We start from the raw sequence: 268,736 nt of genomic DNA on the forward strand, positions 1-268,736 counted from the left end.
AGCCTCTAACGACTTAAAAATATGTCAAAAACCAGTTTGCTTTTTCATAAGTGCCACTTCGTGAATGGCACCCACCTCAGACGCACCACAAGAAGGGGTCTGAGCATCTTCACAGGCTCATAGCCCATTTCAGAAGGCCTGCTCCCCTCACAGAGAACCCCACACCCCTTCCTCACAGCTCCAGACACCTTCCTCTGGCACGAGGCACCCACTGGGCAACCTTTAGTCTGTATATTAATTAATTAATTAATTAATTTTTGTTTTTTGGGTCATGCCCAGTGATGCACACACATTACTCCTGGCTCTGCACTCAGGAATTACCCCTGGCGGTGCTCAGGGGACCATATGGGATGCTGGGAGTCGAATCCGAGTTGGCCGTGTGCAAGGCAAACGTCCTACCTGCTGTGCTATTGCTCCAGCCCCCCCTTTAGTCTGTTTAGATTTTCCTGTTCTGGGCCTGGTGCAAAGGGCTGGCACACAGGCTCTGCATGGGGGACCCCTGGGTTCTGGCTCTGGCACTGCACAGTCCTCTGAGCTCCTTCCAGGAGTGACCTTCAACACTGAACCAGGAGTCAACTTTCCCTGAGCACTGTCTGGTATTACCCCTACCCCACCCCGCCTCCCGCCAAAAAAAGTGAAGTCAGTATATTGGCCCCTGTGAGTCCTTCCACCGTCCCCATTCTATCTGGCCGTACAGGGCGCCTGGCCCAGGCTGCAGTTTCCTTTCCCACATCAGGACTCCCAGGCCTGCAAAGAGGAGATCACAACTGCAGCAGCAGAGACACCCACAACTCAGCTGGGTGAGGGCTACAGCTTGGGGCAGCCTGGCTTCCTGCCTCCCTTTCCTGCAGCATGAGGACCAGATCCCTTACCTCAGGCAGAGCTGTGAGGGCCAAAGCAGGCGACCTCTCCATCCTAGCCGTTGGTTCTGCTCCAGAAGCCAGAGCACAGCTGGCAGGCTGGTCCACGTGGGCACACTCCCTCTCCCAGGCCCCACCAGCTACTCCTCAGATGGCCACTGAGCTGAGGGATGGACCTTCAGGCTATGTGGCTGCAGGATGATGGTCTGAGAGGTGGAGCCAAGTAGGCTGCTTGCATCTCCTTGGTAGAAGGCCTGGTCTCTCCACAGAGATGCTGCACCTGGTCTTTGGTCCTTCACAAATATTCCACACTTGACAAGGAAGTGAATCTTCTGTGGAAAAAAATTAGATGAGAGACCAGAGTAAGGCCTTTGTAGTCCTGTAGGCCAGTGAGTGTTCATAGGAACCACTAAAGATCCTTATTTGAGGGGCTGGAGCAATAGCACAGCGGGTAGGGCATTTGCCTTGCACGCGGCCGACCTTAGTTCGAGTCCCAGTATCCCATATGGTTCCCTGAGCACCATCAGGAGTAATTCCTGAGTACATGAGCCAGGAGTAACCCTGTGCATCGCCGGGTGTGACCCCCCCCCCAAAAAAAATCCTTATTTGATCATCATTTAACTAATGATTTAACTAACTAATTTTTTTAAAAATTGGGGGGCCACACCCAGTGGTTACTCATGGCTCTGTATTCACTCCTGGTGGGCTCCGGGGACCATATGGGATACCGGCAATTGAACTCAGGTTGCCGCGTGCAAGGCTAGTGCCCCACCTGCTGTACTATGGCTCTGGTGCGATATTCAACTGGTCACTGGAGCAACAGCTGGCTGTCTGGAAGATGCTCCAGGCCTGGTTGACCCTGGCCCAGGGAACAGAAGCTGAGCTGAGGGCTGTTGCAGCTCCCCTTCATTCTGCCTCTTATCTGAGAAGTACAACCCACCTTGGATTCACAACATGCTTGCTTTTGAGTTGATTTTTCTCATCATTGCACATTCAGAAACTTTTTTGCTGTGGCCAAATTATTTGTGATCCCCCATACTCGGTTACATGAGCCCATCTAGGGTTGTGACCCACAGTTTAAGATGCTAGAGTGTAACCACAAGGGAATAGACAGAATTGAATGATGCCAAACCCTCAAAGAAAAAGAAAAGAAAAATGAAAAGGGGCCAGAGTACAATGGGTAGGGCTTTTGCCTGGCACGCAGCCAACCTAGGTTTGATCCTTGGCAGTCCAAAAGGTCCATCAAGCGTGCCAGGAGTGATTCCTGAGCACAGAGACAGGAATAAGTTTTGAGCACTGCTGAGTGTGGCCCAAAAAGAAATCAAGCCAAACCAAACCAAAGAAGAATGATGCCAAGCCTTTATTTTTGCCATCAAAACATTACAAGCAGTAGGGCAGGGCCCTGGGGGAGGAGGGAAGAGGCGACATGAAAGATAGTGACATGAAGGCAGTGGTGGAAGGTCCTGGCTACTTTGGTGATGGGTGGGTGGGGAGGTCCAGTCACTTTGTACATCACAAGCATAGGCTTTACCATGATTGTAAACACATTTTCTAAACTACAGCAAAGTAGAGACAGAGTAATGGTACAGTAGATAGGATGCCTGCCTTGCATGCAGCCGACTCTGGTTCGATTCCTGGCACCCCATATGGTCTGCTAGGAAGGATGAGTTCAGAGCAAGGAATAAACCTGAGCAAGCTGGGTGTGGCCCCCAAGGCCAAAAAAAAAAATCAACCCAACTCTACAACAAAAATAAAATGAAAAGTGAGAAAGGAAGCTAGGTTGTATAAAGGCAGGAAGGCTCTGGGAGTTGAGGTGAGAGTGAGGAGTGGGCTGAGGACTGGTGTGTAGAGGGAGCACTTGAGTGGTCCTGGCAGAGAAGGAGTCCGCTAAGGCCAGGGACACCATCCACCCACGAAGCCTGAGGCCCCGGAGAGAGATTTACTTCACCACTATGGGCAGAGGGAGGCTGGGCTCCTGTTAGGCTGTGCAGGGTCTGGGATACTTGGCCCAGAGAACGGGGCATCTACCTTTATCTTAGAGGTGTGGCGACCCCTATGTCTCCTGCTTTCCTCAGCTAGGCCTGACAATCAGTCCTGACAAGTATCTGGGCAATGGGTGTTCATGGGAGATAACAAGGAGAAAGGAAATAGTGGGGGGCGGACGCGCTGGTTCATCCTTATCCTTTGCCAACAACTGAGAAATCTCCTGGATCAGAGAGGCCTGGCACTGCCTCACGGATTTGTGATGTTGTGGCACACTACTGGGTGCCCCTCACTGACCAGAGACTGGCTCCCAGCGGCAGAGCCTTCCCTGTCCTCCCAGCAGAATGTCTCCTGCTGACACAGCAAGCCCCCTCCAGGGCATCATCCGGACTTCTCCCTGCTGACCCTGGTCCCCCTGGTCTCCTGCTCATCTCTGTGTCCTTTGAAGAGTTCATCGTATTGTCTTCACTGTTACATGAGAATTAGTGGTGGCAGGTGGTGGAAACTGAAAATAGATGATTTTCCTTTTTCTTTTCTTGTGGGGGCCACCCCTGAAAATGATCAAGGCTTACCCTAGCTCTGTGCTAAGGGATCACTCTTGGCAGGGCTTTGGGGAGCATATGTGGTGTCAGGGATTGAACCCGGGTTGGCAGTGTACAATGTAAGCACGCTACCTGTTGTACCATTGCTCCAGTCTCCAGTCTCTCCCCTCTTTTTGTTCTCTTTTTCTTTCCGTATGTATATGGGTCATGTCCAGTGGTGTTCAAATGCTATTCCCAGTTCGGTTTGGGGGTTACAACTGGAGGCACTCGGGGGGAACATACGTGGAGCCAGAAGCCAAACCAGGTCAGCTGCACACAAAGCAAATACCTTTACCTCGCTGACATCTTTCCACCTCCTAGAGTGGATGTGTGTGTGTGTGTGTGTGTGTGTGTGTGTGTGTGTGTGTGTGTACGCGTGCGTATGCGTGCACGCATATGTATGCACATACACCTAGTCACACCTGCTACTGCTCAGGGCTTACACCTGGCTCACTCCTGGCAATGCTCAGGGACCATATGTGATGCTGGGGATTAAGTGGCGGATTTTCAACATCTCTCCCCATTTTGACATTTGAGGGAAGTCTGCCAAGGGCAAAGGTATGGTGCTAAGTGCATGTGAGTGTTGTGAAATGGTTCAGATGCAGGGTCCATCCTCAAGAGTTTCTACTTGAGGGGCCTGGGCAATAGTACAGCAGGTTGGGTGCTTGCCTGGCACGTGGCTGACCATGGTTCAATCCCTGGCAACCCATATGGTCCCCTGAGCAATGCCGGGTGTGCCCCACCCCAATAAAGAAGTTTCTTTTTGACTAGCTCAGTCACCTACACCAACTCTGACGACACACGGCAGCTAATCTATGGAGGAGGGAGGTGCACAAAGGGTCAGAGTTCCTTAGAATCCCAGGGAAAGGAGGCCAAGAGGGATAGGGATAGTACAGTAGGTAGGGTGCTTGCCCTGCACATAACCCACCAGGATTCAATCCCTGGCAACCCATATGGTCCCCTGCACACTGTCAGGAGTGATTCTTGAGCAAAGAGTCAGTTGTAACCTGAGCACCGCCAGGTGTGGCCCCCCCCTCCCCTAAAATAAATTCCAGGGAGATGAGGGATTCCTTCTGGAGGCAGAGGGGGAACTTGTTTCTTGGCCTTGCCCCACCCCGAAGGCTGGTGGCACAGATAGCCTTCATCCTGGCTGTATTATTCTAACTCTATGCCCAGTTCCAATTCCAGGGCAAGCCATCCCCACCAGGATGTGGGAAGGGAAGTCTGGACAAGTGCCCCCAGACTCATTCTGAATGGGTACCCCTCATTCATTTTGTTTTTGCTTTCTTGATCACAATGCCAGCATTTATTATTAATATGTCAGTAACAAAATTGTCATGATTATTCTTTGTTTTTTGTATTTTGATTCACTTTAATTTGCTTTTGTGTATGGTGTGTGATAAAGGTCCATTTTATTTGTTATGCATGTGACTCTGTTTTCTCAGCAGACAGACTTCACGGTTAGAACAGAATCCATAAAATACATTGAAGAGAAATAGGCAAAACTTTACAGGATGTGGATTTCAGAGTTATATCTAATGATTCAACTTTATTGGAAAGGACAGCAAAAGCAATACGAAACAAATGGGGTTGTATTTTTTTTTCCTGTCATGATTATTCTTTTTTTTTTTTTTTTTTTTGCTTTTTGGGTCACACCCAGTGATGCTCAGGGGTTACTTCTGGCTCATGCACTCAGGAATTACTCCTGGCGGTGCTCAGGGGACCATATGGGATGCTGGGAATCGAACCTGGGTCGGCCATGTTGGCTGCGTGCAAGGCAAACGCCCTACCCGCTGTGCTATCGCTCCAGCCCCCTAACATGATTATTCTTGACTAATTTTGTTGTTTGTTGTCTACTGCTAAGTAGACTATGCAATAGTGGAGCAGCAGCTCAGATTCTCTTCACCATAGTGCCTTAGGTGGGTACGAGAAGGCTACTGTCCCAATTAACAGATGGGGAAACCGAGGATGAGATGTAAAACACCCAAAGCAGATGAATATTCTGTGTCTGTTTTGTGGTTTGTGGGAATCACATCCAGGTTTCACATATGCACGGCAAGTGCTTTACTGTTTAGCCCTATCCCTGGCCACCAGGTCTATCTAAACTCAGCTTCCTCCCCACTTACACATCTTATATATTGCAGAAATGCAAGGCCCCCTGGGGCTGGAGCATTAGCACAGCAGGTAGGGTTTTTGTCTTGCATGTGGCCAATGGGTTTGATTCCCAGTATCCCATATGGTCCTCTGAACACTGCCAGGGGTAATTCCTGAGTGCAGAGCCAGGAATAACCCCTGTGCATCACCAGGTGTCACCCAAAAAGAAATAAAAAATGTGAGGTCCCAACTGAACAGGAGCACAGACCCATGGGTTACAAGCAGGAGTGGGGGAGGAGAAAGAGATAGACCCACAGGGTTTAGACACACACGCTTTCTGACCACAGCAGGAAGACAGGAAGCGTAATCCAGTAAAGTTGAGGTTGGGGCTGGACAGTCTCCTGGAAGGACCCAGATGTCCGAAAGGGGATCACTAAGTTGCAGGCATGACCAGGGAGGGAACTTCCTCCAGGGCCTCTTTTCGAGGACATCTGGACATCTTTGGGACACGCCCAAAGTTTGAGTCAGGTGGCTTTCCCAGGTGCTCTCGCTTTGCAGTCCAGATTCAGGGGGCTCTGGGTACAGCCTGTCCCACTAGACCTCTTTACATTCGTGGGTGGTCACTAATTCCACTCCTGTCTAGCCACAGGAGCCTGACCATTTGGGCAGTGCTCACACCAGGCTCCAGGGCCAGAGGTGAGTCCAGTTTTCTCCATTTGGAGCTGTGACTTAGGAAAAATTATTTGTCCAGATTTCGGTTTTCCATCTGGGAAATGGAGCTCGATGGTAGCTACATTATAGGAAATGTTGGAAGACAGGAAGAATGTAAACACTGGACATATTAAGCTCTCAGAAAAAGCAGCATTTCATGATCGAATGAGGGGGTCTATCCCTGGCACCCCATTTGGTTCCCAGAACACTGCATCCAATCACTTTTGACATGTCTCATGACTGGTCAGTATGGGTTCAATCTGTTCCCAGATTGCCCTTTTCTCTCTCTCTCCCTCTCAAATTCTTCCCACATTTCAACTTCAACAAAAGTCTAGAAAGTAACAAAGATATGGAGGTCAGAGAGAGTAGTAGAGAACAGTGTGCACTTGGGAATCCACCAGATTAGGCTTGAATCTGGGTTCCTGTCACCTTGACCAAGTGCCTGCATTCCATCGGTAAATGGGGAAACCACGGCGTCTGTCTCATCTGATCACTCTGAGGATGCCGAGACCAGCTAGAACACTCTATGTAACAGTCGGCACAGAATAGTAGTGGTAAGGGCGTGTGATGCAAACTTTTCTGGAGGGGTGGGGAGGGGTTAAGGTACTTGCTTTGCATGTGGTTGCACACATGGCATGTGGGTTCACTCCATCCCTGGCACCCCATTTGGTCCCCAGAACACTGCAAGTAATGATTTCTAAGCGCAGAGTCAGGAACAAGCCCTGAGCACCATTGGGTCACGCCCACCCCCTCCCTGAAAAAATGTTTCCCAGACTCTTTTTTTTTTTTGCTTTTTGGGCCACACCCTGCAATGCTCAGGGGTTAGTCCTGGCTCTGTACTCAGAAATTACTCCTGGCGGTGCTCGGGGGACCATATGGGATGCTGGGAATCGAAACCGGGTGGGTCACGTGCAAGGCAAACGCTCTACCTGCTGTGCTATCGCTCCAGCCCCTCCCAGACTCTTTATCCACAGAGCACAAGAGGAGATGACTTCAAAGGCTGCAATATATGTAGGAAGCCCTTTAGCTCCCCACTACCGTATCTTTGAGCACCATACTAGGAGTAGCTGTCCAGCACCAAAGAGGTCCCTCCCCACCCCAAACCCCCAGCCTAGAGTATACAACTTCATCTTTAAAACATTTTTTTTGGTTTGTTTTGAGGCCACACTTGGCAGTGCTCTGGGATTACGCCTGGCTCTGGGCCCAGGGATCACTTCTGGTGGGCTTGGGGGGTACTGGGGATGGAACCAGGGTCTTTGTGCAAGACAAACCCCCTACCCTCTACTATCACAATATCTATCAGGGTATCTACTATCAGACTCCAGCCCTGGTTTCTTTTTTCATCCTATGCGTGTGTGAGAAGTTAAAGAATTTTAGAGAACTTAAGAGGACTACTGGGAGAAAGAGAGCAAGAGAGGGTGAAAGAATCCATATTAGGGCATCAAATTTTTGTGTACTTTAGCTAACTTGCAACATTGCTTTCTGTAAAACTGCTTGGCTGCTTTGCACCTGGGGGAGAGGGGACTTGGAAAGTGATTTACTGTCCCTGAAATGTATTATCTCAGTAAAGCACCCTGCAGATTTGGGTAAAGGATAACTCAGGATGCGGGTGGTTGGGGGAAATTTCCCTTTCCTGGAATGTATTGATGCGGGTGGTTGGGGGAAATTTCCCTTTCCTGGAATGTATTGTCTCACTAAAGCACCCTGCAGACTTGGGTAACTCAAAACGAGGATGGTCAAGGGAGATTACCTAAGGCTTAATGATTCCAGCTATAACCTTGCTTGTGCTGACAATCGATGTACGTAAATGCTGATCTTTGAATCTATAGGCTAAGGAGTGAGGTAATTTTAAATGGATTGGTTAAGAAAGTATATGTTGTTACAAATCTATTGGCTATGAAATGCGCGGGCTTTGCTGTAACGGCCAGTGAAGGCCTATATAAGATCCCCTTTGAAGAAGTTCGGGGCTCTCTCAGCCGCTGCCCATTTCTGGGGTATGCTGCGGAGCCCCAGCATGCTGGTCTAAATAAACCCCGTTTTTACTCCTGCAGGAATTGTGTCTATCTGGTCTCTCCGTGCCTCCCAGGGCTAGGGAACTCCCGATCCCAACAAGGGAAGGAGAAACAAGGAGCGACGGAGAAAGTGCAACTGTGGTGTTGTGAATCTTACTCCCATCGTTAACTGTTGACCTGTGGGTCTTATTCGAATTCCACGTGCTGTGAAGGGCAGAATTTTCACTCCACTCGCTTTGGGCCCAGGTGCCCTGCCTGGCTGGCGTCCGGCTGGAGCCGTGCAGTGCGGCCGGGCAGTAAGCTCCTGTCTGCGGTGTCCTGCAGGACATCCGGAGGCCCACGGGGCACTGGCCGTGGCCGAGAGAGAACAGGGGAGCTTTGGAATCCGAGTAGCTGGCCAGGCGCCACGTGGGGGAACCACGGCCGCTGAAAATCAGAGACAGCGCGAGTGACAACTTTTCACCGAGCGCCTCCCCGGGCGGCCGGCGCCGGCTCGGCCCTCAAGCTGTCCGTTTTATTGATTCTGTGCACGCTCGGTGAGCGGACCTGCTGTCCTGCCCAGGGACGCGGAGCAAATGAGAAACGGGAGCGCGTGCCTCGGCCCTGCGCCCGGGCGGGCGGGGCCGGGCCGCCGCCGACCGCGCCGATGAATGGGGCCGCGGGAGCGCGGGGGCGGCGGCGCTTACGTGCGCTCCGTGCGGGGCGCGGCGGATGCGCGGCCACCCGGGCCCGCGCGCGCATGCGCGCCACCGCCCGCGCGCGCTCCCTCCCCCCACCCCTTCCTCGGAGCGCAGGCGCAGAGCGGGCGTGTGGAGGGCGGGGCCGCGACCCTGGAGAGATTTGCGCGAGCCGGGGCGCGGGCGGCGGGCGCGGGGCGCGTGTGCGCAGGCGCGCGCGGGGGCCGGGCCGCCGCTCGGGAATCTCGGCGAGCGCCAGTCTGCGCCGCAGCCCGAGCCGTCGTCATGGCCGCCTACAAGCTCGTGTTGATCCGGCACGGCGAGAGCGCCTGGAACCTGGAGAACCGTTTCAGCGGCTGGTACGACGCGGACCTGAGCCCGGCGGGCCACGAGGAGGCCAAGCGCGGCGGGCAGGCGCTGCGAGGTGCGCGCGGGACGCGGGGCGCGCGCGGGGGGCGCGGGGGGCCCGGCCTGCGCCCTCCCCGGGGAGGCCGAGGCGAAGGACGTCACGGCAGGGTTCCGCCTGCGACGGGGAAGATGGGCCGGAATGAGGGGGTGCGGGGTGTGGGGTGCAGGGTGGGGTCGGCTCGCTCAAGGTCACCCGGGGGAGGACCCCGGGCCGGCCCCAGGGGCCGCTTTTCGTGCCCGGGCTCCTGGGACTGGCACCGAGCCTGCCCCAGGGACGGCTGAGCCTCCCCGGGGACACGGACACGGACACACACACACACACTGAGCCTCCCCGGGGACACGGACACACGCACACACACACACACGCCGGGCCGGCTCCCCTTCCCCCAGACACACACACACACACACACACACACACACACGCCGGGCCGGCTCCCCTTCCCCCAGACACACACACACACACACACACACACACACACACACACACACCCGAGCCGCCCCCCCTCCCGGGCGGCCCCTCCCCCGCTTCCCCCCACCCCCCCAGGCCGGGCACCGGGCAGTGACGTGCGGCAGAGAAATCCACAAGCGTCCTGAGGGCTGGGCTGTTCTGTAGCTTTCCACAAGCCGTGCACCCGGAGTGCAACCACAAGGGCTTGCTTGTGCAACGAATGAATGAATGAATGGGTGGTCGGGAGTCGACCCTCTCCGGCACTCCCCCGCTCCCCACTCCTCCCCAGCCAACCACCCCACTCCTCCTGGGCCTGGTTTAGCATTGGGGAGAGTGAGGGCTGGAGCGATGACTTGTCCAAGGTCATCTCTCCTTATTCGTAAGCCCAGCGCCCTGGCCCCAAATCTGGGGGGTTGAGTAACAGATAGGTCGAGGAACTGAGTGGGTAAGGCAGCTGGCCAAGGACCGGCCGGGCAAAGGTGGAAGTGACAGTGTGATAAGTCACACTGCCTGCTTACGCTTGTCCCCTGCAGCGCACAGAATACTGCCGTTGCCATTGTGTGTAGCTGAGACCATCCGTAGGAGCCTTGTGGAAGGGTCAGGGAAGCCTGACTGGTACCCAGCAGGACTTGGCTCCTCTCTTCATTCTTTATTTATTTGGGGGAGTGGGGGAACTCACACTTGATGGTGCTTGCACTTACACCTGGTTTTGCACTCAGGGGTCACTCCTGGTGGGCTCTGGGGACCACATGGGGTGCCGGGGATTGAACTGGGTTGGGCAGTGTGCAAGGCAAGCGCTCTACCTGCTGTTACATCACTTCGGCCCCTTTCTCTAGCTTCCATCCTGAGAGGCAACTAAAGATAAATAGTTGCAATCTTTCTAAAAATAATGCTTTTTTTCCCCCTTTGGCCACACCCAGTGGTGCTCAGCCCTTAGTCCTGGGCATGGTGTGGTTCCTTGAGTGTTGCCAGGAGAACCCCCCTTCCCCCTCAGCACAGAGCTGGGAGTAGCCCCTTAGCATTGCTTGGTGTTACCCAGGGAGGGAAAAGTCACTTGAAAATCTTACTCTCTAGGATCCAAGAGATAGCACAGTGGTTAAGGCATTCATGTGGCCGACCCTAGTGTGATCCCTTGCACCACATAGTCCGTCAGGTACTGTCAGGAGTTATCCCTGAGCACATAACCAGTAGTAGTCCTTGAGCACTGCCAGATATGGCAAAACTCTCAAATATTTCTTTTTTTTTAATTATTTTTTGTTTTATGGGTTACACCTGGCGGTGCTCAGTGCCGACTCCTGGCTCTACATTCAGGAATCACTGCTGGCGGGCTCAGGGGATCATATGGAATGCCGGGGATCAAACTTGGGTTGGCAATGTGTAAGGCAAACAACGCCCTACCTGCTGTACTATCAACCCAGCCCCCTCCCTCAAATCTTAATATCTGTATCACATATATTAGAAGATACACTTAAGAGAGACTAATAACAAGAGTTCTAAATATGAAGATAACTGTGAATAACATTATGAGTAAGCTAATGGTGTAAAAAAAAAAGACCCAAAATACCAAAGCTTTAAGTGATGTAGGGCTATAACATGTTTTTTGGGGGGGAGAGGAAAGATGGTCTGAGGTTACACCTGGCAGTGTTTAAGGGCCTATATGGTGCCAGGGAATGAACCTGGGCCATAAGACTGTCTCTGCACTCCAGGGCTTTACAATTTCTTTTTCTTTGGCTTTTGGGCCACACCCAGTGGTGCTCAGGCTTTACTCCTGGCTCATCCCCCCTCCTCTGGAATGTCCTGGGTTCCTGCTTTTGTTTCAGGCCAGTGAAAGTCACTGTTGAAGAGTCCTGGGGGAACTGCTTTCTCTCCAGGGACCTATGCAATGTGAAGATGGAAATAATTGCAGGGAAGCACAGTGGCTTCCCAGTGACTCAGCCTTTATGGGGGTGTCACTCCTCCCTGGCTTGGGGGGTGGGGGGCGGTTAGAGAGAAGGTGGCACTGGAGTTGCTGGGACTTGCCTTGAGGTCTAGCGATGGCATTACCCTCACGGGTAAAGATGGGTGTGTTGAGGAGGAAGGGAGAGAGTGAGCAAGAGCACTCAGCGGGCTGAGCACGTGCTCTGCATGCTGGAGACCTGGGTTGGATCCTGGCACCGTTTGGTCCCCTGAGCACTGCCTGGAGCCATCCCTGAATGAGTGCCAGGAGTAGCCACCAAGCACTGCCAGGTGTGGCCTGAGAACAACAAAAAGGGGGACATGGGCTTCTTGGTGATTAATTTTCCCTTTCCCCTGTCTGTAGTTTCATTTATCTCACATGAGTTGCTCTTAGCGGCCTTGCTAGGGGGCAGTGCCCAGGAAAGTTTGTGCTGAAGTTGGGAGAGGAGGTGTTTTCCCGACTCTGTAAGGAAAGGGCCAGGTCCCCATGGAAATGGAAGGGGGTGGTGACGGGGAGATTAACCTCTTGAAATGTGCAGCTTGGGTCTGCTGATTGGGTAGCTTCACTCTTGGTTCCCACTAATCCTTACCTGCTGTGTATGGAGAGTAGACTGTTTGGATGAGCCATACTGTGCATAGCCTTTGTTCTTTGTCCACTGCATGGTGGCTACTCTGAAGCTTAACAGTCGGTTCTAAGGCGATATGGTCCTTTAAAGGTCCTCAGGAAGAGGCGAGTATTGGAACAGTAGCAGAGAGGAAGTGGGTGCTGGGGATCGGGGTGTTACTCCAGGCTCTGTGCTTGGGATTCAGACCTGTTTCCCACATGCAAAGTGTGTGCTTTAACCCTTTGAACTACTTCTCCAGCCCACAGTTCACACACTTTGCAGTGAAAATAAGACCTCATGCCACAAACCGAAAAATTTACAGCATCCCTAAGGAGCTCCTGCTGTGTACAGGTTGTTAATAGCCTTTTGGGGGCTGGAGAAATAGAGTTCACAGGGCTGAGTGCAAGCGAAACGTGCGGGGAGCCTAGGCTTCATAAACCTGGCACCAGATGGTCTTATGGGCATTGCTGGGTGCAAGCTCTGAGAGATACACTACTTTTATAAGTAACAGTTCTAATGAAAACACCAAGATTGCTACAATTAGAAAAAGTGGGGCAGAGCTATAGTACAGTGGGTAGGGCTTGCCTTGCTTGTGGCCAACCCTGGTTTGATCTGCAGCATCCTGTATGGGTCCCTGTGTACCCTCACGAGTAATTCCTGAGCGTAGAGCCAGAAATAACTCATGAGAACCGCCCAGTGTGACCTGAAAAAAAAATGGTGGTGGGAGCTAGAAATGGTGGTTATGAGTAGAATTTTGGGGGGGTACATAGAACCAGCAATGGTTGTGAACTTGGGATAATTTTTTTTTTTTTGTGAAACACCATGAGGTACAGTTATAGACTTACAAATTTTTGTGCTTGGGTTTCAGTTGTACAATGGTCAAGTACCCATCCCTTCACCAGTGCCCATCCTCCACCACCACGGGTCCCAGCATCCCTCCCACCCTCCATTCCCCCCATCTCACCCTGCCTCTGTGTCAGGGCATTTTGGGATAATTTTTGTTGTCTTCATTTTATCTGATGAAATAGGTTATGAGGGTTGTTACTAAGACCAAATAAAGTACTTAGCTCAGTGTGTGAGAGACGGGTAAGCCTGCAATAAAGATTAAAGAGAGCTCAAGTTTTTAATATTCTTCAAAGAAACTGAAGCAGAAATATGTTATTAGAGTGTGATTAGGCACAACATTCTGGGAATTAGGATTAGAAGCACAGATCACTCTTAGCTGATCGTACATTGGGTTTGATGAGTCACATGTGACTCATGAGGAGGCATGTTGTGAAGTGCAGCATCAGTCAATACATTTTATTTCCCTTACAGAATATTCTTGTTTTTCCTGAGTTTTTTAAAATATATGTGTGTGTGTGTGTGTGTATGTGTGTGTATATATACACACACACATATAAAAATATATGGTGAAATGGTTTGGACTTCCTTTATGGAAGATGGATGTGTAAGACAGTTTGGGCTTGAGAGCAGATCTGGGCAGAGCTAGGACACGCTCCGGGCCCCATGTGCCCCCCCCCCCCCCGACTCCCAGTTGATCGCTTTAATCTTTTCATTTTAGATGCTGGCTATGAGTTTGACATCTGCTTCACCTCCGTGCAGAAGAGAGCTATCCGGACTCTCTGGACAGTGCTGGACGCCATTGACCAGATGTGGCTGCCAGTGGTGAGGACCTGGCGCCTCAACGAGCGGCACTACGGAGGGCTGACCGGCCTCAACAAGGCGGAAACTGCTGCTAAGCACGGCGAGGCCCAGGTGAAGATCTGGAGGCGCTCCTTCGATGTCCCTCCACCTCCCATGGAGCCTGACCACCCCTTCTACAGCACCATCAGCAAGGTAGGCACCGGCTGAGGCGTGGCTCGCGGGACCAGGGGCCTGGGATCTGGGAGGCACCCTGGGTGTCATGTCTGCCTACTCACCCTTCTCACCATGTGTCCCCAGCAAAGTTCATTACAGTCCTGTTTGTCCACCAAGTGACCTTCACTTCCTCCGACTGCTGAGTCTTGGCTGGTAGTGTGTACCAGGGGCGGGAGGGGCAGGACGATGATCACACCTGTACCCAGGGCTCTGCTGGTCACTTCGTCTGGCCCCTGGACCTATTTGGTGGTAAGGGTCAATCATGAAGCCGTTTCCTAGGTGGGTCTGCTCATCACTGGGTGGGGGCTGGGTTTTTGTTGTTGTTTAGGACCGCAGGTATGCTGACCTCACTGAAGATCAGCTGCCCTCCTGCGAGAGCCTGAAGGACACTATTGCCAGAGCATTGCCCTTCTGGAATGAAGAAATCGTTCCTCAAATCAAGGAGGGAAAGCGGGTACTGATCGCAGCGCACGGCAACAGCCTGCGGGGCATCGTCAAGCATCTGGAGGGTAGGTATTCTACGGGGCCACGGGAGGGATAGTGCAGAAGGCCACGGTGTGCTCATGGCCTTAGAGACAGTTGGCATTGATGCCTTGTGGGCACATCCTTTACTCTTCTCAGAGCACCTTCTGCAGAGCAGCCAGACCCCTGGGCGTAGGTAGAAACGCCTGGGCTTGCTCCAGATCTGATTCAGAGCTGCATGTGGCACCTACATGATTCAGAGACTCTTTAAAGCTTATCTCTGACTAGGGTTGAATCTGCTGATAAAATCCTCTCAGTCACAAAATGGTAAAAGATTCACAAAGTTCCACTTGTGAATCTCGGTTCTTTTCACCTTAGAAAGTTTTACCTCAGGGCCTAAAGAACCAGATAATGCTGATTTACTTACTTTGAGCCTCCCCAGGATTGTTTTTAGGGGTGAGGTGCTCTGAGGATTAAACCCAGGTCCTTAAACTTAGAGCCTTGGGCATGCAATGTCTGCATTCAGCCCTTTGAATTATCACCCTACTCATACTAGTTTTTCTTTTTTTTTGAAGAGGAAAAGAGATTACCTTCACCTTTTTTTCCCAGTCTCACCCATTGGTACTGTAGGTGCCCTGTTTGAGGTTACTCCCTGTGGTGTTTGAAGCATCATACGTGCTGGGGATGGAACCTAGGTTCCTCATACAAATCATGTGTTCCAGCTGGAGAGAATACAGTGGGAAGGGCATTTATTTGTCTTGCATGTGGCCAATCCAAGTTTGATCCTTGGCATCCTAGTCCCCCAAACACTGCCAGGAGTGACTCCTGAGTGCAGATCAGGAATGGTCCAAAAACAAAGCATGTGCTCCAGGGGCCAGAGTGATAGTACAATGGGGGTGGGGTGCTTGCCCTGCATGTAGTTACCCAGGTTCCATCCCCAGCACCTCATGGTTCCTCAGGACCACTAGGAGTGATCCCTGAGTGCAGAGCCAGGAATAAGCCCTGAGCACCAGGTGTAATTAAAAAAAAAAAGTCTCCAAGCTTCGAAGAATGTGCTCCAGCTGAGCTCTTTCCTAACCTGCATGCTTCCTTCATTCATGGGAGAGACCCAGCAAAGCAGAGTAACTCCCAGACTGGCTGTGGACAGACTGGAGAAATACAGAACATTGGAGACGGATGCGGTCCTGCCACCTCGTTGGGCTCTGGGGAATGAATGGGATCCGTGACACACCTTTCTCTCTGGAGTATTCTTGAGTCACTCCCTGCATATCCAAGATCCAAGGCGCCCCCCCCCCCCCCATTCAAAGCCTGTTCCCACCCTTTTGAGCCTTCTAGTCTAGTCCCCCCCCCCCCCTTTTTTTTGCTTCCCAAGGACTGAGAAGTATTTGCTGCATTATTAGGTGCATTCCTTGGGTCACTGATCTACTAGTCTTTGCTGTTACCACAAATGTCAGAAAGTGGGGCTTTAATTCCTACCCCCATCTACTAGGGTACATACGCCGTATCCTGAGGAAAGGCAGTATGGGGGTGATGGGCTGCATCTGTGTGGCTGATCATGGTGGTATTTTCAGGTCTCTCTGAGGAGGCTATCATGGAGCTGAACCTGCCAACTGGTATTCCCATCGTCTACGAGTTGGACAAGAACCTGAAGCCCATCAAGCCCATGCAGTTCCTGGGGGATGAAGAGACCGTGCGTAAAGCCATGGAGGCTGTGGCCGCTCAGGGCAAGGTCAAGAAGTGAAGGCGAGCAGGCGCACCAGTTCCCGCGACACCTCCCTGTCCTCCTTCCATTTCTGTCCCTCTCCCTTGCACATTCGCACTGACCACATCTCTGGGCATCGTCGGTAGTAGCTGCAGTTGGGGGTCAGTGGCTCCCAATTCATCTTCCCCATCTTGTCTCTTGCACCCACTCCCTTCATACAGTCAAGTCAGAATGGCTCCTCTGGGGCCTGGGTCGTCAGGCCAAGCCAAGGAATGACTGAGCCAAGAGTAGTAACTCGGGGCTTTGCTAGTGCTTTATTACTAAGGAAGAGTTGGAGTCAGAGGAAGAATGGTACTGAGGCCTGACTGTGTTGCGTGTGGGAGAGGGGTTTCTAGTCATTCCACTGGAAGGTGAATGTCATCTGCATGGTGAGTCAAATAAACCTTTCCTCCCTGACCCCAGAGGACTAGGATCAATCCTGAATGTTTTGTGTTGCATTTACTTTCACAAAAAGATCAGTATAGGCATATACATAATACAAAACAAAAACCCTTCTGGTTTTTCTAGTGGCAGTTGAAATAGTCACACATTTGGTCATCAAAAGATAAGCCATTCCTCACTGGCATGAGAGGCCCCTTGACCTTTCTTACAGGGCTGTTCCTGCCGGGTTTAGTCCCCCTGCCTCCCTGTTCTGTGTCAGTGAAATGCCTCTTGACCATGTCCAAGCGTGTCTTTTCAGTCTCATATCTGAATCATGTTCCAGTTGCTTGGTACTCATTTGAGCATAACTGTACTAAATCTTTTCCAGATCAGTATAATAAAGGAGTGATGTGCAATATTTCTGTGTGATGTGTAGTAATATTCCATTTGCTTGAGGAAACCCTGAATATTCCATTCGAAATGTCTCAGCGACATATCACAGGTTAAGAGCTTCAGGATGACAAGTCACCACTTTCATGTCAGCTGCTTATTTTTGTAGTGTAGTTGGTGGGAGAATATAGGGCTGGTTGTGCTGGCTAAGCGCCCCATCCCTGTTGTCCATCTCCCGCTTAGAAGATGGTGTGGTGTTTAGTCCCCCTTGACCGGAAAGTCAAATTCTGGGTCTCTAGTATTTGAGTAATAAGAGGTGTGTGGACCAGTCTCTCCTTGTTTTTGGGTCATACCTGTCAGTGCTCAGGCCTTAATCAGGCAGTGTTCGAGGAACCATATATGCTGGGGATTGAACCATGAGATTAGCCGTTGAGGCAAGTACCTAATTTAAACTCTGTGTGCTCTCTGGCCCAGATTTTAAAAAGCATTCCTGGGGCTGATTTATGAGAACACTTCTTGTGAGGTCCTGGGTTCAATCCTTAACACAACCATCCACCCCCCCCCACCCCCTCAAATATAAATGTCTCCATTTTTATTAATGTATAAACCTGATCTACAGCTTTTAGTCTCTAAAACTTTATTAGTCAGCTAATGAACTAAATTATATACTACCTCATAAAATGACTCGATACATGAGGAAATGGACATAATTTTAAGTAGCACCGCTCACCTTCACCTTCTCCCTCAGGTCTTTTAGATAAGAGGGCTGGAGTGTATGCCTGGCTTTCAGAGACCTTTTTTTTGCTTTTTGGGTCACACCTGGCAATGTACAGACAGGTGTTACTCTTGGCTCTGCACTCAGAAATTACTCCTGATGGTGCTCAGGGAACCATATGGGATGCTGGGAATCGAACCTGGGTCAGCCACGTGCAAGGCAAACCCCTACCCACTGTGCTATAGCTCCAGCCCCAGAAGAGGCCTTGCTTTTGATTGCTGGAACCCAATGGTCGCCTGACTGTGTGGCCTTGGTGACCTCAGCACTGCTGGACTCAAAGAGCACTGGGCCAAGTATTACGAGGTTCCCTGAGTACCATTTGGGGGCCCCCTCCCCTAAAAGGTACATGGGAGCTCAGAATGCTTCTCTTTGTAGGAGCAAGTAACACACACCACTGGCCAATGTGTGCCAGTCACTGACATAATGTGATACACATAATGCCTAATCCTGATTGGCCCTCTGGAAGATCTGGGAACAACCACAGGAAAGGAAACAGCCCAAGAGTTTGAGACGCTTGCTAAAACACACTATTAAGTAGTGGAGTCGAGAAAGACTTGGTTCAACTAATAGTATGAATTTCTCAATTATTAAAATCTTTTTTTCTTGAGCTATGCTTGGCAGTGCTCAGGGAACCATATTGGGTACTGGGGATCAAACTGGGCTGTCCATGTATAAGGCTTTACCCACTGTACTTTTCGGCTCCCCAATTCTAAGACTGTTGAGCATCTCTTCCAAGTTGACTTCTGTCACTTGTCTACACAATATCCCTAGGGAGACCCTCATGACTGATGTCTGGCAGCATGGTGGGAAGTTTGTTTCGCCCACATTGAATCTTCATACCAAAACTCAGTTACTTCCTTTTGACCAAATGCTCTTCAACTAAGTCAGACTGGAACAACTCAGATTAATAATGCTCTATGCTCTACATAATTTTATTTATTTTTTCCTTGGGGGAGGAACATACCATGTGGTGCTCAGGGCTGATTTGAGGCTCTGCAACTGAGGGATCACTTCTGACAAACACCCAGCCCCTCATTTGGTATTTTAGGGTAGTCTCCATTTCTTGACACTCAGAGTCCTGACTAGAACTCTTGCCTTCTAGCAGGACTATAACGAAACCATCACTTAATCATTGAGAGATCAACACTGCTATCAAGGACTTAAGAAAAAACACAAACCCACCACAACTTCTGGGCCTCCCCACTGGTGCTTAAGGGGTCCAGGGGTCCACCCCAGTGACTTTCTGCTCCAGTGGCCAACTTTCTACCCACAGATTCAACTAGAACACAGGAAGGGCTTAAGGTAAACGACGTTGGAAAACAAACTGCTTCCATTGGCAACCCTATTTTGCCTGAGAAATGCAACATGGGTGATGCCATAAACATCTCAGATTCATTGTACAGTTGATTTTCAATTCATTTTCCAGAATTCTTTTACTGAATTTTTTTCATTACCCTCACAGTTACTGGGCCCGCTCGAGCAAATCGACGATCAACGGGAGGGCCTTTACCTTTACCTTTACCTTTACCCTCACATTTAGCAAGGAGCTAAGGCATTTTTCTGTTTTTTTTTTTTTTTCTTTCAAAGCCTTAGGAGTTTTGCTTGTTTTTGGGCCACACTCAGTAGAGTTCAGGGCTTACTCCAGGCTCTGCTCACAGATCACTCCTGGCAATAGTCAGGGGACCTTGTGATGCTGGGGATCAAACCAGGGTCAGGCACATGCAAGGCAACACCTTATACGCTGTGCTATCTCTCTGGTCCCCTTTACAGGGAGTTTTGAAACTTAGCTGTCCAGGCTGATGAGAAGCACTATTCAGCAAGGAAGAGACAATTTCAGATCAGTTCATTGTTCAGCATCATTGAGCACACCTGGTCTGTCAGCTCTGGCTACATTCAGTAAAGATTTTACTGGGCTTTTGCTAGGTTAAGATAGGAGGTAACGGGGCTTCAAAGTTAGCTAAAACAATCCTATCTCAAAAGCTCAGGCTAGGGGCCGGGGCAGTAGGATAGCAGCTAAGGTCTTGTATCCAGCTGACCCGGAGTCTATCCCCACACCCCATATGGTCCCCAGAGCATGGCAAGGTGCAGAGCCAGGATTAATCCCTGAACATTGCTGGGTGTGGCCTAAAAATAAATAAAAAGCTCAGGCTAGCACTGGAGACTGGCATAAAACATGTAATAAACCAAAACGGATGATTATGGGTAAAAAGATGACCTATTCTGTTGTGAGCAGGCCCTAATATCCAGCTGTTTCAAATACTAAACTAGATGATGCCTTTCTTCTTCAGGGCCTGAAATTATTTGTTTTACTCAGCTTTCCCCACTAGAACTTAGGTCCACAGGGCTCTATCTTGTTCATGTTCACGCCCTACTTCCTGGAGCAGCTAAGCTTGAGTAAGCAGCTCAACATGTATTTACTGAACGAATGAGCAATGTCCAACAAGCGTCCATAGTGAATGAAGCAGTGTCGATATGGACAGCCTCTAACTGCATGCTTCTTGGTCATGCTTCTACTCAGTATCTGGAGAAAGAAAGCACCAGAGTACAGGAGAGGGGGCTGGGCTTCATGGTCACACCGCCCTGGACTTGAATACTGCTCTGCCCCGGGATGTCTCTGTGACTAAGCTCAGAAGTATAACAGCCATCACTGTTGAGAGGATCAACTGACAGCATCTTTTTGGTTTTTGGGCTACACCCAATTATGCTCAGGAGTTACTCCTGGTCGTACTTGGGGGCCATGTAGGATGCCAGGGATCGAACCTGGGTCAGCTGCATGTAAGGTAAACACACTATCCACTGCACTATCTCTCTGGCCCCACCTTTTGTAAACTGGAAATGGAGGCTGGGGAGATAGCTTCAAGAGCTTGCTGGCACACATTTCTACTGGCATGCAAAAGCTCTAGCACTGCAGGAGGAACCTCTGGTTGATGCCCTGAAAATATCTAAATCAAACAAACTAAAAAGTGTGGAAACGATTGCCCCTGTGCAGGTTCACTTTTCTTATAGAGCTAATAGAAGTAAAATAGCCAACACTGTTGAGAGGATCAACTGACAGCATCTTCCTGCAAGGTGGTAAGGGGAGAGAGCGAAATCAATTTAAAATGTGGAATCAGGGACACAGTATGCCAGCTAGGCCAATTTCGATCTCCGGAACCACCTTGTTGGCATCACAGGGTCCGAGCAGCGCACTTTCTTGGGGCCCTCGCCTGCACTGATGGCCTGACTGACCAAGCACTGCTGGGAGTAACTCTAGGTCTTCTAAGTACTGCTTGGGAGTCCCTCCACCCACACTATGTATACTGGACGTCAGGGAGCTAGAGCAAGTAGAAGAGCAAAAGCACACAGCACGTGAAACACCGAGTTTGATCCCCAATACATTGAGTCCTATCCCCTAGCACTAGCTGGACGCAGTGGCCTCCAGGCACTGCTAGATTTGGTGCTATGGAAAGAACAGTAAAATGTGTTTATTCTTTTTTTTTTGCTTTTTGGGTCACACCTGGTGAAGCTCAGGGATTACTCCTGGCGGTGCTCAGGGGACTATATGGGATGCTGGGATTTGAACCTGGGTTGGCCCGCATGCAAGGCAAATGCCCTACCCACAGTGCTATCGTTCCAGCCCCAAAATGTGTTTATTCTTGAGGATCTGTTGTTGTTTGGGGGCGATATCCAGTGACGTGCAGGGGTTACTCCTGGCTCTGCACTCAGGAATCACTCCTAGTGGAAATATATGGAATGCCAAGGATTGAACATGGGTCAGCAACATGCAAGGCAAGTCCCTTACCCACTGTACTATCTCTACAATCCCAAATGTGTTTATTCTTTGATCCAGCATTCCACATCTAGGTTATCTGTCTTGCAAAAAAAAGAGACATGTACAAAGATATGGTACAGGGGTTCCTCGGAGGCATTGTCTATAAGGGAGTTTTAGATCCCTGTTAATTAGGGACTTATTAAAACCAACTACACCATGAACCGGAGTGACAGCACAGCGGGTAGGGCATTTGTCTTGCCAACACAGCCGACCTGGGTTCAATCCCCGGCATCCCATATGGTCACCCGTGCACCACTAGGAGTAATTCCTGAGTGCTGAGTCAGGAGTAACCCCTGATTATTGCTGGGTGTGATGGAAAAGCCTAAAAAAAAAAAAACCCTAAAACAACCCCAAAACACACAAATCCCTAAAACCAACCACACCTAAGTATCTAGCCTAGGGTACCATAGGTCTGTTGTGAGAGAAGACTACCAGATACATAATAAACTAGAATACTAGAATATACTGAGCACTTTGATGTACTTATTCCTCATAAAAATCCTATTTTTAATGAGGTATGCTCCAGATGCCAAACCAAGAGTCAAAACAACTTTGTCCACATTCATGTCACCATTTGGATGAAACCTGAGAAAGTACGTTACCTCTGTTAATTCGTTTGATTGGGGTGGGTGGGAGAGGTTTGGGCCACGCTCAGCAGTGTTCAGGGAATCACTCTTGGCAGGCCTTGGGACTAGATGGGATACTGGGGACCGAATTCAGGTCAGTAATTCAAGGCCCTACCCTCTGCACTATCTCCGGGACCTGTAATTCAATGTTCAACTGTAATAAGTTTTAGAATTTTCATTTAACTGCAATCTCCCGAAAGGACTGTGTCAAGCACTGGGTCCAGAGCCTGCTGCTCACAATCAGTACTTGTTAAGGTGAAACACATATAACACAACACCAAATATCCAAAACAGTGGAGACTAGACTCTGGCCTGCAAGCGAGCGCTCTTTGGAACACGTCTGTTAATGGGCACCCCAGGTAAAATCCCTATTCGGAGTGTCAGAACACCATTTAGGTTCTGGTCCCTGCTCAAGACGACAGAAGCCTAACATACTTTTAATAGAAAAGTTTTCTTTGTTTTAGCAAAAAAGAGTACATATTTACAAGACTGTTAGAACAAATAGGCTCTCCCCCATAGAATGTAATTTGTCTGCTGGTTCTTCAGAGAAAGACATTCACCCTGGGAGAGAATGGAGCTCACTGAAATGTTCAAAAGAAAAACGCCCACCTACAAAGAAGGCTTCTGGTGGATTTTTCTGGAGGTGGGCCCGGCTGACCCATGAGCTGGGTTTTTGTCTGTTTTGGGGCCACAGTCAGTGATGCTCAGGGGTTACTTCTGGCTATGTAATCACGAATTACTCGTGGCTGTGCTTAGGGGACCTCATGGGATGCTGGGCAGGCTGCATGCAAGGCAAGAGCCCCACCCACTATATTCTTGTTCGGGGCCCTGAGCCCATACGTCTGAATAAGGATGACAGCACCAAGACTTTACTTGCATGCATGTAGTCTTGGAAACAGTTTCCCTGCTCCGTGGGTACAGAATGGTTTCTTAAGTCTGCAAGAACTCTGGCTGCACTCGGGCCACCTTGCGGAACTCCTTAGTATGTGTCTTAGGGCACTGCATCTCACACCAGCTGATAGGAACCATCTGGACACCTGCAAGGGAAAAGATGCGGCTGGAGCGGAGCCCGAACATATGTCTGAAACATTTCCCCCAGATTTCAGCAGGGTACAGAAGAACTGGCACCAGGCTTCTCCAGAGATCTGCATCTCATATGGGAGAGAACCGTTTATTCACCTGACTGAAGGTGCGAACCTGCCTTTCCCCTAGACCTACGGAAAAATCACTGTCATTTCAGTAGGAAGGTTCCACACTGCTATCACTCCCTCAAACAATAAGAAACAAGGGAGGGCTGCCAGAGAGGGGACAGCAGGTAAGACGTCTGCCGTGGATACAGCAACCCGGGTGCCATCTGGGACCCAGGAGTGATCCCTACGCACAGAGCCAGGAGTAGGTCCTGGGGACAGCTGGGTGTGGCTCACAAACAATCCAGGCCCCCTCAACCAGGGAGGGTCGCAGTAGGGGGTCGGGGCTGGGTTGCTAAGCCCCTGTTGAGCAGACATGGGTCACAGGTTCAATCCATAGCGCCACGTGCCCGGTGTGAGCTGTACTGTACGCCAAAGTGTGCAACCTCCAGCAACCACAACCAAGAATGCGACCCAACAAATAAACCAAACTAATAAAAACAGAAGGAAAGTGTGAAAGGGATGGGGGTGGGGAGTGGAATGTGCGAATCCCAAATCCACAGCTACAGGGAAAGGCTAGCACATGGCAGTGTGGCCCAACTCACCGGCCTCACTGTGGGCCACCACGACTCCGAGCTCATTTTCGGCTGTGGTCAGGAGGTAGTTGGATTGTGCATCACCAAGCGAGATCTAGTCATATCATTTTGGTGAAGGAAAATGATGGCTTATGTTGTCCCCACCTAAGCCACCTGATTTGTTCCTGTTTTTCAGTGCGAAGCATCATACCTGGGAGGCTCCTCCCTCGTACGAAAGGCATGTGCTCTACCACTGAGCCATATCCCTTCCCATGGCTTCTCATGACAAATGACCACACGTCTGCAGGGATAAAGGATACCACTTTGGCCAAGACAATGTCGCCTGGGCGGAAACTCTTGTAAATTTCAACCTGTGGAGAAAGAAGAACAGGGTTAAGTGACAGCTCTGTATCAGACCGACGGACCACTGGTTGTTAGCCCCCATGGAGAGAGCCAGTCTACCTTTCAAGTCCAAAAGACAAGAATTCATCATGATTTAAGTCAACCAACAAGTTGTTTATTTTTGGGTTCCAGCTGGCTCTGTGCTTGGGGGTTGCTTCTGGTGGTGCTTGGGAAGACATGTGGTGGGCAGGGATCAAACCCAGGTTTCCACACGCAAAGGACACGCTCCAGCCCTCTGAGCCACTTCCCTGGCCCTCAGTCAACACCGTTTATTACTTCTACAGAATAATCACTGAAACGCAAGATTCTGAATTCACTAACCCAGTTAAAAATCTGACGTCGCTGGGGTCAGAGAGACGTTACAGAGGCTAAGCTGCTCTCTAAGTAATGAGCTGACCCTGGTTCGATTTCTGGCACCACTACAGTCTCCAGAATGCTGTGAGGAATGATCCCTGAGCAGAGCCAGGAGCAAGGCCCTAAGTACCCCAGGGTGTAGTCCCCACTCCCCCCAACTCACCACCACCACACAGAAAGGAATGTGACTCTGTCAAAAGTTACTATAGTTGGCTCCAAAAGGTTCCAGAGAAAGTGTGTAGGAAACCTGGCTCCAAACAATACATTAGTTCTGCTTTGGTTCACAGAGCCACAGAACAAACAGAAATCATAGAAAGAAAAGTGAGGCGAGTTCTGTTTTCCAGTTGGAAATAAACTTCCCTGGATGCCACTTTCCCACAGATCTATGAAATTAACTGGAATACTTAAAAACAAAACAAAACAAAACAAACCTTCTAACTACAGGCCACTCCCCCCCCCCCCCCCCCACACACACACACACACACGCTACACACACACTACCACCAGCACCATGGGCCACGGATACACACAACCCACCACCACCACATACCACAAACACATACCCCACCACTACCAACACCATGTGCTACCTGGGCCTCCATGAAGTATCACTGTGTGTGGCCCTTACAACTAACAAAAACAACCTGACAAACAACTACCTTATCTTTTTCAGTAGCTCGGACATCTTCCTTGCTAAAAAAAGAAAAAAATATTTGGTTACTGGTGAGAAAGAATTACTGGGTAGAATCCTAACAGAAGGGCTGAAGTGAGCAGCGCCTGACCTGGGTTTGATCCCTGGCACCGTAGATGGTCCCCCAGTCCTGCCAGGAGTGATCCCTGAGCAGCTGGATGTGGCCCCTGAACCAAACAAAAAAGAATCCTAGCAGAACAGAGCAGAAAGAACAAAGAACAAAGAACAAAGGAGCAGAATGGCAAAGCAGTCCTCATCCTGAGAAAAAAATCCTGTTTCTTATTCTTGGATCACAGAGCAGCAGAACCATTACCTTGATGAAAGAAAAGCAGATCAAGGATAAGGAACTCTGCTGTCTTAGGAGCACCTATCAGAAGCACCATAGACTGAACAATACTGCATTGCCTGGCTGGAGTATTAAATTGTTTGGCCTGCAATACTGGGCTAAACACTTCAGCAGAAGCCCCTTTCCCTCCTCAAAGAAGCCTCAGGAAAATAAAAACAACCATTTCACTAATTTTTTTTTTTTTGGAGGGGAGTGGGTTTGGACCACACCTGGCACTGCTCAGGAACTATTCCTGGAATGCTGCTGAGGGGTTGAGGTATCACTCCTAGCAGTGATTGGGGGACAATACAGAGCCAGCTACTGAATCTGGGTCTCTTACATACAAAGCATGCACATTAGCCCATTGAGTAGTTTTCTGCCCTATGTGTTGTTTTTTTGTTTGTTTTTTTGGGTCACACTCGGCGATGACAGGGGTTACTCCTGGCTCTGCACTCAGGAATTACTCCTGGTGGTGCTCAGGGGACCATATGAGATGCTGGGATTCAAACCTGGGTTGCACGCATGCAAAGCAAATGCCCTACCCACTGTGCTGTCTCTCTAGCCCCCCACCCTATGTGTTTTTGGTTTGGTTCTGGGCCACACCTGGTGGTGTTCAGGGACTACTGGATCAGTGCTTGGGTGGCAAGGGGTGTTAGGGATCAAATCTAGGCCTCCAGCATGCAAGGCATATGTTCTGATCCTTTGAGACATCCCCCTTGGCCCATGCCAGTCCCTGAATTTTTGTTTTGGGGCCACACCCAGAGGTGCTAAGAGTTTACTCCTGGTTCTATGCTCAGGAATTATTCCTGGTAGGGTTCAAGGGACTATATGGGATAGCAGAGATCAAACTTGGGTTAACCACATGCAAGGCAAGGATCTTACCCACTATATATATCTCCAGCACTATATACACATATATATGTGTACGTATATAAATTTATTTTTAATTGAATCACAGTGAGATACAGTTATAAAGGTGTTCATAACTGGGTTTCAGTCATATAATGTTCCAACACCTGTCCCTTCACCACACCACATATTCTCCTCTCCCCCATTTTTAGACTGTATCTGGGCAGTGCTCAAGGGACCATATGATGCTGCGTCAGATGCTTACAGAGCAAGCACCTCACCTGCTGTATGTCTTTCCAGTCCCAAACTCTACATTTTTAATGTTATACAGTTCTTTGGTTTGTTATTAAATTTAATCAAGAAGAACTGGAGAGAGAATACAGTGGGTAGGCCCTTGCCTTGAACATGGCCGAAACAAGTTCAATCCCCAACATCCCAGAGGGTTCCCTGAGCAACACCATAAGTGATTCCTAAATGCAGTCAAGAGTAATTCCTGAGCACTGCTGGGTGTGGTCCAGAAACTAAAAATAAACAAAAAATGCAAGCAAGAAGGCTTAAACTTCCTAAAATGTCTTTTACACCAATATATATCATTTTGGGCTGGAGCGATAGCATAGCAGTAGGGTGTTTGCCTTGTGCGCGGCCAGTCTGGCCAGACCAAGTCGGGTTCGATTCCGCTGCCCCACTTGGAGAGCCCGGCAAGCTACCAAGAGTATCTCGCTTGCATGGCAAAGCCTGGCATGTTACCCGTGATGTATTCAATATACCAAACACAGTAACAACAAGTCTCACAATGGAGACGTTACTGGGCCTGCTGGATCAAATCGATGAACGACAGGAGGACATTGCTACAGTGAATATATCATTTTAGCTCAATTCTTTTCTATTTATTTTCTTTTTAAAAGTTTTGGGGTGTCAGCTGTGGGTGCTTGGGTGCTACTTCTGGCTCAGTGCTCAGGGAAATCAAACTTAGGGTTCTTTAATGCAAAAGCATGTGTTCAATCCACTGAGCTATCTCTCCACCCCCCATATTTTAAATTCTAGTTTCATCCATATTTTCCTTTTATTCCAACTCATAGAGCAATTTCTTTGGGAAACCACCTCGGTAGAATAAAAGGAGGGGAAAGAAAAAAGTGTAGGAATTATAATTGTTTTTTTCTTTCTTTCTTATTTTTTTTTTTTTGCTTTTTGGGTCACACCCGGCAATGCACAGGAGTTACTCCTGGTTCATGCACCCAGTAATTACTCCTTGCGGTGCTCGGGGGACCATATGGGATGCTGGGAATCAAACCTAGATCGGCTGCGTACAAGGCAAATGTCCTAGCTGCTGTGCTATTGCTCCGGCCCCTGTAATTGTTTTTAAAAATTTCAGTCTCCCTTTCGGACCGCCCTTCACGCCCTACCGAGGCCACCAGTTGCCCCCACGAGCGGCTCTCCAGCACGGCCACAGCCCCAGAAGCACAATGACCTAAGCTTGGAGCAGAAAAGTGAAAGGACTATGCGTTAATCCAGGCAATCATTTCTGCCCAGAGGGGAAAGGGTGTTGCTCCCTTCCGCCCTCCTCCCTCTGGAAAGAAAGATGGCGGCCACATGGGAGCCTTGTGGACAGCAGGTATGAGCCGGGGGAGTGGGGGCGACTAAAACCTCATGGGTCGGGGGGCGTTCCGGTCCGTCCTTCACGTCCTACCGAGGTCACCAGTTGCCCCCCGCGAGCGGCTCTCCAGCACGGCCATGGCCCCAGAAGCACAAGGACTTAATGCAGAACCCAGCAGCTTGGAGCAGAAAAGTGAACGGACTATGCGTTGATCCAGGCCATCAAGTCTGCCGGAGGGGAAAGGGTGTTGCCCCATTCGCCCTCTCCTCTCTGGAAAGAAAGATGGCGGCCACATGGTAGCCTTGTGGACAGCAGGTATGAGCCGGGAGTGTGGGGGCGACTAAAACCTCATGGGAAGGGGGGCGTTTCGCTCCGCCCTTCACGCCCTACCGAGGCCACCGGTTGCCCCCCGCGAGCGGCGTTCCAGCACGGCCACGACTCTAGAACACAGAAACCAATTTCTTAACTATCTGACTTTCAGTAGAAATACCTCCAGGGTCAATAGGTAAAATAGCAGAAATCCAAAACCAACATTTAATTCTTGAACCCAGCTGTAGAAAGCAAATCACTTCACAATGCTTTTTCAGCATGTCTGATTTGGGGGGGGGGGGTAAACTCTAAAAAATAGTGGTGAATCTTTTATTGAAACAATGAATCTAATCAAAGCAGATAGAGTGTTAACTAGAATTCATCTGCCTCACAGGGACGGGGAGGGGTGGGGGGGTGGGGTTTTATTGGGGTTCTTCATGGTAAAAAATAAGTATTGGTAAAGGGAAATGTGTTTGATATTTGCATGACTGAGACATAAACCTGAAAGCTTTGTAACCTTTCCCACAGTGATTCAATAAATAAAAAAAAAAAAAAAAAAAAAAATTCAGTCTCCTGTTCAACCAAAATTTCACTGCAGGCGAAAGCGAAGGCAAGAACACTTACCGGATAGTTCCTCGAAACGAATTCTTCAGTGGTGTTGACCCCACATACAGGATGTGTACTTTGGCAAAGCGTGTATTAATGCTAGAGACCTATTAATGGAATAGAGAAAAGAGCAGCATTAGAATACTGCAGTTGCCAGCTAATAAACTGAAAAACTGAGCTTATAAAAATAAACTGAAGCAACAATAAACTGAAAAAAGAAAAAAAAAAACAACCAAAACCCCCAATCTAGGTTTACTAGGATTGTAGTCCAACCCTACTAAGAATACATATTAAGGCATACTAAGTTGTACCTCTCTCATATAATGTGCAATATGAGCCATTCCAGTGGCCAGAGAGGGGGCTTAGTGGCAGACACAACCTTTGTGTGTACAACACCTGGCATCCCAAACAAAACAGAGAAAAATACAAGAACCACCCTGGTTATCTAATGGAGCTACTGTGGAAATCATACCTAATAATACGGTATAGACTTTGATATAGCATCGCAGTGAGTCTAGGCTTTTAAAGAAGCCTGCGGTAAACAGAATTTAAGATGACACTTCAGCTATTGAATAGTAAGTGGATCACCACCTCTCTAGATACTTTTGGACTAGCATGATAGCACAGCGGGTAGGGCGTTCGCCTTACACGCCGCCAACATGGCCGACGCGAGTTCGATTCCTCCGCCCCTCTCGGAGAGCCCGGCAAGCTACAGAGAGTATTCGATATGCCAGACACAGTAACAACAAAGTCTCCAATGGAGACGTTACTGGGCCCGCTCGAGCAAATCGACAATCAACGGGAGGGCCTTTAATAGATTTTGTTGTTTTGTTTTTTTGGGTCATACCCGGCGGTGCTCAAAGTTTACTCCTGGCTCTGCACTCAGGAATCATTCCTGGCATCCTCAGCCAGGGGCAGAGGTGGGACAACTGGATGCTGAGGATCGAACACAGGTTCAGTTGTGCGCAAGACAAGCGCCCTACCTGCTGTACTGTATCTCTGGCCCAATTTTCTTATTTTTTGTTGTTATTGCTGGTCTGTTTTGGGGCCACATTTGGTGGTCTTCAGGGCTTACTCCTGGCGGCACTTGGGGAAACCCCTTCTTAGTACTGGGGGAGTGTCCTAAGAAGGAAGATAGGATCAACTTACCTTACATGTTACTATAGTTCCCACATCCGGCAGTAACTGAGATTCTGTTTCTCGCATCACAGACACGACCGGAAGCTGGATGCAGAGAGAACAAAACATGAACATTTTAGCCAAGTCTGGGGTTAAAGTGTGTGTCCGTAAATGTAATACCTGAATGCCTTGGTCCATAGTTAGGGTCACAGAAAGAGGAGTTCATATTTATTTGTAGCTCAGAGCGGAAAGCATTAGACATTTTAGGAGCTAAGAGGGCCAAGAGTGCCACAAGAACAATGTTATGTGGTTGTTAGGTTACAGCATCATTTACCGTAATTTTTGATTAGTTCTCTACTTTGTTTGGAGCACAGTGCCTCACTGTGCTCAGGGCTATGCCCAGCTTGCCAGTTCCTCCCTGTGCTGCTTCAGAAGGGCCCCACGCCAGGACGAGGGTTAAACCTAAGTCTCCCGCAGGCAAAGCTTATGCTCCAGTCTGTGGAGCTATGAGTTCAAGCTTGATACCCAACACATAATCATTAGAGTTCGCTAGTACCTAGCTGCTCTCGTTCTGTTCTCTTTCTCTACTATGCCTGTCCGTCATTAAATTGGGCCTTCAAAGACTGTTTAAGTGATGCTAAACTAATCCTAGAGCTGGAGCGATAGATAGCACAGTGGGTAGGGCGTTTGCCTTGCACGCGGCCGACCTGGTTGGCCAAGGTTTGATTCCTCTGCCCCTCTGAGAGCCTGGGGAGCTATCGAGAGTATCTCGCCCGCACGGCATGCCAAACACAGTAACAAGTCTCACAATGGAGATGGTACTGGGTCTGCTCGAGGAAATCGAAGAACAAAGGGAGGACAATGACAAACTAATCCTGGGAAGGAGACACCCGCTGTCATGCAGAACGCAGCAGGGAAACATATACCTGAGTGTTTGGCTATATGCCGAATTATATGCTGGAAAGAAAACGAGTTCTTTTGGCTTTGGGGGCGAAACTTGGTGGTGCTCAGGGTTTACTAGTGACACTAGGTGGATCGTATTGGGTTCCAGGAACTGAATCTGGGACCAGGTGCAAAGCAAGCAGACTACCTGCTATACAATCTCTCTAGTCCCCCAATACTTTGTTTTTTTTTTTTGAGTTTAACAAAACGAAACAAACAAACAAAACCCCAAACCCAAACTAATGAAACTCCCGCGTTTTTAGACAATGGGCCTGTATGGGTTTCTCTGAGTGAAACCACAGAAGGTATCAGAGGGCTCAGAATGAAAAGGGCGGCGGAGAGGGGCGTGCTCGACAAAGCTGGTAGGACGAGGCTGCAGGCCGGGCTGGCGTGGCGGGGGGACGCGGGCGACTCGGCCCGGACTCAGCTCACGCCGGGCCTGCTCTGCTCTTCGGCAGCCCCGTTCCCCGGAGGGAGGCTCGGGCACCCACACCGCGGAAGAGCCGCAGCACGAGTACCGGGGTGGGGGCGGAGGCCCAGGGCGGGAACCACACGCGTGCGGGAGAAACGCTCGGCACCAGCCGGTCACTGTGAACAGCATGACGCCGCCCCGAAGCGCCGCGACCACAGGGGCGGGCGAGGAGAAGGCACAGGCCGAGGAGGAGGGAGGCCGGCCCCGTACCGCGCCGTTCTCGCTGCTCTTGCTCAGACAGCCGGCCAGCGACGCGAAGATGTAGCCGTGGCGGGTGTAGGTGCCGCTGCCCGGGCTGCCTTCCTCCAGGTTACACAGACGCTCGCCTGCGAGAGAACGAGAACCCGCGCCGTCAGCGTACGCGTCCCCGGAAGAAGCTATCCCCCATCCTCGGGGTCCCAACCACCCCCCGTGAACTCGCTCTCCGGACAACGCTCCCTCACCGGGGATGCAGTACCGCACGGGCGGCGCCATCACTGCCGCGGCTCCAAGGCGGCCGGAAAACGAAGGCGACTTTTCATTGGTTAACTTCCAGCGCCGGAAGTAAGTCGGCAGTAAGGAAGAAGCCTATTGGTCCGGTTCCGTCACGTGGCCCGCGGAGAGGGTGGGGGGGTGTTCCCAGGTTGCCCCGGAAAGAAGCCGAGGGGCGGGGCCCCGTGATGCCTGCGCTTGCGCCCGCGCCCGCGCCCGAGGATGGGCTGGCGCCGGCTCCGGCTGCTCGGGCTGGCGCTGCGGCGACGGGCCATGGTGGATGGGCTTGAGCCCGGGTGGGCCCGGGCGCCCGGCTGGAGAGGGTGACAGTTAGTGACGGCGACGGAGCTCGGTTTGGCAGAGCGGAGAGTTCGGCAGGTGGCAGGTAAGAGCGAAGCCTCGGCCTTTGCTCCCTGACCTGCCCCCCCTTCCCCGCTAGGGTCGGGCCGAGTTCCGGGCCGGGTCGTGAGTCCGGTTCTGGCGCGCTGCCCCCGCCCGGCTCGGCCGTGCGTGCCTCCCAGCGGCGCCCAGCGCGCGCTCCGGGCAGCGGTACCTGGTGGAGCGGGAAGGTCAAAGCAGCCCGCCCGCTCGTTTGCACAAATGTGCAAACTTCCCAGATTCTCCGGGGTAGTTCAAGGTAGACCCAGAGTCCCGCATTTGTGGCTTCGACTTCCTCCCACTTTGACCGTGGCACTCTCCTTGAGAAATAAAAACCTCTCTGATTTTTTTTTTTTGGTGTGCGTCGGGGGACCCACTCGGCAGTGTTCAGGGGCCACCCCCGGTGGTACTCGGGACCGACCACACACCAGCGCACCCGGAATGCAGTGGGATCCGCCGCGGGCCAGGAAAGCGCCGTAACCCCGGAACTTTCCCTCGGGTTCCCTTTTTCCGATTTTTAGTGAATTCAGGTGTGGGGGCCCGCACACGGCGATCCGGTGCTCAGGGCTCCTTCTGAGCCGGTGCCCCGGGATCCACGAGGTGCCGGGCAGTGGTGTCGGGTTTGAACCGGGCTCTGCGGCTGGAGCTGCTTCTTCCCTTCTGGGCTTTGCGCGGCAGCTTCCTGTCCCTGCCGGGCTGCTGACCGTTGGAGCCCGTTAGCCCAATACTGCTTGCACCCAGGAATACCTGCTGCTCCTCCGCATCCCGTCTCTGGGTCTCCCCGTGGTGGCTTTGGAACCCGTGGACTCTGAGCTCCCCCACCCTCACCCCCATCCAGTGCAGGTTCCCTCCACCTCCAGCCGCCAAACTTGATGGCGGCTGTTACCATGACCTGCAGCGGTTCCTGTGGGACCAGAGTGCTCAGGGCTTTCGGAGGGCGAGGGGGGACGATGGCACATGACACTCTGCATGCCTTGCGTCCTCCCTTTCCCCTGAGATGTCTACTCAGAGTTCTGCTTCCTCTGTTTTCTGAGAGGAAACTGCTAGGTTTGGTTGTGGCTTTACCTGCCATCCACTTTCCCTCGGCCCACCACAGCCAAAATGAGGGCTGGGGCTGGAGAGATAGTACAGGCCAGGCACTTGCACTTGGTTTGCACACGGGCTGATGTGGGTTCCATCCCTGGTACCCATTTATTTCTGAAGCCGCCAGGAGTGACCATGAGTGTAGGGCCAGGGGTAAGCCCTGAGCATGGCCAGGTATGACCAGAAATAAAAGGAGGGGGACTGGAGTGATAGCACAGCAGGTAAGGCGTTTGCCTTGCATGCGGCCAACCCGGGTTCGATTCCCAGCATCCCATATGGTCCCCTGCGCACCGCCAGGAGTCATTCCTGAGTGCGAACCAGGAGTAACCCCTGTGCACTGCTGGGTGTGACCCCCCCAAATAAATAAATAAAAAATAAAAGGAGGTCTAGAGAGCTAGACTTCAAACCTCATTCACTCCAATCTGATCTGGAGTCCACTTTTCCAAGCTTTCTGTCACCATGTTTGAGTTGATTTCTGCTTGGGCTTTCTTTGCTAAAATGCACAGTTAGGATTCTAACACTGATTATTTGGTGGTTTCTCTCCATCATAAGAAGTAATCTAACACTGATTATTTGGTGATTTCTCTCCATTACATGGCAGCAGACACTTATGTAGTGCCCTTACACTGGCGTGCTACCCTTGCTGGCATTCATGGGACCCACACATCAGACCAGCCTTTATACTTCTGCATCTTTCTGAGGTATTCGTCCATGACTTCTGTGAGCCAGATTAGTATGCTAAGTCCTCCATAAACCTTTCATTTATATACAGACTTATAATGGGGTAGAGCTGTAAGGGACCTTGGCATTTAACCCTGCTTTCTTACTGAGAGGGCGCACAAGGAAATGGGGTCCAGACCGAGGCCCCGCAAGTTTCAGTGTTTTTCCAGGTCACAAAACTCCCTGAGAGCTGAATGGAACCCTAAGCGCTCAAATTATGGTGAAGATGCAAGTTTTCTAAGTCAAGTCCTTGAGGCAGGAATTTCCTCTGAATCTCAGGCGTTCCAGAAGTGATCCCGAGTCTGAAATGTAGAGTATTTAAGAAGGAAGATTTTTTTTGGGGGGGTTGCCATATTGTTCATGTTTATCACGGATTTGAAATGCATATTCCTTCAAAATTATTGCTCTAAAAAAGTCCCTATTTTAGCAAGTAGGAAACTGTCCCTCAGCTAGTTATAGTTAGGAAATGACTAGGTCGTGTGGATGGTCTGAGTCACTTGGATTTGCTGTTGAGGCATCTGTTCTGTGGCACTTTTATATCTGGTTGGGACAAGATGCTTTCTGTTCATGTTTTAAGCCACATCCTGGTCCCCAGCAATAAGGCTCCATCTCAGAGGAGGCAGGAAGTTTGAGGTTCTTCCTTTTCCTTTTCTGTATTATTTCCTTGGAATTTACTTAGCTCCTAGCAAGTAAAGGGATTGGCCAGTTTCCTTATCCGGGTATTGAATGGTCTTTCATTTCTTTTTCTGGGGCCTTTCCTACAGGATCTCTTACTGCCTCGGGTCTCCTCGGGCTGATAGAAGGAGGTAATTAAGTGCACCCTGCTCCAGTTACGGAGTGGAAACCATCTTACTGCAAAAAGACTCCTCCGGTTTCTGCTGATTTTTGAGCTGCCTGTTAAATAAGTCAGTGGAGTAGCTGAGGACAGAGTAGCCAGGGAGAAGACTGGGTGAAGTCTCCTCTGGTCTGGGCTTGACTGCGGAGTTGATGTGTAGAATCTCTGTGACCTTCTGTGTGGGCACTGCCGGGATACGGACCTCTCATGCCTGTTGGATGGTGTAGGAACCCCAAAAGGAGTGGGCAGTGCAGGCCTGGCAGCCAGGGGAAGGATCTTCGATTCCTGGGAAGAATGGGAAGTTCGGTGCCTAGGGCAGCTCTTAGAGAAGGCTCTTGGGTGTCCAGCTAGGACAGAGCCAGAGACACCATCACTGAGAGGGGCTGGTCTTTGTGAGCTCCAGCGTGTGGGGCCCAGCCCACCACCTGAGATTCCTGTTCCAGGCGGAGTTCTGCGCCCCACACTGGGAGTGGTCTTCTCTACCCCCCACCCCCGCCTCTGACATTGTGCAGGGGGCCTGGGTGGCCTGATGTGAGGGGACTCTCAGGCCGTCACGCTCGGGGCTGGTCGGAGGAGGAATCAGCTTCATCTGCCTGCTGAGCCCTCGGCTGTGGCTGGTCCTCGCTGAAAAGGGAGCTCAGTGGGTGGGCAGTTGGGATATGTGGGCAGTTGGTGCGAATTCTGCATGCTCTGTCTACACCAGACGTTCCAAAACTTACTCGGTGTTTGTTTTCGAGTCATGCTCAGAGGTGCAGGGATCACTCCTGGTGGGCTCCGGGGTTCAAACCCAGGTCTGTTGTGGACAAGGCAAGCTGTACTACTGCTCTGGCCCCTTATTTTTTTCTATTGTCTCTTTTTCAGGCAGGGATGGGATGGGGCGGGAAGTCAACACCACTTTGTAAATCTGTATTTCATAAATGAGCAGACAGATTGTTCCGGTGTCCCCTGGGGGCCAGTTGTCACCCCATGTGGGAAACACTTGTATCCACAGACCATCCTCCAAGCCCTGCTGTGGCTCAGAGCTACCTTCCTCCCCCCTCCCCTGTGGCTTCTACCCCAGGCGGTACCCTATCTTGAACTCGCCCTGCACCCGCCATGCAGTTCCCCCATGTCTAGCCGTTGTCCCGAGATCTCTCTGCCAGCTGGTGCTGCCCCTGGGGAGCGTCCCGATGCCCGCCGCTGCAGGTCAGCTCCCTGGGCCCTTCCTCTCTCCGCCAGTGCCCATAGAGCCTCCCCTGGTGGGCTTGGGGGCCCAGGGCCCGGCCCGGTGCTCAGCCCAGTGTGTGCTCTCGTAGGAGTCATGCGTGGCCAGCGGAGCCTGCTGCTGGGCCCTGCCCGCCTCTGCCTGCGCCTGCTGCTGCTGCTGGGCTCTCGGCGCCGCTGCCCGCCTCTGCTGCGCGGCCTGGTGCAGCGCTGGCGCTATGGCAAGGTCTGCCTGCGCTCCCTGCTCTACAACTCCTTCGGGGGTACGGACGCCGCTGTCGATGCTGCCTTCGAGCCTATCTATTGGCTGGTGGACAACGTGATCCGCTGGTGTGGGGTGGTGAGTGACGCCCAGGGCATAAGGGGAAGAGGGCCGTCTGGGGTCGGCGGGGGGGGGGGGGGGGCATGTGTCTTTGGAAGTGACCGGGCCAGCCCTCTCACCGCGGCTCCCCCGCCCGTGCTGCCGTGGCAGGTGTTCGTGGTGCTGGTGGTGGTGTTGACCAGCTCCATTGTGGCCATCGCCTACCTGTGTGTGCTACCCCTCATCATCCAGACCTACTCCGTGCCACGGCTCTGCTGGCATTTCTTCTACAGCCACTGGAATCTGATCCTCATTGTCTTCCACTACTACCAGGCCATCACCACTCCACCCGGATACCCGCCCCAGGTGGGACGCCCAGGCAGCGCCCCCCCCCCCCCCCCCGCCCCCTGGTGTGCCGGGAGGGAGCCTTGATGTTCCTCGAGGGCTAGACACTGTCACATGTCGCTCTCCCTTGCGCAGGGCAGGAATGACCTTGCCACTGTCTCCATCTGTAAGAAGTGCATTTACCCCAAACCGGCCCGGACTCACCACTGCAGCATCTGCAACAGGTGGGTTTTGCCGAGCTCCCCTGAGGCTGAGACCCAGAGAGCTATTTATTATTGTTGGGGATGGATTGGGCTCCCCTGGTGGTGCTCAGGGCTTACTCTTGGCCTCCTGTCTCTGTGCTCAGGATCACTCATAGTCCAGGGGACCCTTTGGGATGCCAGAGATCAAACCATAGTTGGTCATCGGACGGGCAAGTGCCCTAACAGCTGGATTTGGGTTTTTTTTTTTTTTTGGCTTTTTGGGTCACACCCGGCGATGCCCAGGGATTACTCCTGGCTTTTGCACTCAGGGATTACTCCTGGCGGTGCTCAGGGGTCCATAAGGGATGCTGGGGATCGAACCCAGGTTAGCCGTGTGCAAGGCAAATAACCTACCTGCTGGACTGCCCCTCTGTGTCCCCCTCAGCTGCCCCCCCCACTCTCCCACTGGGCTTTCACTCTGACCTAGACCTGGGCTTTGGTGAGACACATGTGCAGTACCTGGCAGGCAGTGTGTCCGCCCTGTCGGATGATCCTAGAAATTAGGTACTATCATCACCTCCTGCGGACACTGAAGTCCAAAGCCGGGTGTTGCCTTGTTCGGTGGCGTGCAGCGGGGGAAGCTGGCTTTGAGGCCAGGCCTGGCTGTCTCCCCACCCTCCACCTCAGTTGGGCACCAGGCCTGATTAGAAAGGGTTGGTCCTGATGGTTCCCCAGTGAACCTTGGCCACCGTCATGACCCGCGTTCCTCCCTCACAGGTGTGTGCTGAAGATGGATCATCACTGCCGTATCCTTTTCTCTCCCCTGTCCGAGCTGCCTTCAGCCAGAGCATTGCTCAGGCTGGAGGGGCCCACACCCTCCTCGGTTCCGCCTCACCAGCCGGGAGCACGGGGCTCTTGAGAAGTGAGGGGCTGACCATCTCCCGGGAAGCAGCTTTTGGGGCTGGCGCAGGGCATCTTCTGGGAGCTCAGTGGCAGCCGTGCTGACACGGCTCTGCCGAATGGATACAGCTGTTTGCGCAGCCGTGCTGTCTCCTGGGTGTAGCAGAGAGGCCTCCCGGGGCCCCTTTTGCTGCTCCCCCTCTAGGAGTCTGGTTCATTCCGGTTCTGTTGGGTGATGTATAGACAGATTCGTTTTACTGAAGGATCTGAGGGTTTTTTTTTAAAATTTTCCAGTGGGAATTCTTTGGGTTCTGAAAACCTTCTAACGCTTTTCAACCTCTGGTGAGTCGCCTCTTTCCTGCCTTTGGAAAGTAGTTCTTGTTGACTGATTTCGGAATCCCTGAGCTCAGATGGCAGCATCACGAACCAAGGATGAACCAGACAGGCCTGGACACTCCCTGCCGTTGGACGTTTGATCTTGTCCTTCCTTAATTCTTTTCCCGCCAGCCTGGCTAAACAACTGTGTGGGCCACTATAACCACCGGTACTTCTTCTCTTTCTGCTTCTTCATGACTTTGGGCTGTGTGTACTGCAGCTACAGCAGTTGGGACCTTTTCCGGGAGGCTTATGCTGCCATCGAGGTGAGCCCAGAGTTGGGAGCAGGACGGCTCATGGTAGCGAGCTGTGGAGACGGAGTGTGTCCCCCACAGCGCGGGGCTGCTGGCCCCCCTGTCCTAGCCACCTGAGAGTATAACCAGCGCTGTTTTCATTCCCGTAGAAAATGAAACAGCTCGACAAGAACAAACTGCAGGCGGTTGCCAACCAGGTGGGCCGTCCCCACCCCACTCCCCCCTGCTGCTCAGGCCAGGGGGTGGAGCGTCGCCGAGGCAACCGGCTGACCCACTAGTCGAGCTGTAGCTGGATCAGGAGTGTTCTGGGGAGCTGCCTGGGGCTCACCCGAGGGCCCTGGAGCAAGCAGTGGCCTTGGCTTGCGAGTTTGCAGTCTTGGCCTGCAAACACCATCTTTGGGCCAAGTCTCTGTGGCATGAAGGCCTGAGCAGCAAGGACTCTGTGTTAGTCTGTGCATAGGGGCTCCAGGGGCCTGCCTGGTCAGCCTTCACCCTGGGTGTCCCGCCTTCCCAGGTTTGGTAGGACTCTTCCTTCGCAGCGGATCTCAGGCCCACGGTGCTCCATCGTGGAGCCCTGGCTGTCCCTTGCCCCATCCCAGGTGTGGGTCTGGTCCCCTCCCCAGAAGGGCTGCCGGTGACGAGTGCCCGCTGGGAGGTGCAGTGGCTTCCCCTGGAGCCCCATTGGTGTTGTGGAATCTCAGGCGCAGAGTCAGCTCCTCCTGTGCTTTGCATCCTGTCCAGACTGCTCTGCCCGGTGTTTGTCTCTGTGGGACGGCTGGGCTTGGTCTCTCTGGCTGCTGCCCGGCTCCCCTGTGGCTTTGTCCCCTAGTTTCTCGTCCTGGGCATGGATCACTTCCCTGCCTGACAGGGCTGGGACTCTGGTGGAGGCCAGCAGGACCAAGGGGCCAGACTATGCTGTTTTCTTTTTCTAGACCTATCAGCAGACCCCACCACCCACCTTCTCCTTCCGAGAAAGGGTGACTCACAAGAGTCTTGTCTACCTCTGGTTCCTGTGCAGGTATCTGACTCTCGTTCTTCAGTTTAAGGGAGGGGCAGCTTTAGAGAAACCCTTACCAGGTGCCCACATGCAGACAGGAGCCTGTGCCTGTGCGAACTGGCACAGTTCTTAGTCTGGTTTAGGCTGACGGGAGTCCGTGCCCAGTTTGCCCCTGCACCTGGGGGCAGAGCACATGAAGGTGCTCGTGTGTGTGTGTCCTGTGCAAGGTAAGTTAAACTGGAAGAGAGATGCCATTAGGAAAACTGGGAATTGGAGGGAGGGGAAGGTAGTCATGTTCTGTGCTTGGGGAGCTATCTGGGTGTGGTGCCAACCCATTCTAACCTTGGTGGCTTTGCTCCCCTCCACTGCCTTCCTGATACGGGGATTTCAAACACAGATTTCTTTTATTATGACGCAGACTGACCTCCCTCTCTCCCCTCACCACCACACACACCTGCCCGTTCTTAATTTGGATAAATTAAGAACCATATACTCTTAGATCATGTTGAGGCCACTTTGTGATGGAGGAAATGGTCATCCAGGATGCAGGCTGGGGTAAGAAGTGAGCAGAGTTCCCCAGCCAGCCAGGTACCCTCAGTGCTAGTGCAGCCCTGTTGATCACTTCCGAGCCCTTCCTCCCGGCTGCCCACCAATCCTTCCCCTTTCCTTAGTTCTGTAGCACTTGCCCTGGGCGCCCTGACTGTGTGGCATGCTGTTCTCATCAGTCGAGGTGAGACCAGCATCGAGAGGCACATCAACAGTAAGGAGCGACGGCGGCTGAATGCCAAGGGCAGAGTGAGTAAGGCCAAGGGCTTGGGCGGAGTGCTGGTGGCCGCTGACCTGCCGGCAGGCCATGGCCAGGACCAACTTGGGCAGCTGTCCTAAAAAGCCAGAACTCACCTAGCTGAGCTTGAGCCACTTTGGGCTCCAAAATTAAAAGGGATTTTAAGTAAAAAGGATTTGTATGAACATGTCTTTTTGACTTCAGGTCTTTAAGAATCATTACAACTATGGTTGCTTGGACAACTGGAAGATATTCCTGGGTGTGGACACAGGAAGGTAAGACATCCAGACCTGTTGACACCCCCACTAAGTAAGCTCATATAGCTAATGGTCTTTGTATTAGACAGTGTAGTTCTAGAGTACATTAACGGGTTTCACGGATACACAGGATTAACTAACAGTTGAGGGCTGGACACATACTTGGCTTGATGTAGCCTCTAAACCAAAATAGATGAAAATGACCAATTATAGGGCTAGAGAGATACTACAGCAGATAAGGCACTTGCCTTGTTTTCAGCTGATTGGGGTACAATCCCTGGTACAAGTGTGGTCCCCTGGGGCCAGAGCGATAGTACAGTAGGTAGGGTGTTTGCCTTGCACATGGCTAACCCAGGTTTGATTCCCAGCATCCCATATGGCCCCCCAAGCACTGCCAGGAGTAATTTCTGAATGCAGACCCAGGAGTAACCCCTGAGCATCACTGGTTGAGACGATCCCCCGCCCCCCCAAAAAAAGAGAGAGTAGTCCTCTGAGCCCTGCCAGGAGTGATCTCTAAGCACTGAGCTAGAACTAAGCCCTGAGCACTGCCAGGTGTAATCTAAAAGCAAAACAACAAGAAAAGATGAATAAAAGAATTGTGAGAAAACTATTTTCAATGAGGGACCTGTAACTTGGGTATACTGGCCACCATTCAATTCCTGTATGTCAGTAGTGTGCAAGTAGTAATTTGTAGGGCTAGAATAATCTGACATCCCTAAAGAGTGAAGAAACTAGTTCTCTCAGCCCAAGAGAACCACAGTCAATTGTGTATTGGAGTATGGTTACTAAGAGGCAGTATTTTATTTTTCAATTCTTGGGCCACACTGGCGGTGTTCAGGGGCTACTCCTGGCAGTGCTGATATCTTGTGGTGCTGGGGATTGCACCTGGGGCTACCCCATGCAAAGCACAAGCTCCAGCACTTTGAGCCTTCTCCCTAGCGCCTGAGGCAGTGACAATTAGATGACTCCTCTGTCTTTTGCCATCTCCTTACATTCTTGCTTGTCACTGTGTTTGTTGTTGCCCTGAAGTTTATAGCTCAAAGATCACTGACTGAACGAAAAACTTTTTTCCTTTTGGTGGGAATGAGGACCCTATATATACAAGGTGTGCACACTCTACTGCTGAGCTAGGACTCCGGGCACAGAGTTAGAACTTCGTCCCCTCTGTGATAGAGCCTTGGTAGTGCTGTCTTCGCTAAGTACTGAGGTCTGGAAAGGGCTAACAGGAAGTTTGGGAACTCAGATACTTTTCTTCTCTCCTAGGCACTGGCTTACTCGGGTGCTTCTGCCTTCCAGTCACCTGCCCCATGGGAATGGACTGAGCTGGGACCCCCCTCCCTGGGTGGCTGCTCACTCGGCGTCTGTGATGGCTGTGTGAGCTGGAAGCATCCCTGCTTCCTGCATGGTCTCAAGAACCCCCGGGGGTCTTTGGAACCCTTGAGAAAGAACAGTGGGCCTGCCACCAGCTACTCTGCAGGGAAACCCAAGGACTGACAACTCTTTACTCAGGCAAACGGAAGTTCCGGCCCGCCTGGAGATCAGGCAGCAGCTATGTGCTGGGCATCGACCTTGAGCCCCTCTGGCTACACGTCTGGAGTTGGCCACCATCTCTCCTGCTGTGTCTAAGAAAATTGCATGGTGGAGCCGAGACCATCCTGGCTTCTCAACAGGGCAAAGACATTAATTAGGCCTCCTGCTGAGGTCACTGCCACTTGTCATCTGCCACTGAATGGAGTGAAAATAAAGGTATCGGGCTTTTTAAAGATCTGTAGTTTTTCACTCTCTTCTGCACCTGTCATGTGGGCTTGGGCAGAGTCCGGTGAAGGACACACATTCAGGTCTTGCTGCCTTTGCCCTATGTGGAGGCACTGAGAGGCTCCTGGCCAACGCTGGCTGCTGCTGTTCGTTAACCTGTGTGGTGACGCTTCTCGGGGTGTGCTACTGGGCAGAAGTGGGACGAGGAGTATCTGGCAGCTCTGTTAGTAAAAGAAACCTTTATTCCCCAGCAGGTCTGGGCGGGTCACCACCCCTGGTCTTGGGGCCTCATTCATCTGTAGTCACTTCTCAGGGGGCGTGCCTTCTGTTTGCTGACAGACCAGGAAGCAACCCTGGATGGAGCTTTCTTCAAACACAAGTAGTCACACGCTCAGTCACTACGCAGGCCATTAGAATTCCACACAACAAAGGCCAGCGGTAGTGTTGTGTCTGTCAGTCTCCTTGCCAGGGATGAGACAGCTCCAAAGTCAGTCATTCCAGGTGAGATTGTCAGGACAGTCTGGACTAGCATTTCCAGCTCAGCTGCCAGGGCTTCCCAGCAAAAACCTTCAAGCAGAAAGAATGTGGTTTCATCAGTCAGTGGTGAGATTCGTTTCATCCCATCTCTCCCAGGACCTCCAAACGCACCATTCTCCCCTGGCTGACACTGCTTCCTTCCGCACCAGCCTCTTCTTGTCATCTAGAGGTTTGGCTAAGGCCCGGATCACCTGTGGCTTGTACGGCAGCAGCTGTGGAGTTAGAGGAACCTTGTATAAGAACCGCTCCTTCATGCTCTCCTCTCTTCTCACTAGCTGCAGGCTGGCCATTTCCTACGAACCAGTCAGGCCACTCCCTCCGTTTAGTTACTCCTCACCCACAGCAGCGGCGCCAGTCCTAATCGACTGAAGCATAAGGGTGAGGGAGGACCTGTGAGGTACTCACCACGGGAGTGGGCAGGCGAGTGAGAGCATGCATGCACTGCAGGGCAGCGATCCGGACAGCCTGCAATAGAGGGGAGGAGGTGAGGGAGACCGCAGAGGAGAGGCAGAGGTGCAGAGTTGCGGGGGCTCAACATACCATGGAAGGGCTAGAACTGAGGTTCAGAAACTTGGTGACGAGGGTGTCAACATGGAGACTCATGACCTGTGGGGCTTCTGGTAGAAGAGGATGAAGACATCGGAGCGTGGAGAGTTGCACCACACAGTCAGAGCAGGACAGGGCCTCCAGCAGCAAGGAGAGCAGCTAGGGGGCCACAAGGAAGTGGGGGTGACCACACAGGTAACAAGCCCGGTGCCCTTTCAACCCTGTGGCCAACTGCGAGGCTCACCGTGGGGAGCTCCAGTAAGAGCACAGGCTTGGGCAGCCTGTTGAGCACATGAGACAGGCCCTTCAGGTAATGCGGCTTCACGTCTGTAAGAGACAAAAGCATGCAGGAGACAAGGGTGCAGGCATGTTGCAGAACTCAACACTCAGCTTCTGTGAATAGGGCACACAGTCCTACAGAGGCTTGCGAAAAAGGTCCTTAGGCTCAGAAAAAGCACAAAAGAGGAAACAGGCAGGCCAAGAATCCAGAAGGAAGGTTAACCCTTCTGATGCGGCCACCCACAGCTCAAAGTACTGGCTTCTACGTATTTCTAGGACATGGGGGGGTGGGGGGGGGGGCGCCTGAGCGTGTGTAGGGCCTTTCTGAGACTGTTCTCACCTTGGGGAGCAGTATGGAAGCCCTGGACCAGAGCAGGCACATTATCGGTGAAGAAGCGCTGGCGGAACATGATTCGCACTTCCGCGTGGCCAGCACGTGTGAGCACGTCGCTGCAGTCAGACATGAGCAGAGAGAAGCCGTCAGCAGCTGCTGGACCCAGCTCGGGATCGCTCAGGAGACCCATGAGCTGGAGAAAAAGAGAACCTTGGAGGTACATCAGGGAGAAGCAGCCTGAATATAAAGCAGAGGAGGATGGCTGGCCTCTTGTCTTTAGAAAGAACGTACCCGGTCTGTAAGGCGGGAGCTGAGAGGGTGGTATCTGAGCACCAGGGCCTTTGTGACCTGCCATCAGAGAAAGAACAGTGGGACAGTGAAAACCCAGAATCCTAAGTAGCGTATCTGTGTTCAAAGGCGATAGGGAATGTTACTTTAGTACACACACCCCCTCTAGCCAGACTCCATTCCAACTCACCCAGAGCAGTAATGTGAAGGCCTGAGTCCTTGAAGACCCAGAACTCAGGCCAGCCTCTACCTTGTCCACAGCCAGCTGCAGGAACTCGTCCAACTGTTTTCCTAAAAGGGAGGGAGGAAATGCTGACGGGAAGGCTCCTTCCTTCTTTCACAGTGAAGAAAGAATGTGAATCATTTAAACGCAGCACTTCTGAGAAGCTGTTAGAAAAGAACAGTGTCACTTTGCTGTTGGACTCTGCCTACTCAGTCCACTCAGTCCTTGAACATCAGTACGAGAGCCTGGAATTCCAAGGCAGAGGTGCTGACCCTGGGAGAACTGTCTACTGCTAATAAGGAATGGTTCATAAATGCTCCCTTAGAAGGCAGGATGACAAAACTAGACAGAAGGCTCTGCCCAAGAGTCCTGGCTCTTATTCCCAGGGCTATCCCTTGGGAAGCCCTGTTACATTCTGAGCAAGCTCCGTTTTCCAAGAGAGTGAGGACCAAGGCTCAGGATGTCGCAGGCAGTCAACGCAGGGAGGCTCCCGACCCTTAGCCTCACCCCAGTACCTGCAGGGTGCTTGTTGAGGAGTCCTGCAAAGCACTTGGCAGCAGCAGTGGAGGAGAAGGGGCAGCTGGGGCAGCAGCTCAGCTCTAAAAGCTCCCGCATGAGTTGGTTCAGCTGAGGGATTTCCACCTACAGAAGACCTGGCTATGTAATGGCCCCAGAGAACACTTGAACGCCAAGAACTACCCAGGATACAGTGGTAGCAGGACCAGGAGAAGTGACTCCACCAGAAGTAAAAGATCAGCTTTGTATACTTCATCCCAGCCCAGGGACCCACCACCCTTGTCAGGGCTAAACTAGGGCATTTCTCAAATGTGCTCACTTACATTTCGAGGCAGGGAGCAGACAAAAGCCATAAGCAGTGTGACCAGCCGTCTCTGACCTGAAGAGCCATCCTATAAGGGAAGAAGATGATTAAGTCCATCCTGCTAGCAACAGGCCTGTGTGCTCCTAGAACACCCTCAAAAAGAGCTCCGAAGAGGGCCTGGAGCAATAGGACAGCAGACAGTGTGCTCACCCTGCATATGCCAACTTAGGTTCAATCCCCAGCACCCCATATGGTCCCCTGAACTTTGGTGGGAGTAATCCCAGGAGTACCTTTTTGCTGGTATTGTTGCATTTTGGGTCACACCCAGTGATACTCAGGGGTCATTCCTGGCTCTGAACTCAGGAATTATTCCTGGCGTTGTTCGGGGAACCATATGGGGTGCCGGGGATAGAACCCGGGTTGGCCACGTGCAAGGAAAACATCCTACCCTGGCTCCCAGGAGTACACCTTAAGCAGCACCAGATGTAGTACCAAAACCGAAACAACATTTTTCTTTTCTTTTGGAGAAAGAAGTTTCTAGAGTCTCCCCTGTCTCTGTCTGACCCATCAGACTCACCCGAAAAGGCTGGAATTTGCAAGGGAAGCTGTTTTCAGGCAGAAAGGACAAGTTGCCATCCAAGAAGAGGGGCACGATCTGGGCAACACTCTGGGCAGCCAATCTGAAGGGGGGTGTGGAGGGGGATACTTAAGTACCACCTAGGAAGCCAGGGCGCTAAAGCACCTCTTGGGGGTTCACACTAGAGTTATCTATTCAATGGGTCAGAGCATGAGTGCTCAGTGTCAGGGAATATTAGCATAGCACATTGTAAGTGCCAGGAACCACTCCCACTGTAGTTCCTGGTTATGCATCGGTGAATGAGTCACACCCCACCCCTGGAGCTACTAGTGGAGAACTCAATGCAGATTTAGATGATGCTTCCCATTTCATGCTTCTACACCTGCGGCAATAGGAGCCAAGCCCATGGCATCCCTCCCCATGGACCACAGTGTCAGAAGTATAAACAAGTAACTGCCTTCACAACTAAGTCTAGCTAAAAAACAAGTAACTGCCTATAGAGTTCAGAAGGCAGTGGCCTGCCGCTTCTCTCAATATCCCTTCTCCTTGGGATCAAGCCGCACACAGTTGTACTCACTCAGGGCTCAAGTGTGTGGTGGCAGTTCCAATGACAGTCACCATGGCAGCCAAAACTTCATCCTCTAACAACACTTTTCCTAGGACAGACTGCTCTGCAAAATCAAAACCACATGTGCACACAGTCACGCCCGTCAGAATGGCACAAAGAGCCAAATGACAGGTCTGTCATTGTCATGATTCTGGTCTCTGGCTGGACTCTGCTCACATCAGTAGAAGTTTAAAATTTTTTTGTTTTGTTTTGGGGCCAACCTGGTGGTGCTTGGGATTACTCCTGGCTCTGCACTCAGGGATTGCTCCTGGTGAGGTTCAGAGAATCAGATGGGGTGCTGGGGTTCAAACCCACATCAGCTGTGTGGAAGGCAAGTGCCCTACCCACTGTTCTATGGCTCTGGCCTAATATGAAGGTTCTTAACATTGGTAATAGTCTTTATTGTTTTAAACAATAACGTAGATTTACCTTAATGCCGTGTTGCCCAGCACTACAGGTAATTTTAATTTGTGCTACCATGTGATAAAGATTATATATTCACAAAAACTGGGGTGAGGGGCCCTGCCATACTTGGTGGTACTCAGGGGTACCATGGGGTATCAAGAATCAAACCCAGAGCTCCTCTATGCCAACTATGTGCTCAAACCTCTTCCCCCTCTCCCCCACAAGTGAGTAAACTGGCTTAGAGAGTCCAAGCCATCTTTGCCTTAGTTAGTCAATGGAAGAATTTAAGGTCAACCTAAACCAACCTGACTTCAGGGCCTAATATTTTTTTTGGGGGGGGGGGTGACACCTGGCGATGCACAGGGGTCACTCCTGGCTCACACACTCAGAAATTACTCCTGGCAGTGCTCGGGGGACCATATGGGATGCTGGGACTCAAACCCAGGTTGGCCGCATGAAAGGTAAACGCCCAACCTGCTGTGCTATCACTCCAGCCCCATCAGAGTCTAATTTTAAGTTAACGAATTACACAGAAACTGAAAGGAAAAGATATGCATGCCTGAACTGTTAACTCTAGTGGACTCTGGGTTCCACTACCTGGTCAGGTCGGCACCCTTGGGAAGTGCCATCTCCTGGGTACGCTTCTATAGGTATGAAATGCAATACCAGCTCCACCCCCTGCGTGGCGCTGCAGTTCAACACATGAAGGAGGGGAAGTCCCAGAGGAGGGACCAGGAAGCAGTAGGAGGGGGGAGGTTACCTGGCATGGAAGCCTTCACAGCCAGCGCAAGCAGGGCAGGCAAGGCTGTCTGATGGAAATACCAGCAGCTCGCAGGGTCCTGCTGACATCTTTCCGCTACCTGCTGGAGGCTCTGACAGATAGCAATAATGTTGCTCGGTCCTGCCACCATAGTCCCTGCGTGATGGTGAGAAAGTGCTTTCTGTAAGGTTGTCTGGTTTTTATTTGAAAGGGAGGGCACACGAAAGTGGTGCTTAGGGGAACATGCAGTACTGGGGACCGAACCCAGGCCTGTATGTGCAAAGCATGCACTCCAGCCCTCTGGGCCATCTTCCTGGCCCTGCTATAAAGTTTTCTTAAAGGCACTGGTAGAAATTCCAGTGCTTATCAGAATCTACACATCAGATGGGAAGGACAATCAAAGATGAGTGGATGAGTGTGTAGAGCAGTTTCCCAAACTTAATTGGCCTACTGTCCTCCTTTCAGAAAAAAAGCTACTCAGTGCTCCCTGGAAAGCTAGTGCTGCTGGAAAACTACCTTACCGCCCTCCCACCTTTTGTTTGGCTTTTGGGCCACATCCAGCAATGCTTAGGGCTTACTCCTGGTGGTGTTCAGGGTATGATATGGGATGCCAAGGGACTGAACCTGGATGGGCCATGTGCAAGGCAAGCACTTTACCCCCTGGACTACTGCTCTAGCCCTCTTTCTAGATTACTTCTCTAAGTAATAACTGCCATTCCAACCACTAATGACCCACCCTCCCATAAGGGCAAGGCAACATGAGCAGGGCACTTAGGAGGCAGTACAGGTTGGTAGGAAAAGGCACCCCTGTGATAGCAATCGTTGCTGTCACTTGTGCCCTGGAGCAGGGGGTGTATTAGCCATCTGGAGAGCCTATAAAAATGCAGATTCTGGGGGTCAGAGCAATAGTACAAAGGGGGCTTGCCTTGCATGCAGCCAACCCAGGTTCACTCCCCAGCGCCCTGAGCATTTCCGGGTGTGGCCCCTAAACCAACAAAACTGAACAATAATGCAGCTTCTGCTTAGTGCAGCTGGAGATTCTAGTAAGCTCCCAGCAGCCTATGCTTCTGGCTTGATGAAGCCAGTGAGCAGCAAAGCCTCAGAGGGCTTTTCAGTTCTGACTCCACATTAGAACCACCTGGCATTCTGAATAGTTCCTAATGTCCAAGCCCATTCCTCTGTGGCACGGTTCAGTGGGGCTGAAGATTTATTTAAGAAACGCCCAAGTATCAACAGAACCTCTGTGCTGAAGGCAGCAGCCCCGTGTAACTGTGCCTCCCATTCCGCTCCCGGAGTCATTACCATTGTTCAGCTGGCACAGATGCTGCAGCAGCAGAGGGAGGGTCTCCTTGACAATGCTGGGATGTGTTGAAACAGCAGACAAGGCCTGCAGACTGCGTAGATGCCGGGAGCATCTGGTGGGCTCGACCCCTAGAGCCAAATCTGACTTCCCTGCAAGCAACCAGGAGACAGGGAGACACAGTGTGATGGCAGGCATGTAGCCCCAAGTCTCACTGGGAAGCGGTGGCCCCAGAAGACCAGACACATACCTGCACACAACTCCTCAGCAAGCTTGGGCACTAGGTAGGTATTGAATGCCTCAGGGTAGAGCGCAGCTAAAGTTCCCAATGCTTCCAGGGCTGCCACCCTGCTGGGGACATGGCAGATGAGTAGCAGCTGAGCCGTGGTCCTCCCACGTCTCTTCCCCAGTCCGCCATTAGGCAGACTGGGGAGTGCAGGCTCCTGAGGCTGACTCAGGGCTTCTAGGACCTATCCAACCAAGCCTTTTTTCAACCTCTTTTGTTTCACTGGGGATGAAACCCAGGGACTTCCACATGCAAAGCAAGTGCTCTATTGCTGGGCCTCCTCACATCTTCTGGATCATTCCTAGCAGAGTTCGGAGAACCATGCAGTACCACTGATCAAACTAGGTGCTCCCAGGTGAAAGACAAGGGCTTCAGCCCTTTAAGCCATCTGTCTATCTCCACTTAGATCTCAATGGCCAAGAAAAGAGAGTGCAGCCCCAAATGTCCAATCAGCAGACAGAGGCAAGAATGAGATGTAGCACAGAGGCCCAGTCCTGGCTAGTTCTACCACTGCCAACAGGGGCAAGGGAAGAGCTTGTCCACCCATCTTGCTGCTTCAGATTCTCACCAATTCTGGGAATCCTCCTCCATGAAGCTTAGTCGGTATAGGTGACCCAATGCTTGCTCCAAATCCCCAGAAGACAGGAGATCTATTTTCAAAGAAGAAAACAAGAATCTGATATTCGCCTGTAGTCTCCACAAGAGCTTTCTTAGAAATCTTTCATCGGGGGCTGGGGAGATAGCTGAAAGAGCTGGGGTGCATGCACTGCATGTAGGAGGGCTGCAGCAAGGCCCACAAGCACACCATGAACAACAACTGAATACTTATAACTACTGGGTATGCCTCTTCAAGCCCCCCCCCCCCAAAAAAAATAAAAACAAAGGAAAGCACTGTAGCACTGTCCTCCCGTTGTTCATCGATTTGCTCAGGCGGGTCCAGTAATGTCTCCATTGTGATACTTGTTGTTACTGTGTTTGGCATATGACTATGTCACGGGTAGCTTGCCAGGCTTTGCCGTGGAGGCAAGATACTCTCGGCAGCTTGCTGGGCTCTCCGATAAGGATGGAGGAATCGAACCTGGGTAGGCCAGGCTGGCCGCTTGCAAGGCAAACGCCCTACCACTGTGCTATAGCTGTAATAAGAACCATGGATTTTCTTAAAGCAGAAAATCACAAAGAAACAAAGGGACGAACAAATTTTTTGGCTTCTTAGGTCACACCCAGCAATGCTCAGGGATTACTCCTGGCTCTGCACTCAGGAATTACTCCTGGCACTGCTCAGGGGATGATATGGTATGCCAGGGATTGAATCTGGGTTGGCCACGTGCAAGGCCATGGCCTACCCACTGTGTTACTGCTCTGGCCCCGGGAACATTTTTTTATGTGGGGGTCATACCCACTGTGCTCATGGCTTACTCCTGGCTCTGTGTTTTTTAGGGATCACTCCTGAAGGCTTGGGGGACCATATGGGATGCCTGAAATCAAACCCAAGCTAAGAAAGTACTCTGCTCCTATACTATTGCTCCTGTCCCTGGGACCAAAATTCTTTTTGTTTGTTTTGGGGCCACACTGGGAAAAACTCAAAAGGTTACTCTGGCTCTGCACTCAGGAATCACACCTGGTGGGCTTGGGGGATCTTATGGGACCTGGAGATTTACCTCCAGGTCAGCTGTGTGAAAGGCAAGTACACTATGTCACTAACTCTACAGCCTCAAAAGTACAAGTTATCTTTTTTGGTTTTGTTTTTTGGGTCACACCCAGTAATACTCAGGGGTTATTCCTGACTCTGCAGTCAGGGGGCCACCAGAATCTGGGTCAGCTACATGCATGCCCTACACCTCTGTACTATAGCTCCCACCCTTGGAAACAACACCTTTTTTTCAAACGCTTGAGGATCACACCTGATGGTGCTGGGGTGAAGGCTGAGGGCATGCCAAGCCAGGGACCAAACCCATGGCCTTCCACCTGTAAGCAACGCTCTACCAGTGGAGTCACACCCTGGGTCCCTATTTTATTTCCTTTTACTCGTACCTGGATGGGTACCCAAGACTGTGAGTGTGCGGATACCAACAAGCTGCAGCTGTGAGCTGGGGTCTGTCAAGGCCAGGAACACCAGTGAGCACAGCTGGTCCTTGAGGCTTCTCAGAGGGCTTTGTTCTAGAAAGAGATTGAGTTTAGGTGGGAGTGACGCCCTCCCCTCCACAGTCATGCCTCAGCAGGGTGTGAAGAGAAATGGGACAGTCTTAAAGGGCCTGATGCACTGAATGTCCAAAAAGTACACCAGGACGAAAAAGGAACAGTTCTCATGCATGAAATGTTCCCTTGCGCTCCAGGCCCACTGTCCAGGCTGACTGCTCTGTGGCCTTCTCTGCTGGCATTTTTCACAGGGCTCTGTGCTCAGCAGCCCCCAACAGTACAACTGTGAGGTGGACTTACCCTTGTCTTCAATGTTCCACTTTGACTGCAGCTTCAGGAAGCCCAGGATCATTTCAAGGACTGTCCGCCGCTGGTTGCTCTGTAACATTTGTTTTTGGTTTGGGGGGCCACACCCAGCCATGCTCAGGGTTTACTCCTGGCTCTGCACTCAGGGGTCACTCCCAGTGGAGTATGAGGGACTACTAGGGTGCCACGGATTGAACCCGCATTAGCTGCATGGTGCCCTACCCAATGGACCGTCTCTCCACCCTGCCTCCCCCATTTTGGATTTGGATTTGGTAATGCTTTATTTAATCTTATTTTTTTAAGATGGACTTTAAAATTTGACTGATCTTCTCAAACATGTGACTTAAGGGATACAGGAGTAAAAGAATATTCTAACAAATTCTATTATTCTGAAAGTGGGGAGAGCTATCCTTAGACTTCAGGAAGAGTAACTGGGAACTAGCAGCCACTACTGGGATCAATACCCAAGCTTTCTCCATAGAGGCGCATGCTCAACACTGAGCCCTTCCTCGGGGAAAGGGAGTGAGTACCCGGCCCCCGATCCCTCACCTACTCCTGCTTCCTTACCTGGCTGTGCTTGTGGAACTGTTCTAGCAGCAGTGGCAGTACGTGGCTGGTGATTCGGTCGCAGGCCCGGGCAGACGCTCCGGCGGCTGCCTGCAACAGCTTGGCGCTAGGCCACACCAGTTTCATGTCGGGTTCACACAGGTGGTGCCTGCAGTCTATAGAGACATGTGTCACTGACTGGAGTAGGCCGAATGCTATCTCATCCCACCACTCTCCCTCGCCTGACACAGCTGGCTGGTGGCTGCCACCTGACTGATTTTAGTGCAAAGGTGGCTCCAGCCCCTAAGTCACCAACTGTGTAGTACATGCATCGGAAATCTCTGGCCCGCCCCTCTCCCACTGTCCCAGCCCCATTACCCTGTTGAATGTTGCTAAGGAAGGAGTCAAGGAGGTCCTCGGCATCAACCCTCAGCACGGAGCGAGACAAGCACGAGGTCAGGGCGTGGAGGGCAGCCAGGCCCTCTGCCTCCACCCGCTCACTTGCCGTCTGGAACACCTGTCAGGAAGGATCCCAAGGCTGCTGAGGTGAGCCTGCACTGGGCTAGACCTCACCTAATTGCCACCACCAGCAGGAGAGCAGGGAACGGCGCTTTCAGGACACGGCAACAGAAATGAGGCTCTGAAACGAGTTTCTCTTGGCCTGTGTTTTCACCAAATCACTGGTCCCACTGGCACACAGATGCTCTGGGAAGTGGGTCATTGTCTTTCAAAAGCCGCTCCTGGAATACTTCTGGGTCTCTCCACCCCTTACCCAGAATGGTGTCAGAAGCACCACGACCGAGGTGCTTTACAGGGAAGGACAGGAAATGGGTATTGTGATGAAGTGACCCACTGCCATCAGTGAGCAACTGGCCACACTTAGGGACACTCTCCTCTGTTATTCTATGACAACCAAGCCCTCTTGCTGGCCTGCTAAATAACTAGGCTCAGCTGAAGCAGGAAGACAGGGCCTCTTATTTCTCCTGAGACCTGACAATTGGGCGTTAGCAGTCATGAGTTGACCTCAGTGCTACTCACCTCTCTACGGATGGAAGCCCAAAGGCTGGGGAGGAAGTCTTTCAGCTCCTTCTGTCCGTACACAGCACAGCAAGCAGTCTGCCAAGGAAAGTACAGGTATCAGCTCTCTACCAGCTCTTCCTCAGCTATGCAGAAACCTTGGCATAATAGCACCTGACAGAGCCTGGCTCTCAGCAGAAAAGCTAGCAGGACTTCATAACAACTTTACCTAGGGCACGGAAAAATAGCTAACCCTCACTGATGAAAAGCAAGCCTGGAGAGAACCTGGTCAGCCTTTCCCCCTTGCCTTTACTAGAGGATAGGAAAACATGCAGCTGGGGGGAGGAAGAAGGAAGCTTTAGATCAACCTACAGGCCAAGACCCTAAGTTCCCTCATGTGAGCCCCACTCAGAACTGTTTGTTCCCAGGTTATCTAAGAATCTTTAGTACCTCTAAATTTCTGAAGGCAGCTGAAAGAAAGGTGAAAAATCACTCACTAGAGTCTGAAGAGAATCCAGTTTGGCACTCAGAATTTCAGAATCCACTTTCTCAATGAGCAGGGGCAGCAGGAACTACGGGGTGAGGAGGAAGAAGACATCCTGAGAAGGGCTGTAGTGCATCACATCAGGGCTCCCTGCAACCAACTGCCACCAGTCCTCGGGGTAGGTGCTACATCAGGGATTGCCAAGTCAGCTGTGACTATACATTATGTTCGAGGAGTATGTTATGGGATACACGAGCTAGCAGGGGGGAGCACAGGGGTCAAGAGTTCACGGATCCCCATCTAATTCCTGGCAATACATGACCTACTTGAGCTTCACAGGCTGCGACTATGGCAGACCCGAGCACTGTAGGCCACACCTGTGGGCGCTAGCACTGAACTGCTGGCCTAGGATGAAACAAGTATTACTAGAAGTGTCCACAGACCCCCTAAATATTGCCTGTCCCTCTCTTCAGAAATAGAGCAAGCTGGAAAAACAATACAATTTCTAAAAATAGCACCCAATAGGGATTGGTTTACTGTTCTATTTTGTTTTTAAGCCAAATTGGGGTTGCTCAGGGAACCATATGAGGTGCTGGGGATCAAACGCGGTCAGCCATGTGCTAGGCAAGTACCCGACACATTGTACTCTCTCTCTCTCCTGTTTACTGTTTTTACAATTAATTCATCTTCTCTCCCTTCTTTTTCTGCTTTTTGTTTTTTTTTTTTGGGGGGGGGAAGGAGGCAGAGATATAACACCCACTGATGCTCAGGGCTCAGGGAATATGTGGGTGGCAGGGGATAAAACAGCACTAAGGCAGGGGTTTACCCCTTGCACTCTTAGAGCCCTGAACTGATGACGGGGGTGTGTGTGGGGGACACAAGTGGGTCTACAGTCCTTTTACACATCATGGTGATGCTCACGCAGCACTGTCTGCAATGCTCTCATACTTTTTGGCTATGGTCTGCCAGGGATTATACTTGGAATGTGGGGCGGTGCTGGGTTGAACTCATGGCCTCATGTCTACAAGCCAGTTGCTCTGCTTGACCATTTTACTATCCCCTGGCCTCTGGACTGCAATATATATATATATATTCAATACATATATATACATATAGAACATATATATATGTATATACATATGAGATATATATATATTTGGTTTTGGGACCACACTGGGTCTATTCCTTGCTCTGTGCTCAGAAGTTATCTCTGGTGCCAGGGATTCAAACTAGATTGGGTGAGATGAAATGCAAGTGCATTAACCCCTGTACTCTCTGGCCCCTCCCTGGATGACAATTTTAAAGCAAGAGATGCCAAAATGTCCTACTTTGAAAGTCTGGGATATTTGCCATACAAGTTTGACCACATCTGCAGAATATATTAGATATTAAATATATATAGAGACTTAAATATCTGAGCCCCTCATGCCTTCCCCCCAAAAAAACTCACAAAAAGATGAACAAAAAACCAAACTAAATTTTTACTACTCTTTCTTCAGAACCTTGTATATCCTTAACTTTGATGACACCCACCTCAGCAAATCGTGGTGTAGAAGCCAGCACAGCTCGAAGACTCAGGATGAGATCTTCTCTCTGGATTCCATGGGGATCATTAGGTGGCTGGAAAAGGGAAAAGGACAAAGGTTTGAAGAACGCCTTGAACCACCCTCAGACAGTCTGAAAACTGCATAATAGGGTAGGGTGGCATTTACACCCAAGTTGGCAGAATAATTCCCTAGCAGGAAGAGAAGCCTGCTCTTATATGTTCCTTAGAACTTTTTTAATTTATATATTTTATTTTCTGTTTTTTTGGGTCACACCTGGTGATGCTCAGGGGTTACTCCTGGCTTTGCACTCAGGAATTAGTCCAGGCGGTGCTCGGGGGACCATATGGGATGCTGGAATTGAACCCAGGTCGGCCACGTGCAGGGCAAACGCCCTTACCCTCTGTACTATTGATTCAGCCCCAGCCTTAGAACTTTTATCTTTTGGGGGCCAGGGTACAGCAGGTAGGGCATTTCCCTTGCACACAGCTGACCCAGGTTCAGTCTCAGGCATTCTATATGGTCCCCCCGAGCACTGCCAGGAGTAATTTCTGAATGCAAAGCCAGTTGTGGCCCAAAAACCAAAAACAAAAACAAAACAAAAAAAAAAAAAAAGAAGTTAGAATTTTTTCTTTTGGACATTTTCTCTCTAATCACAAGTTTCTATCTGATTCATAGTATCACTATTCAGAAATAAACACCCTTTAAGTTTTGGTGCAGAATATAATTTCTACATAAGTATAATGTCTATGTGTTGGTAAACACTTGCCTTTTATTAAAAAAAAAAATCTGGAGGGGACCCCACATGTGGCGGTACTCAAGGGCTATTCCAAGCAGTGCTCAGGGGACCATATTCGGTGCTGGGAATCAAACTGGGGTTGGCCATGATCAAGACAGGTTCATTATACCCTGTACTACCTCTCTGCTTGACATTTTCCCTTCAAAATATGTATTTAGTTGGAACTACATACACAAGAAACCATCATCACAGAACCTCACTCAATTAAAAAAAGTTAAATAAAACAGAATAGCACTGTAGCACTGTCCTCCCGTTGCTCATTGATTTGCTCAAGCAGGCCCAGTAATATCTCCATTGTGAGACTTGTTGTGACTGTGTTTGGCATATCGAATGTTACGGGTAGCTTGCCAGGCTTGCCATGCGAGCAAGATACTCTCGGTAGCTTGCCGGGCTCTCCGAGAGGGGTGGAGGAATCGAACCTGGGTGCAAGGCAAACACCCTACCACTGTTAAAATATACGCACATAGAAAAATTGTGATCATTTTATACACATGCTATACAGACATATATTTAAATAAGAAACTTTTTCCATGCTATTATTCTTTTGTAAGTTTTAGCGACTGATCTCACTGTGTCACTGAGCCACAATATATTTAAATAATCTTTAATAGAGGCTGGAGAAATAGTATAATGGGTATGACGCTTGCCTTACATCTGGCTGATCTGGGTTCAATCCCCAGCATCCCATATGGTCCCTAAGCACTACCAATAAGTAATTTCTGTGTGCAGAATGAGGAGTAACCTCTGATCACTGATGGGTAATGACCCCCCAAAATGGTCTAATAGATATTTCTATTTTTGTACTATACTACTGAGCTTTCCCCACAGCCCTCAGCAGTCTACATGATGGCTTGTGTCAAGATAGCAGATTGAAAACATACAACAGATTCTTCTTTTCCTTTTTAGAAATCCCAAAATTATAAGATGATTAAAAAAAAAGAAGACAAAAAGCTGAAGACTGAAGAGAACAGGACTAGAGATGTTAGCAACAAAACCTCAGAAGCTAAAAGCAGGTGGGTAAGAAGAAAATGACTTGGCAGAGCCAAGACAACAAAAACTTGAGCTGGCTTGGGGAAAGCCAATAAAGCTTTCAAATGAAGTATCAGGTACCTCTGAAATTGGGAGTGGAGTTGAAGAAGAAAATAATCGGGAAGGCTAATGAAATGCCTTGTTGGGGAGTGGGGTGATGCCAGGGGTTGAACCTGGACTTGGAGCACCTTTGCAGCATTAACTTGGCCCCTGGAGGTTTAATTCTCTGAAGAGGGCCAGAACCCTCTAGTTTGGGACATTAGGGGCAGCTGTGGGTTGGGGTGGGTTTGGGGACTGAGTGCTATGATCTTCCAGTCCTTTCCAGTTCCAGCTGCTTGTAGCTTGTCATCATTGTCTTGAGACAGAGCTAAGATCTTTTTTCCAGAAGCATCTGACTAGTTCAAAAGAAAGAATACTTTAGGGGTTCCCCGAAGTCCATATAAGTCATTCTGTAATAAAGTTCATACTCAAAAAGTCCTTTTCCTATGCTCAGAGCTCACTGAGTAATCCTCACTCACAAACAGATGGAGACCGACATGAAGTACTAGATGTCTGAGGAAAGCCTCTAAACCTGGAAATAGAGACCTAAATAAATTGAAGAACTTGTTTTAAATAAAAGCACTGAATTTTTTGGGGGGTGGGGTAGGGGTGGGGGGGGTTATCTTGGGGGGAGGCAGTGGATAGTTGGAGTCACACTCAGAGGTGCTCAGGGATCATTCCAGGTAATGCTTGGGGAACCATACGTGGTGTCAGGGATTGAACTATAACCGACCATGTATAAGATAAGATAAACACCTTAACCTCTATACAATCTCCCCTGCACTGGATTTCTCTTTTTCTGGTTTTCAGGCCATACCCTGTGGTACTTAGGTCTTACTTCTGCCTCTGCTCAGGGATCATTCCTGGAGGGGTTGGGAAATCATATAGGGTGTGGGGGATTGAACCTGGTTTGGCTATGTGCAAGGCATGCATCCTAACCACTGTACTATCAGTCTGGTCCAGCCCCACTTTGAGTCTTTCTCTCTTATTTTTTGTTTTTTGGGCCACTCCTGGGTATGCTTAGGCATTTTCCTAGCTCTGAGCTGAGGGATCATTGCTGGCAGTGCTTGAGGAACCATATATGATGCTGGGAAATAAACCTTTGTCTGCCAAATGCATTGTCTTACTCCTGGTACTATTTCTCTAGATCTCTTCTAGATTACTGACACTGTTGCACACATACCCATGCATTCCCATACGTGTGGGAATGATAAACACTCTGAATGTCTGGAAATAGGGATATCAGAATATAAAGTGGTACTGTCCGAGTGGACAGTCAGTGCAACGCCTCCTGGACAGACAGTGCTCAATTGTACCTTCTTGGTCACTTTGTTTCTATTGCCAGGCACACCCCGAGACTCCAGAATCATATCTTACTCCTCCCTCAGAAACCAATGAAAATAAGATGTTATCGATGAAGTCGGTTCCTACTTATTCTAGCTGATAATAAACTCTTACCTTCTTTGAACAATTAGAACACCACTCATTCTGTCCATAACCTTCTCTTACCTCCAAGGGCAGGGCCCATGTTTTATTTCCTGTAGTCCTCAGCAATAAGTACACTGTCAAGGATCTTAAAATCCACCATTCCCCACTCCCTCCAACAAACAATTACTGAATCCAATCCATCCAGTGAAGGCAAACGCTTCTCCACTTTCCAAACTGAAATGTCAATTCATGGAGGGCTGGGATTCTCTCGTTCACTGTTGTACCCTGACTGCCTAGAAATGAATCTGTCACATAGCACTCAAAGAATATTTGATCAAATAAATGAATGAAAGGTGCTACTTACAGGAGTAAAATCAATAGGGAAGTAACAGGATGTCACTTCAAATAACTCCTCCACAAAGGGTCCTGTCGCAACAGAGAAAGAACGATTGACTTCTCAGCTTCACTCATCTGATACATCCCAGTCAACTGATGGATAAAAGTGCTTACCCAGGCTATAGTCCCTGGAAATGAGGTCATGGACAATACGAAAGGCCACCAGAAGATTACGGGGATCCTTTTCCCCATCCATCACCTGGATGAAGCCAAAGGTGAAGTCAGCTCCTAGGCCCTTCAGCTCTGGGGAGGAGAGAATGGGTCACAACGGTCTCCAATAGCAGACAGCTTGGGTGTCCCCGGTCACCAGTTCCCTTTCCTGCCTCCCAGAGCTGACTATTTCTGTTTTTCTACTCCGAAAAAGCGCTCAATGAAGAAAAGCTGTGCGCTGGTGTGTAACTGTTATGAGGCAGGATTAAAATACCATCAGTTCCTCTCTGCCCTTTCTTCACACTTCACTTGGGGAGCTCGTGCCTTTATCCTTCTCCCTCACAATTTTCTTCTTTTGCTCTAACCTCCAGGTTAAAACAAGTCTTAAAAACGGGGGGAGACCAAATGTGCTTGCTTTTCAGAGCTCACAGAGAGCCTTGCCTTGTACCTTCTTCCCGAGTTCTCATGAAGTTGGTGATGATGCTGTAGACTGTGTGTCTGTCCACCTGGATCAATGACTTGAGGGGATGGGAGAAACAGAAACAGATTAAGTATTTAAAGAGTAACTGCGAGGATACAGTTACTTCTTGCTTCATAATCTCTAAGCTAACAGTGTTGTTTATAACAGGAAAATATCAACCTAAGAGGAAATGCAGAGAGGAAACGATGGCTACTCTGTTGTAAGGGTGACTCTCTTTAGGTGTCTGACCTTACACACAAGGTCAGAGAGTAGGGCAAGCTGCCTCCTCACAGGGTAGCAAGGAACAGCACTTAACCATGGTTGAAGCCCTGGTAGAGCTCAGAGCTGAGAAGCCACTGCTTCTCTGACACCTAATTCCACATGTCAAGCTTTCAGAGAGAGAGCACAGGGAAATGATTGTTAGTATTCACCTGTACATGGACCTCCTGGAAGATCGCTTTAAGCACAGAGACAGCCAGGCCTGGAGGCAGGGTCACACACATGCTCTGAGAGAGAAGAGAAGATCAGTGAACAATAAGGGAATGTCACTGCCTCTAAGATACAACCCTCAAATGGCTTAATTGGTTACAAGAGGAAATCAACATTCTGGTTCAGGAACAAGTGCTAGCTAGCAGTAAGAAATGCCCCTTTACTCAAGCTGATCATTCTCTACAGCTCCTTCCAGTTACGCTCTGAATTCCAAACACCAAAGGATACTTTTACACTCCAAAGTGAACAAAGAAGCTGGGCTGGCCAATACAAGTTTAGTATTCCCATATTAGGGTATCTTTTTCTCCTCAGCATTCAAAGCCACGCCAAAGGGCAAAGAGAGAATTTCACTGGACAAAGCCTCCCAATGGTTTATAATGGGGAGTGGGGGGGAAAGAACTCACAAGTGCCTTCAAACCCTGCAGGACAGATGGGATCACAAGATGATGGTCCTTCAGGCGGTTCTCATAGAATAGGATCAGGTGCACCACTGCACAAATGGGAAAAGCAGTCAGTCATCAGTTTACATAAGGAGGTGCACAGGGGCTGCTCCTTCCCACGTCTGTAAGGGCCGTTCCTATTCGGGCTCCAATGCAAGTTTCCCCTTCACTCACAGAGAGGTGGCATGCCCTCCCATTTGAGGGGGGCTTCACTTAATGGATTGCTTATTTATTCTTCCAGGTCCATAGTCAAAGCCATTCTCAGCTCCAAAAGTATCTTTCCATAGAAAGAGGTTGGCAAACTTTGCTTAAAGGATAAGAACCTAAGTATTTCAGACTTGCAGGACACTCTGTCCAATTACTCAACTGTGCCAAGCATCGCCACTCTAACATAAAGGCAGCATGAACAATAACTAGATGGCCACTGCCAAATATTTTTTTTGGGGGGGGGGGGTCACACCTGGCAATGCTCAGGGGTTACACCTGGCTCTGCACTCAGAAATTACTTCTGGTGGTGCTTGGGGGACCATATGGGATGCTGGGGATTGTACTTGGAGGTTGGCCTCATGCTGCAACATTCCAACTTTCCCACCCCCCTCACGCCATCCTCCCCTCCTGGTAAAGGTGACTTGAAGAGACAACAAAGGCCTTGGCTCAGCAATCCAGGATGACACTCCTTATTCTAGTGCTGCCAGTACCTTCTTTCTCCAGGAGCAAGGAGTGACACTGGAGTAGCACCTGTGACAAAAGCTGGATTCCTCGTGCACGAGTTCGGGGTTCTGGATTCTCCAGAGAAGATCTGAGGGTAAAAAAAGATAGAGCCAAAGAATTCATTTTTTATAATTCATTACTCACCCCTCCAGGGCTGGAGCGATAGCACAGCGGTAGGGCATTTGTCTTACAAGCGGCCAACATGGCCGACCTGAGTTCGATTCCTCCGCCCCTCTTGGAGAGCCTGACAAGCTAATGAGAGTGTCTCGCCCGCACGGCAGAGCCTGGCAAGCTACCCGTGACGTATTCGGTATGCCAAACACAGTAACAACAAGTCTCATGATGGAGACGTTACTGGGCCCGCTCAAGCAAATCGATGAACAACGGGAGGACCGTGACTGTGACTCACCCCTCCACCCCTGGCATTTAAGACTAAGGAGGGGCTGGAGCAATAGCACAGTGGGTAGGGCATTTGCCTTGCATGCGGCCAACCCTAGTTCGATTCCCAGCATCCCATGTGGTTCCTGAGCACCACCAGCGTTAATTCCTGAGTGCAGAGCCAGGAGTAACCCCTGTGCATCGCTGGGTGTGAAACCCCCCCTGCCCAAAAAAGGCAAAAATAAATAAATTAAAAAAAAAAAGACTAAGGAGTAAAAGCTATCCAGAAAAGTGTCTCAAGGTATTCAGGACTCTAAGTATCAGGAATTAGAGTCTAAGGACCCAACCCCCATATTGATCTGGCGTTTACTGTTGTTGTCCTGTGGCCACACCTGGTGGTACTCAGGGTTTACTCCTGGCTCTGCACTCAGAGATCACTTCTGGCTGGCTCAGAGGACCATGTGGGATGACTGGGATCAAACCCGGATTGGCTACGTGCAAGGCAAGCTCCTAACCCGCTGTGCTATCGCTCCAGCCCCTAAGATCACTCTTTGACAGGCTCCCCAGGATAGGAATTTATACAAAGATTCCTGCTCACAAGTAGAAAATTGGGCATTTAAAATAGACCAAGTCACATAAATGCACATAGCAGCATTATTCAGAATGGCCAAAACACGGAGATGCTAAGATGCTTATCAACTAATAGTTCAACAAAACATGAAATATGTCCATATAATGGAGAGTCACTCAGCAAAAAATAAAGTATTGAGACACACTACAACTGGGATAAGCCTGGAAAAAAATATATTAAGTGAAAAAGCTATTTGTGTGGTATGGCTCCATTGATATGAAACTCCCAGAATAGAGAAATAGAAGGATTAGTTGCCAGGAGGCCAGGAAGAAGGGAAATGGGGTATGACTGCTAATGTGAATAGGGGTTTCTTCCTGGGATAATGAAAATATTCTAAAACTGATTGTGGCAAAGGTTGTCACGGTCCTCCCGTGATTCATCGATTTGCTTGAGCGGGCCCAGTAACATCGTGAGACTTGTTACAGTGTCTGGCATATTGAATACGTCACGGGTAGCTTGCCAGGCTTTGCAAGGCAAGATACTCTCGGTAGCTTGCCGGGCTCTCCGGGAGGGGCAGGAATTGAACTCGGGTCAGCCATGTTGGCTGCGTGTAAGGCAAATACCCTATCCGCTGCGCTATCGCTCTAGCCCGGCAAAGGTTGTACAAATCTGTAAATATGTAAGATGCCACAGAATCACACTTTTTTTGATTTTTTTTGGGTCACACCGTTGCTCAGGGATTGCTCCTGGCTCTGCACTCAGGAATTACTGTTGGCGGTGCTCAGGGGACTATATGGGATGTCGGGGAACCTGGGCCGGCCACATGCAAGGCAAACGATAGCTCTGTCCCCAGAATCACATTTTGAAATGAGAATTTTAGGGGTTAGAGTGATAGCACAGGGGTTAAGGCATTTGCCATGCATGCAGCTAACCCTGGTTTGATCTAAACATTGCAATGGTTACCATACACTTCCAGAAGTAATCCCTGAGCACAGAGCCAGAAGTAAGCTCTGAGCACTGCTAGGTGTGATGCAAACCTCTTCCACACCAGTCTTTCTAAGTCTAAGGACCAATAAAGTTGTAACTTCAAAAATGGACCAAGGTGGGTTCACGGCAATGGCTCAAAGGGCTGGAGCATGTCTTTGCATGTAGGAATCCACAGTACAATCACTTGGACCACATGGTATAGTCCCTCCAGCACTGCCTGGTATAATACGTTCCCACCAATCACCCAAATAAACCACAGACACAACAATGTTAACATAAAGGCCAAAACAGTCTTGGATGTGGGAGAAGCGAATGATAGTGATCTCGTTTACAGTCCCCACTCTTCAACATTAAGATTTTTAAATGATATGTTGGTCAGGACAGTTAACAAGTTTATTAATAATACTTGTCAATTTAAATGGTCTACCAAGTATGAACTATGAAGAAAGTAGGCATCAGATGACATGCAATTCCTCAACTGGTGCTGAGAATATTTGGTTGCAACACCAAATCGTCCAGCTGTTTCCTTAAGCCTTTTCCTAAAGTGGAAGTCTGAGCATGTTCTGCCTCCGGCTAGCTCCCCAGGCAGAGATCAGGGAGACCTGAGTCACATGCAGGTTGACTGGTGTGGTGGGTGTAAAGAAGTACACCTAGCTCTAATTAAGTAAGTTGATGGCCTTGAAACACCCACTTCATCCCAAACTTGTGGGTGGATCCAGGAGATGAAGTGGCCCAAAGCCTGTGTGTGTGCTGCCAATACCTCCTTAAAAGATGCAGTCAGGTGGCATGAAACATTTTCAGGAGGTATGGATATGGAGGGGGATGGGGCAGGGCTACCTTCAGAGGTCTGGGGGGCTCATTAGCTATAGAAAAGCAGCAGTAGATAAAAGACCATTTTCTGAGTTTACCAGCAGGAACAGAAGGGAATCCAGGCATGTAAGCTCTTACCCAACAGCTTCCACCACTTGTAGCACTGTATAGCTGCCGGATTTCACATCTGAGGAAAAGAAAGAAAGGCGATAAAACAAAACCCAGACTCTTTCTAGGGTTCAATGGTTCTCATTACCAGGGTTCCCTGCCTGTGCTAACGGTTGTACGATGAAGCCACTGTGCTCGCCAAGAATCGCCCGACAAGCATCACTGTGGCACTTCAGCTCCTAGGTCAGGGCATACAAACTGAAAGGGAAGTAAACGTATCAGTTATAGATGACAGAATTATGTATATGGAAAACCCCACAGAAATAGCTTAAAAATATTATGATCTGGGGCTGGAGCGATAGCACAGCGGGTAGGGCGTTTGCCTTACACGCAGCCAACATGGCTGACATAGGTTCAATTCCCAGCATCCCATATGGTCCCCTGAGCACCGCCAGGAGTGATTCCTGAGTGCATGAGCCAGGAGTAACCCCTGAGCATCACCGGTGTGACCCAAAAAGCAAAAAAAAAAAAAAAATTATGATCTAATTCATTACGGTGGTTCCGGTATATAGAACACTATGAAATAAAGAAACTTTACATTTATACACAGAAAATCCTGTAAAATTTCAGAAAAAAAAAAGATTCTATAAACGACAGAATAAAAGAAATACTGGGATATAAACTGAATAATTAATGTGAATATATGAATGAGAAATACTTTGAAGAACCCTTTGAAGTATCACAAAAGACAACTGAAACGGGATGAAGAGATTTATAGCAGGCAGGCTGCTTGCCCTGAGCACAGCCAACCCAGGTTCAATCCCCAGCATCCCATACAGTTCCCCATGCACTACCAGGAGTAATTCCTAAGTGCAAAGCCAGGAGTAACCCTTCAGTATCGCCGGGTGTGACCCCCAAACCAAAAAATAAATAAAAAGATAACTGAAACAAATAGAAAGGCATACCACACTCTTGAAATACTCAAGATAGTAAATTTCCCAATTATTAATCAATAATTTAAAGCTATCTCTATAACAGCACCAGTAAAAGTTAAGGACATGGCTCAGTGCTAGAGCAGATTTTTGTCCTGGATTTGGTCCTGGCACTCAAACCAAACAAACAAAAAATTAAAATACCAGTAAAATGTGGACAGTGAAGGAGTATAATAACACAAAGGTATATTATACAATACTTTCATTTTCGCAATATGAGAAACACCAAAACTGAATTAAATACGCACATTTTGTGATATCAGTGAACAAGGGGCGAGAACATCAACACACAGGAACAGAGAGAAGCTGCTGTAACATCCAGAATCCACATAGAAAAACAGCAACAATTTTTGTTTTGTGTTTTTGGGCCATACCCAGCAATGGTTAGAGGTTCTTCCTGGCTCTGCACTCAGGAACTACCCTGGCAGTGCTTGAAGGGCCATATGGGATGCTGGGTATCAAACCCGGGTTGGTCACATGCAAGGTAAGTGCCCTCCCCACTGTACTATCTCTCCTGCCCCACAACTTTTGTTTTATTTTGGTTTTGGGCTATACCCGGTGATGCTCAGGGATTATGCCTAGCTCTGCAGTCAGGAATAACTCCTAGAAGTTCTTAGGCTGCCATATGGGATGCCAGGGATCGAATCTGGGTGGGGTGTATACAAGGCAAATGCCCTATCACTATGCTGCCCCCTTTTTCCTATTTTTTTAGCAGTTGGTAGTGCTCAGGGCTTAATGCTGGCTTGGAACTCGGGGATCACTCCTGTCACAATCGAAGGGTCATATGGGGTGCTGGCAATTGAACCCAAGTAATAATTATTTTTTAAAATAACTATTTGTGGGACAAGAGTGTACAGCAGGTAGGACATATGCCTTTTATGAGGTCAACCAGGGTTCGATTCCTGGCATCCCCAGGGTCACCCACGCCCTGCCAGGAGTGAACCCTGAGCATTGCTGGTGTGGCCCCAAAACCCAAACCCAACTATTTGCCTAAATGTCAATGGCCTGAGAGTGAGGAGATTGATCAGGAAACAAAATCTAACCTGCTGTCTATAGGAGACTTGTTTGAGGACCAGTGGAAAATGAGATACTAAGTGAAAGGTCAGAGAGCAATCACACAAGCAATCAGTAGCCTATGAAAGACAAGGACAGCCACAGTTATGTAAATAAAATAAACTTCAAAAACTGGAAAACTGGCACCAGGGCTAAGTGTCTGTCCTACAAGCATACTGCTATGAGTTCAAGTCCTTGAGCTCCCACATTTGCCAAGCATGACTCTGGCAGCCCTGCCTGTAATTCCTGGCTCCACAGGTTCTTTACAGTCACACCACAGCCAGGTGTGAGTGTGGAAGAAAACCGCACAAAAGTCCATGACTCCTGATGAACAACAGAACTAAAAGATGTGCAAGGGATGAGATAGAACAAAGGGTAGTATGCACTTACATTCTATAAGCTATCTCTCTGACCCAAGAAATATTTAAAAATATTTTAGGAGTCAGAGAGATAGTACAGCATTATTAAGGTGCTTGCCTTGCACATGGTAGACTCTAGTTTGATCCCTGACACTACATATGGTCCTCTGAGCCCTGCCAGCCCTGAGCAAAGAGCCAGAAGTAAGCCCTGAGTACAGCAGGTGTGGCCCACCCAATAGATAAATAAAATTACAAGTGCATATGCTATGTAACCCAGGGAATCTTCTTGAAATGTTTCAGATGTACTTGTAAAAGTATAAGATAACGTAAATATAAGCTTACCCATTACCAAGTTATTTATAATAGCAAATGACTGTCACTGTCCACTGTCCTCCCATTGTTCATCTATTTGCTCGAGCAGGCCCAGTAACGTCTCCATTGTGACAATTGTTACTGTATCTGGCATATCGAATATGGCAAGGGTAGCTTGCCAGGCTTTGCCATGCAGGCGAGATACTCTCAGTAGCTTGCTGGGGTCTCTGAGAGGGGCAGATGAATTGAACTCGGGTCGGCCATGTTGGCTGCTTGCAAGGCAAACACCCTACCCACTGTGCTATCGCTCCAGCCCAGCAAATGACTATAAAAAACCAATGGCCATCCTTTAGAATCTAGTCAAATAAATTATAGTACATCTATATAATAGATTTCTCTGCAGCTACTCAAAAAAGACTGAAGACATGTACATCCACACACACACACAAACACCAAAAGTAGTAAATACACTACTTTGAATACCGTGAATATAAATAGTGTACAGCAGTGTCAGAGCATTGTTTTAAAAGGAGTGAGGTCTGTTTCTATTTGTATCCCTGCAAAAGACAAAAGAACTAGTAACACCGATTTTCTCTATGGAAGGACAACTGGATAGCTAGGGGATGAGAAGTAGACTTTTAAAAAAACTTGCTTCATTTTGGAACAATTTGGGATTTATAGAAAAACTGTAAAGATAGCAGAGTTCTTGCATACTCCTCACTGTTTTTCCCAAGTTAACATCTCACATGGGACGCCTATCAAAGGTAAGAGATTAGCATTAATAAGCAGTATTATTAATTAAACTATGTTCTATTTAGCAGCATCTTGCTACTGTCATTTTTCTACTCAGGATCCAATTAAGAACCTATTGTAATTAGCTCTTATGAATCTTTAGTCTCCTCTGCTCTGTGAAAACCTCATCTTCCTTGTTTTAAGTGAACTTTATTATTATTATTATTATTTTTAATTTACTCATATTGTTTCTTGCACCACACCGAAAAGTGCTCACCCAGGCACGGAGCTCAGGGGTCACTCCCAGGGACGCTGAGGCACCAGGGACTAAGGCACAAGGACTGAAGAGAGAAAGCATGCATCCCAGTCCTTTCAGCATCTTCTCAGCTCTCATTACTTCAATATTTATAAAAACATCGTATGGAATGTCCCTCAACTTGGGTTTGTTCAATATTTTCCTTGTGTCTAGACTGGGGTTACAGATTTTGGGGGAAGAACAACAAAGAGAAAACACATGTTCCTATTCTGTTGCGCGAGTACAACATATGTATCTCACTTATCTAAGCATGACGATTTTGATTGTGATCACTTTGTTAAAAGGTATAGAATAGGCCTCTGCACTACACAACTATTATTTTTCTCTTTTCTATATTCTTTTTCTCGTGAGAGTCACTCAGTCCAGGCCATACTCAGAGGGTAAGAGCAAATTAAGATCTATTCCTAATAGGAGTATCCACTTACCGTGGGGTTATCCTAAAAGAGGGAAGATAGATCTCCCCCCACCCCATCCCTTCACTTTTTTAGTTATTTTATATCAACATACTCACATATATGTATGTCATACTTTGTATTACAACCCACTACCTGGCTATCTGGGCTGGTGTGATAGCACAGCGGTAGGGCATTTGCCTCGCACGCAGCCAGCTTGGTTGAGCCAGGTTTGATTCCTCTGCTCCTCTCGGAGAGCCCAGCAAGCTACCGAGAGTATCTCGCCCGCACAGCAAAGCCTGGAAAGCTCCCTGTGACGTATTCAATATGCTAAACACAGTAACAAGTTTCACGATGGAGACGTTACTGAGCCCGCTCGAGCAAATTGATGAACAACGGGAGGACCGTGACCGTGACCTGGCTATCCTGTAGTCCAAATTGTTCTCTCTTTGGATAACAGGAGCTTTCTGAGGTTGGGTTCTACAGTCTCTGACACAGCCATTCTGCATTTCTCCAAAAATGACTGGTTCCTCTTGATGGGGGCTGTACTGGAAACCTAGATCTGGGTATGGGAGTACTTTGGTATAAGGATATCACTGCTCCTGGGCCCTTAAGAGACAGATGGGAAATATATGGTTCCAATTACCATTATTTCTATATTTGTTATCATATGATTAAAGCATCAGGTAAGATTAAAGTCCTCTAGTCTAATCCAGTACCATGGGTTTATCTGAGTCTTCCCTGGTTCACTTGGAGGTTCTTTCTCTGACCTGGTTTCCATTAAATTTGGGTGTTGGTGGGTACTGGGGCCACCCAGTGGTACTCAGAGGTAGGTCACCTCTGATTCTATGTTTGAGAATCCCTCCCAGAGGTGCTGTGGAGACTAAATCCAGACCTTCTACACACACCTAGCCCATTGAGCTTTATCTCTGGAACCCCTATTATTTTTTCAAACCTCAGATAGCTATAAATTATTTTCAAAATAGTTAAGCTCCGTGAGAAAAAAAAAAGATAAGCCGAGTGCAGTGTTTCTAGTTTTTTTTTTTTTTCCCCTTGTGGTGCTAAAGACAATTCAGAAACTCGAGTGAGGCAAGTATCAACTGCTAGGCCCTATCACTGGCCTCTAGTTTGGTCTTTAGTTTCTAGACAAAACATTATATCAGAAGTCACTTAACATCAATTCTTTTTCTCCATCATCCCTGTCAGTGAGGCTGTTACACATGAGTGATACTGTTAATATCCTGCATTCCATCTTTGGAGGAGGTTAGTAGTACTTCACTATATATTCTTTTGCACCCTTTGTAAGTTGTGAAAACATTAATAAAAAGACACTTTAGAAAATTTAGTTGTGATAGTGCAGGAGTGAAGGCACTTGCTTTGTACACAGCTGACCCTGATTTGAATTCACATCACCACATATGGTTGCCTAAACACCACCAGGAGTGATTTCTGAGCAGATGGCCCCAAACCCCAAATAAGTAAATAAAGAGAAAGGCAGTTTTAGCTGCACAACAGAAAACCTAAAATCTATCTAAAAAGGGGCACATTAGGAGACATTTTCAAGGGGCATAAGAGTTTAAAAAAAAAAAAAGAGGTAGCAGACTTTCTAAGGATCTGGTTAACTCAGTAAGCGATGGCAACTGGGAAATTACTTCTAGATTCTAACTCACCCACCTCTGAATGTAGAACATAATTAGTCCTAACACTGGACTTTAAGTGTACCTAAGACTTGAGAAAACCAGACTTTCTGATTTCAGAGCAACAGCTGAGCGCTGAGCTGGGCAGAGGCTTATACTGGTTACACTAGAATGAAAGCCCAATCCGAATGAGGAAAGGGAATGTGCTGGTCAGGATTCATAGCTCGTGACTGGCACCAATCTAGATATCAGGCACTCTTAGCCCTACTCGTGCCAGGGTGTGGAAGTCCCAGCTGCTGCCCCTACTTCTGAGAGAGCCAGGGAAAAATGTGCCCGCTTTAGGGTGGGGGAAGGGCAGCAGTCAGACTACCAGGACAACCCAAGGAAGCAAGAGTTGGATGGTCCAGTTTCTCCTTTAAGCCCTGAGTACTGTTAGGCGTGATCCCCAAACAAGACAAAAAGTCCAAACCCAACCCACAACCCCTCCCCCCGAAAACCCCCAAAAATAAAAAACCAAACACAAAACTGGGGCTCCTACACACAAAGCATGCACTCCAGGCTTTTGGGCCATCTTCCCCAGTTCAATTTTCCTTTTCGAAGGGAGGGGCTAGGGGGCTGGATTATACCTGCAGTGCTCAGGAGATCACTTGGTTCTAACGACTGAACCCAGACCTCCTATATGCAGAGCATCATTCAATCATTTGAGTTATTGCTCCTGTCCTCTTTTTCTTCTTTCTTTCCTTCCTTCTGTTTTTGGGTCACACCCAACAGTGCGCAGGGATACTCTTGGAAGGTTCAGGGGACCGTGTGGGGTGGCAGGGATCCAAACTGGGTCGGCTGCGTGGAAGGCAAAAGCCCTACAAGCTGTACAATTGCTTTGGCTCCATCTCCTGCTCGGTTTCTTACTGTAACACTTAGAAACCAGAAATGAATATGTACCATTTGGGAGGATAAAAAAGGGGCACCTTTTTTGAACATCCTAGTTGGAACCCTAGAAACACTGCTTAAAAAAAAAATCATTAAAAAATTAAAAACTAACTTCAGGGCTGGGAATGCAGCTCCATTGTAAAATGAATACTCTGCATGTGTGACACTCTAGGTTCAATCCCTAGAACTACAGGGGTGAAAAAAACCAAATTAATTTCAGTAACAGCCATCAAGAGCATTAGTAATTGTACACAGGAAGTCATAGGGAACTGAGAGCAGTTACTAGCAAAGAACAGCATTGAACTGATTCATTCTTCAAATACATCAGAATCTCCTGTTAAAACTGTGCTAAGGCCTATCTTTGGAAATGTTTCACATGCCAAAGGACGGGGTTTTGATCCCCTAACCACCCCAGGAGTGATCCCTAAGCACCAAATAAGAAGAGAGATCCAAACCGAAAAATAAAGGAGAAGAAAAAAAAAATCAGTAGAGGAACAGGTGTTTGATCCCCAGCATGCAAAACTACCTCCCCACAATCCCCCGCCACCCCAGCTCCTCCTGGAGTAGCGATGGTGACCCCAGCATCATTGGCCAAACATCAAACTGCTCAGTCTGACTGGCCAAGTATTGCTGGGGGGCGGGTTTCCCCAAGGTCCCCTGAGCACTGACTGAAGCTCCTTCCCCCCACTGAAGTACAGCTTACACAGAGTGAAATGCACAGACATTAACTATTTGATGAATTTTAACAAAAGTATATTCTGATTAACTAATACCCCTATCAAAATATAGAATATTCGATAATTTAAACTACTTCAGCATTTCATATGAAACTGGTTGCTTTGTAATGGCAAAGAAACATCTGTTTGCATGTATCTGCACAGAAGCTCATTTATGATGTAAGGCCTCTAGTTACCTTCCGAGACCCTTTGCCAGAGTGTTTGGGGAATGGGATGGGTTCAGTGATACTTGTGGGACCATGCTTTGGGGAACTGAACTTGGGAAAGAACTAATGCATGCTTTCTTCTGAGCAATCTCCCTATCACTTCTCCTATCCTCCATATTCATTTTTTGGGGGGATGGGGTTGTCATCCCCAAATAGAACCCAGGGCTCCAGCATGCAAAGCAGGCACTCCAACTCTCTGAACCACCATCCTAGTCCCTCTCTTCCCCTATTTATAAGTCTGAAAACATAAATCGTAGGTGTAGGATATCTCTTCCTTTCCCCCTCAAGACCCACCTCAAATGTCAACTCTTTTGGAAGTCTTCCTTGATCTCAAAATAGAATTACTAGCACTGCTGTAATTTTTCTAATTCTGAAAGAGTGAAAATTATTTGTGTTTGCATGTATTCAATCATCACATACTGACCCACTTAATTAGGCATCGTTCGTAGAGCTGGGCAGGAAACTGTTAAGGATTTCACACTCTATTGGGGCAGAAAGACATCTTAGTTTTATTCTTTGATTTGCTTAGGATTTTTTTTATTTCATTTATTTGGCTACACATGATGCCACACAGAAGTTACACAGGGGTTGCTCTCAGTAATGCTCTAGGGTCCAAGTGATCCGAGGCATATGGAACCCCTGGCTCTTGCATGCACAATATGTACTCTGTGAGCCAATTCCAGAATCAGAGAAAGATATTTAAATAATTACAGTGCAATGAAGTCATTGTGACCACAGAGATAAACAGACTGGGATAATCTAAGAAAGAAGTAAAATGGCAGGGTTTATGGAGACTCTGATGGAGATGCAGCATCTTGAGAGTCTGGAATAGCAAACTACACAAGGAGGCAGGAAGGCCATTAATACACATAAAAAAAAAAACCCAGTCCAGCCTCAGTTTCAATCAACGTCTCCAAGTGTCCTTTCTGCTGAGGATACCACAGACATTTCTCACAATGATTTTACTATTTTCAATCAACCTTTCGGTTTCAAGAACAATATTCTCCTTGGGAAATTACAAATGTCAGAAAATACTACATATATAGTGAAAACACACACACGCACACGCACGCAGAGTGAAAACTAAGATGAAGAAAAAAATCCAAAAAACATTTATATCTATTACCTATAAATTCCATATGTCCAAAAATCATATTCCTTAGCATTAGCTCCCTTTCCAACCTCCCTTCTGGAACAAGGTAATTTTGCTCTTCCTCAGGCTCAAAGGCGTGGATCATCCAAGACTTCTTTCCTTTCCATCAAGCCCCTCTAACCAGTTAAGACTTCAGATTCCAATCTTTCTAACAGTTTTTATTTCATTATGTAGGGAGGTTGCTTCTCATTTGGATGTCAGAAATTTTTATTCCATACTTACTTATGCTAGAATCCAGCAGATTCTAGTGGTAGGAAGGTTAGGACGTAGACAATGTCTACAAAAATAGTTACTAAACATGTGTGCTAATAAGTATATGAGGAATCGAGAATTACATACACAAAGATGCTGTACAATGAGATAGTGGCTGGCTGGAACAATCAGAAAATGCTTGTGGTACAGGCAGTGAGCACTAAAATTTGGCCCTGGGGGCTGGAGCAATAGCACAGCAGGTAGGGCATTTGCCTTGCACATGGCCGACCCAGATTTGATTCCCAGCATCCCATATGGTCCCCTGAGTACTGCCAGGGGTAATTCCTGACTGCAGAGCCAGGAGTAACCCCTGTGCATCACTGGGTGTGACCCAAAGAGCAAAAAATAAATAAAATTTGGCCCTGAATCCTAGGTCTAATGTTTGAGAGCTGAAACTCATGGAGGAAACTGTGAAGGAAAGCACCCAAGTGGGGCATAGAGAATCAATTTGACTTCTTGGAACTTAAAATCTAGGAAGAGACTGGTGAGAGTAAGTAAAACTAGGAGCCAGATAGTCTGAATATTTGGTTAGATGAGAGGCCTTCAACTCTTCGGCTGCCATGTCATTTCTCTTCCAGTATTTATTTGCACCTTTACATCTGACACTTTCACCTGGCAAAACAAAAGTAGTGGGATCAGAAACACCTATTGCATTTACTTCTCAGAAGTGGCTTTGCTGTAAGCAGCTACATAGAACACCGGTTCCTTTAACACTAACAAAATTTAAGAGCAGTGGTCTTCAATCACCCATCCATGGACCACTGCTGGTCTGCAGGCGTAGACAGGTTGAAAACCACTGGTCTATAACAACCAGTCCATGTACAAGTACAGAGGACTGGTTCAGATTAACAGATGTAAGAAGGTTGAAGAAAAGAACCAGAAAGATAGTACAAAGGTCATGGCTTTGCAAGTGGCTGACCATCGTTCTGGTCTGGTTGTTTTTGTTTTGGGGCCATTCCAGAAGTACTCAGGGTTTAATTCTAACTTTGCACTTAGGAATCACTCCTGGCAGAAATCAGTGGCTCAGAGGGGGTAACTGGGGATTGAACCCGGGTTGGCTGTGTGCATGGCAAGCAGTACTATTATCGAGTCTGTCCTTGACGCTGACACCACATATGGTTCCCGAAATACTCCCAGAAGTGATCCATGAATACATAACTGGAAGCAAAAACAAAAACAAATACCAAAAGCCAAGAGGCCAGAGGTATAGTACAGCAGGTAGGGCAATTGCCATGCATGGGGCAGACCCAGGTTCAATCCTCAGCACTCCATGAGTGATTCCTGAGTGCAGAGCCAGGAGTAACCCCTGAATATTGCCAGGTATGGCACCAAATCTTAAAACAAACAAAATCAAGGCTGAAGAAAGCTGAGAGAGGATCAGAAACTACCTCTTATGCTGGGGATGCTTCCAAACTGTAAACATTCAGGGCTGGAGAGATAGCACAGTGGGTAGGGTGTCCACCTTGTACACACCAACCCCAGTCTGATCCCAGCAACCTATACGGTTCCTTGAGCACTGCCAGGAGTAATTTTTGAGTACAGAGCCAGGAGTGGGCCCTGAGCACTGCCGGTTAGGGCCCTAAGTCAAAACCAATCAAACAAAAAACCACTGTAAACCTTCAACAAAGCCTAATGAGGGCTGTGACCTAAGACAGATTTAAATCTTCTGGAATTCACTTTAATTCCTTGGCTCCCTTGCTCATATATCAAGGTTCTACATCAACTTCTATTACTGGTAACAGCTCATTCAAGACCCTAGGCCTGGAACCCAGGGTAATGCATAGTTCAGCCTCACCTAAAGTTTTCAACCTTATCTATTACTGTCCCTCAGCTACTTTCTATTAGTACCAACCTCCTTCCCTAATCAGGAGGATTAAATTACAATAGGGCTAGTGTTACAGTCTTAGATGAACTGAGTCAAATTAAACCTGGACCCTAGGCCATTTTTCCAGTCACAAAAAATACAAAATCTATTAAAAAAAAAACACAGTAAGAACTTGGAAATGCCTATTTAAGCTGTCCTCTCAAGGGTGTTCTGAATGCAAGCAATCAAAATTACTGTGTTCATTTATAAGTATAAATATTAAGGAATAATTACAAATGGCATTTGTTAATAGTAATGCTCTATCCTGGCGTGGTGGTGGAGTATGATTTCAGTATCAGTGAGTGCATACTTAAGATTATGACATTTCATTGAGCATAATTTTTATAACAAAATAAACAATGAGTGCGAACTCAATGGGCTGAGGGCATGATTTGCACATAGCAGATCCAGGTTGAACCTTAGAGTCCCCTATGATCACTGGGAGTGACCCCAGAGCACAGAGCAGAGTAGTCCTTGAGCACTACCAAGTGTGACCCTCAGACTAAAAATGAAAATGAAATAAAAATAAACATCACAGTCCTCCCGTTGTTCATCGATTTGCTCGAGCGGGCCCAGTAACGTCTCCATCATGAGACTTGTTACTGTGTTTGGCATAGCAAATACGTCACGGGTAGCTTGCCAGGCTCTGCTGTGCGGGCGAGATACTCTCGGTGGCTTGCCGGGCTCTCTGAGAGGGGCGGAGGAATCGAACTCAGGCCGGCCATGTTGGCCACTTGTAAGGCAAACGCCCTACCGCTGTGCTATTGCTCCAGCCCAAATAAAAATAAGATTAAAAAAAAATCAACTTCCCAACCAAAATGAACAGTCAAGCCCTGTATGCAGAAGGCTCAGGTCTGATCCCTTATGGTCCCCACAGCATCTCTGGGAGAAATCCCCGAGCACAGCACCTGCAGAAACCCCCCAGCTTCTACCATCACACACACACACACACACACAACCCCAAAGAAAATAAGCAATAGCAAATGATAAGCATACCAAAGAAATTAGGAGAAAATGTACTGATATCTAAACCTAAAAGGATATGTGATAAACAAGTTGAATTAAAATGTTAAAGATAGGGGCTGGAGAGATAGCACAGCAGGTAGGGCATTTGCTTTGCACGCGGCCGACCTGGGTTCGATTCCCAGCATCCCATATGGTCCCCTGAGCACCGCCAGGAGTAACTCCTGAGTGTAGAGCCAGGAGTAACCCCTGTGCATCACCAGGTGTGACCCAAAAAGCAAAAAAAAAAAAAAAAAAAAAAGTTAAAGATAAAAAAATGTTAATGGAAGAATCTAAGCATTGGATATGTGTTCCCTATGAAATTTTCAAAACTGGGGCTGGCGCAATAGCACAGCAGGTAGGGCGTTTGCCTTGCACGCGGCCGACCGGGGTTCAATTCCCAGCATCCCATATATCCCATATGGTCCCCTGAGCACAGCCAGGGGTAATTCCTGAGCGCAGAGCCAGGAGTAACCCCTGTGCATTGCCGGCTGTGACCTAAAAAGCAAAAAAAAAAAAAAAGAAATTTTTAAAACTTACTTTATGCCTGAGAATTTCCAATAAAAAAACACTGGGGAGGGGCTGGAGAAACAGTACAGTGAGTACGGCGATTGCCTCGCACATAGGCCACCTGGGCTCAATCCCACACATCCCAGACAGTCCCCAGGCCTGCTAGGAATGACCCCTGAGCACAAAGATCCCATGCACACATAAGTCCTGAGCACCATTGGGTGTGGCCCCTAAGCAAAACAAAACCCGGGGAGGAAAGTAACATTAATGGCTAATTGTAAATACTGATAACACTAACCACTCCGTTACTCTAGGGCCAGGGAGATAGGACAGCGGACAGGGTGCGTGGGGCACGCAGCCTACTCCGTTTGGTCCCATAGGGTCCCCACAAGCACTACCAGGGGTAGTAGGGAGTACAGAGCCAGGAGTAACCCCTAAGCACTGCCGGGTGTGGCCCCCACGTGAAACTGCTCTTGGTGGGATTGCAGCACGTAGTGGGAGCTCCATGTCACCCTGCACCACCTATTCTAGTGCCCCTTTCTCGTAGTCCATATTACATATCAGTTTGCTTGGCTGTCCCTCCCGCCACACTGTGAGTCCTTGGTTGGGTACAGCTCTCATTGGCGTCACGTTTCTGTTGTTTAATTCGATTTTGCAGGGCGCGTTCAATAATGGTGGAATGATTAAAAATGCAAGGGCGTGAGGCTGCTACGGGGCCATAAAGTATTTTATTTCTAGCAGGCTCTCAGGGGTTCCATTTTCATGAGAAGCCCATTTCTCCCCCAGCACACGAAATTTCCAAAAAATAAAAAAAAAAAGAACCAAACTCACTTGTCACCCTCATCTCATTCTGTGTCCCTTAACCACCGAGATCTAAGAAAGAGCTTCCTACATTCGGTTAACTTTTTAGGGTTTCTTTCCCGCACCCCACCCACCCCCAACCTCAAAGTCTCAGAATTTCAATTAATTTGATTCAGGTCTTAGATAAGAGGGGAGAAAGAGGCGTCCCTGACCAAAAAAAAAAAAAGGCAGAAAACTGGAGATGTGGGGAAAAAGATAATTAAAAGACAAACAAACAAAAACCATGAAGTGAATGAATCAAGAGCTCCACCAGGAAATGGGGGTGGGGTGGGGGCGGGGAGCCTGAGCCGCCTCAGAACCGAGCCCGGCGTCCGTGGCGTCCAGTCACCGCCGGCCACTCCCGAGCGGCCACGCGACGGGCGCGGACACTCGCGCCCGCATCCCCCGTCGCGTCCCGCGGCGGGGAGGCGCGCGCCCGAGCGGGGGCGAGAACCCGCCCCGTGAACTCCGGGACCCGGGTCCAAGTTCCAGCGGCCCCCGACCGGCCGGAGGTGCAGGTCTCGCCGCCCGTCGAGCTCGCTCGGGCCTCGGGTTCCTCAGCCGTGACAGGGCCGTGACTCTCCCGGGCGGGCCGGCGCGCCGAGGCGTTACGCAGAGAGCGAGCGAGGCTGCTGAGAGGGACGCGCGGGCGACGCTCGCTCGCTCGCTCGCTCGCCGCCTCCCTCCCTCCCCCCGGGCCCCCGCGCCCGCCCCACACCCGGCGCCGGGGCCGAGGCCGCCCCCTGCGACCGGCCCCGTGCTGGGGCCGCGCCGCGCCGTCCGCCGTACCTGCAGCCACTTGGTCCGCGGGGCCCTCCTGCTGACCCATGACGAAGTCTTGCACGAGGCCCCACAGGGTGCCCGTAGGCGCCACCGCCTCCAGAGCGGCGGCGGCGGCCATGACGCGCGCGAACTCGAGGCCGTGGGAGGGGAAGCGGGCGGGGCCACGGGCCGGGCCTCTCGGCGCACGCGCCCCCTGGGCCAATCGCCGGGCAGGGGCCCCGGGGGCGGGGCGCTTCCTGGATCACGTGCCCGCCGGCTCCCGGCCAGGAGGTTTCAGGGAGGGCCCGTCCCTTCCCCCGAGGGGCGGGGTCTGGAGCCGGGGCGGCGGCGCGGGGAGGGCGGGCAGCTGCCGGGCACGCAGCCGGGGGCCATTGAGGACGAATAATTCCCAGCCCAGCTCCCCGGGAGACGGGGCGGCGGGGCGGGCACCTGGTTGGGTGGGGCCTGCGAGGGGGCGGGACGCGCCCTGGGGAAGCCAATGAGAGGCTCGGGCCGGCCCGAGGGGGCGGTGCCGGCGGTCACATGCGCACCTGGGGCGGGCGGCGGCGGCGGCGGCGAGGGCACCCCGAGCCCCAGGCAGGGAGCGGGGCCGGGCTGGGGCGGGGTTAGGCAGGTGAGTGACAGGCTCCGGGGGGCCGGCCCCAGCTGGCAGCCCCGAGCTCGCCAGAGTAGCTGCGGCGGTAACCGCCCCCTCTCTCCGCCCCTCCGGCGCGGGGAGCTGGTCTCCGGCCGGGCACCGTCGCGGGCCCCCCTGGCCCGGCCACCTGGGACTGTGGCAGGGGAGCCGGCCACCTCGCTCTCTCCCCTCGCCCACAAAGTTTGTGGCGGAGCCGGCGCCGGGGCCGAGCGCGCCCCCCGGGGGGAGGTCGGGGAGCGCCCGATGCCGGGAGCCGGGAGCCGTTGACCCGGGACGCCGCGGTCCGGGGCCGGAGGAGCGGAGCAGTCGACCCTCCCCGCCGCCTCCGGTGCATGGGGCCCGGCTGAGGACCCAGCATGGGCAACTGCGTGGGGAGACAGCGACGGGAGAGGCCGGCCGCCCCGGGACACCCCCGCAAGCGAGCAGGTAAGTACGGGGCGGGGGGGGGGGGCACGCGAGCAGGGCCACCTCGGGCGCCCGGCCAGTCGTCTCCCTCCTGGCCCGATCCCCGGGTTTCCCGGGCGACTCCCCCCTCCCGCGCCCCCCCACGGCTCCCCGACACCCGCTTTTCTCCGAGGGCTGCCCCCCAGCCAGGCGGGGGGGTCATGCAGGGTTGGAGGTGGGGGCTCCTCCCCAGCCGGGGTGGGGGGGCGGTCCCGGGGAGCCGAGTCGGGGCAGCTGCGAGCGCTGACCCGGCTGCGAGACCAACTCGCTCCAACTGGGAAGCTGCGGGTGGGGGCGGGGGCAGGAAATGTTTGCAGACCGCAGTGGGGCCGGCCGGGGGGGAGCCGGGCCCGGGGCGGGGGCCACGCCGGCCTGGATGCCCCGGCCCCGTCGGGGCTCCCGAACTCGCCGCGAGCTGGGCGAGAACAGTCGCTCCTTGCAAAGACCCGTCTGTGTCATTATCGGGCTGCAGATCGTGTCTGCCGGAATCCGACTTGCCAAAAAAAAAAAAAAAGGCAGCGTAGGACTCTGGGAAGGAAATCTTTATTCCCCCCACCCCACCCCGCAGGGATTTTTGGAGCCTTCTGGCCGTTGGGGAGTCTAGGAAAGGTGGGTGCGGGGTGGGAATCTCCCTCGGATTTGTTGAGGTCCTTCCAGCCTTGGCAGTGGGCTCTGCTCGCCGGCGATCCGCGGGGGCCGGCCGGCGCCTTCTCACTTTTCTCGCTTCGCTCCTGGCGCTTCGCCCCGGGGAAGAGGTCTGGCGGTCCTTTCCCCCGGGTCTTGTACTCACTTCCTTCTCTGAGGGTGTTGCAAGGACTTTCTGAGAATGATAAAAAGTGCTAGACTCTCGAGCCGAAAGGAACCTTCTAAACTTGTCTCGAGTCCAGATGGACTCAACCTCCTCCTCCTCCTCCTCCTCCTCCTCTTCCTCCTCCTCTTCCTCCTCCTCTTCCTCCTCTTCCTCCTCCTCCTCCTCCCCCTCCCCCTCCTCCTCCTCCTCCTCCTCCTCCTCCTCCTCCTCCTCCTCCTCCTCCTCCTCTTCTTCAGTGAGAGCCCAGGTCCAGAGGGGTTGTGCAACTTGCCCAGAGTCACACAGCCAGCTAGTAGTAGTACCACTGGGGACTAGAAGCCAGTCTCCTCTTCCACCCCATTGCCACATATTTCTTTATGTAAGAGGAGCCACAGGCAGAGTTGTTAATGAAGTGGAAACTCTAGTAGTGGGAGTTTCCTGTCTCTTTTGACACGGAAGGTGTGTTGCTTGGGTTTTGGAAAGACTGGAAAGGAGGGTGAGGGCAAACCTGGGGCAAGCAGACAAGGATGTTCCTAGGGGCCCAGGATGGGCCCACATAGGATGGCCAGAGACTTCCTCTAGCCTGAAGGAAACCCCAGCCCTTCTTCCAGTGAAGAAAACAGACTCAACCCTAAGGCCTTTAAACTCATTCATTCATCCAACAAATATTTATAACTTATGTGCTCAGGCCACATCATTGATTTTGTAGCATTTTCTTTTTTTAAACTGTTGACAGCCCTCACCTACTTGAAATTCTCTGGGCTTCCCTTCTTGGCAATTAAACTGCTGTGGGGTTTTCTCTGTTGTCTCACCTGGGAGGTATTGGGGGGTGGGCAGCTTCGGGTTCAGTTTAACACCCCGTGTTTTCTCTCCTTACTCCCTCCGGGCAAATCCTATTTGCCCACAGCTCTGCCTTTTGGACTGGCCCCTGCACTGTATCCTCAGCTACTCTCAAACTGCAGACTCGCCTCTCTGAGTACGACGCTCAGATGTAGATATCCTCAGAGCCAGAACTTCTGAGATCAGCCCTACGTCTCTCTGAGCTCCCGTTGGGACTTTATTCTTGGTGGAACCCTCTCCCTTTCTCTGCCTTCGTGTCCTCTGCTTCCCAACCAGTTCAGTCACGGGGACCTGCCAGCCCCTGCCCTGTGGCATGCCCTTGTCACCTCAAGTCCAACTCACCTCCCAGCTGGTTGGTTCCCTGCTTCAGACCTTCACCCAACCTGCACATGATGGCCAGGTTAAATGAACCTGTCGTTCAGGTTCAAAAACCTCTCTGCAGCCCTTCACCGCTTCTCTAAAAACTTTATTTTTCCGGGCTGTTCATTTTTCCCAGTCCTGTTGTTGTTGTTGTTTGGGGGCTATACCTGGCAGTGCTCAGGGCTTGCTTCTGACGGTGGTCAGGGATTACTCTTAGCAGGGCTCAGGGGACCATATGGAGTGCTGGGAATCGAACCCAGATTAGCCGCATGCAAGACAAACACCCTGCCTGCTGTCCCATATATCTGTCTCAGTCCTTGTTTCGGGGCCACATCCAGCAGTGCTCAGGGCTTACTCCTGGCTCTGCACTCAGGAATCACTCTTGTAGGGCTCTGGTGAAACACACGGGGTGCCAGGGATCCAGCCTGGGTCAGCTTCAGCCAGTGCCCTACCCGCTGTACTCTCTCTCTGGCCCCTGTCCCAGTCCTTTCGAAAGTGTGATTTCTTTCTCTTCCCTGACATTAAAGCCGTCAGTGTTTCCGAAGGCCATTTCCCTCTTATCACCTCTGCCTTTCTTTCCTTCAAGGTCCACCTCAAATCCGGTATCTTTCCAGAGCACCCTGCTTTACCACCTACCCCACCCAGAAAGGATTGCTCTTCTGAACTCTCCAGACACATTATGTCACTTACCAATTACACGCTCCATATTATTAGTCATTTCTTTGATGTTTACAGTCAGTGGCTACATCGCAGGCCCTGAAGACCTGGGTTCTGTCTGGTCCTGGCGTATCTCACTTGCTCATAGAGTAGCACACACAGCACTCACATAGGACTTGAATGAGGAAACTTACCAGTTGTTGATTTGAAAAGTCAGTGTAAGTGATCCCACCCTCTGATTTTTTTAATCTACACATTTTTCTGAAATATACACCAGTTTAAAAATTATTTAGGCGCTGTGGTTTACAATACTGTTAATGACAGGGTTTCACGCATAAACCGTTCCAGCACCACACACTCCCCAAGAGTGTCCACTTTCCTCCGCCTTTGTGCCAGTGCCCTTCCCCCGTACTAATATCCTCATCCCTCCCCTGAAGTATGTTTCCTGCTGAACACCACTTTATATATATATATATATATATATATATATATTTTGCTTTTGGGGTCACACCTGGCAATTCACAGGGGTTACTCTTGGCTCATGAACTCAGGAATTACTCCTGGTGGTGCTCAGGGGACCACATGGAATGCTGGGAATCGAACCCGGCTGGGCCACATGCAAGGCAAACACCCTACCCGCTGTGCTCTCTCTCCAGCCCCTATATCTATATTTTTTGTTTTGTTTTGGGGCCACACCTGGTGATGCTCAAGGATTACCCCTGGCTTTGCACTCAGGAATTACTCCTGCTGGTGCTCAGGGGACTATATGGGATATCTGGGATCGAACCCAGGTCTGCCGCATGCAAGGCAGGTGCCTTACCTACTGTATTATTGCTCTGGCCATATCTTCATTTATTTGAACGTGCTAGTATATCTTTTTTTTTTTCCAGTCCGGTGGGTCCTACTATGTATAGCTTTATTTATAAAGTTCAAAGTCAAGGGGAATTCTGTAGTTCAGTACAAAGGAAGGAATCATCCATAACCCCACAGCCTGCCCCTGGCCTTCCTGTAGCATCTGCATCGTGCCCTTTGACAAGGACATATAGCATTAGGCGGGGACGCTTGTGCCGACAGCTCCCTGAGCTCTCCTGGCGACACTTACCTTTCCTTTGTCACTGCTGTAGTGGAGGAAACCTCTGGAGCCAGAACTTGAGTTTGTGTTTGGGGCGTGCAGCCAGGTGGTCCTGAGTAAGTCACCAAGCCCCTCAGGGTCACACTTGGAATGTCTTGGAAAGGCCAGAGCTAATGCCACTGCACTAGCTTTGTTACTGTCCTTACAAAAGAAACTCTTCAAAACTGGAACATTATTGAGTTGAAATCAGTAACCCATGTAGTGTCACCCTTTAGCCTTAGCTCTGTCTTCATTGCCTATCACCTGGCTGGTGGAGCAGAGATGCCACGCATGCCAGTCCAGGAGTCTCAGGTTAGCTGGAATGGGGTGGTCCCCTCATCGCCTCAAGTTTTCTTAGGACTGCTCTCTCTTTTTTCACTGCTTCTCTTACTTCATCCCCAGGGTACGGTTTCCTCTTGTGGGCAGGGGTCCTGTCATCCTGCACATACACCCTGGTTAGATCCATATCTCTGCCTGGAAACGGGTGGGGCAGGCCTTCCCCCACCACCCCTGGGAGAAGGAGGAGGTGGTAGAACAGGCGAGTTTCTTGCCTGGTTCCACCCTTGAAGAATGTGGCAGGGCTGAAACCCAGAGATCTGATTTTGTGATGTGCCAGGGGTATCCACTTACATTCTGGAGTCTCAGGCTCGGGGTGGATAGATCAGGGCCCTGGTTGGGACTGTTAGGGCTTGGTGATGCACTTGCAGGAGAGTTCGCTTCTCTTGGTGTGGTCCACTGTGGCTATTCTGGAGGGAGCAATTGGGTAACTTCCCTATTTACGTGGTAAATATTGACTGGTATGTCAGGCCCTTTGCTGGCTGTGGCAACACATGACCCGTGGTCATATGGATCTTAGAGTTTGGTGTGTTACAGTAAACATACAGTCATACAAATTACATAGGATCGTACACGGGGTTCCTGTATAACTACGGATACAATTATGTATTATTACGTACCCCTTGGACTCTCACATCACTTCAGTTCACCCTTTTCCATGCCAGCCTTGTCTGGCCTGCTGCTTACTCAACCCCTCTGATGCCTGTGTAAAGGCCCTACTCCAACACGGCCCTTTCCCCAACGTGGCCCACAGCCTTTCTTATTTCAGTCAATGGTAATTTCATCCTTCCATTGCCTGGGCCCTTAAAGTCCTAGTCATCCCGAACTTTTTCCTGTCTTACTCACATCCATTTAATCGGTAGAGCTATTGGCTTTGCCTTAAGTGTGTCCAGAACCTGATTTTCACCATCATCATTTTCTCGCTCTTGTGAGCTACCATCAGCCTCCTGACGAACCAAATTTCCCTCTTCCCGGTGTCTCCTGGACACTGTTTTCATCGAGCGGGCCTAGGGAGACGGTCATCTGTCAGCCTGCTTTTCTTTCTCACTTGCTCTGCATCTCCGCAGAGTGCTTGTGTTGGTGCGCTTGGCACTGTAGTATCTAGAGGAAAGTTTCCCCTTCTTAAGCCGTCTCCTGCTCTTCACTCCCTTTCCACCCCCATTGGAAGGGTCCCTCCTTTTTAGCCTCAGCGTTCCCCCAACACTTATTCCCTTTCTGGCTCTCCCCAGCCATCCTTTTTGTTTGTTTGTTTGTTTGTTTGAGGGCCATGTGCAGCTGTACTGGGGAAGGGGATGGGTGACGTTCCTGATTCCGTGCTCAGCGTGTCGCTGTCTGGGGTGCTTGGGGAACCAGGTGGTGATGGGAATCACACCCAGGGTCTCAAACATGCAGGGCAAGTGCTCTACTGCTAACCCAAATCTCCTTTTAATTTATTATTATTTTTTGCGGGGGGGGGGCACACCCAACAGTGCTCAGGGGTTACTCCCGGCAATGCTTGGGGAAGCATACGGGATACGGGGGATCGCACCTTGGACATTGACTTGCAAGGCCAGTGCCCTACCCACTGTACTATCTCTCTGGCCTTTACGTCTCCCTTTAAACCCTTCCCTCCACCATCTAACCTCAGCGTCCCTGTTTTATTTGCCACCCTCTGACATTGGACGTCTCGCTTCTGGCCTGCAGTCAGAGAGTTTTACTTGTACACTCCCTGGCACACAGGACAGACAGTACCTGGCACATGCCAGTGCCTAATCAGTAGTTGCCGGCTGAAATTATTGTGTCTCACAGAGTGAGGAAGGTTTATAGAGAAAGAAGGAGCAGACCTGGTTGCTGTGGGGCCGGCGTCGGCCTGAGGTCAGCAGCCTCGTGTGCCACCCTCTTCTGGGACTGGCCTCATTCCAGCCCTGGGGAAGGTTGCAGATCCCCGGTATATAACTCCCCGTGGAGGGAAGCCTTTCCCTCAGAGATAAGGGGGCTGAAGCCGGAGGGCCAAGGGAAGGCCCCCGCTCAGTTCTGACAGGGCAGGAACCTTTTCTCAGCGTTAACCTACGCGGTTGTGTAAGCGGGGACCCCTCTTCCAGGCGTGCTCGGTGTTTGTTGTCATTGACTCAAGGGACAGCAAGGAGAATGGTATAGACTCCAGGCACCTAATCATCGGCTTATTGGGGAGTTTTCAGACTCACAGAATTTCAGAGCTGAAAAAGAGCTTAACCATCCCCACTCCCTCCCCCCACCCCTTTTCCAGGTGTTCAAGAGAGAATAAAGGTATATCCGCTCCCTACTGAGTTTCACAGAATTATGACACAGCCTATATATATAAAAAACAGCTTAGGGGATGGAGCAATAGCACAGCGGGTAGGGCATTTTCCTTGCACGCGTTCAACCCGGGTTTGATTCCCAGCATCCCATATGGTCTCCTGAGCACCTCCAGGGGTGATTCCTGAGTGCAGAGCCAGGAGTAACCTCTGTGCATGGCCGGGTGTGACCCAAAAAGAAAAAAAAAAACCAGCTTGGACTTCTCTGAGTTTTGAGTGTGCTGAGGTCAAGACATTGTAGGGGAGTGGTCAAGTATAGTCAGAAGGGCAGGGAGTTTTGTCTCTTTTCTATGCTCCTAAGTGATGATCTTGGGCAAGTTACTTGTGCTTCGTTGATCCTCTAACAAAAAAAAAGGAGAGGAGAGATGATAATATTTCTGGTTCACTTCAGAGAGATGTAATGAGGATGAACGAAGAACAAAGTAACATTGATTTTTAATGTACTTGCCTAGCTCCGCAGTCTGCTCAGATATGAGGTCCCAGCCGAGTCTGGACTGGCATTGATGGAAACTAGGCCTCTGGCTCTTTGCTACATCAGGACGGACTTCCTGCAAGCCTCTTGGTACCTCTGGACCTCAGTATCCCTAGCTGTACAGTAGGATGATTGCACCCTTCTCACCTCCCAGAGAGAGCCTGGGTGGGAAGAAACTCCATGAGCATGTAAAGTCCATTATTCAAAATTACAGAATTTTTTTTTTTCACTCCAAAACCATAGTCCATCATTTTCCATACCAGATCACTGAAGATTAGTATGTGGGGTTTTTTTTGTTTGTTTCTTTGTTTTGAGGGGCATATGTTTGAGCTGCACCCAGAAGTGTTCAGGGCTTACTCCTGGCTCTATGCTCTAAGATCACTCCTGGTAGTCCTTGCAGAGTTGGGATAAGAACTTGGACTGGTCACATGCAAAACAAGTGCCCAAACCCTTGTACTATCTCTTTGGTCGCTAAGCGTATTCTTTTTCAAAGAGTAAAACTGTAAAAGAAACGTTAAAAACTATTCTTGGATAAGAATCTTACTGAAGAGGGTGATATGCTTCCGAGAAAACTACTTTGAGCATGAATAATATCCTTGTTGCAAATTGGGGGTATTGAGTTAGTACCTGTAGATACAAAGCACCTGGTTATTGGAGGTAAGGATTACAAAAGCTTCTTTCTAGAAAAAAGCAGGTGGGGCTGGAGCAATAGTACAGCACGTAGGACATTTGCCTTGCACGCAACCTACCCAGGTTCGATTCCCAGCATCCCATGGGGTCCCCTGAACACCGCCAGGAATAATTCCTGAGTGCATGAGCCAAGAATAACCCCTGTGCATTGCCAGGTGTGACCCAAAAAGAAAAAAAAAAGCAGGGGTGTGTGTGTAAGTAAGGAGAGAGAGAGAGAGAGAGAGAGAGAGAGAGAGAGAGAGAGAGATCCCATTTCCAAGGACTGTGCAGCATTGATGTGGGAGTCTCTTGGATCCCGTCTGGGTCCTGGTTGGGGAAGCTCGGACCAGATCCTTCTAGATCAACTGTTGCATGTCTGTCAGGTGAGAGGGCGCCAGGCCCCAAATGAGTAGTTTCCTGCCACTGTGCTGTGGGGTTTGCATTTTTACCAACAATTGTTATATTCTCTCTCTCTCTCTCTCTCTCTCTCTCTCTCTCTCTCTCTCATGGGACTATACCCAGCAATGCTCAGGGTTACTTCTGGCTATTTGGCGGTGCTTGGGGGAACAGATGGGGTGCCGGGGATTGAACCTGGGTCGGCCACATGCGAGGCAAATGCCCTACCCGCTGTACTATCTCTCTGGGCCCTGGTCTCTCTTTTTCTTGTGTTCTCATTAGAAGAATTTAACCCCAAATTAACCTTTTTGGAGGAGTGTGGGCGTTGAACACAGGCCTTCCCCAGGTGAGACATGTGCTCTGTCACAGACCTTTCCCCCTTGTCGTTCTGCAGTTCTGGTGATTTGATAACATCCTACTGGCACTGCCATCCACACTGTCTCTGCGGATAGTTTTCAGCTTCCCCAAGCGCCTCTGTAAGCACGAAGGACACATTCCCCGTTCATCCCTTTCCTTAGTCCCTGACAACTGCCATTCCGCTTCCCGTCTCAAATTTCCTTTCTCTTGGTACGTGGTGTCCATGGACTAATGCAGTGTTTATCCTTTTGTGTCAAGCTTCCTTCAGGTAGCATGATAATGATGGTTCACCCATGTTGTCGGGTATGTCACAATTTCCTTTGCTTTTAAAGCTGAATCATTTCCCGTAGTATACATCTACCACATTTAAAAAATGTATCTGTTCATCGATTGATGGGCTTTGGGTTGTTTCCACTAACAACCTTTCAGCTATGGCAAATAACTCCTTAGAAGTATCTGTTAAACTCCTTTTGGTTCTTTTGTGAATAAACCCAGAGGTGAGGTTGCTGGATCAGGTGGTGATTTTAGGTTTTGATTTTTTGAGGAACTCTCATCCTGGTCTCAGTGACTGCAATATTGTACAGTCCCACCAGCGATACACCGAGACTTCTAATTTCTCTACCTCTTTCCCAATACTTGATATTTTCTGGGTGTTCTGTTGTTTCATTTTTGAATGGCCATCTTCATGGGTGTGAAGTGGTATTATTTCATTGTAGTGGTAGCTTCTTGGGATCTGCTGCACTCAAATTGCAACCTCTCCAGTTTCTTGGCTTGCCACAGTTGTGTCTCGAGAAAGGCGCTATAGACTAACTCAAACATCTGCCAGGGAGGCCCCCTACTCGGTCCCCTGGAAGGGGCATGCAGGAACTTAGGTGAGTAGATTCTGTGATGTTTCTGGGATTTTGGCTTGCTTTTGGCTTTCTTACTACATGTTCAACAATTAGGTGAAAGGAATGGATGGACGGATAGGTGGGATGGGTGGATGGTGACTTCCAATTAGGCAAACAGTTCTGTATCTTTATCATTCATCTGAAAGAACATTAACATTGCTGTACTGATGCTTCCTTATTTAGCTCCTTTTGCATGTGAGAAATGCAGAACTCTGATTGGATCTAGGGCCGGATGCTGAATCTAGGGGTGAAAAGTTAACAGGACATGCTGACTGGTGTGCTGTTGGCTGCTTGAGGTCATATACTTCTGAGACTGTGAGGACTCATAAGGAAGGAGACCTGACCATTCCTGCCCCCAACCCTTGTGCTGAGGAAGGAAAACAGTTCGGGAGAGATCTGGGTCTCCTTCTACAGGGTAGGGTCTGGGAAGATTAGACTGGCACCTCCTTGGTACCCATTTGCTCTGGGAGATTGGTACCAGAGCCCAGTTCAGTCCTCCATTTGCCAAGCAGCCTGGTTCTTAGAGGTGAGCTCATGGGCTTAGAGTCTTGTCATGTACTTAGTAACAGCTCATCTTTGCTGGTACTTACCATATGCCAGGGCATCTTCAGAGTTAATTTGCACAACCACCCAATGGGTGACTGCAGTTCTCATCTTTTTGCAACTGAAGGAGAGGTAATACTCCTGCCTAAGACTGCACAGAATAGGAATAGCTGAGCCAGGGCTGGGGCTCAGGGTCAGATCTCAGAGCCAGAGATTTTGGCTGTCCCTACTGCTAATCTTCACCAGAATGGGGGGTGGGATGGAGGGTGTTTGCAGTTTTCAAAGTGTTTTCTTGAGTATTATATATTATTATTACTGTATATTATTCTGTACCTGGGACGGAGCTATAGCATAGCGGGTAGGGCATTGCCTTGCAAGCGGCCGATCTGGATTTGATTCCTCAACCCCTGTCAGAGAGCCCGGCAAGCTACCGAGAGTATTCCACCACATGGCCACGCCTGGAAAACTACCCGTGACATGACGTATTTGATATGCCAAAAACAGTAACAACAAGTCTCACAATGGAGATGTTTCTGGTGCCCGCTCGAGGAAATCGATGAACAACGGGAAGACAGGGATAGTGACACTGATTATTCTATACCTACAACCATTTGTTGTTGCTGTTGCTTGATTTGGGGGCCAGACCCGGAGATGCTGAGGGCTTATTCTTGGCTCTGCACTTAGGGATCACTCCTGGCTGTGCTCCGAGGACTATGTGAAATGTCAGGGATCGAACCCAAGGTCAGCTGCAGATACCCACCCTGCTGTGCTATCACCCTTTCCCCTGATGTTCCTGAGCTGTCAGGTACCAACTATGCTAGCCCCATTCAAGCAGTCCTCTCCTTTACTTTGTCTCATTTTGCCTAAGGAATTTTTCTCCTGATTTTATATCTGGCAAATCTGATGAATCAGGCAAGTAAATGGCTTGTTGGTGATTTTGATGCTGAGAAGAACAGAGGAGCTGGAACTCAGTTTAAGTATTTTGACTCAGATTCCAGTACTCAGAGCTCATTGCATTGTGTTGTAAGCCTCCTAAGCACCATTCCTATGAAAGGAAACTGGGAAGTTGACGGTGAAAACTGCAAAGCTAAGGACTGTGGTCCCACCTGTGCCTTTCCATCACTGTCCTGTCCTCCTTTAAGTTCCCAACCCCCAGAGCACAACCTCTGAGTTTGGGAGCCATAGGAGTCCCTCACGGTGGAGCAAAGTGCTTGGCCCACAGTAGTTGCTCAATAAATATTTGCCGAACATTGTCATTTGAGGGCTGAGTGTTCTGGAAGCAACAGAATCTCAGCCAAGACTGTGTTCCTAAAGAGAAACAAATAGAATGCAAATGAATGCAAACATCCTTATTTCTGCCTTCTCCCAAAATGAACCTCCCCTTTCCTACTTGCAGATGCCAGGGACTTGAAGAAAGAGTGCCCTGGCACTGCAGACTGTGAATCATTCCAATATTCCCAAGGGACAAGAGGCACCCGAGAGTAAGTCACATTAGCAGAGGGCTCTCAGGATCAGGTGTCTCTCTTTGTAATCAGTAAGACCAGTGATCCCCTGCTTTGCTCAGCATTTTGCAGCTTTCCCAGGGCTTTCTCAGGTGTTCCATGTCATTGGATCCCACCACCATCCTGTTGGGTAGGCGGGCCAGGCATCATCTACCCCTTTCACAGAAGAGGATGCTAAGACCAATGGAGGATGGGCACAGGTAGCAGAGGGGTAAGCAGAGACAGGTCAGTGCCTCAGTTTAGCAAAGGGACAAGAGTACAGAATAACATTGCCACAGGGAGCTTAGGTTTATCGGGTTATACCCATCACAGTGCTCCTGAGTCACTCCCACTCCTCTGTTTATCTGTAAACTCTTCTCTGTGCTCTCCTCCCCAGCCAGTTAATCACTTTTCTCCCTAATCAGAATCTGTTAGCTTGTAAGATCAGATCCTTCTAAGGACACTGAACTTATTTTGTAAGTTATGTCCTTTGCATAGTTTACCTTAAAGCAATGTCCTTTCTGTATGGACACAGGAAGACAGTTAATATTATGCTTTGTAACTTGGGAGTTGATTGACTCCGAATAATATTTACTCCTGGGCATCTGCTTTCTTGACTCAGTTGCCCTTAGTTCCTAGCATCCCAAAAGCAGGGTCCCGGTGAGGGACTGAATTGGACCCAGAGCAAGCTGTGAGCTACCCTGGCATCGAAATGGGCCAGACCAAAGTGCCACGATACTCAACTATAAGTTGAGGGCATGATCATGGACAAATGCTGTCATGATCCAAAAGTAAGTAACGACGAGACTAGGACCCTGTTGGGGCTAGAAAGACTAACCTGGCCTGAGGACTGATATATATATATATATATATATATATATATATATATGTCAGAATATATAGTGAGATGTCCTCAGGAAGAACCAAACTGTAAGTTTATCTCTTACTGTGCTCATACAGAATGACATTGCTAGAAATATTAGAAGTAGACTTACTACAACTATTTAAGTAGATTACTAGCTGAGGGGCTGGAGTGATAGCACAGCAGTAGGGTGTTCACCTTACAAGCGGCCAACATGGCCAACCCGAGTTTGATTCCTCCGCCCCTCTCGGAGAGCCCAGCAAGCTACCGAGAGTATTCGATATGCCAGACACAGTAACAACAAAGTCTCCAATGGAGACGTTACTGGGCCCGCCTGAGAAAATCGAAGATCAACGGGACGGCCTTTACCTTTTTACCTTACTAGCTGAGGAAAGAACACACCCTTGTTGGGATCCCACCCTTGAGCAGATCTCCTAGTAATCTGGAATAAATCTCTTTAGATGAGATTTAATCCTTGAGTTAATCTCCTCGAGGAGTGGTCTGACCTCTCTTTGCTGATTTGTTAATGTTCAACCCACCTTTGTGTCACCACCCTACGTGATTGCTATATAAACTAAAGACTGTAAGCTCAAAGGGGGCTTGGGCTCGAGAGAGCAGAGACTGAGGCTCAGGCTGAGGCGTGGGCTCGGGCTCAGGAGCTTGGGCTCCAGAGGGCAGAATCAGAGGTGAGAGTGAAGATTAGAATAAACTACAATTGATACCGGCCAGCCTGGTTTTCTTTGCGGGGGTGGGGGTGGGGGGTTTGTGTGGGGGCCTTTGCATTCTGCTGACTTTTGTTCAGTTCAGACCAAATTGGGAGGATGGACCAGAGTGCTAGTACAATGGAGTTTGCCTTGCATGTCGCTGACCCAGGTTCGATCCCTGGCATCCTGTATGGTTCCCTAACCATCGCCAGAAGTGATTCCTGAATGCAGAGACAGGTGACCCCTGAGTATCTCCAGATGTGCCTCCAAAACAAAACCAGAATGGTGGGAGGATCAGAGTATAGTCTCCCTTAGTTCCACCTGGGAAAGTTTCACTTCGTCCCCATCCAGCCCTTCCCCAGAATTGAGATAAGGACTGTCCATGGACTTCTTTTTGGCTTCCAAAATCTGAGGTCTTTCAAAGAGAACTTTCATGTGATAGTTTTATTGAATTGGAGAGTGAGTACAGAAGTGAAGGCATATCCCTAGTAGGCAGCTGACTGTGGTCCATCCCTGGCACCACAGGGTCCCCTGAGCATCACTGGGCACAGCCCCTGAGCACCACCAGGTGGCCTGGGTATCTCTGACACTGGGGCATCACATCTTTGGGCCCAGGCATCGAACTGTGGACTGAGAGTTGCAGGAAGGAGCCCCTGGGAGCCCCCCTTGGGGCACCACTTGGGAGCCCCCCACGCATCCCCTACCCCCAAACAAAAAGAGATTTGGTAAGCAAGTAATTTTAAGGGGATAAGTATTTTATTCTTTATACCGAATGTAGCCTGCCCACACGGCAGAGTCTGGCAAACTCCCCGTGGCGTACCCAATATGCCAAATACCAGTAACAATGATGGGTCTCATTCTCCTAAAGAGCCTTGAATATAATCTCAGGGCTAGGATGAAGGAGACGTTACTGGGGCCTGCTCGAGGCAATCGACGAATAACAGGATGATTTGTGATTGGTGAAGTATTTTATTCTTTAGTGCCATTCACCTTTTATTATTCCAGTTACCCCATCTCATAAGTGAGGTAGTCTGGGGAACGTTGTTTTGGGTGTAGGGCTCACACTTTCCTCTTTTGTAGAATGGAGACAACAGAACTTGACAATCTAGGGTTGTTGTGTGTAGTCTTTGGAATGGTACAATGCACTTTATTAATGGTAGTTATTTTTTACTTATAGTTAAATAACTGTTCCTAGCTTTTCTCTTTTCCCTGCAGGTTAAACTTCACAGCTGAGGAAACTTATCCCAGACCTAACTCCTGCTCTTATGTTAGCTACCATTCTTTTATTGCCACTGGTTTATTTAGGAAAAAAAAGGGGGAGGGGGGAGAATTGCACCAGAGTGGTATGGAATTGCCTTGAATTCAGCTTCATCTTAAGAAATGTGAATCATTCAAATTAAAAAAAAAAACTTAGAACTTCAACTCTTGTTAGCTGCAGATCTCTTGCAAGCCACCAGCAACTGTGGCTGATCCCAGCCAAGACCACTGGCTACTTTCCTGAGCCATCTGGGCAGGTGCCAACATTTCCTCACTGCTAGGCCGGGGCTCGGGGGTTCCCTTCCCATGCTGGGGCCCATCTTCACCGTGGCCGAGCATGTCTGGGCATGCCAGGGCTTTCTCCCTGGAGCCTGGCACATTTTTCTGACACAAGCGCAAACACCTCTCCTCTGGGAGCTTCCAAGAGCCTGGTGGCCACTGTCCCCGGCCAGGCTGCTCCTCCATGCGACCACTCCATCTGAAGCCTCTTGGTTCAGGGTCTGCCTTGACCGCTACAGAGTGGAGACTGAGTGCGTGGCAGGCTCTGTGACCTGTGTTCATGTCGCCATCCTCGCGCTTCCCTGAGATGATCCTCGTTTTAGGGGAGGATCTTCGTGCTGCTCACTGTCCCAGTGTGAAAAATTCGGAGGTGCCGGGTCGCAGATCCTGGTCTTGCTTCCCAGCCCTGGGAAGCATCTGGGGGAAACGTCTTGCACTCTCAAGCCCAGCGAGGGGTTCTCCGGGGCCAGAACGGGCAGGGCTGGTTCGCTGGCGTCAGTCCGCCTATCTACCATGCCCGTGGTCCACCTCTGCCGCCCGTGTGTAGCAGCGAGTGTGCTTTGCGGCGACCTTCATGGGTTTGTCCCTCTTTCCGCCTCTCCCCTGCCCCCTTGCTAGGTCTGGGAAACAGACCTTGCTGTCCTCTGTATTATGGGACAGTGTACATGGCATTGATTTTTTTTTTCCGCTCTGCGAATGCGCAGTGTTCCCCCAAAATAGACCATCACATGGTGCAAGCGTTTCCCCCTAGGCCCGCACAGCCACTCTTGGAGCCACCGGCAGTGCAGCTGGTGCCACGGTCTCTTACCCCAACGTCACCAAGCTCAGCGCTCCTATCAGCCCCAGGAGGTGGCCCATGGCCCACTGCATTTCACAGATGAGGAGACTGAGGACAAGGAGATGGAGATGCTTGCGCGTGAAAGGGGCGCCCTGTGAATCCCTCGAGCGCTGGCCCTGGGGCCCGTAGCCCCCGGGGGTACAGCCTAGGCCTGACTTGGCTGCTGGCTCTGTATCAGGAGTCCATTTCTTTCCTTGAGGGCCTCACGGTGTGATGGACTAAGGAACATGCAATTTTTATGATTTCTTCTTGTTTTTGGTGTTTTGTGTGTGTGTGTGTGTGTGTTTTCGTGTGTGTGTTTTCGTGTGTGTGTGTGTGTGTGTGTGTGTGTGTGTGTGTTTTCCCCAAATGCATTTCCATCTGAGCACAGCCTGGTAGGCAGATGAGTGATGGTGTCCGGGGTCTGGACACACTGAGGACCTGGTCCTGGGGAGCTGGCTGTGCTCAGCGCCCCATGTTTATGCCGCAGCCTGAAGTCTCTGCTCTTTGCCTTCATCCCTTTGTGCTTTCATGCCTGGTTCACAGAGCCCAGTTCTGGCCCAGGGGAGGTCCTGCTGGTGGCCCAGTCCAGGCTTGGCTGTTCAGGGCAGGGAAGGCATTGGGATCTGGCTTGGGACGCACCACTCCTCTGGCTTTCCAGAAGGCCTCAAATGAGTGTTTAAAGACATCTGCATGCTGCTTGCACCATCATATGCACTTTCTCTTCCTGGAGAAGAGGATTCGGTGGGACTTGTTAGGCAGAAGGAGGCTACTTTGGGTATTTCCGGTTGCAGCCAACCCCTTTTATTTGAAGCAAGCCCTAGCTTGGTCGTGCCTTGACCCGTTCCATTAAAGATTCTGGGACTGTAAAACTGGTCCTCGGATGACCATCAGACGCTACCCCTGCAGCCCCGGGCAGAAGTTCTCAGCCTGCTGTGTTTGGTAGCACCTTTCCTTAGATGTTTGTCTATGCTAGGGACCCCAGCCCAGGGGAAATGTTGAAGGTGAGACTTTAGACAAGGAGCCTTTCTGTCCCTGGCCGTCCCTCGAGCTGGTGTTGGTTGTTTATGGATGGATTGGGGACCTTTCTTGGAGGCTGGGTCTGGGCCCTCAGGCTTAGGGGTGAAAAGCTGTGAGTTTGTCAGGCTTGCTTAGGACTCACTGCTACCCTTTACGGGGAGGGGTATACTGTTAATGAAGGAGCTGGTTCAGAGGTGCCCGGTACAGTCCGAGAGGGAGCTGGTATCAGACCCAGGAAATAGAACTCCATTTCCGGCACCCTTTCTTGGATCTGGCAGCATTCCTGCAAATGAGTGTGCATTGATCGTACTTGTTTGTCACCCTATCCATGGCATCCTGTGGTGTCTCTGGGGAAGGAGGCAAAGACCATTAATGTGTGGTACCATTCCAGACAGTACAGCAGTAGGTAGGGTAGCTTGCCTTGCTTGCAGCTGACCAGCATTTGATCCTGGTCCACTGAACCCGCCTGGAGTAATTCCTGAGTGCAGAGCTAGGAGTAACTCCTAGCACTACCAGGTGAGGCCAAAAATCAAAACAAAAGATAGTATATTGACTGGTGCTAAATCATACAGTATAGACAAACAAAAACTGTGTATAGTCTAGAGGCTCTCCAACTTACTAGGCTTACTGCCACCTGTTCAGAAAGGAAATCACTCAGTGTGCCCTGGAAATCTACTGTTTTTTTTTTTTTAAGTAACAAAGAGAAAGCACCCCCACCCCCACCCCTATTGCACCCAAAACTACTACTAATCCCCTGGATCAGTCTAGCACCCCGGGGGCCTTTTCACCTACTCTGGGAAGCTCTGATTTAGACCGTTTAGCTTCTTGAACTGGGGCTTGTAGCCTCCTGTAACTGAACATATGGGGGTCATAAATCATTAGGCCACAGTAAAAGATTTCTGAACATGTATCTACCAAAAAATTCAAAATCAGCTGAGTTGTGAATTTAAGGTGTTTTTCAGGCAAAAGGGATCACTAGTGGGAGAAAGTTTAAGCAACCCTGTTCTAGACTCTATAAGGATAAGGTGACCAAAACGAAAACTCCAAGATGACTACAACAAAATAGTTGTTGTAGTATACTATATCTAAATAGTATAGAGATTTTTTTTCAAATTTTTTATTAGCGAAACACCATGAGGTACAGTTGTAGACTTACAAATTTTTGTGCTTGGGTTTCAGTTATACAATGATCGAGTACCCATCCCTCCGCCAGCGCCCATCCTCCACCACCACCACGGGTCTATAGGGATTAAGGCATTTGCTTACCTTTCGTGTGACCCACCCATTGGATTCACCCAAACATTCTCAGGAGCAGTCTCTGAGCACATGGCCAGGAGTGAGCTCTAAGAGATGCTGGGTGTGGCCCCATAACCAAAAGCAAACAAGCCAAAGAGGCGAGGTGATAGGGCCCTTTAGCTATAGTTGTTGGGGCCTCTCAGGGGGATGGGCCTCAGGTTGCCCCTTGGGAGGTGGGAAAGAATCAGAGAAGGATGAGGATGGCAGAGCACTGGGGAGGGATGGGGATGGGGGAGGAAAAGGGAAGATGGGGGTGTGGGAGCTACTCTGGAAAGCACTGATTTAGACCTGATTTAGATCGAAGAAGGATGGGGATGGGAGAGGGTAAGGGAAGGATAGGGATGGGAGAGCATCGGGGAAGGGGAAGGAGGAAGGGAGCGTGAACAAGAGCCTGCAGAAGAATCAGTGATTTGAGTCGGGGATAATGGTTGGAAGGACGCAGGTGATCCTATTTTCTTCATGGTAAAATATGTGTGTTCACACGCCAAATGGAACAATGCCAGAAAGCCCAAAGCAGCAAACCTCACCAGCATCGCCCCAGTGCCTTCCCCACAACCCCCACCCTCAATTGGTGTTTCTTCTTAGAGCATTGTTTTCTTCTCTTCCTTTTATTTTATTTATTTTTATTTTTCGGACACATCCAGTGATTCTCAGGGCTTACTCCTTAGACGTTTGTCTATGCCAGGGACCGTGGCAGTGCTCATGGGACCATATGGGATGCCTGGATTAAACCGGAGTCAGCTACATGAAAGGCAAGCGCCCTCCCCACTGTACTACCACTCTGGCCCTTCTCTTTTCCCTCTAAACCATAGACTCAAACAGGTTCTGTACCCCCTGCTTGGGGAAGGTCTTGGCTAGTAAGTGGGCCTCTGAGGGACTGCCCCACCGGTGAGCTTGTGCCGGCTCTTGCCGAAGGGGTGCAGGTCTTGGGAGCATCTCCCAGCATTCGTGCGCAGGGTCAGGTGGACCCTGCACCCCATCTGGGGCTCCCATCTTCTCTCCTCTGTGCCAGACCGAGCCTGGCTTGCGCCTGCTGTAGTGTGTCCAAGCACGTCGCCCCTCCCCTGTACCCATACACACTCCCGTTGACTACCCGCCTGGGCCGCGGAGTCTCTGTCCCGGAGCTGGGACACAGAGGAGCTTTGCCACACCACAGAGCTCGGCTGCTGCGTGAGGTCATCTCAGGGGAGAAACTATATATAGCGGAGGGCTCGCCGCCCAACAGCTCCATATTGTTCAGCCCTTAGCATTGCCCTTCGGCTGATGTGGCCACTGTCACTGGGACTCGGAGCCCGGGTGCACGTGTTGCCTGGGTCTTGGTGCTCCCTCTGTGCACCCCCAGCCAGTGCTCACCCCGACCAGGACCAGGGTGCCGCCCTGCCCAGGCCCAAGTGGACTCTTAAAGAAGCAGTCTTAAATTGTGTGTGTGGTACTTGGATAGAACCCAGAGCCTCTCACTGCCACGCATGTAAGGCAGGGGCTGACTACTGAGCAACCTCCCTGGCCTGTATGGGAGCCATCAGGAATAGGGAATAGGTGGTCTGGATCAGAATGTTGTGCTCTGTGTGTGTGTGTGTGTGTGTGTGTGTGTGTGTGTGTGTGTGTGTACACACGTATTTAAACTCTATCTTTGATTTTTTTTTTTTAAAGAAAAACCAGCTTTATTTTGCTTTGGGGCATACCCAACAGTGCTCGAAGATTACTCCCCTCTTTGCTCTGGGGGTCACTCCTGGCATGCTCGGGGGAGCATGGAGTAAGGGCATCAAAACAAGGCCTCCCACGTGCAAAGTATGCCCTTTGTCCTTTGACTCTTCTCTCTGGCCCTGTGCCACACTTTCAAGCCATTGGACCCATTTCAGCAGTAAGCTCACCAGGTCCTTGGACCTGCTATCCATATCCTCCCCAATGCACCTATTTCTTGGGGTGCAATCAAAACAGCGCATTGATGGGTTCCAGGGGAACCAGGGCCCCAAGAAATTTGTGGGGTCCTAAAGAGCATAGAGGTCAAGAACCCCCGGCAAAATGCTTCTGAAGATTTTTTTCCTGCCCTGGGTGGGTGCATGCCTCAGGCCCAGGGGAGCCACCAACAGCCTGCAGGCCCTGTGACCCTCTGGCCTAGGGGGTCCTCACGGGTGCTCTGGGGCTGGGTGTTTGGCATGGAGGCAGGCAAGGAGCTGATGGAACATTCTGTGGAGCCACTTTGACTTTATTGCCGGCTCTCTCTGGCACTATCTGGGGGGAGCTTGTTCCCGCCTACTTCTCCCCAGGGTGCTCATTGGTCACAGGGTCCAGATAGGAGTGAGACTCTAATGTCACAGCTGTGTGACCTTTGGGGTGGATGTGTAGGGAGTCCTTGGCCGCAATCAGGGCTGGGCTCAGAGGCCACTTTGCCTCTTTGCAGCGAGGTTGTGAGCTTGGTGTGTTCTCCTGTCGCAGAGGGCAGGGACCCTGCAGCACAGAAAGGGGGGCTCATGGAGGGTGCTGGTGGGATCACTGCCGGACTTCAGCAGGGCCCGGAAGCACCTCCTTAGTATCTCCCTCTGCCACCTCAGGTGCCCTCTGCTCATTCTTCCTTCACTTCTGTTTCTTTCTTTCTCTTTTTAAAATGTTTTTTGGGCCACACCTGGCAATGCGCCGGTTATTCATGGCTCTGCACTCAGAAATCACTACTGGCAGGACTGGGGGTGGGGGTGGGGGGTGGGGACCGTAGGGGATGCCCGGGATTGAACCTGCGTCGGCCACATGCAAGGCAGTGCCCTTCCCGTGGCACTCTCTCTCCGGTCCCTACTTCTGTTTCTTTTAAAATTGATTTTTGTGTCTTTTGTGGATTCCCAGCCTGTGGCGCTGAGATGGGATCTGGGCCTCCTGGAGGCAGACCCTGTGCTGAAGCCTGCCTGGCTCCGGCCCCGCGTGGTCTGGTTGGAATTCTAGCCCCACAGCCCCAGGTCCAGATTCCCGGGACAGGAAGCCCCAGTGGCCCAGTCTGGGTGCTTGGCATGGGTCTGGGTCCGGGCTCTATCCCGGCTGCCCTCTGGGGTTGTGAGCCCCAGGCTGGAGTCCTGCGCATCTGACCAGAGTCTCTCCTGACACTGTGTGGGCCAAGGACGGTGCCGGCACCTCCTGAGCCGACCTGCTCCCGCTTCCATGCTCAGGAGGAAACCAGGTGGTGGTGGATGCTTTGAGGCCAAACAGGGAGAGAAGAGAAGAGAGTCCGGTGGCCGCTGGGCGGCTCGGAGGAAAGGCTGGGGCCTCGCTGACGAGGGGCGGGCATGTGGCAGACTCCGGCTGGGGGCCGGCGGGCACTCTGGGCGGAGTGTTTGTTCTGGTCTCCCTTCAGTGCTCCCCCGCCTTCTCCACTTGCTCATTGTGGTTCCGGTTCCACGCACGGATGCTCACGGCTGGGCCAAGTTCCTGCAGTCTCAGGGATCAGCCTGGCTGGGGGCCCCCAGGGTGGGCCCGCCGCTGTGGCCTGACCACTCTGGGGGTGAGGCAGCCCCTCTCAGGGCTTCTCCTCGCTTCACTTGCAGTCGGGGGGCGGGTTGTGGAGTCTGGGGAGAGCAGAGCTTGAAGGTGGGGTGGGGCAGAGGGCTCGGGAGGGGAAGGCTGGAGGAGAGGCCGGGGGGGCACACCGAGTGCCCCCTGCGAACATGGGATCACGGTGGCACTGGGGCTGCTTCTGGAGTGAGAGGTGGAGGTGTCTGGGGCAGGGACAGGGAAGGGGGGGCGGGGAGGCTGGCCTGGCCGGCCGAGGTCACTGGAGGGAGGGGAAGAGTCTGTACGGCAGGTGGGGCCACAGTGCCAGGAGTGCTGAGGACCCTGGGGACAAAGAGCCCTGCTGGGGTGAAGGCTGCCCCGGGATGAGAGGGTGGCGGCAGGGGACTTGGGGAAGCGGGTCATGCCTTCTAGGGGAAAGGGGGCTGACCTTCCTGGGGTGCTGCTTGGAGCAGCTTGGAACGGGAGAGGAAGTCCCGGGGAGGCTCTGTGTGGGGGCTCAGTCTGGCCTGCTGCCCCGGCCCCTCAGCCTCACAGTGGAAGCACCGTGGGTCAGTCCCGCCCCCCGCGCCAGTCCCCCTCCAATCCCCCGAGAATCGGGGAGGTCAGAGTGGGGACCCGACAATGCTGCTGCTCCGGAAGGCCTCTCACTGCTCCCGTGTGTCCGGTGACCCCTCTGTGTGGTCACTGCGCCTTCCTTCCTGGCCCCGGCCGTGAACTGACCCTCGCGCCCCAGCCTCCCAGCTGCCTGGCTGCGTGAGTGATGGGCCCCTGAGCTCCCTCCTGTGAGTCTCAGGGTGCCTGAAGTGCCCCAGGGAGTTGCGCACTCAGTGCAGAGGGAGCGGAAACGGAGGGGCGTGCAGAGCGGGGCTGGCAGGAGCGTGCTGAGAGCCCAGGGCCTCGCTCCCCTCCTCCCCCAGTCTCCCACAGAGTCGGGGAGCACTGGGTTCAGAGTTCCCTGGAGCAGGGGAAATGAGGAAACCTGCATCCTGTTTGCCACCAGCTGAGGGAAAAGGACTTGGATGGGGACAGGAGAGGGTGTGGTGAGGGGACCGCTAGTGAGATCCTGGTGTGTGGGGGGTGGGGGCCGGGCCCTCCTTCCTCCCCATGCCACCCTCCCCGCAGCAACTCCCCCCTGCGCCCCTCCAGCTGTTTTCCTCGTGCCCCCTCCCTCCGAGCCTCTCCTCGCCCCCCAGGTCCCCAGCCTGGCCCCTTGGAGGGTCCCGTTCCAGAAAGCGCAGCAGCTGCACCTTGCCCTGGCCTGCCCAGCTGTTCTCGTCCTCGGCCACAGAGGTCATGTTGTTGGTGACAATAAATAGGAAATGGGAGCAAGGGGGTGCCAGATGCCCCCGGGCTGCCCGCCCAGCTGCCTGCATTCTGCCTGGGAAATAGTCACAGGAGTCAAAATAGCCGGCTCATTCTGTCCAGCTCTTTCCACGGACACCCGCGGTCTCTGCGGGGCAGAACCCCCGCCACACACCGTCTCGTTCACTCTTTGCTAGGAGCCACGGCAGGGGGAGGGGCATATCGCACTGTGTTCCTCTCAGGATGGAGGGAAACTGAGGTTGGGGCGAGGGAGGGGGGCTTGTTTATCCAAAACCTCCTGCCGGTCAGTAGCAGAAGGAGCCTAGCTAGATTTGTGGCCACGTGACACGGCCCCAGCAGCCGTCGTGGCCCCTGCAGTATTCACAGGAGCTTCTCTGTTGCCCCAGCTGCCCGTCGCCACCAATAACCAGCTCCGGGAGGATGCTGCGCCGGTCTGTTCCCTCTTTGGCAAAGTGTTTGCCTGGGAAGCGTCTTTGTTGTGGTGGTTGTTGTGGTCTCTCCCAGACCAGTGTGCCCCATAGTACAGCTGGGAATCATCCTCCTGACCTAAGGCACAGAGATGGACATCATCCTGCCCAGGGAGCTTCAGAGCCAGCAATAATAGCCTCATCGCTTGACTGTCTCTCTGGGGCTCTGCCCACTCGGATCAGGTTGCCATTCTATTCTGAGCCGCCTGGGAGATGCCCAGAGACCGCTCTGCTCCACACCCCATCGACTCGGAGCCTTTCCACGCTCCCAGCAGGCCCTCTGGGTTCTGTTCTCATCTGCAAGTGCGGATCAATGGGCGAGAGACACTCAGAGTGGTTCTGAGGACGGGCCTAGGGAGGGCGCTTGGAAAAGCATACTCAGGCTCCTCACCACATTTTGGACTTGAGGGGCACGGGGGAGGGTATACTGTGTGTAGAATGGCAGCTGTCTTAAGTAGAACTTGACCGAAGCTTTACCTGGCAGTCCAGTGATTCCTGAGTGGGGTCGGGGGGATTCCCAGCATGGCCGTGAGCAAAGCGTGCCCATCAGTCTCTGCCAGACAGGACCACATGCCAAGAAGGACAGGCACGGTGGTCTCCCAGCAGGAGACCCAACTGGCTGTCCCGTGGCTACCTCAGGTCTCCCCAGGGCTGAGGAGCCCTATTGCGGGCACTGCCGCTTCTCCCTGCCCTGTGCCCCATAGAGGACATTAGCGAGTGGATGGATGCTGGGTCTTGGACAGTTGGGGTGCAGTTTGAAGTGGACATCCCCAGACCGCTCAGATACGTGCCGTGCATTTCTTTGTGCCAGGCCTCTGGCTGCATTCTGGGCGCGCAGGTGCCCCTGCCCTCTTGGAAAACTAGGACTGAGGGAAAGAGACTCTATTTGCCTCATCAGAATGAGGCTCACCATGTGAAGGAGAGACCCTGGAGCAGGGGCATTCTTTATCTTGGGGTGGGACTCAAAGACTTCCCTGGGCAAGATGCCTCAACTCACCCCCGATGGCTGAGGCAGCCCTGTGTGCCTTCCCTGTCACCCGCTGCCCAGGGCTGTGCCCAGCGTCCCCCCCCCCCCCACACACACACACCCTCCCTGCTGTTCCCTTTAGTGAGCTGGGGAGGAGGCCGCTCTGCCAGGGCCGTCACCACCACTGTGCAGATGTGGACCAGATCTCAGACTCTGATGGTCTCGGGTCCCGGCTCACAGGTCAGGCATAATCCTTGGGGGGAGCTCACCCAAGTGGGGGTGAAGGGGCTGTCCCGACGCTGCCAGCGGGTGCCAGAGTCTGGCTCTTCCTGGCTGCAGCTGGGGAACGTCTACTCTGACCTTCTGACCACTGGCCCAAGAAGAGAAGGACTTTGCCGGGGTTTCTGCCAGGCCCGGTCAGTTTCCCTTCAGACTCCCCAGGATAGGGGCTCGCTTGGTGCCAAATTCTCTGCTATCTTGCTATTCATTCATTCATTCATTCTTTCATTTATTCATTTTTGGTGTGGGGGGCCACACCTGGTGGTGCTCAGGCGCCACTTCTTGCTCAGTGCTCGGGTGTCTTACCTAGTGGCTCTTAGGGACCCTGTGGTGCCAGGGGTCTAGCCGAGGCCTCCTGTCTGCATAGCGTGTGCTCAGCCTGTTGAGCTCCTAGTCTTGTCATTTAGTCGGGACCGTATCATGAGCCTCTCTGCTTTTTCCTTTGCCTTGTCCCCCGGGGCACCACACAGGCTGTCATTCCTGCTGGCCTGGGGTGGGGGAGGCGGGGGGAGCAGGACCTGCTGGCAGAGGTGGCATTCCCGGGCAGCTCTTGGGGCTCAGTCACCCATGGACCTGCTGTGAATTCCTGGGGGCAACTCAGCTGTTGGCTCCAGCAGGGAGGGCGGGGGCTCATGCCCTACTCGGCTGTGCGTGTGCAGGGCGTCATGGATGCCCAGCTCAGGGAAGGGGCCGGGACGGAGACGGAACAACTCCCTCTGACCCTTCCCTAGGAGGCCTTCTCAAGTCTCACCTGGCTTTCCATGCCCCCTTTCCCAAGGCCCTCCTGCCCTTGCGCCATGGCTGCTCGCTGACCAGAGAGAGCCGCTGAGCAATCTCAGGGTACTCGGCGTCACGTCCTGCGGAAGTGGGACAGGTCAGCAAGGAAACACCAAGGCACGGGATGGGGGTGAGCACAGCAAGCTCCAGTCCCCAGCGAATGGCGTCCAGGTGTCATTCCCAGGGCCCGAGTACCGGCTGTGTGTGTGTGGCCCTGTGAGAGGGGCCCCGCGGACACCCTGCACTCAGTCCCGCGATGGCCTGGGCAGCAGGCTTCTGGCGTGCCTCTCACTGGAGTTAGGGAGGAAGCTGGGGCTCAGGCAGAATCGTCCGCTCTAGATCATCTCCCTGGGATTTGGAATGAGGCTCAGGCTCCCAGGGACATAACTGCTGGGGGACTTACCCCCCCACACACACACACACGCACACTTACACATCCACAGAGCTGGGGTGGAGGGCGCTTTGTGCAAGGTGACACGCACGGCTCCCAGGACTGTAGTTCTCTGTTCCCGAGAAGGGCCATTCGTTCTCTTCCCAGAGAAGCCCTTAAACGGGACTGGGCCACCTCCTGCCTGCCCACAGACCCAGCCCAGCACCGACCAGATGCCGTGCCATGGACACTGCAGCTCACTCCTCTGACCCCAGTTGGGACGTTTTTCAAACCCAGCTATGAGGGTCACCCTCAGCCTGGCACTGGCACTGGCCCGTCTCTAGTCTTCCTGCTCCAACCCCTGTGTGGGTCCCCACCTTTCTCTCAAGTCCCAGCTTCTGAATCCAGGTCTGGACATCCCCTGCAGAGCTGGGTCACTCTGTGGGCCTTGCGCCTGTGAATCTGTCCACTCAGTCGCCCACCAGCGCTCCTTGGGGAGGCCGGTGAGGTGGGTCCCCTCGTCGGGGCAGCTACAGTGGCTCGGGACCACTGCTATCTGCACATTGGTCGCAGCTGTAGCTCTTGGACTTCTGCCCCACCCTCACTGACTCCCCTGGTTTCACGGGCTCGCTCCAGGGCATGGAGTTGCATGGTGGGGGGTTCTGGGGTACCTGTCTGGGCACCAAGCAAGTTGACAGAGATGCGTGCCTTTTTGTTAATCAGAGGAGGCTGCAGGAGCAGGTCCTAAAAGAGGTAGAAACTCGGTGGGCAATGCCCTTGATGAGGTACTATCCTTTTCCTGCCCAGTGCCCTGCCCGCAGTCGGCAGCCGTCTCACACACCCGTCCGCATGGGCTGCCTTAGAGCACCACAGAGCATATGCGGGGTGCCATCACGGCACCTCCACTGTGGCTTTGTCCCAGGGGCCTTCACTCAGGAGCTGCCTCCAGTTTCAGTGAGATGTATGTGCTTGTTATTGCTCCTGGGATTTGGCTCACGGGAGCCTTGGTGACCTGACCTGCAGGGTCGGGCGGGCCAGAGACAGGACCTGGGCCTCATCCAGGTCATCCTGAATGTGTGGCTGGGCCAGAAGCCCCATCCCGGGGCCGGAGCACAGGCTTTGCCTCTAGGTGGCCGCGGCTCAGTCCCCAACACCGCAAGGCTCATGGCCGGCCCTTCCCTACTGCAGGGTCACGGCACTCGGCCCCCTGAGTGTTGCCTTGGGGCAGCAGGGCACTGGGGAGCGAGGACTGAGTGCCTTGGGGGAGACCCGACTCCCTCCTCTGCCTCCTCCTTCACACCCTGTGCTCCTTGCCTCCCTCCCGGATTTTGGCTCTTCCCTTTCTCTTCCTATAAGGCGACTCTGGGCTCTTCTACTGTTTCCTCATTCTGCCCACCTGGAGATTCCCAGAGCCCTGAGTTCTGGTGTCCTTGACACACTTCTTTATAGCTTCTTCTCCTTCCGGGCTCTGCGGCCATGCTGAGTGTCCCAGAAGCTCCTGTCTGCACCTGGAGTGTCTGTTACACCTGGGAGCCTGCCTGCCACACGGAGCTGTCCCCAGCGAAGGTGGCGTCTCACTCCCTGGGGATTGTGCTTGGCCCTGAGGATGGGTTCGGTGGCATTAGTGGCACTGTGGCAGGCTAAAGAGGCTATTTGGGGGCAAGAGAAGGAAAGTAGCTTTTGGGGGGGCATGTGTGGCTACTCCCGCCTGCTGGGGCACAGCATTGTTACTTCCTGCAGAGGCCTGTGGTGGGCTGTCCCCCCGCCCCATTTCCCAGATTCCAGAAGCCAGACTTGAGTGGGGCCTGGCTGGGTGCCCAGTGGGAACCCTCACCTGCTGGCACCCAGTGCCCAGCTCCCGAGTTGCCTGGGTTTCTGCCCTGCAGGCATCTGTCTTGCCCACTGCAGCAGGGAGTGAGGAGCTGGAGGATGGCAGGGGTAGCCTGTCCTCTGCCCTGTAACCTTGGGTGGCATCACAGCTCAGAGTCGGGCATGTCCGGGACAGCTCCGGGACGGGGGGCGCCGTGCGGGTCTTGGGCCCCTCCTGCTGCTTCCTGGGCGTCTGTGCCAGTGGGTGGCGCCTCTCCAGCCACCCTTTCCCTCATCCCTGTCCTCCTCTCCTTCAGCCCTGCTGCGCTCTGCAGGAAGTGTCAGGGGACCCATAGGAGAGAAGGGATAAAGGATTGTACACATTTGGTTTTGTGTCCCTTGGCTATTTCTGTTGCGTTTCAGTTCTTTTGTTTCGGGGTCACCCCTGGCGGTGCTTGGAGCCTGCCCAGGCCTCCTCCTGTGAAGTGTGCACCTCAGCCTCTAGAGCTCTCTCTCTCTCTTTGGGCCTCTCGTCTGCTTTCAATTACTGGGATTTTCTTGTGGGGCAGGGATCGGGGAGGCACCTAGCAGTGCTTGGGGACTCAGGGGACTCTGATGGTACTCAGGGGACTGTGTTTTATTTTGTGAGGGGAGGGGATACACCTGGTGGTGCCAAGGTTCGAATCCAAGGCACTGAACCCAGGGCAAGACCCGTGCTCTGCCTCTTGGGCCACACCCCCGGCCCTTTCCCCACATCTCACCAGTCGAAGACAGGCTTCATAAAACTCTGGGGGCCAGGATAGTCTTAGTGGTCCCTTCCCTCAGCCCCCCCTTTCCCATTCTCATCATTGCACTCTTCCACCTGTTCCTACCTCCTTTGTGTGTGTGTGTGTGGGGGGGGGGATATGTGTGTACGCTTGGGGCAGGGGTGGCATGGGGAAGTTGGACCACACCAGGCAGTGCTCGTGAACTGGGATCTGCCACATGTGCAGCAAGCAAGCGCCTTAACCTTCCCAAGGACCTAGCCCACGGGCCCCCGTCCACCTTCCTCTTGAGCCCCTCCTGGGGGGACTGGAGTCTCCAGACTCCTGGAGTCTACCCTGACCTCTGCTTCCCCTCCTGACATGCCCGGACCCTGGTGGGCTGGCAGGCCAAGAGGCACACAGAGGAACCAGCAGGATGAGGTCATTGGAGGCTGGTGTCCCATCGACGCCCGGCTCACCCTGCACAGGCCCGAGCATGTTTGTGAGTGTGAAGGGGCCAGCCTTACAGCGGCAAGGAGGTCAAGGAGTGGATTCTCCTGTCTCGGGAAGGGGCCCAGATGTCCCCCAGGCTGGGCAAGAGGAGCAGCCCTGCTGCTGGTGCTGGTTCTGGAGCTCGGCCCTGCTGCGTACCACCTACTGCCTGACTGGCTGAAGGTGGGTGCCTCCAGGCTGGGGTCTGAAAGCTGGAGAGGTCATGCTCGCTGTCCCGAGTCCCAGTCTGCTGGCACATGGCCCTATACTCGTGTGTGGGCAGGACACAGTCCCAGGGCCACCCTGACTGCAAGGGAGGCTGGGAAATGCCGTGTGGGGTGGGTGGGGCTGTGCTTGTTACCGAAGGAGGGGAGGACAGCTTGGGGGTAGATAGTAACCATCTCGCCACAGATATGGAAGAGCTTTTCGCTAGCACGCAGGCCTGCCTCCTTGGCGGACATCTGTGCGCCAGACTCCGTACCGGGCGCACCAGTAGCTGAGTCAGGCGATTCCGACAGCTCAGAGCCGTCTGGGGAAGGGCATGCATGGAGCCCAGACGGGCCGGAGGTGCCAGCACAGAGCTTCTCTTGTTTGCAGCGCGGGAGACCCCTCAGATACCAAGCTCCACTACTCCCATGGCCTCTGTGTGTGTGTGGGGCGGGGGGTGGGGGGGTCGGAGTTTGCACTAAGAGCTCAGTGAAATGTGCAAGCAAGGCCTGGCTGGGGGGCTTCACAGAAGAGGTGGCTCCGGAGCTGGGCAGAGGGAGTTGCCTTCCCACAGTTGGGGCAGGAGAGGAGGCCAACAGCAAAGGCGCAGGGACACAGAGATTGAGGGGGGCTTGATGGCTCTAGTGCCAGGGGGAAGGGGACAGGCTCACACCATACTCTGTCTTCCCTCTGGCCTGTGCACTTGCTCAACACCCTCCCTCTGTCCCCTCATCCCGTCACCTTGTGGCTGTAATTTTAGTGTCAAGCGTCTGGGCACTGGGCACAGCTCCGCTGACTGCTGCGTGGTCTCCGTCCTCCCTCGGGAGTGTCGCACTAGGGCAAGGCGCCTGAGAGAACAAAGAAGAGACGCAGATGGAGATGGGAGTTTTGGAAACTCCTGATTTGCGTGCTGAGGAGTTTGGCTTGTCTTTGTAAGCTGGCAGAGGACCACGGCAAGTTTGTGAGCAGGGAGAATGAGATGGTCACTATCGAGAAGGTTACTGCTAGCCAGGAGCCGGGAGAGAGCCTGACCTGGCCTGGGTTCAGCTTTGTAGCACCATGCCCTTCTCCTGGACGCTCTGCAGTCTGGAAACTTCTGGGCACAGTCATCTTGCTTGAGGCTGAACAGAGAACTCAGTCTCTGACCAGTCTTTGTCCCAAGTAAGGAGGTACGTGTCAGCTGGACACTGCCTTTATTTGGGGGGGAATCAAGAAGAGTCTTAATGGGACTCAGTGATAGTACGGTGGGTGAGGCACTGTCTTTTTTCATTTTTTGCTTTTTAAAATCTTACTTTAAAGCACTTGTGTTACACACAGATGACCCGGGTTCAATCCCCGGCACCCCATATGGTCCTCCAAGCCCTGCCAGGAATAAGCCCTAACACATCTATTGCCCAAAACCAACAACAATAAAAACAGAGAGGGTCTAACAATGTCTTGGGCGCTGGTGGTAAAAGTGAAAAATGATCGTCTTTCTGGACAAAATGTACGCAGAACCTTGAAATTTTTCCTGCCTGTGTGTGGCTCAGAGCACTTATCTTTGTGCATGTCAGGTTGCTTCTCAGCACCTGCAAAAAAAGGGGGGGGGAGGAAATCACTCCCTTTGACCTAGAAATTAATTCCACAAAGACTGTATCACAGGGAAATAGTCTGATGTGTGCAAAGTTTTATGTAGGAGGCTTTCATGCTGTGTGGAAAGTCAAAATTACCCTCACCTGCATCCCTACTCGCATGTGCCCTGCCTGCCACGTGATAGGCATTCGGTGAGATGTAGGTCCCCTGTGCTAATGCCTCTGCTTCCTCACCCGCCTTCCTGCCTCTGCCCAGGGTCCCTTTCTCCCGGTCTGTTCCTGGCCTGCGGAGAGCTGTTCCCATGTGTCTTCTGCAGGGCTCCTCCATCTCAGTAGAGGAGGCAATCTCTATTCTGATTCTCTGGTCTTACAGCCCCCCACGATCTGTCTGCCTTTGCCTCTCCTCTGGCTTGAGTTCTGGCTGCCTTCTGCTATGCATGAGGTACTTGAACAGCACTGCTGTGGTTCCCCAAAGTCTGCCCTCCCAGCCTTTGCCTGGGAAGCCGTGCTCATCCCTTGGGATGCAGCAAACTTCAGCACACCACCCTCGCCCTCAGCGTGAGCACGCGCGCGCACACACACACACACACACACACTGGCTTGTGAGACACCAACTTTCAAGTTCTCATGATTCTATGTAGATCACAGTCTTTCCATTCGCACATGCATCATTTCCCTGTCTATTCCTATCACCCCTGTTAGCTCTCACCTTGAATAATTGTTTTGTTGACTTTGTGTCTGTTCCCCAGTACTGCCCTGGTGCATAGAAGTTCAGTGTGTGCATGTGTGTGTTGGAGGGAGTGGGGGTTCTCCAGCGTTGTTTAGAAGGACCCAAGAACTACTCCAGGCGATACTTGACTTTGTGGCACAGGCCTGGCAGTTTGGTACTGGGACCACCAGGGTTATCCCAGTGGGGTTTGGAGGAGCCACCAGGATCAAACCTGGTGGTGCCTAGGGTTAGCGGCGTGTGGTGCTGGGGATCAAGCGTGGGCCTTTGATTCGTCATCCTGGCCCAGATACATGTATGTTAATGAATGATTGAAGAATGATTTAAGCTGTTTTTATCCTTTTTTAAAATTCAATCACTGTGAATTACAAACTTGGGAAGATATTTTTGATTGCGTTCCAGGCTTATAGTCCCAACACCAGTCCCTTTATTAGGGCCCACAACCCTCCACCCATGTCCCCAGTTTTCCTCCTCCCACCCCGTCTGCCTCTATGGCAGGCACATTTCCCCCTCCCCCATTGTCCTTGTGGTTGCTTCCCGAACTTATCCCCACACCTCACCCCAGTGGCAAGCTCCCTACTGAAGACCAGTTCTCTTGCTCTTCTTTTAGTTTATATTGCCCTTTGGGCATTTATTTGAAATTCCCCCATGAGGTTTATTTCCCAGGTGTGAGAGAGATCATTCTGAGTCTGTTCCTCTCCCTCTGATGACTTCACTCAATGTGATGCTCTCCAGAGCCATCCGTGTAGCAGCAAATTGCATGACTTTATGGCAAGTAGTATTCCATTGTGTATATGTACCATGATTTCTTTATCCAGTCATCTGTTCATGGACATTTGGGTTGTTTCCAGATTTTGGCTCTTGTATATGGTGCTGCAGTGAACATAGGAGTGCAGGTGGCTTTTCTGTATTGTGCTTTTGGATCCTTGGGGGTATATTTCCAGGAGTAGAATTGCTGGGTTATGTGGGAGTTCAATTTCTAGTATTTTGAGCAGTGTCCATATTGTTTTCCAAAGAGTTGGGTCAGTTGACATTCCCACCAGCATTGAATGAGAGTCCCTTCTCCCCCACATCCTCTCCAACACTGATTAATGTTGTTCTTTTGATGAGTGCCTGTCTCTGGGATGTGAGGTGATATCTCATTGTTGTTTTGATTTGCATTTTTCTCATGGTTAGTGATCTAGAGCATATTTTTCATATGCTTTTTGGCCTTTTGTATTTCTTCATTGAAGAAATTCCTGTTCATCTCTTCTTTCCATTTTTGATAGCATTTGATGATATTTTTTTTCTTGTAGAGTTCTAACAGTGCTTTATATATCTTGGATTTTATCCCTTTGTTGGATTAGTGGTGGGCACATCGTTTTTTTCCCAGGCTATGGGCTGTCTTTGTATTCATTTCCTTTGAGATGCATAGCTTCTTAGTTTAATGTAGTCTCATTCGTTTATCTCTGCTTCTGCTTGCTTGGCAAGTGGTGTTTCATCCGTAAAGATACCTCTAGCTTCAATGTCATGAAGAGTTCTGCCTATAGCTTCCTCTAGCTTATCGACAAATCTGATATGTAGGACTTTAATCCATTTTGTTTTGATTTTTGTGCAGGCATTAGAAACATGCCTGAGTCTGTTATTTTTTTTTTTTTTTTGCGTGTGGCTGACCAGTTTTCCCAGAACCTCTTGTTGAAGAGGCTTTCCTTGCTCCACTTCATATTTTTTACTCCTTTATCAAAGATTATCGGGGGCTGGAGTGATAGCACAGCGGGTAAGGCGTTTGCCTTGCACGCAGCCAACATGGCCGACACAGGTTCGATTCCCAGCATCCCATATGGTCCCCTGAGCACCGCCAGGAGCAATTCCTGAGTGCATGAGCCAGGAGTAACCCCTGAGCATGGCTGGGTGTGACCCCCCCAAAAAAAAAGCAAAAAAAAAAAAAGATTATCTGACCATATACCTAAGGGTCTGATTCTGGGTTTTCTATTCTTTTCCATTGATTTAAGGGTCTGTCCTTACTCCAGTATCATGTTTTAATTACTATTGCTTTAGAGTATAGTTTGAAGTTGGGGAAAGTGATGCCTCCCATCTTCTTTTTCCCAGAGGATTGCTTTAGCTATTTGGGGTAGAAGGGATCAGTTATTGTTCCATGTCATTTCAGGAGAGTTAGATCTATTTCTTTGAAAAAGTGTCATGACTATCCTTACAGGAACTGCACCAAGTAAGTATTATACTTTGGGAGTATTGCCATTTTAGCATTGTTAATTCTCCTGACCCAAGAGCAGGGGGATGTGTTTCCACTTCATTGTGTGCACTTTTATTTCCTGAATTAATGTCTTGTAGTTTTTCTTTGTCTTTCTCTCAGGTACTTAATTTTCTAAGGCACAATTGTGAATGGAATTTTTTTTTTTAAATCTCTCTCTTCTGTTTCATTATTTGCATGTAGGAAAGCTGTAACTTTGTAACCTGCCACTTTATATGCAAATCTATTGTTTCTAAGAGCTTTTTTGTAGAGTCTTTAAGGTTTTCTAGATTCAGTATCCTGTCATCTGCAAATAGCGATAGTTTAACCTCTTCCTTTCCTATCTAGATGCCCTTAATATCTTTTTCTTGCCTAATTGCTACGGCAAGTCCTTTCAGTGCTATATTGAATAGAAGCAGTGAGGTTGGGGCAACCTTGTCTTATGCCTGATCATAAGGGAAAGGATTTTCATTTTTCCTCATTGAGTATAATGTTTGTTATAGGCTTGTGGAAAAGAGTAAGTGACTATGTTGAGGAAAGTTCCTTTCAATTCCCATTTTCTTACTGAGAATTTTTATCATAAATGGTGTTGGATCTTGGGTTTTTATTTTTTTCTTTTTGGGTCACACCCAGTGGTGCTCAGAGATTACTCCTGACTTTGCACTCAGGAATTAGTCCTGGCGGCGCTCCGGAGACCATATGGGATGCTGGGGATTGAACCTGGGTTGGCTGCGTGCAAGGCAAACACCCTATCCGCTGTACTATTGCTCTGACCCATGGTGTTGGATTTTGTTGTATGCTTTCTCTGCATCTGCTGATATGATCATATATTTTTATTTTTTCTTGCATAGAAATGGTGTAATTCATTGATTAACTTGCATGTGTTAAAATATCCTTGCATACCTGGGATGAGTCCCACTTGGTCATAGTGCATGTTGGTTTTTTTGATGAGTTGTTGGATTTGTTTTGCTAATATTTGGTTGAGGATCTTTGCATCATGTTCATCAGGGATATTGGTCTGTAATTCTTTTTTGTGCTGTCTCTGTCTGCTTTTGGCATCAGGATAATTGATACAGGTTTCTTTGTTATGAAAAAATGTATTCTGAGGCCAGACAGATGCTCAGTGGGCTGGAGTGTGTGCTTTTTGCTTGGGAGGCCCTCCTGGCTCAGTCTCCAGCACCACATGGTGCCCCAGCGCCACCTGAGCACAGAGCCAGGAGTAGGTGCATGTGGCTCAAAACCAAACCAAAAAAAAAAAACAAAACAGGAATATAAGCCACAAAGAAAGAGAGAGAAGTGAATCCTGTGTGATGCCTGTCACATACTAAGTGTTTAATAAATAAATACTTGCTGACTGATTCTGTGTGAAACGGTGGAATTCTGGGAAGTATCTTACTTTGTTCTGAGTTTCTGTTATTACCTGGGTTGCTCTCAAAGGATGGAAGTCAGGCACCTGTGGTTTTATGGAGTATTCACTGGTGAATCTCACAAGCAACATGGGTTGCAAATCCTTGGTCTAGAGAATCTTTCCCAAGTGGGTGCTGACCACCCCCCAGCCCCTGATCCTCGGATGCATTTGGGGGCATTTCTTGTTGTTTACTGAAAAAGATGCATTTCCGTGTGTGTGTGTGTGTGTGTGTGTGTGTGTGTTGAATATTTCAGTGCTTGTGTGTGTGTGTTGAGTAATTTTTTTTTTTCTAGAAGGATGCAGTAGGCCGTGTAAGTCTGGGAGCGTCTGGTCGCTATGTCGGCTTCAGACAGGAATGTCAGGACATTCTATGGAGATAGTGTCAGCTGTGAGGACCATGTGACCCCCCACGATGTGTGTTTGCCAGGAAGAACAGAGAGAAATCCCTCCCAGTGTGGTGCCAGATATTTTCAGGCCATAGGATTTGGGTGACTTAAATGGTCTCTTTATGTTTCGGTTACGTAATTTTTCTCTATTTAGCTTGTGTCACCTTTTAAACAACATAAATGGGAGGAAGGGCAGTTGGTCAAGAAAGTGGTGTTTGTGCTTGGTGCTGGGGTCCAGGGTCAGGCTCTGGGCTGCACCGGGGCCACCTTCCGGCCAACCGTTGGGTCCAGGTCCTGACTCCCTGGGCTCAGCTGCAGCTTCCAGGAACTCTGCCTCTGAATGGTGAGGGGCACTTGCGGCAATGGCTGTGGACAGCTAGGCCAGGCAGGGACAATCCGCTTTGTGGCTCCCGGGTCCCCTGGGGAGATGGGGTGGGAATTTGGGGTAAGAAGTTACCACCTTGAGGTAGTTTCCAAATGGAAAAGCAAAGCTGAGTTGAGGTGGGGTGCATCTGCAGACCTGGGGGCGGGGTCTGCCCTTTCCCGGGGTGTCCCAGCGCAGGAGTGCTGCTGCTCCCTCGGAGCCACATCTCCATCTGCTCCGGCCTCGGGCTGCGGTCAGCCCTCTCTTCATGTTGGATTCTGGGGTGCTGGGGCGCCTGGGCCTCCCGGGGACTGGCTCCCAGGAAGGCAGCGGGAAAGGTCAGGGCCTGTGCGGAGCCGGCAGGCTCTGCTCCCTGCCTCGGGGCTGCCTCCCAGCTTCCCAGGGTCTCCACGGAGACCGGCTCCGCCTCAGCAGGCCTCGGCCTCCAGCTGGGCGCAGCTCAGAGCCTCTCCCTGCAGCCCCACTGCGGGCTCTGCGGGGGCCAGCCAGGGGTGGTGGGGGGACAGGTGCAGCCTGCCTGGGCGCTCGCTGCCCGCTGACCTCCCCGGGTGCCCGGGGGCTGGAGGAACGCCTGAGAGAATGAGGCCTCACCTGCCAGCCCTCCTCCGCGGGCACCCCCACCCCACACCTGACTCAGCTCTGCTTGACACAGATCCTAAGCCCTCGTCCGACTGGTCCGAGGGAGGCCAGGGCTGTGGGCCAGGCCCAGTGGCCTTCTCTGGAAACCCTGCAGGCAGGCCCAACTGCCCCTTTTCCTGGCCACCCAGCTGTCCAAGCTCCCCGGAGACAGGCCTCAGACGGTGGCCAGGAGAGGCCAGTTTCCTTCAGCCTTCGGTCGGCCCCCTTCCTGCCCCCTCCCCTGCTCACCCTTGCCTTCCTGCCAGGAGACCTGAGCCCTCACCCCGTGTGACCCTGCAGCCTTAATTGGCACCAACTGTGTGTCTGTAAACCTCTCTGCGAGTCTTTGTGTCTGTGTGTCTGTGTGCCCGGCTCTCGCCCAGCCCGGGTGCCCCGAGAGCTTTATGGCCCAGCCCTGTCCTCAGAGCTTGTTTGTGGGGCAGCGATACAAAGCGGCTTAAATGTGGCTTTTGCGGTCCAGAATGGCTGCAGGAGGCTCTCCTCAGAGGCCACCTGTGAGGAGCAGACCCCCGAATCCCTGCCCAGCTACAGGGCTGTCCTAGCCGTGCCTTCTACGGCCTCTGCCAGAGCCCAAAGTTCTCTGTAAAACCACACTCAGGAGCTCAAGGAGCACACCCCCCCCCCCCCCGCACACACACACCACATACACCACACAGCACACACACACATGCACCACACACACACACACACACACACACACACACCACATCCACCCATACCAGACACCTACTACACATCAACACACCACACCACACGTTATACACCACCGGTACTGGCCACATACCACACACATGCCATGTATGTGTATGTACGTGTATGTATGATGCTCCATACATCACATGCACACCGTACACTCCATACTACATACACACCAAACTCATACTACGTACATGTACCACACACACTATACACCACCCATACCAGACACACACCACACATATGTACCACATACACCACACACATACCACACACACACACACACACACACAGATTCCTTTTTATTTCCTGGTGCCAGGGACCGAGGCAAGACACCCTCAAGCTTGTGACTCGCGGGCTCCGTCTCTGAGTGCCAGCCCCTCCAACAGTCTTGGTTTTGCTAAAGTCCGTATGTGCACGTGGATGTGTACAGTGGCTTTTCTCAATGGGGGCCACGTGGTGTTCCAAGGGGAGCACAGGTGAAAATCCCGTGTAAAGGGGACCACAGCAGGAGACTCGGGGGCCAACCAGTAGAACAAAGTGGGTGCAGTAGGGAAGAAGGTCGGCGGGCCTACGGTTGGGAAAGGCTGAGTGCAGGGCTGGAGAATGGAAGCCCATCACCCTCGCCCTCCAGAAGCACCACATTCTGCTCGAAGTTTCTTCCTTGGCAGGGAACACGCAGGTGCAGGGGTGGTCTTTACACTGCCAGTCTGCCAGCATCTCACACCCAAGCTCAGCCAGGATGCTGACTTCCCCCTCCCCGCTTCCATGCGTGGGCGGGGGCTCTGGGCTTCCCGATGACCACATCTCTCACCTCCTCTGCTCCTGCCCCATCTCCTGGCCTCCAGAACCAGACTCAGAGACCTGAAAACCTTCTGGGGGGCCCAGACAACTTTCCTAGGTGGGCATTCTGCTGGCCCAGCATTGCCTACTCGACACCCTGGTGGACAGGCAGGTCTCAGCTTTCCCATTAAAAAAGTTGCCATGCTGGGGCCAGAGCCAGAGTACTTCAGGTACGGTACTTGCCTTGCATGCTACTGACCTGACCCCAGCAGCCTATATGGCCCCCTGAGCACCGCCAGGAGTGATTCCTGAGTGCAGAGCCAGGAGCGACCCTGGAGCATTGCCAGGTTTAGCCCCCCAAGCCAAAATAAACAGTTGCCATGCAAGTAAGTACACTGGGAGAGAAATTAACTGGAGACCTGGAGGGAAGGGAGTAGAAGGTCTCCTGCAGGTGTGCCCTCATGATGCCAACCCAGGTCTGGGCATTTGCCCCTGTCCCTTTCACCTGCTCTTCCATCTCCGAGGCCCAGCGCCCGAAGTGGCATCATCTCCTGGAGGCTTCCCAGGACTTTCGTGATAGCAGTGCTGGGGTGCAGATCGGGGGACCCCCTTTCATCAGGTTGGCAGGGACGGCCTGTGCTAAGAACTGCTCTTTCTGTCTCTGATGCCGAGTTAAACCAAAGGCCTCCTTTACTCAGGCCCCCTGCGTGCCGACAGGCTGGGGAGACAGTAGGCGCCCGCTGGCTCACCCAGGATCTGTGCTGGAGAGACACTGGGCATAGGTGCCCTGAGAGCTGCTGATAGCTCCCTGTCCTTCCTCAGGACTCCCTCACCCCCACCTCCAGCCATCATCTGAGCAGGGAGCATTGGGTTACTAGGAGGGAAGGGGGTTACCAGGCCCTTGAACGTGATATGGGCCAGCACACCGCTACTCTGGGCTCTGGCACCACTCTTCAACCCAAGGGAAACAGATGCCCAGAACCGGAAGTGGGCAACAGAGGCCACTGTGGGAGGTGGGGGTGGGGAGGAGAGCAGCCTGACCCAGCGCGTGCAGGGTCAGAGGATGGCTCCCAGCCCCCATTGATGGGATGCAGAGGTTCGTGCAGGTGTGGGCCCCGCACCCACTCACCCAAGTCCACCCTTGTTGACATTGGGGTTCGTGTTTGCCTGCCAGTGGGTCATGCTTGGCGCAGACTCTGCACATGTTATTTACCGTGTGCTTGCTTATTTATTTTCACATGCCACAGAGTAACTCGTTACAGGGCTTTCCAAGTTTCTGCATCCCAAGTATTTTCAAAATAGTGAGTGTGTACGGCATGTCACGGAACCAAAAAGGGCATCAGGGAGTGACTTTCCAGAGGCACCACGTGGGGTGTTGTTGAGTGGGCGGCAAGAGGCCTGGCAGTGCTGGCAGATCCCATGCAGCAGTGGTCAGTGTTGTCAAGCAGGCCAGCCCTCCTGGGCAGGAGGCAGAGCTGGTCTGTGTCTGCCTGCTGCTGTGTGTGTGTGTGGTGTCTGGTGGGGTGTCTGTGGTTGTGTGTGTGTGTGTGTGTGGTGGGTATATATGTGTGTGGTGTATATATGTGTGTGGTAGGTGCATGTGTAGTGGTGGGTGTGTCGTGGGTGTGTTAGGGATGTGTGTCATGTGTAGTATGTGGTATCTGTGTATGTATGATCTGTGTGGTTGTGTCTGTATATGTGAGTATATGGTGTGTGTGTATGTGTGTGTGGTGTGTGGGTATGTATATGTTGTATGTGGTGTGTATGTGTGTGTGGGGTTGTATGGGGGGACTGTGTATGTGGGCTGTGTGTGTGGTGTGACAGGGCTTCTCATTGCCCCAGGTAGCAGAGGGAACAGGCTTTAAGAGAGGCTTAGGCCTAGGAGGGAATCTGAAACCACTCACTGCCCAGAGTCTTGAGGTTCTCATCTATAAAGAATTTTACAAGGAGCAAAAATCCTTGCTGTGGAGGATTGTGCCAAGGATTAAGTGAGATGATGTCAAAGCTTCCAGGGGCGGGGCTCTGGCTGTGCCGTGAGAGGTGCCAGTTTGATCCCTGGCATGGTTCTGTTCTCTGTGCCGGACAGGAGGTCACCCTGGTGGTCCCCAGCACTGCTGGCCCCAGCACCAAGTTCTCAGACCCACGCCACTGGCTGTGTGTTCCCAGGGAACACACAGGGAGGAGGGCACCCAGGCCCCTGGAGAATCCCCAATTAAGAAAAACAAAAACACAAACCAAGGACTTAAACAACTAGTGATGATCACCTTCTCACACCGCTGTTGGGCATCTCCACAGGCCGGGAGAACAAACACATGCACACACGGCACGTGCACACACATGCACACACCAGGCACACGTTCACACACACAGCACGCAGTTCCGCCCTCAGGCACATCCTCCTGACCGAGGGCATCCCTCCCGCATTGCATCATGGATGTGGCAAGAGCACCCTCGGCTTGGTAGCGGGGCCCACCCCAGGTCCTCCCTCTGATTCCAGAGCTGCCAGAGCTCTGCAGAAACTCCCGGCCCTGCCCCCCACCCACGCCACGCCCGGGCATGGCACAGAGGCTGTGGTGTGGGGTCCCGCACCCCTGCTAGGCCTGGCACGTGGGTGGGCGGGGTGGGCGGGGCATGCATAGGGTGGGGCTCTCTGGCACTTGGGTGGGCAGATGGACAGGGGACTCTCCTGGTGTGTGGGCAGGCAGGCAGACGGAGGGCCAACAGAAAGGGGGCTCTCCTGCCCGCGCCCCCATCGGGGTGGAATGGCAGGCCCCCTCCCCAGCTGGTCTGGCTAGTAAGTTTTGTCCGCCTGTGAGTCACACAGTGCTGATGAGTCAGGGTTTTCCCTCCTCCCGGCCCCGAAGCAGCTTGGGGGGGAGGTCGGCAGGGCGCTCAGAGGGGGAGAAGCCCTCCAGCCCCCCTGCTCGGGGCCTTGCAGTTTCCCCTGGGCCCGGAGGATGTTCTGGGTCCTCACAGAAGAGGCTGTCCAACTGTGGGAGCCCCAAGGGGAGCTCCCCTGGCAAGAACAGGAGCTGGCCCTGGGCCTTGAGACCCCCAGACCCTGCTCCTGGCTCCCTTCTGCTTCCTGCGGCGACCGCCATGCAGCTGGACTGTCCCGGGAGCAGGATCCCCGGAGGCGTCCATGTCTCATCTGGCCACGAGCCTGGAGAGAACTGTCCAGATGGTCAGCCTCATGCTGGCCTGGGGTTCTCCCCGAGCTCCCCCTGCCAGAACCTCTCATTAAGCGCAGCGGAAGCAGCCAACCTGGTTCCGGCTCGGTGCCACCTGTCAGAATCACACGGGGAGGGGTTTGCAGCGCCCCCCCATGCTGGCGTGGGCCAGACCCCAGCGCAGCCAGGTCAGCTCCCCGGGGCTGATCCAAACAAGGCCGTTCTCTGCCCCCTGCCCTGCCTTGCGCTGTTGCTGTGCTCTCTGGAGCTGGCACATACACGGCCAGGGCGCTGCACCCCTGAGCCACCTCTGGACACTCTGAACAGCTCGGTGGACGCCTCTCAAAGGGCTGGTGTTCTGGAAGCCGACTGCCAGGCTGCAAGGGCAAGCACAGTGAATGTAGGGAGACCCGCGGGTGCGGCGGGCATGGGACGCGCAGACCCCACCCGCTCAAGGGGGATGTACCCCTAGTGGGAGAGGGACTCTGTCCTGCCCCCGGTGGAAGGGAAGCAGGGAGGGACGGCAGCCTGGCAGGTCTGGTGATTCACAGACCAGGAGGAGGAAGGGAGGGAATGAGTCAGACCCAGCTGCCTGGCCTCGGAGGAGAGCCCCGTGCTGTCCGGGTGCAGCGGGCTGCAAGGACAAGCTGGACGGGCCCCTCCATCCCAGAGAGGTCGGGTGCCTGAACCTGATCCGCACTGTGGTGGCTGCAGGGCACCGAGCTTGGGGCTCGAGTTAGGCAGGCGAGTTTGAGGGACACTGGACTGAGCCCTGACTTTTTTTTTACATTTATTTACTTTTGGGGGTCACACCCGGCAATGCTCAGGGGTTACTCCTGCCTCTGCACTCAGGAATTACTCTTGGCGGTGCTGGGGGATGCCGGGGATCGAACCTGTGTTGGCTGCATGCAAGGCAAATGCCCTACCCGCTGCTGTGCTATCGCTCCAGCCCCTAGCCCTGGCTTTCCAGGGCCAAGCTTCCTGGTTCCCCTTAGGACTCTGACACAAAGGTGGGATGGAGGGATGGAGCACAGTGGGTATGGCATTTGCCTTGCGTGTGGCCGAGCCAGGTTCAATTCCCAGCATCCCATATGGTCCCCCGAGCACAGCCAGGAGTAATTCCTGAGTGAAGAGCCAGGAGTAACCCCTGAGCATCGCTGGGTGTGACCCAAAAACCAAAAAAAAAAAAAAAAAAATCAATGGTGGGATGGTGGTACGGGAGGTCCAGCTGCTGCAGTGTGGATGCTCCGTGTTGAGGGGCGGGACTGGAGCAAGGAGAAGCTTGGAGAGAGGAAGAGTTTGGTGTCACTCCCAGCTCCAGCCCTGAGGTGCCGGGCAAGCCTCACCTAGGCTGGGAGGTTAGTTGATTTATTCTAAATCAGCTTTTTTTTTCCCCAGTGGTGGTTGGGGGTGGGGGTGGTGCTCAGAGTCTGTTTCTGGCTCTGTGCTCAGGGGTCACTCCTGATCGAGGATTAAACGGGGGACTGGCCACGCACAAGGCAAGAAGAGACTGACCCGCGGTGCTCACTCTGCTGCTCTGCCCCGTCCCGTTAGTGAGCTTGTTGAATCTTCCCTTCTCCCACCTTCCCTAAAAAGTGGGCTGGTCCTGCTCCCTGTTCCTCCTCGGGGAGAGACTGGAAAAAGCTCAGGGCTGTCACCCAGGTCACTCGGGGTTCTCACTTGGGTCAGGGTCAGTGTGACTCTGGCCATCGGCCCTGGAGCTCTGTTGCTCCTCCCGCTGCACCTCCCGGAAGGGGACTATGCTGGGGACTGCTGCTTTCTAGCAGGGCTGCTGGGCAGAGTGCGGGGGGCTTCCTCGGGCTTCAGGGTCCCCCCAGGGCCATCCCCCACCCCCCCAGGTGAAGTGCCTTTGGGCTGGGTGGCTGGTCTCTCTCCCCAAGCCCCAAACCTGTGGCGGAGTGCCCAAGGCCTGTGTTCCTGTGGAACCTCCAGGAGGCCCAGCCCTGTGTGTCCATTCTCCCGCGTGGGAAGCAGAAGGTCAGCAGAGGCCTCCAGGCCGCCCGTCACATGCCCTTCGCCTCCGGGAGCCCGCACTCTGGCTGGGATCCAGCCCCTGCTGGCAGTGCAGCGGGTTGAGAGAGGAACGCGCCTCCCACCCCTGCCCCCCATACCCTTCTTCCCCTGCCCCTCTCCCCCACACACACATACAGGGCAGAGCTGTGGGGTTTGGGGTAGAGCCTCCGTCTCTTCATCTGGAACTAAGGGACAAGGCCCAGTGACATGCGGTCCCTGTCACTTCCTAATCACGCCCGGGTGTGTGTGGTGGGGAACCAGGGAGGAGAGAGGGATGTCCGAGTAAAGTCTCATAGCCTTGACCCCACCCCTGCCCTGATGTCAGATAGTACATCCTGGCATCCCCGTCCTGACTCAGGCACAGAGGCCCGGCTGCCGGTCTGCTCTCTGCAGATCCTGGGGGCACATGAGCTGCCCAGACCCAGAGACTGTTTTTTGTGCCTCTTGGGATGGGGGGAGATAAGCGCTGTCCCATGCGGAGCCTCCTTCCTCTCTCTCTCCTGTTGCAGCAAAGGGCTGGCCCCGGGGTGCTCAGGCCCAAGGCAGGCGTCCCTCACACCCCCTCTTGTGCCTGTCTAACCCCTCTGTTCTCCTGCAGTTTCTCCCAGCCATCATGACTTTCTGGGGGGGGGAGGAGAACCCACTTTCATTGCTTCCTTCGTGTCTGGCAGTAAGCGACCCGGCACAGTGGGGAGGGCAAGGCCCTGGGACTGGTGGTCAGTGGCTGATGCCCCCACCCGCCCTGAGCCCAGGTGTGGTTGGAGGAGGGGCCAGATGAAGCTTCTCTTTACCTGTGGTCAAGCTCCCGCTAGAGCCTCTGATGCGGGAATGACCTGGCTCAGGCCCGGCTCTGGCTACGCCTGCAACAGCACATCAGCTCCGGCGGGGAGACCAGTCGGGCAGCACTACCGGGCCCTCCTCCTCCTCACAGCCAGTGTCCCGTGAACTTGAAACTAGAAGTGCCGTGACTCCCCATGCTCGCGCTGTCCGCCGAGCATTTTTTTTTCTCTCTCCCAGCCAGTCTCAGTAAAGGAGCCGTTGGCCATGCGGAGAGTTCCGTGTGCCAGAGTGGGGGCTGCAGGCTGGGAGGGTCCTCGGTGAGTTGTCAAGGAGACACGGGTCAGTTTTCCATCAGGAAAGAGGCTGTTGGGTGGGGCAGTGAGGAGTGGTCAGGGGAAGAGGGTCAGTGTCTGGCCTGAGAAGCCCCGTTCCTCCTGCAGGGCTGGAGGCAGAGACCCCGTAAAGGCATGGTGTGGTTTCGTGTGCAGTGAAAGCGGGCACTGTGCGGCCCCATGCTCCCTCGCCCGCACCCAGAGCCGCCCGGCTGCAGGGGCCTCTGGGTCGGTTTGTTGTTCTTGGCGGCGCATCCATCCTTTTCTCCCCGCCTTCACGAGGCTTCCGTTCGCCTCACTCGTCTCCGGCAGCTTCTCCTGTGCACCAGGGCCTAGCCTTGCCCCAACTAGACTCCCTTCTCCCCTGCCCGCCTTCCTCACTCTTCACATTTTCCGTTCATTGGGCTGGGGCACGCCTGGCACATTTGTAGGGGTAGGGGCGCTTGCTGACCAAATCCGGGCCTCCCCGTGCCCTTCAGGCTGCTTCCCAGGCCCATGCTCGTCACGGTTCTTATGGGGCTCTCTGCAGGCAGCGCCGATGCCCCCTGGCGTGGCCTCCCCGCTGGGCGCCACCACAGCCCGAGCTCCGGGCCCTCAGAGGAGTCTCATTTCTCTAACCCCCTGCCGTCCCCAGGGACCCAGCAGGCCCCAGGGATGGAGCTGAGGAGGCCTCACTGTCACTTAGCAACTGGCTCCACCCAGCCCTGGGGAGTGGACAGGAAGAAGGGCCCAGGCCTCGACAGATGCCACCTAAGGGGGCCAGCAGCTTCCCCTGGAAGATTTCGAGGGTCACCCAGGACTGCGCTGCCCATAACACTGTGTTCCGGAAGGGGTCACCCGCCCCCTCCCTCCTCCCAGTCTTCTGGGAGTGAGGTCGGGGGCAGGGGGACACTGTGGTCCGCATCCTGCCCCGTGGGGCCTGGCAGCCCGACTGCTGGGATGGGGCGCCCCTGCTTTGCCCTCCTGATGCGCCTCTTGCCCCAGCCCCAGTGAGCCCTGTCCCGGGATCCCCACCTCTGGGCAGGCCCGAGGCCCCGCCTTGGAACAGGGAGCCAGGCACGGCGCTTGGTAACGCGTGTGGAGCAAGTCCGGGGCTTGCCACAGGTATAAATAGAGCCCGCGCCCAGCTGGGCTCGAGGACACCCTGGGGAGAGTGCAGCTCCCGGGCTGGTGTCAGACCCTCTGTCACAGCCAACAGGAGGAGCTCGTGGAGTCTGAGGTCCTGAAGCCAAGAGCTGCCGCCCTTCCTCCGCCTCCCGGCTCCCTGTGCTGGGGGGGACCAGCCTCCCCCAGCCCTCAGAGCTGCCTCCCGAGCTCATACTTCTTACTAAGATTTCTTTTGGGGTTGTTTTGGTTTGGGTTTGGGGGGGGCACTCAGGAATCACTCCTGGCAGTGCTCAGGGGACCATATGGGATGCTGGGGACAGAACCCTGGTTGGCCGCACGCAAGCCCTCCCCACTGGACTGTCACTCCGGTTCTTGATTTACAAGGATTTCTGAATTTTTGCAGCCAGGCATGATGCATTTCCTCGGGGTCCCGAGAAACCCCCCAGAGGGCAGCTGTTTGGGAGTGGACGGGGTGGCCTACTCGGAGCCACCAGAAGGCACCTTTAGGGTTCCTCCCGTAGTCCCGTCCATGCCCTCCCGGGGGCTGCTGCGGCCAGACCCCTTCATTATGGAGGCCTCAGCGCAGCACCCACCGTCATTATCCTCCCAGCCCACGCGGCATCGTGCCCTCTTGCAGCCCCCCTCTCCGCTCTCCAAAGCCGCGCCCAGCTACAGCCTTTGAGAGGCAGCCCGCCCACCCGTGTTTAGTGTGGAGGAGGTGCACTTCCTCTGCTGTTTGCCCGCAGGGGCCCTCGATCCCAGTCCCGCCCAGCCAGGCCCCTGCGACTCAGGTTCAGTGTTGGGGGTGAAGGGGAGGGCTGGGGATCTCCTTTCAGGCCAGTACCCAGGAGCTCCTCCAGCTACCACTGAGACCCCGATTCTAGCCGCTGTTCTCTGTGCCATTTCGTACCTCCCCACGTGGGCGTGGGCCTTGGCCTTGGGGCCAACGCTCTGGGTTTCCAAATCAGGCTGGTTCTGCTCCTGCCTTTGACCCGGAGCTTAACTAGGACAGGTGGTGTAGAAGCTCTAGGTGCCCTGCTGCTAAAACTGGCAGAGCCTGCCCTGGCCGGCTCCCAGCGCTGCCCGCCTGCAGTGTCCCGGTGTCCGCCCCGGCTCTCCCCATCCTCCGCCCCAGCCCGTCTCTCTGCCCCCACGCTCTTCTTCACCTCCCAACACCCCTGGGAAGATGATGGAGCATTTCTCACTTCAGCAGTGTCCAATGTTTTCTTCTTACCAAAGTAATAAAGTCCCACTGTAGGAAACTTGGAGGCTAGAGGCCAGAAGGTATCACCAGCAGCAAACTGCCAATCGAACAAAACCATTGTCAACAGTTTGTTTGTTTCCGGTTTTTGGGTCACACCCGGAGTTGCACAGGGGTTACTCCCGCCTCTGCACTCAGGAATTACTCCTGGTGGTGCTCGGGGGACCATATGGGATGCTGGGAATCAAACCCGGGTCGGCCTTGTGCAAGGCAAATGCCCTACCCGCTGTTCTATTGCTCCAGCCCCCATTGTTTTTTTTGTTTTTGATTTTTTTTTTTTTTGCTTTTTGGGTTACACCCAGCAATGCACAGGAGTTAACACCTCGTTCATGCACTCAGGAATTACTCTTGTTGGTGCTCGGGGGATCATATGGGATGCTGGGAATCGAACCTAGGTCAGCTGCGTTCAAGGCAAACGCCCTACCCGCTGTGCTATTGCTCCAGCCCCTCCAGCCCCCATTGTTAATGTTTTAGTGCAACATGTTTTAATAGTAATCTCTTAAATACATACTTAAATATTTGCCTAGTCTTTCGAATATATATAATCTGACATGCCAGTTTTTTTTTTTTGTTTAATCCCCTCCCCTCCCCCCAAGCCCTTCCCCTTCTCTGACGTGGTGATGCCGTGGCTGCATCCCGGGGGTGGCACGGCAATTCACGGGCTCGTGCACGCGGCTGCACTGCTGGCCCACCTTTGCCCTCTGATCCCTGTGGCGCTTCCTATGGGCTCAGCAGAGCTCATCCTCCTGGTTGGCACACAGGCGAGGCTTGTGCTCGCCGGGGACTGCAGTGGAAACCAGTGGCGGTGCCAGGGATGGGATGGCAGAGCTTACACTGGGCCCACACTGGGCCTGAGCTGGGGGGACGCGCCGGCACACTTGCCCACGCCCCTCAGCAGCTTCTGCCCCACCACAGAACCGCTGCTGTGGCCCCATATCGAGCCAGTCTCCGGTGGCATGCTCTTAGGTGGATACCAGCTATCTTGTTCCCGGGTTAAGTGGCGTTGTAGATGAACCTTCACCGGGTGTTAGTGATCTCTCCCTCTCTTTGTGGCTTTTGAGCCATACCTGTCGCTCTCGTGCTGGGGATGGAACCAGGGCTCTGCGTGTAAAGCATATACCCCCTCTGACCGGCCCCGTTTGCTTTAGAATACCAAGTAGCACTGTCTGTAGCACTGTCCTCCCATTGTTCACGGGTTTGCTCGAGCAGGCACCAGTAAAGTCTCCGTTGTGAGACTTGTTACTGGTTTTAGCATATTAATACGCCACAGGGAGCTTGCCAGGCACTGCTGGCAAGGCGGGATACTCACGGTAGCTTACGTGCAAGGCAAACGCCCTACCTGCTGTGCTATCACTCCAGCCCATAGAATACCTAGTAGCAGAGGCAAAGAGATGCACATTTTTTAAGGGGTGGGAGGGGTGTTGGGCTCACACCCAGCAGTGCTCAAGAGCTGCTCTGTGCTCATCGGTCACTCCTGGGCATGCTCAGGGGACCAGACAGTACTGGGGTTCTGCACATGAAGCAAGGGCTCAGTCCTGGTACTCTCTGTCTCAAGCCCAGCACACATTTAAAAAAAAAAAGTTGGGGGCTGGAGCAATAGCACAGCGGGTAGAGCATTTGCCTTGCACGCAGCCGACCCAGGTTCGATTCCCAGCATCCCATATGGTCCCCTGAGCACTTCCAGGAGTAATTCCTGAGTGCATGAGCCAGGAGTAACCCCTGAGCATGACCAGCTGTGACCCAAAAAACAAAACAAAAAAAAAGGAAAAGCAAAAAAAAGAAACAACAGCATGGGTAGTCAGCGAAGCACAAGAAAGCAGAAGAGTTTAAATGAAAAAAAAAAATGATTGTTGTTGCTACTGTACCACATGCCCTCCAGAAAGATCATGCAATTTGTGTCGTGTGTAAGAAAGCACTCTTAGCACGGCAAACTTGCCCTTTCTACTTGTACTCAGGCGAGGACTCCTTGACCAGAAAGAACTACACCCCAGCCTGGCGCCCACCACTCTGGCCCCGTGGATCCGAGGTGGATTCTGGGAATCTTGTCTCTCCCCTCTCCTCCCCGGGCCGGATCTCACACACAGGGCCTCACACCCAGGGCCTCGCACACACGGCAAGTGCTCTCCCATGCGCTGCAGCCCCAGACCTGGGAATCTTGGCCGTTAAAGCAGCACCCCATTGGTGCCGGCTTGTTTTCATTGAAGGAACTGCAGAAACCTTTTTTGTTTTGTTTTGTTTTGTTTTGTTTTGTTTTAAGTAATTGAAAATGAAATGTTGTTGCTTTGCCTTTACCTTGGATGAAAAGCTTCCTTACCTGTTTTTGTCTGTTTCTGTGCCCGAGATTGTAAGCACCAGTAGGAGGGATCCAGACTTGTCTCTTGGACATGTCTGCCTTGGGCCTGACATGTTTTGCTGGATTTCTGAGAGCGGGGAACTCTTCCCAAGCACTCTTCCCAACAACCCTGTGTTGTTCCCTCGCTATTCGACTCCAGCCAGCACACCCCGGGGGGGCTGTGCCTGCCCCCTGCTGGCCCAGAGGTGCCATGACAGCTGTGGTTGTGCTCCTGCTGCGAGTCCTTTTGAGAAAGGTGGTAAAGGCACGTGCCTTTTGGGGGCAAGACATGCTCGCCAGCCCTTTGGACTCCCCCCACCCCAGCTCCCTGCAGCCCATCCCTTGGCATCAGCGCTCTCCCCTTGCGCACCACCACCACCCCGTTCTGATATTTTCAGTTTGCAGAGAGAGATTTCTTTGAACTGGTACTCAGATGCCTGTGCACGCCACCTGGAGAGAGTCACTGCTGTGGTGTCATCCCTGCATGGCAGGGAAGAGGGGGAGAGAGGGAGGGAGGGGGGAGAGAGAGAGAGAATGAATGTGTGTGTGGGGGGGCAGCAAGCTCTAAAGGCCCCCAGAGAATGGCTTGGAAAGGCCACCCTGCAGGTCACAGTGTCAGGCACAGCAAGCTCAGCAACCCAGAGCCAAACCGTCCTGGGGAGGGCAGGGGACAGACAGCGGGAGAGGGCAGGGGACAGGCAAAGCCCAGGCCTGCGCTCTCCCTTCCATTTCAGAGGCAACCCTGAGCTTTCCGACCCCTCAGCAGGTCGCAGCTGGGCTAGACCCCACCTTAGGAGCTGTGGGTGGTGGGAGAGTAAAGAGATGAGTGAACTATAGACGTCGGGTCCCAGGAATTCCCCTCTCTGACCATGACAGAGAGGCTAGCTAGAGAGCAGGCTAGAGAGCAGAAGCCCCGCACCCCACAGGTGGCCTGCAGGGTGGTCATGAACCCCGATGGGTCAGAGGTCCTGCTCGGGTCATGCTAACGGACTCCCGACATGATGAGGTTACCCCGTGCTCCTGGGGAAAGTAAGACAGCTGGGTAACCCTGCCTGTGTGTTCACCGTTGCGTGTCGTCCCCGTGCTAGCTGTCCTGGCCGGACTTTGACTTGGGCCTGCTGTGTGGCAGGGACCGTCCTTCCTTTCACACCCCTCCCCGCCTCCCACGGTCCACTACCAACATGGCCCCAGAGCCCCTTGCTAGAGAGCAGGGGTGGGGCCGAGGCCCAGTCAGGGTCACTGCTGGGTCCTCCCTGGTGACCAAGCCCCCGCACCCACAGAAAGCCCCCTCAGCAGGACAGGCAGCGCTGTCTCAGCCTGTGACCTGGGTTTGGGAGTGCAGTGCAGGGGGGACAGGGGCAGAGACAGAGGAGCAGGAGCTGGGGGCCAGGACCCATATTTCTTTGTCCTCTTATTTCACACTGGCCTCACACGTGCCACACACAACTTCCCTTCTCACCTGCAGCATGTGTCTGTGTGACTTCGTCACCCAGTCTGTGTTCCCAGCCCGGGCCTCCATTGTCTCCTGTGTCGTGGTCAGCAGTGATGGGCAGTTCACACCGGCCGCCAGCCTCTTCTCTCAAGTCTCTTGGTGGTCCTGCGTAGCCTTTATCCCCTCTGCCTTTCCTTTGCCACCACGGTCATGCTGGCCGGCACTTTCACATCTTCTTCCTGGTGCCCTCTAGGGCCACTCACACACTCGACTATGTGCTCGCTGGGGATCACCCACTGTAGGTGTTTGCACACGTACTCATCAGGGGTTGGACTCAACCACAGTGCATGGTGCATACTGGTGGTTGCGCCCGAGGCGGGGGCCACTATGGTGCTCATATATGCTGGCTGTCGGGCACTCTGGCCGTACTCCAGAGACCTCCAGCCTGCGGCAGCCTGTGGGATGCCAGATGGCAGAGCTGCAGTGGACACGCTCGGCATATGTGAGTGGCACTAGGAATCAAACCCATGACCTCATGCTTGCAGGGCAGTTGAGTTTAGCCACGGAGCCATCCCTTGAGCCCCCCTTCTCTGTAAACCTTAGAATCCACTTACGTGGATGGGGCGGGGGTGGTGGGGCGGGGCGGGGGGAGTCTCAGATTTTATTGGAATTACACTGAGGTTTATAAATCAGTTTGGAGCAAATTAAACATCTTTAAGTGATCCTTCCCTTTCTGTTGTGTTCTTCTGAAAATTCTGATGACTAGACATTGGACTGGACCAGAGAGTACAGCAGGCAGGGTGCTTGCCTTGCATGCGGCCAACCCAGATTTGTTCCTTGGCACCACCCTGTGAGAAGTATCCCTGAGCAACACTGGGTGTGACTCTAAAAACAAAACAGAACAAAAACCCGAAAATTGGAATTCAGATGGATGGTCTAACATCTAGTGTTTTTTTTTTTTCATTTCTGCCTGCTCCTGTTTTCTAACCTCTGGCTCCCAGCTCATCTTTGTTTAAGGCTCTTGTTTCTCTTGGGAGAGGGGACTCTCCCATGGTGCTCAAGGAGCTCCACATCACTCCCAGTGACCCTTGACCTAGGACTACACACGGACAGCTTGATGTGGTCCTACGTGGTCTCAGTGGTGCTGGGGCCCACCGGGGTCACACCGACTGGTGCTCAGGGACAGGGCAGTGTTGGGAACAGAACTCGGGGTGTTGCATTCCACCCCTCTGAGCTATTTCCCTGCCCCCACCTCTTCTCTTTAAACTTGGAGTTTTGCAATCTGCGTGGGATAAATCCCCCATCTGAAGACTGTGAAAATGTCTCCGCGAGCCTGATTCTTCTGTCTACAGTGTTGGCTGGCGCTCAGATTCCCTCGTTCCCATGTATACTGTGGGGTGTTTTTTCTTTTTCAAACTATGACCTTATTTATTTTCCTTGGAACTTTATCTTGGAATTCTCTTTGGCCTGGTTTGACATGGTTTTCCTTCAAGGAGGGTTTCCATTTTTTCCTCTATCCTCAGAATATGTTCTTTGTTTTTTTTAATGGTGCCAGGAAATGGCACCCAGGGCCTCATACGTGCAAGGCAAGCGCCAGCTCTGCCCCTGAGCTCCATCTCACGCGCCTAGCCCCAGTAACACTTTTCTGTTTTTGTGGCCACACTGGGTGGTGCTCAGCGGCTAATCCTGGGCTCAGGAGTGGAGTGGCCCTTGGCGGCGGTGCTTGGAGCATAGGGATTGAACTGGGTTGAACTGCTGCAAGGCGGGCACTTTATTCTGGGTCCTGTGTTCCTGGCTCTAGCCCAGCAGCACTCTTAACGTCTGAGTTTTGCTTAGGTGAGTGAGTTGGTAACCCCCAGGAGGACCCTTGGGGCTCCTGATAAGGGGGTCCTTCTCTTCTTGTCACTTCCTGAGGGTTCTGGAGCAAAGAATGGAATCATTGTAGCTGACCCAACAAGATCCCTCCTGCCTCGGGCTGTCACAGGACATAGTCGGATGAAGCGTGAAAGTTAGATACTTACATTCTGGCATCCTTGGGCACCTTCTCTCCCTGCTACCCAGCCAGTGCGGGCAGCCTGGGGCCTCTGCCCAATAGGACCCAAATTATAGTGGGAGTTGAGCACTTTTTTGTTTTGTTTTGGTTGTGTGTTTGTGGAGAGGGCTTGGGGCACGGGGGGGGGGGGGGGAGGCGGGGGGCTCCATCAAACCTGAAGCCCCACCTTTGCTGGGCAGCTGCTCTGCCACTGAGTCGAGTGCTTCAGATCTCTCTGCAATCAGCAATCAGATATTGCTGCTGATTTTTGTGTGTTGTTTTTTGGGCCTCCCAAGCAGTGCTCAGGGTACTGGAAGGCCCCTCCCAGAATCTCAGCTGACCCCTCTGGGCGTTAAGGCCTATGCGGTATTCGGTGGGCCAGCCCAGGTGGGAGTCCCTGCAGGGTCCCCTCATGCTCTGGACTCATTATCTGATGACCTGACTCAATTGCTTATGACTTTTCTTTCATTTCTTTTGGGTGTGGAGGCCACACCTGGTGGTGCTTGACAGGGATCGGCCCCGTCAGGGCTTGGGTTCTGTGCCTAGAGATCACTCCTGCCGGGGATCGGGGCCATGCTGGGACCCAGGCCAGCCGCATGCAAGGCAAGTGCCCTGCCCCACTGTATTAACACTCTGGCCCCCTACTCATGATTTTTAATCATGAAAGTGTACAAGGATGAAATCAGCAGAAAATTTTATATTGGCATAAAAACGTTTTTCAATCGTCTCTGACAGGAATATAAAAATAAATGTAAGAACAGCACCTCAATGCTGCTGACACAGATGGGACGGCAGAAACCGGAAGGAGCGAGGTCTGCATGCCACGGTGCTTACTGCCGTGGTGGGTTGCTGGGGAGCAGCCCCCCCCCCCCACACACACACCCTGCAGGTGGTGTGTCAGCTGTCACAGGGTGGCTTTTCCAGTTAGACAGTCCCATTTTCAGCGGGTTTCTGTGCAGTCTAGGACAAATGACCAACTCTCTGGGCCTCAGTTTCCCCATCTGTTGTGTTGTCCCGAGAAGCCAGCGAACAGAAGGGGTCTGAGGTGTCTCTCCTGCCATTGGCACAAGTTGGCTCAGAAGCAGTGGCAGTCACTGTTAGTCCACTTCTACATTGTTCCTAGAATTTTTAGATTTTTTTAAGCGAATTCTGGCTCGCTCTGATAAAGGGGTCCTTCATGTCGCATCACTTCCTGAGGGTCCTGGGGCAAGGAATGGAATCACCGTAGCTGACCCAGCAAGATCCCTCCTGCCTCGGGCTGCCACAGGATGAAGCGTGAAAGTTAGATACTTACATACTGGCATCGTTGGGCACCTTCTCTCCCTTCTTCAAGCCCATGTTTTCCCTTGGACATATGTCTCACTTGCTGTCTCTATGTATCTTTCCTTTTCCCCACTCTGGAGGAGCCCTTGTTCTCTCCTGAACACATTTTTTTTTCTCTCCTCTCACATTTTTCTTAGCAAGTTATGTTCAATAAAAACTATCTTGCTTCACAAAAAAAAAAAAAAGTGGGTGGGGGCGGTGTCTGGAGTGATAGTACAGCAGGCAGGGCACTTACCGTGCACACAGCCAACCAGGTTTGATCCCTGGTACCTATATACCCCCCACCCCAAGCCCCACCAGGAATCATCCCTGAGTGCAGAGCCAGGAGCAAGCCCTGAGCATAGCTGGGTATATAGCTCAAAACCTGAAACACACAACCCAAACAGGCAGAGAGCTAGCTCAAAGGGCTGGAGCATGTGCTTGTATGTGGGAGGTCCAGGGCCAGGCCCTGGCACCACATGGTCCCTCTAGTACCACCATAGGTGGCCCCCAAGCACCTCCAGGATTAGTACAAAACCCACATAAATCATAAGAGCACCACCGGAACATGTTCTTCCTTCCAGTCTGAGAAGGAGTGAAACTAGGATGTGAACCACGGCTATGGCCCCAGGCCGCACACGCTCTGCTGAGTGGCGTTCCCCTCCTCCGGTTCCGTGGCCTTCCCTGACTCCAGGGAAAGGCCCGGAGTGCTCAGTGCTCAGGAGCTAGGCGGCCGGGGCGCTGGAGGGCTGGGAAGGGGCCGGGCTGCTGCCCCAGAGACTGAGCCCTCTCCCTTTGTCCTGCCCAGGCCGCAATGAGCCCCTGAAGAAGGAGCGGCTGAAATGGAAGAGTGACTACCCCATGACTGACGGGCAGCTGCGGAGCAAACGGGACGAGTTCTGGGACACGGCGCCCGCCTTCGAGGGCCGCAAGGAGATCTGGGATGCCCTCAAAGCCGCCGCCTATGCCGCCGAGGCCAATGACCACGAGCTGGCCCAGGCCATCCTGGACGGTGCCAGCATCACCCTGCCTCATGGTGAGCCAGGGGCTGAGGGCTTGGGAGTGTCGCTGCAGGGAGAGCCAGGGGCCTGCAGGATGTGGGACCAGATCAGGCAGGCAGCCCTCTGGGGCAGAGTCCAGGAGTGGGGACATGTGGAAAATACATCAGCCTGGCTGCCAAAGACAGAGAAGAGTACCAGGAGGGTCCGCGCAATGTGACGGGAGCAAGCCTGGAACTGTGGGGGGGGCACGCGGGCACCCCAGAGACCTGGACGCTGGGCTGCTAGGAGGGGTTCCTGTGTGCGGACGCCTGATGGAGGCCTCCACTGCATCGCACCCATGCGCAGAGCAGCCCCCGGGACTGTGTCAAACCGAGAGTCTGACACAGGCCTGAGTTCAGCGGGAGGATTTCTGCTTCCGAGCTCTGCGGCCTGAAACTGAGGAAGCAGTCTGCTTCACTGACCATTGGCTGATGAGAGTGGCTGGGACCCCCCACCCCCACCCCAACAAATGGTTGTTAGGATCCAGCAAGACAGGCACAAAGACCCTGTTTACTCCAGTCCAGGACTTCGGGGCTGCAGACACAGTGAATGAATCCAGTTCCACATGTAGTGCACTGTACAATGGGGCCCTGGGGTCGCAACCCTCAAGGGAGGGCAGGGCCAGTGCCCTCTGTCTCCTCCTTGGGCTCCTGTCAGCTGCCCAAGTCTATGCCCAGGGAAGAGTTGCTGAACAGACTGGCAGAGTCAAGTGATTTTCCATGGCTGAATGGACCAGGAGCATGATGACACTGGCCAGCCCCCACAGGCTGGCCCTGAGCGCCCCTCCACTGGCCTGGAGACACTTGTTGTGGAGTAGCCTAATAGGCGGTTGGTCTGCTCGGGCCACTGTAGTGAGGAACCCCAGGTGTGATGGTAGAAGCTTGTCGCTCACCCTTGGAAGCTGGGGAGCTCCAGGTCAGGATGCCAGCTGGAGTAAGGGTTTGTGGCGAGAGCTCTGTCCTTGGCTTGTTTGTGGCCTGTCCCGTGCTGTTCCCTGAGTGGGTGGTCAGTGGGCGAGCTCTCTTGTAAGGGCACTGAGCGTGTTGGCTGGGGGACCCACCTCTGTGGTCTCACTAAACCTTGATTTCTTCATCAACCCTGACCTCCAAACACTGGTGTCAGGGCCAGAGCAATAGGACAGCGGGTAGAGTGCTGGCCTTGCCTGCAGCTGACCCGTGTTCAATCCCCGACACCCCATAGGGTCCCCCAAGCACTGCCAGGTGCGATACCCAGAGCCAAGAGTAAGTCCTGAGCATCGCTGGGTGTGACCCCCCCCCCCAAAACCAAACCAAACCCAACCCAGCGATGCTGGGAGTCAGGTGTGCAAGAGCAGAGCGTCTGGGCAGCATGGGTGAGTCCGTGGCAGCGGGTCCCTGAACACCCTGCCTTTCCTGCAGGCACCCTCTGCGAGTGCTACGACGAGCTGGGCAACCGCTACCAGCTGCCCATCTACTGCCTGTCGCCGCCCGTGAACCTGCTGCTGGAGCGTGCCGAGGAGGAGAGCCTGGAGCCCCCCGAGCCCGCGCCCAGCGTGCGCCGTGAGTTCCCGCTCAAGGTGCGGCTCTCCACGGGCAAGGACGTGAGGCTCAGCGCCAGCCTGCCCGACACGGTGGGCCAGCTCAAGCGGCAGCTGCACACGCAGGAGGGCATCGAGCCATCCTGGCAGCGGTGGTTCTTCTCCGGCAAGCTCCTCACAGACCGCACTCGGCTCCAGGAAACCAAGATCCAGAAAGACTTTGTCATCCAGGTCATCATCAACCAGCCCCCACCGCCCCAGGACTGAGGAGCCTGAGGACCCTGGGACGAGGGGCACTGGGCCTCCCCCGGCCCACCGCTGCCCTCCAGGGGCTCCTCCCTGCCTGCCCAGTGGCTGCTGGGCGAGGGGCCCTCCCCGATGCCCCCCCTAGCACCCCGGAAGCAGTGCTGCCACACACAGGCCTCGCCAACCTTGTGAGAGCGACATCGGCCGGGGCCCTCCCTCGCCTCCCACCTTCCCCCAAGGCGGCGGGTTCGAGCCACGAGGGCCGCCCCGAGGCTGGTGCTGCTGCCCAGATCACTCCGGTTTTCTGCTCAGGGTCTGAAGCAGCTGCTGTCTCCCTCCCCCGCCCCCCTGCCTCGGCCTTGGGCAGCCCATTCCTGGGCCCGGTGCCAGTCCCTCAGAGGGCAGGGGACTGCCACAGGCCCCAGGAACCAGCGGCCCAGGGCTGCGCTCTGCCTCTTCCTGCCCCCAGCACAATTGGCAGAAGGGAGGCAGGTGGCCAGAGGGGCGGCCGATGTGGCAGGGGTCTGCCGGGGCCATCTCGTGACTGTGACCCCAGCAATGGCCTCCCGGCAGGTCCCTGCATACAAGCATACCTTCATATTTATCAATAAAGCCTTTTGCTCCTTCCCCCTCTCTCTGCTTGACTTTGACTTTGGGTTCTCCTGCAGCTCGGTGGGGGTCCCTGAGCCAGTTCTTGTTGGGAGGGGGCGGCCTGGCCTCCCCCAGAGAGGAAGTGGAACAAGCCTCTAATTGCTGTTGCTCAAGGCCACGTTCTCATGGGCCCTCAGAAAAGTCACCCTGACCCTGCTCATCTGCAAAGGAGCCGACTACTCCAACAGCTGGGGGCATTCAAGGGCACCACCCATGTGAAAGTGTGCAGCGTGTGCAGGCCCGGAGCCCTAGGGAATAGCTTGGCAGCTTAGAAGGCCCCTGAGCCGGCGAGAGGCTGCAAGTGGAATCCCTGGTGCCACCACATGCATCAGGATGATCCTGCAGCTCTGCCGCCATCCCATGCCACAGGCAATTTCTGGCCACACCCAGATGCACTTGAGCCCCACAACTAAAGGGGTGTGGCCCCATGGCAGCATGGCAGCACATAAAGAATGTGAGCCTGGTGTGCACGTGTGCGGGCCCCTCAAAGGAGCACCTCCCTGGGCACACAGAGCCAGCAGTTCTGTGAGCTCCGTCATCACGGAAGCATTTCCAGCAGGAGAGTCTCTGGAAGGCGTGTGGGTGTGCTGGCCTCGCAGGAGGAATGGCTTCAGCCTGCTGAGCTGGGAGGGGGCTGCGTCCAAGTTGGGGGTGGGGGGCTCCACGCAGTAAGGAGATCCTGGGGGGACACTATCCCAGGGAACATTAAAGCAAAACCCTGACAAACATGTGTTGGAGCAGGTGTCCACTTGCCACAGGGCACCAGAGAAGAAAAAGGGTCAATTACTTGAAGGGAAACCCTGATAGGCAACTGGGACTCAATATCCATGTCAACTGAGTCAAAGGACGAGGGCACCCCTAAGGGGGTGAGAGAGATGCTGAGGGGACTCTGAGAGGGGTTGAAGGAGACCCTGGGGGGACCCTGAGAGAAATAAGGGAGACCCTGGGAGGACCTGAGAGATGGTACAAGAATCACTGGGAGGACCCTGAGAGGTGAGGGAGACCCTGGCGGGATCCTGAGAGAGAATGAGAGAGACCCTGGGGGACCCTGAGAGAAGATGAGAGACCTGAGGGGGACCGTGAAAGAGAGTGAGGAAGACCGTGAGGGGACTCTGAGAGGGGATGAGACCCTGGGGGGACCCTGAGGAGATGAGAGAGACTCTGGGGGGACCCTGAAGGGATGAGAGAGGCCCTGGGGGTCCCTGAGGGGATGAGAGACCCTTGGGGGACCCTGAGAGGGGATGAGGGAGGCCCTGGGGGGACCCTGAGAAGGGGTGAGAGAGACCCTGGGGGGACCCTGAGGGGATGAGAGAGGCCCTGGGGGGACCCTGAGGGGATGAGAGAGACCCTGGGGGTCCCTGAGGGGATGAGAGACCCTTGGGGGAACCCTGAGGGGATAATAGAGACCCTTGGGGGAACCCTGAGGGGATGAGAGAGGCCCTGGGGGGACCCTGAGGGGATGAGAGAGGCCCTGGGGGGACCCTGAGGGGATGAGAGACCCTTGGGGGGAACCCTGAGGGGATGAGAGAGACCCTGGGGGACCCTGAGAGGGGATGAGGGAGGCCCTGGGGGGACCCTGAGAAGGGGTGAGAGAGACCCTGGGGAACCTTGAGAGGGTGAGGAGGACCCTTGGAGGGACCCTGAGGGCTGAGGGAGACCTTGGGGGTCTCTGAGAGGGTGAAGGAGATCCTAGGAGGACCCCGAGAAGGGATGAGGGAGACCTGGGGGGACCCTGAGAGGTGGTGAGACAAACCCTGGGGGAACTTGTAAGAGGGGGTGAGGGAGGCCCTGGGGCGTGAAGGGCACCCGGACCTGGCCGGCTGCGCGGTGGTGCTCCCGCCCCGAGGCCGCACTAGGGGGCGCTGTGGGGCCGCCCGCGCCGCGCGGGTGGCACCGTCCAGCAGGGGGCAGCGCCGGGCCCGGGTTCCCTGGGCGCGCCGGGGTGAAGGGGACGGGAGAATCGGGCGCGTGAGCTCATGGCAAAGGCGCCCGGCAGCGCGGGGGTGGCCGCCCGGGTCTATAAAGGCCCCGCGGCCCCGCGGCCCCGCAGCAGCGCCCGGCAGCGCCATGGCCACCCCCGAGGCCGTGCAGGCGGCCACGGCGCTCATCGAGCAGCGCCTGGCGCAGGAGGCGGAGAAGGAGGTAAGGGCCGGATTGCGGGGCACGCGGGGCGGGGGCTCTGGGGAAACCCAGCGGACCCCAACCCTGTCCCAGGGCGAGGCTTCAGCCCCAAGGACCGGGCTGGCCCAGCCGGACAGTGGCCCTGCCTGGAAGGCGTGAATGCCCGAGAGCCCCCAGCCGCAGGCAAGGAGCAGAGACCCTCCTGCAGGGCAGCAGGGGGACCCCCTGGAAGAGAGGAGCAAGCGTCCCGCCTGCCGGCCACGCTCTTTGGAGGGAGGAGGGTGTGACGGGCCCTTCCCGTTCTGCTGGGATAAAGGAGAAAGTATAGAGGGGCTGGAGCCATAGCACAGCAGGTAGAGCGTTTGCCTTGCATGCGGCCGACCCGGGTTCGATTCCCAGCATCCCATGTGGTCCCCTGAGCACCGCCAGGAGTGACTCCTGAGTGCAGAGCCAGGAGTAACCCCTGTGCATTGCCGGGTGTGACCCAAAAAGCAAAAAATAAATAAAATAAACGGAGAGGGTATAAGGATGCAGGCCCACCCCACCCACCCTCCATTTTCCTTACATTGCTCAGCGAGGCCACCCCCTCGTATACCTCCTTTCCCGTGCCAGCCAGTGCCCGTCAGTGGAGTGACGCCAGGGGGAGAGGGCACAGAGGGGCTGGGAGTGCTCCCACTCCGAATTTACAGGACTGTGAATTTCGGGAGAAAGGACGGGTGGCGGGTACCAACCAGAGGCACAGGAAATGCACTGGGCGCTGCCAGCCAGGGGGACAGGCAGCTCCACCAGCCCCGAGGATGGCTCCTTATTGGGGGAAATGTGGGCCCCAGTGGAGAGGGAGACCCTCATGCGTGGGCAACGGGGCCGAGGGGGACTGGGAGGGCAGAAAAGCTGAACACTGACAGGAATGTATTCCCCCCCCCCCCCCCCCGCCCCGGCATGTGCTGGCAGAGCCGCCAGGTGAGTCATGCTGCCCTGGATCAGGGACCCTGCAAGGGGACACTGCGGGCACCTCCTTTCACCTGGCACATAGAGCAGCCAGCACCTGGCAGCCAGGACCCTCAGCCTGCCTTCCCACCAGGCAGTGCTCAAGGACCACTCCTGGCAGGGTTCTGGGACCATACTGGGTGCAGGGGATCCCAACACCATACCGACCTACCGTACTATCTCTCCAGCCACCCTCCCCTCGGTGTAGTTCAATATCAGAAGAGGAACAGAAGGGTCAGAGGAGCCTCAGTGCTTGAAAAAGTAAATGTAATTCATGGCGTAAAAAGTCACTCCAGTAGCCAGAGAGTTAGTGCTGTGGGCTTAGCACTTGCCTTGCCCACAGCTGACCCAAGTTTGATCCCCAAGCCCATCAGGAATGATTCCGAGCGCAGAGCCAGGAGTACGCCCTGAACACCGCCGAGAGTAGCCCCCAAATAGAACAAAACAAGTTTCCCTGCAGGCCAGAGTCCAGGGGTTAAGGTGCGTGTGGCTGACCCTGCTTTGGTCCCCAGCACCACGTGGTCCCTGAGTGCCACTAGGCGCAGCCCCAGAGGCCCCTGGAGACTGCAGGGTGCCTGGGTATCCCACATCCTCAGGCCAGCAGGCTGGGAACCCTGGGAACAGCTCCTTAGCCTTCTGAGCACTCCATGGGAGCCAAACAATTCTGTAAGAGGTCCCTTCAGGTGCCCTTCACTTTGCTTTGCTATAGACCCTTGGCAGCAAGGGGACAAGTGTCTGAGCCAGCCTGGGGGCAAGCTGAGGTGGGGGGGACCCCAGAACCAGCCAGGATAAGGGTCCTGAGGTCACACACCTGGCAGGTGTCCTTGGAATGGCGGGGGGCTACCTGCCTCCCCATATCCTGTGGGCAATCTCCGGCATGTCTTAATTCACCAGAAACTCCAGGGAGCGCCCCCCCAGAAGATGGCAATGGACATGCTGGTGCTGGAGGATGAGAAGCGCCTCGGGGCTCAGAACCGGGCCTTACAGCAAGTGAAGGTATGTCCGCGCCTGCGCAGGACGCGAGCCAGGCAGGCACACAGACACATGCACAACTTACAAACACATAGACACTTGGTGGTGGGGAATGTTCACTGGTGGAGGGCTGGGTGTTTGATCATTGTGTGATTGTAACCCAAACATGAAAGCTTGTAACTATCTCACGGTGATTCAATAAAATTTAAAAAAAACACATAGACACACACAAACACACACATACATAGGCACATAATACACACACACAGAGATACACATATGTGCTTACAGACATAGACACATAGGCCCACACATACAAACAAAGGCACACACACTTACAGACACAGAGGCACACACATATACACAGACACAGATACACACAGACACAGAGAAATGCACTTACACCTAGGCACACACATATGCACATACATATACAGGAATAGACATACACAGAGACACACAGAGACACATATACAGACACAGACATAGAGACACAGAAATGCACTTAGAGACACACACATCTACACAAACCTACACATACACAGGCACACACAGACACATAAATAACGACACACACATATACACACATGCTTACAGACACACAGGCATACATATACACATACATACACATGATCAGGCACATACAGACACACAGAAACACATGTATACACATACGGGAACACAATATAGACACAGAGACACAGGCACACACACACACAGACAAGCACACACTTACACACAGGCACATATATACATACATATAAACTCATGTACATACAGACAGACAGGCACACAGACTAACGCACAGACGCATATCCATATACACCCCTACATAGACAACAGATGTGCATCTGTTCAGACACATACACACATGTATCTATGCATGCACACACAGATACATACTCTTAGCAGACCGCCCAGCCCCACCCAAACCTGCAGGGCCCCAGTCTCCCAGGGAACAAAATCCCAGGAGATCGTTAGTGAAGCCTGAGAGGTGGGCTGGAGAACAGGGAGTGTCACAGGAACACTCCCCATGGGCTGGAAGGCTGGGGACTCTGGGCCCGAGTGTCTGAGTAGCCAGAGCAGACCCCGAGCAGAGGCCCCTCTGGGGCGCTTGTCACTTTCCCATTGGAACACCAGGCCGGACACGCATGGCTTCTGTGGCTGACCCCCATGTGTGGGGAGCTGAGCATTTGGATGCTCTTCAGAAGCCCCGGGCTGAGGCCTGTCCCAGTTTTCCCTCTTATGTGACCCATTGACACTGAGGCCCTGACCAGACACCTGACGCCTCCCTGGCCCCTGCTCTGGGTCTCCTGGCCACCTAGTTCACAGGAACTACACTGGACTCTCTCGAGAAAGCCTTCCTCTCCAGCTTAGCCTGGAGGGTCCCCGAGGCCCCCCAACTCCGTCCATTGTGAGCGGATTGATGGGCCCTCCCCACAAAGGGCCAAGAACGCGTGCGCAAGACGTCCCTGGATCTGCGGCGGGAGATCATCGACGTGGGGGGCATCCAGAACCTCATCGAGCTGCGCAAGAAGCGGAAGCAGAAGAAGCGGGAGGCCCTGAACGCCCCGGAGCCGGCCCCAGAGCCCGAGGAACTGGTAAGGGTCCTGGGAGAACATGGGGGGATGTCAGAGCGCAGGTGAGACCCTAGAACCCTGGAGCTTCAGGAGCTGGTGAGGTCCTGGGAGAAGGGTCGGGGGGACATGGGGGTGCAGGTGAGACCCTAGGACCTCAGAGCCCGAGGACCCGGAGAGAGTCTTGGGAGGAGGTGTAGGGGACTGAGTGAGGGAGTGCAGGAAGACCCTGGAGCCCCCCTGCAGACCCCTGTGTTCTCCAGACGGGCCCCGTGGATGATGAGACGTTCCTAAAGGCGGCGGTGGAGGGGAACATGAAGGTCATTGAAAAGTTCCTGGCTGACGGGGGGTCCGCGGACACCTGTGACCAGGTGAGACGCCTTCTGGCCTGTGCCCTCTGAGTGCCGCCCTACCTGCCTTCTGAACACCTGTGGGATATGGGACCCCCTCTTCTCCTGCAGGGATTTAGAGAAATTATTCGGCTGTTTTCGACATATGAAGGCACGAATGCCCCATGGTTCCCTAAGCACTGAGCTGGGAGTAGCCCCCATGCACTATTGAGGATGGACCCCAGATAAAACAGTATAAAGGCAATTGTGGCAGAGCCAGCCTCGTGTGCTTGGTTGGCACTGAGATCAGAGGGCTCAGAGACAGGTCTGGGCAGAGCACGGGGGAGCCGTAGGCAGAGAACCCGGGAACCCTGCCCAGGGCTCAGCGTCCAGCTGGGGGGCAGCCTGGCTCTCCGCCCTGGTGGCTCTTCGCATGGAAGGTCCAGCTCTGATAGCGTCTCTGGGAACAGTTCCGCAGGACAGCCCTACATCGAGCTTCCCTGGAGGGCCACGTGGACATCCTAGAGAAGCTTCTGGAGAGTGGGGCCACTGTGGACTTCCAGGATCGGGTGAGCAAGAGGGCCAGGACTAGGTGGGAGGCTGGAGGTGCGTCCAGAACCAACCTCCTTTCCCTGCAAACCTGGGCCACAGGAGTTTGCCTCGGGGGTCAAGCCCCACGTCTAGTGGGTTGTAGGGCCGTAGGCGGACCCCAGCTCCTCCCTGAGCCCCCTCTGTAAGTCGGGGTTGGACTTGCTGGGACCCAGAGGTGCTCTTGCTCTGCCTTGTGCACTCCACGGGGCATTCCTGCCCTGTTCCTCTGGATTTGTTCTTGAATTCCAGCCTGGGGTCCGTCCCCCTCACCCCCCAGCACCTCCTTCCCTGGTGCTCTGCAACGGCCCGCCTTCCCCTCTAGCTGGACTGCACAGCCATGCACTGGGCCTGCCGTGGGGGGCACCTGGATGTGGTGAAACTCTTGCAAAGCCGAGGGGCAGACACCAACCTGCGGGATAAGGTGAGGCCACAAGTAATCCTCAGGGTAGGGTCCGGCGAACCATGGGACGGGGGCAGAAATGCGCAGGAAGGTGAGGAACTTGCCAAGGAGCTGCTCAAGTTGCTGTGAGGACGAGGGGGGCCCCCATAGCAATGGCAGGTTCTGGAGACCGCTCTCTTGGGGCAGAGAGGAGTAGGAAAAAACGCCAGGGAGAAAAGAACCATTATTGGGGGGACTCTGGAAGCACCCCAACGTTTGTCCATCTGTGTGATCTATCACGCGCTTTTGTTCCTCCAGCCGCCAGGCTCTCATTTATTCACTTGCTATTTCTCTATTCGTTCCTTTGGTGTGGCCTTAGACAAGAAACAAGCACTACGCTTTGGGTTGCCATCTGTGAAAATGCCCTGTAGAAAGTTAAATGGGGAAAATATAAAAAAGTTTTCATCCAACAGAAGGCGAGTATTGAGTAAGCTTTTGCCACGCTCTGCGTGGTTATTGCTGTTAAAGATTATTAAAAAGACGAGAGGACGGTGGGGGGCGTTATACAGGAGTCAAGGTGCTGCCTTGCATGTGACTGACTCAGGTTGGACGCCTGCAACACATGGTTCCGAATACCACCAGGTGTGAGCCCCAGACAAGAGACGAGAGCAACCTGAGAAGCACCACTGAGGCACCCCCACACCCAAATAAATAAAAAATGAGAGCAGAGTAGCTTGTAACTAAGTAAAGAGGGCCGCGGAGAAAGCTTCCCAGAGGAGGTGTCCTGTAACACTTTAGAGTTAGACCACTGGAGATCTGAGGGTGCTGGAGGAATGGGAGGGAAGGGCCTTGGACAGTGGGGGAGGGATCCAGGCACTCTGGCCAGGGGAAGGTGTGCCCACACTGCAGGAATAAAACTTCAGGACAGTGGTGGTCTGAGGCCCCTGGTGGTGGTGGTGAAGGTGCAAGATCACAGTCCTGAGTGCCATTGTAGTTGTCAGCACTGTGGCACTGCACTGTCCTCCCATTATTCATTGATTTGCTTGAGCGGGCGCAGTAACGTGTCGTTGTGAGACTTGTTGTTACTGTGTCTGGCATATCGAATGCGTCACGGGCAGCTTGCCAGGCTTTGCCATGCGGGCGAGATACCCTCGGTAGCTTGCCAGGCTCTCCGAGAGGAGCGGAGGAATCAAACCCGGCTCGGCCGGGCTGGCCGTGCGCAAGGCAAACGCCCTACCGCTGTGCTATTGCTTCAGCCCTAGTTGTAAGCATGTCACCTAAACGACAATAAACAATTTTTTAAAAAATCTTCAACAGAAAGTGTTGGGCCACAGGATAGGATCAGGATGACGGTAGCACTGCCTCCCTCAGGGGTTCAGGTCAGACACTAGTATGAGAGTCAGGGCAAAAGCCCACCCAGAGGCCCCAGAGTCTCTCCCTCCCCACCCAGCTTCTGAGCACCCCGCTGCACGTGGCAGTTCGGACAGGGCACGTAGAGATCGTGGAGCACTTCCTGTCCCTGGGCCTGGACATCAACGCCAAGGACAGGGTGAGTGCCCTGTGTGCGCTGCGGCCACCCTACCCCGCCCCCCCAAGGATTCCCACAGGCCCTTGTGCTAATTGTCACCCGGGGGTCTAGGAAGGGGACAGCGCCCTGCACGACGCCGTGAGGCTCAACCGCTACAAGATCATTAAACTGCTACTCCTGCATGGGGCTGACATGGCCACCAAGAACCTGGTGAGTTCTTCCTGCCCCCCTGGACATGCGGGAAGCAGGGGGTGGTGAGACCAGCCTGCCCCCGAGCAACGCCAGTGTGTGCAGCCTCTCATCTCCCCAGCTCGCTGGCCAGCCTCAGTCCAGAGCACCAGTGCAGAGAAACAGCCTATGAGGGGCACTTCCTAAATCTCCCCCAAACAGACCACAGGGGCTTCTAACGTTCTGACCCAGGCAGGCCTCAATTCTGGAGGACACAAGTAGGGGCCCTGGAAGTTGATGGCACCGCCAACCCTGACATTCTACTTTGGTCCTAGTGGTCCTCGGGTTCTCTTCGGAGTCCATGTCCCTCATGCAAACTTCCTTAGGGGTCCAGAGCAACCACACACACACATACAAAAAGAGGAATGGGAAGGGTGCCCCAGCCCCTAGAAAAGTGAAGGGGGTGATGGGAAGGCCAGGAAGATTTGGGAGCGGGGTAGTTGAGGGTCTCACACTGTGGCCCCAATGCTTTTGGGGGCCAGAGAATCCTCTGTTGTGGGGCTGCTGCCCTGTGCCTTGGAGGAATCTAAGCGGCACCCTAAGGTGCCGTAGTGCTTCAAGCCAACAGGCCTGCACGCGGACCCCCAGGCACTGGCATGGCCCAGCCCGGGAACCTCAGTGTGGAGGAGCCCCCCACCCCCCTGCCTCATACAGACTTCAGAGCACTGACAGGCCCCTACTCTGGGTTCCTGCAGGCAGGAAAGACCCCCACGGACCTGGTGCAGCTGTGGCAAGCTGATGCCCTCCAAGCTCTGGAGCACCCTGAGCTCGATTCAGAGCAGAACGGGCTGGAGAGGCCTGCGGAGAGTGGGCGGGAGACCCCCCAGCCTGCGCCAGCCCAGTAAATGCCCGGCCCTGCTCAGCCAGAGAGGGTGGTCAGCATGAGCACAGAGCCAGCACCCAGCTGTTCCTCTCTGCGTTTTGATCTGGAAGAGCCCACATGCTACTGCAACACAAAATAAATCATTTTTGCTATTTGTGATGTGTGTGTGTCTGTGTTTTATTTCATCTGACTGTACCCCCTAGGGTTTTTCAGCTTGCTCCTTCTTCTTCTTCTTCTTCTTCTTATTATTATTATTATTATTTGTCTTGTTTGGTTTGTTCTTTGGGCAACACCCAAGCAATGCTCAGGGGTGCTCTGCACTCAGGAATCACTCCTGGCTTGGGAGACCATGTGGGGCCGCTAGAGATCACACCCCATCAGCAGTTGCAAGGCAAATGCCCTACCCACTGTAGGCTCGCTCTGGTCCCATGTATTTGATTTGGGGACCACCCCCGGCGATGCCCAGGAGTTACTCCTAGAGTTGCTCGAAAAACCACAGCTGGGGCAGGGGAGGGGGGGTTCCTGGGGATCGAACCCAGGTCAGCCACAAGCAATGCAAAGCAAGACAGGCATCCCTACCCGCTGGACCATCGCTCCAGCAGCTGCCCAGCTGCCTGTGTCCACCTGCTGCTTTCTTGTTGAGCTTTCTCCCCTGCCACCCTTCCTCCTAGACCTCCAGTCTGGGCTGCAGCGCGCAGCCCCGGGGGCCCAGCCCAGGCGTGTCAGCGGGCAGCCGGGCAGGAGTCGGCAGCCGCTTCTCGCCCGGACCGTGGCTCCTCCCACTGGGCAGGGCGGGCTCAGCCCATCATCAGCCCGGCCCAGAGGCGGGCAGGCGCGGGCCGGAAGCTCCCGGTGGCTGCGGCGGGGAACTGGAGGCGGGGAGACGGGAGGGCTCCCCTGCAGCTCTGCTTGGGTGTGGGGACCCCAGAGGCCAACTTCCCTCTGGGAGGCCCTGGTGGTGGTATTTCTCAGCCGCCCCCCAACGGGAGGGAAGACTCCCGCACCCCCAGGCCTGGCTCCCTGGCCTCTGACCCTGGGGGACACCCCGCCCACCTCTGACCCAGCGCCCACAAGCTGGGGGGCAACCAATTTTTAACTCGACACGTTGATCATTAACCAGGGTAGGAAGGGGTCCAAACTCACCTCCCTTGGGGGCAGAGACCAGCTGGACCCCCGCCGCCTCCAGAGATGCTGGCGCCCCGAATCTGCGCCGCCCTGTGGCCTGGGCTGAGCAGGGGCTTGTCCAGGAAAGTGGGGGGCAGGACCTCGGGAGAGGGGAAGAAGGTGGACGTTGCCGGCATCTACCCGCCCGTGACCACCCCGTTCACGGCCACTGCAGAGGTGGACTATGGGAAGCTGGAGGACAATGTGCGCAAACTCAGCACCTTACCCCTACGAGGTAAGTGGAGTTGGGGTGCCAGAGACACCCCCCCACATACACACACTCCTCAGCTTCCTAGAAACCTCAGGAAGGGACACAGGCTCTCAGAAGCTGCTCGCGGACAGTCGGAGCTTTGGGGATCAATGTGTTTGGTTGGTTTTGGGGCTACACCTGGCAGTGCTCAGGGCTTATTCCTGGCTCTGCACTCAGGGATCACTTCTGGTGGGCTCAGGGACTATATGGGGTGCCGGGGATCGAACCTGGGTCCACCACGGGCAAGGCAAGCACCCTACCCACTGTGCTACCGCTCTGGCCCCCTAGCGATTTATTTTTAAAAATATTTTATTGAAGGGACCCAGGTTTTCAATACTGTTGGTGGCCAGGCGTCTTGCACGCAAGGATCCCACCAGACTGTTTCCCGCCCCACCCCACCCCCCACCATGATATGGTCACATCATGTTATTTTTGACTATATTTTATTAGGAGGGGGTGATTTTATTGTGGAGCAGAAGTGGGAGCTCCAGGCAGAAGTTGGGAGATGTGTGCCTCCTCCCTGCTGTCCTGTGGCCTGCAACTGAGTCTCACCTGCCTTAGTTTCCCCAGGAGTGAACTGCTCAAACTCCTTCCTGTCCCCTGCTGGTGTGGAGTCCAGCCAGATAACGGGTCTGAAAGTCCCTGGTCAGCAGGCCGCCCTACCCCTGAGAGGGCGGCCCCGCCTGCTGGACCTCCTCCCCTTGTTTGCGCTTCCTCTCCTGGGTGAAGCCTCTCTCGGTCCAGGGCGTTCCTGTCCTGGACCCTCTGGCTTCTTTTCCTCTTCACACCTCGGTGTCCTCTCTCTCTAAGGTCACCAGGGTCACCCTCCACGTACAACAAGCCAGAGGCACAGGAAAACGAGACAGGAGAAATGACCAGTCCCAGCGGCCTGCCCTCCACTGTCACCTCTGACCATTCTCTGTGGGAGGACTCACAACGACCGCATTTCCCAGATAGAAAAGTGGAGGCTCTGGGGCTGGAGCACACCGGGTAGGGCATTTGCCTTGCATGCAGCCAACCTGGGTTCAATTCCCAGCATCCCATATGGTCCCCCCCAAGCACTGCCAGAAGTAATTCCTGAGTGCAGAGCCAAGAGTAACCTCTGTGCATTGCCGGGTGTGACCCAAAAAGCAAAAAAAAAAAAAAAGTGGGGGGATCTCGTAGCCCAGGGTGTACCTAGTGTCTGGCTGAACTGAGACTCAAGTTGGGTCTGACTGCACAGCTGTGACGGCTGCTCGGCTAGTAAGTGGGTTGGGGTCCATGGGTGGGTCTGCTCCACATCAGCTCTGGGGTATAACAGCTGCTCTGATTGAGGCTACATAGTGATGCTGTGAAGAACACAGATTCTGTTGAGTCCGAGAGTACTCAAAGGCTGGAGCGTGGGCTTTGCATGCAGGTGGCCCCAGTTTGATCCCTGGCACTACATGGTCAGTCCCACCCCAACGCCAAGTACCACTCGATATTGGCGAGGTGGCCCCTGAGCACTATTCAGGGTGGTCTGGGGGAGCCCCAGTTTCACAGAGCAGCACCACCACCTCAGACCCTTGCGCCAAACTGTGGGCCTGATTGAGAATACCTGAAAGGGGCTCCCAGGCTTTGGGTGGGTCCTCTTCATCATCATCACCTTTATCATAAAGGGAGAGAGAAGAAAAAAGTTTCACAGGCGCTGGATCCCAATCCCAGCTCCACCATTCTCTTTAGCTCGTCTCCCCATCTGCCCCATGCGAGTGAAGACCCCATCTCCTCTGGCCTGACAATTCAAGTGGGAACAAACTGGACAGTGTCCAGCCTCAGAAAGCGCTGGTCATCAGGCCGGAGAGACAGTCCAACAGTCCATGAGTGCATGCTTTACATGCAGGAGGCCTGGCTTTGGTCCGCTTTGCTGGTCCCCTGAACTCTGCTGGGAATGAGCCCCAAACACAGAGCTCAGAGTAGCCTCTCAGCACTGCCAGGTGTGGCCCCCAAATGCAACCCAACAGCAGCAATAATATGGAGGAGTGTTGGTTCAGTGGGAACACTGAGACGAATGCCAATCTGCTGGGCCCGGGCCCCAAAGTTGCTTAATGACGGTGACAGCTGGCCTGCCCATAGCTCAGTGCTGAGAGAATATAACTCTGGGGAGGGGACAGCAGCTGCCCTGTGAGTGCCCTGTTGGACAGTCACTTTGACTCTCGTTGCCGCGTGGTTTCCGCTCCTCGGGGCTGGCCGCTGTGGGCCGAGTCTCTCTTGGAGCTAACTGAGCAGTTGGTGACCTTAGAGGGGCAAAGACTTGCTTCCCATTCCAAGTTCAAGGGCACCCCAGTGCAGCAGGCAGAGAGGGGAACTTTGAACTCGTATCTGCCTGTCACCCAGAGAATCCACTGAGAACACCAGGCTCTCTACCCTTCCTCCCACCCACCCCTGCAGCGCCCTTGGGACGAGTGTGTGGGGCCAGCAGCAAAGGCCGCAATCGACTTGGCAGACCAGGGTCCCCTGGGGCCACACAACTGCTGTCTCCTTCACCTCTCTCCAGCTCACACACGGGCCGGGGAGGGGCAGCTGGAGAAAAAGATTCCAGCATCTAGAGTTGGAAGAGGAGGGTCAGAATCCTGGCTGTGGGGCTGGAGAGAGTACATGTGGCCCGACGCCATGGAAGGTCTCTGGGCACCACCAGGAGTGACCCCTGAGCACAGAGATGGTAGTAAGCCCTGAGGACAGCTGGGTATGCAGCCCCAAATCTTTGCATCCCCCTGCTCCCCCAAATAGAAGAATCTTGGTTCTGAGGACTGGAGCAGTAGTACAGCGCGGAGGGTGCTGGCCTCATATGCAGTCAATCTGGGTTTAATCCCCGGCACCCCATATGGTTCTCCTGAGCCCTGCCAGGAGTGATCCCTGAGCACAGAGCCGGAGTAAACCCTGAGCACTGTCAGATGTGAACCGAAAACAAAAAACAATCCTGGTCCAGGGAGACGGGCCAGGACACCGTATGGAAGACATGTATATTGTCCAGAGCCATGGCTGTGTTTGAGCACATGTATCCCATGACCCTGCCCCATACGTAACACATGGTCCTTTGAGCACGACTAGAAGCAGTTTTAATTTTGACCAGTTTTCCATACTAGGCACCACTGGTTGTAATCCCCACACAAAAACAAAAGTGGCTGGAGAGAGAGTACAGCGAGGAGGGCACTTGACTTGCATGCGGCTAACTCAGGTTTGATCCCCAAGGCCCCATTTGGTCTCCCGAGCTCGCCAAAAGTGATCCCTGTGCTCAGAGCCAGGAGTAAAACCCTCAGTGCCACTGGGTGTGGCTCCCAAACACAAAGCACGCACGGGGCAAAGGCCCTTACCTTGTATGCAGCCAACCCCACTAGATCCCAGGCACCCCGTATGGTCCCCCGAGCCCCGCCAAGCGTGAATCTTGAGTGCAGCGCCAGGAGTAAGCCCTGAGCACAGCCAAGTACGGGCCCCAGACTCAAAGCCCTGAAGAAGCAGCATCGTGCTTTGGACAGTGTCTCGCCTCCGGAGACATGTCGGCCTTTCAAAAGCAGTTCATTCATTTTAGAATAACTGAGTCACCAGGTGCAACATGGACAACATGATCCTTCCAAGGAGCCAAACTTGCAGCCATGGTGCAGAGAACAGGAGCCTACTCCTGTATGTCCCTACTCCTAAGACATACTCCGAATGTCCTGAAAGTGATCAGTGTGTAACTTTATTTCTAGAATCTGTATTTCAGGTGGAGAGAGTTCAGGTGGGTTGAGCACATGCTCTGCATGCATTAGGTTCGATCCCCAGCAACCCTATAGATCCCCAAGCACAGCCAAGAGTAGCCTCCAAGCACCTAAGTATCCTGGGGGGGTGGGGGGGTGGAAGGGTGGAAATCAAATAAAATCTTTTTTCTCTTGTTCTATCCTAGCCCCACAGAGTGGGCTTTGCAGCTCAGCACGGGGACAGCAGTAGGAACCACCACTTACGCCACTGTCAGCCCCATCCCCCCACCCAGCGACAAGTAGAGCCTTCTGAGAGGAGCTTGTGAGGGTGGCTAAGAGTGTGGTTCAGTAGAAGCACCTGTTGCCTGCCTGAGGCTTCACGTTTAATCCCCAGCCCTGGGCCATGTTGCCAGGTGTGGTCCCTGAGGAAGCTGGGCGTGGCCCATTGCATCACAGTGGGTGCCCTGGCTAGCACTGCAACAAACTGCCTTTTTTGGTTAAATTTTTCCACTGTTAATTTGTTACCGATGATTTGAATAGAGTATTATTTCATTGCTGCCTGGGATCAAACCCAAGGCCTCATGTATGCAAGGCAAGTGCTCTGCCGATAAGCTGTGTCCTGCCTCTTACAAAATAATTTAAAATTAAAAATCTAACCAGAGGAGCCAGAGAGAGAGAGCACAGATGAAAAGGTGTTTGCCTTGCATCCCACCAATGCTGGTTAGAATCCTTGACCCCAGGACATGTGCACCACCAAGAGTGACCCCCGAGCCCAGAGCCAGAGTAAACCTTGGGCATTGCTGGGTATGGACACCCCCCTAAAAAATTCTAACCAGAGACTGGAAGGTGGGATTGTCGCTGAAGAGCAGTTTGTCTCTGATCTCACACCCCCAAATCACCACCAATGTGAGCTTTGAATTGCTGTTCCCAAACAAGGGAAGTGGATGAACTGGCTACTTCTGCCACACCACTGGGGAAGTGATGACCTATCAAACCAGAAGCTCCTGTTCTAAGTGTGTAAGAGTTAACCATGGTTTCCAGTGCCTGGGTATTTTTGTGTATATTAAAGCCACTGCTTTAAGAAAACATTTTGTGTATATTAAATTTTTATGCTTAAGTTTTTTTTTTTTGAGTATGTTAAAGCCAGTGCTTTAAGAAGCATCGTATTTACAATATTGCACTTGGGGGGCCTGAGAGGTGGTACAGTGGGTAGGGTACTTGCCTTGCACATGGCTTACGCAGGTCTGATTTCCGGCGCCACATATGGTCCCCCCGAGCTGACTCCAGGAGTGATCCCTGCGCAGAGAGAGTCAGGAGTAACCCCCGAGCAGTTTAAAACCCAAACAAATGATAATTCATCATAAAAGAGGTAGGAAACTTCCACCTGGTGAAACCCACCCCATGAAACTCCTGTCCTTACTGCCCACACTGCTGAACTCAGGTCACTTCTGAGGAAGTTCCCTTCAGGCCCTTCTCCTCCCGCCCCTGCTCCGGAAGTGGATGATGCTTCTAGTAGAGATGGAACAGGCTCAGTTGGACCCGGGTGTAGGCTGCAGATGGAAGGAGATGTAGGTCCCAGAGGCCGGCCCAGCCAAGAGACTCCTCTACCTCCTGTGGACCACCACGGGGGAAAAGAAGGCTGGAAGATAAGGACAGAGCTGCAGAACAGCTTATGACAGAAGGGACAGGGGCCCTCCCACTCACCTTGGGGACAGGATTTGGTGCCCTCCCCAAGCCCCAGGGGTGGTTGTGTCCTTTCCTCATCCTGGCCCCCAGCTGCCTTGCTCACAATGGAGTCCATTGCTGAGGCGGGAGGGGCACCCTAGGCCAGGCGGGGGAGGTGGATCAGCCCAGCAGACACCCGCAGGGAGCCTGGCACCCAGCATGAGTCAGACCACCCCGGCTCCCCCACCCCCAGTGTGCTCTTAGCGCTGCGTGCCTGGCTGGGGTCCTGGAGACCTTCCTAGAGTTTGCCCAGATACCATCATGCAAGGTGGTACTGGGGACTGCCCTCTTCCTTGGGGTCGGAGGCCTCCTCGTGTGGATTGAGAGGAAGAGAAGGCGGAAGTCAAACTGGGGGAGTTCACAGGGCCGGCCGGAATGCCGCCAAGGTAAAAATGACAACTGGATCAAATCTCACTTTAGCCGCTTCTCGGAAGACAAGTTGCTTCGGAAGAAAAGTGGCGGCAGCAACATGGGTGTCTCCACGGCTAACAGCAGCATCGTCACTGCCAAACTGTGTGACAGTAGCTGCGAAAAGACCCCCACCCTTCAGAGGGAATCTGTCAACAGCGTAAAGGAAGGAGGAAAGGAGACCAGCCAGCCGGGTGCTGGGACCCCGGTGGTCCAGAATGGCTACAGGGAGAGTGCGAAAGCCTCGGCCACAGAAGATGGCATCTGGGCCACCGTGGCCGCCTGTGCCAGAGAAATTGATACTAAGGGGCGGCAGCTGGCAAACTCCATGATGACTTGTGCCAACAGTTACCAGCAGTCGGGCCACCTGGAGAGCAAGGACTTAAGCCCAGAGATGCTCAAGGGCTTTGAGGACGTGGAGATGAAGATGAAGACAAATTTCATCTCCCAGGGAGAAACTGGCATTGCGGGAATGAGCCATCCACCATCCCTCCACAGCCAGACTAGCCAAAGCCCCCAGAGCCGCCAGAGCCAGCAGAGTTTCCACACCCAGCAGAGCTACCACAGCCACCACAGCCCACAGAGTCAATACAGCCCACAGAGTTACTACAGCGCTAAGAGCCACCAAAGCCCCCAGAGCCGCCAAAGCTCTCAGAGTCACCACAGCCCTCAGAGCCACCACACCCCACAGAGCAACTTGAGCCAGCAGAGCCACGGGAGCCTCCAGGGCCACCAAAGCCAACAGAGCCACGGGAGCCTCCAGGGCCACCAAAGCCAACAGAGCCACGGGAGCTTCCAGGGCCACCAAAGCCAACAGAGCCACGGGAGCCTCCAGGGCCACCAAAGCCAACAGAGCCACGGGAGCCTCCAGGGCCACCAAAGCCAACAGAGCCACGGGAGCCTCCAGGGCCACCAAAGCCAACAGAGCCACGGGAGCCTCCAGGACCACCAAAGCCAACAGAGCCACGGGAGCCTCCAGGGCCACCAAAGCCAACAGAGCCACGGGAGCTTCCAGGGCCACCAAAGCCAACAGAGCCACGGGAGCCTCCAGGACCACCAAAGCCAACAGAGCCACGGGAGCCTCCAGGGCCACCAAAGCCAACAGAGCCACGGGAGCCTCCAGGGTCACCAAAGCCAACAGAGCCACGGGAGCCTCCAGGGCCATCAAAGCCAACAGAGCCACGGGAGCCTCCAGGGCCATCAAAGCCAACAGAGCCACGGGAGCCTCCAGGGCCATCAAAGCCAACAGAGCCACGGGAGCCTCCAGGGCCACCAAAGCCAACAGAGCCACGGGAGCCTCCAGGGCCACCAAAGCCAACAGAGCCATGGGAGCCTCCAGGACCACCAAAGCCAGCACAGCCACGGGACCCTCCCAGACCATCAAAGCCAGCATAGCCACGGGACCCTTCCGGACCACCCAAGCCAGCACAGCCACGGGACCCTTCCGGACCACCCAAGCCAGCACAGCCATGGGATCCTCCAGGACCACCAAACCCAGCAGAGCCACGGGAGCCTCCAGGACCACCAAAGCCAGCAGAGCAACCTAAACTCTGTACAGGACCAGAAGAGCACCCTCACCGCCCTGCAGAGTCAGCAGAGCAACGTGAACTCTTAGGGCCACCAGGCCCAAGAGCCTCCTGCACGCCTCAGGGCCCACAGAGCCTCCCGCATGCTCCAGGGCCCACAGAGCTGCAGAACTATAGCCTGCGCACCTCGACACAAACGCAGCTGCCCCTCCCCCCGCAGGGCTGGCACGACATGTATGCCCATCTCCTCTCCTCTGGGGAAGCCTAGGAAGCCCCAGGCCCGGGGCTGCCACCAAAATACCTTCCTCCTAGGGACCCCACAGGGATCATGGGCACCTTGACTGGGGTCTGCCCCAAAGAATCGATGATCCCTGCTGGACTGCTGGGAGGAAGCGAAGCCACTGAGCCTCAGAGGTCCTTCCTGGAGACACACTGAGAGAACAGATGAGGCAGATCCCAGGAGCGCCTAAGACCCCCACGGCTGCAGGCACCTGGGATGGAGCCAATAAAGCCTTGTCCCCTTCCCTCTGCGTCGGGGTTACTCTGTGACCACCTTGACCGGAGCAGTGCTGGGTAGCAGGCCACTTCCTCTGTCTCTTCCCAGGGCTGATTTGAAACTCCATCAAAGAACTTCCTCAGGTCACAGGTTTGCGGAACAGGTGACTGGGGGAACCCCAGCCCTCCAGCCCCGCTGTGGCCTGGGAAGGAGAAAACACCAGGTGGGAAAGGGTAAGGAAGAGATGATTCCCAAGTGGAGTAAAGTCAGCAGGTAGGAGGCCCCCTCACCATGCCATCCCTGTTCCCATTTCTGAAGTCGGGGTCTGAAACTGGCAGATCGCAGGAAGTTCCTCTGAGGTCTGACCTGTGCCCCTCCAAGACCCTGTATCAGAAATGATATTGTCATTTGTGAAGCCTGGATGAGGGCTGTGTGGGAATTCCTCCCAGACCAGACTGTCTGTGCAAGTTTTCTGTCACTCTGAATTTACTTCAAAGTCAAAAGTGTTTAGACCATGTAGTTATGGCCAAGTCAAGTCAAAATTTCATTGCAGTTGTGCTACCAGGAAAATGGCTTCAAAACTGTTAACTCAGGCATGTACGCTTTGCGTTTTTGGTTGCTTGTTTGGGGGCCATATCAGTGTCTGTGCTCAGGCAATGCTTGGGGGACCCTTTGTGATACCAGGATTCAGACCTAATTCAAGGTCATAGCCGCGTGCTCGGCAGGTACTGCAGCCCTTGCTCCCCCAAGTATGTACCTTTTCTTCCCCTTTAAGTTAGTATTTATTGCTTCTGAAATTTAATTTCTTCCCAAAGTGATGCTTGTTTTTAAAAAAGCAAACAAACTTGTTTTTCTGAGTAGTAAGAGCAAATGTCGCTGAGTAGCAAACCTGCAGGCTACATCCTAAACTGTGCTAGATAATTTATAACCAATCCTAGTTATAGGATTAGCTGTCCTTTCAGAAACTATTTTAATTATTGAAGAAGCTGTCCTATATTAAGCATGTACTCTTGGAAAGCATTTGGGGGGTGGTAATGGGAAGCTCTTCAAAGTAGTGCTCTAGGGTCCAAGGGCCACTCCCGGTAATATTTAGCCAATGGTGAGGTGCTGCCCAGGCTTTCAGTGATTGGAACCCAGGACCAACCTGCGTGCTCAGGGCCTCCAGGGTCACACCCAGCGATGTGGTGCTGGGGATGGAGCCTGGGTGAGCACGCCGGGTATGTGCCCTCACCACTCTGCTGTCTCCTGGATCCCCGGGAAGAATTTATTTATTTACTATTATTATTTTTGGTTTGGGGGCCACACCCGGCAGTGCTCAGAAATCACTCCTCCCCGTACCCCCTCTCTCTCTCTGGCCAGGGAGAATGCTTTCATGAACCTGGTCATAGCATATACAAAGAAGGTGCCTGGGGCTGGAGCGATAGTATATCAGGCAGGACCTTGCATGCCACCAGCCTGGATTTGACCCCCAGCATCCTACATGGATCCCATTTGGTCCCCCAGCACCACCAGGAGTGATTCCTGACTCTGAGCACAGAAGTAAGCTCTGAGCATCACCTGGTATGGTCCCAAAACAAACAAAAAACAAATTAAAAAAAAAAAAAAAGAAGGTGCCTGACTGCTAGACTCTGAGTCAGCTGGGGTACAGCTGGGAGTGGGGGATTCATGGGGGCCGCTTTTCCAGGTTAAGTCTTCAGTCTGTGAAAGCTCACCAGAGGAAGTTGCTGAAGCATTTGACCAGGAATCCTCATTTCTTTACTTCTTTTTTTTTTAAGGCCACACCCAGTGATACTCTGGCTACTGCTGGTTCTGTGTTGGGGTGGGGCTATGTCACTCCTGACAGTATTCAAGGGACTGTGTGGTGCCAAGGGATGGAACCCAGGCTGCTCACAGACACAGCAACTATCCTAGCCTTTGGAGCCATCCCCCCCCCCCCAGGAATGCTCATTTCCTCCTTCTGGGGGTTCGGAATTACACAGACCAAAAAGTTTTGCCCACAGAAGTTTGAATTATTTTTTTACATTGTTCACATACCTTCACAGTGCTCAGTGTCACGAATGGGGACAGCGGGAGCAGGATGCCCCTGTCCAGGTGACTCTTGATGACGTCGGGCAGTGCTAAGTGCCGAGTACAGATGTGGTGTGCCAGTGGCGGCTTGGGGTTTAAGGAAAATGCTCTGCAGGTCACTGCTCAGGGCTGCAGCAGGGGGTGCTCCAGGGAACAGGAAACTGTGTGAGCGAGGTGCGTGGGCCCCTTGAGGGAAGGGGAATATGGAGAGGGAAGCAAAAGGTGGGAGGAGGAAAGGTGAGCGGAGACTAAAACGCAGAGCCAGGAAGATCCAGAGATCACAGCAGCTGAGTCTGCCTTCAGCTGACAAGAGTACCCACTGGAGAAGTTTTGCTCATCCCACAGGTGGGGGTTTAGGAGGTTGAAGGGTTCTGAGGATCTCTGTGCCTTTGGGAGCGCTCACTGGATGGTGCTCAGGGAACCATGTGGTCCTGGAGAGGAACCCAGGGATGCTCTGTGTGTGCAAAGCCTGTGCTCTGGACCTTGACCCCATCCCCGCGGCCCTCTTTGCGTTTTGGAAGGGGACGACAGGGAAGGACAGAGGTGTGTCATGGAGGAATGCCAGGGAGACTTCTCAGAGGAGGTGGCAATAGCAGAAAACTAGGGTTCCTTTTAGCCACAGTAGTTTCTGGCACATCACTGGCCCTAATCCACCCCCAACCCCACTCCCACTTCTCCGGAACTGGGACAGTGGCTTCCCAAATGAACTGTGTCTCCCCTCCAGAGGGGGCACAGGGGAGCTGTCCTCAGATCCCTGCCAGGCTGTTCCTGATGGCGGCCGAGCTCTTCCTCCACCCCCAGAATCAGCACAGCTCCACCAAAGCACTTGACAAATTGCATCTCATTTAAACCCCACAACCCTGGGGCCGGAGTGGTAGTACAGTGGGTAGGGTGTTTGCCTTGCATGCAGCCAGCCTGGGTTTGCTCCCCAGCATGCCATATGGTACGCCATACCCTGCCAAGAGTATTTCCTTTGTGTGGAGGCAGGAGTAACACCTGAGCACCACCATGTGTGGCCCCCAAACGAACAAAATATCCCAGCAGTGCTCAGGGACTACTCCTGCCTCTGTGCTCAGGAATCTCTCCTGGTGGGGCTCAGAGGACAATATAGGGTGTCTTGGACACCATATGTGGGGCAGGAGAGCAAACCAGTGTAGGTGCTAGGCAAGGCAAGTGCCTTAACTCCTCTGCATGCTTTTAGGGTGTTGGAGTGCTGGTACGAGGAAGTTTCCATTTGTCCAAGCCATTTGCCCAGGATCCTAATTGGTGAGGGCCGCCTTGAGAATGAGCCCCAGCTTGCCCCGTACAGTGCCCACATCCCTGCCCCATCCCCAGCTCTGCTTCCTTTTCTCCTCTTTTCACTGCCTTCCGCACCCCACCATCTGGGACCCTGACCGTTTCCTCTCCTCTGCGCCCCTTGCCTGGCCCCAGACCCCCAGCCAAGGAGGAGGGACTCTGTAGTTTCTGTGACCTGTCACAGATCCTTCTCTTCTCCCCTCCCTTCCCCTCCCCTCCCCCACCCTCTCCTCATTCCTCTCTTCCCTCCCCTTCTGTCTCCTCTTCCCTCACTTCCCCTCCTTGTTCCTCTCCTCTCTTCTCTCCCCTCCTCTCCTCTTCTCTCCCCTCTTCTCCCCTCCCCGCCTTCTCTCCCATCCCCTCCTCTTCAGACCAAAGGTGGCATTCAGGGGTGACTAAGAGTGGTGCTTGGGGAGTCCATGCAGTGCTAGGGATGGAATCTGGCTGCATCCTCTGTCCTTTTGAGACATCTTCCCAGCCTGCTATGCATTTTCTAGTTTGAGCCCTTTATTTTGTTTTATTTATTTATTTATTTTTTGCTTTTTCTTTTTCGGGGGAGCAATGCTCAGAGGTTAGTCCTGGCTCTGCGCTCAGGAATTACTCCTGGCGGTGCTTGGGGAACCATATGAGATGCCAGAGATGGAACCAATGCATGTGCATGGGTCAGCCACATGCACAGCAAAACACCCTACCCACTGTACTATCGCTCCAGCCCCTGTTTGAGCCTGTAGACAGCCCTCAGGTAGGACTGAAATGAGTTTATTGCTATCCCACAGGAAAGAAAGAGGGCTAAAATTTGTAAGTCTACAACTGTACCTCATGGTGCTTCACTAATAAAAAAAAAAGAACTAACTATAACAAGAAAAAAAAAGAAAGAGGGCCAAAGAGACAGTCAGACAGGCTGGCTCTCAGGTTCTGCATGTGGGGGACAGGGTTCCATGCCTGATGGAGGAGCTGGAGGCCTGGAGACCTGGGTCCAAAGACCAGAGTGCGTGGTTTGCATGTCGGAGCCCTGGGTTGGATCCCAGCCCCAGAAAGGAAAAAAAAAAAATCCAGAGACTCGGCAACAAATGTGCAGGCTCAGGCTTCCCTCTTTGCTGGCTGGCATTCGGTGGGCCCCCTGCCGGCTTTCTCTCCCCTCCTCCCGGTAACCGCTGTGGTCGGGTGCTCCGGCCATGACCAGGAGCGGCTGGGCACCCAGAGTGTGGGGTTGGGGCAGCTGCACCCCCCACCCGCAAGGCCTCCCTGCCCTGTGCTGAGACTGGCTCCACTTAGAACTCCAGAAGCATCTGGAATTCACCACCAGAATGAGGTAATGGGTGCCGAAGAGGCAGGGCCCCTTCGGGAAGGAAGGTGGCCTTGGCGTTTGGAGAGTGGAGGCAGCGATAGCATGGCGCCCACACCCCTGAAGTCCACTGTGGCAGCCCTGTGTCCTCTCCAGGGTGGGCTGCTCTCCACAGGGGTCCCTGGGAAGTTGGGGGTGTTATGTCACAACACCAATGGAGGCTGTGACCGACAGCTGCCAGGGCACACGGAGCTGTCGTGTCATGTCAGCTCTATGGCAGGGACTTGGGCTGCTTCCTTCCTTTCCTATTCCTCGACACACTTTGCTTTACCAATAAAGACAGTCTACTTGAGTTCTTCCTAACCAGCCCTGGGGAGGAACACCTCACAAAAGCTGCAGGCTAGTCCCTTCAAGAAGCTCCCTGATGGAAAATGGGCTAGGAGGATTGGTCATTGGCTGGAATCAACCACAAGTGTGTGAGGGGGTGAGGGTAGGTAAGATAGAGAAGAGACCTGTATGACAATAATAGCTGGGAATGATCACGCTGGACAAGAACTAAGTATTAAAAGTAGGTAAAGGGATATTCCTGATAACCTTTCACCTTTCAGTATTAATATTGCAAACCACAATGCTCAAAATGGGGGGAGGGGAGGAGAGAGAGAGAGAGAGAGACAGAGAGACAGAGAGAGAAGAAAAGCACCTGCCATAGAGGCAGACTGATGGTAGGGAAACTGGAGACCCTGGTGCTGAAAAATGTACACTGGAGGAGGGATGGGTGTTGGAACACTATCACTGCAACCTAATCATGAACAGCTTTGTAAGGGCCTATCTCACAGTGATTCAGCTAAAAAGTAAACAAAGAAGTTCCCTGATAGAAACCATGGGGGGTGGGGGCAGCGCGGGGCAGGGATGTGAGATGTCTGGTGTCCAGTGAGTTTTTCTCAGCTTCACTCAAGGAACTGGCATGTTGCCGTAAGCAGAGAGGAGAAAGCTAGTTCAGTGATGTCCACTCTCCGTGACACCATGTCTGTCCCCTGCAGGCTGACTCACGGGAACAACCTCTCTCGGTGCCTGTGCCAAGACAGCTGTCCTGCTTAGAGTCGGCCGCCCACACAGCCGACTGTCATCGAGTGCCACGTGCGAATGAGTGGCCCCTCTCTATCAGCTCCATGGCAGGGACTTGGGCCGCTTCCTCCTTTCCTATTCCTCGACACACTTTGCTTTACCAATAATCTCGTAGTGCTGAGGCCGGAGCCGTGGTGCAGTGGGCAGGGAACTTGCCTCACATATGACTGACTCACGTTTGATCCCTAGCACTTCGTATGGTCCCTGAGCCTGACCAGAGCCAGAAGTGATCCCTGAGTGCAGAGCCAGGAGTAAGCCCTGAGCACTGGCCAGGTGTGGCCCAACAACCAAAAAGAAAAAGGAAGAAAAAAATCCTTCAATAGTGTACACTCATGGAATGTTTTGTGGGAGTATATGTTTCACTCCATTATCCCCCCTTCCCTTCCTTTTGGTTGTTATTGTCATTGCCATGTCTAGGGGCATTTGCACCCCTGCTGCGGCACCTATGGGTGTCATGCCTCAGGTGGTGGTGCTTGCACACTCGGCCCAGGTGCTCGTGGGAAGTCAGGGGGCTCCCTCCTGGCTGTGGTACTCGCTCATCTTTTTAGGTGTGGTGCACATTGGGATTCAGGTTTGGATGCTCTCACACAGCTGACTGTGATGTGGCCAGAAATTCCTGGTGGTGCCACAATCACCGACATCAGATTTGCCAAGGATTGCCTTTAGGACCGGTGGAAAGCTCCAGGGATCAAACTCATGGCCTTGTGTTACCAAACATCACTGAGCCGTCTGCCAGCCCCGAGAGAGTAGTTTTGAAATGGGATGAAGGGCTGGGGAGAGCCCAACAGGCTGGAGCACATACTTTGCAAGCAGGAGGTTCAGATTTGATCCCCAGTAATGCACACCACCCCATCCTATCTATCCCCTTGTCACCACTAAGAGGCCATGTCACCACTAAGCAGCATCAGATGAGACTAAATAAAAACCAAAAAAGAATATGAGGGGCCAGAGCGATAGCACAGCGGGTAGGGCATTTGCCTTGCACGCGGCTGACCCAGGTTTGATTCCCGGCATCCCATCTGGTCCCCCAAGCACCGCCAGGAGTAATTCCTGAGTGCAGAGCCAGGAGTGACCCCTGAGCATCTCTGGGTGTGACCCAAAAAGGCAAAAGAAAAAGAAAAAAGAAGAATATGAAATAGGATGTGAAGAACCAGGTCTGGAGCTGTAGTAAGAGCACATGTTTGCATGGGTGGGACTCTGGATTCAATCTCCCACACTGCAAAAACAAAGCAAACAAAGCAAGAAGGGGCCAAAGAGGAGAAAGAGGAGAGAGGAAATTAAACTTAACAAAGAAGAGGAAGGGGGTTGGAGTGATAGCACAGCGGGTGGGGCATTTGCCTTGCACGCAGCCCGACCCAGGTTCGATTCCCAGCATCCCATATGGTCTCCTGAGCACCGCCAGGAGTAATTCCTGAGTGCATGAACCAGGAGTAACCCCTGTGCATTGCCGGGTGTGACCCCCCCCCCCAAAAAAGGAAAACGACATTAACATTTTCTCACTCTCAGCTGTTATGGACCAATTCCTTGGTCTCTCGTGGACAGGGTTGGCAGCTTTCACCTAGACCATTAGAAACCTCCCAAGGGACTGATCAAACAGGAAAATGCGAAGTCCAATGAAATCTGGGTGAAATAACCTTTCACCCAGAAAATTGGCAGAAGTTTGTTCTCCCAATGCCCACTGTTGGCATGGGTGAGCACTGATTCGTCTGAGCTGGTGGGAGGAGCTGGCACAATAGACAATCGAGCGACTCAGCACAACTCACGCGGGTGTCGGAACCATCCGGAAACTCTCTGACATGTACTTCCGCATTGTTTGTATCATCTTTGAAAAAGCACAGGGACAACAACAGAAGAGGGCTATGCTGGCAATAAAACATCTTTCTCTTTTTATTCTCTTTTGTTATGTTTTGGGCTGGAGCGATAGCACAGCGGTAGGGCGTTTGCCTTGCATGCAGCCAACATGGCCGACCCGAGTTCGATTCCTCCGCCCCTCTCGGAGAGCCCGGCAAGCTACCGAGAGTATTCGATATGCCAAACACAGTAACAACAAAGTCTCACACTGGAGACGTTACTGGGTCCGCTCGAGAAAATTGATGATCAACAGGAGGGCCTTTACTTTACTTTGTTATGTTTTGGGGTCCATATCTGGCACTTTTCAGGGCTCACTCCTTGCTCTGCACTCAGGAATTATTCTTGGCCATGCTTAGGTGTCATATGTGGTGCTGGGAGCCAAACCCAGGTCAGATGTGTGCAAGGCAAGCACCCAAACCCCAAACTATCTCTTCAGCCCGGTAAAACATCTTAAGTTAGGAAGAATGTCCACAGCAGGGGCCGGAGAACAGCTGCAGACATGGAGTGGGTCTGGTTTAGGGCCCACTAGAGAAAGAGAGAGAGAGAGAGAGAGAGAGAGAGAGTGGTCTAACAGTATATACACATTGTAGTAGTTTTTCGGGAAACTAGTACATATTTCCAAAAAAGTACAATTTAGGAACATGCGAAGAACATACATTGCATATACAGAAAGTGGCTAATATCTGGGGCTTGTGTTTTCTAAATATGGTACTGGAGGTCAAGGAGGCTAGAGTGGAGAAGGACTTAGTAAATGGTCTGCACTGGCCAGTGCTGCTGGGCTGGGCCGAAGGGGTTCTTGTCAGAGCATCAATGTTTGTAAAGTCCAGCTTTAGCCTCATTAGAATCCAAAGAATGCAATAGAGCAGCTTGAGCTTGTCAAATCACCCAACTATAAGCCTTAAGACAGTCTATTTGAGTTCTTCCTAACCCCAAAGAGCCCTTCTAAATTTTCTGGGATGAGAAGTTGAGACCCATGAAGAGAAGTGAAAAATTGTTATAACTTTGATATTTGTAGGACCAGAGTGAGTACAGGGCTTTAAGGCACTATATACCCTGAGTCCCTCCAGGAGTGACAGAGCCAGGAGTAAGGACTGAGCATCACCAGATGTGGCCCCATCCCCCCACCCCCTGCAAAATAAATAAATAAATAAATAACCAACTTGACATTTATAATTAAAAAAATAAGAAAACATTTTTCCCTACGTGTCCTCAAAGGGAGAATGAAAAATAAATAATATTCTAACCTCATAAGAGGACATATAGTAATTAAAAAGCATGAATCAGTGCTGTGGGTACAGCTGTGGACAAAATTCAGAGCATTCTGTCAGGGTCAGAGCGAGAGCACAAAGGGCTGGACTGCCTGCTTTGCCTGTACAAGGCCCAGATTTGATCTCTGGCTCTGTGTGGTTCCCTGGACACACCAGGAGTGACCCTCAAACGTCTCACTGAGACTCTCCCCTGGTTCCGCTTAGATGGCACCAGACTGAAAACAAAGAAACTAAAAAAAACATGGTGCCGGCCAAAGTGGCAAATGGCGCATTTTAGATCACTGAGTCAATGTCTATAAAATTTAAAGTGGCAAACACCGGAGCTGGAGAGAGAGATAGTACGGGGTTAAGGCACTTACCTTGCACATGACCAACATGGGTCAAATCCCCAGCACCCCATACGGCCCCCGAAGCACTGCCAAGAAAGACCCCGAGCACAGAGCCAGGAAATAAGCCCTGAGCACCACTGCATATGAAGCAAGTGCCCAATGCTGCAGTGTATTTAGTCTGGAGGTTCCTAAAGACATCAAGGAATTCAAGACAGCAGTGGAAACCATCGACTCCTAAAGTCAGGAGAGGGTGAGGGGGGTGAGGCAGGGGCTGGGGAGGGCAGTCATGAGAGCTGGGCACAGAAGGGGAAGCTGTTTTCTCCCCCGACACACTCCGACAAACCAAAGAGAAAGAGTGTGACAACTGTCAGCACAACTGGGTGAACAGACACAGCCTACAGTGGGATGAGGCCTGGAAGGGAATGTGGGAGAGAAGCAGGGAGCTGTGTGTATGTGTGTGTGTGTGTGAAAGAGAGAGAGAGAGAGAGTGTGTGTAAAGAGAGAGAACTGGGAGTGTGTGTGTATGTGTGTGTGAGCTGGGTATGTGTGTATGTGAGCTGTGTGTGTGTGTGTGTGTGAGTGAGCTCTGTGTGTGTGTGAGCTGGGTATGTGTATGTGTGAGCTGTGTGCGTGTGTGAGTGAGTGAGCTCTGCGTGTGTGTGAGCTGTATGTGTGTATGAGAGAACTCTGTGTGTGAGTGAGCTGGGTGTGTGTGTGAGTGAGTGGGGTGTGTGTGTGTGTGAGTTGGGTGTGTGTGTATGAGCTGGGTGTATGTGTGTGAGCTGGGTGTGTGCGTGAGCTCTGGGTGTGTGAGCTGTGAGTCTGTGTGTGTGTGTGACTGTGTATGTGTGTGCAAGAGATAGCTCTGTGTGTGTGTGTGTGTGTGTGTGTGTGTGTGTGTGTGTATGTGGTGGGTTATTGCCCTGGAAGTTCGTCAGAGCCTGGGCAGGTGGGCTGATGCTGATGGGGCTTCTCTTGCAGGCATCGTGGTCCAGGGCTCCAACGGGGAGTTTCCTTTCCTGACCAGCAGCGAGCGCCTGGAGGTGGTGAGCCGAGTGCGCCAAGCCATGCCCAAGGACAAGCTCCTGCTGGCCGGCTCCGGCTGCGAGTGTGAGGCCATCATACCCCGGGCCAGGGGTGGCTGGGGGCGAGGGGTGCTTTCTCTGTGGCCCCGAGGCTGGGTTCTGTCTCTTCTGCACACCTCCCTGCCCCGCAGAGTGTCTTGCCCAGCCCTTCTTCCTCCTGCCCTTTCCCCTCCATGGTCTGCAGGGAAGACCCCCCTCTTTCCCTTGCAGCCACTCAAGCCACGGTGGAGATGACCCTGAGCATGGCCCAGGTTGGGGCTGATGCCGTCATGGTGGTGACACCCTGCTACTACCGTGGTCGCATGGACAGTGCTGCCCTCATCCACCACTATACTAAGGTGGGTGGGGCGGGGATGGGGTGGTCTTGGGCTTAAGGACTGGGATTCAGAGGAGGCTGGGTGCTCCAGAGGCCGCCTGGGAATTAGAGGGCAGAGGAGCTGGGGGCAGCGAGCGAGTGATTCCCCTGACGAGGCAAGGGCCGCCAGCAGGTGCTGGATGAGCACTGGACCAAGTGGCCTCCCTACCCCTCAGCTTCCTCCCCTCTCACGCAGGCAGGCACAATTAAGGGACCTTCTTAGGGTTCTTGGGGGGGAATCAAAACAGGAGGGACTTTGAGGCTGGAGCAATAGCACAGTGGGTAGGGCATTTGCCTTGCATGCAGTCAACCTGGGTTCGATTCCCAGCATCCCACATGGTCCCCCGAGCACGGCCAGGAGTAATTCCTGAGTGCAGAACCAGGAGTAACCCCTGAGCATCACTGGGTGTGACCCCCCCCAAAAAAAAGAAACAGGAGGGATTTAGCTTGTGCCTGGCCGGTAAAAGTGTTCAATAAGGATCCCCCATCTCCGGGCTGGAGCGATAAGTACAGTGGGTAGGGTGATTGCCTTGCACGCGGCCGACCTGGGTTTGATTCCCAGCATCCCATATGGTCCCCTGAGCACTACCAGGAGTAATTCTTGAGTGCAGAGCCAGGAGTAACCCCTGTGCATTGCCAGGTATGACCCAAAAAGAAAAAAAAGAAAAAAAATGATTCCCCTTCTCTCTAGCTCCACTGACCATCTGGGTCCCTACAACTCTGCTATCTCGTCCAGGATATGGGGCCTGTCCCGACTGCTTCTGGGTTGCATGGGTGGTAAGCCATGCCTCAGTTTCCTGGGCTCCCCTCTTCTCTGTGTCCCCAGGTGGCTGAGCTCTCCCCGATCCCAGTGGTGCTGTACAGTGTCCCGGCCAACACGGGGCTGGATCTGCCCTTGGAGGCGGTGATCACGCTCTCCCAGCACCCCAACATCGTGGGCATCAAGGACAGTGGTGGCGATGTGAGTGCTGACGGCCCCAGGAGGGGGAGGGTCCCTCCTTTCTGATTCCAGGGCAGCCTGGGACCCGCTTCTGTTCTGGCCCCAGCTGCTGTCACGTGGGTACCTGGGACTGCCTCGGAGCTTTAGGGCCACCTCTCACCCCCGGTTTGCTCTTGCAGGTGACCAGAGTCGGGCTAATGGTTCACAAGACCAAGGGGCAGGATTTCCAGGTGTTGGCCGGCTCGGCCGGCTTCCTGCTGGCCGCCTATGCCGTGGGTAGGTCCCTGCAGCTGACACTCAACATGGGGAAATCGTGAGAGTCAGGGCTGTGTCCGTGGAGGGCCTTGGTCAGCCTGGAAACCTCGTGGCCTAGCTCATCACTACTGTTCACTGTCCTGGGTGCCTGCGGGGGGGGGGGGGGGGGGGGGGGAGGGGCGGATGGAGGCCTTTTTTAAAAAAAATTTTTTTATTAGTGAAACACCATGAGGTACAGTTGTAGATTTACAAATTTTTGTGCTTGGGTTTCAATTATACAATGATCAAACACCCATCCCTCCACCAGTGCCCATTCTCCATCATTTACATTTTTTTTAAAATTTTTGTTAGTGAAACACCATGAGGTACAGTTGTAGATTTACAAATTTTTGTGCTTGGGTTTCAATTGTACAATGATCAAACACCCATCCCTCCACCAGTGCCCATTTTCCACCACCACGGGTCCCAGTATTCCTCCCACCCCCCAGGCCCCCATCCCACCCTGCCTCTGTGGCAGGGCATTCCCTTTTCCTCTGTCTTACCTGATAAGTTTCTGCTCTGGCCTGGAGCCCTCCACGCCCCCCAGTGGATCCGCTGCTCCGGTCTGTGTGGCTTGTGGGCCCTTGTTTCAGGCTGGGATGGATCCTTGGAGGGGAGGGGCAGGGAGGGACCCCTCCCTTCATCTGAAACCCTGGGCAGCTCAGGTTTGACTGATTTCCCTTCCACGGGGCGGGGGGGAGGGGCCGGTGGCAACCTCACAGTGCTTGGAGAATCAAGCAGCTCTGGGATGGTGCATACAGAGCCCTCTCTTCCCCTCTCTCCCTCTCCCCACCCTTTCTCCCTCCCCTCCCCCACCCTCCACTCTCCTCTCTCTCTCTCTCTCTCTCTCTCTCTCTCTCTCTCTCTCTCTCTCTCTCTCTCTCTCTCCCTCCGCCCTCTCCCTCTCTCTGTGGCTCTGACACAGCCATGCAGGGCCATCAAAACTCCCAGCCAGTCTCCCCCAGAGGGATGGTTTGCAGGGGCCTGGCTTGGCAGGGTTCTGAGCAGAGGCACTTGCTGATGTTTTGTATCTCCCTGTGTCCGGGGCAGGAGCTGTCGGGGGTGTGTGTGCCCTGGCCAATGTGCTGGGCGCTCAGGTGTGCCAGCTGGAGCGACTCTGCCTCACGGGCCAGTGGGAAGATGCCCAGAAGCTGCAGCACCGCCTCATTGAGCCCAACACTGCGGTGAGCTCCCGGCCACGGGTCTGTCCCTGCTGATGTCCCAGGCAGGCACAGGCATTCCCGGGCAGGGCCTCCCTGTTCAGAAAGCCCCGGGGGATGTTCCAGCACGGATACTCCTCAGGTCTCCCCAGAGAACCTTGGTTTCTGATCTCAAACTTCAATACCACCACTGCTCAGACTGGGCGCCGATTAAAAACTCCAACCCTGGGGCCCACGATCATGCCCCCTTGGTGACAGAGACAGACATCATCTTGGAGACTGGAGCGGTAGTACAGCGGTGTAAGACATTCTCCCTTGCAAGCAGCCAACCCGGGTTCAATTCTCAGCATCCCATATGGTCCCCTGAGCACAGCCAGGAGTAATTCCTGAGTGCAGAGCCAGGAGGAACTCCTGAGTATCACTGGGTGTGACCCAAACCCCCTCCCCCCAAAAAATAAGTCATTCTGGGATCTCTTTTAGACATGTGCTACCTTGAGAAGGGGCCTGTGACTTTCCTAGCAGTGTGGGAAAGACAAAGGAGAAAGGAGGAGTTGCTGGTAGCTGGTTTCAGGGTCCCAAATTCCCAGGAGGCCTGTATCTTCAGATCATCTCTCTTGGGATCACCTGTGGTCCGCAGTCCTGGGCTGCAAGTCAAGAGGAGGCCAGGTGCCTCCCCCCGCAATCCCGTGTCTCCCCTCCCCCCACTCCTTCCCCATGGCAGGAGCAGAGAGCAGAGTCAGACTGGAACCAGTGAAGGGGGAGTGGTGTGTGTCTCCATTGAGAGGTCTGGTTTGCTTTCCTTGGGGACTTGGGGCCACACTTGGTGGTACTGGGGTCTCCCCTGTGCTTGCTCCCAGGGAGGTGAACTGTCGCCCCTGGCACCGCCAGAGATCGAAGCTGGCTCCAGCTTGCAGAGCATGCACTCCAGCCCCCTGCCAGCCCCCCGAGTCACCTTCCGCCCCACGGGCAGGGCCTTCTCATGGGTTTCGGACTTTTCCTTTCCCCCCCATGGGAATACTTTTCTTTCTTTCTTTCTTTCTTTTTTAATTTTTGGGCTGGAGCGATAGCACAGCGGTAGGGCGTTCGCCTTACAAGCGGCCAACATGGCTGACCCGAGTTCAATTCCTCCGCCCCTCTCGGAGAGCCCGGCAAGCTACCGAGAGTATTCGATATGCCAAACACAGTAACAACAAAGTCTCCAATGGAGACGTTACTGGGCCCGCTCGAGCAAATCGACGATCAACGGGAGGGCCTTTACCTTTTACCTTTTTTTTTATTAAAAATTTTATTAAAAATTTTTATTAGTGAAACACCAGAGGTACAGTTGTAGACTTACAAATTTTGTGCTTGGGTTTCAGTTATACAGTGATAGAGTACCCATCCCTCCACCAGTGCCCATTCTCCACCACCACAGATCCCAGTATCCTTCCCCCCATTCTATCCTGCCTCTGTGGCAGGGCATTCCCTTTTGTTCTCTCTCTCCTTTTGGGTGCTGTGGTTTGCAAAAGAGGCCTTGAGTGGCAATCATGTTTGGTCTATAGTCTACTTTCAGCATGCATCTCCCATCCTGGGAGGATCCTCCCACCACCGTTTATTTGGTGCTCCCTTCTCTATCTGAGCTGCCTTTTCCCCTAGCGTGTGAGGCTGGCCTCCAAGCCATGGAGTGAACCTCCTGGTACTTAACTATTCTTGGGTGTTAGTCTCCTATTTTCTTACTTTATGTTCCCCAGATGAATGCAGTCTTTCTATGTCTGTCCCTCTCTGACTTATTTCGCTTAGCATGGTACTTTCCATGGAGTACCCACTTGTATGTAAATTTCATAACTTCCTCTTCTCTAACAGCTGCATAGTACTCCATTGTGTAGATGTACCAAAGTTTCTTTAACCAGTCATCTGTTCTCAGGCACTCGGGATTTTTCCAGATTTTGGCTATTGTGAACAGTGCAGCAATGAACATAGAAGTGCAGGGGGCTGGAGCAATAGCACAGCAGGTAGGGCATTTGCCTTGCACGTGGCCGGACCCGGGTTCGATTCCCAGCATCCCATATGGTCCCCTGAGCACCGCCAGGGGTAATTCCTGAGTGCAGAGCCAGGAGTAACCTCTGTGCATCGCCAGGTGTGACCCCACAAGCAAAAAAATAAAACAAAACAAAAAAGAAATGCAGATGTCATTTCGACTGTACGTTTTTGCCTCTCCGGGATATATATATTCCCAGGAGTGGTATTGCTGGGTCAAATGGGAACTCAATTTCTAATTTTTTGAGAATCGCCCATACTGTTTTCCAAAAGGGCTGAACCAGTCGGCATTCCCACAAGCAGTGAAGGAGGATCCCTTTCTCGCCACACCCATGCCAACACTGGTTGCTTTTGTTCTTTTGGATGTGGGCCAGTCTCTGTGGTGTGAGATGATATCTCATTGTTGTTTTGATCTGCATCTCCTTGTCGGACTTTTCCTTTTGAAATGATCACACAGACCTGTTTGCCTTGCTCCTGACCTGAGGGAAAGCATGAGGCTTTGCCATTAGGTGGCACAGTAGCTGCAGGTGTCCAGATGTTCTTCATCAAGTTGAGGGAACTCAGGCCAGGGGTGTGGCTCCGTGGTTGAGCCCATCTGGCATGTATAAGGCCTCGGGTTTGATCCCCAGTATCACATTATTTTTAATGAGGAAGTTCTTTCCTATACTAAGTTTTGTGTGTGTGTGTGTGTGTGTGTGTGTGTGTAATTGTGGTTTGGGGGCAACATCAAGCAGTTCTCGGGAATCACTCCTAGAAGGGTTCAGGAACCATGTGGTACTGGGGATCGAATTTAGTTCATCTGTGTGCAAGACAAGTGCCCTACCCACTGGACTATCTCTCTGGCCCCTCCAGAGTGTTTTTATTTATTTACTTATATTTATTTATTTTGCTTTTTGGGTCACACCCGGCGATGCTCAGGGGTTACTCCTGGCTCTGCACTCAGGAATGACTCCTGGCGGTGCTCAAGGGACCATATGGGATGCTAGGGATCCAACACGGGTTGGCCGGGTGCAAGGCAAACACCCTTCCTGCTGTGCTATCGCTCCAGCCCCTGCAGAGTGTTTTTAAAAGTCATGAACGGGTGTTGAGTTTTGTCACTTTACAGCATTGATGTTTTCTTATCTTGACGTAATTATAATTATTTTCTTTTTTACCTGCAAATTAATGCGTTTCATTAGTTGATTGAATACTGAATCATATTTGCATTCCTGAAATAACCCTATTTAGTCCTGGTATGTATCTTGTATTCTGTATTGCTGAATTCCATTTGCTGATATTCTGCTTGGAGTTTTCTGTCTCTGTTTATGAGCGCTATTGATATGTAGTTTCTTCTCCTTCTCCCTCTCCTTTTCTCCTCCTCTCTCTCCTTCCCTCCCCCTCCTTTTCCTTCTCCTTTTTTCCCTCCTGATTTTGGTATCAGGATAAAACTTCATAATTTGATTGCCATTTGTTCCCTCTTTTTTTCATTTTTTAACACCATGAGGTACAGTTGTAGACTTACAAATTTTTGTGCTTGGGTTTCAGTTATACAATGATCAAGTACCCATCCCTCCACCAGTGCCCATTCTCCACCACCACTGATCTCAGTATCCCTCCCACCCCCTTCCCCCACATCCTACCCTGCCTCTGTGGCAGGGCATTCCCTTTTGTTCTCTCTCTCCTTTTGGGTGTTGTGGTTTGCAAAAGAGGCATTGAGTGGCAATTATGTTCGGTCTATAATCTAGTTTCAGCATGCATCTCCCATCCTGGGAGGATCCTCCCAACGCCCTTTATTTGGTGCTCCCTTCTCTATCTGAGCTCCCTTTTCCCCTAGCATGTGTGACTGGCCTCCAAGCCATGGAGCAAACCTCCTGGTACTAATCTTGACCACTCCCTCTTTTTTTTCTTAAAGAGACTTTGTAAAATCGGCATTAAACATTTCTTAGAATTCTTTAGTGAAAAAATTTGGACCTGGAAATTTCTTTTGGGGTGAGGGTTTTTATCTTACTTAAGTTTTAGAAAAAATATATAGTTTAGGTAATATGGTGTGTGTGTGTGTGTGTGTGCTGCAGTTTTTATTTTTATTTTATTATTTTAAAATTTAATTTATTTTTATAAGGTTGTTCACAATAATTTATTATATTCAATATTCCAACACCAATCCCACCCCATTATACCTTAACCACCACCATTATTTTGAATTTTCCCAACCACCACCCAAGCTGTGGCAGTGTTTTTAAAAAAATTTTTTTCTATTGAATCGCTGTGAGATACACAGGTTACAAAGTTGTTCATGATTAAGTCTCATTCACACAGTGCTCCGACACCCATCCCTGTACCCTGCTGTCCCAGCTAGTCTCTATGGCAAACAGTTTTCTTCTTCTTCTTCTTCTTCTTCTTCTTCTTCTTCTTCTTCTCTCTCTCTCTCTCTCTCTCTCTCTCTCTCATTTTCTTTTTAGGCACTGTAGTTTGCAATACTGTTATTGAAAGGGTCTCATGCATATCAGTTTACCTCCTTTCAACATTCAATTCTTGTCCAGAATGACCCTTTCCAGCTATCATTGTCATAGTGGCCCCTTCTCTGTCGAACTGGTACAGTGTTTTTAAAGCTATGGCACAGTACTGGACCTGACTGAGGACAGAGGGGTCACTCGTGGAGGACCAAATGTGGTAACCACCGTTTAAATGAGGATCTTCCAGCAGAGCCCCCTCTGGGTCCAGGTTGGACATTCCACTGGGTGGGTCTGCACTCCCTGACTCCTGTCCACCTGGGAGGCAGAAGGTTCCAGAACCACCAGGACAGAAAGAGGAGGCATTCCCAGGGCTCTTGGGCATGGTGGAAGGACAGCCTATTCTTCCTCTCAGCCCTGGGACTAAGGCTGATGTTACTATTTCACAGGCCCCCACAGGGTACAGAGGGTACCTCCCTGTCCTGCTCCTCTCCTCTGCCCTGCTGTGCCAGTGCTGAGCTCACACTCAGGAATGCCTGGAACACCTTTCTGCTGCCTGAACTGTCGACTCAGACACCCCCAGGGCAGCTTGATGTCACCCTATTGCCCTGCCCTGCTTGAACACAATGTGCTTGCAATGTGCCTCCCGCCCCTGCTATATTTAGGACTTTCCACAACCTTTAACACCAAGGAGATCCATCCTCTCTCAGCTCTGAAAAGGGGCCAAGCCAGAGATCTTCACATACCTCTGGGGGGAGAAAGCTCTCTCTAGATAGTTCCAGCATCCGTGCCCGGGTAGAGGTTACTGGGACATGGCTGGGAGCAGACCTGGGAGGAGCATCACTTCCCACCCACTCCTAGAGAAGATTCCTTCTGCGGAAGCTGTCTCTCTCCCTTCCTTCCTAAGGATTCCCAACGTTTTACGCCATACCACCTTCTTTCACCGACTTTCCCCCATGCCCCAGTTACCTGTTTTCTTAAGGTTCGACATGTCCCAAACAAACTTTTATTAAGTAAGAATTATTTTCTTAATTTTTAAATAGTTGAGAATTCATTCTTGAACTATGCCAAAAGCAGAGATATCTGATGCTTTTTATTTCCTGTTTAAAAACTCCATGTATGGGGGCTGGAGCAATAGCACAGTGGGTAGAGTGTTTGCCTTGCACGTGGCTGACCCAAGTTCTATTCCCAGCATCCCATATGGTCCCCTGAGCACTGCCAGGGGTAATTCCTGAGCGCAAAGCCAGGAGTAGCCCCTGCGCATCGCCAGGTGTAACCCAAAAAGAAAAAAAAAATTCCATGTATGATTTCCAATGATGACAGTAACGTTAGGCTTCTTAAGGCTAATTAGAACAAAGAAACTCCAGGGATCCCTGTTTTGCAGCCCCCTTGTTCTGCAGAGCAGAGAGAATTTGCTCAGGGTAAAAGGTGATGATGTGAATAGTCGAGTTCTGGGCTCTGCCCCTGACTCTCACAGTCCCTTCTTCTGCCCTTCTACGCCTGACTTCCCAGGCCTGGTTCCGAGGATTGGGGCTGTGGAATAGGGATCCCCTAGGCCCCAGAGCCCCAGCATTGCTGCCTTCTGCCCCCCAGCTTGGGAACTAAACGCTACGCTCCTACCTGATGGGAGGCTTTTTCTCAGAAAATCAATGAAGGTGCCTCCTGCCCTTACCTGGAGCCCCTGGCCTCCTGCTAGCTGTCTGCCTTCTGCTCTCTCGTACTGGGCTCCTAGTCACCCCAATGTTTCACTTTCCCTGGGGGAGCTGGAGGGAAGGGACTCATGCCTGGGACCCCGCGCTGGGTCTCTTTTCACACACCCTGTTTCTCAGGTGACCCGGCGCTTCGGGATCCCGGGCTTGAAGAAAACCATGGACTGGTTTGGCTACTATGGAGGCCCCTGCCGGGCCCCCCTGCAGGAGCTGAGTGCCAGCCAGGAGGAGGCACTGCGCATGGACTTCACCAACAACGGCTGGCTGTGAGCCAGCTGTGAGCAGGGGCTGCCCGGCTGAGCACATCTCTACCGCCCGTCCTGCGCCTGCCTTCCAAAGAGGAACATGGTGGCAGGGGGGTAGGAGGGCAGGGCTGCTTCCCTCTTGTCCCCCAGTAATTCCTCAGCAGGCTCTGCCTCGAATGCTCACTTCCTGCTCCCAGCCCACGACCTCTGACATCTGTGCCCCACACTCTGGGCCCTCAGAGACCTCACTTCTGGGAAGGAGTCCCTCTTCCTGGACTCTCCCTGTGCTTTCTCCTGCCCCAAGTCTTGTGGGCTTGAGAGGCAGGTGGGCCCAGGCAGGCCGTGCCTTTTTTCTGTGGGGGGAAAATGTCAACTTGGAGTTGAGCAGGGCACCCAGGCTGGTAGCTGGGCTGCTCCTTAGAACCCAAGTTCTGCCTCCTTCCAGGGGATGGGGGAGGATGAAAAAGCGGGTCAGAAAGTGTCCCAGGCCTTTGAAAGGCTCCCAGTCACATTCCAGTGCCCTTTCTTAAATCTATTTTGATTTACCGCATCTCCTTGTCTCTCCTCTGGATCTCAGCCCTCAAGCACCTGGTGGCAGCCCTGTGGCCTTCCAGAACTGGTCACTCATGACACCTGGTGGCCAAATACAGCATTCTCGACCACTAACCTCAGCAGCCTGGTCTGAAACATTAGGGGAAAGGGACCTGGTCTGAGGGTGGGCCAATGTCTCCCTACAATCACTCTGCTTTTATTGTTAAAATGATGACTTTGTTACTGCAATAAAGTTTAATAACTTAAACCAGTGTGGCCATGGACAGATGGACATCACCCTGCTAAATGAATCTGAGGTCCTGACCAGATGTCAAGAATCTGCCTTACTCAACCAGAGTGATAATACAGTGGGTAGGGTGCTTGCCTTTTACATGGCCTGACCCAGGTTTGATCCCCAACACCTAATATGGTCCCCTGAGCCCCACTAGGAGTGATCCCTGAGTGCAGAGCCAGGAGTAAGCCCTGAGCACAGCTGCGTGTGGTAAAACAAACAAAAAACACCATAAAAATAAAAACTGCCTTGGGGCCAGAGAGATAGTAAAGGGGCTAAGGGCATGCAGCTAAATAACCCTGGCACTGCACAGGTGCAACCTAGAGGCCCCTGGGCACCACCAGGATGGCCTGCTGATCCTTAGCACTGCAGATATCAAACGGCACCACATCCTCGGGCCCTTACATTGCTGGCTCAGTTGGTCAAGAATCACCCCAGGACTCCTAGGCATTTCTTGGGAGCCCTCCCCCCCACCACACACACAAAGAACCTGCCCAGAGACAACAAAGCCGCTTTTCCCCAGCTCCGAGGCCCTAGCAATAGTGAGCAAACACAGAAACAGAGGCCAATGGTGGCTCTGGGAAAGACTTGTTTTTAAGTTTGAAATGGGTGTATTTAGAAATAATTAACATATTCATCCACCCGGCTGGCATCTGCAAAGCGTTTAGCATTTTTGCTGTTTTTTTATTTATTTTTGTTTGTTTGTTTGGGGGCCATGCCTGGCAGTGTAGAAATACTCCTGGTGCAGTGACGTTCAAGGAACATGCGTATCTGGGCATCGAAGCAGTGCTCCTGTGTACGAAGCATGTGCTCTGGAGTTGACTGGTGACTGCAGGTGTAACAGCAACTGGTCTCAACTCGGATGCTCAACATTCAATCTTTATTTCATGATATTGAGTTAGTAGCAGAAAGCCTGAGGTTTAGCAAATGGTGATTATGAACAAAGGTCATTTTTTCCTTTAATCGAATGGTTTAGAACAGTGGGAGGGAATACAGAGATATTAGCCCTCAAGCCTGTGTCCAGGTGGCTCTGAAGCTTGGGCTTACAACCTGGACTCTTCTTGCAGGCCCTTGTGGTGGTGGGAGGGGGGCAGGATGAGGGTCTGGGCTTTGAGGATAGGCAGGTGGAGGGACATGGCACTTAACTGTGGCGACAGGGCTGAGTACACTGGCGAGGTGTGCCAAGCAGCACCAGCTAGCCTGAGTCTGCATTCTTGGATCTGTATGTGCATGGGAGCATGGGGACAATGACGTTAAGTGCCGTGAGCATCACGGTTAATGTGAAGTAACAACATTGGATTGTTGTCATCAACACCCTCTCAGGGTGTTGATGCCACGTCTGGTAGAGGTCTGGAAATGCATGCGGCACATCACACATGCAGGGCCTGTTTCTCTACCTGCTCTGGAGTGGGAGAACCCGGGCCAGGGCTGAACTGCCTCCCGGTTCTGTGGATCCGACAGTATCTGGTCTCAGGTACTTGGATGCTCGGTGTGAGAGCTGTACAAGGGAACGTGCTTTTGGAATCAGAAGACCAGGATACAGATCTTCCTGATTCATTTCTGTCCCTTTGGATAAAAGAAGCCAACATAAAAAGGAGAGAGAGAGAGAGAGAAGGAAACTCCCCTTACAGAAGTCTTGGGACTTGCAGAGGGTTTAATACTCTCAGAAATGCAGTGCAAGAAAGTCAGGAAAACCGTGGGCAGTTCTGGTGATTTGTTTATTCCTTATCAACACATCTACAGTACAGAGAATAAATAGAGGCACACGGCTATAATTTTCACCACAATCTGCTTTTGAGGAGACAGTGGGCATGGAGGCCAGAGGCTGGGCTGTGTAGAGGTGTGTCTGGGTCACGGGATAAGTGGAGGCTCCGTGATGAGCAGGGTAGAAAGGTTACAGAGAACCAAATGCTCCCTCCACCCCCTCCCCCAAGTCCAGTACCAATTCCACCTAATGCCAGGCGAGGGCTGGGGTGAGTCACTGGGAAGGAACCGGCTTGGACTGAGCCATCCCGATGACTTCCGTGCTTCCTCCACAAAAGGGCCTGAAGTGGTCCAGAGATGCCCGCCTCTGCCCTGGTATAATAACGGCAGTTTGTAGGACTACTTCCATTAGCTTTTTTTTGCTTTTTGGGTCACACCGGCAATGCACAGGGGTTACTCCTGGCTCTGCATTTAGGAATTACTCCTGGCGGTGCTCAGGGGACCATATGAGATGCTGGGAATTGAACCGGGTTGGCTGCATGCAAGGCAAATGCCCTACCCGCTGTGCTATCACTCCAGCCCCTTCCATCAGCTTCTTTCTTGACTGTCTTGTACAGGGATCCTAGCCTGTGTGGACAGGAGGAGATTCTGGCCGGTGGGGCCGTGCGGTAGCTGCAGAGCCAGGAAGGGAATGAGGGCTCTTACGGGTACCCTTCCCAGGGGCCTGGGTAGAGATGAACCATGTCCAGCCAGACAAAGTAGAAGGGCTGGAAGCAGCAGTGAATACTGAGGCCATGGAGGACAGCTCTGGTCTGACCAACACAGGACTGCTGGGCTGTTGGAGCCCCCCATCCTTTCCTTTCTTCCTTCTCCGGGGTCGCCCGAAGCCTTGGCCCCAAGCTGGGCTTGGTGTCCTCTGCCCCTCGGAATGGCAGAAGAAAGAGCTTCTGCATGAGCACAGAAGAAAAAGTAGAGTATGAGGACAGTTCGGTGGTGGGTCACCCCCGCAGTGAGGAGCAGGGACAGGAGAAGACAGAGCTGGGGACCACGGGTGCAGGGCCCAGGGGCCAGGACCCTCAGGACTCCTCCGGGATCAAACTGGCCGTTGGCAGATGCTGGGCACACCCAGAGCGTCTGCTCCAGGCCATTCTGGCCTCTCGGCCCAGCAGGGTTACGTGTCCCCGCTGCGCTGGTCAGGCAGTGAGGTTCCGGGCCGACTTGGAGGCACTCTGGGCTCTCTGCACCACCGCCGAGCACTTCTCCCTCCGCAGGAGCTTGTTGTTCTCAAACAGACCTTCGTTGCGGGGGATGCCATGGGAGCCATCGGGGAAGGTCAGCAGGCCTTGGTGGATGGACACGAGAGACAGGGGCTGAGCAGGGCACCCACGGCGCAGAGCCCGGCCGAGGGACAGGCTGAGGAAGAAGAAACCCTCGGCTCTCAACTCGGGGCCAGCTCTGTGGCGAGGCCACAGGGCACCATCACTAAGCAGGGCTGGCCAGCCCCAGAAGGACGAGAGGCAGCTGGTGGGCCTTCCGCCCACTGGCCACTCCACTCCCCTGCCCACCCCCGTGAAACTTACCCAAACCGTCCACTCTGCCATTTTTAAACTCCCCCTCATAGGTCATGTTGTCATGCCGAATGAAGACTCCCACGCCATTAAACTTGCCCTGGGCGAACTCGCCCTCATACCTGCAGAAACATGGGATGCTGTTAGCCTAGAGAGGAGGACGCTGCATCGGAATAGGAGCCAAGTTGGTTCCAGCCCTGCCCCAGCCCTACCCACCCGCTTCCAAGTTGGGGAGAGGGACGGCTTGCCAGCAAGTCCAACCCCTCCCGAGCTCGAGGAGGGGCCGGCGATGGCAGGTCACTCTCCTCCCTGTCATTCTGAATGTTAGAGCCACGTGCACAGCTGTCACTCACAGAACTGCGTCCTTCTGGCTGTTTTCAGAGGGTGGAGCCAAGCTCCGCTCCGACCAGAGATGCATCACCCACACGCTCAGATCGGAAGACTGGGAGAACAGTGAGCCAATACCCACCTGGAGCCGTCCGAGAAGGTCAGAACCCCGAAGCCATTAAACAGCCCGTTCTCAAAGTGACCCAGGTAGGTGCCGCCATCTGCAAACATCAGCTGGCCAAAACCATGCCGGCGGCCTGAGCAAAGAGAAGGACGGGTCTCAGGTGGGGGTCCTGTCTTACATTCCTGCCTTCCACAGAGGGAGGAAGAGCAGATACATTAGCAGGCCTCGGCTCCTGGGGCCCTCCCATCTTATGGGCGAGCCTATAATGCAGGGGCAGGGGGTAGTACGTGGTGCCGGGGATTGCGCCCAGGGGCTCTACTGCTATCACAAGCACTGGATTTGGAACGTGTCTCCGTAAGGGGAGAGATGAGCGAGGCCAGCTCCGTGCACAGTCTTTCCTGCACCGCAACCGTGAGCCCTCTGGACTCATCGTTTCTGTCCATCCCCAGGAAGCCTGCCGAGGTGGGCACAGCACTCCCAGTTCTCCCCACTGGACCTGTGTGGAAATGGGGACGACAGGGACGACAGGGAGAGACAGACTTAACTCACAGAGCAGTTGGATGAGAGTGGGAGGGTCACAAATACAGTGGGCCACCGGGCTCGGAGGCTAACCATGCTGCCTCTCCGAGAAGAAGCAGACAATGCGTCAGTGCCATCAGGCCACTGGCAAACTGTTGGTTACCGCAGCCTTGTGGAGGGGGTCAAGGGTGGGGCAGCACCAATCCGGGCTTGCACCTGACCAACCTGGGCTAATGCCTGCTGCACTGGCATGGCAGGGGCTCTTCTGGGAGACAAACTGCCCTGAGAGCCTCTCCTCCACAGGCCTACAAGGGGCTGGAGAGATGGCTCTCGTGGGAGGGTACCTGCTTGCATAGGCAAGGCCCTGAGTCCCATGCCCGGTAGCACATGCTCTAAGCACAACTGCCAGGAGGTGCCCCCAATTGTGGCCCTTCTTTAAATAAATAAGTGAAATACCATATAGAGGGGATGTGTTTGGGAGAGCAGAAAGACAGACTTGGGATACAGACAGGCAAGACCCAGGCTGACCACCTCCACTACTCCCAGTGTTCTAGGACTCAGAACTGCAGGGATCAGCTGAGACTAGAACACAGGGCAAGTCTGTAAATGGGCAGGATGGTTCCTTCCGACCTGTGGTCGAGTCCCTGGCGTACCTCCTGGCTCACCACCAGCACTACTTTTCAAATGGCCAGACTGCCTCCAAACTGAACTGAGTATAACTGCTTCCTGTTTAGTCCAAAGCTCCAAAGAACTTTACCACGGGGCCAGAACGACAGTACAGCATGGTGGGGCGTTTGCCTTGCATACGGCCAACCCAGGTTTGATCCCTGGCCTCCCATAGGGTGCCTTGATCTCTGCCAGGAGTAATTCCTGAGTGCAGAATCAGGAATAAGCCCTGAGCACAGGATGGATGTGGCCCCCAAACAAAACAAAACAACACTCAACCAAACAAAACCACCATTTACCTTTACCATTCTAAATACTGGATACTTCTAAACAGAAGGAGCTGTGCCAGGAAAGCAAAGACAATGAATAAATTGGCCTTTGCACCTGCTATCATTTCTAGATCTTACTTAATGTCCTAAGATTCTCCCATACCCCACAAGGACAGAGCCAAGAGCCCTGTGCCCCTGAGCATTTCTGGGAGTGACCTTGAAACCAAATCTAAACCGGACTGTTTGGGTTCCTGCTAAATATTACGTAGCATCTGCCAGATTTGTTGTGAGTTTTTGTGAGGTTATACTACTGTAAAAAAATATGGGGCCGGAGCAATAGTACAGCAGGTAGGGCGTTTGCCTTGCATGTGGCCAACCTGGATTCGATTCCCAGCATTCTATATGGTCCCCTGAGCACTGCCAGGAGTAACCCCTGAGCATCGCTGGGTGTGACCCAAAATGCACTGTCACTGTCACTGTCCTCCGTTGTTCATCGATTTGCTCGAGCGGGCCCAGTAACGTCTCCATTGTGACAATTGTTACTGTGTTTGGCATATCAAATACATCATGGGGAGCTTGCCAGGCTTTGCCGTGCGGGCAAGATACTCTCGGTAACTTGCCAGGCTCTCTGAGAGGGGCGGAGGAATTGAACTCGGGTTGGCCAGGTCGGCTGCGTGCAAGGCAAATGCCCTACCCGCTGTGCTATTGCTCCAGCCCACCCAAAATGAAAAAAACAAAACAAAACATATGTGTGTGTATATATATATATATGTATGCATATATATATATATATATATAACAAATTGCACTGATTTACTAAAAAAAAGTTTAATGCTTGTGTTTTTAAAAATTCACTGAAATCAAGTCATGTGTTTTGGGGTCAGGATCAGCAATTCTTGGGAGTTGTTTCCAGTGTGGTGCTTGTCAAAAAATGAGGTGTCAGGGATTGAATGAGGCCTCTTGCATTCAAAGCAAGTACTTAACCCATCGAGCTACCCTCTCCAGTCCTATATTTTGTAATTCATGGCCACTGAGAGATATTCATTTTGGACTGGAGAGAGTACAGGCATTAGGCTCTTGCCTTGATTATGGCTGACACTGGTTTGATCCGCACCACTGCATATGGTCCCTCAAGCACTACCAGGAGTAAACTCTTAGTATAGTGCCAGGAGTAAGCCCTGAGCACCACCAGGTGTTCCCAAAACAAACAACAAGAAAATGATTTTACTTGTATGGGCACATTAGCACTTATTTTTAAAAAAATCTCGCAAATAACCCACCAAAGGGTAAAAGAATGGTAAGACACCTTAAATTATTTTATTTTGAACACGGGTAAAGAGAAAGGTGTTGGAACATTCTATGACTGAAACCCAATCATGAACAACTTTGTAACTATGTATCTCACTGTGGTTCAAAATTTTTTTTTAATTTGTTTAATTCTATTTTGCTCTTTGGGTCACACCCATCGATGCTCAGAGATTACTCCTGGCTCTGACTCAGGAATTACTCCTGGTGGTGCTTGGGGGACCATATGGGATGTTGGGGATTGAACCTGGGACAGCCGCATACAAGGCAAACGTCCTACCTGCTGCACTATCACTCTCGTCCCGAATACCTTAAATTTAGAAATGGGAAACTTTCACTTATTTCTGGAGATTGATTGAAAAAATAGCAGCTCCAAATTCCCTTTTATATTAATTTTGGGTTTTTTTTTGGGGGGGGGATGGGAACCACACCCAGTGCTGCTTATGTGACCATGTAGTGCCGGGGACTGAACTGGGATTAGTCGCATGCAAGAGAATTCCTTTATTTATAATCCTAAAGTTGAAGAAAGGCAAGGGCACGGTACAGACTGGAGTTGGAAATGAAGACTCGTAAGGTGGGTTCACAGGTCCTCACGTAGCTGTCCTTCACCAAACGAAGGGGTCAGCCCCAGGCACCCCTAGGGTTCTCTCACCCTCCTTCCATTCGCCCCGGTACTCCTCCCCACTGGAGTAGGTGAAGGAGCCTTTGGTCAGCGTCATGGTGATGACTTCTGGAAAAGGATGGAAACTGCAGGGAACAAACAGAGGAGAGCGGGGGTCACGGAGGGCTTAGTTCTGGGGCTCAGCAAAGGCCCCGTCATCGGAGAATGTTCACAGAAACACCCACTGCTACAAACTCCATCCCCTTCCTCCCAGGCTTATGGGGGCGGAAGTGGGCAGGGAGATGGCACAGGAGCCAGAGCACTTGCTTTGCATGTGGGTAACTCTGATTCTATCCCCCGCACCACATGTGATTCCCCCAGTACCACTCCTGAGTACTGAGACTGGAGTAGCCCCTGAGCACTGGCGGTAGGACCCCAAAACCCACTTTTTTTTTTTGGACACAGGAGAAACAGGAGCCTGGAGAGGTTGAAGCTGGCTGGGGACAGAGCTGGGCCTTGCGCCCAGACCCTCAGACTCTGCAGGTCTCCCTGAATGGTGCTCTCTTTTTTAGCCAAGGCAGGCAAAGGAGTTTACAGCTGCCAAGGTGGGGCTGAGGAGGTCCCTGGGACTCTGAGCAGGGGGTGGAATGTATTAAAATAGGGAGCAGGATGGAGTGAGCGGCTTTTGCCGACAGCCAAGAGAAGCTTGCAGGACTGACAGCTTAGATGGCCTGCATTCCTCCTCCCACGGGATGTGAGTAGCTACCTGATTACTTCCTGTCAGTGGCAGAAAAGCAAAGGAGTGGCAGAGGGAGGCCTGAGTGCTTTAACACTGGGCTGGGGGGGGTGCCCCCCCCCCCCGAGTGATAGTATAGGAGATAGTGCATTTGCCTCGCACACAGTCAACTAGAATTTGACTCCCAGCATCCCATATGTTCCCAGAGCACCACCAGGAGTAATTCCTGAGTGCAGAGCCAGGAGTAACCCCTGAGCATTGCCGGGTATGACCCAAAAAGCCACAAAAACAAAAACGAAAACACACACAACAACAAAAAATAACAACAACAAAAAAAAACAAAAACATACTGGGCTGGGCTCTCGCTGTTCATGGACATGTTCTGCCAGCCCTGGAAGCAGCCCAGGCTTGTCTGTAAGGAGAGGTGAGGCCGCGTGGGGCAGCTTGTCCAGCTGACCACAGGCCAGACAGGGAGAGCTGCCCTCAGGGCCCAGCTCCCAAATACCATGACCTGAAGAAATGGTGGTGGTTTTAAGGCATGGTGTTTTTGGGTGAGGTGTTATTGCTCAGCAAAAGCTACACTCAGGCATGAGATCACAAAGTCTGAACTACAACAGGGTACTGAGGGTGAAGGAAAGATTCTGAGAAACACAGGGAAAATTCACTGTATCACTGTCATCCCGTTGTTCATCGATTTACTCGAGCGGACGCCAGTAATGTCTCCATTCGTCCCAGTCCTGAGGTTTTAGCAGCCTCTCCTTACTCGACTTTCCCAACGAGTATTGGAGGCGCTTTCAGGGTCAGAGGAATGAGACCCATTATTGTTACTGTTTTTGGCATATTGAATACGCCACAGGTAGCTTGCCAGGCACTGCTGTGACAGGGAAAAATAACAGTCTAAAACAAGGAGATTGGAAGAATGTTTCATTTTGTCTTTTTTTGTTTGGTTTTGGTTGGGGGCCATACCTGACAGTGCTCATGGGCTATTCCCAGGTCTGGGTTTAGGGCACCAAACCTGCATGCAAACTGTGCACTCAGCACCTTGAGCTATCTCCAGGAAACCAAAAGAAAGTTTCAAACAAGGATAGCCCTGGGGGGCTGGAGTGTTAATACAGCAGGCAGGGTGCTTGCCTTGCATGTGGCCCACCTGAATTCAATCCCTGATATCCCATATGATCCCTTAAGCACTACCAGGAGTGATTTCTGAGCACAAGCCAGGAGTCAGCCATAAGTACTGCCAGGTGTGGCCTAAAAACAAAAAACAAAACAAACACAAAATATCTCTCTCTTTCTCTGTCTCTGTCTCTGTCTCTCTCTCTCTATATATATATACATACATACATACTACAAGAAGGGAGTAACACCAAAATACCATTAAATATAAAGAGACAACCAGAATAATCTAAAATATTTTAATGCACGCACTATTATTTGTTTAATCCCCTAAATCTCTATTCACTCATCTCTTCCAGATCTAAACAATGCAGGTTTTCTTGTGTGACTGTGACAAATGTAGAGTTCTAGGCCCACACCCAAAGCTATTTTATTTATTTTAATTTTTTGGCTTTTGGGTCACCCCTGGAGATGCTAGGGGTTACTCCTGGCTCTACACTCAGGAACCACTCCTGGCGGGGCTCAGGGGGCCATATGGGATGCCGGGGGTCGAACTCAGGTCGGCCACATGCAAGGCAAACATCCTATCTGCTGGACCATCTCTCCGACCCAACACACCCCAAGATGTGTGAAAGCAGGTTCTGAACCTCAGAGCCTGGGAATCCGTAGTTTGAACAGCACATTAGATTTGTGCACACTTGAAAGCTTGTGGATTGCTATTTCAATAAACGCAGTATATGAAAAGCTAGAGAGTTTCTAGATGAGAGGACCAAAAAATCACCACCGAAGTTCCCTCATTATAAATTAACTGTCATCTGGTTGACTTTTTCCTTTTGTTTTGTTTTTGGACCACTCCAGGCATCCAGTGCTAACAACTGGTGGTGCTTAGGGCTTACTCTTCCCTCCATGCTCAGGGCTCACTCCTGGCCAGGGATCACCCCTGGAGGACTGGAAGGACTGTACAGGATGCTGGAGATAGAATCTGGATAGGTTGTGAGCAAGGCGAGTGCTCTATCCTCTCCTGTCCCTGTGGGTGAGTTTTAAGAGGTCAAGTGAACCTCTTCTTCAGCATTCTGTTCATACCTGAGGACAAAACGGGAATAGATTCTTTCTGGTTTCGTTTTGAATTTTTTTTTTTTTGCTTTTTTTGGTCATACCCGGCTATGCACAGGGGTTACTCCTGGCTCTGCACTCAGGAATTACTCCTGGCGGTGCTCAGGGGACCATATGGGATGCTGGGAATAGAACCTGGGTCGGCTGCGTGCAAGGCAAATGCCCTACCTGCTGTGCTATCATTCCAGCCCCTCGTTTTGAAATTTTAAGCCACATCTGGCTCTGCCTGGTGGTCCTGAAGGAACACTTGGTGGGGAGGACTGAACCTGAGGAACTCACAAACAAAGCATGTCTCAAACTTTTTGAGTCATCTCCCTGGCCCAGGAGTGGATCCTTGTATCCCCAGGCAATCGGTGCCAACAACTAGCTTCCTTTCCCTTCAAGTCCCAGTTCAAATAACACCCAATGTTGGGTTGATAGCTTCACTGAGGAGAATCAGCACGGGGTTACAAGAAGTTCCACAGTGGCCTGAAGTAACAGGCATACTTTATACCAAGATAATGCGTTAAGCATTCAACTAATACAAGATGTACATATGTTTATTTTCACAAAACAAGGTGATAGACAGTGCTGATTTATATATACTCCAGGTCAGCCAGCCAACCCACTCCTCTAAAACCAACTGAATTACTTTAGAGCACCTATTTATAATCACTTGTATCACTTTGTCATCCTGTTGCTCATCGATTTGCTTGAGTGGGCGCCAGTAACATCTCTATATGTTCCTGTCATGTGCTAGTGTAGCCCAGTGGCGTCTGCTTGCTCCAAGAACACAAAAAGCATCAAACCGTTCCTTCAGGGTCTTGACGAAGAAGTCTGACCATCTCATAGGTGGGCGGCCAGGCGTTCTTTTGACATCCCGTGGAATCCAGTCAGTAATGGCTCTAGTTCAGCAATCATCTCCAAATCACATTATGTGTCTGGCCCATTTGATTTTTTTTTTTTTTTTTGCTTTTTGGGTCACACCCGGCGATACACAGGGGTTACTCCTGGCTCTGCACTCAGGAGTTACTCCTGGCAGTGCTCAGGGGACCATATGGGATACTGGGAATCGAACCCAGGTTGGCCACGTGCAAGGCAGACACCCTACCTGCTGTGCTATCTCTCCGGCCCCCTATCTGATTTTCAACGCGTTGGCAAATAAAACAGCATCCCTGATCCTTGATCATGGACCCAAGGTCAGAACTCCAGATTCCTTCTCTCACTTGAGTGAAACGTGATACTCAAGCATAGCTCTTTCGATTCCTCTTTGGGAGACCCAAATAGCATTCTCATCCTGTTTTCCTAGGGCCCAGGTCTCTGAGGTGTATGTTAGTGCAGGAAGAATGGTAGAGTCGAAAAGATGTGCCCGGAACCGGAGTTTCTTCGTCCTCTTAACAACAATGCTCTTGAAAGCATTCCACATGGCTCTCTTCCTGCTGCACAGCTCAGGTGCCAGGTTGTTTGTCACGCTGACTTTTTGACCTAGGTACACATAACTGCTTCACTCAGATATGTTCGTTCCATTGAGAGCAAATGGAACGTCAGGGACTAGTTCATTTCTCATGAACATTGTCTTCCTGAGATTCAGATGCAGTCCGACCTTTCCACACTCATAGTCAAAGTCAGCCAGCATTTGTGCCACTTGGCTGATGTTTGGTGTTATTAGAACGATGTCATCAGTGAAGCGGAGGTGGTATAGTTGCCACTCCCATTCTTTTGCATTCCAGCTGTCGCATGACAATCTCGAGGGTGGCATTGAAGAGTTTCGGTGAAATGGTATCGCCCTGCTGAACCCCTCTCTTTACATCAATGATCACTTCCTTGTAGAATGGTGAGATCCTGGTGGTGAATCCGTAATACAGCTCATGGAGGATCTTGATGTACTGAGTTTGAATGCCCTGTTTGGCTAGGGCTTCGATGACTACTTCAGTCTCAAGAGAATCAAAGGCCTTCTTTAAATCCATGAATGTTAGACAAAGTGGCATCTTGAACTCTTGTGAAAACTCAATAAGCTTGGTCACTGAGTGAATATGGTTAATCGTGTTAAATCCTTTTCGGAACCCAGCTTGCTCATATGGTTGTCCTTCATCTAGTATTCTGCCAATCCTATTCAGGATGACTCAAGTAAATAACCTGTAGACGTTGGACAACAGGCAGACTGGACGATAGTTGCTGATGTTGTGGATGTCTCCCTTCTTGTACAACAGAATGGTCCTGCTGGTTTTCCATTGGGATGGAACCTTGCATTCAGAAAGGTAGCGTGTAAAGAGCAGAGCCAGTGTATTGACAAGTACTGGTGGCAGATTCTTCAGGTGTTTGGGTCTGACCCTGTCTGGACTGGGTGCTGTACGCTTCTTCACCTACGAAATGGCATGTTGGGATTTCAGAAGGGAGAACGCTGGGAACATATCCATCCTGCGGAATTTGGTATGTGGGCAGGTGGACGTGACTATCGAAGAGATCCGAGTTATGGTCGTTGATAACCGTTTTCTATAACCCTTCTGGAAGATGTGATAGATCCATCAGGACATTGGAGGGCAGTCAACTTGGTTTTGGAGTTGACGAAGGGACAGGGGGGCATTGTGAATACTTTTCCCGGCTTCTGCAGCATCAGCCAACACTGCTGCTCTTCTCTCTTTGAGGTCTTTCTTTATTGCTTCTCTGCACAGCTTTGTGAGCTCAGACATTGGCTTCTGATTGCCTGAGGCTTGCACCAAACCACGCTGGTGAATGAGCTCGAGAGTTTCCAAAGACAGGGGTATTTTTGTGGCTCTCTCTCTCTCTCTCTCTCTCTCTCTCTCTCTCTGCATTCCTTGCATAATCATAGAGGTGCTGAACCAGCCAATCATATTCCTTGTCGATGTTGTCAATGATGGCATCTTCCCATATTGCCAAAATAGTGCCAAAGAGCTCCCAGTTGGTGGTTGTTCTGGGAGTTCTCCTCTTAAACTTTGCAGCCCTTTCTCCCCGCTCCGTGAAGTAGAATTTTGCACAAAGGAGACGGTGGTCTGATCTAGTTTGGACTTTTGGGACAACAGCAACATCAGTCAGGCAAAACCATTGATTGAATATGATGTGGTCAATTTTGATGTGGAACTGTCTACCAGGAGACTCCCATGTTCAATGTTTAGATTTGGCCTTCTGGAACTGTGAGTTACCTTGGTCAACGTGATGAACTCAGTCTCTCACCCTGTTTGTTCCGTTCTAGGCCATGGGTCCCAATGTGGAGTTCTTCGGGCAAACTTCTTGGTCCTATCTTGGCATTAAAATCACCAACAATCACCTTGTAGAAGGTGTGGTCTTCTTTATAGAATTTCTCCAGCTCCATGTAGAACTTCCCAATGTTTTCTTCATTGTAGTTGGATGTTGGTGAATCAATGACAAAGATAGAAAATGCCGGCAATGAGCCACATCTATTCAAACGTAAGCGTCCAATTCATGTTGTTAGGCATTCAAACAAACCAATGCTCATGGCCAAGTTCGTATTGACAAGGACACCGACATCACTGACACTTCTACTGTCGCATGTTCTGAGAAACAGTGTTGAAAACGGCGTGATGTGATCAATGCCTTCTCGTCTCAGTCAATCCAATGATGTACTTGATCTTCTGCGCCTGCAACATCAGGTCTTCAGTGGATGCTTCTGATGCCAACATATGTGCCTTAAAAGTGCAGACAGGGGATGGAGTGACAGCACAACGGGTAGGACATTTGCCTTGCACACGACTGACCCGAGTTCGATTCCCAGCATCCCATATGGTCCCCTGAGCACCGCCAGGGGTAATTCCTGAGTGTAGAACCAAGAGTGACCCCTGTGCATCGCTGGGTGTCACCCAAAAAGCAAAAAAAAAAAAAAAAACCTAAAAAAAAAGTGCTGACAGTCATTTTAGTACTTCTTTGTTTTGGCAGCCTAGTTCAGCCCTGAGGTTTTAGCAACCTCTCCTTGCTCGTCCTTCTCAACGCTGCCATATTGGGGGTTCTCCTAGGATCAGCAGAATGAGGTCCAGTTTTGCTACTGTTTTTGGCATATTGAATATGCCACAGATAGCTTGCCAGGTTCTGCCGTGCGGGTGGCATGTTGTAACAATCTGCACACTGACAAACACGCCACACACCATGTGCATGGACATGCCGCTCACGGAGTGGCCAGATCAACACAGTCAATACAAGGGGTCCAGCCCTGTACCTGCCTACATCTCTGTGCAGCACATATGGAAGGTTTACTCTTCTTTGGTTGGCACCATTGCCACCCCCTCGTCATGATGAGGCAGTGAACCATGGAGGTTGGTGAATCTTCTTGCCCCTCACTTATCTACAATAGCTGGCCCCCTACTTACTCTTCACTTATCTACAGTAGCTGGCCCCCTCCCTATTCCTCACTTATCTACTATAGCTAACCCCACCCTATTCCTCACTTATCTATTTGTATTACCTTTATAAAAGCAACTAGTATTTATTGACCACCTATTGTGTGCCAAAAATTTTTTAAAAATACATTATGTAGGGTCAGAGAGATAGTTTAGAGGGTAAGTTGGGGTTAGCCTTGCACGTGGCCAACCCAGGTTATATGCCTGGCATCACATACGGTCTCCTGAGCCCATCAGCCAGCAGTGATTTCTGAGTGTAGAATCAAGAGTAAGCCCTGAGCACTACCAGGTGTAATCCCAGAACAAAACAAAACAAAAATACACTCTCCAGGAAGTTAGGGAGATAGCTCAAAGAGCTAGAGTACATGCTTTGCATGCCAGAGACCTGGGTTCAGTCTTGGGCACTATATCTGGTTCCTGGCCAGCATCACCAAGAGAACCCTCAGCACTGAACCAGGAGTGTGCCCTAAGCACAATCAGGTGTGATCCCACCCCCACCCCCTGCAAAAAGGTTAGTAAAATGAAATCCATTGTCTGATTGCATATCACAGATTTATACATAAGGCACACTACTGTTTCCACTTTGAAGGTGAGGAAACTAAGGTGCAGGAGACCAAGTTAGTGAAGGCCATTCTGCTAACACATGCAAGTGGGAATCAGAACAGCAGGTTCTAGGGCCTCTGCCCTAGAACAGAACTCCACATTATCCATGCTACTCTGCTTCCAGGAGAATGTAGTGATGTGCTCCCTGTATTACATCTCCCACATTTAGACCCTTCCTCACTGTATAACCATTCACAGATCATGAAAGCAGTTTCAAGCTTCAGTCTTCTCATCAACAAAATAGGGGTAATATCCCTACTTCACAGAACTGAGCAGTGGACTCACTTACAATAAAATATGCAAAAACACCCAGAATACTGTTAATTGTTGATGTTCAAAGAAACATTTCTTCCTCCTTCAAAAGGAAACTCCTAGGGTCTGGAGAGACAATACAGTAGGGAAGGCCCTTGTCCTGTATGCAGCTGACCTGAGTTCAATCCCCAGCACCCCATGTGATCCCTGAGCCCCACCAGGAGTAAACCTGAATACAGAGCCAAGATTAAGCCCTTGAGCATTGCCTGGTGTGTGGGAGGAAATAGATGCAACTTTTGATGTAACTTTCATTGTCAATTCTGGTTCTGGAGCTAGGAGGCACCAATGTTCACAGTTGAGTTAAATTATGCAAACAGAAAGTTTGTGTCTCAGATACAAATTAGACGTCTTTCTTGCATCTCTAATAGTAGTACGACATACTGAATTCTCAATCCCAGTCATTTCCTCTTTCCTTTCCCATTTTCTGTTCCCTCTCCTTGTTGAAGAGTTTAGTCAACACCTCCCATTTTTTGTGTCCTTATTGTTAGTGTAGGTATCATTTCTGCTGTATACACCGTTACTGACATGTGTGATGAGAGGCTGATACCTTCTTGCTTAAGCTCCACTTCCTGCACTGAACATTGCAATTTCAATTTCTAGAGTAAATTTCCTTTTTTTCAAGACATAATTAAGTCCAACTATTGAGTATACCCTTTGAATCTCTACCGCTGTAGGATTCTCAATAGCTTTATGTAGGGGAATTTCCCTTCCCTCTGTGATGGTTTTCTTCTTCTTTAAATTATCAGGATTAATATAGCTGAAATCTCGCCCGCACGGCAAAGCCTGGTAAGCTACCTGTGACGTATTTGATATGCCAAACACAGTAACAACAAGTCTCACGATGGAGACGTTACTGGGCCCGCTCAAGCAAATCGATGAACAACGGGAGGACAGTGCTACAGTGCTAATATAGCAGAACATATCCTGGCTGATAAGGTGGCACAGGCTGTCTCCACCCAAGCCATACAAAAGACCCAAGACTTGCAGAAACAAAACTGCCCTAATAAATCTTTTAATTAAATAATAATTCATTCAACAATTGTCAGAATAAAATGGATTTCCAAAAACTCATCTGGAAGTGCCTAATTAAAGGAATCATATGAGGATCCCATGGGTTTCAAACTGTGGTCTGACATATTTGATAAGAAATATCTTCTACACCTGTGTAAATAATTGTTATTGTTCTTGCCTAGGATAGTGTCAGGGGTTTGGGTCAAACCGGGTGGTGCTCAGGGATTACTCCTAGCTCTGTGCTCAGGGATCACTCCTGGTGGTGCTCTGGGCATTGAACCAGGGTTGGCTGCATGCAAGGTAAGCATCTTAACCTCTGTACTATCTCTTTGGATCCAAGATTTTTATTTATGACTCCTGGAATTAGCCATACTAATTGGTAGTTACATAGCCACTGACCCAAAGGGAGTTTTTCCAGTAGCCAGAGTCATTAAGACAAATGTCAAAAAAACCTTCTATTTATTTTTTTTGCCACACCCAGCAGGGCTTACTCCTGGTTCTGCAATGATTGATGACTCCTGGTGGACTCAGGATGGACTATGTGGTGCTGGGAATGGAACTAGGGTCAGCCACAAGCGAGGCAAGTGCCTTCCCTGTTATACTATCTCTTCAGCCTGAGACAAATCTCAATGAACAGAGGATAGCCCCAGATCAGAGAGGCAGTACAGTGGTTAGGGTGCCTACTTCGTATATAGCTGATTTCATTTCACTCCCTGGCACCACACATATCTCTGAGATGGCCCAGGTAATCCCAAGAAGCTCACATTGAACTGTGGACCTGGTTGACCTAGTATTGCCCACAGCCAGGGAGCCCTATCCACTGCCCCCAAAAAGGACAGCAAGTGTTGATGAAGTCTGAAAGACTCACTATTTTAATAAAGGATGCAAATCAGTAGTTGTATCTTATCAAAACATCTATAAGAATAAACAATGGTTAACAGAAGGGAAAAAGGTGGGGAGGAGTGGGTAAATCAGGTTAAAGGCGGGGCTGGAGTGATAGCACAGCGGGTAGGACGTTTGCCTCCCACACAGGTGACCCAGGTTCAATCCCCAGCACCCCATATGGTCCCCTGAGCACCGCCAGGAGTCATTCCTGAGTGCAAAGTCAGGAGTAACCCCTGTGCATCACCAAGTGTAACTCAAAAAAGCACTGTAGCACTGTAGCACTGTCCTCCCGTTGTTCATCGATTTGCTCGAGTGGGCCCAGTAACGTCTCCATCATGAGACTTGCTGTTACTGTGTTTGGCATATAGAATACATCACGGGCAGCTTGCCAGGCTTTGCCGTGTGGGTGGAATACTCTCGGTAGCTCTCAAGAGGGGTGAAGGAATCGAACTCGGGTTGGCCGTTTGGGCTGCGTGCAAGGCAAATGCCCTACCCACTGTGCTATCGCCCCAGCCAAAAAAGAAAAAGAAAATCAGGTTAAAGGGGGTCAACTGTATGTTTAAGTTGATGAAAAAACCTGACTTTGGGTGGTAAATAAGATGTAGCATATAAATTTGCTTTATAATACTATACCTCTAAAACCAAAATAATGTTATAAATCAGCGCTACCTCAAAAATAAATCAAGGAAATCTTTTTTCAGGGGTGGGGAGGTTATTCTATTTTGGGACCACACTTGGCAGAGCTCAGGGGCCATGCCTGGCTGTGCTCAGGGCTTACTTCTAGCTCTGTGCTCAGAGATCACTCCTGGCAGGCTTGGGGGATCATATGGGGTACCCTGGACCCACCAGAGTTGGCCACCTGCAAGGCAAGTGCCTTACCCGCTCTACTAACCCAGCCATGCAAATCATTTTAAATAAAACAGACAACCCAGGAATTTAGCTTTCATATATACAAGTGGAACCCAGTCACAAAACCAAGATAATTCCTGCTTCTAAAAAGATACCCACCTTTGCTTTCTTGATAGAAGGGTTGCAGAGGATCAGGCATGCATCTAAAAGAACAGGACTACTCTGTCTCTGTAAACTGATACTCCAATATACTATATATACACCCAAGGTGCAGCTCCTTGGGAAAGAGATATGTCAGGGTCCAGTTCTATCATCATACTACACTTGGTTCTATCAGAGCCAAGGTCCAGGTCCCTGAGCAGTTTGGAGATACTTGACTGCGGGCGTGCGACCCTCACCTCAGGGAGGTATCCAGTCCCCAAACCTCCAGGTGTGGGATTTCTGACACTGGAGTGTCAGCCAGGCAGGCCCAGAGCAAACAAAGCCCTTGACAGCAACACTTGATGCTCGGCCCGCCCTCCCCTCCACCCGGATCCTGCTACCCGCCCCGCTCCTTCCCTCCACCCGTAGACGGTTCCCGCCCGCCCCCGATCAATGCTCCGCATAGAGTCTGCCACTCCCTCCGGACGCGATCCCCGTGCACACCCGGGTGCTGGGCTCGCTCGGGTCCCAGCCTGAGCGGCAGACTAAGGTGATGCCGGGTTCGGGACCCCCTCGACAGCCGCCCTGCAGCCAGCGCATCTGGGAAGGAGCCGCGCACCACCCCCCTCCCCGTCCCCCCTCCCCGTCCCCCCGCCAGCTCCTGTCATCTCCGGGACTCAGTCCCATCCTCACCGACCCCATTTTCCCCGCCCCCTCCCAGCCGCGCCGCCAACCTGGACTTGGCCTTTGGGGAAGACGGTCACGCCCCGACGCAGGGGGTCCAGCGGCCCGGCCCGCGGCTCGCCGGGGCACCCCCTCGCCACCTGCCGCTCCCACCTCCTCCACCCGCGCCTGCCCCACTTGATGCCGCCATCCCCGGGCAGCCGCACCGAGCACAGTCCAAGCCGCCCATTGGCTGTTACCTTGGCGACCGGGAGCAACGCCACTTCCTATTGGTCCAGCTCGCGGCGTGGCGCCATCTTTGTGCGGGGCGGGGAGTTCCGCCAGCCCCCAGCTCGGTTCCCCGAACTGGGGTGGGGCTGAACCCCGGGTCTCACCTCGGCAGCCCGAGAGAACTGGAGGCTTCACCTTTCCAGCGACAGCTCGCCGAGGAATGTCAACGCCAAGCCAAAGCAAACAAAAAAGCCTGCGACAGAGGAATTAGTGACCACTGGTCCCGGAGGCTGCAACGCTGCTGCTCGGCGCTGCACAGCTGTCAGGTGGCCCCGCCGCGGAGTTTAAGGGGCAGAGCTCAGACCCAGCTTTGGAGGTGCAGCTTTGCACGTGGTAACGCGCAGCCCGGGCAACTGCCAGTTAATGAGGCCAACACTGTGACAGCAGCACATCTTAGCACTGATAGTAGGAATTTGTGTGGGGTTATCATTACTCAGGTCCTTTGTGTTTAAAGTACAGCACCAAAGCTATGCAAATCCAGCCAAATAGCAGTTTATACCTCCCCAAAGGCACACCAGGTTATCCATATGTTTATTTACTGTTGTGAATGCAGCATCATTAAATTGTTAGGTTCGGCCAAGCTCCAAAAGGACACCCTCGTGGGACTGAACCCTCTGTCTACATGTGAAAAAGTATTTATATATATATAGAAAAAACCAATGACTGCTATTTAACTAGCAATGTAAGTTAAGCTATCTCTAAATGAAGAATTTGAAGAGAAAAAGCAAATTACTTTCTTAATTGAGATTTCCTAATCTGTAGAATAGAAAATGTTGATGAAATGATACACACTTCCGAGGATTTGTCAGGGAACACAGAAATTCTCAATACTGTTTCTGAGAAATTGTAAGAACTTGATAAATAGTTTTATTTACTTATGTATTTAGGTTTTCAGGCCATACCTGGCAATGGTCAGGAGTTATTCCCGACTCTTCACTCAAGAGTCACACTTAGCAGTGCTTGGGGGACCAGATCGTGTGGCAGGGATTGAACCTGGGTTGACTATATGCAAGGCAAGTATATCACCCACTATACTATCTCTCCAGCCCCATTGGTAAACAGTTTTAAAATATTTTGATTATATGTAGAGTGCTTGTCTCTGCCACTGACTCAGCATGACTTCAAGCAAGTTATTAAATTATCTAGCCTATAAAACGAGATTAGACTAGCACATGTATAAGTTTCAAGACAGCCCTAATAGTCAATGGTTAAACATGTTAAACTGTATGATATTGAGTAGAGATAAAATCACAGTAGTTGAAAAACTGGAGTGTTAGAGAAATCTTATCTGATCAGAGAATGTGGTCAACTTGTGGTGAGAGAAGATACAAAATGAAAAAGATATGACTTGCAAAATAGGACTTCTTGAATCAGCAAATTCATAAATTTCAAAATTAGTATACATAGTGTCCAGAGAGAAAGTACAGGGGTAAACATTCAGCACTGCACATTTGCTTTGTGTGTGTCTGTCACTCATTTATCCCCCAGTACCACCAATGAGAATGGGAAGAGGGAATTGTATTTTTGTTTAGTTTCATTTGATTGGTTTGGGGGCCACATTCTGAGCTCAGGGATTATTCATGTCTCTGTGCTTAGAGATTGCTCCCGTTATGAGGTGCTGGGGATTGAACAAGGCAAGCGTCCTACTCACCATACTATCTCTCCAGTCCCTTACCCAGTATTTCATATACTCAATTTATGACATCACATGTATATTTCAACACAATAAAAATTAGTGTCCTGATCGGAATAGTAACCCAGTGGTGAAATCAATGGGGTATTGTTTTGGGACTGCACCTGGGGGTGCTTAGAGTTCCTCCTACATCAGTGCTCAGTGCAGTGACTGGAGTTCAACCTGGGTCTCTCACATGCAAAGTTTGGGCTCCAGTGGTTTGTGCTATCTCCACAGTTCTGAAATCAGTATTATTTATTTATTTTTTTGCTTTTTGGGTCACACCTGGCAATGCACAGGGGTTACTCCTGGCTCTGCACTCAGGAATTACTCCTGGTGGTGCTTGGGGGACTATATGGGATGCTGGGAATCGAACCTGGGTTGGCCAAGTGCAAGGCAAACGTCTTACCCGCTGTGCTATCGCTCTAGCCCTGAAATCAGTATTTTAAGAAAAATAATCTGGTAGTCATATTCAGAGATGATCTGACAGAGGCTAGAGACAGAAAAACTCAGGCACCAGTCACTATTGTCACTAAGCTCCTGAGAGTCTCTGATAATGTTGCTAAGATCCTCTGAGTGTCAAATGGCTATGGTATCCCTGAAGAGAGAAAGATGTAGGAGAAATATGAGACACTCTTCATAAAGAAATTTAATAAGATGCAGAGTGTCAAAAGCAGAAAACTAGTCTCCCACAATTGGCTCCAACACTGCCACTTAGTTGTTTTATGACCATGTGCAAGTTATCCTCAGATTTCAACATCATAGAGGATGTAATACCAGATACAAAATAATCCATGCAATATGTTTAAATCAGTGGCACATGCTTAGCATTTGGTATGTGCTAGCTTCTCATAAATAATAGTGAATATATTGAACTTTTCAGCAAAAGGAAAATTAAGTTCTAAGATACATAGAAATAATCCTGAGGAATTCCCCTACAGAGAAATTTTAGAATTCAAGGGAGAATTATACATCTGGGGGCTTTTCTTTACCATAATTTGAAACTCGGAATAAATGAAATGACATCAAGAGATCATCTTGTAGCTATGGTACCTGAGATACCAGAGGCAAATATTTAATTATTTGCTATCTGGATAGGAAAAGTAAATATATGTCTAATATGAAAAGACAAAATTAAACTGCCTATTTATAGGCTTATGCCTAGGATAGTTTATTTGGACAAAATGTTTTAGGACATGCCCATAAGTAATTATGTAAGAGTTCTTTTAGTACTTCTAGTAAGCAGTGCCAATAATTTGACTTCTGAGAGAATAATAATCAAGTATTGATTACTATGTGCCCATAAAAACAATTAATAAATAAGTCTTTAAATTTGGTACTTCTACTAAGCAGTAGCAGTAATTTGGTTTCGGAAAAAATTATCAAATATTTATTCTTTTTTTTTTTTTTTGCTTTTTGGGTCACACCTGGCAATGCACAGAGGTTACTCCTGGCTCATGCACTCAGGAATTACTCCTGGTTGTGCTCGGGGGACCATATGGAATGCTGAGAACCGAACCTGGGTCGGCTGCATGCAAGGCAAATGCCCTACCTGCTGTGCTATCACTCCAGCCCCTATCAAATATTTATTCCATGTGATCTTTTGTGCAAATCCAGACCTCTAATTTATTGGTTATTTTAAAGCATAACATTCAAAATAGCACCAACAATAAACACAGCAGTGTTCTTTTTAAGAAGCTACAATTTATTGAGTTGCTTTTGTGTATGTTATTTCATTTTCTTTCTTATTTAGCAAAGCAAGAAAGTGATGGTTATTCCATTACATATGAGGAAACAGACTTAGAAAGTTAAGTAACTTATCCAAAATAAGTACTGAGTGCTGAACTGTTACAGTAGAGGTGGGGCGTGAGGCACCAGGTAAACTATTAAATTTAATTGATTCTGTCATTTCCCATTTCCTTTTTACTTCCTCCCGCCCCATCTAATTAGATCTTTCATCTATGAATTATTCTATAGTACTTGCCTACTTCGGGACTTTGAAGATTTTTTCCAGCCTATCCCTTAATCACTTAATCACTTCCCGTTAGTCGGCGATTTGCTCGAGCGGGCGCCAGTAATGTCTCCATTTGTCCCTGTCACTTGCTAGTGTAGCCCAATGGCATCTGTTCGCTCCGGGAACATGAAGGGCCTCAAACCGATCGTTCATGATCTTTACGAAGAAGTCTGACCATCTGGTAGGTGGGCGGCCACGCGGTCTCTTGACATCCCGTGGAATCCAATCAGTAACAGCTCTAGTCCAACGGTCGTCTTTAAATCTCATTACGTGACCAGCCCATCTGATTTTCGACACCTTGGCAAATGAGACAGCGTCCCTGATCCTTGATCGTCGACGGATGTCAGAACTCCAGATTCGTTCTCTCATTTGAGTGAAACGTGATATTCCAAGCATAGCTCTTTCTATTCTTCTTTGGGAGACCTGAATGGCGTTCTCATCTTGTTTGCGTAGGGTCCAGGTCTCTGAGGCATATGTTAATGCAGGAAGAACAGTGGAATCAAAGAGATGTGCCCGGAGCCGGAGGTTCTTCGTCCTCTTAGCTATTTCTTCGACGTTCTTGAAGGCGTTCCAAGCCGCTCTCTTCCTCCTGCGCAGCTCGGGTGCCAGGTCATTTGTCTTGTTGACCTCTCGACCTAGGTACACATAGCTATTGCATTCGGAGATGGTCGTTCCATTGAGAGCGAATGGGGCGTCAGGAACAAGGCTGTTTCTCATAAACATTGTCTTCGTAAGATTCAGCTGTAGTCCTACCTTTCCACACTCACGGTCAAAGTCTGCCAGCATTTGTGCCGCTTGGCTGATGTTTGGTGTTATTAAAACAATGTCATCAGCAAAGCGGAGGTGGTGTAGTTGCCGACCATCTATCTTCACTCCCATTCCTTCCCATTCCAGTCATCGCATGATGTTCTCGAGGGTGGCACTGAAGAGTTTCGGTGAAATGGTATCACCCTGCCGCACCCTATCCCAAAACAGTAAATTCTTTTATTTTTATTTTTTGCTTTACGCCCGGTCATGCACAGGGGTTATTCCTGGCTCTGCACTCAGGAATTACCCCTGGCAGTGCTCAGGGGACCATATGGGATGCTGGGAATCAAACCCGGGTCGGCCACGTGCAAGGCAAACGCCCTACCCGCTGTGCTACTGCTCCAGCCCCAAAACTGTAAATTCTTATTACAGAGTGTTGAGCTCTCAGTGTCCAGTTTTAATTCTACTGTCTCAAAGCACTGTGTTTTCAGCTAAAGACAGGCATTCTATTTTCTTTCTCGTTTCCATTAACAAAAAATGTACTACTGCACCTTTTGTGCCTGACCAGTGGTGAATAACATTGATGGACTTTTAAAATAATAAAAGAAGCAGTACGTTAGCTCCAGTAGTATCATGTACAAGACCTTAAGTCCATACACAGAAAGAAAGGAAGGAAGGAAGGAAGGAAGGAAGGAAGAGGGGCAGGGAAGGAGGGAAAGAAAAAAAGAGAAAAAAGAGAGGGAGAAAGAAAAGAAAAAAGAAAGAAAGAGAAAAAAGAGAGAAAGAAAGAAAGAAAGAGAGAAAGAGGAAAGCTTTAGAAAAGGAAAGGACAGGGAAGGAAGGAAGGAGGAGGGAGGGACGGAGGAAGGAAGGAAGGAAGGAAGGAAGGAAGGAAGGAGGGAAGGAAGGAGGGAGCAAGCGAAGGAACCAGCAACAGATCAGGCATTGCATAACATCCATGAGGACTGGAATTTGGGGGAGGGGAGGGGCTTTGGGCCAGGGGCGTGGGTGGGGGTCGGGAGAGGACGGTGCTATGCCACGCTCTGTGCTTAGGAGTGACCCCTGGCGGTCCTTGGTGGACCTTACGTGGTGCAGGTGATTTCAACCAGGTGTAGGCAGGATGCAAGCAAGTGCTTTCATCCTCTGTCGTATCTCTCTGGCATCGTGGTCTGCAATTCTTTTGGTGGAGAGTGGGGGGAGAGGGCAGACCTGGAGACTTGGGTCTCTGCTTACAAAGCATGCACTCAGTCTGGTTTTTTTTTTTTTTTTTGCACTCAGTCCTTTGCGCCAGCCATCTCTCCGACCCTGCCAAGGATCGGACATTTTTGTAAAACAAACTTTTTCATTTAAGTAGAGCAAAGACTTTTATTTCTTCATTGCTGTCTCTCCAGCACTCAGAAGAAGCAGTAGGTGCTCAATCAATAAACACTGGGTGCGGACACAGACGCCGCTCTGGCCAATCCCCCAGCCGGTCCCGTAGAAGCGCCCGACAGCTGACCCATCAGGCGAAGCCTCTTTCCTGCGAGTCAGCCAGCCAGCGCGAGCTCGGGGCGGGGCTCGCGGGGGCGGAGGGCGTGTCCCCGGAGCATGCGCACACGGGGAGACGCGCCGGCCCCGGAGCGGGTGCGATTGGCTCCCGGCTGGCGCGCGAGGGGTCGCGCCTCCGGGTAGCTGAGTAAACAGGGCCGGGAGGGGCGGGGCCCGCGAAGGTACCGCCACCTGATTGGCCGCGCCGAGTTCGGGGGCGTCTCGGATTGGTCGCGGCCGAGAGCGCAGCTGTGTGGAGCGCGCCGGGTCCGGGAGCCGGCGGCCTAAAGGGATGGACGAGACGAGCCCCCTGGTGTCCCCCGAGCGGGCCCAACCCCCGGACTACACCTTCCCGTCGGGCTCCGGCAGCCACTTCCCGCAGGTGCCGGGGGGCGCCGTGCGAGTGGCGGCGGCGGCGGCGGCGGCGGCCGGCCCGGCTCCGTCACCCCCGGGCTCGCCGGGCCACGACCGGGAGCGGCAGCCGCTGCTGGACCGGGCCCGGGGCGCGGCGGCGCAGGGCCAGGCCCAGGTGGTGGCGGCGCAGGCCCAGGCCCTGGCGGCGCAGGCGGCGGCGGCGGCGCACGCCGCGCAGGCCCACCGCGAGCGGAACGAGTTCCCCGAGGACCCCGAGTTCGAGGCGGTGGTGCGGCAGGCCGAGACGGCCATCGAGCGCGGCATCTTCCCCGAGCGCATCTACCAGGGCTCCAGCGGCAGCTACTTCGTCAAGAACCCGCAGGGGGTGAGCGAGGGGCGCGGGTGGGGGGTGGAATCAATCACGACCCGCGGGACGCCGGGCCGCCGCCGGCGGAAGGGGGAAAGAGGAAACGGAGCCGACGGGGGTGGCGCTGCGTGGGGGCGGGGAGTGGGGCGCCGCGACGGGGCGGCCCGCGCGGGAGGGAGAGCCGGCCGGCTTGCTGGCAGGTTCCTGGGCCCTCCGCGTCGGACCGACGCCGCCGCCGCAGACCTGCGCGTGGAACTTTGGACTTCACCCCCTCCCTCTTTTTTGGACCCGATCAGTGTCCTGTCAGTGCGATGACGGTGACCCTAAGCGGACTGACGCTGCCGCAGACCTACGCAAGGACCTTTGGACTTTGCCCCCCCCTTTTATTTATTTGTTTATTTATTGGGACCCCGATCAGTTGTCGTGACAGTTGATGATGGAGGAGGACGGTGACCCCCCACCCCCACTTAGGGCTCGCAGGGCCCCCCTCCCCGGGCGTAACGGTGTTTCGCAGGAATGTCTCCAGCCACCCTGGGTTGGGGATCCAGTGGGTGGACTCACCAGCTCAGCTGTCTCGGTTATTGGTTATTGCTCACTTCTGGGAAATTGTTCAAATCCCCCCACCCCACCTCAGTTTTGTTTTGTTTTTAGTTTATGCTTCCGTTTAGAATGTGGAATTTTGGGAGCCCAAACCTGTCCTTTCTCTTTCCCGGGACACATACATACACAGTGTTTCTGCTAAGGCAAAGGGCTTGCCCATGTTTCTCCTCGCCCTCTCTCTTCGTGCCTAAGGATGGAGCAAGACGTGCCCAGGGCAGCCAGGAGGCGACCTTTATCCTTTTTAACCAAGGCAGGACAATCTAAGCAATGCTGCTGTCCACTCAGCTAACATAGACGGAGTTGGGGAGAGGTTTCAGAGCGCTGGGTTTTCAGGTCCCTTAAATAAGGCAGCAGCGAGTTAAATTGAAGGGTCACCTGGGATCCATCTCTTTCAGAATGAAGAAGGGTAGGTAACTTGGGGCCCGAGGGAAAGTACAGCGAATAGGGCGCTTGCCTTGCTTGGGGCCGGCCTGAGTTCCATCCCCTACACCTCTTATGGTCCTGTAAGCCACCTTGGAGTAATCCCTGGGTATATAGCCAGGAGTCAGTCCTCAGCACCACCGGGTGTAGCCCAAAACAAGCGAAAAAAAAAGATGGCTAAGTTTGGGGCCTGAGATAGAACAGTGGGTAGAGTGTTTGCCTTGCATGCAGCCGACCGGGACTCAATCCCGGGCATCCCATATGGCCCTCTAGCATTGCCAGGAGTGATTCCTGAGTGTAGAGCTAGGAATAAACCCTGAGCATCTCTGGGTATGGCCCATCAATTCCCCCCCACACACCAAAAAAGAAAAAATAGGTGACTTAAGGTCTTATTTGAGCAAGATGATTTCCTTTGTGTCTGTGTTGTGTTATTTATTGAATCCGAATGAGATCTGAGTTATGAGTCGGAGTACGGTAGCCTCTCAGCTGACTTCAGAAGGGTCTGGGATTGTCTTTTGGTAAGGAGTAGAGGAAAGGTTTTTGGTTTTATTTCATGACGCTATTGTAATTAGTTGTAAGTATGTCAGGTCAGCTGAGAAGAGATCTGGGGCTCTGACTGTTGGCAGTAATATGACCTCTCAGTTCTTCCTCACAGGTGAAATGTTCCACCTCAGTGCAGAGGACACAGGTGGGGGATGTGGGCATTTTTTTGGTGGGCAGCAGACTCCCCATCTCTAAAACTTCAGGGCCACTGTCCTTTCTTAAGAGGGAAGTCAAATCATATATGCTCTGACAAAACTTACAAATGTGACCGTCTTTTTGCCCCTGAGGAAAGTGTGGTTTAGAGAAGAGACCCACTTCCTAAATGTTGTGGTGGCCCTGCTGCAAATACCTTTGCTTGTTTTGCTTTTCCAATACTTGGTGACACTTACTACATGCCAGATACATCCTCTCAGTCATTTGCTTCACTTCATACTGTCTTTGGAGGTAGGTCATAGTATTGGCCCTGTGGATGATAATGCCCCGAGTCCCACGGCTAGTGAGAGGCAGGGTTTAAACCAAGAAGGTCTGGCCCTTGCTCTGGTTCATGCTCCTAACCGCTCTGCTCTGCTCACTCTGTCAGTCACTGCTGAATTTCTGGCTTCTCATTTCAGCCTCCACAGTGGTTAGAATTAAATTTGCTGTGTGACAGAAAATTTAATATAGGGTCGGGAGCTCAGAGGACTGGAACGCATGCTTTGCATGTGGGAGGAGGGGGGTTGATCCCTTGATCCCTCGAGCACCTGTTCCCCCACATTGCCAGGAGCAGCTCCGCTCCCCAAATTTAAAAATAATGACTAAAAAAATCACAGGAGTCATAGATCCCATAAAAGAAGCCTATAGGATGCTCAGGGCTGACACAGCGTTTCGCCTGATCTGGGCTGGAAGCATCATCCTTCCTGCTGGCCAACCAACCAGCTCCTTCGCATGAGGCTTTTGCTTTGTGATCTTACATGGCTTCTGCTACTCAAACAGATGCTTTTCAGCCAGTTTGGAGACGAGAGGGAGAGAGAGAGTATGCCCTCTCCTTCTCCTTCATCAGTGGTCCACAATTTAGCCAAAGCAGTGGATGGTAGCTGTCTTCTGTTGTCTCACCACCTGTAACTCTGGGCTTTGTGTGTCCAAGAAAGAGGGAGCGAAGGTCTGGCCAACTAGAAGTTTCTACAGTAACTTTGGGGTTTAAACCTTCGGAGAAAGGTTCTGAAGTTAACAGCCCTGATTCTACTTCCCAATTTAGAATGGATTCGCTTCCGAGTGAGCAAGTGAGCACCTACACTGTCCCAGAACAATAAGATGGAAAATGCTGGACTGGAAGTCTTGGTGGAGCGTGCTCATCTTACCCGCCTCACTTACATTCCTGGGCTTCGGGTCGCTCTGGTGCTGAATCACGTGTGAAGGGGGTTTCTGAGCATTTTCTGTTGTGTGAGACTAATAATTAGCCAGATGATTTTGTTGCCAGGAATCATAGAATTGTAGAGTCCCTGCTTTAAGAGGATTAAGTGAGATACAGCCCCAGGCCTGGTTGCTGGTGCCTAGTGAGAGGTCAGTGTTCTCTTCAAAATTATGCTGACTGATCTCTTGATTAGACATTCTTTGGATGCCTGGCACCGACTGCGGTAAAGGCAGTTTAAGTATGAGAAAATGCTTTAACTTTAAGACTGGTAATTTAGGGGCCAAAAAGATAGTACTGGGACTGAGGCACTTACCTTGCACGTGACCATTCCCAGTTTGATTCCTAAATACAGAACCAAGAGAAAATCCTGGGCACTGCCAGGTGTGGCCCCAAAACGAAAACAGAAACAAAAAAAGTAATTCATTCGATAATGCTAATTGATATTGGCTTTAAAATCATACAGACAACCAGACATGGTACACATGTTCTAGGAATTTGACCTTTTTATCAGTAGCTCTGAACCATTTAAAAATATTTTATCCAGAAAAGGCATAAACATTAAAAGTACTTTACTCATCAAGAGTTTGTCATAAATATGGTATAGTGTTTCCCCCAAAATTTCTTCCTTTGTCTTTTTTTTGGGGGGACTCCCAAACAGTGCTCATCCTGGGCCAACTCCTACAGGAGATTTTCCATCAACCTGGCTGGTTCTGTGTGAGGACTGAAAGATACAGTGCTGCTTGGGCTCTGCAGAGCTGGGGGGTTACCTAGGTCACCCCAATGGTGGTGATTGGGGGCCCCAGCACTACATGTGGCAGTACCCAGGGCCTCCAGAGCTGCACCCAGTGATGCTCATTGGACCATGTGGGGCTGCGGATCGAACTGGGGTCAGCTGCATGCAGAAGTATGAGCCTTGGTCCCTGCACTGTGTCTCCAGCCCGTTTTCATTTTTTATCCTTTTCTACCTCTTTCTTTCCTTTGTGGTTGTTGATGTGGCAGGGAACAGCATGTCCGGTGCTGTCAGCATGTCACATGTCACAGCATGTCACAGAGCTGCAGTGTGCAGGGCTCATTGAGGTCTGCATGCGTGCTTGCACACATGTGCTCTGGGCTCGCACATGAGTTACAGCTGTGGTAATTCAGCTTAAGGTCACGTCCCCCTCTCTGGTGCATTTTGTGCAGTTAAAAAAATGATGAGTAGCCAGGATACAGAGAGCCCAGCTACCAAGATTGTATCTAGCATACGTGGATCACCAGGGATTTGAATTTGTGATCATATGCCTACAAAGCAGACACTCTAAGCCACTGGGCTTTTCCATTTTTCACGTGTAAAATTATAATATTGAATGTGCATCTTTCAACCACCTGGACGCTCTGAGAAATTCTTAGGTCTTGGCACTTGACTGAAAGCCACAGTGATAATTAAAGACTCTCAGAATAAATTTTTTTTTAAATTTAAATGGGGACCAGAGTGATAGTACAGCAGGTAGGGCTAACCCAAGTTTGATCCCTAGTACCCCACAGTGGTCCCCTGAGCACTATCAGGACTTTAGCCCAGAGCCAGCAATAAGCTCCGAGTGCTTCCAGATGTGGCCCCCAAACTAAAATAACAACAACAATACCAAGTTAAGAGACAGTGAAGTTTGATTATCAGTCTGAGATTAGTTCGTGAGGTTGTAAGCCTCACCTGCCATCAGTTCTAAGGAGATGTCCTGACTAAGTTTTGATGGATGAGACGCTTGGGCTGGGGGCAGCGGGTGGAAAAATGAATACAGGCTGAATCTGATTCCTTCTGTTTGGATCCTGTCTCATATTTAGATTAACCATTCCTCTCTGAGTTAACTGTAAATAAGGCTTCACTTCCTAACTAGCTAAGTAAAGGGCCTCTGTTATGCAGAGTTCTTACAGTGAGGCCCAGGCATCCCGAGGAGGCCCAGTACGGTGGCTGTAGGTCAAAATTTAGTCACGGTCACAGTCCTTCCGTTGTTCATTGATTTGCTCCAGTAACGTCTCCATCAAGAGACTTGTTGTTACTGTGTTTGGCATATCGAATACGTCATGGGGAGCTTGCCAGGCTCTGCCATGCGGGCGAGATACTCTCGGTAGCTTGCCGGGCTCTCCGAGAGGGGCGGAGGAATCGAACTCAGGTTGGCCATGTTGGCTGCATGCAAGGCAAATGCCCTATCGCTGTGCTATCGCTCCAACCCAGGTCAAAATTGCTTCCATAATTTAAAAATATTTTGCATGTTATTTTCACTCTTAATTTCCATACAAGTGTACAGTGGAGATTTCCAAATTCTGTAAGATGTGTGAAATCATCTTTACTTAATTAAGTACTACAGAAGATGTGAAGCCTGTCTTCTAGTAAGCAAGATGCTAGAGAGATTTGCAGAAATGGAAAACGGGGCTGGACTCGGGCCAGACATTTGGTTTGAGCCCTTTGGGAGGCCCAGGTTCAATGCCCAGCACCGCGTGGTTCTGCAAGCTCTGCAGGGGAGAGTCCAGCACTGAACTGGGGCAGCCTCAGACTGTGCCCGCCCCCTACCAATGATGCTAGCTGTGACCCCCTTCCAGACTGTGTACCCTCCAAACCGCCAAGTGTGCCCCCCCCAAATGATGTCAGCCTCACTCAAAGAGCTTTTTAAAATGATTATTTCTTTTAAAAGCATGTTACTTCTGTTAACATTTTTAACTTTTATTATTAGATGAATATGTAGTTTAACATATTATTTTCATTTCAAATGCAGAAAATGAAGAGTCCATCCATATAAGTAACCTTCGTATATGATACCTCAAGGTATCTTGAGGGACTAGAGATAAAGCTAATTGCATATTTTTGGCATCCGGTTCTATCTCTGACACACATGCAGAAGCAAAAACACCAACAGATTTGAGAGCTGACGAGTTCATGTTCATTAAACTTAAAAGAAAAAAAAAGAAAGAAAACCCAACTTGTATTAGGACTTATTTCTGGGCCTGTAATGGTTTTCTCAGTGGACTGAATTCATCCTTTGTGTGTTCAGTATCCTGTACTGTGTAATATAGCTCCCAGATTTCTTCAGGTTTAGCCCAAAGGTTAAAAAAGGTGTTTGTGTGTGTGGGGGGGGAATATTATTTCTGTGTATTTTGGTTTGGGATATGAGTGATGTGCTTGAACCTTAGCTTCAGCTTGGCTCAGTCCTCTCCTCTGTGGGGTTTCAGGGTAGGCTCAGGAAACCTTGGACTCCAGGTTCCAGCAAGTGAAGGTTTGGGTCCTGACTCCAGCCCACCGTGGCCACTTGCGTCCCTGTGCGGAGTCTGTTTTCAGTTCCAGCTTTATGAACTGCTGTTATTTAAGCTACCTACACTTTACCCACTTTGTTAAGAGAGGCTTAGTCTGTGGGTGTGAAGGAAAAATGTTTTAAGAACATTCACCTCATACAGGAGCTTTTCCTTAAATATAATAGAGGTCTTATACATGCATTAATGGAGACAGAGGTTGTTGGGAAGAATAAGGCAACAGTTATTTTCTCCTGAACCAAATACTGGTGGGTGTTTTTCTAATTTGAATATTAAGTCAGTTTCTATGAGTAAGGAGAGTGTTATGATTCAGTAGCACAGTCATATGACACGAACTTTAGAAATGAGGCCAAAGGCAGTTTTATGTATCTTATCTGGGTACCCCACTGAATACCACACAAAGTAGGTACCAAGTAGTTGGGTTTTTATTTATTTATTTTTTGTATATTTATGGGCCAAACCCATTCATATGTCAGCTCTGTGCTTAGAGGTTGTTCCCTGGTGATGCTCATGCAGTGTCCAGGACCAAACTTGGGCCTTCTCCATCAATTCATAGAACTAGCTCTTCAGCCCTGAACAAATGTTAACTGAATTGGAGACATATATGTAGGCCTGAACACAACTATATACCTTTCTCTCTACGTGACCTTCTCTGCCATCCTTCCCATCCTACCATTCCTGCATTTGGCATTACTGTTCAATGAAATCCTCGTTGTACAGTGATGATTTCTGATGCTTTTAGAGTTGGTGAAATTCTTCCTGCTTTCCTTATTGTGGAAAGAGAAGGTCGGTGTAAAGTGATGCTTGGTTTCTTGGCCTACAAGTTCTACTTTCTTTAAATAGAGTTTGTCTCTACTTGGCCTTTTTCAGTCCTTGCTAGAATTAGGAATGTCTTGGTCTCCTCTCCCTTTCTTTGGGGACCAACTTGCAGAACTCTTGACCTCCATTGACCAGTTGGTTGGGTTCTGGGATGTTCAATCCCTAAGTTGTCCTGAGGTTTGGCAGATCTGTAATGTACCTGTCAGTCCTTCTCTGAGTGGTGTCTTTGGTGTGTGTCCAGTGTCCAGGAGAGCAGAGACAGGAAGGTCACTAACTTAAGATGGTAGCTAACCTTCAGAATGTCATTCTGAAGACTGTGATATGGATATAGGCATTTAATGTTTTCTGTGAATAAGTGAATTTGACTTTAAGAACTTTTTGGAGAGAATAGAGAGGTCTGTCTATACTTCTCTTGCCCTCTCAAATCCTTCCTGGTTTCCCCAAAGAACTGATCCCAACATTGGCCAGTTGTTGGAGACAAGCACCTAGCCAATTTCTGTTATGAATGCTTACTTAATGCAAGCCGATGGATGTGTGTTTTCTGCTGTGACCTTGCCTTCAGGAAGTGACACCCACAGAAAAGTGTCTTATGACCCAGCCACGCTCGAGTTGGCAGTGGGGTGAGCAGAGAGCGAGAGTCATATGATATGAAGATGAATCACTTGGACAGCATATTTACTTTTCTTCCTTTGAAATGACCATTATGCAGCCTGGAGAGGATGAGATCAATTAGGGCAGACCCTGAGGTCGAGAACCAGGGCAGCAGCTTGGGAGGGAACCTTCAGAGAGAGGCAGCTGTGATCCTGGTCTCAGCAGGAAAGTGTGTCATTTGTAAACTCATTTTAAGGTAGATTTGTTTTTAACAGTACTGTGATAGTAAAGGTAAAGGCCCTCCCATTGATCGTCGATTTGCTCGAGCGGGCCCAGTAACGTCTCCATTGGAGACTTTGTTGTTACTGTGTTTGGCATATCGAATACTCTCGGTAGCTTGCCGGGCTATCACCATAGATGAAATTATTTTGTTTGTTTTTGGACCACGCCCAGCACTGCTCACAGCTTATTCCTGACTCTGTACTCAGGGATCGCTTCTGTTGGTGCTCAGGAGCATAGGGGGTGTTGGGGGTTGAACCCTGGACCGCCCCATGAGGACACCCTATCCATTGTACAATAAGCTCCCTAGTACCTGTTACGTCTCTGGTCCCAGACGGAGTTATTTCTCATTCTTGTTCCATAATGCCTAATGTCCTTTCTGTTGATTTCTTTTCTCTTTTTTCTTTTTCCTAGTCAAGGTATATTGTGCCGCCCTAAGGAAGATGCTTCTGCAGGTTAGCAACACAGACCAAAAGCATCCCAACAGGGGATGAGGCTCAGGGTGTATGGCCCTCAGTCAGCATGCCTGGGAACAGACACTGGCCAGTGCATACCGTTAATACCCGGGCTCAGGTGCTTTACTTACCATTTCATAAACATGAACTGACCCACGTCAAGGTGGCTTCACAAAATAAGCTTCGTTTGTGGGACTAGACTAGTTTTTTCTACTCTGGGAATTTTCAAGAGGTCATTGTTTATCTGGGGTTCTCATAGCAGTATGTTAGAGACCATAGCATGGGGGTACAGGTGATCAGTATCTTCCAAGTATTAAAAATGAACCACACTGGCCTGCCCTCCTGTGAATTATCTTTGAGAGGAAAGTTAAACATACCCACAGGCTAATACCAAACCCAAACCACCAATATCTTGATATCATACCATCCCATAACTGATGATTATATACCATTCCAGGTTGAATTCATGGAAAACAAATGCAAAGGGTACTCCAAGGAGCCTTTGGCCAGTGGGCCACCAGCTGAGTTGTCAGGAGGCCTCAAGCAGGTCCGATGTAGAACAAAGTCCCAAGTTCCTTTCTAAATGTACGCCTGTTGGTCTGGACAGTGACCTCTGATTCGGACATAAAACCTCTCCTGACCAGCTACGGTGTTCAGCGGGGCTCAGGTGGTGTTCCCAGTGGCCAGAAGGGACCGTGCACTGGGGACACCACAGCTCCATGTCCTTCATTCCTCCCTGCAGAATAGGGCTATTCTGCGCTTCTTAGTTGGGGGCTTCTCGCTGTTTAATCCCGTGGCATGAAACTGCTAAACAGCATTGGGATGTGGTATGATTGGGTGTTCTTGAAGTTTGTACAGGAATTGGTGGTGGGAGATGGAATAGGGGAGGACATTCCAGCACTTGTGGGTGAAGGAGCAACAGATATGTTGGCCACACCTAATCCAGGCAGAGAGGCAGTTGATCTCTAGCACACTCGGAGAGGTGGCAAAGGGCACTGTGTCGGGAGGCATCTGTTTAAGAAATTCCCTTAGAAAAGGGCTGGTTCCCCAGCAGCAGCGAAAGTAAGGACTTCCTGGCTAGCTACAGTCAGTCCCTCCCTGCACTTTTGCTTCTTGCACTTCCAACCCAGAGGCAGTTCCCACCGGGGAAATTAGCATACCACAAGACCACAGGTACCTGGCACTTTCTGTCCTAACCTCTGGGGGCAGCCAGTAGAAGCACAGGTGTGGAGTTCTCTTGACCCGGAAGGAGTCAAAACCCACATCCCCAGGGTGGCTGGGGCTCTCAGGAACTCACCTGCTCTGTTGTCCTCAATCGGTCATCTCAATTGGAAATGATCTGTAGTGCAGAACAACAGTATGGACCTTGGGGGCCAAGATTTGATGATGTTTTATTCCTGTTGTACCTGACCTGCCTGACACCCTCTCTTGCCGTTTCCAAGCTGGAGGGCGCCTGCATCTGAATGCCAGTGGTGGTAGTCTGCCTGTGCCCTCATATTGCTGCCTGGATTCCTGCTGACCTGGGCTCTGGGCAGCTCTCATCAACTTGCCTTCAACATCCTGTTTGTCTTTTGTCTGTATAGAAGATCATTGGTGTCTTCAAACCGAAGAATGAAGAGCCCTATGGGCAACTTAACCCTAAGTGGACCAAGTGGCTGCAGAAGCTGTGCTGTCCCTGCTGCTTCGGCCGGGACTGCCTTGTTCTCAACCAGGGCTACCTCTCAGAGGCGGGGGCCAGCCTGGTGGATCAGAAACTGGAACTCAACATTGTCCCCCGTACAAAGGTTAGTACCGTCTCCAGCACCCTTCCTGGGGCCAAAGTCCTGAGCTGTGTCTTGGTAGCATTAGGTCCAGTTGGGGCTATTGATGTGGCTTGAGGGTGGGTACTGTGTGTCTGATTGTGAGCTCTGATGATCTGATGAAAGCTCTAGATCTTGATTGCAGAATAACAAATGCATGCTGTGATTATTGTTTGCAAGTGATTTCAGGACGGTGGTTTTAGGCAGTAGAGGTCCATCCATCTGTCCACTCCTGAGGGACCTGCCTCCCACCCCTGCTTGAGGTTTCCTCAAAGGTTTAGGCTATAGGCTTTGGGCAAAGAGTTGGGCAGCAGATGAACGCTTCCCTTCAGACCTGTGTGTGTGTGTTTGTTTGTTTGTTTCCCAGGATATATTAGCAGAAAACAAGATTGTTGTGGATGTTTAGTCTGCTTCTTTTTTGTTTGGTTTGGTTTTAGGGCCACACCTGGTGATGCTCAGGGGCTACTCTTAGATTTGCACTCAGGAATTACTCCTGACTGTGCTTGGGGGACCGTGTAAGATGCTGGGGATCAGACCTGGGTCAGCCTCGTGCAGAGCCAATGCCCTCCTCACTGTACTCTCACTCCAGCCCTTTAGCCTGCTTCTTTGCCACCAAATTCGAAGCCGTAAGCCAACTTTTATAGTCGAAGTTTATAGAAATCAGGGACTCTATTGTTAAATGTTTTCTCATTCTCAGTACCTAGCAAAGTAGTGCACTTGCAGTAAGCATTTCCAGCTGAATCAGTGAGTCAGAGAGTATCAAAGAGTAACAAATAGTACTACTGGCCAGAGGCCAGAGAGAAAACTGAAAGGGCACAGGAGTGCATGCTTTGCATTCGAGAAGCCCAGATTCAATTCCTCACACAGTGTAGTCCCCTGAGCATCACGAGGCCCAGATTCAATTCCTCACTCAGTGTAGTCCCCTGAGCATCACTAGGAGTGACTCCAGAGCCTGGAGCAGGGCAGTGCCCCAAGCAAACCAAAATGAAACAAAACTAAACAATGTATAATACCTAAGATTGCCCAATTTGGCACCTGTCCTCAGTCTGGATTGCTTGCCTGGCCTGGCTCAGTGCCTTCTGTTTATGCAAGAGAGTGTGTGTGTGTGTGTGTGTGTGTGTGTGTGTGTGTGTGTGTGTACGTGTCTTCTATTTATGCAATAGCGTGTATGTGAGTGTGCGCATGCAAGCATACTTACGTGTAGTAAAGCAGCATACTCTGATCATCTTGCATGGTAATTAATGCTCGAAAGATCTCCTGCCTAACCTGAAAGCCTTTTACTGGGCCCCTCTTGACCCTAGAACTCTTTAAAGTCCACCTTGTCATCACTCTGTAATTTCCTTTCTTTGCTGGCTGCCCATGGTCCTGAGCTCAGCTCTGCCTGTGCGTCTGAAGTGTGCTGCCTAAGAATCAAAGGGCTTGAGGCTTAGTCTTGACTCTGCAGCTTTTTATTAGGTAGGTCCTTGGGCATGTCACTTAACACTCCATCTGTCCCCTCACAACCTTCAGTTCCTCACTGTACAAATATAGGTAGAGGGGCTAGGGAGATTGCCCTTAAATCGAGCCCATGCGTCTCTGTACCACATGGTCCCCAGCACTCCTGGCTGTAGCCCTGTGGCCCCCAGAAGCTGTGGGCCGGGTCACCCAACCCTCAGACCAGCACTGCCAGCCCGCTGGCACAGGAAATGCCCATGACTGCTGAGCACTGCTTGGGAAGCATCCTCCGTCACCACCAACCTCCAAATAATTTGGTATATAATTTCTGTTTTATAGGGTGGTTCTTAAGAATGCATGTGATAGCACTGTATCACTGTCCTCCCGTTGTTCATCGATTTGCTTGAGCAGGCCCAGTAATGTCTTCATTTGAGACTTCTTGTTCCTGTGTTTGGCATATTGCATACGTCATGGGGAGCTTGCCAGGCTTTGCATGTGATAATCCATATAAAAAATGGACTTTGGTGCTGGTGCAGTGTAAGCATTTCATGCTTCATTGGTTTCTTTTGTGTGTAGGGGGCCAGGACACCCTCCACCACACATCCACCTCCCTTGTTGCTTAAGAGCCTGAGGCCCACTCTGAGATTCTTGGTATTTTTATGACTATTCTAACCACTTGTGCCATCCCGTTTCTTCCCTACATTGATTTTCTTCTTTCCCTGTTAGAGAACCTTAATGAGACCGGAGGCTTTTTGCAGCAAAAAGTCAGCAACTGAAGTACTTGTGCAACCGAGTGGAGGTAGAACTTTGGAAGCTTAGCGGATGGTTGTTGGAGACTATTTAGAGGAAGACTCTCCCCTTGCCTCCCCACCCTTGTGATAGGATTCTGCCCAGTTGATCCTGGTGTCCGTTGCCATGGAAACGGAACTCCCGTTGTGGTAGTGTCACGTGGTAAGGCTGTCATTCTCGGATGAGTCTGCTTGCTCTCCATTTCTGCCAGTTTCAGCCTGTGGTAGTTTCGTTAGTCATAGGGAGTGTTTTTTTTTTTTAATTCAGATTTGCTTTGTGAGAAAAATTAGGGTAGGGGCACTTTCCAGGCAGTGCCCAGTGATTCCCCTGATGGGCCTGAGGACATGTTACTGCAGTTCTTGGGGGTAACACCTGAGCGTGTTCCAGGACCATGTACCCGGAATGTATCTGGGGTTGGGCTACATAGAAGACACATGTGGTGACCCCTGTACTATCTCTGTGCCCTCTAATTTTACCCATTTTGGGGTCATAACCCCTAAATGCTCAGATATGCTTAGGGTTAGTCTGAATTCTGTGTTTGGGTGTTGCTCCCATTGTTGCTTAGGGGACCATATAGTGCTGGTTATTGAACTTGGGTCTCCTGCATGCAACCCTTTGAGCTAGCTCTCTGGCCACCAAATTTCATTAGTCGTGAGAAAAAAATTAGGTATGTGAGTGATAGTCACAAAACAATGTGGTGTCATAATGGACCTACATATAGATTATAGATTACGGTGGTGTTGTCACAGTTTGACAATCATTTTGACATCACTTTATTCACAATCTTTTGGCCCGAACTAGACATGCACTTTCTCCCAGCATCTAGGAAGACTGAGAACTATGTTTTTCCTGTGAGCTGTGGAAGAGGAACAGTTTTGGTAAGCACCTCATTATTCTCAGCTCTTGCCATGTTGTTCTACAAAACTTGTCTGTTGCATGTCCTTCCACATTAGGTCGTCTACCTGGCCAGTGAGACCTTCAACTATAGTGCCATTGATCGAGTGAAGTCCAGGGGCAAGCGCCTTGCTTTAGAGAAAGTGCCAAAAGTTGGGCAGCGGTTCAATCGCATCGGACTACCACCAAAGGTATAGACTCTAGCTATAATTGAAGGTGACGATTTTCATACTGGCATACGATCTGGGGAAGCAAGTGTCCACATGCTCACATTTGGACACATGTGAATAGCTGGCTTTGAGGCTCTTCTTGTCTTCCTCATTTGTGAAGAGCCTCCAAATGTCCTTTGGAGGACATTCCTCCAAAGAAGAGAATTTATTCATATTCTGATCATTGAGACGGGCTTCTCAGTTCCGAATGAGCAATCCCTGGAACAGCCCTTTTCTCCTATATTTGCACTGAAATAAAGAAGAAAATGCCTTGAAAAACATCTCTGTTGTAAACTCCCTCTGGGCCTTGGTGTACCTGGCTTCTCCTGAGGGTCTTTAGACTTAGACCGTGGTTCTGAATTTTAGACTTAGGCTAAGGTTTCAGTTTCATTGTTCCCTCTCGGTTACAGGTCGGCTCCTTCCAGCTCTTTGTTGAAGGTTACAAGGATGCAGACTATTGGCTGCGGCGTTTCGAGGCAGAGCCCCTCCCAGAGAACACTAACAGGCATCTCCTGCTGCAGTTTGAGCGGTTGGTGGTGCTAGATTACATCATCCGGAACACTGGTGAGCAAGTGGAGGTGCCAAGGGCCTTGGGCCAGCTTTGCGGGTAGCAGGACACAGGTGGAAGTGTGAGAATTTGTAGAGCATGGATTCAGTCTTCAGGATGAAAGTCTTCTAAGCCAGAAACAATTTTGGTGGGGGAGGGGCAGGGGCTCAGAAAACCTTGTGCCAAGACAGCTTTATCCAGGCACATCGTGAGTCCTTATCAGAGGTGATGAGGCCAGGAGCCAGCTTGACAGTTATCAGTAGCCTCTCTGCTGGCCCCACACAGAAGACACTTGACTCCACCCGGCAGTAAAAAGTACTGCAGCATCCTTGAACTAGCAAGGCCTATCCCAGGATTGGTCTATCTCTTAAGTACTTAGTGTAAGTGGACTCTTAAAGGATTTGTCATTTTGTGACCGGTTTCTTTCACTTAGCAAATATCCTCAAGGTTTGTTCATCTTACGGCATGTGTTAGCATTTTTTTTTCTTTTTGGGTCACACCCGGTGGTGCACAGGGATTACTCCTGGCTCTGCACTCAAGGAATTACTCCTGGCAGTGTCCAGGGGACCATATGGAATGCTGGGGAACGAACCTGGGTCAGTTGTGTACAAGGCAAACTCCCTACCCACTGTACTATTGCTCCAGCCCTCTTTTCTTTCTAAGGCTGAAAAACAGTTCATTAGATGGATATTCCATATTCTACTCACCTGTTCATCTCTCAGTTGATTTTACTTTTCAGCTATTCATAATGAAGCTGTGATGTACGGAAGTCTCAGTGAGACTCTCTTTCACTTTTTTTTACTATGTACCCCAAAGTGGAATTGCTGGGTCATACAGTAGTTTCATATTTGCATGTTTGAGGTGCTACCAATACTGCTTGCTGTAGTGCTGTGCCATCTTCATTACTCTCAACAATGCACAGGATTTTGTTTTCCCTACTATGTTATTTAAAATATTTTTTTAAAGTTTTTAAAAATTTTTTTAAAGGTATTGTGTTTATATATTGGTAGTGATAGTTTTGCATGTACATAATTCCAGCACCACACTTCTGGTACTCACCTCCCTCCCTCAAGGTCCCCAGGGCCCCTCCTTTTCAAATCCCCCTCACCCCCCACCAGCTGATCAGTTGTATGGATTAATTGTCCCATTGTGTTGCCTTTCTCCCTCTGTTGCTGGCTTGCTCTGTATGTTCCACATACATAGTCCCACATATGAAAGAGATCATTCTGTATCTATTCCTTTCCTGCTGATTGACTTAACCTAGCCTGGTATCCTCCAGGCCTGTCCAAGTTGCTCCAGGGGCCTGAGCGATATATAGAGTAGGATGTATGCCTTGCCTGTGGCCGACCCAGGTTCAATCCTCAGCATCTCCCTTTCCCACAACCCTCCCACTCCTGACCTGTACCTGCTGGAAATGATCCCTGAGCACAGGGCCAATAAGCCCTGAGCAATGCCAGGTGTAGTCCAAAACCCGGATCATCCATGTTGCTGCAAATTGCGTGATTTTTGTCTTTTTTAAGAGCTGTATATTATTCCACTGTGTATCAATTGAAACGATCATGTGGTGTTTTTCCCCTTTTATTCTGCTATTGCATTAATTGTTGATTGGTCCAAGTATATAAAAACATCTAATCCATTATTTTATTTTATTTATTTTTTGCTCTTTGGGTTACACCCGACGATGCACAGGGGTTACTCCTGGCTCTGCACTCAGGAATTACTCCTGGCAGTGCTCGGGGAACCATATGGGTTGCTGGGAATCGAACCTGGGTCGACCACATGCAAGGCAAATGCCCTACCCGCTGTGCTATTACTCCAGTCCCTAATCCATTATTTTATTTATTTTTATTTATTTTTTTGCTTTTTGGGTCACACTCAGCGATGCACAGGGGTTACTCCTGGCGGTGCTCAGGGGGCCATATGGGATACTGGAAATCGAACCCGGGTCGGCCACGTACAAGGCAAACGCCCTACCCGCTGTGCTATTGCTCCAACCCCTCTAATTCAGTATTTTAAAAGTGAAAGAAATTCCATTTATTTCTACTAAAGTGTGTGTGTGTGTGTGTGTGTGTGTTCTTGTATATGCTTGTATATGTGTGTAGATGTGGTGGTGCTCAGGCGCCCCGTGCTGCACCAGGTAAAGCTGAGGGGCACTGTGGTACATTGCAGTGCTGGAATCAAACCCCTGAACCACACATACAAGGCTTGTACTCTGCTACTTGAGTCATGTCCTAGTCCTAATTTTATATTTCTGTTGACAGATCGAGGCAATGACAACTGGCTGATTAAATATGACTATCCCATGGATAGTTGTGGCTCTCGGGTAAGAGGCTGTTCTGTATTTTGGAAGGTGAGGTTGACTGTATAATATGGAAGTACGTCATGATCAAGGATCTAGGTCAAGCCAGTTCCTAGAGTCAAGGTAGCATGTATAAATTGTCCAAGAGTCAGGTTGGAGGGTGGGAGGGAATCTGGGGTAGTGATGGAGGGGTGGGGTTTTAGGGTGGTGAGACTGGAGGCGGGACTAGCACATGCCTGAAAACCCACTATAGATAACTATGTAAATTGCAATATCTAAGTTAAAAAAAAAAAAGCAGTTTCAATCTATTGCACAGGATGAAAAAAAAAAAGTTTTGAAATGCTTAAAATCAGAGTTGTTACTAGTAACTTACTGCTATTTCCTCTTATATTAAATTATCCAGCTTTATCATGATGGGTTTTTTATTCTTCCTGTATGCAGCATAACAATTCTCTGATTCTCAGAAGGGCTGGAACGATAGCACAGCAGTAGGGCGTTTTCCTTGCACGCAGCCAACAAGGCCGACCGGAGTTCGATTCCTCCGTCCCTCTCGGAGAGCCCGGCAAGCTACCGAGAGTATCTCGCCCGCACGGCAGAGCCTGGCAAGCTCCCCGTGACGTGTTCGATATGCCAAACACAGTAACAACAAAGTCTCCAATGGAGACATTACTGGGCCCGCTTGAGCAAATCGATGAACAACGGGAGGACAGTGACAGTGACAGTGATTCTCAGAAAATGTGAAAGAAATATGGTTTTCGTTCATTTTGTTTTGGGTCACATCTGACGTCCCTCAGGGCTTACTCCTGGCTCTGTGCTCAAGGATCACTCCTGTCAGGACTTGGGGGATCATATGGAATGCTGGGGATTGAACCCGGGTCTGCTACATGCAAAGCAAATGCTCTGTCTACTGTACTGTCACTCTAATCCCAGAAATATGTTTATATATAAAATAGTTATGGCTATACTTGCCAGGGAGTAATAAAAAGTTTTTAATATTTGTTTTAAAAATAAATTAAAAAATAAAATTCAGAGGGTAATATTTGTTCTTAATTTTTATTTTTTGTTTTTGTTAGTAATTTCTTATGAGTCTATGGGGGTAAAATTCACATAGTATAGCATAGTAAAGTCTGAGAAGCAGGGCCCAGAGATAGAAACCCAGAGGCTAAGATCCTTGCCTTGCGTGCACCTGCAGCCATGGCAGTGTGTAAATCCCGGCATCACCAGGAGTAGCTCCTGAACACAGAACCAAGAGTATCCTTCAAATACTGCTGAGTGTAACCCCAAAACCAGGAAAAGGGGGGGGAAAGTCTCAGAAGCACATTATCGGGACCTGTTTGATTTTGTTTGACTCAGTGATTTCTAAAGTTTTTTAAAAAATTTATTGATGAAAACACTTCTCCTGATAGATCACAAGTCCAGGACAGATGTCATTTTTGGGAAGAAAAAACGTTGCTCTGTCACCTTCCTTTACTCTCTCGCTGCTTTCGTACTTCATCTCACTTTTAGTTGATACCTTGGGGCCAGGGCATTGGGCCATAGCTGCAGTGCTCAGGGGCCGTTTCTGACTTTGTGCTCAAGGATCTCTCCTGGCAGTGCCCAGGGGACCACATGGGGTGCTGGGGAGCCAACTGGGGTCAGCTGCATGCAAGGGACATGCTTAAATCTCTATACCATCTCCTGACCGCCTGTCTACATTAAAAAAAAAAATACTAGCAAGTTCACTCAGAGACAGTGTGAAGTTTGTTATTGTTATTGTTTCTCAAAGTGACATACAGTATCTTTGCATATTTAAGAGGTACAGTGCAATGATACATACATGTTTCTTTCCAAAATATTTACTGCAGTGAGTTTCCTTCTCCAGTAGTGTTCCTAAGATTTTACACACAAGAATACCCCGAAGAGCTTAGTTAAACTGGCCCCGATTCCAGCCTCCCACAGCCCATTGGGTAGAGCATAGCGCCCTGTGGATTTGGATCCAGGTGCCCGGGACGTGCTTTCCTGTTCCTGGCATGACATGGTGACTGTGAAGCCTGGGGCCAAGCAGACACTCCGAGAGTGGCTGATGGGCTGTCATAGGAGCCTGACCCCTCTCTTTGTCATTTCCTTTTAGTTTTTTTCAATCGTGACCTACCCAGAGGTGCAAGGATGGGGGCCCAGAGGCTGTTCCCTCCAACACTCCCTTCTGACAGATTAGTGCTAGGGCCCAGGGAGTGTGTGATTTGGTACTCCACCCCTCCAAGCTATCTCCCTGGCCACTAGTCATTTTCTTTTTTCCTTATCCTGTGGCCTGTATCCCATGGGAAGTATGGGTACTGCAGTGACAGGCAAGGACACGCAGAAGGACCTCAACTGGCTTGAGAGGGATTTTCTGTTTTCCATGGTCCTGGGGATCTTCTTGCCTTCCCTAGGAGTGGCTTAGAGCCATTTGGCATTACTCTCATGTACCAGGCAACTCCTGGGTACCTTTTCTAAGATAAAATTGGTTCTTTGAACCTTGGACCAGGCACTAGAGCAGTGCTGTGGTTATACTGTGCTCGGATAGCAGTTTGAAGGCCAGCTCAAAAGCCGAGTAGATGAGTGGGCATGCTTTGCTTGAACAGTCTGAGAGATTGTATAGAGGGTAAGGCGCTTGCCTTGCGTACGTCCAACCCAGGTGAGAGCCACAGCACTGCCTGTGGTCCCCTGAGCACTGCCAGGCATGGTCCCTGAGTGCAGAGCCAACAGGAGTAATCCCTGCTGAGCATGTTGGGTGTGATCCAAAAACAAAACAAATAAGGTCTGAAGAGTATGGGACCTAAGCTTTTTGTCTCTCCTGGTACTTTAGGACACAGATTGGGTGGTGGTGAAGGACCCTATTATCAAGGTTGCTGCCATAGACAATGGACTGGCTTTCCCCCTAAAGCACCCTGACTCTTGGAGGGCATGTAAGTCAAGACCTCTCTCATTCCACTTCGTCTTTGTTTTTCAGTCTGTAATGATGGAGATAGGCTACCTCAATCACAGGCTTCTTGTCAGAGTTAAAATGATTCAGCTCCTGAGCACCTGGCAACAGCCCCACAACGTAAGCTGTTAGGATTCCTTCCCTCTCCCATCAGAAGAGGTGGAAACCCTGCTGTCTTTACGACTCCCGTCAGAAGCAGCTTAGATTTTTCTGAGCTCTGTGTTGGCCGTTTCTCATCTTTCTAAGGACCATCTTGATATAATTTTATTTGCAGCTCTGAATAGAAGCTATTTTTAGTGTTCTCTCTCACTTGTGATGTCTCAGCGTTCAGGTCCTGCCCCCATGAAACCTGAGAAACTTTTGGAAGGAAGGAAAGATACTGGTTGGGTCACTTGCCCCTTTGCAGAATGAGGCTCTTTTCAGAAGGAGCATTTCAGTGTTTCAGTTATAGTAATTGCTTCTACATAGACTTAAGTCTTGGAAAACCATATCAAGTCTGGGAAAGGACCGAGATTCCAGATCCTAGATTCTGGGGTAGACCTGGGTTTGACTTGAGTTCTTCCACTACTAACTGTGACCGTTAGAGTTAAGTTTTCTGTATAGCTCAAGGTATAAGGGCTCTGCCTTTTTCAGTGCTTGGCATATAGGCCAATGACAAGATTGACAGGGCTTTACAAAAATGTTTCTGTGGGACTTATATCTGGCGGCATTGAGGCAGGGGGCGGGCGTGGGCTGGGGAGGTTGAGCGTGCCATGCCAGCTGATGTTTAGCCTCACGCTAGGGTGGTGCTGAGGGAGGGAGTGTGGAACTTGGTACGTGGGGGCAAGCTCAGCCTGGTATGTGCTAGGTGTGTGCTCCACCACTTAAGCCAGAAAATTTCAACATCAGCTTTGCTTTTGTTCTTCTCTCTTTTCAGATCCTTTTTACTGGGCCTGGTTGCCACAGGCAAAAATCCCATTCTCTCAGGAGATCAAAGATCTGATTCTTCCAAAGTTATCAGACCCTAACTTCATCAAGGATTTGGAGGAGGACCTATATGAACTCTTTAAGGTTAGCCCTGGGAACCACCCCAGATAGCAGAAGGAAGTCTGAATGATTTTCTCGTCAGTCCCAGTGCTGCCTCTTATGAGCCAGTGAAGAACAAGATTCCCACAGGTGGACAGCAGGACCGAAGTGGGACTGATCGGGAAAAACTGGCCACTGTGAGGCAGCTGGCTGGCCTGTATCCGTTACTCTGTCAACTGGCTGCAGGGTTCCTGCAAAGCCCAGAGTTCTCAGAGCTGGTGACCAGACTCAGTTTCCCCATCTGTGATCCAGGGAATTCTTGGGGTGGTGCTTAACGTCATCCAACTGCTTGTTGGTTTTTCCTATTAGCTGTTTTCCCATGGGGGCAGGGAAGCGGGTTCTTTAGAGGGATCCTGTACAGATTCCATCTCCTGTCTTTCTTTTGCAGAAAGATCCTGGTTTCGACAGAGGCCAGTTCCACAAACAGATTGCTGTCATGCGGGGACAAGTAAGCTGGGGCCGTTCTCACGGTGCTGTGCCTGGGTCTCTCGGGGAGGGCCGTGTCAGTGCCCTGACACCTGGAGAGGAGAGGGGGTCGCTCCTTATCTCTGTCCCTTCCATGGTGGCCAGTCAGCAATCCACCACATGCCAGTGCTGGATCGCTCATTAATAAAGGAGCCCATGTTCACTTGGGTTCATGTCTGCCAGCTTGCTCAATGCAGGCCTCCTCCTCTGCCTTTGAGGTTAAGGCCCAGGCGGTAGAATCTGAGAGGCTTCGTGGCCTTGGGAAAGAGCCTCTGTTTCCTTGTCTATAAGGTGTGGCTGTGATATATTTGGCTGAGTTGGCCAGGGGGTTGCATGAGATAATACCTGTGAAGTATTTGGTAACAACAGTATCTGGCACGTGGTAAGCTTTCAGATGTTAACCATGGTTATCATTTTTGTTGTTACAGTTAACTCATATTTCCTTTCTTTCCCCTTCACTTTGAAAGAGAGGTTAGGAGCTCCCTCCCCTGGACATTGGGGTTTTTTTTTTTTGCTTTTTGGGTCACACCTGGCAATGCACAGGGGTTACTCCTGGCTCTGCACTCAGGAGTTACTCCTGGCGGTGCTCAGGGGACCATATGGGATGCTGGGAATCGAAACCGGGGCGACTGTGTACAAAGCAAATGCCTTACCCGCTGTGCTATCACTCCAGTTCCTCCCTTGGACATTGTTGATCGTCCAGAGCAAAGTAAAGAATATGTTTTGGGAGCCAGAAAGATAGTACAGGGGTTAAGTCATTTTGCCTTGTATTCCTCAGAACCTGGTTAGAATCCTGGCATCATATATGGTCCCCTGAGCACAGAGCCAAGAGGAACCTCTAAACACTGTTGGACGGTCCAAAATTTTTTTTAAAACCTGTAGCCCAGGAAGCCTTGGTCTGAAGTCCCATCTCTCTCCTGCCACCTGCCCCCAGTCCATGTCAGCCTCCTGCCACCCTCCCTTGAGACGCCGAAGCAGATAAGGTGCTGACAAGTGCCCAAGCAGTAGGGAAAGGGCTGTAGCCTTGGTTAGCTGGTGACTTGAGCCTCTGCCAGGTGAGTCCCTGAGCCAGTAGGGAAAGAGCTGTAATACTGGTCAGCTGGTGACTTCAACCTCTGCCAGGTGAGTCTCCAGCTCTTTATGGACAGTATTTGTAAGCCACAGATATGTGAATGGAGGATTTATGACTTCAGGGATCAACCCGGCCCCACCTACCTGGTGTCTTTGGCTTGACTGAAAACTTCCAACACCTCCAACACCTGGTTGATTTGAGATGCTTAAAGAAATGGTTCTAGAATCACACAGTAAACTCACCTATCAGAGAAGATACATCGTGAGCGTTCTCCTGTTGACCCCAGGGCCAAAGTGCTGTCCTCGTCAGCACAGGCCTGCAGTATCTGTAAACCACGTGGTGTCCAGTGGGGTGCCGGACCAGAAGCACAGAGAGGAAAAACTAATTCCACCCAAGTGCAGGAGTGATGGGTAGGCCAGACCAGATTGCTCCCCAGCATCCTGCCAGGGCTGATCTCTGAGCACCTCTGCGGGGCATGGCCTCCAAACAAACAAAACCAAACCAGTGCAGCAGTGTTCCAGTGTGATTTCTCAGTTTCAGTAATGGAGCATGGTTATGCAAGCTAAATAAGGGGAAACTGGGTACATGCAAAACTCTGTACTGTCTTTGCAGCTTTTCTATAAATCTAAAACTATTTGAAAATAAAAACTTATTAGGGAAAAAAGACAATGAAGAGATGACAGCCTTGGAGGGGACAATTCAACTGAAATAATGCCCCTTTTAAAAGGTAAAGGTAAAGGTAAAGGCCCTCCCGTTGATCGTCGATTTGCTCGAGCGGGCCCAGTAACGTCTCCATTGGAGACTTTGTTGTTACTGTGTCTGGCATATCGAATACTCTCGGTAGCTTGCCGGGCTCTCCGAGAGGGGCGGGGGAATCGAACTCGGGTCGGCCATGTTGGCCGCGTGTAAGGCGAACGCCCTACCCGCTGTGCTATCGCTCCAGCCCTTTTTAATACCTGATATTTATTTATTTATTTAATTTGCTTTTGGGGTCACACCTGGCGATGCACAGGAGTTACTCCTGGCAGTGCTCAGGGGACCATATGGGATGTTGGGAATCAAACCTGGGTCAGCCGTGTGCAAGGCAAACGCCCTATCCTCTGTGCTATCTCTCCAGCCCCTACCTGATAATTATTTTATAAATACTATTTGATGTAGTGTATTTATGTTTGTTTGTTTTCATTATTTCTCGCTTCGCTCATGGCTCTGTGCTCTGGCTATACTCTGAGCCCACCAGAAGTAATTCCTTCTGGCTGGCTCAGGAAACCATATGGGGTTCTGGCTATCAAATTTGGGTTGGCCATGTGCAAGGCAAGTGCCTTTCCACTCTACTATCTCTTAGGCTCCATGATGTTTATACATGATGATTTGTAGGGAAATTGGAAAATAGGGATTTAAAATGGTAAGCTAGCACAAATCACTGCCTGCCCCAAGATGGAATGTTATAAAATAAAGGTTGGGTTAAATGATGATATTCTTTATCAGAATCAACTTTCTATGCCAGTGAAATATTTTACATTGCTCCTTATTCCTTAAACTATTCACTGCTCCCATACTCGTGGGCTTTACACTATTTGTAGTGGTAGGAACAGTACTGCATTGTATTGGATAAAACTGTTTTGTGTGTATTTAGGATATTTCTTTCTTTTTTTTTTGGCTTTTTGAGTCACACCCGGCGATGCACAGGGGTTACTCCTGGATCTGCACTCAGGAATTACCCCTGGCAGTGCTCAAGGGACCATATGGGATGCTGGGAATCGAACCCAGTTCAGCCGTGTGCAAGGCAAACGCCCTACCGGCTGTGCTATCACTCCAGCCCCCCGGAATATTTATTTCTTAAAAACAGAAGTGTTGAGCCAGAGGGCCTATTGGTCTTAAAGCCTTTATTGTCCTTTGTAAGCCCCCTCTGTGATCCACAGCCCATCTCTGACCCTCCCAGCTTCTCACCCTTGCTTTTGGCATCTTTGTTGACTGGTTGGGGGGGTGGGGGGGGGCAGGAAACTTAAGGTGTTTGTTTTCACTGTATTTGGGAGTAGAGGGCACACCTGGAAGTGCTCCTGGCTTTGTGAGAATCGAACCTAGCTTGGCTGCCTGCATGGCAAGTGCCCTACCCGCTGTACAGTCTCTCTGGCCCCCGTTTTCATTGTGTTTTTGGGTGACTGGGGAGTCCTTTTCTCACGATACACTGTTTCTGTTCCAATTTTTATGGAATGGAACAGCCATTTGTCTGGGGTTTCCTGGTGCCTTTGCACACACCGTTTGCCCATTGCCTTCCTCAGCTGCCCTCATTGCTCTCTCTCTTTCCCCCACAGATCCTGAACCTGACGCAGGCCCTCAAGGACAACAAGAGCCCCCTGCACCTGGTGCAGATGCCGCCCGTGATCGTGGAGACGGCACGCTCGCACCAGCGCGCCAACTCCGAGTCCTACACGCAGAGCTTTCAGAGTCGGAAACCCTTCTTCTCGTGGTGGTAGCCCATAGGCCCCAGAGGCACCGACAGGGGAGGACGCCTGACAGCAGCCAGTGGCCAGCAAGGCCCGAGAGCAAAGAGCAATGCCCCTGAGAGCCCCTGGGCCTCAGCAGGCCCCAGGGGGCACCACCTGCGGGCGGGCGGGCTTGGGCCCTTCTGAGGGTACAGGAAACTTGGGGCTCTGGTCAGTAGTCCCAGTGCTGGGGAAGGACCACCTCTGCCAGCAGCCCCTGGGGCGGGCTGGGGACTTTCCTCTCCTCCCTGACACCCCACTGTTGCAATTCCTCCTTATATTCTGCATCAGAAACAAAACGTTTAAAAACTAGTAGCAACACGCAGGCAGGACCCCGGCTCTCCCATCAGAAGCCCCCGACCCAGACCTCTCTGTGCACAGCTGGGGATGTTCGGGTGCCTGCCCCTCACTCCAGTGGACAGGGCGGCGGGCAGGGTGGGCCAGGGCCACAGCTTTCCTTTGGGTCTTCGCCAAGTCCCTTTCCCCTTCCCTCCCACCAGTGCAATAGGTGGACAGACACTCCCTGCAAACATTTTTCCGAGGGGTGGGGGGCGGTCTTCTGCTCTAGAATTGACTCCCAGCAGCTCTGCTCGGATCCTTTTGCTAACTCTGCTCTGTGCTCTGCTGGGGCTTCTCTTGCCTAGCCCCTCTCAGAGTTCGGAGGCAGGATGCTGACTCCCCAGCAGGCTAAAAGCATCGGTGGCTGGAGTGTGCTGGGCGCATCCTTGTTTGGAGGGTTTATGTGCCCCAGACTTACTGCCTGAGGCCTTGCCCTGGACCAAGATAACATGCCCACTCCCTCCGCCTTCTCTCATCTCTAGCCTCTCAGTGTTTGCTGGGGCTCTGGTGGGGGTCTCAGCTCTTACAAGAGGACAGGATCTTAGTTCTTCCCCACTGCTGTCTGGTGGATGCTTCCTAAAGGGTGGCTTTCCTTTGCTCCCTGATTTCTTGGTCTGAGCCAGTGTCTCGAGGCATCTTGAGACAAGCAGGGCCCAAAGGAGAGAGGCCTTCTACCTAACCACCCCCCGCCCCGTGCCTGCTGCTCAGTGTGCATCTTCCTGCTTCATGGCGTGCCCCCTCAGCCATGCCCCTTGCCAGGTGTTTGAGCCCTTTCTACACCAAAGCGAAGAATGGCCTCAGGCGGGCATAGGGAGGTACTGCCTTGGCTCAGGGGCAGCCCTACTTTCTGGATACTGGACACTTGTCTGGAGCCGCGATTGGTCAATCAGCATTGAAGAAAGACTATCTTGAAGGTTCGAAAAACAACCAAAGAAAGGGAGCGAGGACCATGGCTGTGTGCCTGCCGCTTGCTCGGCACCTGCTGTTCAGGAGGTGGAGGCAGTGCCGCCCTCGCCCACAGTGCAGGCCTGTTCCTTCCATGCCAGGCCCCAGGAACGTGCATTCATGCACGCGCACACACATGCACACACACACACACTAAGGTCTCTGGGAGCGGGAGACGCACATTCAGACATATATGCTGTCTCTGGGAACGGGACACGCACACGCGCACACACACACACAGTGTCTCGGGTAGCAGCCCGCACACGCCCACCCTGTGCAAGAAGGTGCAGGTTGCCGCCTGGCTGACTGATGGTACTTTTCAGCAGCCTGTGCTCTAGCCGTGGGGCCAGTCTCCAGGTGTACCGCGGGAAGCAGCGGGGCTCTCCAAGGCCAGCTGGGGACCGCAGCCTGCTCTGTGCTCCATCAAGCTGGGATGTTCCCTGCTGGGGCTGGGGGCTGCCAGGACTGAAGAGGACCTGGTGGCTTCCCGGGCCCAGCCGACCTATAGTGCCCTTACCCAGACCTGCTCTTGTGATGGAAGGAGTCTGGATCGCGCTTTCCCTGGAGTCCATCCCAGTCTCAGCAGGCACAAGTACTGGCCTTCCATTCCTTCCTTCCCTGGTCCATCTCCCCTCTCCGTGAAGCCTGTACACGGGTTGCCTTGAATGGGGGCTTTGGGAGAGCCGGGGATCCAGAGTGCCAGGGCCAGAGCCTGGGTGGCAAGTGCCCCCAGCTGGGCCCAGCCTCTGCCAGCCAGAGTCCCTGCCCTGTGTCAGGGAGAAGAGGCGGGGCTGGCTCAGCCCCTCGGTATTGTTCTTATAATGCACTGTAGAATTGTATCCGGATCAATGCAATGTATGAATAACAAGCCCGATTCTGACTGCGGCTGTCTGGTTTTCTTGGGTGAAAGGAAGACAAGTCGAATGCAATTTATGGATAAAGAAGCCTGTGTTTCTGTGAAGTTGCCGCGCTCGGGCTCTGAGGATGGCTTCCCTCTGGTGGGGGAAGATACAGGCCCTCATTTCCATAGTCCTCATGCTCTGACAGCCAACACCTATTCTCATAACCGCAATTGAACCTCCAGCCATCATGACTCTATCTGTAATCAAGTCTCACTGAATATTTGGTGCAGGCGTTCACATCTGTTTCGTTATGCGATGTTCCTCAAAAATAGGAGTTATATAGGAAGTATTTGCGCTGGCAGCATTATAAAAAAGGGGGGAGAAAAATTCCAATTTCTAAAATGTAAGCCCAAGAGTTTAAAGGGTGTGGAGCAGCGTCTTCTCTGGGCCACAAGGGGGCAGCGCTGCTCGTGAGCACCACCTGCCTGGCGCACGCCTGGAGCGCCGGAAGCTGGGTGGTCCCGCCGATGGGACAGTGGGCGGAGAGGAAACCTATAGCTCCTCATCCCCAGGGCTCTGAGGCGCCAGGAACTGTGAAGTGGGCTCTCGGGTGATGAGTGCGGCCGGTGCTTCACCCCAGGTCAGGAAGAAGTTGGCTAAGGAGCTGATCCTCAGGACGTGGCCTGCAGCTCATCCACCTGGGGCCAGGGCACCCAGACCTGGCGGCCAGAGCACCACCCCCTCTGAGAGCTCTGGGACAGCACCCCTGGGAGCAGGACCACCTGGAGCCAGGGACTCAGGTGTGGTGAGCAGCCACGCCCCATCCCAGAGACCCCCACGGATACGCAGAGGCAGCGATGCTTCGTGTGTTTATTCTGCCATTCAAACCACTTGGACAGTGTCATGCAGTTTGGGATGCGCGTGTTTGTGTTGTGCGTGTGGAGTGGCTGCTGGCGCAGGGGGTGCCCAGGGGCAGGGGGCTCCAGTTGCGCTTGGCCCCCGCCTCCCACGGGGGAACGGCATGCACAAGGCCGGAGCGTTGGAGGGGAAGGGCGGAGGCAGGGGTGGGATCTCCCGTGGAGCCTCCCTTCCTGTTCTGGACAGCCCCTGGCAGTGGGCCCCCACGGACCCACAGCTGCTCTCTGCCTCTTCTCCCCTCCGGGGCCTCCCTGGGCCTCTTGGCGGAGTCCTTGGAATGCCTGGGAGAGACACAGCCGCCGCCCCCAGTGCCTGCTCGGGTCAGTGCCTGATCTGATGCAGGTAGCTGCTGGGGCTCGGCTTCCTCCAGTTCTGGCGGATCCTGGCACTCGACCTCCTGGAGTTCAGACACTGCTCGCCGGACGTCACTTCCGAGGCCCTGCTCTGTGGGTCAGCTGGTGAAGTGGGGGGCTCCGGAGCCCTGGAGGGAACAAGTGTATAAACAACATCAGCAGAAAGACACTGGGAGTAAGAGATTTTGGAACAAACAGACCAGCTCCGGGTCTCGCCAGTCCAAGAGCGGCTTGATGGGGCGGGACTTGGAGGAGTCTGAGAGACTTGGATTAGGTCAGGGGTGTGACGCCTAGGGGTCTCCCTGCCCTCCTCCACTCACGGCACCATCACCCACAGCTCCCCTGTGTCCTTAGCAGGCCAGGGTGACAGGCCAGCGGGGAGAAGGTGAGCAGCGACACGGATTTGCTCTCCCTGGATCCGATGCTCTCAGATGCTCGGGTCTAATGTTCTGATCCGTGGCCTCCGGGACATGGGAGAAGTGGAAGCTGGGGTCAATGCCCACAGCATCTAGGCCAGTGGTTCAGCCAGACCTCTGGGTGGCGGTGCCCGGACGTGCAGGGGCCTAAGCAAAGACGTGGGTGGCTAGGAAAGGTCGAATATTTCTCAACAGATGTCCATTTTATTTCGGGTGGGGACCCTCCCGAGCAGTGCTCAGAAGAACACACAGTTCAGGAGCTCGGCCAGAGATGCCACGGTGTCAGGGGCCTCATGCAAAGTTTGTACCTGAGCGATTTCCCTGCCCCAAACCATTTTCCCCTCCAGATGCCACTGTGAAATTTTAGCCATGCATTCATTCCATGCAGTCACCCACTCCCCATCTGAGGATCACTGCTGATAGGAAAGTGGCAGCGAGAAGCCCCCAGCACCCCTCTCTGCAAGTGCTGATGGGGGTCTTCTGTGATGCCACAGGAACTGTGATCCCTTACTTGCCAACCACATGACAGGCCCTGCGCAGACAGCCCCGCGGCTCCAACAGCAGCTCCAGGTCACAGAGCCAGGAGCGCTCCCCGCACCCAGCCTCCCCACTGCAGCCCAGGGACCTACTTGAGCCGGCTGCAGTGGTGGAGTGAGTGGCCCACGGGGTTCTGCTTGGGGGGCCTCTTCCTGCGCAACCTGCGCAAGGCCTCGGCGACACGGTGGTCCCCTGCGCACTCCCAGATGATCTGGGCGCGTTCCTCAGCCAGCTGATCCCCGCTGCGCTGAAACAGCCCCTGGATCTGCAGCAGGTCAGCATCCTGGAAGATGTTGGCTGAGGCCTGCTTGCGACCACGGGCCTCCGCCGGGGCCTGCCAAGGGGGTGGTTCGCTCACTACAGAGGCTGGGGTGCCCATCCTGGGTGCCCTGAGGAAGGAAAGCATGGAGAGATGTCAGTTCGGCAAGGCATTACCAAGACCAGGTACCTGGATGCTGCAAGGAATTCTGGGATTGCTTTTCTTTGGGAGCCAGAGTGGAGACAGTGTCCGCATCCCAGGACATGACTGGGGAGATCACCAAGTCATGATGAAGCGTTTCTGCATCTGACAAATGTGTCAGCCCACTCTGCAGATGAAACCCAACCCCGATCCACTGGATTTGCCACAGTGACAAAGCAACTTAAGAGTAGAGCCCAGGGGTTGGAGTGATAGCAAAGCGGGTAGGGCATTTGCCTTACACGTGGCCGACCCGGGTTCGATTCCCAGCATCCCATATGGTTCCCGAGCAGCACCATGAGTAATTCCTGAGTGCAGAGCCAGGAATAACCCCTGAGCATCGACAGGTGTGACCAAAAAAGAAAAAAAAAAAGAGTAGATCCCAAGAGTGTGGGTGGAGATCCCGGGTGCTGAGGACAAGGCCCATGTCTGCCACTGAGGGTATTGCACACCCCTCCCTTGCCAGGCTCTGCCAGGGCAAGCTCACGCCATGACATGTCAGCACAGCCCAGACACGCACTCCTCTACCTCGTGTCATGGATGATAGAACAGAAGCGCACCCAGAGAGCTGGCACCTGGCTCACACACAGAAGTGACAGGGAGTAGGGTTGGGCTCTCCCTTGGGAGCTCTGGCAGCAGCCTCCATGGCTACTAGCCAGGCCCCCCTCTCCCAGCCCAGCAGGGGTTGGTCGTCCCAGCCTCATCCAGTTCCCCAGGTCCAGTTCTTCAGCCTCATTCAGTTCCCCGAGGGCTCCAAACCAGAACCCAGTATTGTGTTTTACAATGGGGCAGGAACTAGACCAGCGGGGGTCTTACTCTAGCCCAAAGGCCCACCACAACAGAGGTGGGGTAAAAGAGGGGTCTGGAGGATTAGACTGAACTGCCCTGGGCAGAAGCTGAAATGTGTAAGTTTCAGTAAAAATGTCCCAATCAAGGGCCCATGCTCTGCAGCTTGCTTGGAATAATCAAGATACTCACAGTTCTTCCCCCCTCCCCACATACTCCCATGGCCCCTTCTCCAGCCTGGAGAAGCTGTGGACAGCAGGGTGAGGACGTCAGCCCTGCACAGAGCTCTGTCACCTTCCTGACTACAATCCTGGGCTCATTTCTCAGCCCCCTCTGAGCCAGCCGAATGGTAAAATTGGACAAACCTTGTCAGGACTGTCATGGGATAAAAATGTCTGGTGTGGGACCAGGCAGCAGTGAGTTAGAATCCAGGTGTCCCTCAGTGGCTGCCTCAGCGACTGTCCTTGGGGCAAGGGTGTCATGGAGATCCAGTGAGGTCCTTCATGTGTTCTAGCCATGCCTCACAGTCCAGGCTCATGGGGAAGGCCCAGGCGCTGTGTCCCTCTCTCCACAACTAGACACCCAGACACCTATTACCTGGCAGCCAGGTGAAAAGGGGAATTCAAGGTTAAAATATATTTAAATTCAAAATGCACATGCGGGGGCTAGAGCGATAGCACAGCGGGTAGGGTGTTTGCCTTCCACCCTGCCGACCCGGGTTCGATTCCCAGCATCCCATATAGTCCCCTGAGCATCACCAGGAGTAATTCCTGAGTGCAAAACCAGGAGTGACCCCTGTGCATCGCCAGGTGTGACCCAAAAAGCAAAAAAAAAAAAAACAAAAAAAAACCCAAAATGCACATGCGGGGCCGGAGGGAGAGAACAATATAGGAAGGGGGCTTGCCTTTCATGAGGCCAATCTGCATCGATTTCTAGCACCCTATGATGCCCTGAACCTTGGCAGGTATGATCCTTGAGCACAAAGTCTGAAGTAAGCCCCGAGCATTGCCAGATGTGATCTAAACCTCTGCCCCTCCACACCCCTCCCTCCAATAAAAGTACATGCTCTGAAAAAATGGAAAGCCTACAGAATCTTCTGGGTAAGAGAGTTGGTTAAAAAAACACTGGAGTGCTCTGCAGACAAGGAGTTCCAGGTCTAATCCCTGGCACTGCATGGGCCCTGGGAACCGCCGTGTGTGGCTCCAGAACCCAAGAAAAGAAGCATGACCAATTTCCTGTCAGCCTCTTGCAGAAGTCCCCTTACTCTGTCTTTTGTTCTGTCATTTTGCCATTCCTCCTTTGCCCTGGCCTTCCCTCATCCTTACAGTCACGACTCCTTAGTCTAGTACTGTCCATCTCACTCTGTCCCAGTTCCCACATCACCTATCTGGCCCCGAGGGAGAACACAGTGTGTAGGGAGCTTGCCTTGAGGGCAGCCAACCCAGATTGTATCCCTCACACCCAACATGGTCCCTGGGGCATCACAAAGAGTGATCGCTGAGTGCAGAACCAAAAGTAAACCCTGAGAGGGGCTGCAGCAATAGTGCAGCGGGTGGGGTGTTTGCCTTGCACACAGTCGACCTGGGTTCAATTCCCCAGCATCACATATGGTCTCTCCAACACCGCCAGGAGTGATTGCTGAGTGCAGAGCCAGGAGCAACCCCTGAGCATCGCCAGGTGTGACCCAAAAAGCAAAAAAAATTTAAATTTTACAAATTTTAAAAAAAGAAGTAAACCCTGAGCATATCTAGGTGTGACTCTAAAACAACAACAACAAAACACCTAAATCTTCTATCATAAGGACCCACACACACCCTTTCAAAAAATTTAGTAACAAATATAAAGTTCGCAGATAAATAATGTTCAGATAAATTAGCTTCATAAAAAGGGTGGTCTTGGGGCTGGAGTGATAGCACAGCGGGTAGGGTGTTTGCCGTGCACGCAGCCGACCCGGGTTCGATTCCCAGCATCCCATATGGTCCCCTGAGCACCGCCAGGAGTAATTCCTGAGTGCGAGCCAGGAGTAACCTCTGTGCATTGCCAAGTCTTGAGCCAGATAAAGATAGTACAGGGGTAAGGTGCTTTCTTTTGCATGAAGTCAAACAGGTTTTATTCCCAACACCACATATGGTCCCCAGTCCCACCAGCAGTGATCTCTGAGCACAGAGCTAGGAGTAAGCCCCGAACACAAGTCCCACACCCCCAACCCCACTCCCCAAACCACGGCTGCTGCTGCCACCAAATGATACTCTTTTATCTGGAAAATGGGAACTAACAAACCTGCTTCTCCTTAAGCACTGTTCTGGGAATCCAGTTCAAACCTATAATGAGTGATAATGCAATCTCTTGAGCTGGATGACAGGTACCAGAGAAAACAGCCACCACCAAGTCACACGTAATACAAGCTACCTGGGGTACTAACACAGCCGGCACCATGCATCACACTGATTTATCTTGAAGATCTTCTCAGCCCTCTCCATCTTCAAACACTTCGCAGGCACTAAGGCACAGTGATCCTCGTCCCAGCCCAGAGGAGACGGGAAAGAAGCTGCGATACGGCTGTGAAGTGGCTCAGCCAGGCTAAAGACGGCGGTGCCTTCACGCCACTGTGCTTTGCTGGGAGGTGACGCCACTATCCCCACCTCACTCACTAAGGGGGAAATCCGTCCAAGAGAGGGAAGAACCACAAGGGACCCTCCCTCCCCCACCAGAGACTGCCCTGGGAAAATGGGATTTTTTTTCCTTTTCATCTTTGAAGAGGGTCATGCCTGGCTGTGCTTGTGGGCTCAGGACCAGCTCAGTGCTGGCTCAGGACCACATGGTGTTGGGGACGGAACCCAAAGCGCCTGCTTGTAAAGCAGAGCTGTCAGCTTTACACTCCACACTGCTGAGCTATCTCTGGCCCGAGGGAACGGACCCACTTTTGTTTCTGTTTTCTTTTTGCTAGCAACAGGGCTGTTTTCTGAGCAACAGGCTGCCCCAGAGCCTTGAGCACATGGCAGTAAAGAGGAAGTGGCCTGGTGTCCACCATGAAATCTGGATCCTCAGCCCGGACACAGAGCAGGCTTCTGAGTCAGAGGACCGGGCGTGGGGTTCTCCGTCCGACTCACTCACCAAGAGGGTCCCAGGCACTGCCCTGGCCTTTGGGAGTTGGGGAGAAGCAGGTGCACATTCTCTTCCTTGGTAAGAAGAACAAGTGGATGATGATGGTCCCTCAGGCAAGCATCAGTGGTTCTGAAAGGAGGCATCAAGGGTGGGTTTGCTTGTCTGTCAGTGCAGGCCACGTGGCCCATTCGTTGTCAGGAAACTCCCTAACCATCGCTTCCCTTCTTCAAGGCCAGACTGTTTTGGTACTGTGGGCTGGAGGGAGCCAGAATTCAGTGCTTTCGGACACTGCAGTGATGAAGGTGGGCTCTAGCCAGTCCTGAGGTAGATTCACAGGTTTGTCTGGGGCGCTGTCCCTTCTCACCCTGCCCTCGGGAAGCAGGGCGGACTCCAGCACAGCAGCCAAGGCCCTGGAGAGGAAATGGCTGGGAGCCTGACTTCCCCCTCATCCCAGCCCCTCTGCCAGGCCTGCCAGACTCGCCTTCGGTTTGGGTGAATGACAGGAAGCAAGAAGGCACCACAAAAAACTGTCGACAAGAGTCTGAGACACCTACCTCACTCAGACTCTCCATGAGCCATCAGAAGGCCTTGGCACCCTAAATTCTGAGGCCCTTGGGTGTTTTTTTTTTTTTTTTTTTTTTTTTGGTCATGATGGTGGTGGCGGTAGGAACCTTCGGCTCACTCCTGGAAGGATTGGGGAATCATATGGGTTGCTGGGATTGAACCCAGGCGGCCATGTGCAAGGCAAGTGCCCTACCCACCGTACTATCCCTCCAGCCCCAACGAGGCCTTTGTTCTTGGCTCTCTGCCCAGCTTGGGAGTCAGACAGCAGAGTGAGGCTTCAAAAAAAAACTGCATTTCACAGAGGATTAGGTGGTGAACCTTTGAAGACCCTGAATCAGAAGGCTTATTATTGGTCACCTTGCCCATCTCATTGTGCGCAACTCATTCATCCTCATTCATCGCTTTCCCCCTCATTTCCCGGAGAGGACCCGAATCCCGGGAAGCCAGAGTACACTCGAACAATGGCACTTTTTAAAACTGAAAAACGAAACCACCCAGCTATTAAAAGATTACAAACGGCTCTCCCTGCAGAGCTGATACAAATGAAGATAAGCGTGGTTCTATGGGCGAATGAGAAAAGGCTAATTACGAAACACTTCAACTTGACACAAATCAGGTTAAAAAAACAAACCTCTAAAGTAAACACCAAAACGTTGGAGATGTCAAAGTTCAACTTGTTTCAGAGCAAGGCAGTCCACCAGCTCTGGAACTCTAAAGACTGACCAAGGACAGAATCTGCAGTGGAGAAAGGGTGTGGGGTCAAGGGCTCCTGGTGATTTATGAGGCTTGGCCTGGCCACTTCCAGAGATGCAGGACTCCTGGGGGCTGCGGGGCCCAGCTCCTAAGTTAACACACTCCCCTCATGAGAAGTAAGTGGCAGTAAGTATCTCTGAAATGAGAGGCTGAGAACTCTGGGACCTGGCCCAAATCAGCACAGGGCCTCGGCCTGTTTCCGTACCCAGGAATGCCCCTGGATGAGACGCTCCTGAGGGACAGTCCCCTGGACAAACAGCAGAGCCAGTGTCCCCCCCCCCCCCACACACACACACACACACACCTCCACTGTGGTTTCCACCAGGCGAGCTTGGGACCAACAGGCAGGAGGTGGCCTCCAACTCTGTGTCCAGGAGGTGGAGCAAGGCCATGGGGCACTTCCTCCAAAACCAATTCTTAAATACCACGTGGGCTCCTACTGCCTCTGGTGCTGGGAACCACTCCTCAAGCAGACCTTTGCTGTATCCCTGATAACTGGGTGGCCTTGGCAAGCCTCAGTTTCCCCTTCCTGAGTTTGCTCATCATCAACATGGTGAACATAAGACAATGTCAGAAGACAAGGGAGAGTGCAGATGGGAAAGCACCATTCCAGATCCTTTCCATTCCGAGTGACCACCAGTCAGAAACTCCTTCAAAAGGGCTTTTTTTTTTTTAAGGTCTCACGGCTCTCCGGAGAAGAGGGGACCCGGCGGGAGCCCAGGGGGGGGAGGGGGGGTGCGGTGTGTCTTACATCATCCTGCCCGTGGAGGCAGCTTCCTGGGATTCAAAGGGGGAAATCTTCGTCATCCTCAGGGCCACCCCCCTCCCCCCACAAGAAAGCACGTCGCAACAGTTGCAATCAGCGCGCAGAGAAACTTGCCCCAAGTTACCTCGGGGATGGCGATGAGGCTGGGAAGGGGACCCCAGGGGTCTGACCCTAGCACCCCAGCACCCACGCGTCCCACCGCGGTTATTTTTGTCCCTTCCAGATGGTTGATGAGGTCTTGGCGTGGGGGAGGGGGGGTGGGGGGGCGCGGGAGGGAGAAAGAGAGAGAGGAAGGAAGGAAGGACCCAGACGGCTCGGAAACCTCGCACTCAAAACCTGCGTGTTTTTTGTTTTCTGTTTTTTTGTCTCTTTTGCTTCCACGGTTTTAGAACGGAGGGCTGGAACGTCAGCCTCCCCCGAGCCTGCGTCGGCGCCCTGGGTCCTCACTCCCCCAGCACGGCGGGGAGTCGGGGCGATTACTCACCGCGCGCAAGGGCAGCAAGGCAGACCGCAGGTCCGGACGGGGCCAGCTGCGCCGCGTCCCCCACGGGGCCAGCAGCCCTTTCCCAAAGGCGGGCGACAGCGCGGGGCTTCCCGCACCCCCCCCGCCGCAGGGGGTCACCAGGGCCAGCCGGCGTTCGCGAACCGGTCGTGGGCTTGGAAGCGGGTAATGCTGGCCGAGGTCACCCACCGGGCGACCAGCCCAGCGCAAGCCGGTCCCTGCAGGGCACGCAACGCCCGGCGGCGTCCAGGGGGCTCCGGAGCGGCAGGTCCCAGCACCCGCCCGGCCGCCCGGCCGTTGCCACCGCCCGCGAGCTTGCTCGAGGACCTACGTACCTCGCTGCCGCGGCCAGCCACTCGGGTCACCGCCGCGGCTCCCCGGAGAGAGCGCTCGGCGGCCGCGGAACCGCCAATCCCCGGCCGCGCTCCGGGCGAGCTCGGGTGCGAGCCTTCCAAAACTCGAACGCGGAGACGCCGCCAGCCAATCAGCGGCCGCACAGCCGCGAGGGGCGTGTCGGGGCTCCGCCCCCTTCCCTCCGCCGCCTCGAAACCCGAGTGCGGAGATGAGCCGCGTCCAATCAGCGGACGAGCAGCGGCGAGTGGGCGTGTCCTCCCGAGCCGGCTGCCCCCGCCCCGAGCCACCCTCGCGTCGCGCCCCGAGGCGCCCCCTTCATTGACGTCAGTGCCCAGGAGAGCGCGGTTTTGCTGGCGCTGGAGCCGGGCGGGGCCGCATTCCTGCCAAGGGGTGCGGCCGTGGGCCCTGCTGGGTGCAAGTGACGGGTGCCCCTTCCCCTGGGCCCAAGGCCAGTGAGCGCAGCGCGCAACCCCGCGCGCAGCTCTCTGCAAATAGCCCCGCCGCTCGCAGATCACTTGCTCCCAAGAGGCGGCTTTGACCGAGGGGAACTGAGTGGTCGGTCTCAGATCTTGGGCTCCAGAGCTAGAATAGGTGGGTTCGAGTCTTGGGTCAGCTCTACCGCCTGATGAAGTTGCAAGGAGCCAGTTACCTAAAATGACATAATATTGCAAAGATTTTATTCATTCCTCATGCGGCGGTTTTATTAAGTACCCACCAGGTTGGAGTACCCTTGGCTTGGAAGGGGCAAACACCGAAAATCCTGAAACACTTGTGATTACAGTCGTGATTAAGTTCATATCGTAGCTGTTCATGTTTCCAGAGATCCTAAAGGCAGGATTTTTAAAATTAAATAAAATTTTATTTTAAAAATTTTAATTAAAAAAATTTTTTTAACAAATGGGAACTCTCACCTGTGGTGGTGGGGGGAGGCGGGTGCCAGAGCTACACCTGGTGGTGCTCCCAGGGGCCATGCGGTGCTGCGATCTAACTCAGGGTTGGGCATACAATGTGCTCCTTCCTGCTGCGTTATCTCCCTGACTCAAGAAATCACAGTATTTAAGTTGAGATATGAAGGAGGGCCTGGAAAGCATGTTTAAGGAAGAGAGAGTGACATGAGGGTGGTCTGACTCAGTGAGGCCTGGAGTAAGGCTGGCAAGGGAGAGGGTGGTGGGAAGCAGAAGGCAAAGGCGGCCGTGATGAAATTTCCACAGGATCCTCTGAGGAAATAGCAGTGGCTATTTTTTTGTTGTTTTTTTTGTTTTTTTTCTTTAGATACTGGGAATTGAACCCAGAGCCTTTTTTTTTCTCTTTGAGTCACACACCCAGCAATACTCAGGGGTTACTCCTGGCTCTTCACTCAGAAATTACTTCTGGCAGTGCTCTGGGGAACCATATGGGACGCTGGGGATGGAACTCAGGAGGGCTGCATGCAAGGCAAACACTCTGTTGCACTATTGCTCCAGCCTGAATCCAGAGTCTTATACATGCAAAACATGCCCTTTACCACTGAGCCACATCTCTAGCCTATATGTAATTATTTACTAGACATTTTATAACACTTATTATATGCCAATATCACCATCAGATCTTTACAATGACTTCATCTCGTCCTCACAAATTTGTGTTTGCAAAAGGTCACAGTCCAGCCATGCTATGGAACTTGATTGGAGACCAGGGATGTGTGCAGTGCGTCCAGTAGGCTCTTGGTAAATTATTTTGCTTGTTTGTTTGTTACTTAGACGGTGAACTGGCTCAAAATGGCCAGGAAGGGGTTGGAGAGATGGCTGAAAGAGCTGAGGGCATGCTCTGCATGGGAAAGGGTTAGGGAGTAACCTCCAGCACTGCCAGGATGGACGCATCCTAAACCTCCAGTGGCCAGAAAGGATGCCTGGTTCCATGCAGCTAGGTCTCCCTGATTACTCGTTCATTTCAAGACTGGCTGTCAGTAGTATGTAAATCAGATTTCTCTTCTGTAACAGATCTGAGGGGAAAGGGTAAGAGGCAGTACACGGGGACTTGAGAAGCTCTTTTTGCAAGCTGGAGATGTTGAGGAGCTGTCCTTTATACCCTCACCTTCAGTTAGTTCCTCTCTCTGTCCTGCACAAAAGGCATTTGGTCAGAGGATTGGAGAGACAGTGGTGGCAGCGGTAGCAGTGGTGGGAGTGCTGTATGTAGGCAGTTTAAGATGCTCGTTTTGCACATGGTCGAGCTAGGTTCGATCCTAGGCACCATGTATGGCCCCGTGATCCTCGTGCACAGAGCCAGGAGCCGTGAGAACCACTGGGTGGCACCCCAATAAAGGTAAAGGCCCTCCCGTTGATCGTCGATTTGCTCGAGCGGGCCCAGTAACGTCTCCATTGGAGACTCTGTTGTTACTGTGTCTGGCATATCGAATACTCTCGGTAGCTTGCCGGGCACCCCAATAACAAAGACAAAATTAACTACCTCGTCAGTGCTTGGCTGTCATTGAAAGGGCTTTGACGTGGTCTCACTTTGCTTTTTTTGTCCTGAATTCCTATGGGAAATCTTGAAAAGAAATAAGCAATGCGTAACTCCAGTGGAGGGTATTGTTGTAAAGTCTGTCAATCATCTGCTAGGCTCAGGGAGGGCCTTTGCAAGATGCCTAAGCGGGGAGGCTGGATGTCTGGCCCGCAGATTCCTCCTGCCCGTTCCAAATAAGAGGAAGCCGGACTGGGCATGTCCGTGCTTGGAGATCTGAGGAATTCTGATGTCGTGAGCTCAGAAGGGCACACCAGGGTAGGATTCACCGCCCCAGAAGCACAAGGAGCTCTGGGTGAGGTGTGAGTAAGACTGGGTGGAAAATATCTGGTGTCTCCAAACATTTGTGCAAGCATGTGACCATGTGCTTACCACACAATGGGCTTGTGTTGCTATTGTTACAGTTCCAGGATTCACAACATCTGATGGAGCACTTCCACAGTTCTCTGGGGGTATAATGGCATCATGTGGCATATGGATTCCTCTCCCTCCCACCCAGCCCCCAAACAGGGCCCACCTTGGGGAAGGTCAACTCTGGGGAATAGAGCCCTAGTATAAATCACACCAAGACCTGGTTTAACCAAGGGGAGATGAGAACAACCCTTGTTTGCAAAATGTAAACCCACAATTCTGTAGTCAAGATAAATATCTAGGGGTTGGAGTGATAGAACAGCAGGTAGGGCGTTTGTCTTGCAGGTGGCTGACCTGGGTTCGATTCCCTGCATTCCATATGGTCCCCTGAGCACCGCCAGGAGTAATTCCTGAGTGCAGAGCCAGGAGTAACTCCTGTGCATTGCCAGGTGTGACCCAAAAAGAAAAAAAAAATCTAGATGTAATTTTGTCTGTCTATTTGTTTCTTTGTCACACTCAGCAATGCTCAGGGGTTACTCCTGGCTCTCCATTCAGGTATCACTCCTCGTGGTACCCACGGGACCATATGGGATGCCGAGGATTGAACTAGGATTGGTTGTATGTACTATTGCTCTGATTGTTGAGCTTTTCCTTTCTCCCCACCCCCCACTTTTTTTTTTAATAACGGCGACCACTTCTGGTGGTGCTTGGGCCAAGTGGTGTCAGAAATCAAAATTGGGGCCTTGTATATGCCAGGTACATGCTAATACTTGAGCTTTGTCCAGTTGCATACCTTTTCTCCATTTTTCCACCTGTCTCCAAATTTGGAAAGATATTTTATTTTTTAATTTTTTTTGATGCTGATGGTTTTAATTATGAAGAAAAAAGACAATTCCTGAAGTTTACTTTCTTTTTTTTTTTCTTTTTGGGTCACACCCGGTGATGCTCAGGGGTTATTCCTGGCTCATGCACTCAGGACTCATTCCTAGCGGTGCTCAGGGGACCATATGGGATGCTGGGAATCAAACTCGGGTCGGCTGCGTGCAAGGCAAACGCCCTACCCGCTGTGCTATTGCTCCAGCCCCTACATATTTTAATAATTTTTTACTGTATTGTAGAAAGGAATTGTGGGTAACTATTTATTAGTCTTATAAACCTTTCATTTGGAAAGATATTTTAATAAGTGCACATGGGTTGCACATTTTTCATTATGTCCCAGGCTTCAGCATGGCTCAGAAGGTGCTGGTAAAAACTTAAAAAAAGGAAGTAGAATGTAGATAAGGGATTCCAGAGATTCAAACTTAGACAAATGGCTTCACCTCTCTGCCTATTTTCCTACCTATGCAATGGGAATAACCATAGCCACCTTTCAGCAAGAGTTTGAAGATGGAAGTTGCCGCAGGCCATCCTAGAGACTCAAAGCCAGCACAGGACTCCTCCCTCTCCCTCTCCCTCTCCCTCTCCCTCCTCTCCCTCTCCCTCTCCCTCTCCCTCTCCCTCTCCCTCTCCCTCCTCTCCCTCTCCCTCTCCCTCTCCCTCCTCTCCCTCTCCCTCTCCCTCTCCCTCTCCCTCTCCCTCCCCCTCCTCTCCCTCTCCCTCTCCCTCTCCCTCTCCCTCCTCTCCCTCTCCCTCTCCCTCTCCCCCTCCCCCTCCCTCTCTCTCTCTCAGCTCCGGCTGGAAACAGTCAAGCAGCTGACAGTTACACAGATGGGGCAAGTCTGGGTTTTGTTCCCTGGGTCTGTTCTTGCTGTCTGTCTAGTTCTGGGGACAGCAGACAGCAGAGAGAACTCAGATTCAACTGACAAACAGCAGTGCAAGGTTGGGGCCACTCCACTGTTTTTGATGAATGGTTTTGATCATTCTTAACTTAAAAAAGCAAAATAAAACAAGACAAAAGAAATCTTCTGCTAAAGCAACTTCCTCTAGTCTTCTTTTCAGAACTTACAATGTGATAGCGCAGCAAGTAGGCACTTGCTTTGCGTTTGGCTGACCCAGGTTCCATCCTCGGCATTCCATATGGTCTATGGTCTCTTGAGCCCATCAGGAGTAATTCCTGAGTGCAGAAGCAGGAGTACCACGTGAGCATTGCCAGATGTGACCCCCAAAACAAAATGAATTTAAAATTGAAAGTTCTCTAGGTAAATGGTCCGTTACAGCAACACTAAATAGATATGTAGGGGCTGGAGTGATAGTACAGTGGGTAGTGCATTTGCCTTTCATGCAGCTGATTCAGGTTCAATCCCCAGCATTCCTTATGGTCCCCCAAGCACCGCCAGGAGTAATTCCTGAGCGCAGAGCCAGAAGTAACTCTCGAGCATTGCTGGGTGTGACCCAAACAGCAAACTAAATAAATAAAAATTAAAAAATAAATATGTAGACTTATCCACAATTATATAATATGTCAGTGTGTATACTCACATGTATATACACCATTGGATAGATTAGAATAAAAGGTCAGTATTGTGCTGGTCTGTTTCAGTTGTTCTAGAACACACTTTGATAGACTCGAGGGAGGTGCTTAACCACAGAAATGCATCGCTGGTACTTCCATCTCCAAACATGGTTCCATTGCAAGTTCAAACTCCAACATAGAAATTTGCAAGTGGGAGGGTGGCTGGAGCAATAGCACAGCAGATAGGGCATTTGCCTTGCACCTGGCCGACCTGAGTTCAATTATCAGTTTCCCGTATGGTCCCCTGAGTACTGCCAGGAGTAATTCCTGAGTGCAAAGCCAGGAGTAATCCCTGAGCATCGCCGGGTATGACCCAAAAAGCAAAAAAAAAAAAGAAAAAAAAATTGGGGAAGGAGGGAGAGGAGATGTAACTCAGTTCAGAGCAAGTACTCGTGATTTCTAACATACAGGGGCTTAGATGTAGAAACAAACCTAGCTATGAATGGCTAGTCGCATGTGTCCACATTCTTCAGCTGTTTCTGCTCGAGGACCTAGAAGCAATGAGACTCCAACAGAAGAAAGCACACGTGGCACCTAGATATTGATTTCTTTCTTTCTCTTGTCCCCGCCCCCCCCCCACCTCATTCTTTTTTATGTCTGGGGTTAGTAATCTGAGGGCCAGCATTTGGGCTCCTGAGGCCAAGAGGGATACTTCTTCAACGTCTAACTTGGTTTCCGGGAAGGCTTAGTTCAAGTCCTCCATGGTCATCTGATCCAATGGGATGCTGTTCTTTTTCTTCTCCAGCTCCTTCCGGTATTCCTCCATCCTGGCCTTGGAGAGCACCAGAAACACAGCACAGCTTTTCACAGCATCCACCTGTGCTGTAAATTTACCTTCTGGCACGGGAACTTTCATGGCATTGAACACCTCAGGGTCTTCCACCAGGCTACCACGCTGGCCTTGTCATAAGCCCAGTCGATGGCAGGGTGGTTTCTCAGGAAGAGGGTCACATTTCAGGATTTCAGGAAGTTAGGAATGGCTTTGTAGTATCGGAAGATGATATCCCCAAAAGCTATGCAGTTGATGGTTTTCCAAGTAAATTTTCACCCAGCCATCTCGAGATCCTACACAGACCCTGGTAACCTCTAGATATTATTTTCTCAGTGCCATCATCCACGGAGGAATCACAGCTCTTTGGCAAAATAGCTGATTCCACTACTGGGGGTTGACAAGTTCAAGATGATTTTAGAACAGCTAGGTGTGCTGGAAAGTCAGAAAGCATATAAAGAATAATAGAGCTGGGAACAGAGTGATAATATAGTGGGTAGGGTGCTTGCCTTGCACATAGCTAACCTTGGTTCGATCCCAGCATCCCATATGGTCATTTGAGGTCTGCCAGGAGTGATTCCTGAGTGCAGAGCCAGGAATAAGCCCTGAGCACCTCCAAGTATGGCCCCAAAATAAAAATAAAATAAAATAAATAATAATGGTGCTGGGTCCAAAGGACAAGGAGTCGGTGGATAAGGACTCCATTAGCCAAATGGGGAGCTTCAAAATTATATGGTTATAGAGTATCACCCCATGAATGTAAGATTAAGCTTAATCTTAATTAATTAATCTTAATCTTAATTAATTAATTAATCAAGCTCAGATTACTCAAGTAAGTGACCAGGTGTATTAATAGAGAAGAGAAAGCTCTTCCTTAGAGTAGAATGCTCAATAATAAATGTTAAAGGGATAATGCTGTTAAAAACATAATTAATATTGTGTAAGATAACAGAAATAAGGACTCTTCATATATTTTCTCTGTTGGTTGTGTACATGTGACATTTTGAACATACTATCCTTTTTCTGTCTCTTTCCACATTATATGTCAGTTGTTGGAATTTAGTCTACGGTTTAATCCTTTTGTTTCTTTGGTTTTGGGCCATACCTGTTGGTGCTCACAGGTGACTCCTAGTTCTGCACTCAGGAGTCACTCCTGCCAGGCTATGGGGACCTTATGGGATGCTGGGAATTGAACCTGATCAGCTGTGTGCAAGGCAAGCTCCCTACCCGCTGTACTATCGCTCTGGCCCTACAGTTTAATCATTAGCTAACAACCTATTCATGGAACTAAACCTAATAAAAGGTTCATATCGAGTGCGGAGGCTGAGAATGTCCTCATTTTGGAGAAAAAGTTGAGGTCTCGCTGGGGAAAGGGTAACTGTATTTCTTTGGTTTTTGGTTGGGGATATGGACTGTTTCATGCTTCCTGCCGTCTAAATGTATGATGTAGAGCAGCACATCCGGAAGGCGAGTCTCCAAAGCTGCGTCTGTTACGTCTGTGCTGCTCTCTGAGAGTCCTGCACATACTTCTCCGTCTCCAGCTTGTACAATGCTCAATTTTGCCAGAAGAGGGAGCACTTGGTCATTAGAGAGGGACGGTAGGACAAAGGGGTTCCCTGGTTCCAGGGTGTGCATCTCACCAAGCTGGCGAGGTTTTCATTGGAGACACAGAGGGCTTCTCCCTGGTAGATTCCTGCAGCTACTTCCTGCAAAGTGAATTCCTGCAGCATGCTTCCTGCCTTGTGGTGTCCTGCAGTGTGGACTCCTGCAGCATGGGCTCTTACTGACAGTGGGCCCTCAGTACATGGCAGCAGCAATGCACAGCTGCGAGCACCTTCCCTTGGCATGCCCTTGGGTAGCTGTACCAAATGTTTGGCGGTGCCATAGCATCCTATGAACGTTTTTATCCCTAAACCCCAGATGGCGCATTTCACAAATGTAGCACCTCAGTGATCTTTTTAACTTTTCACGAGCCAATTTAACTTCTCACTGGCCAATCCCTCAGTGCCCTGAGCCCCTATAATCACTATCACTGTCCTCCTGTTGTTCATCGATTTACTTGAGCAGGCCCAGTAATGTCTCCATCGTGATAATTGTTACTGTTTTTGGCATATCAAATATATCAAATACGTCATGGGTAGCTTGCCAGGCTTTGCCATGTGGGCGAGATCCTCTTGGTAGCTTGCCAGGCTCTCTGAGAGGGGCAGAGGAATCGAACTGGGGTCAGCCACGTTGGCCGCTTGCAAGGCAAACGCCCTACTCTACCCTTCTGTGCTATTGTTCCAGCCCAGCCCCTATAATAAAGAACAAAATTTGAATATTCCTCTTCAAAATGTTGCATGCTTTCTGTTTTCTCATGGGACTCTGATATAGCTGAGACTGCGAGACTGGCAGATACAGATGAAGAAGGGTGCAGCGCCCATGTGAGAATGGGTCTCTGCCTTTCAATCCAGAGACACCAGAAAATCAGTGATGGGGATGGGGGAGGCGGAAACAATATGACAATAAAGGTAAAGGTAAAGGTAAAGGCCCTCCCGTTGATCATCGATTTGCTCGAGCGGGCCCAGTAACGTCTCCATTGGAGACTTTGTTGTTACTGTGTCTGGCATATCGAATACGTCACGGGGAGCTTGCCAGGCTCTGCCGTGCGGGCGAGATACTCTCGGTAGCTTGCCGGGCTCTCCGAGAGGGGCGGAGAAATCGAACTTGGGTCGGCGGTGGTGGCAGAACCTGAGAAGCCATTTCTGTCACAGCCTCGCTCAGAGAGCAGCGAGTCTCAGATTCTGAATGCCCTCTTCCAGAACGGGAAAACCTGTGATGGCAGTAGGCATGACCTAAGTGGGGAAACTTGCGAAGACAGAGATTTGGAAAGCAAAGTCGGAACAGGGGATGTCAAGATCATGGAGATACTATCTCAGTTTCCTGAAGTTTCTGATTCCGATTTAAGACCCGAGGGGATGACGACACCAGGAAAGCCAGGCTCTGGTTCTGGTAAGCCAATGACAATAAAGCTGATATATATTGGGCTCTAAGAATTTTACATCTTGTTATATTTTTGTTTGGGAGCCATCCCCAGCTGTACTCAATATTTTCTCCTGGTGTTGCTCAGGGGGCCATCTGGGGTGCTGGGGGATTAAACCCTGGTCGACTGTGTGCAGGACAAGCACCCACCTGCTGTACTCGTGTTCCAGCCCCTTTCTGATTAATTCTTATAAAAGTCTTGTGAACTAATGCTGTGGCTATTCATCTCAGAGATACCAGTAAAGAACCAAGACTTAAAACACCTGCAGAGGGCTGGATGGGGCTGGAACGATAGTACAGTGGGGATGGTGTTTGCCTTGCTTGCGGCCGACCCAGGTTCAATCCTCAGCATCCCATATGGTCCCCCAAGCACCGCCAGGAGTAATTCCTGAGTGCAAAGCCAGGAGTAAGCCCTGAGCATCACAGGCTGTGCCCCAAAAAGAAAAAGAAAAAAACACCTGCAGAGGACTGGAGAGATAGCAGGAGGCAACTCCTCAGTTCCCGTGGGTGCTAGGGTAGTGCTCATTCAGCCATGGAATTGCCCCAAGACTCCAGGCGAGACTCTGTGGGCTGCCAGATGCTCTGACTTTCTTGTTCAGCACGTTGCCTCGGCCTCTGTTGAGTCTGTGTGGAATGCAAGGTCAGGGTTAATACATGATGATGTTGATCCAGTGCGAGCTGAGCATGTGTGTGCGAGACTTGTCCTGTAGCCCAGAGACACGGGATGGAATCTGGCTCTGAGGAAGAGCTGGTCAAGGCTTCTGGGGCTTCTTTGTCAGTCTCGATGTTCCTCAACCACAGAGACCTGGATTTTGCCCTCATCCTCGTCTTTGCCTTGAACACACTCCAGGAACTGAGATTTACCCTCTGCCGACCTCCACGCCAGCCTGCGGTGATGGCAGAGATGCTGGCTGGCAGGAGACCCCAGGAGCTCTGGAATCAGAGTTCGAGAATGTGCTCCCCTTGGCGCAGCAAGCAGCATCAGGACCACAGCTACCGCTGTCCCTTTGTCCCCAATTTTCAAAGGAGCAACAGCTCAAGTGGCCATTACCCATGCTGGGTAGGGGGTCCCGTCACAGCTGAAGAGTCATGAACTTGGGGCAAGCCACCACCGTCCTCTCTTCCTACCACCCCTTCTTTTGAGGAGGTGGGAGGTAGCTTCATCTCTCCAAGTGCCTGGCGGTGAACATTTGGTTGGGGAAGAGTGACCACAGCCCACATTACCAGCTGACCCAGTGATAACATCCCGTCCAGTCTTAGGGATGTCTCACCTGGTGCCAATCACCCATCATTGCTGTCAAATCCTCTTTGCCCTAAAACGCACTGTGCCCTGAGGCTTTCCCCACCTGCCCCATGCAGCCCTTCTCCTTTCCTTTTGGACTGTCCTCCTCATAAAACCCACCTTCACCACTCCTTTGTATCCCCCATAATCCCTCCCCACCTGCAGAGTGCTTGTCTCTAGTAGGTGCTGGTACCTAACTTTAGAATTGGGGCAATCAATATCTTGATGCATGGTTCTGCTTTTCCTTAAAAAAGAAAATGTTGGACTTGCCTCTTGGAATGTCTTCAGGATTCCAGAATCTAAAAATATCTCCCCAAACCCTTGGAGGGCTGCTTTCCTTTTAAGGAGCAGGACTGGACTCCCTGAGGCCGAAGATTTGTGGCCACCAGGTGGCGTCCCACCCTAGACTCTCCCGACGCCTTTTTTGGACTCTGGAAGGATTTTTCTCCCAGAGAACGCTGTGTGTCTGCTTAGGTCCCTGACTCAGAGATAGTTTGTGTCATCTGTCATCAGCCCAGAGCCCAGATTCAGCCCAGCCTCACTTAAAATGGGCACCATGAGGGCACTGAAGATGTCCCCCAGGGCCATTAAGGAACACTGGGCCCTCCCTTGGGACTAGAGGACCAAGGGCTGGTTAGAGGTAAACTGGGGAAAAATCACATATAACATCTCTGGATCCAGTAAGAGCATCTGAAAATACAACTGAGACTGGAGAGATAGTCTAGGGGTGAAGACTTGCCTTGCATCCCACTGACATCATTTTGAATTCCCTGAACACTGCCAAACCTCAATCCTAAGCACAGAGACAGGAGTATGACCCCCTCCTCCCCCTGCCCAGCACAGCCTACTATGCATCCCCCTCACTATGCCCTGTCCCTGTTCCCCAAACCTGGCACACCTATGTTTTGGGCCACACATGGCAGTCTTAGGTCTACTCTAGGCTCTGCGCTCAGGGGACCACATAGTGTCAGGGATCAGACCCGAGCCATCCCAAATGCAAAACTTGTGCTAAGCCTGTTGACCTGTTGAGCTGCCTTCCTGCCCATATCAAGATGACTTGAATGAGGCTCTGGATTCATCCAGACTCAGGTTGCTTAAACAACCACTCAGAATTTATTTTTAAATTTTTATTAGTGAAACACCATGAGGTACAGTTGTAGACTTACAAATTTTTGTGCTTGGGTTTCAGTTATACAATGATGGAGTACCCATCCCTCCACCAGTGCCCATTTTCCACCACCACTGATCCCAGTATCCCTCCCATCCCTCATCCCCCTCATCCCACCCTGCCTCTGTGGCAGGGCACTCCCTTTTGTTCTCTTTCTCCTTTTGAGTGCTGTGGTTTGCAAAAGAATCATTGAGTGGCAATCATGTTCGGTCTATAGTCTACTTTCAGCATGCATCTTCCTTCCTGGGGAGATCCTCCCAACACCCTTTACTTGGTGCTCCCTTCTCTATCTGAGCTGCCTTTTCCCCTAGCATGTGCGACTGGCCTGCAAGCCATGGAGTGATCAGCAATTTTTTCAATGCATAAAGACTGCATATATATTGTATATGGGTCCGAGGATCTGAGGACTTCGCAAGGAGGAAGAGGCTCCGAGAGGTCAAGTGCTCGCATCTGTGCCCATGTTCCTAGCACTGTCAGTGACTTGGACCTGGGCCGAGGGTGTCCAGGGCTATACCCTGGGCCCTTATGCCGGATACCTTCCGCAGATATGAGTTTCATGCACTGTCTTTGTTCATCTAACCAGTGTTTGTACTTTCTTGAGCACATGCAGGCAGGACTAAGTCGCATGAAGAGGCATTAGCTCTCTGAGAAACCAGTTTCCTTCCCCGGGGGAGCCTGGAAGCTACCCGAACAGTGAGGCTGGGGACCACAACCTGGTCACTGCACTAGTGGATGAGGGACTAGGATCAACAGGGGTTGGGCACAGGCGTGATCATCTGCGTATGAGGTGGCCTCTCACCGCCACTGTGGATTCACAGCCACACGGCCAGGCAGCCACCCAGCCCTCAGACATGTACTGAATGTCCTGTGTACCACCCATAGGCAAAGATGGGGAAGATGCAAGCGCTGACGACTCTGAGGGAACAGGCTCAGACCTGCAGAGGCAGAAATCAGTAGCTCGAGGCTTTGCTCTTCAAGCCCAGTTCTCTCTTGCATCTGGATCTCACTGCTTGCCGCCAGTCTCTTTGCTTACTTATTTCTACTCTGGAGAAGCCTGTGTTGTCTCTCGAACACATTTCTTCTCTTTCTCTCCTCCCACATCTTTCTCAGTAGGTTTTTTTTTTGGGGGGGGGTCACACCCAGTGATGCTTAGGAGTTACTCCTGGCTCTGCACTCAGGAATTACTCCTGGCGGTGCTTGGGGGACCATATGGGATGCTGGGAATCGAACCTGGATTAATTGTGTGCAAGGCAAACTCCCTACCCGCTGTACTATCGTTCCAGCCCTCTCAGCAAGTTTTGTTCAATAAAAACAACCTTGCTTAACTAAAACAAACATACAAACAAAGAAATCAGGAACTGGGGCAATAGAGCATGGAGAATGCATGCCTTACACGCATCCAACCAGGTTTGATCCCAGCACCACATATGGTCCCCTGAGTCCTGGGTATGGTCCCCCAAAACAAACAAAACAAGAGCCTGGGAGTCTGGATCCATTTAAATGGGAGTTTGAGTTTAAGTTTGCCAGGCAAGTAGGACCTGGAATGAAAGGAGTTCTGAATTTGTGCAGGAAACTGAGGTGTCTGGAGTGGGGAGTGGGGCTGGCATACCTAATTGGGGTTTTTGATATAGAAAAAAAGTGAGAAAGCAGGAAAAGTGTAAGTTCTTTGGAAATATGCCCCAGAGAATAGAACCCTGCTTTCTGTGTATGCTTGTAGGAGTGGTGGGTGGGAGTTGAGGTGGGGGCGGGCAGCTTAAATTACATAGGTGTGGCGTTTGGGAAAATGTCCTGTACAAAGGTTGGGTCTCCAGGGGAGAGAATAAAACCAGAATCCATGAGGGGCTTCCTGGTCTGAGCTGTGTTTTCCTCCCTGGTGAACTTAGGGAACCAATCGTTTGCCGTGGTTTGGAAGCCGAGGTGATGTTTTTGTAAAGCATCCCGGGGCCAGGCAATTACGCTCATGGCCTTGACTGTCCTTAAGACCTGGGTTTGAGTCCAGATTTTAAATACCACCGAGACTGATATTTAAAAGACTGGGCAGGAAGACAGGGCTCCTCAGCTGCGGATTCTGGGGGCCGACGGCCCCGCTGGGTCGGACCGAGAACTGGGATAGCCCAGACGATCGGGACTGGGTGAGTTCCAGGTGCGCACGTCGGGGCATCAGTCTGTCCAGGTGAGCCTGGGTCTCAGCGCAAGCTCAGCGCAGGTCCCTTTCCAGCGCCCAGGGCGCACCGGCCGGCCAGGGGGCCCCCGCGGGGGCGCCGGGACGCGAAAAGAGGAGAGCAAGTTACTGAGCTGGAGGCTCGGGGAAAAAAAGTCCCCAAAACAGCCTTCTTCCCCCGGCGCGCTTGGCCCGGAGCCCGGAGGCAGAGCGGGCAGCTGGGGCCAGATGTGGACAAGTTGGCGCCGAGCCCGAGCGCAGCAAGAGCGGGCGGCCGGGGCATGCGCGCCCTCCGCCCAGCCCGGGGGGAGGGTGGGAAGAAAGAAAGGAATCCGGGCGCCGACGGCCAAAGGGGGGCTCCCGGGCGGGCGGGCGGCCGGGGCAGCGGGGGCGGAGAGGCGCGAGGGGAAGGGCGAGGGCGGGCGGGGTGGAGCGAGGGAGCGGCCGCGCCGAGGCCCGGGGAGGCGGGAGGGGCGGCGGCGGGCAGGAAGGGTGGGGAGCCGGCGGGAGGAAGCGAGGGGCGCCCGGAGGGGAGCGAGCAGAGGCCGGGCCGTGCCGCCCCGCCAGGCGCCGTCATTCCGCTGCTCGGGGCGCCGCCACCGCCGCCGCCGCGCCCGGGGGCCATGGTCCCGCCGCCGCCGCGCCAGCCGCCGCCCCCGGCGCGCTCGGGCCGCGGCGCCGTGAGCCTGCAGCGCGCCTTCCTGCGCGGCCCGCTGGGCGTGCTGCGGCTGCTGCAGCTGCTGGCCGGCGCCGCCTTCTGGGTCACCATCGCCACCAGCAGGTACCAGGGCCCCGTGCACTTCGCGCTCTTCGTGTCCGTCTTCTTCTGGCTGCTCACCCTGGGCCTCTACTTCCTCACGCTGCTGGGCAAGCACGAGCTGGTGCCCGTGCTGGGCTCGCGCTGGCTCGTGGTCAACGTGGCGCACGACCTGCTGGCGGCCGCGCTCTACGGCGCCGCCACGGCTATCATGATCGACCAGACGCACCAGCACAGCTACTGCAACATCAAGGATTACCAGCTGGCCTGCGCCTACCGCGCCTTCCTGGCGGCCGCCGTGTGCGGCGGCCTCTGCCTGGGCCTCTACCTGCTGTCGGCCTTCTACGGCTGCTGCCGCCGCTGCCAGGGGGAGCAGGAGGTGGTGTGAGGCCGCCGCGCCGCGGGGCCGGGGAAGCGGGGGACGCCCCCCGCCCCGGAGCGCCCGCCGCGCCCCGGCCCTGCCCGCGCGCCCCGCGCCCGCCCGTCGCGGCCTCTGTGCGCACGCAGTCCCGAGCTGCCGCCGATTCTCCCCCCCGACGGCGCCGCCGCCGCCGCCCCGAGTCTGGATCGCCGCCCGGGACGCGCCGTCTCCAGGGACTGGGGCCCGGCCACAGGCGAGGAGGAGGGGGCTGGACGCGCGCGCTCGCCGCTGGACCGCCCTGAGGCCAAGCCGAGAACTGTTCCCTTCCCTGCTGAGAGCGAGACGTGGACAGGCGCCGCCGCGCACATCCGGGGGAGGCTCCCAAATTGGAACCAGGCGAACGACTGCGCCGCCGCCCCCCTCCCTCCTGGCCAGCTCCCGGGGGCCCCCGCCAGCAGCCCCGGGTACCGCCGGGGTGGGGCAGGAGCGGTGCTTCGACGGCTCCGCGTGGGGCGTGTCCGCAGAGACGCGCGCGCGGATGGGAGGGCCCCGGGGGATGTTCCCTGGCACCCGCCGAATCTCTCCCTTCTCTCCTCAGCTACCGTCTGTGAGGGAACTGGCCCAGACGCACAGTCGCTGCTGCCTTGACCTCCCCTCCTAGTCTTGCGCTCACAGGCTTCTGCCCCTCCCTACTTCCCAACATCTTTTTTTTTTTTTTCTGTTCGTTGGTTTGGGAGCCACACCCAGCGATGCTCAGAGGTTACTCCTGGCTCTGCTCTGGGTACCATATGGGATGCCAGGGATCGAGTTCTGATTCACCGTGTGCAAGGCAAGCTCCCTACCTGCTGTATTATCCCTCTGGCACCCCAACATCCGTATTTTTAAAATTTAGGTTTGTTTTGATGTACGGATTCCCCATCTCCGGTGAGCCCCACCTCTGGATGCCCAGGATTGAACCCGGGTTGCAGCATGCAAGGCAAATGCCCTCCTGCTATACTATAGCTCTGGCTGGGCACATGTCTACATTTTAAAGACAGAGATTCAGAGATTGTCTTTGACATCCCCCCATCCAACCATAAGATGAAAACGTCCCCCCTCTCCGCTCCCTGCCCCCCCCCCCCCCCCCCCCCCCCGCAAGCGGGAAGGAGCATCAGAGCTCTTGATATTCACACATGGGTGTTCCCAGGGCACCGCGCAGGGGGCCTCCTCTAAGGAGGTTGCAAAGCTGCCACGGATCTGTTAGTAGTGTGACCTTGGGACTCAGATGCCTTCAGCACACTGGTGGCGCCCAGGGGTCCCTACCTGGGCCCCCAGATTTACCAGCAAGCCCAGTTCTCACTCACGACTAAGTGCCTCACCCACTGGCCATGCTGTGTGTGTTTGAGGATTTGCAGAGCCTGCTTCCTCCCCCAAGGGTTTCTCAGCAGAGGAAGGAGAAATGACTCCCTTCCTCCACCCCTGAGAGGTCTGGGAACCTGAGATCCAAACCGTTCTTTATGTTGTTGGAGCAATGAAACCAAGGTTAGCTAGCCGCCTTCCTGATCCTACAGAACATGACTTGGTAGAGATCCCAGCCCGGAACCGCTGGCAGGAGCCAGTCACACCAAGAAGAGAAGAAAACTCCCAGAGCTGGGTGGAGAGTGGGCCCAGACACTTCAAGGTAAGACTTGGTGGGGACCGGGATGGGGGGATGTCATAAGCATTTATTTTTATTGTATTATTAGGGATGTGTGTGTGTGTGTGTGTGTGTGTGTGTGTGTGTGTGTGTGTGTTGGGGAGGGGGTGGTGGTGGCAGAGACCAAATGCAAGGTATGGGTCTCACACATGCAAAAAAAAATACTCTCCACTAAGCTACCTTGGGGGCCCTCTTGCAAACTTTTTTTTGCTTTTTGGGTCACACCTGGTGATGCACAGGGGTTCCTCCTGGCTCATGCACTCAGGAATCACTCCTGACGGTGCTCAAGGGACCATATGGGATGCTGGGAATCGAACCCGGGTCGGCGTGTGCAAGGCAAACACCCTACACACTGTGCTATCGCTCCAGCCCCTAATTTTTTAATAAAAATTAGAGAGCTTGGGAAAGAGATAGTATGGCAGACAGGGTGCTTGCCTGTCATACAGTCCACCCAGGTTCAATCCCCGGCACCCATATGATTCCCCAAGCCCCACCAGGAGTGATCCCTGAGCACAGAGCCAGGAGTAAGCCCTGCACACTTCTGCGTGGCCCCCAAATTAAAAACAACAATGACTAAAGCACAGACCTGACTCTCCCCACCCCCCACACCTTTTCTAAAAGGAAAACGGCTTTTAGTCAGCACGTTGGAGGTTGATGGCCCTAATGACAAGACTGGTGGAAACTTTCTGCCTATCTCCTGGGTTCTCACAGCCCCCCTGTCTAGAGACATGCAGCTGAGCATGCGCTGTGCCTGTTGGGACTCCAGTGTTCGTTTCTGTCCCCTCAAAGTTCCTGAGCACTGCCAATCCCTGAGTAGAGAGCAGCTCTCTGAGCACCACCAGAGGTGCCTCTCCCACAAAAAAGAGGCACATGTGGACAGGCAAACAGGATTGGGGTGGCTGGTGTGTGTTCTCGGGGCCATGTGGGCCTGTCTTGACCGCCCAGGTAGAAAGCTCTGACCTTTTGCAGAGTGCATATGTGCCACTCGGGGGTCAGGGGCTACCTCTGGGGTTTTACACTGGACACCCCTCCCCCTCCCCCAAGCCTCCATTCCCGGCCCCCCCCCCCCCCCCCCCCACTGCTCCAGGCACATGTGAGTGTTCTCTTCAGCTTCTCAACAACTCTACCTTGGTGGTTCTGTAGGATCCAGAACCACTATACAGAGTCATAGCGAGGTTCTACAGCATGCCCAGAACCCCAGCCAGTGGGTGGAGGGGCAGGGTTTGAACCCTTCAATCTGGCCTCCTCAGGACCCGCAGTACTGGTTAGAGAGGTAGAAGGGGACTCCAGCTCGGGTCAGATACTATTCAAGAGGGTGTCATAACTCTTCTCTTGTGGTAAAATATGCACAATAGAAGAGCCCACACAACGCAAGGAAAACGGCCCAGAGCTTTAAGCGCGTGCCTCACTTCTGTGCAAGCGTCACTGCCCTCCATCTTTAGCAGTTTTTTCCACCGTGCCAAATGGAACTGTCTCCACAGGCACCGTGTCTCTCGCCTCCTCTGTGGGGGCATCCCGGAGGCCCCACGCTGTAGGCAGAGTTGCCCTCCCAGGCTGCCAGCACCATACCAGACCAGGCCCGGGGAGCGGGCGGCTGGCGTGGAGGGGAAGAGGGGGGCTGTTTCAGCAGCGATGACCTTGCTGCTTTCTGTTGCAGGGGGACTCCAGGACCAGCAGGACAGCTGGGCCCAGGGTCTGCGTCCAGGCCGGCAGAGGACTCGTGTCTCTTCCACGCCATATGGAGAAAGAGCCGAGGCAGAAGTTCCCCTTTGCCTCACCAGCCGAGCAACCCTTGTGCTCCTGGGGCTGTGACTTGGCCACAGTGTTTGGGGTGCCTGGAGCCCCGCAGGAGGGAGCCAGGCTCTCCGACACAGAAGCGAGCACGGACTCTACCCCCGAGCTACCTCCCTGGTTCAAGACCACCCCAAGTGCCTTCCTCAGCTCTGTCCTCAGGCCCCCGTGCTCTGTGGCCCTGCGACCTTACCGGGGGCAGGGGGGTCTGCTGAGCATCACGGTACCTAACTTGTCCACATGGGCCTTATCATCCACATAGACCGTTATTTGTCCACATATACCCTATCTGTTCACATGTACCATATCTGTCCACAATGCCTGCGGCATCCCAGCGCTCACTGCCTGCTGCCTTCTTGCGTGACCTCCAGAAGCGTCTCCAGATGTGAGAAAGATGTGTGTGTGTGTGTGTGTGTGTGTGTGTGTGGTGACTCCACACACCGTTCTCTTCTCCTCTTGGCTCTGTTTGTCTGGGATAGTGGCCTGGCCCCAACGCTTCGAGGACTTCCTGTGCTGGAGGCGACCCCATCACCTCCCCTTTGGACACCGAGACTCAGTCCAGCAGGAGGCTACACAGGCTGGGAGCCCTGGTGGACCCAGGAGAGGGTTTCTCCAATGTTCAAAGGCCAAAGGAGAGGATGGGAGAGGGAGGGGAGGCGGGGTGGGGGAGGGGCCCAATGTGCCTTATACTCAGTAGTGTAGTAACGGTTACTAATATGCCTTTCTGAATAAAGTGGTTTATCTGATCTTAAGCTGTGTCTCTTGTTCTGGTTCTGTGGCCCAGGGAGCCAGGACCCCCCCTCCTTTTCTTCTTTTTTTATAAATTTATTTATTGAATCAGTGAGAGCAGTTACAAAGCCTTCGGGTTTAAGTCTCGGTCAATGATGAAACACCCTTCCCTTCACCAATGCCCATTTTCCACCACCAAAAACCCCAGTCTGCCTCCCACCCTACACCCTCCCCCTACCTGTGGGGCAGACGATTTCCACATTACTCTCTACTTTGACCACATTCAATATTTTGACACCAGACCCACTATTACTATTCGGGATTTTACCCCAACACTCAGATCTGCCAAAAAGGCAACCTTAGACAATTTGTTTTCTATTGCTGGTTATGAATAATATATGATGTTGCGAGGCCACAGTAATGGCCGCGAGATTTTGGGATTCCGAACTCTTAACAAATCTGGAGGGATTTCTGCCCAAACCTGCTGGGTTCCGAGATTTGTTCCTGAGTCTCTGGGATCATGGCCTTTAAGGAGTCAGAGAGGCCATTCATGGGACAACCTGGGGTCTCATTGGGGCAGAGAGGAATGGACCAGCTCCATTCCCATCTCATGAGCCCCATGTGTCCCATCACTGGGGCCCAAAAGTACCCTCCCTCCTTCCCTTTTATGCCACCATCCTATTGGCCACTTCCCTGCACTCCCACCCCCCCCAGCCCGCCTTCTTTCCTTCTGAAGAAGAAAATGACCCCAGGGATTCCAAGCCCCAGGTTAAGGTCAGTAGACAGTACTCAGGGAGAAGACTGCCTGTGTGTGCCCCTGAAGAAGTCCCCAGGCTCTCCCTGGCTACCTCTTATGGGCTCAGTGGCAGCTCCCCTGACAGAGGGGTGCCCACGGACTCCTGCTCGCAACCTGAGGGTGCTGTTCTAGTCCAGTCCATCCTGGTGCAGAGGGGGAAGCAATGCCCAGGAAGTGGTAACCCGCCCAGGAGAGTCCCCTGGAGTGACATACGCATCTGGTTTCCCCTTCCCAGCCACAGCCTGGGTGACTAAGGTAGCCAGGAAAGGGCGGAGAACGGAGTGAGCCACTACAGCTAGAGTCTGCAGCCAGGAACTCCCACTGACACATCTTAAAATTTCCCCAAACAGCTGCAGGCAGGGAGCTGCTGCTGTGTGTGCGCACTCTTAGTGCCCTTCCAACTTTCCAGTAGAGAAAACATGTACGTGCACCCCACGCACACACCACACACACACGCGCGCGCGCACACACACACACCACCACCACCACCACCACAGCCACACATTTGTTCTTTTGTCTTGGGGAATACCAGTTGGTACTCAGGGTTTACTCCTGGTCTTGCTCTTAGGAGTCACTCCTGATGGCCTTGGCATACCATAAGGGATGCTGGAATCAAACCCAGGCTGGACCCTGTGCAAGACAAATGCCACACCTAAAGCACAACTTTTGGTTTGTTTTGGGACACACCCAGCAGTGCTCAGGACTTACTCCTGGCTCTGCATTCAGGGGTCATTCTTGGTGGGCTCTGGGGACCAGATGGGGTGCCAGGGACCAAACCTAGATAGATTCTATAAAAGACAAATGCCTTACCCGCTGTCCTATCTCCCCAGCCCCTTATACACCTTCTGTTTGAGGTTGGTTGGGGAATTCAGGTCGGGGGAAATACCACCAGCCCTCCCTTTTGCTTTGCTTGTTCAACCCCTCTGTGAGAGTTCCACGCAAAATATAAAACTGTTGTGGAAATTCTCACCAAGAGCCAGCGAAAATCCAAGTGCCATGCCCTGAGAAGTGGGAGAATTCAGTTTTAAATGTGTTGGTGGACTCAATAGAGCTCCTGCTTCAAAGACTGGGTCCTGAACAAAGTCACGAGTTCTGTTTCATAGACTATCTAACGGGGCATGGGGGCATCTTCAGGCACCTGCAGGGAGAGTACAGAAGCAAAATGTCCCAAATATGTTATCTTGCAAAGTAGAGTCTGTCCCACTCCGAGGACATGAGCACATTTGGAGTACATTTCCGGATTACCCAGGTTTTAACATGAAATGGATCATCTCAAGGACATCCCAAATGCACTCCACGGTTATGTCATGGACCCCAGACTCATGTTCTGTTGGCAGCTCCCTACTCTCTGGTGTTTGAAATGTGGGCCTGGGTCTATTTCCCTTCCTCATCAAAACCTACTCTTTGTCGTGCAAAAACTGGTAAGTTCTTGCACTGTAGCCTGGTGGAGTATTTTGGAATTGAAAATATGCTTCTAGGGGCCTGGAGAGAAAGCAGAAGGGGCTGAGCATGGGCTTTGCATGTGAAAGGAGGGGGTTGGATCCCTGAAACTGCACAGACTCTGAGCACCCCAGGAATGCTCTCTCCCCACTTCTCAACACACAGATCATAGAGCCTGGGGTGGTCTCTGAGCACAGCTGGGTGTGGCCCCAAGCCCAACCAAAACAAAAAGGAAAACTAAGAAAAATACGTGCTTCCAGGAGACTGGGGAGATAGGTCCTAGCACTGCATAACCTTGCGTTACCTATTCAATCATCTTTACAGCTTAGGCGTGTGGGCCTCATTCAATAGAGGAAATAGAACCCCAGAGAGAGGGAGGGGCTTGTCCCTGGCCACATAGCCCGGGAGGCAGGGCTGAATGTCTGGGCCCTCATGACCATTGGCAGTCACTTGTGGGCCTCTGGTCAGGTTCTGAAATTTAGGTGGAGTTTGGATCATCCTCCCGGGGACCAGGTGATCAGGAATGATCTCATCTGACCTTTCCAGCTTTACTCCACGACAGTGTGAAACAAGACACTGCTCTTTTGAGAACACAATGAGCCCTCTGAATCTGGGGAATCTGAGGTTGTGTGTGCTTACTTAGGTCTATAACTTCCCTAGCTTGGAAGGGAGGCAGTGTGGATGATCAGAGGGAGAAAGGAGAGCCAGTAAATTCACATCTCCAGGGAGTAGAGGAAAGCACAGGCATCTGAGAGAGTGGTCAGGCTGGACTACTGATGCATTTGCTCTTTTGTTTGATACAGTTTAGTTATTTGTAAAATACAAAGGCAAGATCTCTGCATGAACATATGATATAGCAGGGCGGAAGGGATAGTACAGCGGGTAGGACACTTGCCTTGCACGCATCTGATCTGTGTTTCTATCCCCAGCACCCCATATGTTTCCCTGAGCCCATCGGGAGTGATCCCTAAGTACAGAGCCAGGAGTAAGCCCTGAACACCTCCAGATGTGGCCCTCAAACAAAAACAGAACAGCAATAGATTGCCATTTAAAAAATTAAGGTACAGGGGCTGGAGGGATAGCACAGCGGGTAGGGCGTTTGCCTTGCACGCGGCCAACCCAGGTTCAATTCCCAGCATCCCATATGGTCCCCTGAGCACCGCCAGGAGTAACTCCTGAGTGTAGAGCCAGGAGTAACCCCTGTGCATCGCCGGGTGTGACCCAAAAAGCAATAAAATAAAATAAAATAAAATAAAAATAAAATAAAAAATATTCCTTAAAAAATAACTTTAAAAAATTAAGGTACAGAGAGATGTCTGGGGTGAAAGGCAACTGCCTTGCAAGTAACCAACCTCAGGTTGATTCTTGAGCATCACCAGAAGTCATCTGTGAGCACAGAGTCAGGAGGAAACCCTGAGTACCACCAGGTGAAGCTCATACACAAACAAACAAAAAAGAAAAGGGAGTGGGTTCTTTGTGACTGGGGAGGAACTGGAAGCTCAGGTGGTGGAGTGGTCAGTCCTGGTGCTGCAGGAAGAGTGAGGGAGGGGCGTACACAGCTGTCCCCTCCTTCACAGGCAGCCTCTGGGAGAGGAATATGGGGACTAGGGTTGATGGGACGGCTGGAAAGAGGTGAGGAGCGTCTGCTGCACTCTGGGCCTGTGGGACAAAGGACATGTATAATAAGGAGGTGGCCAGAACCCCCAAAGTGTCCAGCGAGAGCTGTGGGAGTTCCAGCCTAGGGGACTCCTCATCTAAACACCCTGTTTCACCCCTGCTGGGGCACAGAGGTAAATCCCTCACCCTTATGACTCCTTCTGAGTCTGATTGAACAAACAAAATAACTTCAGACGGATGCACTGAAGAAAGAGACCAAGTTTGATAACACACGAAGTAAACGGTTTAAGTACTGGTAGAGAATTTACGTGGCTGTCAGTTCTAAAGAAAAGGCATCATTTGGGGGTGGTTATAGCTAGATGTCAAGCACCTGGGATGTCCAGGAGTGAGGAAGGAGCTTGATGTGAGGAACAAAGGTTGGCTTCACAGAATAGAAGCTGGCTTCTAGATTTTTGACTGGCCTTAAGAGAGGTTCCGCTCATGTAAAGATTATTTCTGGAGAGATTCCCTCGGTCCAGATGGTCGCCAATGGCAACAGTTTCTGCTGAGTGCAAGGGGCTTTGATTCAGCTTAGTTGTACATTCCACAGTGACAGCTACTGGGAAAGGCCTGTGGACACTTTGAAAGAAGCCTATTTGAGCGCTTCGGGGAGACGGGTTCATGTTGTGCCAAACTTCATTCCTTTTGCCCTGAGTGGTGTCTGGAATCTGGCATGCGTGGAGACCTTGGTCCCTTCAATAAGGTACGGGCAAGGCTCTGATGTTTCACTGTAACTTTCTATCAGCTCATGTGTCTCTGGAGTCGGCAGGGGACTCAGTTTCTCCTTGCTGGCCAGGGGTCCAAAAGGGGGCCTTTGAGGTCCCGGTTATGAAGCACTACCGGGTCAAGATTAGGAAGAGGGGAGAAAGAGCACTTTGTGAGGTGTCTTCAATAAGCCAAGAACATGACAGATACCCCATATAACATCTCTTTATCTTCACAAGCCCACAGCCCTGTAATTTAACAGAGGGGAAGAACAGAAGGGTAAACTGGTTTCCCTAGGAGACCTGAGGGAGGGACAAAAGCAAGGTTCTCATTTAGTTCTGTGGGTTCCCCAGGATGTTTCAGAGAACTCAGCGGCACATAAATTTTGCAGCCCTCCAACACTTCACTAGGAGCCCCCGAGGGTTTTGGTAGAACTTGATCTTGAGCTAAGGAAAGACTGTAGGCATAGTCCAATTATTACACAGCTGAATTGTGTCCATTTCTTTCTTCTGGATTTACAATGAGGATGGAGAGTTGCCCTCAGCTCCTGGCGTTGAGCTACTAGTTGCTTCCTGGTTCCTAGGAACTGTTCTTCAGTCTGTCAGGTGTAAGAAGAATGTGTCCTCCCAGCTTCCCCAGCCCTCTCTTCTCATACCTTGCACCTAAGAGTGACCACTTCCCTAACCCTGAATTCACCTTTTATTTATTTAATTTTATTTGTTTATTTATTTTTTGGTTTTGGGGTCACACACCTGGCGATGCCCAGAAGTTTCTCCTGTCTCTGTACTCAATAAATTACTTCTGGGGAGCTGGAACAATAGCACAGCAGGTAGGGTGTTTGTCTTGCACGTGGCCGACCCGGGGTTCGATTCCCAGCATCCCATATGGTCCCTTGAGCACCGCCAGGAGTAATTCCTGAGTGCAGAGCCAGGAGTAACCCCTGTGCATCGCTGGGTGTGACCCAAAACACACACACACACACACACACACACACACATACACACACAAAGAATTACTTCTGGCAGAGCTCCGGATTGGAACCATATGGCAGGCCAGAGATTGAACCTGGGTCGGCTGCACCCAAGGCAAACTCCTCACCTGCTGCACTATCTCTCCAGCCCCGTTGTTCATGTTTCTCTTCCATTAATTTTCCCATCTAATATATATATTTTTTCATTTAGAGCTGAAACTTTCTGGGAAAAGGATTCCCAGTTACTCATATCCATATTCTCTTGAAAGGTACGTAGTAGTTGTTTTTGTGCAATGAATGAATTTGTGATATCTAGCTGCTGTAACAAATACACCCCAATACTTTAATGACTTAATGTAATAAACATCTGTTGTCCACATGCACCTCTACTCCTTCCTCACATAACCGTCCACGTGGATGTTCTAGGTCAGATGGGAGCATTGCCACTGTGTGGAAACCCAGGCATCCAGACTCCCCTGTGTGCTCTTGTTCTCTTCCTCCTCGCTGCATTGAGCTGGTACTGAGAAGGATGGAGGGGGAGTAGATTTCTGACTTCTTAATGACTCAATCTAGAAGTGACCCTCATCATAGTCTCCCCCTGTCTTTATTTATTTATTTATTTTGCTTTTTGGGTCACACCTGGCGATGCACTGGGGTTACTGCTGGCTCTGCACTCAGGAATTACTCCTGGCGGTGCTCAGGGGACCATATGGGATTCTGGGGAACTCAGGTTGGCCCCATGCAAGGCAAATGCCCTATCCGCTGTACTATCGCTCCGGCCCCTCTCCCTGTCTTTATTTTTTAATTTATTTTATTTTATTTTTATAAAGTTGTTCACAATAATTTATTACATGTAATATTCCAACACCAATCCCTCCACCATTACACTTTCCCACCACCATATTTTGAATTCCACCCCCCTCAAGCCAGTCCCCAAAGCAGGACCTAAATAATTTATTTTATATTTTTGTTATGAATAATCCACTAAAAATGATCCAAAAAAGTTTCCTTAGAGGAAAGTGAGTGAAGATTGTTGTATCTTACCCTGGAGCCATTAAGCCCTTGTATTACTAACATGTTGTTACATGTTGTTACATTACTAACATGCTGAGAATTGTGTGCTAATTTATATTCATTATGCATATTTAAATATAATATATATTTAAATTGGGGGCTGGAGCGATAGCACAGCAGGTAGGGTGTTTGCCTTGCACACTGCTGACCCGGGTTTGATTCCTCTGTCCCTCTTGGAGAGCCCAGAAAGCTACTGGGATCGACATATTCGATATGCCAAAAACAGTAACAATAAGTCTCACAATGGAGACGTTACTGGTGCCTGCTGGAGCAAAATGATGAACAATGGGAGGACAGTGCTACATTGTATATTTAATTGAGATTGGTTTTCTTCTACTTTACAGCCCATCAACTGTGGTGTGCTACTCTTGGTACATCAGAGGTGTAGAGTACTAGATGTTACGTGGCCACAAATGTGGATTTCTAAAATTTTAAATAGGGCGATGCAATTGGAGTTAATTTTTTAACTGGATGGTGACTTTAGGGTCCAGCGGCATCACTGCAGCTTGTAGATCTCTTTTGAGATTTGTTTGTGAGTCCCTAGATCATGGCCATTAATGAGCTTACATGCCGCCAGAGGCAGTTCGTGGCAGTTTCTGCCCAGGCTCCTGGAAGTACAGGGAGATAGAGGGAGGTCGCCCATTCCTGACTCTGTGCCAGACTGGAGATTTCGGTCACAAAACCTGCGTACCTGAATTTTTCAGCAGATTCACTCATGGATCAGGCTTGTCTAAGCCTGTAGCAAACAGCTGTTGCCAAGAGCCAAGATGTCAGTACAGCCTGACCTGCGATTTAAGACTAATCTCTTCTTGGAAAAATGTTAAAATACATTGTGTAAGTTTCTGAGCTATGCCCAGGATAAGTGCCATGAGCCCACCGCTAGGGCTCACACCATGATTTATTGAAAATCTGCATGTTTGTTAATTCCCCATTTTGCCCACTTCCTCATGTAATCAATTATATAAGGCTAGCTTGGGAGAAATAAAGTTGGAGCTTGATCAGAGTCTTGACTTACTCCCATTCTTCTCTCTCTCTCTCTTTCTCTTTCCCACTCGCGCACCCTCTCCCGGTTATCCACGTTGACTAGTCCCGCGGGTCGGGGCAAGCTGTGAGCATGCTGGCAATTGAGTTCTGGGAGTTTTTGACTGCTGGGGCTTTGTTGGGGCGGGTGGAGACAGTTGCCTGCCCTACTCCTAGTTGCCCCAGATGAGACAGCTTGGTGTGATTCCTTGCCTTTAGAGAGTCATCCGAAAGCTGCGAAATATTCGAAATATTCGTCCTGACAGTGTTCGGCCACCCACTGACAGCTCCGTGCCACGGAGAGGGGAGAATTTGGGTGGTAGTTAACTGCCTCTTTCATAGGAGGCCACAAAGTTTTATTGCTGAGCTTCTCATGGCCTTGCTCCCCGAGACTGTTTTTGTGCCTGTGTTTGATGCATGGTTGTTTTCAGGGCTGCCAAGAGCTATTGAGTAAGAATGTAACTGCAGACATTCATTTCCTTGCCATGTTTGCCCAACAACTCCCTGTCCCACAGCTGGAAAACTCATTGACTCATGAGTAGTTCTTTCTCAGGTACAAGACCAGAGAGATGTATTTACTGAACATCTTAGTGCAATAGCTGTGAGCTGCTAATCCAAATATATACTCAAACACTGAGTTTAAATATGAGAGAAAAAAGCAAATACTAATGAACCTCTAAAAAATATATACCATTCAAATGTTTTTATTTCTGGGGCTGGAGAGATAGTACAGTGGGCAAAGCACTTGCCTTGCATGCATCCAACCCAGGTTCAATCCTTGGCATCCATATGGTCTCCCAAGCACCATCAGGAGAGTTTCCTGAGTGCAGGGCCAGGAATATCTCCTGAGCATCACTGAGTGTGGACCCCAAACAAAAAACAAAAACAAACGTTTTAACTTCTTCATTAAAATTTTTGAAACATAATTCATAAAAATTATACAACCTGCCATGAATTTTTTTCTTTTATTGAATCACCGAGAGATACAGTTACAAAACTTTCATGTTTGAATTTCAGTCATACAATGATAGAAGACCCATCCCTCCACCAGTGTACGTTCTCTATCACTAATGTCCCCAGTATTACTCCCTCCCTACAAAATTTGTTTTAAAGCATATTGTACAATAATTTTAATATGAATCACATTGTTGCACAAGTCACTGTCACTGTCACTGTCCTCCCTTGTTCATTGATTTGCTCGGGCCCAGTAACATTGTGAGACTTGTTGTTACTGTTTTTGGCATATCAAATAGTTCATGGGGAGCTTGCCAGGCTTTGCTGTGCAGGTGAGATACTCTCAGTAGCTTGCCGGGCTCTCCGAGAGGGATCAAGAGTAGTTGCACAAGTATCACCAATATTTGATTTCAACACTTCTCTCACCAAAAGAAACTGTAGTAACCGTCCCTCCCATTTCCTCCCTTCCCTCAGTCCCACGCAGCCACTAATGTTCTTGCTGTCTCTCTGGATTTGTCTATCCGGGACATTTCCTATAAATGGAATCATACTCAATGTTGCCTTTTCCGTCTGCTTTCTTTGACAGAGTGTGCTTTCAAAGTTTATCCATATTGCAGTTTGTATCAACAGTTCATTCCTTTTATTTTTCCAGTTCATTCCTTTTGATGATGAATAATATTCCATTGAATTGACATATCGCACTCTGTTTATCTTATCAGTCTTTCATTGAGCAAACAAAGTTTTTGGAGGCTACCCTTGATTGTCTTTAAGGGTTACTCTCGGTATGGTTCTTTAGGGTGACCCTTCGAGGTGCTCAGTGCCCATGGGTGCAGGGCTTATGTTTCGGGCTCCAGCATGCAAAGCATATGCTCAAGTCCATTGAATTATCTCTCTGAACCTTTTATTTAAGGAAAAAAAATATGTAAAAATGCACACAAACTTAAAATTTACATAAACACATATACACACACACAAACACACAAAGTGGGGATCACATATGCCTGGAAACTGCTCTGCCACTGGGCTGCTTTGCTTGGCCTCAGCTCAATCCCTTGAACAAGCAAGACGTGTGCTCTACCACTTGAGTCACATATCCAGCCTCATCTTAGCCATATTCTAAGAGTATAGTGCAATGGCCTGCACTAACATACGCCTCAGAGACCTGGGCCCTACGAAAACAGGACGAGAACGCTATTCGGGTCTCCTAAAGAGGAATCGAAAGAGCCATGCTTGGAGTATCACACTTCACTCAAGTGAGAGAAGGAATCCGAAGTTCCAACCTCCGTCAACGATCGAAGATTAGGGACGCTGCCTTGTTTGCCAAGGCTTCGAAAATCAGATGGGCCGCACACATAAAACGATCTGGAGACGACCAAAAATTCAAAAAAAGATGACCAAAAAACAGACTAGAGCAGTTACTAGATTCCACGGGATGTCAAAAGAACACCTGGCCGCGCATCACCACCAGAAGTCAGACTTCTGCACCAAGACCCTGAACAAACGATTTGGTGCTCTTCGTGTTCCTGGAGTGAGCAGATGCCACTGGGCTACATTAGCATGCGACAGGATCGAATGGAGACGTTACTGGTGCCCGCTTGAACAAATCAATGAACAACGGGATGACAAGTGATTACAAGCGATAGTGCAATGGTATTAAGTACACTCAAAGTGTTGGGAAGCCATATCTAGAACTCTATTCATCTTATAAAACTTAGACCCCTATTAAATAAAAGTTTCCTCTTTCTCTCACTTCAGACTCCTGGGAACCACCATTTTACTTTCAGTTTCTATGATGGACTATTTCAGGTATCTCCTTTAGTGGAATCATGCAATATTTACGCTTTTGTGACCTGCTTATTTCGCTGAGTATTAACGTCCTCCAAGTTCATTCACATAGTAGTACGTATCAGAATAATGAAGGAGACACAGAGAGAGAAAGAGTACAGTGGGGAGAGCTCTTGCCTTGCATATGGTCGACCTCGGTTCGATCCCGGACACATCCCATGTGGTCCCCTGAGCACCATCAGGAGTGATTCCTGAGTGCAGGGCCAGGAATAAGCCCTGAACACCGCCGGGTATGGCCCCAAAACTGGTGAAAATTTATTATTATTAAAGAGAGACTTTAATAATAATGATAATTAAAAAAAATTGGGGCCACTGTAGGAGCGAACCATCTCAGAGGTGGCTAGCAGGTGCTCATCTGTCACTCTAGGCTTCCTGTCCTCTGCACGTGACCACCATGAGCTCATATTTCTCAGTTTAAAAGTCACTCCTTATGTATCATGCTAAGCGAAATGAGTCAGAAAGAGAGGGGCAGACATAGAAAGATTGCATTCATCTGGGGAACATAAAGTAGCAAAATAGGAGACTAACACCCAAAAATAGCCAAGATAAGTACCAGGAGGTTTACTCTATGGCTTGGAGGCCAGCTGCACATGCTAGGGAAAAAGGCAGCTCAGATAGAGAAGGGAGCACCAAATAAAGGGCGTTGGGAGGATCCTCCCAAGTTGGGAGATGCATGCTGAAAGCAGACTATAGACCGAATATGATTGCCACTCACTGCCTCTTTTGCAAACCACAGCACCCAAAAGGAGAGAGAGAACAAAAGGGAATGCCCTGCCACAGAGGCAGGGTAGGATGGGGGGAAAGGGGGTGGGAGGGATACTGGGATCAGTGGTGGTGGAGAATGGGCACTGGTGGAGGGATGGGTACTCGATCATTGTATAACTGAAACCCAAGCACAAAAATTTGTAAGTCTACAACTGTACCTCAGGGTGTTTCACTAATAAAAATTTTAAAAAAAGTCAGTCCTTGGTGAAGTTTTTCCCAGATGAGTCCTGGGTTCCTCTGCTGTGTTCACCCATCTCTGTTATGCTCCTGTCTATCACCTTGGCTTTCAATCTCTCTCCCAGAACATGGCCACTGCCTTGAGTTACTAAGAGCACAGAGATTCCAACTAACAATCTTAACGGTTAGTCAGTCTTGCCAGGTAGAGAACCTTGGCATAGTAGGTATACCGGAAGGCTTTCTTTGAAAGTAGTAAAGGATTAAAACAAAAAATAAGGAATGTTGATAAGGATGTGCTGCCCTGTACATTCTTGGTGGGAACGTAAATGGTGACGCTTACCTGAAAAACAATGTGGAAATTCCTCAAAAAATTAAATACAGAATTGCTACCAAGGCCAATTCTGGGTAAATACCTAAACAAACTGAAATCAGGGTCTTAACAATATATTTGGATGCCATGTTCATAGCAGCATTATGTATCATACTCAGATGGGAGAAGTAACTGTGTCTATCAACAGACAGATCAGTGAAATGTGGTAGACACATACTTTAGACTATTATCCAGTTTTTGAAAGTAACAAAATATTCTTTTTGTTTCAAATGCCAATGCATTTTGAAATGTTACAGCAGAGAATCACTGTCATCATCACTGTCATCCTGTTGTTCGTTGATTTACTTGAGTGGGCGCCAGTAACGTCTCTATTCCTACCAGCCCTGAGATTTTAACAGCCTCTTCTTACTCGTCTTTTCCCAAAGATTGGAGGCTCTTTCATGGTCAGGGGAATGAGTCTGTTGTCGTTACTGATTTTGGCATATCGAATATGCCACGGGGAGTTTGCCAGGCTCTGCCCGTGTGGGCAGAATACACTCGGTAGCTTGTTGGGCTCTCTGAGAGGCATATATTTATATATTTCTCTCTATGATTTATTGCCTACTGTCTGAACCTCATCAAATATGGTGTGGCAATTATGGAAAATGGGGATATGGGTAGAAAATGTCCTATAATGTACCGTGCGGTCCGGAAAGCAGCCTGGAGTGTGGCAGCGGTTGGGCAGTGGAGGTCGGCTGCTGGGGCTGGGTCCCTTGGGGTGGGGAGTGCTCTCACCCGCCACTCTGGGGCGCCCTGAGTGAAAACAGCCTGGTGTGGAGAATAAGGAATATAGATTTGTTATACTTTGAAGGCTGAAACTATAGTTCAGCAGTAGAGCACATACTTTACATATGTGAAGCCCTGGTTTTGATCCCAAGCAACACACACACACACGCACACCACACACACACACACACACACACACACACACACACACACACACTCACACGGTATAGTATACTTGGAATTAGGCCATAAGAGCACAACACTTAGAGATGCTTCTGAAAGTCCAAAAGTGTATAAGTAGACAAGAGAGCCACCTGGTGGAAAATGTGTTGCTTAGTCCTCCTCTTCCCTTCCGTTCCCTTCCCTTC

The 268,736-nt window shown here is 51.6% G+C and overlaps 12 protein-coding genes and 1 pseudogene across 18 annotated transcripts; 8 read left to right on the plus strand and 5 right to left on the minus strand.

The window, feature by feature from the left end:
- The first annotated feature begins 9,085 nt into the window (after positions 1–9,085).
- On the plus strand, positions 9,086–17,176 carry PGAM1 (phosphoglycerate mutase 1). Its single transcript, XM_056120472.1, has 4 exons — positions 9,086–9,342; positions 13,879–14,153; positions 14,503–14,683; positions 16,208–17,176. The coding sequence occupies exons 1-4, from the start codon at positions 9,204–9,206 to the stop codon at positions 16,375–16,377; spliced, it is 765 nt and encodes a 254-aa protein (XP_055976447.1). The 5' UTR covers positions 9,086–9,203; the 3' UTR covers positions 16,378–17,176.
- Positions 17,177–22,304: 5,128 nt separating this feature from the next.
- On the minus strand, positions 22,305–32,299 carry EXOSC1 (exosome component 1). The gene is made up of 8 exons (XM_056120663.1): positions 32,169–32,299; positions 31,936–32,051; positions 30,342–30,416; positions 29,211–29,299; positions 25,478–25,511; positions 24,383–24,433; positions 24,093–24,177; positions 22,305–23,397 (listed from the first exon to the last, which is right to left on the minus strand). The coding sequence occupies exons 1-8, from the start codon at positions 32,197–32,199 to the stop codon at positions 23,291–23,293; spliced, it is 588 nt and encodes a 195-aa protein (XP_055976638.1). The 5' UTR covers positions 32,200–32,299; the 3' UTR covers positions 22,305–23,290.
- A 64-nt stretch (positions 32,300–32,363) lies between these two features.
- Positions 32,364–42,575, plus strand: ZDHHC16 (zinc finger DHHC-type palmitoyltransferase 16). Of its 3 annotated transcripts, none has more exons than XM_056120495.1 (11): positions 32,364–32,581; positions 36,508–36,755; positions 36,888–37,082; positions 37,197–37,285; positions 38,021–38,049; positions 38,651–38,784; positions 38,922–38,969; positions 39,705–39,790; positions 40,441–40,564; positions 40,758–40,828; positions 42,074–42,575. In XM_056120495.1, exons 2-11 carry the CDS (start codon positions 36,513–36,515, stop codon positions 42,186–42,188), a joined length of 1,134 nt encoding a protein of 377 aa, XP_055976470.1. In that variant the 5' UTR covers positions 32,364–32,581; positions 36,508–36,512; the 3' UTR covers positions 42,189–42,575. The 3 variants fall into 3 exon arrangements, with proteins under 3 accessions (XP_055976470.1, XP_055976469.1, XP_055976471.1); XM_056120494.1 differs by having other exon boundaries at positions 32,364–32,565; positions 36,493–36,755; XM_056120496.1 differs by lacking the exon at positions 38,922–38,969 and having other exon boundaries at positions 32,364–32,565; positions 36,493–36,755.
- Positions 42,576–42,787: 212 nt separating this feature from the next.
- Positions 42,788–78,540, minus strand: MMS19 (MMS19 homolog, cytosolic iron-sulfur assembly component). 4 transcript variants are annotated; one of them, XM_056120381.1, is made up of 31 exons: positions 78,429–78,540; positions 64,386–64,434; positions 61,489–61,589; positions 60,755–60,840; positions 60,293–60,367; positions 59,850–59,919; positions 59,366–59,494; positions 59,220–59,281; positions 55,550–55,636; positions 54,030–54,104; positions 53,554–53,631; positions 52,894–53,032; positions 52,537–52,691; positions 51,964–52,042; positions 51,559–51,684; positions 50,096–50,177; positions 49,492–49,589; positions 49,244–49,393; positions 47,942–48,097; positions 46,747–46,840; positions 46,170–46,272; positions 45,612–45,680; positions 45,288–45,414; positions 44,740–44,840; positions 44,553–44,609; positions 44,268–44,454; positions 43,893–43,975; positions 43,643–43,807; positions 43,508–43,567; positions 43,214–43,314; positions 42,788–43,132 (listed from the first exon to the last, which is right to left on the minus strand). In XM_056120381.1, exons 1-31 carry the CDS (start codon positions 78,538–78,540, stop codon positions 43,105–43,107), a joined length of 3,084 nt encoding a protein of 1,027 aa, XP_055976356.1. In that variant the 3' UTR covers positions 42,788–43,104. The 4 variants fall into 4 exon arrangements, with proteins under 4 accessions (XP_055976356.1, XP_055976355.1, XP_055976358.1 ...); XM_056120380.1 differs by having other exon boundaries at positions 49,492–49,592; XM_056120383.1 differs by lacking the exon at positions 64,386–64,434 and having other exon boundaries at positions 49,492–49,592; positions 78,429–78,530.
- A 401-nt stretch (positions 78,541–78,941) lies between these two features.
- Positions 78,942–135,877, plus strand: UBTD1 (ubiquitin domain containing 1). The gene is made up of 3 exons (XM_056120385.1): positions 78,942–79,485; positions 133,297–133,524; positions 134,926–135,877. Exons 1-3 carry the CDS (start codon positions 79,416–79,418, stop codon positions 135,309–135,311), a joined length of 684 nt encoding a protein of 227 aa, XP_055976360.1. The 5' UTR covers positions 78,942–79,415; the 3' UTR covers positions 135,312–135,877.
- Positions 135,878–137,920: 2,043 nt separating this feature from the next.
- On the plus strand, positions 137,921–145,506 carry ANKRD2 (ankyrin repeat domain 2). Its single transcript, XM_056120386.1, has 9 exons — positions 137,921–138,083; positions 139,944–140,045; positions 141,467–141,622; positions 141,862–141,969; positions 142,398–142,496; positions 142,841–142,939; positions 144,348–144,446; positions 144,537–144,635; positions 145,349–145,506. Exons 1-9 carry the CDS (start codon positions 138,009–138,011, stop codon positions 145,496–145,498), a joined length of 987 nt encoding a protein of 328 aa, XP_055976361.1. The 5' UTR covers positions 137,921–138,008; the 3' UTR covers positions 145,499–145,506.
- An 851-nt stretch (positions 145,507–146,357) lies between these two features.
- HOGA1 (4-hydroxy-2-oxoglutarate aldolase 1) lies at positions 146,358–174,984 on the plus strand. The gene is made up of 7 exons (XM_056120384.1): positions 146,358–146,875; positions 164,940–165,068; positions 165,254–165,381; positions 166,225–166,359; positions 166,518–166,614; positions 167,683–167,816; positions 174,067–174,984. Exons 1-7 carry the CDS (start codon positions 146,665–146,667, stop codon positions 174,214–174,216), a joined length of 984 nt encoding a protein of 327 aa, XP_055976359.1. The 5' UTR covers positions 146,358–146,664; the 3' UTR covers positions 174,217–174,984.
- CUNH10orf62 (chromosome unknown C10orf62 homolog) lies at positions 151,613–154,330 on the plus strand. Its single transcript, XM_056120791.1, has 3 exons — positions 151,613–151,630; positions 152,501–153,212; positions 154,092–154,330. The coding sequence occupies exons 1-3, from the start codon at positions 151,613–151,615 to the stop codon at positions 154,328–154,330; spliced, it is 969 nt and encodes a 322-aa protein (XP_055976766.1).
- Positions 174,985–177,477: 2,493 nt separating the features above from the next.
- On the minus strand, positions 177,478–194,079 carry MORN4 (MORN repeat containing 4). The gene is made up of 5 exons (XM_056120733.1): positions 193,944–194,079; positions 182,149–182,243; positions 178,756–178,870; positions 178,299–178,408; positions 177,478–178,060 (listed from the first exon to the last, which is right to left on the minus strand). The coding sequence occupies exons 2-5, from the start codon at positions 182,213–182,215 to the stop codon at positions 177,912–177,914; spliced, it is 441 nt and encodes a 146-aa protein (XP_055976708.1). The 5' UTR covers positions 182,216–182,243; positions 193,944–194,079; the 3' UTR covers positions 177,478–177,911.
- A 6,272-nt stretch (positions 194,080–200,351) lies between these two features.
- Positions 200,352–227,381, plus strand: PI4K2A (phosphatidylinositol 4-kinase type 2 alpha). Its single transcript, XM_056120661.1, has 9 exons — positions 200,352–200,862; positions 210,804–211,004; positions 214,196–214,327; positions 214,756–214,909; positions 217,154–217,215; positions 220,016–220,115; positions 221,049–221,182; positions 221,586–221,645; positions 225,047–227,381. The coding sequence occupies exons 1-9, from the start codon at positions 200,416–200,418 to the stop codon at positions 225,206–225,208; spliced, it is 1,452 nt and encodes a 483-aa protein (XP_055976636.1). The 5' UTR covers positions 200,352–200,415; the 3' UTR covers positions 225,209–227,381.
- Positions 227,382–228,199: 818 nt separating this feature from the next.
- On the minus strand, positions 228,200–236,958 carry AVPI1 (arginine vasopressin induced 1). 2 transcript variants are annotated; one of them, XM_056120728.1, is made up of 3 exons: positions 236,836–236,958; positions 229,660–229,956; positions 228,200–228,742 (listed from the first exon to the last, which is right to left on the minus strand). In XM_056120728.1, the coding sequence occupies exons 2-3, from the start codon at positions 229,944–229,946 to the stop codon at positions 228,583–228,585; spliced, it is 447 nt and encodes a 148-aa protein (XP_055976703.1). In that variant the 5' UTR covers positions 229,947–229,956; positions 236,836–236,958; the 3' UTR covers positions 228,200–228,582. The 2 variants fall into 2 exon arrangements, with proteins under 2 accessions (XP_055976703.1, XP_055976702.1); XM_056120727.1 differs by lacking the exon at positions 236,836–236,958 and adding an exon at positions 236,483–236,615.
- Positions 236,959–242,759: 5,801 nt separating this feature from the next.
- On the minus strand, positions 242,760–243,212 carry LOC130029821 (ATP synthase subunit d, mitochondrial-like; annotated as a pseudogene).
- A 7,828-nt stretch (positions 243,213–251,040) lies between these two features.
- On the plus strand, positions 251,041–251,721 carry MARVELD1 (MARVEL domain containing 1). Its single transcript, XM_056120939.1, has one exon. It carries the CDS (start codon positions 251,181–251,183, stop codon positions 251,700–251,702), a length of 522 nt encoding a protein of 173 aa, XP_055976914.1. The 5' UTR covers positions 251,041–251,180; the 3' UTR covers positions 251,703–251,721.
- The last annotated feature ends 17,015 nt before the right edge of the window (positions 251,722–268,736 follow it).

Source organism: Sorex fumeus, unplaced genomic scaffold, assembly GCF_029834395.1.
Source record: "Sorex fumeus unplaced genomic scaffold, SorFum_2.1 ptg000043l, whole genome shotgun sequence".
NCBI classification, from domain to species: Eukaryota; Metazoa; Chordata; class Mammalia; order Eulipotyphla; family Soricidae; genus Sorex; species Sorex fumeus.

Bases quoted from the DNA above. Each gene is read 5' to 3' on its own strand.
- PGAM1 (XM_056120472.1), top strand. From the start codon at position 9,204: ATGGCCGCCTACAAGCTCGTGTTGATCCGGCACGGCGAGAGCGCCTGG. The intron at 9,343-13,878 runs GTGCGCGCGGGA...TTTTCATTTTAG, and splicing joins CGGCGGGCAGGCGCTGCGAG to ATGCTGGCTATGAGTTTGAC. The intron at 14,154-14,502 runs GTAGGCACCGGC...GTTGTTGTTTAG, and splicing joins TCTACAGCACCATCAGCAAG to GACCGCAGGTATGCTGACCT.
- EXOSC1 (XM_056120663.1), bottom strand. From the start codon at position 32,199: ATGGCGCCGCCCGTGCGGTACTGCATCCCCG. The intron at 30,417-31,935 runs GTACGGGGCCGG...CTCTGCATCCAG, and splicing joins AGAGCAGCGAGAACGGCGCG to CTTCCGGTCGTGTCTGTGAT. The intron at 25,512-29,210 runs GTAAGTGTTCTT...TTCTTTTTTTAG, and splicing joins TCGTTTCGAGGAACTATCCG to CAAGGAAGATGTCCGAGCTA.
- ZDHHC16 (XM_056120494.1), top strand. The intron at 36,756-36,887 runs GTGAGTGACGCC...CTGCCGTGGCAG, and splicing joins TGATCCGCTGGTGTGGGGTG to GTGTTCGTGGTGCTGGTGGT. The intron at 39,791-40,440 runs GTATCTGACTCT...CCCTTTCCTTAG, and splicing joins TACCTCTGGTTCCTGTGCAG to TTCTGTAGCACTTGCCCTGG.
- MMS19 (XM_056120380.1), bottom strand. From the start codon at position 78,540: ATGGCCGCCGCCGCCGCTCTGGAGGCGGTGGCGCCTACGGGCACCCTG. The intron at 59,282-59,365 runs GTAAGCACTTTT...CTGTTGCGACAG, and splicing joins TTCCAGGGACTATAGCCTGG to GACCCTTTGTGGAGGAGTTA. The intron at 45,681-46,169 runs GTGAGTCTGATG...CTTCCCTTATAG, and splicing joins GCAAATTCCAGCCTTTTCGG to GATGGCTCTTCAGGTCAGAG.
- UBTD1 (XM_056120385.1), top strand. From the start codon at position 79,416: ATGGGCAACTGCGTGGGGAGACAGCGACGGGAGAGGCCGGCCGCCCCG. The intron at 79,486-133,296 runs GTAAGTACGGGG...TGTCCTGCCCAG, and splicing joins ACACCCCCGCAAGCGAGCAG to GCCGCAATGAGCCCCTGAAG. The intron at 133,525-134,925 runs GTGAGCCAGGGG...CCTTTCCTGCAG, and splicing joins CAGCATCACCCTGCCTCATG to GCACCCTCTGCGAGTGCTAC.
- ANKRD2 (XM_056120386.1), top strand. From the start codon at position 138,009: ATGGCCACCCCCGAGGCCGTGCAGGCGGCCACGGCGCTCATCGAGCAG. The intron at 138,084-139,943 runs GTAAGGGCCGGA...TTAATTCACCAG, and splicing joins CGCAGGAGGCGGAGAAGGAG to AAACTCCAGGGAGCGCCCCC. The intron at 144,636-145,348 runs GTGAGTTCTTCC...GGGTTCCTGCAG, and splicing joins ACATGGCCACCAAGAACCTG to GCAGGAAAGACCCCCACGGA.
- HOGA1 (XM_056120384.1), top strand. From the start codon at position 146,665: ATGCTGGCGCCCCGAATCTGCGCCGCCCTGTGGCCTGGGCTGAGCAGG. The intron at 165,069-165,253 runs GTGAGGCCATCA...TTTCCCTTGCAG, and splicing joins GGCCGGCTCCGGCTGCGAGT to CCACTCAAGCCACGGTGGAG. The intron at 167,817-174,066 runs GTGAGCTCCCGG...CCTGTTTCTCAG, and splicing joins TCATTGAGCCCAACACTGCG to GTGACCCGGCGCTTCGGGAT.
- CUNH10orf62 (XM_056120791.1), top strand. The intron at 153,213-154,091 runs GCCAGACTAGCC...GGACCCTCCCAG, and splicing joins CCATCCACCATCCCTCCACA to ACCATCAAAGCCAGCATAGC.
- MORN4 (XM_056120733.1), bottom strand. From the start codon at position 182,215: ATGACGCTGACCAAAGGCTCCTTCACCTACTCCAGTGGGGAGGAGTAC. The intron at 178,409-178,755 runs GTGGGTATTGGC...ATGTTTCTGCAG, and splicing joins ACCTTCTCGGACGGCTCCAG to GTATGAGGGCGAGTTCGCCC. The intron at 178,061-178,298 runs GTAAGTTTCACG...CCATCCACCAAG, and splicing joins TGGCAGAGTGGACGGTTTGG to GCCTGCTGACCTTCCCCGAT.
- PI4K2A (XM_056120661.1), top strand. From the start codon at position 200,416: ATGGACGAGACGAGCCCCCTGGTGTCCCCCGAGCGGGCCCAACCCCCG. The intron at 214,910-217,153 runs GTGAGCAAGTGG...TTCTGTTGACAG, and splicing joins TTACATCATCCGGAACACTG to ATCGAGGCAATGACAACTGG. The intron at 217,216-220,015 runs GTAAGAGGCTGT...CTGGTACTTTAG, and splicing joins TGGATAGTTGTGGCTCTCGG to GACACAGATTGGGTGGTGGT.
- AVPI1 (XM_056120728.1), bottom strand. From the start codon at position 229,946: ATGGGCACCCCAGCCTCTGTAGTGAGCGAACCACCCCCTTGGCAGGCC. The intron at 228,743-229,659 runs GTAGGTCCCTGG...TGTTCCCTCCAG, and splicing joins CACCACTGCAGCCGGCTCAA to GGCTCCGGAGCCCCCCACTT.
- MARVELD1 (XM_056120939.1), top strand. From the start codon at position 251,181: ATGGTCCCGCCGCCGCCGCGCCAGCCGCCGCCCCCGGCGCGCTCGGGC.